This window comes from Rhamphochromis sp. 'chilingali' (assembly GCF_963969265.1).
Source record: "Rhamphochromis sp. 'chilingali' genome assembly, chromosome: 13".
NCBI classification, from domain to species: domain Eukaryota; kingdom Metazoa; phylum Chordata; class Actinopteri; order Cichliformes; family Cichlidae; genus Rhamphochromis; species Rhamphochromis sp. 'chilingali'.
Window position 1 is genome coordinate 2,917,824 of NC_137940.1, and position 286,874 is coordinate 3,204,697.

Sequence of the window (286,874 nt, forward strand, 5' to 3'; positions counted from 1 at the left end):
AAAAAAAACAAAACAAGAAAACGTGGACTGGGAGACTTGTCAGGGGAAATAAGGTTAGCCTACCATACATGTATAAACGAATGCCCTACTGTATTTCAGTAGCCCAATTATAGATGCCTTTAGCACCTTTAGGTTTGACCTAGTAATGATACAGCTCGGCTTCATTTCTTTAACTACTGTGTAGCTTAACCTACACGAAGTCATCATAATGACAGATTTATATTCATCTGAATCTGCAGTGTAACTGTGTTGGTGTTGAATCCCTACCTCAAGAATGTTGTAGAGTTAAAAGTATAGGAAAAGAGAACACTTAACCTAAAATATTTAAGTGTAGCACTTAAGTAAATATTAATCTTGGTATTCCACCACTGATTTATTTTTAACATTTATTGTGGTTAATTAGTTTTTCATTGTTTTATTCTACCTTTTGTCAAGGCAAAACTCAAGGGCCACAGACAGGACAGACTTGAAAGAAGACTTTCAACTGAAACACATTTGCGTAATGTTGCAGAGGTGGACATACAGATGAAGAAAAGAATTCTGGATATGATGGAGACATCTGAGAGGCGAGCTTCTGAACATCACAGTAAATTATAAGTCACTCTTGAGAGACAAGTTCAGTTGCAGATGGATTTTTACTGCTAAGACAAGTCATGCATCCACCACCACAACCTTTCAACCTGCCACCACACCATGGTGGGCACATCTATGCATGTGCACCACCACCACACGCTGTACCTGGCTCATTTCCACCCAACAGTACCATAACTGAGCTGCCAAGCAGCACACCCTACCCACCCCTACCTTTGCAGGGAGCAGGGCAATTTTTCTTCACACAAGCACTTTTGGAGGATGATATTTGAAATAATCTGCATCGTTACCTATGCTGGGAAATTAATAACTTATGTTGGGAACTTTTGGGGCTGCATCTGTATGCTCAACTGTTGGCATGTTAAATGTTTTCTATTAGCTATTATGCAGCTCAAATCCTTTGTTCAAAACAGCACTTTGACTTTGACTTAAGTGTAAGAGGTCTTCCTCCAAATAATCAGACCCAACCAATATAACCTCTTCAATAAAATTATCTTATCTTACATAAATAGGCTGTTGATTTTCTTTACTCATTTCAGTTATTACCAACAAAATAGTTGCATGTTTAATCATCTGGGAATTTACCCAGATTTATTTATTTAGACAGAGATCTTAACCCCCCCCCCCAATGTTCAGCACAAAGTTACGCCGATGCATGTTCAGGATCACAGTGCATAGATTGTGAAGTGTCACATATCCTGACTTACAATTTCTGTAGATATAACCGTTTATATCCCTCTCCAGGCAGGCGTTGCCGATTTGCAACAGTTAAAAAACGAACACCCTGATTACCCCACATACATATTTTATTAGTTTTTTTTACTCAGAAGTACCACTGCTGGACTTGGTTGTGCATTACCAACGAAAAGTTTAATTTGAGCCTGAGAGGGATATCAGTGATGTCATGCAATCTAGTCTGTGTGTCTGTCCTTTTCCTGCTGAATTACTTCAGTGACTGTAATCTATCATGTCCCCGCGGGGTCCTTCGCATATAGGTGTAACATAGAATCAGCCAATCAAATCGCAGCTTTTCAGCCAGTGTAAAAAATTATATATATTTTTTGCACTGAACCGTCTGAGCGCAGGTGCCCAACCTGGCAAAGATGCCCAACGGATTTACTTTACCAAATGGGTCATCGCGGCCTTACCGTATTGGTCCATTTGATTGACCTTGGTCTTTATTGTTTATTTTATTTTCACTTGCTACACACGGGACAAACATGATAAATCAACAACTGACAATGACTAATTAATATTAACATCTGTAACATAATGTTTGGAGTTTAGTCTGTTACTGTTGCTATTTTTACCATTTCTTCTTGGAGCAACTGTAACCCACATTATTTCCTTAGGGATTAATAAAGTATTCTGATTCTGATTGTTTCAGGATGACCTGCCATCATCCAATCACACATCTGCTTACCTCCATCTGTTGCTCGCTTCTCACTTTTCGCGTATAGAATTTCGAAAAAAACATCGGTGCAAATTATAAGTCTGTATCATGATGTCTGGTGTTTTCGTGTTTGTTGTTTTGTTTTTATTTTATTTTATTTTGCGAGTTGGTTATTAGACGCTGCCCCAGCCACTCAGAGAATCCCCCGCCGCCCCGCCCTCTCCTCCCTGAGCCGCAAGCAGCAGGCGCACCTCGCAAACGGAGGGCGCCCTTACTCCCAGCAAATGGGCGATAGAAAACCGATCGGTGCCTGTGACATCCCCGCTATGCGCTGGCATGACGTCGGGGCAGCATGAGTGCGAGCATTTTTTTTTGCCGGTGCCGGTGATGCCGCCCCTCACCACGATGCCGCCCCGGGCAACCGCCCGTATCAAAAACAGCTTCTGGTGGCCGGTATTGACAACTAACTCTTATGACTGTCTTGCTTCTCCGTAGCGTGTTTGGCATTTTTTAACCTTTATTTTTAAAAAATAAAATTTTTTCCATAAAATACATTTCGAGAAAGATTTCACTGCTATTATAATTAGGCCTTTAGATTGGCACCAAGGTTGATTTTGATTCATCATTATTTTTTTTGCAGGGGCACAGTAAATGTAATAATCATAACCTATAATGGTATATGATGTTTTTCACTTTTTCCACACTAAATGTTTATTACCTTGCTAACGTAAATAAAATTACAAGCTCAGTTTGAACTAGAAAAACATTTATTTTAGAAAGATAAACATGAACATTTATGTTGTTGGGGATGGGGAGAGAGACAGACAGGGAGAGAGGTAGTATGTGTCTGGGTGTGAGAGTCCTGCTCAGACGGCACAGTCGTTACAAATGGTCACACTGTGGTCCTTGCATGTATACTTCTCACATTTGCAGCAGGTGTTGAAAACTCTTCTTTTGTCTTTGCAAAATTCGCACTGCCTCCTGCTCTTACATTGAATGATGGGAGCGGTCCATGAAGCCGCTGCAGTCAGATTTGTGACTACTGCTGCAGCGGCTGATGAGCGAGGAAGGCGCTCTCTCTTTGCTATGTGTGGGTTCACCAGCATTTCTCCCACTTCTTCAATGAAGAGCCTCCGTCTGTGTCCTTTCTGCTTCGGCCAGGATGACTCGATTGATGTCCACAGGACGTAGGCATTGTAAAGTGAAACATCAAGGACGTTGTGGAAGAGGGCCAGTGGCCAGTAATTTGTTCTCCTCCTGCAGGAGTAGGTGCCAACAACCTAACAAAAAAAAGAAGCATAAAACATACATATATATTAGACATGAATATGAGCAAGAATGAATAAATATATGCATAACTGGTTCGTAATGACACCTACCATATCAAGGTTGTCGACACCTCCTTTGCATTTGTTGTAATCTTCGATTATTACAGGCTTTCTCTTCCCTTCTTTGCTCACGTCTGGGCGGCGGTGTTTTGTGCTTAGTAGCAGCACATTCTTGCCCCGTCGGGGGATGTAAGACACAAGTGTGTGGGTGTTTGTAAAAGCGAAGATGGAGGAGAAGATCTCTCTCTTTTTTGCCTGGAGCAAATGAGGTGGAAGCTCAGGCTTGTTTTGGCGAATTGTGCCAACCAGGGCCATTTTCCTCTTGAGTAGCTCATCTGCCAGTGCACAGGAAGTGAAAAAATTATCACAGGTGACGACGTGTCCCTGGAGCCCCTCTGTCATGTCCAGGACCACCCTCATCCCCTGGTTGACTTCAACACGATCTGGAGCTGCTTTGCCCGTGTACACCTGCAGTCTCCATGCGTAGGATGTTTTGACATCACAGGCTGCCCAAATCTTGATACCATATTTGGCCGGCTTCTTTGGCATGTACTGCCTGAAGCTACACCTGCCTTTGAACGCGACGAGTTGTTCATCCACACAGAGATCTCTGTCTGGGCTGAACAGCATCTCCAGGCGGTGCGTCCACATATTCCAGACTTTGCGGAAGGGAGCCATCTTGTCAACATGGCGTTGGGGGCGGGATAGCTTATCATCGAACCGCAGTGCTCTGCTGATGTTCTTAAACCTTTTCTGTGACATCGTAGCCCGGAAAATGCTCCGTCCCCATTTTTCACTCCAGAGGCTCAACGTGGATTCGTGTTTTGACCTGTAAACACCGGACAAAACGAGCAGCCCCACATAAGCCCGAAACTCCTCTGCGTCTATATCTCGCCAGCCGGGAATTTTGCGATTCCCATGCAGGTTTGTCATGGACACAATATGCTTCACGATCTCATCCGTTAGAAACAGCGCGAAGCTGGATATGGGGTCAACGATTCGGAGAGTGGCATAGCGTGTAGGTCCCGGGGTCAGACCAGTGGCTGCTGGGATGTAGCGGAACGTCTCAGCGTTTGTGGGAGACCAAGATATTTTTCCATTTTTTGACGTCCATGCTGCTTCATCAATTTTCTCTTCGTTTTCATCTCCGGCCGCTGCTGCTTCATCAATTTTCTCTTCGCTTTCATCTTCATCCGAGTCGGAACTGGACCCCAGCTGCTCTGTTTCTGCCTCCGATACCTCCTCCTCTTCCTCCTCGTCCCCAGATTCCACGGGGGATAACGCGGAGCTATCCTCGTACTCAGAGTTCATGATGACTGGATATCACGGATATTTAAATAGATTTCCTTATGCGGCCAGGAGATCGTTTCTCTTGCCTTCCCTTTTGCCAGCACGTGCAGGACTAAACCGATTCAAAACTCTATCCGGTTAGTCGTCACGCATGGACCCTGCTTCCGGTCAGTCCAGCTAACGTAAAGCTACAAACATCTCTACTGTTTAGGCTACGTCCACACGTACACGGGTATTTTTGAAAACAGAGATTTTCCGTTTCCGTTTAAAAAAAATCCCGTCCACACGTGAAGTTTTGAGAAAAATATCTCAGTCCACGCGTAACCCCCCCTCCAACAAAACAAAAACAAAGGCAAACGCTGTAATGAGCACGCCAAAGCAACAGGTGGCGATATAATCCTAACCTTGCAGAAATGTTGGCCAATCGGAAGTCTTGAAGCCAGGGCGGGAAAGCATAAACAAAGACGGTGGAACTTTTTTTTACTTCCAACTTTATTTCTTAAGAACAATAACAACAAATATAAAAAGTTTGGCTTCTTACTTGAGAACTTAAAAGCATTCGAGTCTTTCCTACTAGAGTCAGTATAGCCAAATAGCACATTTAGGTAAAAAAGCACAAAATCCGATAAGACATCGCATAGAAGCAGAACTGAGTCGTACATGTGACAGACAGTGAGGTGGAATTATTCCTCAATATCACACTGGAATATGAAACAGCAAAAAAAAAAAAAAACAAGAAAACGTGGACTGGGAGACTTGTCAGGGGAAATAAGGTTAGCCTACCATACATGTATAAACGAATGCCCTACTGTATTTCAGTAGCCCAATTATAGATGCCTTTAGCACCTTTAGGTTTGACCTAGTAATGATACAGCTCGGCTTCATTTCTTTAACTACTGTGTAGCTTAACCTACACGAAGTCATCATAATGACAGATTTATATTCATCTGAATCTGCAGTGTAACTGTGTTGGTGTTGAATCCCTACCTCAAGAATGTTGTAGAGTTAAAAGTATAGGAAAAGAGAACACTTAACCTAAAATATTTAAGTGTAGCACTTAAGTAAATATTAATCTTGGTATTCCACCACTGATTTATTTTTAACATTTATTGTGGTTAATTAGTTTTTCATTGTTTTATTCTACCTTTTGTCAAGGCAAAACTCAAGGGCCACAGACAGGACAGACTTGAAAGAAGACTTTCAACTGAAACACATTTGCGTAATGTTGCAGAGGTGGACATACAGATGAAGAAAAGAATTCTGGATATGATGGAGACATCTGAGAGGCGAGCTTCTGAACATCACAGTAAATTATAAGTCACTCTTGAGAGACAAGTTCAGTTGCAGATGGATTTTTACTGCTAAGACAAGTCATGCATCCACCACCACAACCTTTCAACCTGCCACCACACCATGGTGGGCACATCTATGCATGTGCACCACCACCACACGCTGTACCTGGCTCATTTCCACCCAACAGTACCATAACTGAGCTGCCAAGCAGCACACCCTACCCACCCCTCCAAATAATCAGACCCAACCAATATAACCTCTTCAATAAAATTATCTTATCTTACATAAATAGGCTGTTGATTTTCTTTACTCGTTTCAGTTATTACCAACAAAATAGTTGCATGTTTAATCATCTGGGAATTTACCCAGATTTATTTATTTAGACAGAGATCTTAACCCCCCCCCCCAATGTTCAGCACAAAGTTACACCGATGCATGTTCAGGATCACAGTGCATAGATTGTGAAGTGTCACATATCCTGACTTACAATTTCTGTAGATATAACCGTTTATATCCCTCTCCAGGCAGGCGTTGCCGATTTGCAACAGTTAAAAAACGAACACCCTGATTACCCCACATACATATTTTATTAGTTTTTTTTACTCAGAAGTACCACTGCTGGACTTGGTTGTGCATTACCAACGAAAAGTTTAATTTGAGCCTGAGAGGGATATCAGTGATGTCATGCAATCTAGTCTGTGTGTCTGTCCTTTTCCTGCTGAATTACTTCAGTGACTGTAATCTTTCATGTCCCCGCGGGGTTCTTCGCATATAGGTGTAACATAGAATCAGCCAATCAAATCGCAGCTTTTCAGCCAGTGTAAAAAATTATATATATTTTTTGCACTGAACCGTCTGAGCGCAGGTGCCCAACCTGGCAAAGATGCCCAACGGATTTACTTTACCAAATGGGTCATCCCGGCCTTACCGTATTGGTCCATTTGATTGACCTTGGTCTTTATTGTTTATTTTATTTTCACTTGCTACACACGGGACAAACATGATAAATCAACAACTGACAATGACTAATTAATATTAAAATCTGTAACATAATGTTTGGAGTTTAGTCTGTTACTGTTGCTGTTTTTACCATTTCTTCTTGGAGCAACTGTAACCCACATTATTTCCTTAGGGATTAATAAAGTATTCTGATTCTGATTGTTTCAGGATGACCTGCCATCATCCAATCACACATCTGCTTACCTGCATCTGTTGCTCGCTTCTCACTTTTCGCGTATAGAATTTCGAAAAAAACATCGGTGCAAATTATAAGTCTGTATCATGATGTCTGGTGTTTTCGTGTTTGTTGTTTTGTTTTTATTTTATTTTATTTTATTTTGCGAGTTGGTTATTAGACGCTGCCCCAGCCACTCAGAGAATCCCCCGCCGCCCCGCCCTCTCCTCCCTGAGCCGCAAGCAGCAGGCGCACCTCGCAAACGGAGGGCGCCCTTACTCCCAGCAAATGGGCGATAGAAAACCGATCGGTGCCTGTGACATCCCCGCTATGCGCTGGCCAGCATGAGAACGAGCTTTTTTTTTTTTTTTTTTTTTTTTGGCCGGTGCCCGTGATGCCGCCCCTCACCACGATGCCGCCCCGGGCAACGGCCGTGTCGCCCGTATCAAAAACAGCTTCTGGTGGCATTTTTTTTTAACCTTTCGTTTTAAAAAATATCAAGAGCTAATAGAAATCAGATGAGTAAACAGCAGAGAGCAATCAGGAAATCAGGATGGAAAGTAAAACTTAGGACTGATACAAACATTAACACTGAAACATAAAGAACGATGAAGGAACAGCCTACAGGAACATATCAAACACGACCATAAGAAGACTCACAACACACATGAAGACAGAGATGAAATACTGACAGAAAAACTTAGGCAGACAGAACTGACTACAGTCCCGATCAAAAGTTTAAGATCACTTGAAAAATGGCAAAAAGAAAAATCATATTTTCCATGGATGGATCTTAACAACATGCAACAAGAAGAAATGGGAGTGAGACAAAACATTTATTGAGAACAACTCTTAAACTGAGACAGGCTGTTTCACAGCTGAGCAAAAGTTTAGGACCACGTGCCTTTAAAAGGCCAAATCTGTGCAAAAGTGTGGATTCGCTGTCATTTTCTGTCAGGTAGTCACACTGTGGTCAGGTTGTTGAAATGCATAAGCGGGGTGTCTCGCAGCACGCCATCACTGCTGAGGTGGGACGCAGTAAGACAGTCATTTGGCATTTCTTAAATGATCCTGGGGGTTATGGAACAAGTCAAGTGAAAGACCAAAAAAATTTTCACCAGCACTGAGCCAGAGGATCCAGTTGGCTGTTTATCAAGACACTGGATGATCCTCCACCCAAATTAAGGCCGTTACTGGTGCCGACTGAAGCCTTGTCGTCTTCAAAGGCCTCGTCTCCTTGAACTCCACAGAACTGACCGTTTGGACTTTGCAAGAGAGAAAGAAAGTTTTATTCTCTGATGAGAAAAAATGTAACCTTGATGGTCCTGATGGTTTCCAACGTTACTGGCATGACAAGTAGATGTTTTCTATGCTCCACAGTGGAGGGGGCGCCATAATGGTCTGGGGTGCTTTTTCCTTCAGTGGAGCAATGGAGCTTAAGGAGTTGCAGGGGCGTCAAACAGCTGCTGGCTGTGTCCAGATGTTGCAGAGAGCATCTGTTATGACTGAGGCTCCTCATCTGTGTGGTAACGACTGGATTTTTTTTAACAGGACAACGCTACAGTGTTGGGAAGGTTACTTTTAAAATGTATTCCACTACAGATCACAGAATACATGGCCCAAAGTATATTTTATAACGTATTCCGTTAGTTACTCAATGAGAGTAACGTTTTCTGAATACTTTGGATTACTTGTATATTGTCATGCTTTTTACAACTACTTTTTTCTTAAATAAATCTACTACATCATGTGTACTTTTTATGTCATGTGTAATTTTCATTGCAAATAGTAATCACAGTTAAATTAAGAGGGGATAGAGCTGTGATGTCATCAAGTACACTGCCATTGCAATTGTAGAACGATCGTGCTGCGTTCTCGGGAAGCCTGGACTCCCGTGTGAACTTAGGACGTCCAGAGTAATGAGAATATCCTGTGGTATGAGGTCTGGTTAATAGCATTGTCCTGTTATAACTGCTTCAGACATCTATCACCCTCTTCCTGTAGCCACTTCCTGGGTCTTGTTTCAGGGCCTCATAAATAATTTTGTCACTGAGCAGTGACAAAATTTTCTTATCATAGTCTTTTTGGTTTAGCAAAACTGTGCACCTAGCCTTGTCCGCCAGAAGGATGAGAATGCTGTTGTAATGTAATGAAAACCTTTTTTTTCCTGATTTAATGAATAAAAAAAATATGCCAGCAAACTAGAGATAAAGATACTTGGGCAGGTTGTCATATTATAGAACTATAGAAAACAGACATGCAGGCTACCCAGGTGAACGCTGTGGCCGAATATAGTACTGAAGCAGTAGGAATGTTATATCTAAAAGCTCTGTGCTCATCTGAGCCTTACAGCTAACTGAACTAAATGTACAGTCGAGGCATGCAGTATGCTCACAACTTTTATGTATTCAGTATGTGGGTCGGAGTGAATGTGGACAGACAAAACATACTACTGAGTTTAATTTTGTCTGTACGTCGTATTTATGATTAAAAACAAATGTAATCAAATTAGATATTGATATTTTCATATGGGAATTGATCCTGCAACATGAAGTGCTGATATTGGATCAATACGTTATCGATACGGTCGCCACTGACAGAAAATGGCAGTAAACATGTTTTTAAAACTTTAAGCACTTATTTCTTAAATCCAGCTCCACACACGGTGTTACGTCTATGTCAGTTATGTGTAGCATTGCATGTCCCCTTTAACCCAAAGGAGATCCTTACAGTTTTTTCTGAATGCTTAAACCCTAACTGTGATTCCTGTAGCACAATCTCTAAAACTATTCAGACTTATAGCAAAACCACTCACTGAGTTTGCAAAACTAAAAGCACAAAAACTGCTTTGCACTCAGTTTGCAATTTTGTAACACACGCTTTGCAAAACTGTAGGCACAATTCACTGCACAACACTCAATTACCAAATTTCCAACACACTCCTAGCAAAAGTATACACATGTATGGCTATCATTAACTCTAATTTGCCAACTGTCTGGCACACTTTCACATGTGAAAACTTTTTTAGATAATTAGTTCACTTTGCAATCAGCCTAAGCACTATAATACAGGTAAGCTGTGTGTGCGGAGTACAATGGAGGGAGCAGAAAGAGTGAGAAGTAGAGGAGGCCGAGGAAGATGACGTGGAGGTGAAGAAGTAGGATGAAGAGGACGACAAGGACAAGGAGGAGCAAGAGGAAGACGAGGAGGGGGGAGAGGAAGATGAGGAGGGGGGAGAGGAAGGGTAGGAAGAGTAAGAAATAGAATTGCTGATGACATCAGAGCTACAATAGTGGACCATGTAATCAACCGTGGAATGACCCTGAGGGTAGCTGGCCAACGGGTCCAGCCTAACTCGAGCCGCTACACTGGAGCAAGTACCATAAGGACATCTTGAAATGAGAATCGGTGAGTACAGTCACTTCGCACAAAGATTTGTAGCACTGCCATATGCCAATGAGAAACACACCAATACCATTGATGTACAAATACTGAAATTGTTACTTTACAGAGTTGCTAGATGACCAGATGCTGGGGCAGAGGAAGCATGTTCACTGCAGACCAAGTAACCCATATAGTCATTATGGCGACTGCAAATAATCCTATACTTGGAAATAAACACTTGTGTTTGTTTTGATGTGTTTGAATAAACACCAGTACTTGAAGTTTGGATCCCTCTATGCTTATGGATCTATGACAGAAGTATGAGCTCAAACTGACATAGCCTACCTTGTGCACAGAGAAAGCAAAAGCCAGATGTGTTTTGAATTCATACCATCAGTGCGCAGTTGGCGCATTGTGTGCTTAGTAGATGATGGCTTGTGTGTACTGTTTGATACGGAAACACCATTTTTACGAAGGTGTGAAGAGTTAATCCAGCTGTGTTTGCTTTTGCAAGAGAACGACAATGTTTTGATTATTGGGTGACAGGTTTTCTTATTTGTGTGAAGAGTTTTGCAAAATTAGCCAATAGTTACAAAAAATGTGCTTAAGCAATCAGAAAAAACTGTAAATATCCTAAAGTAATTGTTCCTAATGACAAAAACTGGCAGCTTCCCAAAAAAATGCAGTAATACTGTTATATATTAATATTGTTTTGCACTTTAAATGAGTCAGTCTTTTAAAACTACTTCTGCCTAAGATATTCGTATCAAGTATAATTATATTTTGGGGGGTTTAACCCTTTGAAGGCCAGTATGTTTACATAGCTGCACTGTTTTTTAACTGGAAAACACCCCAAAAACTAAAAAATTTTCCATAAAATACATTTCAAGAAAGATTTCATTGCTATTATAATTAGGCCTTTAGATTGGCACCAAGGTAGATTTTGATTCATCATTATGTTTTTTTGCAGGGGCACAGTAAATGTAATAATCATAACCTATAATGGTATATGATGTTTTTCACTTTTTCCACACTAAATGTTTATTACCTTGCTAACGTAAATAAAAATACAAGCTCAGTTTGAACTAGAAAAACATTTATTTTAGAAAGATAAACATGAACATTTATGTTGTTGGGGATGGGGAGAGAGACAGTGTTGAAATCTCCCAATTCTTTGAATCTTTGGGCTGAAGGAAGGACAATACTCGGTGTATATATGCTCAATCAACAATCATTTATTTCCATACAATTCAACACAAAGAGCATTTAGAACCATCATGATGGGGAGACATGCCTGAAGAGGGTCACAGCAATCTCAAAATGCAAGCCCAAACATTAACATTCTTTCTCTCTTACGGCGCCTAAGTTATGACCTCGGCAGTTGTTTCTCTGCTCTCTGTAAGGTGGGGGTATGGAATGTGGTCTATCTCCCCTATCTTAGACACAGAGTCTCCTGCTTACAACCTTCTTTTTATGATTCAACAATTAAGCATGTCAAGAAAACAGTGTAATACATTCACAGCAGATCAAGGATACAGAGTGATGCACATTTATCTAATAAACTAATAAGTGAATATGTTCTGTTAACTCAAAAGTATAATGAGAACTAAACTATATACAGATCACACACTCTATATTAAAGGGTATAATATGATCTACAGCAGTATTCTAATTCAACTACTTTGATTACATATATAAGGTAACATATAATAACAGAATAATCTGATAACAGACAGGGAGAGAGGTAGTATGTGTCTGGGTGTGAGAGTCCTGCTCAGTAGTGATGTGCGATACCACTGATTTCCTTTCCGATCTGATACCAACTAATATCAACGATACTGATCCGATACCGATACTTTGTACAAAAATGTATTTTATTTATTGTATCTTTTATTGTATCTCAAATTATAGCGTCATAATGATTACAGGACATCAGATACTTGTTCTTATCACTTAATAATGCAGAATTCATCATATAGAAATAAAAAATCTGAAGTTGTTATTTGAACTATTTGAACACCTTGCCAGCCTGTAGCACTAAAGGACTCAGTGAGAGCACCTGTCCCTGTCCTCTTCAGTTCGCCTCAACATATGCTCGTCATATTCTGTGATATGATTTACTCTGAGCTGTTTGACAAGGTTAGTGATGTTGCCACAACCATTCATGCCAACCCTCCCGATTTTTCCAGGAGAATCCCGAATTTCAGTGCCCCGGAGCCACCATTCTCCCGAATTTCTCCCGATTTTACACCCGGACAACAAAATTGAAAAACCATATCGCAGAATTCATAGGGCCCAGCCAATTCCAGTTTCCAGATACTTCGTTTTAATATTACTCTTATTTCTCTTTCTGGGTCGCAAAAAAACTTTTAACATATTTTCAGGTGAGAATGTAGCTGTGTAAACTTCAAATATCTGAGCCGACACATCGTCTTCAAACCCCCGCGGTCTTTCACCACTCGGGTTAAACATGATGTATAAGTCACTTTGATAATTAAAAATGTTATTGTTTGGCTTTTTCAGTGTTTTATTTGTTCGGGAGTAAATCGGGTTGGCTGAGATTAAAGTTATTAGATTAAATTAAATTTAACTTTATTAATCCCTCGGGAGGGTTCCTCCGGGGTTTTCACACAGCTGAATAAACGTCAAACAGGAAATGATTAAATAGAAGTGTGAGAAGGTCGAGGGTTTACACCAGCGCCCGGTTATATTTTAGATAGCAAGGAGCAGACGGCAGAGTTTCACTCCACCGAGGGAGCTCGTGACGCACTACCTGGCTTTCTTTAGACCGCGAAGGCCGGGTCCTCAGGTGGAAGCAGCCTCTGAATTTGGACCCCTGCTGTTTCCGGGCCGGCCCATTAGAATGGTGATATTTAACATATTTTATCCGATAAATAAACACTGTAATTTATTTATCCCCCCCCCCCTTTTTGAATGTCTCCCTAATTCTGAGGTCTCAAGGTTGGCAAGTATGACCACAACACCTCCCTTTTTTGACACATGTATCGCAAACCACGCCTCGGCTGTTTGTTGATGTAAAATACGCCCGCACATGATTCCAATTACGCTCAGCCAGTGTTGTGAGTGCGCGCGCCAAGGGGCAGCAAGACATTTATACAGCCGCATTTCACACATGACTATGAAAGGCGGAAGAGGAAGTAGTTCCTTGGAATGTAGACAATCCGAATGATATAGTTTCTTTCCTCTGTGTTCCTGTTAATGATAATATTTTTACCCTAAATTACTAAAATATTGATATTTTAATATGAGAATCGATTCTAGAACATAAACGATTGGTATCGGAGGAATCGATATTTCAGGATCGATCCGCACATCACTACTGCTCAGATGGGGCAGTTGTTACAAATGGTCACACTGTGGTCCTTGCATGTATACTTCTCACATTTGCAGCAGGTGTTGACAACTCTTCTCCTTTTCTCTTTGCAAAGTTCGCACTGCCTCCTGCTCTTACATTTAATGATGGGAGAGTGGCCTGTAGCCGCTGCAGCAGTAGTCAGATTTGTGACTACTGCTGCAGCGGCTGATGAGCGAGGAAGGTGCCCTCTCTTTGCTATGTGTGGGTTCACCAGCATTTCTCCCACTTCTTCAATGAAGACCCTCCGTCTGTGTCCTTTCCGCTTCTGCCAGGATGACTCGATTGATGTCCACAGGACGTAGGCATTGTAAAGTGAAACATCAAGGACGTTGTGGAAGAGGGCCAGTGGCCAGTAATTTGTTTTCCTCCTGCAGGAGTAGGTGCCAACAACCTAACAAAAAAAGAAGCATAAAACATACATATATATTAGACATGAATATGAGCAAGAATGAATAAATATATGCATAACTGGTTCGTAATGACACCTACCATATCAAGGTTGTCGACACCTCCTTTGCATTTGTTGTAATCTTCGATTATTACAGGCTTTCTCTTCCCTTCTTTGCTCACGTCTGGGCGGCGGTGTTTTGTGCTTAGTAGCAGCACATTCTTGCCCCGTCGGGGGATGTAAGACACAAGTGTGTGGGTGTTTGTAAAAGCGAAGATGGAGGAGAAGATCTCTCTCTTTTTTGCCTGGAGCAAATGAGGTGGAAGCTCAGGCTTGTTTTGGCGAATTGTGCCAACCAGGGCCATTTTCCTCTTGAGTAGCTCATCTGCCAGTGCACAGGAAGTGAAAAAATTATCACAGGTGACGACGTGTCCCTGGAGCCCCTCTGTCATGTCCAGGACCACCCTCATCCCCTGGTTGACTTCAACACGATCTGGAGCTGCTTTGCCCGTGTACACCTGCAGTCTCCATGCGTAGGATGTTTTGACATCACAGGCTGCCCAAATCTTGATACCATATTTGGCCGGCTTCTTTGGCATGTACTGCCTGAAGCTACACCTGCCTTTGAACGCGACGAGTTGTTCATCCACACAGAGATCTCTGTCTGGGCTGAACAGCATCTCCAGGCGGTGCGTCCACATATTCCAGACTTTGCGGAAGGGAGCCATCTTGTCAACACGGCGTGGGGGGCGGGATAGCTTATCATCGAACCGCAGTGCTCTGCTGATGTGGTGAAACCTCTTCTCGGACATCGTAGCCCGGAAAATGCTCCGTCCCCATTTTTCACTCCAGAGGCTCAACGTGGATTCGTGTTTTGACCTGTAAACACCGGACAAAACGAGCAGCCCCACATAAGCCCGAAACTCCTCTGCGTCTATATCTCGCCAGCCGGGAATTTTGCGATTCCCATGCAGGTTTGTCATGGACACAATATGCTTCACGATCTCATCCGTTAGAAACAGCGCGAAGCTGGATATGGGGTCAACGATTCGGAGAGTGGCATAGCGTGTAGGTCCCGGGGTCAGACCAGTGGCTGCTGGGATGTAGCGGAACGTCTCAGCGTTTGTGGGAGACCAAGATATTTTTCCATTTTTTGAAGTCCATGCTGCTTCATCAATTTTCTCTCCGTTTTCATCTCCAGCCGCTGTTGTTTCATCAATTTTCTCTCCGTTTTCATCTCCGGCCGCTGCTGCTTCATCAATTTTCTCTTCGCTTTCATCTTCATCCGAGTCGGAACTGGACCCCAGCTGCTCTGTTTCTGCCTCCGATACCTCCTCCTCTTCCTCCTCGTCCCCAGATTCCACGGGGGATAACGCGGAGCTATCCTCGTACTCAGAGTTCATGATGACTGGATATCACGGATATTTAAATAGATTTCCTTATGCGGCCAGGAGATCGTTTCTCTTGCCTTCCCTTTTGCCAGCACGTGCAGGACTAAACCGATTCAAAACTCTATCCGGTTAGTCGTCACGCATGGACCCTGCTTCCGGTCAGTCCAGCTAACGTAAAGCTACAAACATCTCTACTGTTTAGGCTACGTCCACACGTACACGGGTATTTTTGAAAACAGAGATTTTCCGTTTCCGTTTTAAAAAAATCCCGTCCACACGTGAAGTTTTGAGAAAAATATCTCAGTCCACGCGTAACCCCCCCTCCAACAAAACAAAAACAAAGGCAAACGCTGTAATGAGCACGCCAAAGCAACAGGTGGCGATATAATCCTAACCTTGCAGAAATGTTGGCCAATTAGAAGTCTTGAAGCCAGGGCGGGAAAGCATAAACAAAGACGGTGGAACTTTTTTTTACTTCCAACTTTATTTCTTAAGAACAATAACAACAAATATAAAAAGTTTGGCTTCTTACTTGAGAACTAAAAAGCATTCGAGTCTTTCCTACTAGAGTCAGTATAGCCAAATAGCACATTTAGGTAAAAAAGCACAAAATCCGATAAGACATCGCATAGAAGCAGAACTGAGTCGTACATGTGACAGACAGTGAGGTGGAATTATTCCTCAATATCACACTGGAATATGAAACAGCAAAAAAAAACAAAACAAGAAAACGTGGACTGGGAGACTTGTCAGGGGAAATAAGGTTAGCCTACCATACATGTATAAACGAATGCCCTACTGTATTTCAGTAGCCCAATTATAGATGCCTTTAGCACCTTTAGGTTTGACCTAGTAATGCTACAGCTCGGCTTCATTTCTTTAACTACTGTGTAGCTTAACCTACACGAAGTCATCATAATGACAGATTTATATTCATCTGAATCTGCAGTGTAACTGTGTTGGTGTTGAATCCCTACCTCAAGAATGTTGTAGAGTTAAAAGTATAGGAAAAGAGAACACTTAACCTAAAATATTTAAGTGTAGCACTTAAGTAAATATTAATCTTGGTATTCCACCACTGATTTATTTTTAACATTTATTGTGGTTAATTAGTTTTTCATTGTTTTATTCTACCTTTTGTCAAGGCAAAACTCAAGGGCCACAGACAGGACAGACTTGAAAGAAGACTTTCAACTGAAACACATTTGCGTAATGTTGCAGAGGTGGACATACAGATGAAGAAAAGAATTCTGGATATGATGGAGACATCTGAGAGGCGAGCTTCTGAACATCACAGTAAATTATAAGTCACTCTTGAGAGACAAGTTCAGTTGCAGATGGATTTTTACTGCTAAGACAAGTCATGCATCCACCACCACAACCTTTCAACCTGCCACCACACCATGGTGGGCACATCTATGCATGTGCACCACCACCACACGCTGTACCTGGCTCATTTCCACCCAACAGTACCATAACTGAGCTGCCAAGCAGCACACCCTACCCACCCCTCCAAATAATCAGACCCAACCAATATAACCCCTTCAATAAAATTATCTTATCTTACATAAATAGGCTGTTGATTTTCTTTACTCGTTTCAGTTATTACCAGCAAAATAGTTGCATGTTTAATCATCTGGGAATTTACCCAGATTTATTTATTTAGACAGAGATCTTAACCCCCCCCCCCCAATGTTCAGCACAAAGTTACACCGATGCATGTTCAGGATCACAGTGCATAGATTGTAAAGTGTCACATATCCTGACTTACAATTTCTGTAGATATGACACAGTCCTTCAATAGAACAGAAACCCTTTTTTATCGATGGGGAATTTAGTAAGGACTCTCCTGACCCTCCTCCTTTCTGATGTCATGCAATCAGCTCTGTAGTAAGTCTGCGTGTCTGGGTGGTTGTCCTTTTCCTGCTGAATTACTTCAGTGACTGTAATCTATCATGTCCCTGTTAGCCTCACAGTAGTTGTGGAGGACAAATCTGGCATAAATGATAAGGGGAAGGTCATTCAGATTAATGTCCACAATACTCCAAACCATGTTTTCAGTCTGCCAAAAGCACATCCAATGACCAGGGAGAGACTGGTCGTGATTGATGGCGAAAATATCGAAAATATGTGTACCATTGTTACACATCCAGTTCCTCAGGGTGTCTTGGCTGGACTTCAAGGTTCAACGACAACACAAAACGGTTTATGCTATATGGTGATTGACAGCTAGTGGCAGGTCTTATCAGTGGGCCTCTGATCAGGTCCACTGCAGCAGCTATGTAAAAAATGCCTTCTGTAGTACTTGGGACATGTTTTACTTCGACCTCACTGGATACCAACCCTGATGTGCAGGTCATTAGGATCATTTGGATGGTCACTTTGAAACAGCACTATTTAATTAACTAACTACCTAGTGTTATGGAAAACTTGGGTCCACTTGCTACATTTGCAAAACCATCTATCAGGAGCCTTGGTGTTAGTATTGACTCAGCTCTGACTTTGGATGCCCATGTAAAATCTTTGGTTCGCTCCTGTTTTTATCATTTGAGAAACATTGCTAAGCTGAGTCCCATTGTATCGCGCTCCGAATTAGAAATTGTCATTCATGCATTTGTTTCATCTCGTCTGGACTACTGTAATTCTTTGTTTACTTGTTTATGTAAAGCCTCTTTGGATCGTCTGCAAGTTGTTCAGAATGCTGCTGCAAAGCTTCTGACCAAGTCCTCCAAGTCCTCCCATGTCACACCCCTGCTGATTCAGCTGCACTGGCTCCCCGTTAAATTCAGGATCCAGTTTAAGGTTTTGACCTTGACTTTCAGGGCCCTGCATGGACAAGCACCAACATATATAAGTGAACTTTTGCATCCATACATTCCCAGCAGGTCCCTGAGGTCATGTGACCAGGGCTTGCTTGCTGTCCAGCACACGAGGCTGAAAACAAAAGGCGACAAAGCTTTTGGAACTGTGGCCCCCAGATTGTGGAACTCTCTCCCTTTGAGCCTGAGATCTGTGGACTCAGTGGTCGCTTTTAAAAAACAGCTAAAAACCCATCTTTTTAAACTTGCTTTTAGTTGATTTTTATTTTTAGGTTTTAGCTTCTGTGAAGCACTTTGTGATTTTTATCTTGAAAGGTGCTATATAAATAAAGTTTTACTTACTTACTTAATCCTTGTTACAAGTTCTCATCTGTAGGCAAGTGATTACAGACTGTATATAAACGATGGACGTAGTCATCGTGACATCAGCCATGGGCACTTAATCGATATTAAATGAAAACCAACATTCAGAAGATCTAATTGAAGTACTCTTGCCCATCTTTTCTTTCTAAATTCTGTCTCCTTTAAATCATGTAGTGTTTTCCAGTTGAAGTCGGAATTTTCAACTCGTCCACGAACTGGCCAAAAGTCCTGTGATGTCATTTGTTGTGAACACCACAACAATGGAGGACGTTGAGCAATGATATACCTATTGCTTAGTCTATGGCTATTTGTCACATGTGGGGGCCACGCAGCCCGTTCTCACTCCCGAGGCGTAACATGTCGACCTTTTTGTCACGTCCCGCGGCGTTCCTGAGGAACGCGAAAGGAGACCTTCGGCGTTCTTATGGTACGCGGCGGGTTATGGCTGGAATCCAGTGCAATGACGCTCCCGCGGTAATAGACGTTCCAGCCCTAAACCTAACCTTATCCCTAGCCCTGACCATAACCTTATTCCTGACCTTAACCAGGACTTTAATGATGTTAAATAGCGTGTTTCTAAGCGATTTGAAGAAAAAGAGCAAACATGTGTAGATTCAGTCCAGACGGTTCTCATATTTCCTGTTTTTTCCGAGGTCGTCATTTAGGCACGTGGTGGGTAGCCGAAAACGTAATATGGTGACGATTTGTCACCTAGCGTAAAATGTTACGCTTTGGGTGTGCGAACGTGTTGGGCCACGTTGTTATTTATAAAGCCTCGTTGCCAGGTTTAAAAAATATATGTTACTATAAGGTAGACTTGTAGTCAAGACCACCTAAACCAGGACCAAGACAGACCGAGTCAAGACCAAGACAAAGTCGAGACGAGACCAAGATTTTATGCATTGATTAAAGTAAAAACAAAAGGCATTTAATACTATTTTAACCCAAATTGACACCATTAATCAACTGCATAAACCACTTTGAGGGAGGAATGGTTTGCACACTTGATCAATACTCACCCATTGGCTGTGAGCCAGAGAGGGATCTTCCTGAGAAATTGATCAAATGATTGTATGACTTGCTACAGTTATATAGCAGCAACCTGAAGATCAAGCTGAAAGCATACGCTGCTTTACTGTCCATTTAGACTGTAATGGGTTATTTTGTCATACATCACAAAATAACCATGATGTATACTGTCTTCACTAATACCTGAAACCAGAAAATCAAATAATAAACTCTAAATAAATGATAAAATTTGAAAAGTTTCTGACATCAGTGGTCATGGAAACCAAAGGCAAGACAACTGGCCTTTTTTTTGGAACCACAGCAGTTGCACCACATTGGTCATTACAAATACTTCCAGTTTATACAGGGCATGAGTTTTTCTTTTTTTTTCTTTTTCCTTTTTGTTCTTTTGCCATCAGAATTATTGTCTAAAGGCCAAGAAAGATGCCCAACGGATTTACTTTACCAAATTGATCATTACTGTATTGGTCCATTCGATTGACCTTTGTCTTTATTGTTTATTTTATTTTCACTTGCTACACACGGGACAAACATGACTGGGGGAAAGAAAGAGAGGTAGGGAAAGAAAAACAGCAGGGAAGAGGAACAAAGGCAAAAAACAAAAACAAACAAACAGACAAAAAATACAAATATCAATCACCTGGATCACCTGTTGAGAAACAAAAAAGAGAACAACAAGCAGAGAGAACAACAAGAGAGCAATATAATAAACAACATCATTGCGATGATCTATGTAAATATAACAGTAAATACTAAATATTGAATATTATTGTGCAGCACATAAGATCGACAGTGCACAGTGTGCTATGAGTTAGCAGCCAAAAAAGGTGTAGTTTGTGTCAGTGAGCACCTGTGATGATCTGCTAGAGGGTGTGGGGAGCCATAGCCCCGTCCTCCAGGGCATGAAGCAGGTATGGAGGAGTTTCAGGTTCCAGACATCCAGAGTCCCTCGGAGCACAAGAGACCAAGGAAGACCAACAGAGGGGCAACCGTGCCACTCTCTCAGAAAGAGCTGAGGAGAGCCCCAGATGAGGGGTCACTCAGCAGCCGCGGAGCAGAAGCCAGAGGGAGTTGCAGTGACAGCCAGCTGTGCCAGAGTGGACCGGGCCCCAAAGGGAGCCCCAGGCTCCACGCCCCGGCAAGCAGCCATTAGGACTGAGCCGGTGCATACCTGAACGCCCATCCCTGGACACTAAGAACCACCAATGCACCGATGTCTGAGGGCATCTGCCACTGGCAGGGGGAGTGGTGGGGGGAGATAGGCCTCCATACCTTGGAGGGCCTGAGATGTCCCCAGAGAGGTGGCGTCTGATACCCAACCTGACATATTGACATAGACAAACAGGCACACACAGACACAAACATCCACTCCCACCCTCATGCTCTCATATGCACTTACTCAACATGTGGAGACAGACAAAAATAGACACTGTACACACAATCACACTCCCCAAGCATACTCTATACCCCAGGTCTAGGTACCTTTGCCCCTGGAGGGGAAACTGCACCCAGACCGAGGTAGTGTTACCCTTTTCCCTGGGGTGGAGAGAAGCAGACCGCCCCGACTCGGCAGCAGCAGGGAGGCCCCACGCTACAGACCCCAATTGAACGGCCAACTCCTCCTCCCAGAACCCCCACCACCACCACACACACAGACACACACACACACACACACAAAACATATTAAGGATTGTACATTAACACAAAACTGTTGTCGGAACCATACCATTTCACCAGAGAAACAGACACACACACATATGAAGAGAGAGAGAGTATGCATGGTATTCAAACGACTACCAAACAGCCATCATAATTTGTCATACAATGAGAACAGGACAAATCAACAACTGACAATGACTAATTAATATTAAAATCTGTAACATAATGTTTGGAGTTTAGTCTGTTACTGTTGCTATTTTTACCATTTCTTCTTGGAGCAACTGTAACCCACATTATTTCCTTAGGGATTAATAAAGTATTCTGATTCTGATTGTTTCAGGATGACCTGCCATCATCCAATCACACATCTGCTTACCTCCATCTGTTGCTCGTTTCTCCTCGTCTTCTTTTCTCTTTTTTCTAAACTGAGCACCTGATGGCTTTGAACTTTTCTTGTCCATCTTGGTTTTAATTTTGCACTCCAGTATGAACAATCATCCCCCAACTCGAGGATCACCACAACATGATCTAACAGACCTACACCTTAGTTCACAGATTCACTTTGTTTATTCCTGGGATTTCACACAACCCAGGATTCAAATCATGAATACATAATGGGCTTGGATTTACAACATTATGAATGAAATGTGCTCTACTTGGAAGCAGCAGGTCTTCCTCCCCTTTCGACGGGTTGTGTGTGAGACTTTAAATCATCAAATAAATATAAATTTTAAATTGTTATTGATCCTTTACCCCGAGTCCTAAAGTGTATATTTATTTTCTTACTCTTCTTATATATACTGTTGGTTTACTTGCACTGCTGTAACTGGAGCCTCGTCGTCTCGTCTCTCTATATCCTGAACTGCATGTAGCGGAGATGACAATAAAGTTTACTTTGACTTCAGCAGCGAGCATGCGCACCGAGGGCTCTCGCGCTCACTTTTCGGGTATAGAATTTCGAAAAAGACATCGGTGCAAATTATAAGTCTGTATCATGATGTCTGGTGTTTTCGTGTTTGTTGTTTTGTTTTTATTTTCTTTTATTTTGCGAGTTGGTTATTAGACGCTGCCCCAGCCGGTCAGAGACTCCCCCGCCGCCCCGCCCTCTCCTCCCTGAGCCGCAAGCAGCAGGCGCACCTCGCAAACGGAGGGCGCCCTTACTCCCAGCAAATGGGCGATAGAAAACCGATCGGTGCCTGTGACATCCCCGCTATGCGCTGGCATGACGTCGGGGCAGCATGAGTGCGAGCATTTTTTTTTGCCGGTGCCGGTGATGCCGCCCCTCACCACGATGCCGCCCCGGGCAACCGCCCGTATCAAAAACAGCTTCTGGTGGCCGGTATTGACAACTAACTCTTATGACTGTCTTGCTTCTCCGTAGCGTGTTTGGCATTTTTTAACCTTTATTTTTAAAAAATAAAATATTTTCCATAAAATACATTTCGAGAAAGATTTCACTGCTATTATAATTAGGCCTTTAGATTGGCACCAAGGTTGATTTTGATTCATCATTATTTTTTTTGCAGGGGCACAGTAAATGTAATAATCATAACCTATAATGGTATATGATGTTTTTCACTTTTTCCACACTAAATGTTTATTACCTTGCTAACGTAAATAAAATTACAAGCTCAGTTTGAACTAGAAAAACATTTATTTTAGAAAGATAAACATGAACATTTATGTTGTTGGGGATGGGGAGAGAGACAGACAGGGAGAGAGGTAGTATGTGTCTGGGTGTGAGAGTCCTGCTCAGACGGCACAGTCGTTACAAATGGTCACACTGTGGTCCTTGCATGTATGCTTCTCACATTTGCAGCAGGCGTTGACAACTCTTCTCCTTTTTTCTTTGCAAAGTTCGCACTGCCTCCTGCCCTTAAATTGAATGATGGGAGCGGTCCATGAAGCCGCTGCAGTCAGATTTGTGACTACTGCTGCAGCGGCTGATGAGCGAGGAAGGCGCTCTCTCTTTGCTATGTGTGGGTTCACCAGCATTTCTCCCACTTCTTCAATGAAGACCCTCCGTCTGTGTCCTTTCTGCTTCTGCCAGGATGACTCGATTGATGTCCACAGGACGTAGGCATTGTAAAGTGAAACATCAAGGACGTTGTGGAAGAGGGCCAGTGGCCAATAATTTGTTTTCCTCCTGCAGGAGTAGGTGCCAACAACCTAACAAAAAAAGAAGCATAAAACATACATATATATTAGACATGAATATGAGCAAGAATGAATAAATATATGCATAACTGGTTCGTAATGACACCTACCTTATCAAGGTTGTCGACACCTCCTTTGCATTTGTTGTAATCTTCGATTATTACAGGCTTTCTCTTCCCTTCTTTGCTCACGTCTGGGCGGCGGTGTTTTGTGCTTAGTAGCAGCACATTCTTGCCCCGTCGGGGGATGTAAGACACAAGTGTGTGGGTGTTTGTAAAAGCGAAGATGGAGGAGAAGATCTCTCTCTTTTTTGCCTGGAGCAAATGAGGTGGAAGCTCAGGCTTGTTTTGGCGAATTGTGCCAACCAGGGCCATTTTCCTCTTGAGTAGCTCATCTGCCAGTGCACAGGAAGTGAAAAAATTATCACAGGTGACGACGTGTCCCTGGAGCCCCTCTGTCATGTCCAGGACCACCCTCATCCCCTGGTTGACTTCAACACGATCTGGAGCTGCTTTGCCCGTGTACACCTGCAGTCTCCATGCGTAGGATGTTTTGACATCACAGGCTGCCCAAATCTTGATACCATATTTGGCCGGCTTCTTTGGCATGTACTGCCTGAAGCTACACCTGCCTTTGAACGCGACGAGTTGTTCATCCACACAGAGATCTCTGTCTGGGCTGAACAGCATCTCCAGGCGGTGCGTCCACATATTCCAGACTTTGCGGAAGGGAGCCATCTTGTCAACATGGCGTTGGGGGCGGGATAGCTTATCATCGAACCGCAGTGCTCTGCTGATGTTCTGAAACCTTTTCTGTGACATCGTAGCCCGGAAAATGCTCCGTCCCCATTTTTCACTCCAGAGGCTCAACGTGGATTCGTGTTTTGACCTGTAAACACCGGACAAAACGAGCAGCCCCACATAAGCCCGAAACTCCTCTGCGTCTATATTTCGCCAGCCGGGAATTTTGCGATTCCCATGCAGGTTTGTCATGGACACAATATGCTTCACGATCTCATCCGTTAGAAACAGCGCGAAGCTGGATATGGGGTCAACGATTCGGAGAGTGGCATAGCGTGTAGGTCCCGGGGTCAGACCAGTGGCTGCTGGGATGTAGCGGAACGTCTCAGCGTTTGTGGGAGACCAAGATATTTTTCCATTTTTTGAAGTCCATGCTGCTTCATCAATTTTCTCTCCGTTTTCATCTCCAGCCGCTGCTGCTTCATCAATTTTCTCTTCGCTTTCATCTTCATCCGAGTCGGAACTGGACCCCAGCTGCTCTGTTTCTGCCTCCGATACCTCCTCCTCTTCCTCCTCGTCCCCAGATTCCACGGGGGATAACGCGGAGCTATCCTCGTACTCAGAGTTCATGATGACTGGATATCACGGATATTTAAATAGATTTCCTTATGCGGCCAGGAGATCGTTTCTCTTGCCTTCCCTTTTGCCAGCACGTGCAGGACTAAACCGATTCAAAACTCTATCCGGTTAGTCGTGACGCATGGACCCTGCTTCCGGTCAGTCCAGCTAATGTAAAGCTACAAACATCTCTACTGTTTAGGCTACGTCCACACGTACACGGGTATTTTTGAAAACAGAGATTTTCCGTTTTAAAAAAATCCCGTCCACACGTGAAGTTTTGAGAAAAATATCTCAGTCCACGCGTAACCCCCCCTCCAACAAAACAAAAACAAAGGCAAACGCTGTAATGAGCACGCCAAAGCAACAGGTGGCGATATAATCCTAACCTTGCAGAAATGTTGGCCAATTAGAAGTCTTGAAGCCAGGGCGGGAAAGCATAAACAAAGACGGTGGAACTTTTTTTTACTTCCAACTTTATTTCTTAAGAACAATAACAACAAATATAAAAAGTTAGGCTTCTTACTTGAGAACTAAAAAGCATTCGAGTCTTTCCTACTAGAGTCAGTATAGCCAAATAGCACATTTTGGTAAAAAAGCACAAAATCCGATAAGACATCGCATAGAAGCAGAACTGAGTCGTACATGTGACAGACAGTGAGGTGGAATTATTCCTCAATATCACACTGGAATATGAAACAGCAAAAAAAAAACAAAACAAGAAAACGTGGACTGGGAGACTTGTCAGGGGAAATAAGGTTAGCCTACCATACATGTATAAACGAATGCCCTACTGTATTTCAGTAGCCCAATTATAGATGCCTTTAGCACCTTTAGGTTTGACCTAGTAATGATACAGCTCGGCTTCATTTCTTTAACTACTGTGTAGCTTAACCTACACGAAGTCATCATAATGACAGATTTATATTCATCTGAATCTGCAGTGTAACTGTGTTGGTGTTGAATCCCTACCTCAAGAATGTTGTAGAGTTAAAAGTATAGGAAAAGAGAACACTTAACCTAAAATATTTAAGTGTAGCACTTAAGTAAATATTAATCTTGGTATTCCACCACTGATTTATTTTTAACATTTATTGTGGTTAATTAGTTTTTCATTGTTTTATTCTACCTTTTGTCAAGGCAAAACTCAAGGGCCACAGACAGGACAGACTTGAAAGAAGACTTTCAACTGAAACACATTTGCGTAATGTTGCAGAGGTGGACATACAGATGAAGAAAAGAATTCTGGATATGATGGAGACATCTGAGAGGCGAGCTTCTGAACATCACAGTAAATTATAAGTCACTCTTGAGAGACAAGTTCAGTTGCAGATGGATTTTTACTGCTAAGACAAGTCATGCATCCACCACCACAACCTTTCAACCTGCCACCACACCATGGTGGGCACATCTATGCATGTGCACCACCACCACACGCTGTACCTGGCTCATTTCCACCCAACAGTACCATAACTGAGCTGCCAAGCAGCACACCCTACCCACCCCTCCAAATAATCAGACCCAACCAATATAACCCCTTCAATAAAATTATCTTATCTTACATAAATAGGCTGTTGATTTTCTTTACTCGTTTCAGTTATTACCAGCAAAATAGTTGCATGTTTAATCATCTGGGAATTTACTCAGATTTATTTATTTAGACAGAGATCTTAACCCCCCCCCCCCCAATGTTCAGCACAAAGTTACACCGATGCATGTTCAGGATCACAGTGCATAGATTGTAAAGTGTCACATATCATGACTTACAATTTCTGTAGATATGACACAGTCCTTCAATAGAACAGAAACCCTTTTTTATCGATGGGGAATTTAGTAAGGACTCTCCTGACCCTCTTCCTTTCTGATGTCATGCAATCAGCTCTGTAGTAAGTCTGCGTGTCTGGGTGGTTGTCCTTTTCCTGCTGAATTACTTCAGTGACTGTAATCTATCATGTCCCTGTTAGCCTCACAGTAGTTGTGGAGGACAAATCTGGCATAAATGATAAGGGGAAGGTCATTCAGATTAATGTCCACAATACTCCAAACCATGTTTTCAGTCTGCCAAAAGCACATCCAATGACCAGGGAGAGACTGGTCGTGATTGATGGCGAAAATATCGAAAATATGTGTACCATTGTTACACATCCAGTTCCTCAGGGTGTCTTGGCTGGACTGCAAGGTTCAACGACAACACAAAACGGTTTATGCTATATGGTGATTGACAGCTAGTGGCAGGTCTTATCAGTGGGCCTCTGATCAGGTCCACTGCAGCAGCTATGTAAAAAATGCCTTCTGTAGTACTTGGGACATGTTTTACTTCGACCTCACTGGATACCAACCCTGATGTGCAGGTCATTAGGATCATTTGGATGGTCACTTTGAAACAGCACTATTTAATTAACTAACTACCTAGTGTTATGGAAAACTTGGGTCCACTTGCTACATTTGCAAAACCATCTATCAGGAGCCTTGGTGTTAGTATTGACTCAGCTCTGACTTTGGATGCCCATGTAAAATCTTTGGTTCGCTCCTGTTTTTATCATTTGAGAAACATTGCTAAGCTGAGTCCCATTGTATCGCGCTCCGAATTAGAAATTGTCATTCATGCATTTGTTTCATCTCGTCTGGACTACTGTAATTCTTTGTTTACTTGTTTATGTAAAGCCTCTTTGGATCGTCTGCAAGTTGTTCAGAATGCTGCTGCAAAGCTTCTGACCAAGTCCTCCAAGTCCTCCCATGTCACACCCCTGCTGATTCAGCTGCACTGGCTCCCCGTTAAATTCAGGATCCAGTTTAAGGTTTTGACCTTGACTTTCAGGGCCCTGCATGGACAAGCACCAACATATATAAGTGAACTTTTGCATCCATACATTCCCAGCAGGTCCCTGAGGTCATGTGACCAGGGCTTGCTTGCTGTCCAGCACACGAGGCTGAAAACAAAAGGCGACAAAGCTTTTGGAACTGTGGCCCCCAGATTGTGGAACTCTCTCCCTTTGAGCCTGAGATCTGTGGACTCAGTGGTCGCTTTTAAAAAACAGCTAAAAACCCATCTTTTTAAACTTGCTTTTAGTTGATTTTTATTTTTAGGTTTTAGCTTCTGTGAAGCACTTTGTGATTTTTATCTTGAAAGGTGCTATATAAATAAAGTTTTACTTACTTACTTACTTAATCCTTGTTACAAGTTCTCATCTGTAGGCAAGTGATTACAGACTGTATATAAACGATGGACGTAGTCATCGTGACATCAGCCATGGGCACTTAATCGATATTAAATGAAAACCAACATTCAGAAGATCTAATTGAAGTACTCTTGCCCATCTTTTCTTTCTAAATTCTGTCTCCTTTAAATCATGTAGTGTTTTCCAGTTGAAGTCGGAATTTTCAACTCGTCCACGAACTGGCCAAAAGTCCTGTGATGTCATTTGTTGTGAACACCACAACAATGGAGGACGTTGAGCAATGATATACCTATTGCTTAGTCTATGGCTATTTGTCACATGTGGGGGCCACGCAGCCCGTTCTCACTCCCGAGGCGTAACATGTCGACCTTTTTGTCACGTCCCGCGGCGTTCCTGAGGAACGCGAAAGGAGACCTTCGGCGTTCTTATGGTACGCGGCGGGTTATGGCTGGAATCCAGTGCAATGACGCTCCCGCGGTAATAGACGTTCCAGCCCTGTATTCCAGCCCTAAACCTAACCTTATCCCTAGCCCTGACCATAACCTTATTCCTGACCTTAACCAGGACTTTAATGATGTTAAATAGCGTGTTTCTAAGCGATTTGAAGAAAAAGAGCGAACATGTGTAGATTCAGTCCAGACGGTTCTCATATTTCCTGTTTTTTCCGAGGTCGTCATTTAGGCACGTGGTGGGTAGCCGAAAACGTAATATGGTGACGATTTGTCACCTAGCGTAAAATGTTACGCTTTGGGTGTGCGAACGTGTTGGGCCACGTTGTTATTTATAAAGCCTCGTTGCCAGGTTTAAAAAATATATGTTACTATAAGGTAGACTTGTAGTCAAGACCACCTAAACCAGGACCAAGACAGACCGAGTCAAGACCAAGACAAAGTCGAGACGAGACCAAGATTTTATGCATTGATTAAAGTAAAAACAAAAGGCATTTAATACTATTTTAACCCAAATTGACACCATTAATCAACTGCATAAACCACTTTGAGGGAGGAATGGTTTGCACACTTGATCAATACTCACCCATTGGCTGTGAGCCAGAGAGGGATCTTCCTGAGAAATTGATCAAGTGATTGTATGACTTGCTACAGTTATATAGCAGCAACCTGAAGATCAAGCTGAAAGCATACGCTGCTTTACTGTCCATTTAGACTGTAATGGGTTATTTTGTCATACATCACAAAATAACCATGATGTATACTGTCTTCACTAATACCTGAAACCAGAAAATCAAATAATAAACTCTAAATAAATGATACAATTTGAAAAGTTTCTGACATCAGTGGTCATGGAAACCAAAGGCAAGACAACTGGCCTTTTTTTTGGAACCACAGCAGTTGCACCACATTGGTCATTACAAATACTTCCAGTTTATACAGGGCATGAGTTTTTCTTTTTTTTTCTTTTTCCTTTTTGTTCTTTTGCCATCAGAATTATTGTCTAAAGGCCAAGAAAGATGCCCAACGGATTTACTTTACCAAATTGATCATTACTGTATTGGTCCATTCGATTGACCTTTGTCTTTATTGTTTATTTTATTTTCACTTGCTACACACGGGACAAACATGACTGGGGGAAAGAAAGAGAGGTAGGGAAAGAAAAACAGCAGGGAAGAGGAACAAAGGCAAAAAACAAAAACAAACAAACAGACAAAAAATACAAATATCAATCACCTGGATCACCTGTTGAGAAACAAAAAAGAGAACAACAAGCAGAGAGAACAACAAGAGAGCAATATAATAAACAACATCATTGCGATGATCTATGTAAATATAACAGTAAATACTAAATATTGAATATTATTGTGCAGCACATAAGATCGACAGTGCACAGTGTGCTATGAGTTAGCAGCCAAAAAAGGTGTAGTTTGTGTCAGTGAGCACCTGTGATGATCTGCTAGAGGGTGTGGGGAGCCATAGCCCCGTCCTCCAGGGCATGAAGCAGGTATGGAGGAGTTTCAGGTTCCAGACATCCAGAGTCCCTCGGAGCACAAGAGACCAAGGAAGACCAACAGAGGGGCAACCGTGCCACTCTCTCAGAAAGAGCTGAGGAGAGCCCCAGATGAGGGGTCACTCAGCAGCCGCGGAGCAGAAGCCAGAGGGAGTTGCAGTGACAGCCAGCTGTGCCAGAGTGGACCGGGCCCCAAAGGGAGCCCCAGGCTCCACGCCCCGGCAAGCAGCCATTAGGACTGAGCCGGTGCATACCTGAACGCCCATCCCTGGACACTAAGAACCACCAATGCACCGATGTCTGAGGGCATCTGCCACTGGCAGGGGGAGTGGTGGGGGGAGATAGGCCTCCATACCTTGGAGGGCCTGAGATGTCCCCAGAGAGGTGGCGTCTGATACCCAACCTGACATATTGACATAGACAAACAGGCACACACAGACACAAACATCCACTCCCACCCTCATGCTCTCATATGCACTTACTCAACATGTGGAGACAGACAAAAATAGACACTGTACACACAATCACACTCCCCAAGCATACTCTATACCCCAGGTCTAGGTACCTTTGCCCCTGGAGGGGAAACTGCACCCAGACCGAGGTAGTGTTACCCTTTTCCCTGGGGTGGAGAGAAGCAGACCGCCCCGACTCGGCAGCAGCAGGGAGGCCCCACGCTACAGACCCCAATTGAACGGCCAACTCCTCCTCCCAGAACCCCCACCACCACCACACACACAGACACACACACACACACACACAAAACATATTAAGGATTGTACATTAACACAAAACTGTTGTCGGAACCATACCATTTCACCAGAGAAACAGACACACACACATATGAAGAGAGAGAGAGTATGCATGGTATTCAAACGACTACCAAACAGCCATCATAATTTGTCATACAATGAGAACAGGACAAATCAACAACTGACAATGACTAATTAATATTAAAATCTGTAACATAATGTTTGGAGTTTAGTCTGTTACTGTTGCTATTTTTACCATTTCTTCTTGGAGCAACTGTAACCCACATTATTTCCTTAGGGATTAATAAAGTATTCTGATTCTGATTGTTTCAGGATGACCTGCCATCATCCAATCACACATCTGCTTACCTCCATCTGTTGCTCGTTTCTCCTCGTCTTCTTTTCTCTTTTTTCTAAACTGAGCACCTGATGGCTTTGAACTTTTCTTGTCCATCTTGGTTTTAATTTTGCACTCCAGTATGAACAATCATCCCCCAACTCGAGGATCACCACAACATGATCTAACAGACCTACACCTTAGTTCACAGATTCACTTTGTTTATTCCTGGGATTTCACACAACCCAGGATTCAAATCATGAATACATAATGGGCTTGGATTTACAACATTATGAATGAAATGTGCTCTACTTGGAAGCAGCAGGTCTTCCTCCCCTTTCGACGGGTTGTGTGTGAGACTTTAAATCATCAAATAAATATAAATTTTAAATTGTTATTGATCCTTTACCCCGAGTCCTAAAGTGTATATTTATTTTCTTACTCTTCTTATATATACTGTTGGTTTACTTGCACTGCTGTAACTGGAGCCTCGTCGTCTCGTCTCTCTATATCCTGAACTGCATGTAGCGGAGATGACAATAAAGTTTACTTTGACTTCAGCAGCGAGCATGCGCACCGAGGGCTCTCGCGCTCACTTTTCGGGTATAGAATTTCGAAAAAGACATCGGTGCAAATTATAAGTCTGTATCATGATGTCTGGTGTTTTCGTGTTTGTTGTTTTGTTTTTATTTTCTTTTATTTTGCGAGTTGGTTATTAGACGCTGCCCCAGCCGGTCAGAGACTCCCCCGCCGCCCCGCCCTCTCCTCCCTGAGCCGCAAGCAGCAGGCGCACCTCGCAAACGGAGGGCGCCCTTACTCCCAGCAAATGGGCGATAGAAAACCGATCGGTGCCTGTGACATCCCCGCTATGCGCTGGCATGACGTCGGGGCAGCATGAGTGCGAGCATTTTTTTTTGCCGGTGCCGGTGATGCCGCCCCTCACCACGATGCCGCCCCGGGCAACCGCCCGTATCAAAAACAGCTTCTGGTGGCCGGTATTGACAACTAACTCTTATGACTGTCTTGCTTCTCCGTAGCGTGTTTGGCATTTTTTAACCTTTATTTTTAAAAAATAAAATTTTTTCCATAAAATACATTTCGAGAAAGATTTCACTGCTATTATAATTAGGCCTTTAGATTGGCACCAAGGTTGATTTTGATTCATCATTATTTTTTTTGCAGGGGCACAGTAAATGTAATAATCATAACCTATAATGGTATATGATGTTTTTCACTTTTTCCACACTAAATGTTTATTACCTTGCTAACGTAAATAAAATTACAAGCTCAGTTTGAACTAGAAAAACATTTATTTTAGAAAGATAAACATGAACATTTATGTTGTTGGGGATGGGGAGAGAGACAGACAGGGAGAGAGGTAGTATGTGTCTGGGTGTGAGAGTCCTGCTCAGACGGCGCAGTTGTTACAAATGGACACACTGTGGTCCTTGCATGTATACTTCTCACATTTGCAGCAGGTGTTGAAAACTCTTCTTTTGTCTTTGCAAAATTCGCACTGCCTCCTGCTCTTACATTGAATGATGGGAGCGGTCCATGAAGCCGCTGCAGTCAGATTTGTGACTACTGCTGCAGCGGCTGATGAGCGAGGAAGGCGCTCTCTCTTTGCTATGTGTGGGTTCACCAGCATTTCTCCCACTTCTTCAATGAAGAGCCTCCGTCTGTGTCCTTTCTGCTTCTGCCAGGATGACTCGATTGATGTCCACAGGACGTAGGCATTGTAAAGTGAAACATCAAGGACGTTGTGGAAGAGGGCCAGTGGCCAGTAATTTGTTCTCCTCCTGCAGGAGTAGGTGCCAACAACCTAACAAAAAAAAGAAGCATAAAACATACATATATATTAGACATGAATATGAGCAAGAATGAATAAATATATGCATAACTGGTTCGTAATGACACCTACCATATCAAGGTTGTCGACACCTCCTTTGCATTTGTTGTAATCTTCGATTATTACAGGCTTTCTCTTCCCTTCTTTGCTCACGTCTGGGCGGCGGTGTTTTGTGCTTAGTAGCAGCACATTCTTGCCCCGTCGGGGGATGTAAGACACAAGTGTGTGGGTGTTTGTAAAAGCGAAGATGGAGGAGAAGATCTCTCTCTTTTTTGCCTGGAGCAAATGAGGTGGAAGCTCAGGCTTGTTTTGGCGAATTGTGCCAACCAGGGCCATTTTCCTCTTGAGTAGCTCATCTGCCAGTGCACAGGAAGTGAAAAAATTATCACAGGTGACGACGTGTCCCTGGAGCCCCTCTGTCATGTCCAGGACCACCCTCATCCCCTGGTTGACTTCAACACGATCTGGAGCTGCTTTGCCCGTGTACACCTGCAGTCTCCATGCGTAGGATGTTTTGACATCACAGGCTGCCCAAATCTTGATACCATATTTGGCCGGCTTCTTTGGCATGTACTGCCTGAAGCTACACCTGCCTTTGAACGCGACGAGTTGTTCATCCACACAGAGATCTCTGTCTGGGCTGAACAGCATCTCCAGGCGGTGCGTCCACATATTCCAGACTTTGCGGAAGGGAGCCATCTTGTCAACACGGCATGGGGGGCGGGATAGCTTATCATCGAACCGCAGTGCTCTGCTGATGTTCTTAAACCTATTCTCGGACATCGTAGCCCGGAAAATGCTCCGTCCCCATTTTTCACTCCAGAGGCTCTTCGTTGATTCGTGTTTTGACCTGTAAACACCGGACAAAACGAGCAGCCCCACATAAGCCCGAAACTCCTCTGCGTCTATATCTCGCCAGCCGGGAATTTTGCGATTCCCATGCAGGTTTGTCATGGACACAATATGCTTCACGATCTCATCCGTTAGAAACAGCGCGAAGCTGGATATGGGGTCAACGATTCGGAGAGTGGCATAGCGTGTAGGTCCCGGGGTCAGACCAGTGGCTGCTGGGATGTAGCGGAACGTCTCAGCGTTTGTGGGAGACCAAGATATTTTTCCATTTTTTGACGTCCATGCTGCTTCATCAATTTTCTCTCCGTTTTCATCTCCAGCCGCTGCTGCTTCATCAATTTTCTCTTCGCTTTCATCTTCATCCGAGTCGGAACTGGACCCCAGCTGCTCTGTTTCTGCCTCCGATACCTCCTCCTCTTCCTCCTCGTCCCCAGATTCCACGGGGGATAACGCGGAGCTATCCTCGTACTCAGAGTTCATGATGACTGGATATCACGGATATTTAAATAGATTTCCTTATGCGGCCAGGAGATCGTTTCTCTTGCCTTCCCTTTTGCCAGCACGTGCAGGACTAAACCGATTCAAAACTCTATCCGGTTAGTCGTGACGCATGGACCCTGCTTCCGGTCAGTCCAGCTAATGTAAAGCTACAAACATCTCTACTGTTTAGGCTACGTCCACACGTACACGGGTATTTTTGAAAACAGAGATTTTCCGTTTCCGTTTTAAAAAAATCCCGTCCACACGTGAAGTTTTGAGAAAAATATCTCAGTCCACGCGTAACCCCCCCTCCAACAAAACAAAAACAAAGGCAAACGCTGTAATGAGCACGCCAAAGCAACAGGTGGCGATATAATCCTAACCTTGCAGAAATGTTGGCCAATCGGAAGTCTTGAAGCCAGGGCGGGAAAGCATAAACAAAGACGGTGGAACTTTTTTTTACTTCCAACTTTATTTCTTAAGAACAATAACAACAAATATAAAAAGTTTGGCTTCTTACTTGAGAACTTAAAAGCATTCGAGTCTTTCCTACTAGAGTCAGTATAGCCAAATAGCACATTTTGGTAAAAAAGCACAAAATCCGATAAGACATCGCATAGAAGCAGAACTGAGTCGTACATGTGACAGACAGTGAGGTGGAATTATTCCTCAATATCACACTGGAATATGAAACAGCAAAAAAAACAAAACAAGAAAACGTGGACTGGGAGACTTGTCAGGGGAAATAAGGTTAGCCTACCATACATGTATAAACGAATGCCCTACTGTATTTCAGTAGCCCAATTATAGATGCCTTTAGCACCTTTAGGTTTGACCTAGTAATGATACAGCTCGGCTTCATTTCTTTAACTACTGTGTAGCTTAACCTACACGAAGTCATCATAATGACAGATTTATATTCATCTGAATCTGCAGTGTAACTGTGTTGGTGTTGAATCCCTACCTCAAGAATGTTGTAGAGTTAAAAGTATAGGAAAAGAGAACACTTAACCTAAAATATTTAAGTGTAGCACTTAAGTAAATATTAATCTTGGTATTCCACCACTGATTTATTTTTAACATTTATTGTGGTTAATTAGTTTTTCATTGTTTTATTCTACCTTTTGTCAAGGCAAAACTCAAGGGCCACAGACAGGACAGACTTGAAAGAAGACTTTCAACTGAAACACATTTGCGTAATGTTGCAGAGGTGGACATACAGATGAAGAAAAGAATTCTGGATATGATGGAGACATCTGAGAGGCGAGCTTCTGAACATCACAGTAAATTATAAGTCACTCTTGAGAGACAAGTTCAGTTGCAGATGGATTTTTACTGCTAAGACAAGTCATGCATCCACCACCACAACCTTTCAACCTGCCACCACACCATGGTGGGCACATCTATGCATGTGCACCACCACCACACGCTGTACCTGGCTCATTTCCACCCAACAGTACCATAACTGAGCTGCCAAGCAGCACACCCTACCCACCCCTCCAAATAATCAGACCCAACCAATATAACCTCTTCAATAAAATTATCTTATCTTACATAAATAGGCTGTTGATTTTCTTTACTCGTTTCAGTTATTACCAGCAAAATAGTTGCATGTTTAATCATCTGGGAATTTACTCAGATTTATTTATTTAGACAGAGATCTATTTAAATATCCGTGATATCCAGTCATCATGAACTCTGAGTACGAGGATAGCTCCGCGTTATCCCCCGTGGAATCTGGGGACGAGGAGGAAGAGGAGGAGGTATCGGAGGCAGAAACAGAGCAGCTGGGGTCCAGTTCCGACTCGGATGAAGATGAAAGCGAAGAGAAAATTGAAGAGAGAGAGAGTATGCATGGTATTCAAACGACTACCAAACAGCCATCATAATTTGTCATACAATGAGAACAGGACAAATCAACAACTGACAATGACTAATTAATATTAAAATCTGTAACATAATGTTTGGAGTTTAGTCTGTTACTGTTGCTATTTTTACCATTTCTTCTTGGAGCAACTGTAACCCACATTATTTCCTTAGGGATTAATAAAGTATTCTGATTCTGATTGTTTCAGGATGACCTGCCATCATCCAATCACACATCTGCTTACCTCCATCTGTTGCTCGTTTCTCCTCGTCTTCTTTTCTCTTTTTTCTAAACTGAGCACCTGACGGCTTTGAACTTTTCTTGTCCATCTTGGTTTTAATTTTGCACTCCAGTATGAACAATCATCCCCCAACTCGAGGATCACCACAACATGATCTAACAGACCTACACCTTAGTTCACAGATTCACTTTGTTTATTCCTGGGATTTCACACAACCCAGGATTCAAATCATGAATACATAATGGGCTTGGATTTACAACATTATGAATGAAATGTGCTCTACTTGGAAGCAGCAGGTCTTCCTCCCCTTTCGACGGGTTGTGTGTGAGACTTTAAATCATCAAATAAATATAAATTTTAAATTGTTATTGATCCTTTACCCCGAGTCCTAAAGTGTATATTTATTTTCTTACTCTTCTTATATATACTGTTGGTTTACTTGCACTGCTGTAACTGGAGCCTCGTCGTCTCGTCTCTCTATATCCTGGACTGCATGTAGCGGAGATGACAATAAAGTTTACTTTGACTTCAGCAGCGAGCATGCGCACCGAGGGCTCTCGCGCTCACTTTTCGGGTATAGAATTTCGAAAAAGACATCGGTGCAAATTATAAGTCTGTATCATGATGTCTGGTGTTTTCGTGTTTGTATTTATTTTCTTTTATTTTGCGAGTTGGTTATTAGACGCTGCCCCAGCCACTCAGAGACTCCCCCGCCGCCCCGCCCTCTCCTCCCTGAGCCGCAAGCAGCAGGCGCACCTCGCAAACGGAGGGCGCCCTTACTCCCAGCAAATGGGCGATAGAAAACCGATCGGTGCCGGTGATGCCGCCCCTCACCACGATGCCGCCCCGGGCAACCGCCCGTATCAAAAACAGCTTCTGGTGGCCGGTATTGACAACTAACTCTTATGACTGTCTTGCTTCTCCGTAGCGCGTTTGGCATTTTTTAACCTTTATTTTTAAAAAATAAAATATTTTCCATAAAATACATTTCGAGAAAGATTTCACTGCTATTATAATTAGGCCTTTAGATTGGCACCAAGGTTGATTTTGATTCATCATTATTTTTTTTGCAGGGGCACAGTAAATGTAATAATCATAACCTATAATGGTATATGATGTTTTTCACTTTTTCCACACTAAATGTTTATTACCTTGCTAACGTAAATAAAAATACAAGCTCAGTTTGAACTAGAAAAACATTTATTTTAGAAAGATAAACATGAACATTTATGTTGTTGGGGATGGGGAGAGAGACAGACAGGGAGAGAGGTAGTATGTGTCTGGGTGTGAGAGTCCTGCTCAGACGGCGCAGTTGTTACAAATGGACACACTGTGGTCCTTGCATGTATACTTCTCACATTTGCAGCAGGTGTTGACAACTCTTCTCCTTTTTTCTTTGCAAAGTTCGCACTGCCTCCTGCCCTTAAATTGAATGATGGGAGCGGTCCATGAAGCCGCTGCAGTCAGATTTGTGATCTTATCTTACATAAATAGGCTGTTGATTTTCTTTACTCATTTCAGTTATTACCAACAAAATAGTTGCATGTTTAATCATCTGGGAATTTACCCAGATTTATTTATTTAGACAGAGATCTTCTCCGAGCAACTCAGCCTCCACTCTGCATGCTTTAAATCTGTTGCTCTTCTGCTTCTACCATTCTGCGTTTCAGATCCACAGCCATGCAGCCCGCCCTCTCTCCTTTCTCCTCCTCACCGTGGTCACTCAGAACCCTGTCCCAGCCTCCATCTTCATCACTACCAGCATTTTGACTGGGGTGTGGCTTGTGCAAAATCCTGTCACTGCTGAGATTTCTTCTGCTATGATGGGTCATTGGAGTCTAACTTCCTAACAGTTACATTGATTTCTGTATCTCAATAAATCATGTTCGGTTTTTCCACATGATCTCTCCTTATTGAACTGCTTTTGTAGATAAGCTTCAAGCCAGAAAGCAACAATACCTAAACCAAAAATATCAGTGAGAAAGTGTCTGGACTATCTCCAGCTGTGTTTCATGCATTAAAGATAACTTCAGACACTGTCTGGTTGTCATGTCTGAAATAGGCTGTACAGTCACACAGATACAAGACAGCAGTCATGTTTCTAATGATATAAATCAACCAGAAAGATTATAAAGATAAAAGCTGTGAGACCCCACTAGAGAAAGGATGGCTTGTTATCATTACATGAAGTGATTTAGAAATAATATGTAAGCTTTCAGGGCAGCACTCACAGCTTCTTAAAACTGATTACCTGATGGTGAGCACACACAGGTATATAAACATACAGGTGAACTCTAAGAGGTTATAAAGAAGAGAGCTGTGCTGCTATTTTTAAAGAACACAATTTATTCACATTTTTATATTTACAATCAGTTTTTATTTATATAAACAAAATAAACATTACAAAACTAGAACAAAACTATATTATGTACAATATCAACAGTTTCTCCCCTATTTCCTCTTTTCTTCCACCCATCTTTGTCTCTCTGCCTCATAGAAAGGAGACTCCTGAAACTCCTTCCAGGTCATCCCCTTGGCCAAGCCCTTGTGCCCGGGCAGAGAGTGCACTTTTGAAGGGCAGTAGATATATTTCCCTGCCACTCCAGGGAAGCCTGTGTGAACATGTGAGCTATTTGGGCCCTGTTTCAGGTCCATGTGGCAGAACCTGCAGAGGCGGCCTGTTTGTTGGGTTTCTGGCCTTTTCCTCTTTTTCTCCATCCTTTCCTCTGACCTCTTCCTGGTAGCATCCAGTTCCCTTTGGAAAAAGTCTGTCTGGGCAAATTCCTCAAAGGTCATTTTAGGGTTAGTGATTCCCTCAGCAGCATAAGTTTGATGCACCTTGTGGGAACTGTAGAAATAGCGCACAGGCCCTCTCTGGTAAAAATAATCGACGGTGGATCCATCTGTCTCACATTGAGACTTGGGCTGTCCACAGGCAAGACAAGTCTTTGTCTGCCCTTTTTCCCCTCAGGCTGCTGCTGTGGCTGCTGCTGCTGTTGCCTTTCTAAGATGCCGTCCACAATCTTGTCTGTTGAGACTTGTGTCAGTGGTGTAGACGGGGCAGGAGGAGGTGGGTTAAACGCGGCAGGCTCTATGGTGATTACAGGGACACTAGTTGTTTCACTGCCTTCAGTTAAAGAGTGCCACAGCTGCTGAGTCTCCAGTAGTTTTTCTGGGCTTATGTTCAAAGATGAACTGGTGTTGAGAAGCTTAGCCAAGTGCTTCAACTACCAGGATATGTGCACCTTGGATGTGGGACGCAGCAGGCTGTTGGGATCTGTAGCCGAGTGATGGACCATGTCTGCATAATCTTGATCCACAAGCTTCAGGATGTCCTTCTTCCCATGGTACTTTTGCAACAGATCATCTATTGCCTCTTTCATGGGTCGTGTCCAGCATGTGTGGTCCAGCACAAAAACCCGTCCACCTGTCTTTATAGGTCCAGTGCGAGCACTCCTTGGTGAGGCCCGCATCGGCAGAGGTAGAGCTTCAGAGATTTCTGGGAAACATTAATAATAGTTACTCATATATCATGTAATGAACTAATAATAATAACGTATACATTAATAATAACTAGAAAGCGAAAATTTCTGAAGAAATTTTAAGTGTGCCTATGCCGCCGCTAATCAGTATAGTTTGCCATTCAAACGGCCACAGAGAGCAAAACTCAGCAGAGCAGCCATTCTCCACCATGAACTATGGTAAAACCAAACACCGCTCGCGCCTCACAGATGACAGCTTACGGTTTTGTGTAAAGATGAGGTGACTTCGTACAGCCCCAATTTGTAGACGCTGTGCGCAGAGGTTCATAAGCAGACCCGACAATGTTTGCATGAACACACTTTGAAGCATTACGTTATGGACCACTTTTCACACATAGTTGCTGTACCCACACAGCCGGCTGTAGCTTTTCATCTCATAGCCCGACACATACACAAAAAAAAAAAAAAAAAAGCAGAGAGAGCACAGACTTTACACCTGAGCGGCACTGCAGACCACGCCCTGCCACACACATCAAACACGTAAAATAAATATTTATGCACTTTTCATTCACTTTTTGTTTTTTGTTATTTTTACACAGTGTTCTGAATGATTAACAATGGTCTACAGCCAATCTTGAGTATTATTATACAAACTTTGGTTGTAAGATTCAGATAACTATTTAATAAAAGCTAAATATTTTATATGAGAGTAAGAAAGAAAAGTATATCTTTGTCTCATACTCTCATCAGACAATACATGAACCTCTCAATAAACAAAATATATGCTTGGCTTAAATGACAAACCGCTATTTTACACAGTGGAACACTTATTTTTAAACAAAACCAATGCAGTTCGCCACTGACAGTGCTTACCTTTGCACATCACAGTAAACACTGAACCAAGATGGTGCCCACGCGAACGAGAAATCTGAACTACGGTGTCCTGCAGAGGACAAATGGTCAAAATTGCTAAAATTTACAACATATATGCAGCTCAACAGCGACACCTTGTGACTTATTCCAGTCACTACCTTACATATACATAACGTCTTACCTGACATTCAGTTCACCGGACACTCATACTGAATCACCAGCCCATATAAATGAAAAATAAGTCCAGCAGCCAACCAAGAGTCATCACGAAAGACTAGGGGTGACACGACAGCGTGAGCAGGCCTGGGTGTCAGCCAGCCCAGCCTGGGTGTCAGCCAGCCCGACCTGGGTGGCAGCCAAGCCGCGCTAGCCAGCTAGCCGGCTAGCTGCCATGCGGCGGTGAAACGAGAGCGTGAGCCGGCCTGGGTATCAGTCAGCCCGGCCTAGGTGTCAGCCAAGCCGCCCTAGCCAGCTAGCTGCCATGCGGCGCTAGCAGTAACATCGTGAGAGATATGGGACTTCTTGATAAAATATGGGACTTCTTGATAAAACGAGCAGATATTTGAAGTTTACACCCCTACATTCTCGCCTGAAAATAGGGGAGGCTGTCATAAAGTTCAACATCAGTAACTTAGCGCGCACAGCTGTATAGAAACTCCGTCGTGCTAGCTAGCACGCAGTACAGTTATTGTAACTGTCAGCACAACGAAAATAAACTACACCTAAACTCGGTTTATATCTGACCCAAATAGAGTACAGTTAATAACGTCTTACCTGAAATTCAGTTCACCAGCCGCCTGCTTCTCCTGCATTGGGTTTCCCTTATCCACGATTGAGCTCCGCGTTAGCCACCACCGGTCGATCGGTGTTTCTTTCCCCGCATACGAGGGGAAGAGACATATACCGGTGGCTAACGCGGAGCTAGCTAGCCACCGGTATATGAACAACTCAGTTATTTTTTCCACATCGACCAGCATCATCGGCCCATATAAACGAAAAATAAGTCCAGCTAAGACAAAGACTGTTTGCGGAGCGATCGGGGGTGAAAGGAGTTAGAGACGCCTCACTGAAAGCCAAGCCTGGGTGCTTTTGAGCGAAGCGGCGCTAGCTAGCTAGCCGGCTAGCAGCAACATCGTGAGAAATCTGTTGCTAATATGGGATGTTTTGACAAAACGAGCAGATATTTGACGTTTACACACCTACATTCTCACCTGAAAATATCTTAAAAGTTTACTTTGTGACCTAGAAACACAAATAAGAGGAATATATTAAACCAAGTGGCAGCCGCCATTGTTTGACTGGTAGAGGCGTGCTTTGAATTGTGGGATATGCAGTTTTCCACCAAGCGTACACCATTGCCGTTACCGTAACTATTCAATGCTTCGTGCAACCTTAAGAATTCCAATGGTTCCTGAAAGCACCAACGCTGTGCGCGCCGTTCGTATTGTTGTCATTATGGTAATCCAAATACGGGGACATACCACTAGAGTGAGCCAACACACCACAAATTAAGTGAGTGAGCAAACACACCACAAAGTAAGTAAAGTTTCACTTTCGTTCGTTCCCATTCATTTGAATGGGCAAAAACTTGCATTAAAATATTCATATTTAAAAAACTATAGAAGTAATAAACACCAAAAGTCATAGCAACTCATTCCAGCTCCAGCCGCACACAATGATATATCATATGTGAACCTTGTCTCAAAACTGTGGGGCGAGTTAAGGTCCAAAATTTCAGGCGGAAAAAGAATAATAACTAGAAAAATTTGCATTTCCTGCGAAAATGCAGTGTGGATGCTTAAAGCTGAAGCTGTATGCAAAAAGTAGCTGAAAAAGCTGAAAAGTTGCAGAAATTGTAAAAACTTTGCAGAAGCAAAAGAAGTTTGCTAAAATGGAATAACTTAGCAGAACTGCAATATCTTAGAGGAAACATAATACTTGGCAGAAATACAATAGCATAGCAGAATTTAGCAGAAATATTGTAACTTACCAGAAACATGATAACTTCTCAAACATACAAGAATTTAGGAGAAATAGTATAAGATAACAGAAAGAATATATTTAGCCAAAAATACTTAAACATTACAGAAACACTATGATTTAGAAAAATAGTACAACAGAGCAGAAATACTGTGATTTACCAGAGACACTGTGATGAACTATGAATATTGTAATTTTAAATTGAGACTATGTTTTAGCACAAATATTATAATTTGGCAGAAATACTATAATTTAGCAGAAATACTATATTAAGCACAAATCCTATCAAAAGCAGAAATAATATGATTAAGCATAAATACTACATTTAGTAGAAATACTTTGTTTTAGCACAAATCCCATAAAAAGCAGAAATACTGTACTATGATTTAGTAGAAAAACTATAATTAATCAGAAATACTAAATTTAGCAGAAATACTATATTAAGCACAAATCTTATAAAAAGCAGAAATACTATATTAAGCACAAATCCTATAAAAGCAGAAATAGTATATTAAGCACAAATCTTATAAAATAGCAGAAATAGTGTGATTTAGCACAATAGTAATAAGTTAAACAGAAAAATTGGAAAAGCAAAATGGACAGCTGAAAAAATGCTGAACATGCTGAGGTTCCCTCAAATATACTTGTTAAATGACAAAAATCAGCAAAAAAATTTATGACTGCCACACAATTACAAATATGTACACATGAGGAAACACACATGCACAGAGAGACACACACACAAGATCCAATTCAGTCAACCAGTCTAAATATATTGAATTTGAATCTTACAATGGGATCATCCCATTAAAAGGCTTTCTCTCTCTCTCTCTCTCTCTCTGTCACACACACACACACACACACACACACACACACACACACACACACACACACACACACACACACACACACACACACACACACAGGGAGAGAGAAGTAAGTTTCTAGGTCAGCCTGGGAGCTGCTGAATTTGAATCCACCAATCAGAGAGGCTGTGCACTTTTCCCCACCAAAACAGGTGCATCTGTTTACACACGCAGCAGCACAGAGAGACACAGGATTTTTGCAGTCTATTTCTCATAGTGAGGACTCCCCTCAAACAAATGACCGTAATTTCCTAACCGTAGGGGCTAGAACGGTCATTCTTACACCGTTTTGTTCAGAAGAGATGGGGGAATCTTCAAGTGTTGACAATTTAATATTAAAATATGAATTTTTAGAGATATATGACATGGATGACTTGTTGACTTAGAAGCCACGAATTCCCCAATATGCAAATTTGAATGCCTGAGACCACATATGTGATTGGCTGGCTGGGAAGCCGTGCAGGCCCTGATTTGTGGATTTGAATTCCTCAGCCCTCAGATATGATTGGCTGGCTTAGAAGCCACGAAGGCCCCAATATGCAAATTTGAATGCCTCAGGACACTTATTTGATTGGCTGGGAAACTGTGCAGGCCCTGATTTGAAAATTTGAATGTCTCAGTCCTCACAGAGGATTGGCTGCCTGGGGACCTGGCAGAAATATATAGAAATACTATTATTAAGCATAAATACTACATTTAGTAGAAATACTATGTTTTAGCACAAATACTATAAAAAGAAGAAAAACTATAATTTAGCAGAAATACTATATTAAGCACAAATCCTATAAAAAGCAGAAATACTATAATTTAGAACAAATAGTATAAAAAGCAGAAATACTATAATTTAGCAGAAATACTATGTTAGGCACAAATCCTATAAAAAGCAGAAATACTATAATTTAGCAGAAATACTATGTTAGGCACAAATCCTATAAAAAGCAGAAATACTATAATTTAGCAGAAATACTATATTAGGCATAAATCCTATGAAAAGCAGAAATAGTATGATTTAGCAGAAATACTGTATTTAGCACAAGTACCGAAAAGTACCAGAAATACTATGATTTAGCAGAATAGTAATAACTTATTGAAACACAAATGCACAGAGGGACACAAAAACACAGGCTCTAATCCAGTCAACCAGTCTAACTATATTCAATTTAAATCCTACAATGACATGCTGCCAAATAAGGGCAGGGTCCTCTCTCTCCCACTAAACACACACACACACACACACACACACACACACACACACACACACACACACACACAGAGGGAGAGAGCTGCCGAATTTAAATCCACCAATCAGAGTGGCTGTTTACGTTTTCCCGCCAAAACAGGTGCATCTTTTTACACACGCAGCAGCACAGAGAGGCACAGGATTATTGCAGCCTATTTCTCATAGTGAGGACTCCCCTCAAACAAATGACCATAATTTCCTAACCGTAGGGGCTAGAGCGGTCATTCTTACACTGTTTTGTTCAGAAGAGATGGGGGAATCTTCAAGTGTTAACAATTTATCATTAAAATGTGAATTTTTAGAGATATATGACATGGATGACTTGTTGACTTAGAAGCCACGAATTCCCCAATATGCAAATATGAATGCCTGAGACCACATATATGATTGGCTGGCTGGGAAGCCGTGCAGGCCCTGATTTGTGGATTTGAATTCCTCAGCCCTCAGATATGATTGGCTGGCTTAGAAGCCATGAAGGCCCCAATATGCAAATTTGAATGCCTCAGGACACATATATGATTGGCTGGGAAGCCGTGCAGGCCCTGATTTGAAAATTTGAATTTCTCAGTCCTCACAGAGGATTGGCTGCCTGGGGACCTGGCAGAAATATATAGAAATACTATGATTAAGCATAAATACTACATTTAGTAGAAATACTATGTTTTAGCACAAATACTATAAAAAGCAGAAATACTATAATTTAGCAGAAATACTATATTAAGCACAAATCCTATAAAAAGCAGAAATAGGATGATTAAGCATAAACACTACATTTAGTAGAAATACTATGTTTGAGCAAAAATCCTATAAAAAGCAGAAATACTATATTAGGCACAAATCCCATAAAAAGCAGAAATAGTATGATTAAGCATAAATACTACATTTAGTAGAAATACTATGTTTTAGCACAAATAGTATAAAAAGCAGAAATATTGTAATTTAGCAGAAATACTATATTAGGCACAAATCTTATAAAATAGCAGAAATAGTATTATTTAGCACAATAGTAATAAGTTAAACAGAAAAATTGGAAAAGCAAAATGGACAGCTGAAAAAATGCTGAACATGCTGAGGGTCCCTCAAATATACTTGTTAAATGAAAAAATCAGCAAAAAAAAATACACAGGGAGAGAGAAGTAAGTTTCTAGGTCAGCCTGGGAGCTGCTGAATTTGAATCCACCAATCAGAGAGCCTGTGTACTTTTTCCCGCCAAAACATGTGCCTCTTTTTACACACGCAGCACAGAGAGGCACAGGATTATTGCAGCCTATTTCTCATAGTGAGGACTCCCCTCAAACAAATGACCATAATTTCCAAACCGTAGGGGCTAGAGCGGTCATTCTTACACCGTTTTGTTCAGAAGAGATGGGGGAATCTTCCAGTGTTAACAATTTATCATTAAAATATGAATCATTAAAGATATTTGACTTCTAATGCACCATAACTGAGTAGAGCGAAGCAAAAACTGCCTTGACTTGCCCTCAAACAACGCTTTGTGACTTGAAATCTATTTGGAGTATCGATATCATTCTTTCACCGTAAGAGACAGCAGGCTTTGGTGAACAATCATGGAAATTTTCAGGTCTCTGTGGAAATCCAACAAAAAGTTATGACGAGAGAAAAAAGTGGTTCATTTCCACAGTTTGAAATCTGAAGAAATCTGAGCGAAGGACGAATTTCCTACCCTCAAACAAGTCCAACTCATTTCAGAACGGTAATAGGTGAGAAAGAAATTCTTGAATTGTGAGCGTCAGGGGTGTCTGAAGATATTCGGGGACAAGCCTCATGTCTTAACTTTGCTTCGTTAAGGAGATATGACGATTCGAATATGCCTCTCATTACAGAAATCCAGCGGTGATTTTGAACAAGCTCTCCATTCACTTTATATGGAGAGTTTTCTGACATTGTGTTGGTCTGAGGAGATTTGCGAAAATTCTATAAATCCCACAACAATGATAGTGACATTTCCTGAAAGCCAGCAAAAATACCTACGTTTTGATGTATAATTTGTGGAAGTTGAGTGAAAATTGAGCAAGTAGCAAACAGTTGTTCCGACATGAAGAGAAGACTGCAAAACCTTCAGTGACACACTGGAAGCCAAGAGCATAGCAACCATAACAACGCATGTATTTTGTGAAAAATCACAATTTTGCAACTCAAAACTTCAAGAGGCATAAAAGTAAAACAGTAGAAGATTTGAAAAAGCTGAATCATACCTGAATAGCCCAATAATTTGTGAACATTTTAAAATTTGAATGGTTGTTCTAGGTGAAAATATGAGGAAGTAGTTAAGTTTCAAAAACAAGCAAATTTTAGCAGAAATGCAGAAGTTTCCCATTCATTTCAATGGGACAAATTAAAGGAAAAAAGTGGAATATTTTAAAAAGTATAATAGTTAAAAATAGCAAAAATCGTAGCAGGAAAGAGCAAAAATAGCAGAATAGTTTAAAATTTGAACGGTGAAAATCGGCTGAAAATTGTGGAAGTAGTTTAACGGCGAAAAGTGTACGGAAGCAACTAGAATAATAATAATAATAACTAGAAAAATTTGCATTTCCTGCGAAAATGCAGTGTGGATGCTTAAAGCTGAAGCTGTATGCAAAAAGTAGCTGAAAAAGCTGAAAAGTTGCAGAAATTGTAAAAACTTTGCAGAAGCAAAAGAAGTTTGCTAAAATGGAATAACTTAGCAGAACTGCAATATCTTAGAGGAAACATAATACTTGGCAGAAATACAATAGCATAGCAGAATTTAGCAGAAATATTGTAACTTACCAGAAACATGATAACTTCTCAAAAATACAAGAATTTAGGAGAAATAGTATAAGATAACAGAAAGAATATATTTAGCCAAAAATACTTAAACATTACAGAAACACTATGATTTAGAAAAATAGTACAACAGAGCAGAAATATTGTGATTTACCAGAGACACTGTGATGAACTATGAATATTGTAATTTTAAATTAAGACTATGTTTTAGCACAAATATTATAATTTGGCAGAAATACTATAATTTAGCACAAATACTATAAAAAGCAGAAATACTATAATTTAGCAGAAATACTATATTAAGCACAAACCCTATAAAAAGCAGAAATACTGTACTATGATTTGGTAGAAAAAACTATAATTAATCAGAAATACTATATTTGGCAGAAATACGGTATTTGGCACAAATCTTATAAAATAGCAGAAATAGTATGATTTAGCACAATAGTAATAACTTAAACAGAAAAATTGGAAAAGCAAAAATGGACAGCTGAAAAAAATGATGAACATGCTGAAGGTCCCTCAACTATACTTGTTAAATGAAAAAAATCAGCAAAAAAATCTATAACAGCCACACAATCACAAATATGTACACATAAGAAAACACACATGCACAGAGAGACACACACACAAGATCCAATTCAGTCAACCAGTCTAAATATATTGAATTTGAATCTTAGAATGAGATCATCCCATTAAAAGCCTTTCTCTCTCTCTCTCTCTCTCTCTGTCACACACACACACACACACACACACACACACACACACACACACACACACACACACACACAGGGAGAGAAAAGTGAGTTTCTAGGTCAGCCTGGGAGCTGCTGAATTTGAATCCACCAATCAGAGAGCCTGTGCACTCTTTCCCTCCAAAACAGGTGCATCCTTTTTACACACGCAGCACAGAGAGACACAGGATCATTGCAGTCTATTTCTCATAATGACGACTCCCCTCAAACAAATGACCATAATTTCCTAACCGTAGGAGCTAGAACGGTCATTCTTACACCGTTTTGTTCAGAAGAGATGGGGGAATCTTCAAGTGTTGACAATTTATCATTAAAATATGAATTTTTAGAGATATATGACACGGATGACTTGTTGACTTAGAAGCCACGAATTCCCCAATATGCAAATTTGAATACCTGGAGCCCACATACATGATTGGCTGGCTGGGAAGCTGTGCAGGCCCTGATTTGTGGATTTGAATTCCTCAGCCCTCAGATATGATTGGCTGGCTTAGAAGCCATGAAGTCCCCAATATGCAAATTTGAATGCCTCAGGACACATATATGATTGGCTGGGAAACCGTGCAGGACCTGATTTGAAAATTTGAATGTCTAAGTCCTCACAGAGGATTGGCTGCCTGGGGACCAGGCAGAAATATATAGAAATACTAAGATTAAGCATAAATACTACATTTAGTAGAAATACTATGTTTTAGCACAAATCCTATAAAAAGCAGAAATACTATAATTTAGCAGAAATACTATATTAAGCACAAATCTTATGAAATAGCAGAAACAGTATGATTTAGCACAATAGTAATAAGTTAAACAGAAAAATTGGAAAAGCAAAATGGACAGCTGAAAAAATGCTGAACATGCTGAGGGTCCCTCAAATATACTTGTTAAATGAAAAAATCAGCAAAAAAATGCACAGGGAGAGAGAAGTAAGTTTCTAGGTCAGCCTGGGAGCTGCTGAATTTGAATCCACCAATCAGAGAGCCTGTGTACTTTTTCCCGCCAAAACAGGTGCATCTTTTTACACACGCAGCAGAGAGAGGCACAGGATTATTGCAGCCTATTTCTCATAGTGAGGACTCCCCTCAAACAAATGACCATAATTTCCTAACCGTAGGGGCTAGAGCGGTCATTCTTACACCGTTTTGTTCAGAAGAGATGGGGGAATCTTCCAGTGTTAACAATTTATCATTAAAATGTGAATTATTAGAGATATACGACATGGATGACTTGTTGACTTAGAAGCCACGAATTCCCCCAATATGCAAATTTGAATGCCTGAGGCCACATATATGATTGGCTGCCTGGGAAGCCGTGCAGGCCCTGATTTGTGGATTTGAATTCCTCAGCCCTCAGATATGATTGGCTGGCTTAGAAGCCATGAAGGCCCCAATATGCAAATTTGAATGCCTCAGGACACATATATGATTGGCTGGGAAACCGTGCAGGCCCTGATTTGAAAATTTGAATGTCTAAGTCCTCACAGAGGATTGGCTGCCTGGGGACCTGGCAGAAATATATAGAAATACTATGATTAAGCATAAATACTACATTTAGTAGAAATACTATGTTTTAGCACAAATACTATAAAAAGCAGAAATACTATAATTTAGCAGAAATACTATATTAAGCACAAATTCTATAAAAAGCAGAAATACTATATTAAGCACAAATTCTATAAAAAGCAGAAATACTATATTAAGCACAAATCCTATTAAAAGCAGAAATACTATATTAAGCACAAATCTTATAAAATAGCAGAAACAGTATGATTTAGCACAATAGTAATAAGTTAAACAGAAAAATTGGAAAAGCAAAACGGACAGCTGAAAAAATGCTGAACATGCTGAGGGTCCCTCAAATATACTTGTTAAATGAAAAAATCAGCAAAAAAATGCACAGGGAGAGAGAAGTAAGTTTCTAGGTCAGCCTGGGAGCTGCTGAATTTGAATCCACCAATCAGAGAGCCTGTGTACTTTTTCCCGCCAAAACATGTGCCTCTTTTTACACACGCAGCACAGAGAGGCACAGGATTATTGCAGCCTATTTCTCATAGTGAGGACTCCCCTCAAACAAATGACCATAATTTCCAAACCGTAGGGGCTAGAGCGGTCATTCTTACACCGTTTTGTTCAGAAGAGATGGGGGAATCTTCCAGTGTTTACAATTTATCATTAAAATATGAATTATTAAAGATATTTGACTTCTAATGCACCATAACTGAGTAGAGCGAAGCAAAAACTGCCTTGACTTGCCCTCAAACAACGCTTTGTGACTTGAAATCTATTTGGAGTATCGATATCATTCTTTCACCGTAAGAGACAGCAGGCTTTGGTGAACAATCATGGAAATTTTCAGGTCTCTGTGGAAATCCAACAAAAAGTTATGACGAGAGAAAAAAGTGGTTCATTTCCACAGTTTGAAATCTGAAGAAATCTGAGCGAAGGACGAATTTCCTACCCTCAAACAAGTCCAACTCATTTCAGAACGGTAATAGGTGAGAAAGAAATTCTTGAATTGTGAGCGTCAGGGGTGTCTGAAGATATTCGGGGACAAGCCTCATGTCTTAAAGTCGCTTCGTTAAGGAGATATGACGATTCGAATATGCCTCTCATTACAGAAATCCAGCGATGATTTTGAACAAGCTCTCCATTGACTTTATATGGAGAGTTTTGAGACCTTGTGTTGGTCTGAGGAGATTTGCAAAAATTCTATAAATCCCACAACAATGATAGTGACATTTTCTGAAAGCCAGCAAAAATACCTACGTTTTGATGTATAATTTGTGGAAGTTGAGTGAAAATTGAGCAAGTAGCAAGAAGTTGTTCGGACATGAAGTGAAAATTGCAAAACCTTCAGTGACACACTGGAAGCCAAGAGCATAGCAACCATAACAACGCATGTATTTTGTGAAAAATCACAATTTTGCAACTCAAAACTTTAAGAGGCATAAAAGTAAAACAGTAGAAGATTTGAAAAAGCTGAATCATACCTGAATAGCCCAATAATTTGTGAACATTTTAAAATTTGAATGGTTGTTCTAGGTGAAAATATGAGGAACTAGTTAAGTTTCAAAAACAAGCAAATTTTAGCAGAATTGCTGAAGTTTCCCATTCATTTCAATGGGACAAATTAAAGGAAAAAAGCTTAATATTTTAAAAAGTATAATAGTTAAAAATAGCAAAAATCGTAGCAGGAAAGAGCAAAAATAGCAGAATAGTTTAAAATTTGAACGGTGAAAATCGGCTGAAAATTGTGGAAGTAGTTTAACGGCGAAAAGTGTACGGAAGCAACTAGAATAATAACTAGAAAAATTTGCATTTCCTGCGAAAATGCAGTGTGGATGCTTAAAGCTGAAGCTGTATGCAAAAAGTAGCTGAAAAAGCTGAAAAGTTGCAGAAATTGTAAAAACTTTGCAGAAACAAAGGAACATTGCTAAAATGTAATAATTTAGCAGAACTGCAATATCTTAGAGGAAACATAATACTTGGCAGAAATATAATAGCATAGCAGAACTTAGCAGAAATATTGTAACTTGCCAGAAACATAACTTCTCAAAAATACAAGAATTTAGGAGAAATAGTATAAGATAACAGAAAGAATATATTTAGCCAAAAATACTTAAACATTACAGAAACACTATGATTTAGAAAAATAGTACAACATAGCACAAATACTGTGATTTACCAGAGACACTGTGATGAACTATGAATATTGTAATTTTAAATTAATACTATTTTTTAGCACAAATACTATAATTTGACAGAAATACTATCATTTGGCAGAAATACTATGTTTCAGCACAAATACACTGGTTTAGCACAAATATTATAACATAGCAGAAATACTATTATATAGCAGAAATGCTATATTTAGAAAGAAAAATATAATATAGTAGAAATAGTATGATTTAGCAGAAATACTGTGTTTAGCACAAGTACCACAAAGTAGCAGAAATACTATCATTTAGCAGAAATACTATGATTGAGTAGAAGTACTAAGATGTAATAAAAGTACTTTGATTTAACAGAAATACAATTATGGAGGAGTAATACTTTAAAATGGGAGAAATATTGATACACACACACACACATACACAGAGCGTAAAGGGAAGAGTATTTGTGCCATGGAGTGTTAACAAGAATGTGAGGTCTATATTAGAAAAGCTGGTAAAATCATAAAAGTTTGCAGAATTGTAATAAATGATGAATATGAATTACTGGTCTGTGACAGTGTATTAATTTGTAGGGAAAAAAAACATGTTGACCAAGGTGGAATCGAACCCACGATCTTTGGCTTGCAGACCCGTGTCATTACCAACTGCGCCACTGGGAAAGAGAGGAGCCGTTTTGAAAAACAGGGTGATGAGCAGTCAGAATTAGATCCCGGTGAGAGGCGAAAAATGCCATTTTTGGAGTTACAAAACAGTGTGTAACTCAAAAACTAGGTGGACTAGAAGCATAATTCTTCTACTGGCTGAATCAGCGGACTTTTGTGTACTTTGACTGTGATTTTCATTGCTCTCTGTACATCTGTCGCTGAGATATGACGAGAGAGGAAACGGGAGACCTCAGATATGATTGGCTGGCTGGGAAGCCGTGCAGGCTGTGATCTGTATACTTGAATGTCTGAGTCCTCACAGAGGATTGGCTGCCTGGGGACCTGGCAGAAATATATAGAAATAGTATGATTAAGCATAAATCCTATAAAAAGCAGAAATAGTATATTAAGCACAAATCCTATAAAAAAGCAGAAATAGTATATTAAGCACAAATCCTATAAAAAGCAGAACTAGTATATTAAGCAGAAATCTTATGAAATAGCAGAAATAGTATGATTTAGCACAATAGTAATAACTTAAACAGAAAAATTGGAAAAGCAAAATGGACAGCTGAAAAAATGCTGAACGTGCTGAAGGTCCCTCAACTATACTTGTTAAATGAAAAAAATCAGCAAAAAAATCTATAACAGCCACACAATCACAAATATCTACACATAAGGAAACACACATGCACAGAGAGACACACACACAAGATCAAATTCAGTCACCCAGTCTAAATATATTGAATTTGAATCTTACAATGAGATCATCCCATTAAAAGGCTTTCTCTCTCTCTCTCTCTCTCTCTCTCTCCCTGTCACACACAGACACACACACACACACAGGGAGAGAGAAGTAAGTTTCTAGGTCAGCCTGGGAGCTGCTGAATTTGAATCCACCAATCAGAGAGCCTGTGTACTTTTTCCCGCCAAAACATGTGCCTCTTTTTACACACGCAGCACAGAGAGGCACAGGATTATTGCAGCCTATTTCTCATAGTGAGGACTCCCCTCAAACAAATGACCATAATTTCCAAACCGTAGGGGCTAGAACGGTCATTCTTAAACCGTTTTGTTCAGAAGAGATGGGGGAATCTTCCAGTGTTTACAATTTATCATTAAAATATGAATTTTTAGAGATATATGACATGGATGACTTGTTGACTTAGAAGCCACGAATTCCCCAATATGCAAATTTGAATGCCTGAGGCCACATATATGATTGGCTGGCTGGGAAGCTGTGCAGGCCCTGATTTGTGGATTTGAATTCCTCAGCCCTCAGATATGATTGGCTGGCTTAGAAGCCATGAAGGCCCCAATATGCAAATTTGAATGCCTCAGGACACATATATGATTGGCTGGGAAACTGTGCAGGCCCTGATTTGAAAATTTGAATGTCTCAGTCCTCACAGAGGATTGGCTGCCTGGGGACCTGGCAGAAATATATAGAAATACTATGATTAAGCATAAATACTACATTTAGTAGAAATACTATAATTTAGCAGAAATACTATATTAAGCACAAATCCTATAAAAAGCAGAAATACTATATTAAGCACAAATTCTATAAAAAGCAGAAATACTATATTAAGCACAAATTCTATAAAAAGCAGAAATACTATATTAAGCACAAATCCTATTAAAAGCAGAAATACTATATTAAGCACAAATCTTATGAAATAGCAGAAACAGTATGATTTAGCACAATAGTAATAAGTTAAACAGAAAAATTAGAAAAGCAAAATGGACAGCTGAAAAAAATGCTGAACATGCTGAGGGTCCCTCAAATATACTTGTTAAATGAAAAAATCAGCAAAAAAATGCACAGGGAGAGAGAAGTAAGTTTCTAGGTCAGCCTGGGAGCTGCTGAATTTGAATCCACCAATCAGAGAGCCTGTGTACTTTTTCCCGCCAAAACATGTGCATCTTTTTACACACGCAGCACAGAGAGGCACAGGATTATTGCAGCCTATTTCTCATAGTGAGGACTCCCCACAAACAAATGACCATAATTTCCTAACCGTAGGGGCTAGAACGGTCATTCTTAAACCGTTTTGTTCAGAAGAGATGGGGGAATCTTCCAGTGTTAACAATTTATCATTAAAATGTGAATTTTTAGAGATATACGACATGGATGACTTGTTGACTTAGAAGCCACGAATTCCCCAATATGCAAATTTGAATGCCTGAGGCCACATATATGATTGGCTGGCTGGGAAGCCGTGCAGGCCCTGATTTGTGGATTTGAATTCCTCAGCCCTCAGATATGATTGGCTGGCTTAGAAGCCATGAAGGCCCCAATATGCAAATTTGAATGCCTCAGGACACATATATGATTGGCTGGGAAACCGTGCAGGCCCTGATTTGAAAATTTGAATGTCTAAGTCCTCACAGAGGATTGGCTGCCTGGGGACCTGGCAGAAATATATAGAAATACTATGATTAAGCATAAATACTACATTTAGTAGAAATACTATGTTTTAGCACAAATACTATAAAAAGCAGAAATACTATAATTTAGCAGAAATACTATATTAAGCACAAATCCTATAAAAAGCAGAAATAGGATGATTAAGCATAAACACTACATTTAGTAGAAATACTATGTTTGAGCAAAAATCCTATAAAAAGCAGAAATACTATATTAGGCACAAATCCCATAAAAAGCAGAAATAGTATGATTAAGCATAAATACTACATTTAGTAGAAATACTATGTTTTAGCACAAATAGTATAAAAAGCAGAAATACTGTAATTTAGCAGAAATACTATATTAGGCACACATCTTATAAAATAGCAGAAATAGTATGATTTAGCACAATAGTAATAAGTTAAACAGAAAAATTGGAAAAGCAAAATGGACAGCTGAAAAAATGCTGAACATGCTGAGGGTCCCTCAAATATACTTGTTAAATGAAAAAATCAGCAAAAAAATGCACAGGGAGAGAGAAGTAAGTTTCTAGGTCAGCCTGGGAGCTGCTGAATTTGAATCCACCAATCAGAGAGCCTGTGTACTTTTTCCCGCCAAAACATGTGCCTCTTTTTACACACGCAGCACAGAGAGGCACAGGATTATTGCAGCCTATTTCTCATAGTGAGGACTCCCCTCAAACAAATGACCATAATTTCCAAACCGTAGGGGCTAGAGCGGTCATTCTTACACCGTTTTGTTCAGAAGAGATGGGGGAATCTTCCAGTGTTTACAATTTATCATTAAAATATGAATTATTAAAGATATTTGACTTCTAATGCACCATAACTGAGTAGAGCGAAGCAAAAACTGCCTTGACTTGCCCTCAAACAACGCTTTGTGACTTGAAATCTATTTGGAGTATCGATATCATTCTTTCACCGTAAGAGACAGCAGGCTTTGGTGAACAATCATGGAAATTTTCAGGTCTCTGTGGAAATCCAACAAAAAGTTATGACGAGAGAAAAAAGTGGTTCATTTCCACAGTTTGAAATCTGAAGAAATCTGAGCGAAGGACGAATTTCCTACCCTCAAACAAGTCCAACTCATTTCAGAACGGTAATAGGTGAGAAAGAAATTCTTGAATTGTGAGCGTCAGGGGTGTCTGAAGATATTCGGGGACAAGCCTCATGTCTTAACTTTGCTTCGTTAAGGAGATATGACGATTCGAATATGCCTCTCATTACAGAAATCCAGCGGTGATTTTGAACAAGCTCTCCATTCACTTTATATGGAGAGTTTTCTGACATTGTGTTGGTCTGAGGAGATTTGCGAAAATTCTATAAATCCCACAACAATGATAGTGACATTTCCTGAAAGCCAGCAAAAATACCTACGTTTTGATGTATAATTTGTGGAAGTTGAGTGAAAATTGAGCAAGTAGCAAACAGTTGTTCCGACATGAAGAGAAGACTGCAAAACCTTCAGTGACACACTGGAAGCCAAGAGCATAGCAACCATAACAACGCATGTATTTTGTGAAAAATCACAATTTTGCAACTCAAAACTTTAAGAGGCATAAAAGTAAAACAGTAGAAGATTTGAAAAAGCTGAATCATACCTGAATAGCCCAATAATTTGTGAACATTTTAAAATTTGAATGGTTGTTCTAGGCGAAAATATGAGGAAGTAGTTAAGTTTCAAAAACAAGCAAAATTTAGCAGAATTGCAGAAGTTTCCCATTCATTTCAATGGGACAAATTAAAGGAAAAAAGCTTAATATTTTAAAAAGTATAATAGTTAAAAATAGCAAAAATCGTAGCAGGAATTAGCAAAAATAGCAGAATAGTTTAAAATTTGAACGGTGAAAATCGGCTGAAAATTGTGGAAGTAGTTTAACGGCGAAAAGTGTACGGAAGCAACTAGAATAAAGTATAAAGAATAAAGAGAAACAGGAACTCAATAGTGTGGATGCTTAAAGCATCCACACAACTAGAAAAATTTGCATTTCCTGCGAAAATGCAGTGTGGATGCTTAAAGCTGAAGCTGTATGCAAAAAGTAGCTGAAAAAGCTGAAAAGTTGCAGAAATTGTAAAAACTTTGCAGAAGCAAAAGAAGTTTGCTAAAATGGAATAACTTAGCAGAACTGCAATATCTTAGAGGAAACATAATACTTGGCAGAAATACAATAGCATAGCAGAATTTAGCAGAAATATTGTAACTTACCAGAAACATGATAACTTCTCAAAAATACAAGAATTTAGGAGAAATAGTATAAGATAACAGAAAGAATATATTTAGCCAAAAATACTTAAACATTACAGAAACACTATGATTTAGAAAAATAGTACAACAGAGCAGAAATATTGTGATTTACCAGAGACACTGTGATGAACTATGAATATTGTAATTTTAAATTGAGACTATGTTTTAGCACAAATATTATAATTTGGCAGAAATACTATAATTTAGCAGAAATACTATATTAAGCACAAATCCTATAAAAAGCAGAAATGGTATGATTAAGCACAAATACTACATTTAGTAGAAATACTTTGTTTTAGCACAAATCCCATAAAAAGCAGAAATACTGTACTATGATTTAGTAGAAAAACTATAATTAATCAGAAATACTAAATTTAGCAGAAATACTATATTAAGCACAAATACTATAAAAAGCAGAAATAGTATGATTAAGCATAAATACTACATTTAGCAGAAATACTATATTAAGCACAAATCCTATAAAAGCAGAAATAGTATATTAAGCACAAATCTTATAAAATAGCAGAAACAGTATGAATTAGCAGAATAGTAATAAGTTAAACAGAAAAATTGGAAAAGCAAAATGGACAGCTGAAAAAATGCTGAACATGCTGAGGGTCCCTCAAATATACTTGTTAAATGACAAAAATCTGCAAAAAAATTTATTACAGCCACACAATCACAAATATGTACACATGAGGAAACACACATGCACAGAGAGACCCACACACAAGATCCAATTCAGTCAACCAGTCTAAATATATTGAATTTAAATCTTAGAATGAGATCATCCCATTAAAAGCCTTTCTCTCTCTCTCTCTCTCTCTCTCTCTCTCTCTCTCTCTCTGTCACACACACACACACACACACACACACACACACACACACACACACACACACACACACAGGGAGAGAGAAGTAAGTTTCTAGGTCAGCCTGGGAGCTGGTGAATTTGAATCCACCAATCAGAGAGGCTGTGCACTTTTCCCCACCAAAACAGGTGCATCTGTTTACACACGCAGCAGCACAGAGAGACACAGGATTTTTGCAGTCTATTTCTCATAGTGAGGACTCCCCTCAAACAAATGACCGTAATTTCCTAACCGTAGGGGCTAGAACGGTCATTCTTACACCGTTTTGTTCAGAAGAGATGGGGGAATCTTCAAGTGTTGACAATTTAATATTAAAATATGAATTTTTAGAGATATATGACATGGATGACTTGTTGACTTAGAAGCCACGAATTCCCCAATATGCAAATTTGAATGCCTGAGACCACATATGTGATTGGCTGGCTGGGAAGCCGTGCAGGCCCTGATTTGTGGATTTGAATTCCTCAGCCCTCAGATATGATTGGCTGGCTTAGAAGCCACGAAGGCCCCAATATGCAAATTTGAATGCCTCAGGACACTTATTTGATTGGCTGGGAAACTGTGCAGGCCCTGATTTGAAAATTTGAATGTCTCAGTCCTCACAGAGGATTGGCTGCCTGGGGACCTGGCAGAAATATATAGAAATACTATTATTAAGCATAAATACTACATTTAGTAGAAATACTATGTTTTAGCACAAATATTATAAAAAGAAGAAAAACTATAATTTAGCAGAAATACTATATTAAGCACAAATCCTATAAAAAGCAGAAATACTATAATTTAGAACAAATAGTATAAAAAGCAGAAATACTATAATTTAGCAGAAATACTATGTTAAGCACAAATCCTATAAAAAGCAGAAATACTATAATTTAGCAGAAATACTATGTTAGGCACAAATCCTATAAAAAGCAGAAATACTATAATTTAGCAGAAATACTATATTAGGCATAAATCCTATGAAAAGCAGAAATAGTATGATTTAGCAGAAATACTGTATTTAGCACAAGTACCGAAAAGTACCAGAAATACTATGATTTAGCAGAATAGTAATAACTTATTGAAACACAAATGCACAGAGGGACACAAAAACACAGGCTCTAATCCAGTCAACCAGTCTAACTATATTCAATTTAAATCCTACAATGACATGCTGCCAAATAAGGGCAGGGTCCTCTCTCTCCCACTAAACACACACACACACACACACACACACACACACACAGAGGGAGAGAGCTGCCGAATTTAAATCCACCAATCAGAGTGGCTGTTTACGTTTTCCCGCCAAAACAGGTGCATCTTTTTACACACGCAGCAGCACAGAGAGGCACAGGATTATTGCAGCCTATTTCTCATAGTGAGGACTCCCCTCAAACAAATGACCATAATTTCCTAACCGTAGGGGCTAGAGCGGTCATTCTTACACTGTTTTGTTCAGAAGAGATGGGGGAATCTTCAAGTGTTAACAATTTATCATTAAAATGTGAATTTTTAGAGATATATGACATGGATGACTTGTTGACTTAGAAGCCACGAATTCCCCAATATGCAAATATGAATGCCTGAGACCACATATATGATTGGCTGGCTGGGAAGCCGTGCAGGCCCTGATTTGTGGATTTGAATTCCTCAGCCCTCAGATATGATTGGCTGGCTTAGAAGCCATGAAGGCCCCAATATGCAAATTTGAATGCCTCAGGACACATATATGATTGGCTGGGAAGCCGTGCAGGCCCTGATTTGAAAATTTGAATTTCTCAGTCCTCACAGAGGATTGGCTGCCTGGGGACCTGGCAGAAATATATAGAAATACTATGATTAAGCATAAATACTACATTTAGTAGAAATACTATGTTTTAGCACAAATACTATAAAAAGCAGAAATACTATAATTTAGCAGAAATACTATATTAAGCACAAATCCTATAAAAAGCAGAAATAGGATGATTAAGCATAAACACTACATTTAGTAGAAATACTATGTTTGAGCAAAAATCCTATAAAAAGCAGAAATACTATATTAGGCACAAATCCCATAAAAAGCAGAAATAGTATGATTAAGCATAAATACTACATTTAGTAGAAATACTATGTTTTAGCACAAATAGTATAAAAAGCAGAAATATTGTAATTTAGCAGAAATACTATATTAGGCACAAATCTTATAAAATAGCAGAAATAGTATTATTTAGCACAATAGTAATAAGTTAAACAGAAAAATTGGAAAAGCAAAATGGACAGCTGAAAAAATGCTGAACATGCTGAGGGTCCCTCAAATATACTTGTTAAATGAAAAAATCAGCAAAAAAAAATACACAGGGAGAGAGAAGTAAGTTTCTAGGTCAGCCTGGGAGCTGCTGAATTTGAATCCACCAATCAGAGAGCCTGTGTACTTTTTCCCGCCAAAACATGTGCCTCTTTTTACACACGCAGCACAGAGAGGCACAGGATTATTGCAGCCTATTTCTCATAGTGAGGACTCCCCTCAAACAAATGACCATAATTTCCAAACCGTAGGGGCTAGAGCGGTCATTCTTACACCGTTTTGTTCAGAAGAGATGGGGGAATCTTCCAGTGTTTACAATTTATCATTAAAATATGAATTATTAAAGATATTTGACTTGTAATGCACCATAACTGAGTAGAGCGAAGCAAAAACTGCCTTGACTTGCCCTCAAACAACGCTTTCTAACTCGAAATCTATTTGGAGTATCGATATCATTCTTTCACCGTAAGAGACAGCAGGCTTTGGTGAACAATCATGGAAATTTTCAGGTCTCTGTGGAAATCCAACAAAAAGTTATGATGAGAGAAAAAAGTGGTTCATTTCCACAGTTTGAAATCTGAAGAAATCTGAGCGAAGGACGAATTTCCTACCCTCAAACAAGTCCAACTCATTTCAGAACGGTAATAGGTGAGAAAGAAATTCTTGAATTGTGAGCGTCAGGGGTGTCTGAAGATATTCGGGGACAAGCCTCATGTCTTAACTTTGCTTCGTTAAGGAGATATGACGATTCGAATATGCCTCTCATTACAGAAATCCAGCGGTGATTTTGAACAAGCTCTCCATTCACTTTATATGGAGAGTTTTCTGACCTTGTGTTAGTCTGAGGAGATTTGCAAAAATTCTATAAATCCCACAACAATGATGGTGACATTTTCTGAAAGCCAGCAAAAATACCTACGTTTTGATGTATAATTTGTGGAAGTTGAGTGAAAATTGAGCAAGTAGCAGGAAGTTGTTCGGACATGAAGTGAAAATTGCAAAACCTTCAGTGGCACACTGGAAGCCAAGAGCATAGCAACCATAACAACACATGTATTTTGTGAAAAATCACAATTTTGCAACTCAAAACTTTAAGAGGCATAAAAGTAAAACAGTAAAAGATTTGAAAAAGCTGAATCATACCTGAATAGCCAAATAATTTGTGAACATTTTAAAATTTGAATGGTTGTTCTAGGTGAAAATATGAGGAAGTAGTTAAGTTTCAAAAACAGGCAAAATTTAGCAGAATTGCAGAAGTTTCCCATTCATTTCAATGGGACAAATTAAAGGAAAAAAGCTTAATATTTTAAAAAGTATAATAGTTAAAAATAGCAAAAATCGTAGCAGGAATTAGCAAAAATAGCTGAATAGTTTAAAGTTTGAACGGTGAAAATAGCACAAAAATTGTGGAAGTAGTTAAACGGCGAAAAGTGTACGGAAGCAACTAGAATAAAGTATAAAGAATAAAGAGAAACAGGAACTCAATAGTGTGGATGCTTAAAGCATCCACACAACTAGAAAAATTTGCATTTCCTGCGAAAATGCAGTGTGGATGCTTAAAGCTGAAGCTGTATGCAAAAAGTAGCTGAAAAAGCTGAAAAGTTGCAGAAATTGTAAAAACTTTGCAGAAGCAAAAGAAGTTTGCTAAAATGGAATAACTTAGCAGAACTGCAATATCTTAGAGGAAACATAATACTTGGCAGAAATACAATAGCATAGCAGAATTTAGCAGAAATATTGTAACTTACCAGAAACATGATAACTTCTCAAAAATACAAGAATTTAGGAGAAATAGTATAAGATAACAGAAAGAATATATTTAGCCAAAAATACTTAAACATTACAGAAACACTATGATTTAGAAAAATAGTACAACAGAGCAGAAATATTGTGATTTACCAGAGACACTGTGATGAACTATGAATATTGTAATTTTAAATTAAGACTATGTTTTAGCACAAATATTATAATTTGGCAGAAATACTATAATTTAGCAGAAATACTATGTTTTAGCACAAATCCTATAAAAAGCAGAAATACTATAATTTAGCAGAAATACTATATTAAGCACAAATCCTATAAAAAGCAGAAATACTATATTAAGCACAAATCCTATAAAAAGCAGAAATACTATATTAAGCACAAATTCTATAAAAAGCAGAAATACTATATTAAGCACAAATTCTACAAAAAGCAGAAATACTATATTAAGCACAAATCCTTTAAAAAACAGAAATACTATATTAAGCACAAATCTTATGAAATAGCAGAAATAGTATGATTTAGCACAATAGTAAGAAGTTAAACAGAAAAATTGGAAAAGCAAAATGGACAGCTGAAAAAATGCTGAACATGCTGAGGGTCCCTCAAATATACTTGTTAAATGAAAAAAATTGGCAAAAAAATCTATAACAGCCACACAATCACAAATATGTACACATAAGGAAACACACAGTCACCCAGTCTAAATATATTGAATTTGAATCTTAGAATGAGATCATCCGATTAAAAGCCTTTCTCTCTCTCTCTCTCTCTCTCTCTCTCTCTCTCTCTCTCTCTCACTCTCTCTCTCTCTCTCTCACACACACACACACACACACACACACACACACACACACACACACACACACAGGGAGAGAGAAGTAAGTTTCTAGGTCAGCCTGGGAGCTGCTGAATTTGAATCCACCAATCAGAGAGCCTGTGCACTTTTTCCCTCCAAAACAGGTGCTTCTGTTTACACACGCAGCACAGAGAGGCACAGGATTTTTGCAGTCTATTTCTCATAATGACGACTCACCTCAAACAAATGACCATAATTTCCTAACCGTAGAGGCTAGAACGGTCATTCTTACACCGTTTTGTTCAGAAGTGATGGGGGAATCTTCAAGTGTTGACAATTTATCATTAAAATATGAATTTTTAGAGATATATGACATGGATGACTTGTTGACTTAGAAGCCACGAATTCCCCAATATGCAAATTTGAATGGCTGAGGCCACATATATGATTGGCTGGCTGGGAAGCCGTGCAGGCCCTGATTTGTGGATTTTAATTCCTCAGCCCTCAGATATGATTGGCTGGCTTAGAAGCCATGAAGGCCCCAATATGCAAATTTGAATGCCTCAGGACACATATATGATTGGCTGGGAAGCCGTGCAGGCCCTGATTTGAAAATTTGAATGTCTCAGTCCTCACAGAGGATTGGCTGCCTGGGGACCTGGCAGAAATATATAGAAATACTATGATTAAGCATAAATACTACATTTAGTAGAAATACTATGTTTTAGCACAAATCCTATGAAAAGCAGAAATACTATAATTTAGCAGAAATACTATATTAAGCACAAATCCTATAAAAAGCAGAAATACTATATTAGGTACAAATCCTATAAAAAGCAGAAATACTATATTAGGCACAAATCCTATAAAAAGCAGAAATACTATATTAGGCACAAATAGTATAAAAAGCAGAAATACTATAATTTAGCAGAAATACTATGTTAGGCACAAATCCTATAAAAAGAATAAATACTATAATTTAGCAGAAATACTATATTAGGCACAAATCTTATGAAAAGCAGAAATAGTATGATTTAGCAGAAATACTGTATTTAGCACAAGTACCGAAAAGTACCAGAAATACTATGATTTAGCAGAATAGTAATAACTTACAAAATTACAAATATGGAGGCATATTGAAACACAAATCCACAGAGGGACAAACAAACACAGGCTCTAATCCAGTCAACCAGTCTAACTATATTCAATTTAAATCCTACAATGACATGCTGCCAAATAAGGGCAGGGTCCTCTCTCTCCCACTAAACACACACACACACACACACACACACACACACACACACACACACACACACACAGAGGGAGAGAGCCGCCGAATTTAAATCCACCAATCAGAGTGGCTGTTTACGTTTTCCCGCCAAAACAGGTGCATCCTTTTTACACACGCAGCACAGAGAGGCACAGGATTATTGCAGCCTATTTCTCATAGTGATGACTCCCCTCAAACAAATGACCATAATTTCCTAACCGTAGGGGCTAGAGCCGTCATTCTTACACCGTTTTGTTCAGAAGAGATGGGGGAATCTTCCAGTGTTAACAATTTATCATTAAAATATGAATTATTAAAGATATTTGACTTGTAATGCACCATAACTGAGTAGAGCGAAGCAAAAACTGCCTTGACTTGCCCTCAAACAACGCTTTCTAACTCGAAATCTAATTGGAGTATCGATATCATTCTTTCACCGTAAGAGACAGCAGGCTTTGGTGAACAATCATGGAAATTTTCAGGTCTCTGTGGAAATCCAACAAAAAGTTATGACGAGAGAAAAAAGTGGTTCATTTCCAGAGTTTTAAATCTGAAGAAATCTGAGCGAAGGACGAATTTCCTACCCTCAAACAAGTCCAACTCATTTCAGAACGGTAATAGGTGAGAAAGAAATTCTTGAATTGTGAGCGTCAGGGGTGTCTGAAGATATTCGGGGACAAGCCTCATGTCTTAACTTTGCTTCGTTAAGGAGATATGACGATTCGAATATGCCTCTCATTACAGAAATCCAGCGGTGATTTTGAACAAGCTCTCCATTGACTTTATATGGAGAGTTTTGAGACATTGTGTTGGTCTGAGGAGATTTGCGAAAATTCTATGAATCCCACAACAATGATAGTGACATTTCCTGAAAGCCAGCAAAAATACCTACGTTTTGATGTATAATTTGTGGAAGTTGAGTGAAAATTGAGCAAGTAGCAAACAGTTGTTCGGACACGAAGAGAAGACTGAAAAAGCTTCAGTGTCACACTGGAAGCAAAGAGCATAGCAACCATAACAATGCATGTATTTTGTGAAAAATCACAATTTTGCAACTCAAAACTTTAAGAGGCATAAAAGTAAAACAGTAAAAGATTTGAAAAAGCTGAATCATACATGAATAGCCCAATAATTTGTGAACATTTTAAAGTTTAAATGGTTGTTCTAGGTGAAAATATGAGGAAGTAGTTAAGTTTCAAAAACAAGCAAAATTTAGCAGAATTGCAGAAGTTTCCCATTCATTTCAATGGGACAAATTAAAGGAAAAAAGCTTAATATTTTAAAAAGTATAATAGTTAAAAATAGCAAAAATCGTAGCAGGAATTAGCAAAAATAGCAGAATAGTTTAAAATTTGAACGGTGAAAATCGGCTGAAAATTGTGGAAGTAGTTTAACGGCGAAAAGTGTACGGAAGCAACTAGAATAATAACTAGAAAAATTTGCATTTCCTGCGAAAATGCAGTGTGGATGCTTAAAGCTGAAGCTGTATGCAAAAACTAGCTGAAAAAGCTGAAAAGTTGCAGAAATTGTAAAAACTTTGCAGAAGCAAAGGAAGTTTGCTAAAATGGAATAACTTAGCAGAACTGCAATATCTTAGAGGAAACATAATACTTGGCAGAAATACAATAGCATAGCAGAATTTAGCAGAAATATTGTAACTTACCAGAAACATGATAACTTCTCAAAAATACAAGAATTTAGGAGAAATAGTATAAGATAACAGAAAGAATATATTTAGCCAAAAATACTTAAACATTACAGAAACACTATGATTTAGAAAAATAGTACAACAGAGCAGAAATATTGTGATTTACCAGAGACACTGTGATGAACTATGAATATTGTAATTTTAAATTAAGACTATGTTTTAGCACAAATATTATAATTTGGCAGAAATACTATAATTTAGCAGAAATACTATATTAAGCACAAATCCTATAAAAAGCAGAAATGGTATGATTAAGCATAAATACTACATTTAGTAGAAATACTTTGTTTTAGCACAAATCCCATAAAAAGCAGAAATACTGTACTATGATTTAGTAGAAAAACTATAATTAATCAGAAATACTAAATTTAGCAGAAATACTATATTAAGCACAAATCCTATGAAAAGCAGAAATAATATGATTAAGCATAAATAATACATTTAGCAGAAATACTATATTAAGCACAAATCTTATAAAAAGCAGAAATACTATATTAAGCACAAATCCTATAAAAGCAGAAATAGTATATTAAGCACAAATCTTATAAAATAGCAGAAATAGTATGATTTAGCACAATAGTAATAAGTTAAACAGAAAAATTGGAAAAGCAAAATGGACAGCTGAAAAAATGCTGAACATGCTGAGGGTCCCTCAAATATACTTGTTAAATGACAAAAATCTGAAAAAAAATTTATGACAGCCACACAATTACAAATATGTACACATGAGGAAACACACATGCACAGAGAGACACACACACAAGATCCAATTCAGTCAACCAGTCTAACTATATTCAATTTAAATCCTACAATGACATGCTGCCAAATAAGGGCAGGGTCCTCTCTCTCCCACTAAACACACACACACACACAGACAGACACAGAGGGAGAGAGCTGCCGAATTTAAATCCACCAATCAGAGTGGCTGTTTACGTTTTCCCGCCAAAACAGGTGCATCTTTTTACACACGCAGCACAGAGAGGCACAGGATTATTGCAGTCTATTTCTCATAGTGAGGACTCCCCTCAAACAAATGACCATAATTTCCTAACTGTAGGGGCTAGAGCGGTCATTCTTACACCGTTTTGTTCAGAAGTGATTGGGGAATCTTCAAGTGTTGACAATTTATCATTAAAATATGAATTTTTAGAGATATATGACACGGATGACTTGTTGACTTAGAAGCCACGAATTCCCCAATATGCAAATTTGAATACCTGGAGCCCACATATATGATTGGCTGGCTGGGAAGCTGTGCAGGCCCTGATTTGTGGATTTGAATTCCTCAGCCCTGATATGATTGGCTGGCTTAGAAGCCATGAAGGCCCCAATATGCAAATTTGAATGCCTCAGGACACATATATGATTGGCTGGGAAGCCATGCAGGCCCTGATTTGAAAATTTGAATGTCTCAGTCCTCAGAGAGGATTGGCTGCCTGGGGACCTGGCAGATATATATATATAGAAATACTATGATTAAGCATAAATACTACATTTAGTAGAAATACTATGTTTTTGCACAAATACTATAAAAAGCAGAAATACTATAATTTAGCAGAAATACTATATTAGGCACAAATAGTATAAAAAGCAGAAATACTATATTAGGTACAAATCCTATAAAAAGCAGAAATACTATATTAGGCACAAATCCTATAAAAAGCAGAAATACTATATTAGGCACAAATCCTATAAAAAGCAGAAATACTATATTAAGCACAAATAGTATAAAAAGCAGAAATACTATAATTTAGCAGAAATACTATGTTAGGCACAAATCCTATAAAAAGAACAAATACTATAATTTAGCAGAAATACTATATTAGGCACAAATCTTATGAAAAGCAGAAATAGTATGATTTAGCAGAAATACTGTATTTAGCACAAGTACCGAAAAGTACCAGAAATACTATGATTTAGCAGAATAGTAATAACTTACAAAATTACAAATATGGAGGCATATTGAAACACAAATGCACAGAGGGACACACAAACACAGGCTCTAATCCAGTCAACCAGTCTAACTATATTCAATTTAAATCCTACAATGACATGCTGCCAAATAAGGGCAGGGTCCTCTCTCTCCCACTAAACACACACACACACACACACACACACACACACACACACACAGAGGGAGAGAGCTGCCGAATTTAAATCCACCAATCAGAGTGGCTGTTTACGTTTTCCCGCCAAAACAGGTGCATCTTTTTACACACGCAGCACAGAGAGGCACAGGATTATTGCAGCCTATTTCTCATAGTGAGGACTCCCCACAAACAAATGACCATAATTTCCTAACCGTAGGGGCTAGAACGGTCATTCTTAAACCGTTTTGTTCAGAAGAGATGGGGGAATCTTCCAGTGTTAACAATTTATCATTAAAATATGAATTTTTAGAGATATACGACATGGATGACTTGTTGACTTAGAAGCCACGAATTCCCCAATATGCAAATTTGAATACCTGGAGCCCACATACATGATTGGCTGGCTGGGAAGCTGTGCAGGCCCTGATTTGTGGATTTGAATTCCTCAGCCCTCAGATATGATTGGCTGGCTTAGAAGCCATGAAGGCCCCAATATGCAAATTTGAATGCCTCAGGACACATATATGATTGGCTGGGAAACCGTGCAGGCCCTGATTTGAAAATTTGAATGTCTCAGTCCTCACAGAGGATTGGCTGCCTGGGGACCTGGCAGAAATATATAGAAATACTATTATTAAGCATAAATACTACATTTAGTAGAAATACTATGTTTTAGCACAAATATTATAAAAAGAAGAAAAACTATAATTTAGCAGAAATACTATATTAAGCACAAATCCTATAAAAAGCAGAAATACTATAATTTAGAACAAATAGTATAAAAAGCAGAAATACTATAATTTAGCAGAAATACTATGTTAGGCACAAATCCTATAAAAAGCAGAAATAGTATAATTTAGCAGAAATACTATGTTAGGCACAAATCCTATAAAAAGCAGAAATACTATAATTTAGCAGAAATACTATATTAGGCATAAATCCTATGAAAAGCAGAAATAGTATGATTTAGCAGAAATACTGTATTTAGCACAAGTACCGAAAAGTACCAGAAATACTATGATTTAGCAGAATAGTAATAACTTATTGAAACACAAATGCACAGAGGGACACACAAACACAGGCTCTAATCCAGTCAACCAGTCTAACTATGTTCAATTTAAATCCTACAATGACATGCTGTCAAATAAGGGCAGGGTCCTCTCTCTCCCACTAAACACACACACACACACACACACACACACACACACACAGGGAGAGAGGACTAAGTTTCTAGGTCAGCCTGGGAGCTGCTGAATTTGAATCCACCAATCAGAGAGGCTGTTTACGTTTTCCCGCCAAAACAGGTGCATCTTTTTACACACGCAGCACAGAGACATAGACCTGCTTCTTTCAGTTTATTTCACATAGTGAGGATTCCCCTCAAACAAATGACCATAATTTCCTAACCATAGGGGCTAGAGCGGTCATTCTTACACCGTTTTGTTCAGAAGAGATGGGGGAATCTTCAAGTGTTGACAATTTATCATTAAAATATGAATTTTTAGAGATATATGACATGGATGACTTGTTGACTTAGAAGCCACGAATTCCCCAATATGCAAATTTGAATACCTGGAGCCCACATACATGATTGGCTGGCTGGGAAGCTGTGCAGGCCCTGATTTGTGGATTTGAATTCCTCAGCCCTCAGATATGATTGGCTGGCTTAGAAGCCATGAAGGCCCCAATATGCAAATTTGAATGCCTCAGGACACATATATGATTGGCTGGGAAGCCGTGCAGGCCCTGATTTGAAAATTTGAATTTCTCAGTCCTCACAGAGGATTGGCTGCCTGGGGACCTGGCAGAAATATATAGAAATACTATGATTAAGCATAAATACTACATTTAGTAGAAATACTATGTTTTAGCACAAATACTATAAAAAGCAGAAATACTATAATTTAGCAGAAATACTATATTAAGCACAAATCCTATAAAAAGCAGAAATAGGATGATTAAGCATAAACACTACATTTAGTAGAAATACTATGTTTGAGCAAAAATCCTATAAAAAGCAGAAATACTATATTAGGCACAAATCCCATAAAAAGCAGAAATAGTATGATTAAGCATAAATACTACATTTAGTAGAAATACTATGTTTTAGCACAAATAGTATAAAAAGCAGAAATATTGTAATTTAGCAGAAATACTATATTAGGCACAAATCTTATAAAATAGCAGAAATAGTATTATTTAGCACAATAGTAATAAGTTAAACAGAAAAATTGGAAAAGCAAAATGGACAGCTGAAAAAATGCTGAACATGCTGAGGGTCCCTCAAATATACTTGTTAAATGAAAAAATCAGCAAAAAAATGCACAGGGAGAGAGAAGTAAGTTTCTAGGTCAGCCTGGGAGCTGCTGAATTTGAATCCACCAATCAGAGAGCCTGTGTACTTTTTCCCGCCAAAACATGTGCCTCTTTTTACACACGCAGCACAGAGAGGCACAGGATTATTGCAGCCTATTTCTCATAGTGAGGACTCCCCTCAAACAAATGACCATAATTTCCAAACCGTAGGGGCTAGAGCGGTCATTCTTACACCGTTTTGTTCAGAAGAGATGGGGGAATCTTCCAGTGTTTACAATTTATCATTAAAATATGAATTATTAAAGATATTTGACTTCTAATGCACCATAACTGAGTAGAGCGAAGCAAAAACTGCCTTGACTTGCCCTCAAACAACGCTTTCTAACTCGAAATCTATTTGGAGTATCGATATCATTCTTTCACCGTAAGAGACAGCAGGCTTTGGTGAACAATCATGGAAATTTTCAGGTCTCTGTGGAAATCCAAAATAAAGTTATGACGAGAGAAAAAAGTGGTTCATTTCCAGAGTTTGAAATCTGAAGAAATCTGAGCGAAGGACGAATTTCCTACCCTCAAACAAGTCCAACTCATTTCAGAACGGTAATAGGTGAGAAAGAAATTCTTGAATTGTGAGCGTCAGGGGTGTCTGAAGATATTCGGGGACAAGCCTCATGTCTTAACTTTGCTTCGTTAAGGAGATATGACGATTCGAATATGCCTCTCATTACAGAAATCCAGCGGTGATTTTGAACAAGCTCTCCATTCACTTTATATGGAGAGTTTTCTGACCTTGTGTTAGTCTGAGGAGATTTGCAAAAATTCTATAAATCCCACAACAATGATGGTGACATTTTCTGAAAGCCAGCAAAAATACCTACGTTTTGATGTATAATTTGTGGAAGTTGAGTGAAAATTGAGCAAGTAGCAGGAAGTTGTTCGGACATGAAGTGAAAATTGCAAAACCTTCAGTGGCACACTGGAAGCCAAGAGCATAGCAACCATAACAACACATGTATTTTGTGAAAAATCACAATTTTGCAACTCAAAACTTTAAGAGGCATAAAAGTAAAACAGTAAAAGATTTGAAAAAGCTGAATCATACCTGAATAGCCCAATAATTTGTGAACATTTTAAAGTTTGAATGGTTGTTCTAGGTGAAAATATGAGGAAGTAGTTAAGTTTCAAAAACAAGCAAATTTTAGCAGAAATGCAGAAGTTTCCCATTCATTTCAATGGGACAAATTAAAGGAAAAAAGTGGAATATTTTAAAAAGTATAATAGTTAAAAATAGCAAAAATCATAGCAGGAATTAGCAAAAATAGCTGAATAGTTTAAAATTTGAACGGTGAAAATCGGCTGAAAATTGTGGAAGTAGTTTAACGGCGAAAAGTGTACGGAAGCAACTAGAACTAGAAAAATTTGCATTTCCTGCGAAAATGCAGTGTGGATGCTTAAAGCTGAAGCTGTATGCAAAAAGTAGCTGAAAAAGCTGAAAAGTTGCAGAAATTGTAAAAACTTTGCAGAAGCAAAAGAAGTTTGCTAAAATGGAATAACTTAGCAGAACTGCAATATCTTAGAGGAAACATAATACTTGGCAGAGATACAATAGCATAGCAGAATTTAGCAGAAATATTGTAACTTACCAGAAACATGATAACTTCTCAAAAATACAAGAATTTAGGAGAAATAGTATAAGATAACAGAAAGAATATATTTAGCCAAAAATACTTAAACATTACAGAAACACTATGATTTAGAAAAATAGTACAACAGAGCAGAAATATTGTGATTTACCAGAGACACTGTGATGAACTATGAATATTGTAATTTTAAATTGAGACTATGTTTTAGCACAAATATTATAATTTGGCAGAAATACTATAATTTAGCAGAAATACTATATTAAGCACAAATCCTATAAAAAGCAGAAATGGTATGATTAAGCACAAATACTACATTTAGTAGAAATACTTTGTTTTAGCACAAATCCCATAAAAAGCAGAAATACTGTACTATGATTTAGTAGAAAAACTATAATTAATCAGAAATACTAAATTTAGCAGAAATACTATATTAAGCACAAATACTATAAAAAGCAGAAATAGTATGATTAAGCATAAATACTACATTTAGCAGAAATACTATATTAAGCACAAATCCTATAAAAGCAGAAATAGTATATTAAGCACAAATCTTATAAAATAGCAGAAACAGTATGATTTAGCACAATAGTAATAAGTTAAACAGAAAAATTGGAAAAGCAAAATGGACAGCTGAAAAAATGCTGAACATGCTGAGGGTCCCTCAAATATACTTGTTAAATGACAAAAATCTGCAAAAAAATTTATTACAGCCACACAATCACAAATATGTACACATGAGGAAACACACATGCACAGAGAGACCCACACACAAGATCCAATTCAGTCAACCAGTCTAAATATATTGAATTTAAATCTTAGAATGAGATCATCCCATTAAAAGCCTTTCTCTCTCTCTCTCTCTCTCTCTCTCTCTCTGTCACACACACACACACACACACACACACACACACACACACACACACACACACACACACACACACACACACACACACACACACAGGGAGAGAGAAGTAAGTTTCTAGGTCAGCCTGGGAGCTGGTGAATTTGAATCCACCAATCAGAGAGGCTGTGCACTTTTCCCCACCAAAACAGGTGCATCTGTTTACACACACAGCAGCACAGAGAGACACAGGATTTTTGCAGTCTATTTCTCATAGTGACGACTCCCCTCAAACAAATGACCGTAATTTCCTAACCGTAGGGGCTAGAACGGTCATTCTTACACCGTTTTGTTCAGAAGAGATGGGGGAATCTTCAAGTGTTGACAATTTAATATTAAAATATGAATTTTTAGAGATATATGACATGGATGACTTGTTGACTTAGAAGCCACGAAGGCCCCAATATGCAAATTTGAATGCCTCAGGACACTTATTTGATTGGCTGGGAAACTGTGCAGGCCCTGATTTGAAAATTTGAATGTCTCAGTCCTCACAGAGGATTGGCTGCCTGGGGACCTGGCAGAAATATATAGAAATACTATTATTAAGCATAAATACTACATTTAGTAGAAATACTATGTTTTAGCACAAATATTATAAAAAGAAGAAAAACTATAATTTAGCAGAAATACTATATTAAGCACAAATCCTATAAAAAGCAGAAATACTATAATTTAGAACAAATAGTATAAAAAGCAGAAATACTATAATTTAGCAGAAATACTATGTTAAGCACAAATCCCATAAAAAGCAGAAATACTATAATTTAGCAGAAATACTATGTTAGGCACAAATCCTATAAAAAGCAGAAATACTATAATTTAGCAGAAATACTATATTAGGCATAAATCCTATGAAAAGCAGAAATAGTATGATTTAGCAGAAATACTGTATTTAGCACAAGTACCGAAAAGTACCAGAAATACTATGATTTAGCAGAATAGTAATAACTTATTGAAACACAAATGCACAGAGGGACACACAAACACAGGCTCTAATCCAGTCAACCAGTCTAACTATATTCAATTTAAATCCTACAATGACATCCTGCCAAATAAGGGCAGGGTCCTCTCTCTCCCACTAAACACACACACACACACACACACACACACACACACACACACACACACACACACACACACACACACACACACACACACACAGAGGGAGAGAGCTGCCGAATTTAAATCCACCAATCAGAGTGGCTGTTTACGTTTTCCCGCCAAAACAGGTGCATCTTTTTACACACGCAGCAGCACAGAGAGGCACAGGATTATTGCAGCCTATTTCTCATAGTGAGGACTCCCCTCAAACAAATGACCATAATTTCCTAACCGTAGGGGCTAGAGCGGTCATTCTTACACTGTTTTGTTCAGAAGAGATGGGGGAATCTTCCAGTGTTAACAATTTATCATTAAAATGTGAATTTTTAGAGATATACGACATGGATGACTTGTTGACTTAGAAGCCACGAATTCCCCCAATATGCAAATTTGAATGCCTGGGGCCACATATATGATTGGCTGCCTGGGAAGCCGTGCAGGCCCTGATTTGTGGATTTGAATTCCTCAGCCCTCAGATATGATTGGCTGGCTTAGAAGCCATGAAGGCCCCAATATGCAAATTTGAATGCCTCAGGACACATATATGATTGGCTGGGAAACCGTGCAGGCCCTGATTTGAAAATTTGAATGTCTAAGTCCTCACAGAGGATTGGCTGCCTGGGGACCTGGCAGAAATATATAGAAATACTATGATTAAGCATAAATACTACATTTAGTAGAAATACTATGTTTTAGCACAAATACTATAAAAAGCAGAAATACTATAATTTAGCAGAAATACTATATTAAGCACAAATCCTATAAAAAGCAGAAATAGGATGATTAAGCATAAACACTACATTTAGTAGAAATACTATGTTTGAGCAAAAATCCTATAAAAAGCAGAAATACTATATTAGGCACAAATCCCATAAAAAGCAGAAATAGTATGATTAAGCATAAATACTACATTTAGTAGAAATACTATGTTTTAGCACAAATAGTATAAAAAGCAGAAATATTGTAATTTAGCAGAAATACTATATTAGGCACAAATCTTATAAAATAGCAGAAATAGTATTATTTAGCACAATAGTAATAAGTTAAACAGAAAAATTGGAAAAGCAAAATGGACAGCTGAAAAAATGCTGAACATGCTGAGGGTCCCTCAAATATACTTGTTAAATGAAAAAATCAGCAAAAAAATGCACAGGGAGAGAGAAGTAAGTTTCTAGGTCAGCCTGGGAGCTGCTGAATTTGAATCCACCAATCAGAGAGCCTGTGTACGTTTTCCCGCCAAAACAGGTGCATCTTTTTACACACGCAGGACAGAGAGGCACAGGATTATTGCAGCCTATTTCTCATAGTGAGGACTCCCCTCAAACAAATGACCATAATTTCCTAACCGTAGGGGCTAGAGCGGTCATTCTTACACCGTTTTGTTCAGAAGCGATGGGGGAATCTTCCAGTGTTAACAATTTATCATTAAAATATGAATTATTAAAGATATTTGACTTCTAATGCACCATAACTGAGCAGAGCGAAGCAAAAACTGCCTTGACTTGCCCTCAAACAACGCTTTCTAACTCGAAATCTATTTGGAGTATCGATATCATTCTTTCACCGTAAGAGACAGCAGGCTTTGGTGAACAGTCATAGAAATTTTCAGGTCTCTGTGGAAATCCAACAAAAAGTTATGACGAGAGAAAAAAGTGGTTCATTTCCACAGTTTGAAATCTGAAGAAATCTGAGCGAAGGACGAATTTCCTACCCTCAAACAAGTCCAACTCATTTCAGAACGGTAATAGGTGAGAAAGAAATTCTTGAATTGTGAGCGTCAGGGGTGTCTGAAGATATTCGGGGACAAGCCTCATGTCTTAACTTTGCTTCGTTAAGGAGATATGACGATTCGAATATGCCTCTCATTACAGAAATCCAGCCGTGATTTTGAACAAACTCTCCATTCACTTTATATGGAGAGTTTTCTGACCTTGTGTTGGTCTGAGGAGATTTGCCAAAATTCTATAAATCCCACAACAATGATAGTGACATTTCCTGAAAGCCAGCAAAAATACCTACGTTTTGATGTATAATTTGTGGAGGTTGAGTGAAAATTGAGCAAGTAGCAGGAAGTTGTTCGGACATGAAGTGAAAATTGCAAAAGCTTCAGTGTCACACTGGAAGCCAAGAGCATAGCAACCATAACAACACATGTATTTTGTGAAAAATCACAATTTTGCAACTCAAAACTTTAAGAGGCATAAAAGTAAAACAGTAAAAGATTTGAAAAAGCTGAATCATACCTGAATAGCCCAATAATTTGTGAACATTTTAAAATTTGAATGGTTGTTCTAGGTGAAAGTATGAGGAAGTAGTTAAGTTTCAAAAACAAGCAAATTTTAGCAGAATTGCTGAAGTTTCCCATTCATTTCAATGGGACAAATTAAAGGAAAAAAGCTTAATATTTTAAAAAGTATAATAGTTAAAAATACCAAAAGATATAGCCGGAATAAGCAAAAATAGCTGAATAGTTTAAAGTTTGAACGGTGAAAATAGCACAAAAACTGTGGAAGTAGTTAAACGGCGAAAAGTGTACGGAAGTCCTAAGAATAATAAAGAATAAAGAGAAACAGGAACTCAATAGTGTGGATGCTTAAAGCATCCACACAATAATAATAATAATAAAGAATAAAGAGAAACAGGAACTCAATAGTGTGGATGCTTAAGCATCCACACAACTAGAAAAATTTGCATTTCCTGCGAAAATGCAGTGTGGATGCTTAAACTGAAGCTGTATGCAAAAACTAGCTGAAAAAGCTGAAAAGTTGCAGAAATTGTAAAAACTTTGCAGAAGCAAAGGAAGTTTGCTAAAATGGAATAACTTAGCAGAACTGCAATATCTTAGAGGAAACATAATACTTGGCAGAAATACAATAGCATAGCAGAATTTAGCAGAAATATTGTAACTTACCAGAAACATGATAACTTCTCAAAAATACAAGAATTTAGGAGAAATAGTATAAGATAACAGAAAGAATATATTTAGCCAAAAATACTTAAACATTACAGAAACACTATGATTTAGAAAAATAGTACAACAGAGCAGAAATATTGTGATTTACCAGAGACACTGTGATGAACTATGAATATTGTAATTTTAAATTGAGACTATGTTTTAGCACAAATATTATAATTTGGCAGAAATACTATAATTTAGCAGAAATACTATATTAAGCACAAATCCCATAAAAAGCAGAAATACTGTACTATGATTTAGTAGAAAAACTATAATTAATCAGAAATACTAAATTTAGCAGAAATACTATATTAAGCACAAATACTATGAAAAGCAGAAATAGTATGATTAAGCATAAATACTACATTTAGCAGAAATACTATATTAAGCACAAATCCTATAAAAGCAGAAATAGTATATTAAGCACAAATCTTATAAAATAGCAGAAATAGTATGATTTAGCACAATAGTAATAAGTTAAACAGAAAAATTGGAAAAGCAAAATGGACAGCTGAAAAAACGCTGAACATGCTGAGGGTCCCTCAAATATACTTGTTAAATGACAAAAATCTGCAAAAAAATTTATTACAGCCACACAATCACAAATATGTACACATGAGGAAACACACATGCACAGAGAGACCCACACACAAGATCCAATTCAGTCAACCAGTCTAAATATATTGAATTTAAATCTTAGAATGAGATCATCCCATTAAAAGCCTTTCTCTCTCTCTCTCTCTCTCTCTCTGTCACACACACACACACACACACACACACACACACACACAGGGAGAGAGAAGTAAGTTTCTAGGTCAGCCTGGGAGCTGGTGAATTTGAATCCACCAATCAGAGAGGCTGTGCACTTTTCCCCACCAAAACAGGTGCAGCAGCACAGAGAGACACAGGATTTTTGCAGTCTATTTCTCATAGTGACGACTCCCCTCAAACAAATGACCGTAATTTCCTAACCGTAGGGGCTAGAACGGTCATTCTTACACCGTTTTGTTCAGAAGAGATGGGGGAATCTTCAAGTGTTGACAATTTAATATTAAAATATGAATTTTTAGAGATATATGACATGGATGACTTGTTGACTTAGAAGCCACGAATTCCCCAATATGCAAATTTGAATGCCTGAGACCACATATGTGATTGGCTGGCTGGGAAGCCGTGCAGGCCCTGATTTGTGGATTTGAATTCCTCAGCCCTCAGATATGATTGGCTGGCTTAGAAGCCACGAAGGCCCCAATATGCAAATTTGAATGCCTCAGGACACTTATTTGATTGGCTGGGAAACTGTGCAGGCCCTGATTTGAAAATTTGAATGTCTCAGTCCTCACAGAGGATTGGCTGCCTGGGGACCTGGCAGAAATATATAGAAATACTATTATTAAGCATAAATACTACATTTAGTAGAAATACTATGTTTTAGCACAAATATTATAAAAAGAAGAAAAACTATAATTTAGCAGAAATACTATATTAAGCACAAATCCTATAAAAAGCAGAAATACTATAATTTAGCAGAAATACTATATTAGGCATAAATCCTATGAAAAGCAGAAATAGTATGATTTAGCAGAAATACTGTATTTAGCACAAGCACCGAAAAGTACCAGAAATACTATGATTTAGCAGAAAAGTAATAACTTATTGAAACACAAATGCACAGAGGGACACACAAACACAGGCTCTAATCCAGTCAACCAGTCTAACTATGTTCAATTTAAATCCTACAATGACATGCTGTCAAATAAGGGCAGGATCCTCTCTCTCCCACTAAACACACACACACACACACACACACACACACACACACACACACACACACACACACACACACACACACAGGGAGAGAGGACTAAGTTTCTAGGTCAGCCTGGGAGCTGCTGAATTTGAATCCACCAATCAGAGAGGCTGTTTACGTTTTCCCGCCAAAACAGGTGCCTCTTTTTACACACGCAGCACAGAGACATAGACCTGCTTCTTTCAGTTTATTTCACATAGTGAGGATTCCCCTCAAACAAATGACCATAATTTCCTAACCATAGGGGCTAGAGCGGTCATTCTTACACCGTTTTGTTCAGAAGAGATGGGGGAATCTTCAAGTGTTGACAATTTATCATTAAAATATGAATTTTTAGAGATATATGACATGGATGACTTGTTGACTTAGAAACCACGAATTCCCCAATATGCAAATTTGAATACCTGGAGCCCACATACATGATTGGCTGGCTGGGAAGCTGTGCAGTTCCTGATTTGTGGATTTGAATTCCTCAGCCCTCAGATATGATTGGCTGGCTTAGAAGCCATGAAGGCCCCAATATGCAAATTTGAATGCCTCAGGACACATATATGATTGGCTGGGAAGCCGTGCAGGCCCTGATTTGAAAATTTGAATTTCTCAGTCCTCACAGAGGATTGGCTGCCTGGGGACCTGGCAGAAATATATAGAAATACTATGATTAAGCATAAATACTACATTTAGTAGAAATACTATGTTTTAGCACAAATACTATAAAAAGCAGAAATACTATAATTTAGCAGAAATACTATATTAAGCACAAATCCTATAAAAAGCAGAAATAGGATGATTAAGCATAAACACTACATTTAGTAGAAATACTATGTTTGAGCAAAAATCCTATAAAAAGCAGAAATACTATATTAGGCACAAATCCCATAAAAAGCAGAAATAGTATGATTAAGCATAAATACTACATTTAGTAGAAATACTATGTTTTAGCACAAATAGTATAAAAAGCAGAAATATTGTAATTTAGCAGAAATACTATATTAGGCACAAATCTTATAAAATAGCAGAAATAGTATTATTTAGCACAATAGTAATAAGTTAAACAGAAAAATTGGAAAAGCAAAATGGACAGCTGAAAAAATGCTGAACATGCTGAGGGTCCCTCAAATATACTTGTTAAATGAAAAAATCAGCAAAAAAATGCACAGGGAGAGAGAAGTAAGTTTCTAGGTCAGCCTGGGAGCTGCTGAATTTGAATCCACCAATCAGAGAGCCTGTGTACTTTTTCCCGCCAAAACATGTGCCTCTTTTTACACACGCAGCACAGAGAGGCACAGGATTATTGCAGCCTATTTCTCATAGTGAGGACTCCCCTCAAACAAATGACCATAATTTCCAAACCGTAGGGGCTAGAGCGGTCATTCTTACACCGTTTTGTTCAGAAGAGATGGGGGGATCTTCCAGTGTTTACAATTTATCATTAAAATATGAATTATTAAAGATATTTGACTTGTAATGCACCATAACGGAGTAGAGCGAAGCAAAAACTGCCTTGACTTGCCCTCAAACAACGCTTTCTAACTCGAAATCTATTTGGAGTATCGATATCATTCTTTCACCGTAAGAGACAGCAGGCTTTGGTGAACAATCATGGAAATTTTCAGGTCTCTGTGGAAATCCAACAAAAAGTTATGACGAGAGAAAAAAGTGGTTCATTTCCACAGTTTGAAATCTGAAGAAATCTGAGCGAAGGACGAATTTCCTACCCTCAAACAAGTCCAACTCATTTCAGAACGGTAATAGGTGAGAAAGAAATTCTTGAATTGTGAGCGTCAGGGGTGTCTGAAGATATTCGGGGACAAGCCTCATGTCTTAACTTTGCTTCGTTAAGGAGATATGACGATTCGAATATGCCTCTCATTACAGAAATCCAGCGGTGATTTTGAACAAGCTCTCCATTCACTTTATATGGAGAGTTTTCTGACCTTGTGTTAGTCTGAGGAGATTTGCAAAAATTCTATAAATCCCACAACAATGATGGTGACATTTTCTGAAAGCCAGCAAAAATACCTACGTTTTGATGTATAATTTGTGGAAGTTGAGTGAAAATTGAGCAAGTAGCAGGAAGTTGTTCGGACATGAAGTGAAAATTGCAAAACCTTCAGTGGCACACTGGAAGCCAAGAGCATAGCAACCATAACAACACATGTATTTTGTGAAAAATCACAATTTTGCAACTCAAAACTTTAAGAGGCATAAAAGTAAAACAGTAGAAGATTTGAAAAAGCTGAATCATACCTGAATAGCCAAATAATTTGTGAACATTTTAAAATTTGAATGGTTGTTCTAGGTGAAAATATGAGGAAGTAGTTAAGTTTCAAAAACAGGCAAAATTTAGCAGAATTGCAGAAGTTTCCCATTCATTTCAATGGGACAAATTAAAGGAAAAAAGCTTAATATTTTAAAAAGTATAATAGTTAAAAATAGCAAAAATCGTAGCAGGAATTAGCAAAAATAGCTGAATAGTTTAAAGTTTGAACGGTGAAAATAGCACAAAAATTGTGGAAGTAGTTAAACGGCGAAAAGTGTACGGAAACACCCGGAATAATAATAATAACTAGAAAAATTTGCATTTCCTGCGAAAATGCAGTGTGGATGCTTAAAGCTGAAGCTGTATGCAAAAAGTAGCTGAAAAAGCTGAAAAGTTGCAGAAATTGTAAAAACTTTGCAGAAGCAAAAGAAGTTTGCTAAAATGGAATAACTTAGCAGAACTGCAATATCTTAGAGGAAACATAATAGTTGGCAGAAATACAATAGCATAGCAGAATTTAGCAGAAATATTGTAACTTACCAGAAACATGATAACTTCTCAAAAATACAAGAATTTAGGAGAAATAGTATAAGATAACAGAAAGAATATATTTAGCCAAAAATACTTAAACATTACAGAAACATTATGATTTAGAAAAATAGTACAACAGAGCAGAAATATTGTGATTTACCAGAGACACTGTGATGAACTATGAATATTGTAATTTTAAATTAAGACTATGTTTTAGCACAAATATTATAATTTGGCAGAAATACTATAATTTAGCACAAATACTATAAAAAGCAGAAATACTATAATTTAGCAGAAATACTATATTAAGCACAAACCCTATAAAAAGCAGAAATACTGTACTATGATTTGGTAGAAAAAAGTATAATTAATCAGAAATACTATATTTGGCAGAAATACGGTATTCTGCACAAATCTTATAAAATAGCAGAAATAGTATGATTTAGCACAATAGTAATAACTTAAACAGAAAAATTGGAAAAGCAAAAATGGACAGCTGAAAAAATGATGAACATGCTGAAGGTCCCTCAACTATACTTGTTAAATGAAAAAAATCAGCAAAAAAATCTATAACAGCCACACAATCACAAATATATACACATAAGAAAACACACATGCACAGAGAGACACACACACAAGATCCAATTCAGTCAACCAGTCTAAATATATTGAATTTGAATCTTAGAATGAGATCATCCCATTAAAAGCCTTTCTCTCTCTCTCTGTCACACACACACACACACACACACACACACAGGGAGAGAAAAGTGAGTTTCTAGGTCAGCCTGGGAGCTGCTGAATTTGAATCCACCAATCAGAGAGCCTGTGCACTCTTTCCCTCCAAAACAGGTGCATCCTTTTTACACACGCAGCACAGAGAGACACAGGATCATTGCAGTCTATTTCTCATAATGACGACTCCCCTCAAACAAATGACCATAATTTCCTAACCGTAGGAGCTAGAACGGTCATTCTTACACCGTTTTGTTCAGAAGAGATGGGGGAATCTTCAAGTGTTGACAATTTATCATTAAAATATGAATTTTTAGAGATATATGACACGGATGACTTGTTGACTTAGAAGCCACGAATTCCCCAATATGCAAATTTGAATACCTGGAGCCCACATACATGATTGGCTGGCTGGGAAGCTGTGCAGGCCCTGATTTGTGGATTTGAATTCCTCAGCCCTCAGATATGATTGGCTGGCTTAGAAGCCATGAAGTCCCCAATATGCAAATTTGAATGCCTCAGGACACTTATATGATTGGCTGGGAAACCGTGCAGGACCTGATTTGAAAATTTGAATGTCTAAGTCCTCACAGAGGATTGGCTGCCTGGGGACCAGGCAGAAATATATAGAAATACTATGATTAAGCATAAATACTACATTTAGTAGAAATACTATGTTTTAGCACAAATCCTATAAAAAGCAGAAATACCATATTAAGCACAAATCCTATAAAAAGCAGAAATACTATATTAAGCACAAATTCTATAAAAAGCAGAAATACTATATTAAGCACAAATCCTATTAAAAGCAGAAATACTATATTAAGCACAAATCTTATGAAATAGCAGAAACAGTATGATTTAGCACAATAGTAATAAGTTAAACAGAAAAATTGGAAAAGCAAAATGGACAGCTGAAAAAATGCTGAACATGCTGAGGGTCCCTCAAATATACTTGTTAAATGAAAAAATCAGCATAAAAATGCACAGGGAGAGAGAAGTAAGTTTCTAGGTCAGCCTGGGAGCTGCTGAATTTGAATCCACCAATCAGAGAGCCTGTGTACTTTTTCCCGCCAAAACAGGTGCATCTTTTTACACACGCAGCAGAGAGAGGCACAGGATTATTGCAGCCTATTTCTCATAGTGAGGACTCCCCTCAAACAAATGACCATAATTTCCAAACCGTAGGGGCTAGAGCGGTCATTCTTACACCGTTTTGTTCAGAAGAGATGGGGGAATCTTCCAGTGTTAACAATTTATCATTAAAATGTGAATTTTTAGAGATATACGACATGGATGACTTGTTGACTTAGAAGCCACGAATTCCCCCAATATGCAAATTTGAATGCCTGAGGCCACATATATGATTGGCTGCCTGGGAAGCCGTGCAGGCCCTGATTTGTGGATTTGAATTCCTCAGCCCTCAGATATGATTGGCTGGCTTAGAAGCCATGAAGGCCCCAATATGCAAATTTGAATGCCTCAGGACACATATATGATTGGCTGGGAAACCGTGCAGGCCCTGATTTGAAAATTTGAATGTCTAAGTCCTCACAGAGGATTGGCTGCCTGGGGACCTGGCAGAAATATATAGAAATAGTATGATTAAGCATAAATACTACATTTAGTAGAAATACTATGTTTTAGCACAAATACTATAAAAAGCAGAAATACTATAATTTAGCAGAAATACTATATTAAGCACAAATCCTATAAAAAGCAGAAATACTATATTAGGTACAAATACTATAAAAAGCAGAAATACTATAATTTAGCAGAAATACTATATTAAGCACAAATCCTATAAAAAGCAGAAATACTATATTAGGCACAAATAGTATAAAAAGCAGAAATACTATAATTTAGCAGAAATACTATGTTTGGCACAAATCCTATAAAAAGAATAAATACTATAATTTAGCAGAAATACTATATTAGGCACAAATCTTATGAAAAGCAGAAATAGTATGATTTAGCAGAAATACTGTATTTAGCACAAGTACCGAAAAGTACCAGAAATACTATGATTTAGCAGAATAGTAATAACTTACAAAATGCACAGAGGGACACACAAACACAGGCTCTAATCCAGTCAACCAGTCTAACTATATTCAATTTAAATCCTACAATGACATGCTGCCAAATAAGGGCAGGGTCCTCTCTCTCCCACACACACACACACACACACACACACACACACACACACACACAGGGAGAGAGAAGTAAGTTTCTAGGTCAGCCTGGGAGCTGCTGAATTTGAATCCACCAATCAGAGAGGCTGTGCACTTTTCCCCACCAAAACAGGTGCATCTGTTTACACACGCAGCAGCACAGAGAGACACAGGATTTTTGCAGTCTATTTCTCATAGTGACGACTCCCCTCAAACAAATGACCGTAATTTCCTAACCGTAGGGGCTAGAACGGTCATTCTTACACCGTTTTGTTCAGAAGAGATGGGGGAATCTTCAAGTGTTGACAATTTAATATTAAAATATGAATTTTTAGAGATATATGACATGGATGACTTGTTGACTTAGAAGCCACGAATTCCCCAATATGCAAATTTGAATGCCTGAGACCACATATGTGATTGGCTGGCTGGGAAGCCGTGCAGGCCCTGATTTGTGGATTTGAATTCCTCAGCCCTCAGATATGATTGGCTGGCTTAGAAGCCACGAAGGCCCCAATATGCAAATTTGAATGCCTCAGGACACTTATTTGATTGGCTGGGAAACTGTGCAGGCCCTGATTTGAAAATTTGAATGTCTCAGTCCTCACAGAGGATTGGCTGCCTGGGGACCTGGCAGAAATATATAGAAATACTATTATTAAGCATAAATACTACATTTAGTAGAAATACTATGTTTTAGCACAAATATTATAAAAAGAAGAAAAACTATAATTTAGCAGAAATACTATATTAAGCACAAATCCTATAAAAAGCAGAAATACTATAATTTAGAACAAATAGTATAAAAAGCAGAAATACTATAATTTAGCAGAAATACTATGTTAAGCACAAATCCTATAAAAAGCAGAAATACTATAATTTAGCAGAAATACTATGTTAGGCACAAATCCTATAAAAAGCAGAAATACTATAATTTAGCAGAAATACTATATTAGGCATAAATCCTATGAAAAGCAGAAATAGTATGATTTAGCAGAAATACTGTATTTAGCACAAGTACCGAAAAGTACCAGAAATACTATGATTTAGCAGAATAGTAATAACTTATTGAAACACAAATGCACAGAGGGACACACAAACACAGGCTCTAATCCAGTCAACCAGTCTAACTATATTCAATTTAAATCCTACAATGACATGCTGCCAAATAAGGGCAGGGTCCTCTCTCTCCCACTAAACACACACACACACACACACACACACACACACACACACACACACACACACACACACACAGAGGGAGAGAGCTGCCGAATTTAAATCCACCAATCAGAGTGGCTGTTTACGTTTTCCCGCCAAAACAGGTGCATCTTTTTACACACGCAGCAGCACAGAGAGGCACAGGATTATTGCAGCCTATTTCTCATAGTGAGGACTCCCCTCAAACAAATGACCATAATTTCCTAACCGTAGGGGCTAGAGCGGTCATTCTTACACTGTTTTGTTCAGAAGAGATGGGGGAATCTTCCAGTGTTAACAATTTATCATTAAAATGTGAATTTTTAGAGATATACGACATGGATGACTTGTTGACTTAGAAGCCACGAATTCCCCCAATATGCAAATTTGAATGCCTGGGGCCACATATATGATTGGCTGCCTGGGAAGCCGTGCAGGCCCTGATTTGTGGATTTGAATTCCTCAGCCCTCAGATATGATTGGCTGGCTTAGAAGCCATGAAGGCCCCAATATGCAAATTTGAATGCCTCAGGACACATATATGATTGGCTGGGAAACCGTGCAGGCCCTGATTTGAAAATTTGAATGTCTAAGTCCTCACAGAGGATTGGCTGCCTGGGGACCTGGCAGAAATATATAGAAATACTATGATTAAGCATAAATACTACATTTAGTAGAAATACTATGTTTTAGCACAAATACTATAAAAAGCATAAATACTATAATTTAGCAGAAATACTATATTAAGCACAAATCCTATAAAAAGCAGAAATAGGATGATTAAGCATAAACACTACATTTAGTAGAAATACTATGTTTGAGCAAAAATCCTATAAAAAGCAGAAATACTATATTAGGCACAAATCCCATAAAAAGCAGAAATAGTATGATTAAGCATAAATACTACATTTAGTAGAAATACTATGTTTTAGCACAAATAGTATAAAAAGCAGAAATATTGTAATTTAGCAGAAATACTATATTAGGCACAAATCTTATAAAATAGCAGAAATAGTATTATTTAGCACAATAGTAATAAGTTAAACAGAAAAATTGGAAAAGCAAAATGGACAGCTGAAAAAATGCTGAACATGCTGAGGGTCCCTCAAATATACTTGTTAAATGAAAAAATCAGCAAAAAAATGCACAGGGAGAGAGAAGTAAGTTTCTAGGTCAGCCTGGGAGCTGCTGAATTTGAATCCACCAATCAGAGAGCCTGTGTACTTTTTCCCGCCAAAACATGTGCCTCTTTTTACACACGCAGCAGAGAGAGGCACAGGATTATTGCAGCCTATTTCTCATAGTGAGGACTCCCCTCAAACAAATGACCATAATTTCCAAACCGTAGGGGCTAGAGCGGTCATTCTTACACCGTTTTGTTCAGAAGAGATGGGGGAATCTTCCAGTGTTTACAATTTATCATTAAAATATGAATTATTAAAGATATTTGACTTCTAATGCACCATAACTGAGTAGAGCGAAGCAAAAACTGCCTTGACTTGCCCTCAAACAACGCTTTGTAACTCGAAATCTATTTGGAGTATCGATATCATTCTTTCACCGTAAGAGACAGCAGGCTTTGGTGAACAATCATGGAAATTTTCAGGTCTCTGTGGAAATCCAACAAAAAGTTATGACGAGAGAAAAAAGTGGTTCATTTCCACAGTTTGAAATCTGAAGAAATCTGAGCGAAGGACGAATTTCCTACCCTCAAACAAGTCCAACTCATTTCAGAACGGTAATAGGTGAGAAAGAAATTCTTGAATTGTGAGCGTCAGGGGTGTCTGAAGATATTCGGGGACAAGCCTCATGTCTTAACTTTGCTTCGTTAAGGAGATATGACGATTCGAATATGCCTCTCATTACAGAAATCCAGCGGTGATTTTGAACAAGCTCTCCATTCACTTTATATGGAGAGTTTTCTGACCTTGTGTTAGTCTGAGGAGATTTGCAAAAATTCTATAAATCCCACAACAATGATGGTGACATTTTCTGAAAGCCAGCAAAAATACCTACGTTTTGATGTATAATTTGTGGAAGTTGAGTGAAAATTGAGCAAGTAGCAGGAAGTTGTTCGGACATGAAGAGAAAATTGCAAAACCTTCAGTGGCACACTGGAAGCCAAGAGCATAGCAACCATAACAACACATGTATTTTGTGAAAAATCACAATTTTGCAACTCAAAACTTTAAGAGGCATAAAAGTAAAACAGTAAAAGATTTGAAAAAGCTGAATCATACCTGAATAGCCCAATAATTTGTGAACATTTTAAAGTTTGAATGGGTGTTCTAGGTGAAAATATGAGGAAGTAGTTAAGTTTCAAAAACAAGCAAATTTTAGCAGAATTGCTGAAGTTTCCCATTCATTTCAATGGGACAAATTAAAGGAAAAAAGTGGAATATTTTAAAAAGTATAATAGTTAAAAATAGCAAAAATCATAGCAGGAATTAGCAAAAATAGCTGAATAGTTTAAAATTTGAACGGTGAAAATCGGCTGAAAATTGTGGAAGTAGTTTAACGGCGAAAAGTGTACGGAAGCAACTAGAATAAAGTATAAAGAATAAAGAGAAACAGGAACTCAATAGTGTGGATGCTTAAAGCATCCACACAATAAAGAATAAAGAGAAACAGGAACTCTATAGTGTGGATGCTTAAAGCATCCACACAATAAAGAATAAAGAGAAACAGGAACTCAATAGTGTGGATGCTTAAGCATCCACACAATAATAATAATAAAGAATAAAGAGAAACAGGAACTCAATAGTGTGGATGCTTAAAGCATCCACACAATAAAGAGAAACAGGAACTCAATAGTGTGGATGCTTAAAGCATCCACACAATAATAAAGAATAAAGAGAAACAGGAACTCAATAGTGTGGATGCTTAAAGCATCCACACAATAATAATAATAATAATAAAGAATAAAGAGAAACAGGAACTCAATAGTGTGGATGCTTAAAGCATCCACACAATAATAAAGAATAAAGAGAAACAGGAACTCAATAGTGTGGATGCTTAAAGCATCCACACAATAATAAAGAATAAAGAGAAACAGGAACTCAATAGTGTGGATGCTTAAAGCATCCACACAATAATAAATAATAAAGAAAAACAGGAACTCAATAGTGTGGATGCTTAAAGCATCCACACAATAATAATAAATCCGAGCAATAGTAATAAGTGTGCCTTCGCATAGGCACACTTAATAAATCCGAGCAATAGTAATAAGTGTGCCTTCGCATAGGCACACTTAATAATAGTAAGTACACGGAATTGTTTGACAATACCACTATGTTAACTTACCCATGACTGTTGTAGGTTGCTGGGTGTCTTCTGATGCTAACTCCTGCTTTAAAAGTGCACCAGAGAAAGGGTGGGTGACAGGTGGTGCTGGTGTGGGGGATGCCACACCTAGCGGTGCCAGGCTGGAGGAGGGTCCTGCTGCTGGAACCTGAAGTTGGGCAGCCACAGATTTTGGAACAGAGGATGGGGGCTGAAGGGCAGCCGGTTCATCTTTTCTCAGGGTTTTGTGTTTGTCCCAGTTCAGAGGGACTGGACGGCAGCCTGGCTCTCTGTGTTCAAGCCCAAATCGCTCTCCAGTGTCTCTCTCAGAGAGGTGAAGTGCAGGGTACTTCTCCTGATCAGTCACTCTTCTGGAGGCTGCATTCAACTCCACCACTAGAGCTGGATCAAAAACAGAAGGGAGAATGACACCTGGATGCTTAAGGTCCACCAGTCTTTGGTAGTTCCATCGTGCCACCCCTGTCATGCCCTGGACTTGGAATAGTTCATTGGATACATGAGTCCCGGTAATCCACTGGGCCTGGTGGAAATGATAACCCTCCTGCTGTGAAGTGCCTCGGACAGGAATCCAGATGGGGACCTTGGCACCTTCACCAGGGACATGGTTAAGCTGAAGAGTCCCACCGTACCTAAACATTACACCCTCTGAGAGTTCAGGGTCACTGAGGCAGCCACGCAGAATGTGGACTCTCTGAATGCACCACGTCTTCAGCATGGATGGCTTGAAGAGTGGGACATTGTTGGGGTCTGTGGCCAGGTGAAAATGATTCAGGATCTTTTCCGCTCTGTTCAGCAGCTCAGTGGGTTGTGGTATTTGGATCCTGCAGTGCTCCCATATGTGTTGCTTTGTGGGATTAGCAGGATGGATGCCACAAAACTTATAAGCATCCTGGAGCCTCTTCAGGTCCGCCTGATCAACCACTGAGAATGCAGCAGAGAGAAGCTGGCAGAAAGTGCTGAACAGAGGATGATGCTCAGAGGTACACTCCACTCGCCTCAGGCAGTGGAACGGGTCCACTGGTACCAGTGGTAGCCGGCCTTTTCCACTCCTGCATCACTGTACCTTTTGGCCATTCCCTGGTACATGGTTCAGTCTGAGACCTTTCTGTCTCAGACTGAACCATGACCCACGAAACACTCAGCCAGTTTTCATTCATTATGTAATAACTGGACATGACCCCAGATGCCAGCGTGACTTTTCGTGCCACCTTCCTGGTGTGGTCAGACCTGAAGATGTGGCCTGGAGGAGTTTGGATATGACTGGATGTTGACGTCGGAATTCGTCGAGCAGGCAGTCAGTCAGGTAATGGCTGGACACAGAAACACCACACCAGGCATGTGGGTCTTCATAAGACCTGAACTCCTGTGGCTTATTTTCCTTCCTCAGGAACTTCCCAATGGTCCTCTGTCCATGGGCTCCTGCCTCAGAATCCCAGACCGATTCTGTGGCATGGAGGTACGCCAGGTGAGCTCGCTCGTACTTGAGGTGCATGAGTTCATTTAATTGTTTTGCAATATCTGCTGGAGATTTCCCAGTCCTCCTGAGCTTATCCATAACAGACTTGCAGATGGCCTTTTTATATGTAAGAAAAGCAGGGAGAAGGTTGGTAAACCTTTTGGGCAGTTTCTCCAGCCATCGTGGATTGTCAGCAAACCAGTTCCTGCAACAAGCCCTGCAGCAGAGTCGTGAGGACAGGATGTAATACTGACCACTGGTGCCAACAATTACTCGTGGCCTGCCCACACCAGCAGAGACCACTTGTGAACCAAAGCAATCATGGAGACATGGCAAGATATAATTGTTTCTTAACCTGACCATGATAGCACTAACACTCTCAGGTTGGAGAAGAAGGCTGAAGAAGGGGTGGAGCTGGAAGAAATTTGGCGATGGTAGGTCAGCCACTGTATCTATGAGCTCAGGCTGTGGAGGGAGACGCCAGAGTGAAGTCGCGTTCCCTGCGTGACGCACTGGTCGAGACCCAGGCCACAGTCCAAGGTCCTGAAGCTCAGTCTTCATCCACAGCTGCTGGTGAGTAGAACAATTCCAGCTGCTGAGGTCATACTCATAACCAGCCACTGGAACTGGAACAGCTGGCTGAGCTGAAGGATCTGGGATTGAAACGTAAATATTTGACAAAACAGTGCTACTCTTATATTGTTACTGTTGGAATACACAGAAAAAAATAAAAGACATGCAGTATACGCTCACCATCTTCACTGCTGTCTTCAAAAGTCAGCACTTTGCACACAGATGTGGAAGCAGCATCTGTACTCGGTCCTGAAACAAATGAATGCAGTCATTCTGTAATTCATTTGTGCAAATTATGAGCAAGATGACAAAATGTAACCTGAGCGTGAATAATATGCTATCATTAATGATCTATGCTTTAAGCAGACGTTTAACTGAACATCAACTGTAAATGAAAATAGAGAGGGACCAGGATTTGACTCAGACCTTTCTGTTTCACTGACCTGTGGTCTCCTTAAGTAGAAATGCCAGCTCCTGTGGGAGGGGCGCAGGTGACTTCCTCTTCACACTTGAGGCTGCACCTACAGGTATAGTAATCGAAAAGAGTAATGGAAACATTTTTTTACTCTAGACACAATAAACAGAACATTTAATTATATGAAAAACATTATAGTTGTTTTGTACCATCGGCTGATGATGCCTGAGGTTCTGCAGTTGTACTGGACGGTGGTATGGACAGTGCAGCAGATGGAACTACAACAAGAAAACGTGTCAGCAGCTTCATAATTTACACTGTATGTGAGTGTTGCTGTTAGTAGGAACTCACACATCCATACTCTTACTTCTCCTGTTTCTCATTGCAGAACAAATGTAATTTATTTATATGCAACAGAGATGCCAAACCAAATCATTTTAACCTCTTCTCATCGAAGCAGGAGGAGCGGTATAAGTCAGTGAACAACATGCATTCAGGTGTTAGTAACTACTGCTACTTGTTTTTAACACATTCATAGAGAACAAGAACACATACTTACCCTTTGTGGTTGAGTCCTCAGGACAGTTAGCATAATGCCAGCTGTTAAGAAATATATTCTAAAACACTTCTTCAGTAAAGACTCAGAGAAGAGAAACACACAGAACTTCTTGCTAGCAAGGGCAGCCTCCAGACTGAGAGACTCGCGCTGAGAAACTGCCCCGGTCTTTATTTATACTTCAGTGAGCGTTTGTTCCTTACATTGGAATGTGGAGAGGTGTGTGTGTGTGTGTGTGTGTGTGTGTGTGTGTGTGTGTGTGTGTGTGTGTGTGTGTGTGTGTGTGTGTGTGTGTGTGTGTGTGTGTGTGGTCAGAGTGTGGCCCCATAAACAACTTCCCTAAACCTGCTGGTCTCGAAGTCCAGCAGTTCATCAAACCAAAAAGCACTTAGACTAAAACTGACATAGCTACGTTAATCCTACCGTAAAACAATAAGACAAGGTACGACCTCTCCCATGCTCCTAGGATGTGGGGGTGAACACCCTAGAATGTTACAGACCTCCTAGGATGAGACATTCTTTCAATATGCCACCAACTATATACTTCTACACACAAATAATTACATGCAGCATTCTACCATATGCAAACTTATATCATTAAAAGATTATACTGACTACTAAGTACAATTTTCCTATTAACACCAGCATACAACTATACTATTAGCGGAACATCGCCAGAACGTGGCCAGAACACACAAAACAAGAACAAGACAATATATAAAAGTTCAGGCTCAGCTTTGGAGAGCAATTATGGGCGACCATGGCTCAGGGGGTTGGGAAGCGTATCTGTAACCGGAAGGTCGCCGGTTTGATTCCCGGGCTCTCTGTCCTGGTCGTTGTGTCCTTGGGCAAGACACTTTACCCTACCGCCTACTGGTGTTGGCCAGAGGGGCCGATGGCGTGATATGGCAGCCTCGCTTCTGTCAGTCTGCCCCAGGGCAGCTGTGGCTACAACTGTAGCTGCCTCCACCAGTGTTGAGAGTGAGTGAATAGTGGCATTGTAAAGTGCTTTGGGTGCCTTGAAAAGCGCTATATAAATCCAATCCATTATTATTATGTAAAACAATTGTACTCCAGTTCTGAAACCTTTCATTTGAAAACCTGTGTTTGCTCCTGAAGCTCCTCTGGGTGTGGACCCTGCTGCTGCTGGCACAGTGACTAGTTATACAGAGACAGAGGACAGGGACATATGAGACAGAAACAGACTTAGCAATTATCGCTTCTGACATTTAGTAATAACGCAGTACTTACAGCTCTGCATGTGTAGTTTTACAGGTGACATGCTCAGCATTGCGTCCTCCAGGTCTTTATCCTCATCCATCCCTATGATGCGGGCAACAATTAGATAAATATATAATGAACTTATATTTCACATCAACACTGTTATTAAAATATTATTAAAACAACTTACCCAGGGGTTTAGTTGGAGCATTTGTGGAAGCAGGCGCAGACTGCTGCAGCTTATGCATCCGTGTTCCTTGACTGCAGCTCTTCCTCATGATAAGGTCTGCATAGCCGTCACCTCTGCCGTCCCAAATCTCCTTCCAGGTGCTCTTGGCTCATGAGCCAAAGCCAACCAGCTGATCATCCTCAGAGGCTTCTGCAGCAACACTCACTCTGCTGGCCTCATAGTCCAGAAGAGCTTTTATCTCTGCAAAGCTGAGGGTATACTGTACAAATGAATGCAAGCTCTCCTTGCCATGCCCTTCTTCCAAAGAGGTCCCTGCATCCACTTCTTTCCTGAGATCTTTGATCAGGTACATGGTGTACCCGACATCATTCTCCAGAAGCCACCGGAAAGATTTCCCTTTATATTTTCCAAACTGCAGGATGTACTCTCCCTGCACTTCCTTCATGTTGGAGGCATCGCCTCCTCTCTGATAGATGACAGTCAGAGCATCGTCTTCCCTCACAGGTGCAGACTTGTCCTGAAGCTTGGGGTCATTTTTAATCCGTCGAGCTTCTTTTGACGAGGTATCCAAGTGGCCTCTTGCGGAACGCCACAGAGATTTTCCCTGGATATGGCGCAACAAACCTTTGTGCATCTTGACATGCAGTGAAAAAATAAACAATTATATTAAACAAAATTGATTCCAAACAGAAACAAAGACATTCCAGGTTATAATCTTGCTGCTTGGTTTAGACAGCAGGATGCAGGAGAACAATAACGAGACACAATTTGAAAGAACATTGACAACATTTGCGATAAAATTGTTTTTTCCTCCAGGTATAACAAACTGTTCTGTCTGTAAATAAAAACCTTTCATGGTTGAATGATTATCTGCAAAATTTGTGATAACTGCTTAGCAGTCATGGCACATAAGAATTGCTGGTAGATTATCAACATATCTATTTAAGCTATCGTGTTTATTCATACACGAGTGGGCATTGCTCATGTTAGAGAGATATCAAAATAGATTTTCGCATTGATAAGATTACTGCCCATTACAAGATGAAAGCAATACATTTTTTAAGCAGGTTCAGTCATTTAGCATGTCATCTCATAACAAGACACTTATCGGTTATTTAATTGTACCACATTATAGTAATGTCAGTGTCACAGCAGTCAGAAACCTACAAAGTTTATTTAACAGTAAAACACGTCAATGAAACACGCAATTTATTTAACTGAGCGATGGATGCTTCGTAAATGCAATCGCAACACGCCTATTACCTGTAATATACAGCTGTAAATGTATTCTGTTTGTTTATTCTTATTTCAAACGACGTTTCTTACCTTTGATCAATGAATGAGGAGCGTTGGGATGTGTTGCGAGAGGTGAGTTACTTGTTTTCTCTCCCGAAACGTAAAAGAGGAGATTTTTTCAAAGTGCCGCCGCATCTCAAACTCGCAACAGCGCCGGAAGACCGTAGTGGCCAAAAATATATCACACCCGTAGTGCTTTAGCGCTACCATAGAGAATGAATGGGAAACAGTTTAGGGCCGTTTAGCTAAACAAACCCAAGCATCGCGCGGGGGCATTTAGATTAATGTCCACAATGCCCCGAACCGCGCTTTCAGTCTGCCAAAAGCACATCCAATGTGCATTCGAGCTCGAATGGTCATTAAATAAAAAGATCAGCCACACTGATCATTTTATTAAAAAATGAAAGAATTTAGACAGTTTTTAACTCTCAGTGATGCCGCAGTGTGTGTTTGACTTTGGGACCTGAAGCGGAGTCTGAACAAGGAAATTAAACCTAGTCCTTTTTCATGCTTTTTTTTTTTTTAAAACGAATACACGTAACAGTCAACTGTCTTCAGCTGCAGCAGAGTGGCGCAGCGGAAGCGTGCTGGGCCCATAACCCAGAGGTCGATGGATCGAAACCATCCTCTGCTATCTGTTTTTGTCCCTTCAAGATTTCTGACGTAATTCAGTGATCCCAATCTTTATGCATTTCCCACACAGCTCATGGATGACCGGTTAAATTCAGTGTCCTTTTTTAGTGATTAGAGGTTTCTTATATGAAGTTCATTTTTACATTATTTCTCACTGGACATGAACCTCACGTAAAATACAATCTCGCGAGACGCCACGTTGTTTGGACTACGTTGAACGTGTCTTCCTAGGTAGGCTGCGGATAGGAGTGTTTACAGGGATGCGCTCGTTTAGAGACAAAGATCAGTGTATACATTGACATTTTCTAAAGATGGCTCACGCAGCAGCTGCTCTTCTCGTCCTGTAACCGCCTGAGTTCAGACCGAGCAGTAGCTGCAGTGGAGCCTGATAACTGACAGCTAGTGGACACTGAGCCCAGAGTCGTCCAGCTCTTCGTTGTGATATGGCGGAGAGCGGGTCGTCAGCTGAATTCTCCAGCTCCCTGACGAGCTCCAGTCTTCCACCGCCGAGGACCCGCATCTTCAAAATCATCGTCATCGGGGACTCCGGGGTCGGGAAGACCTGTCTCACTTACCGCTTTTGTGCCGGCAAGTTCCCCGAGAAGACCGAGGCCACGATCGGGGTGGACTTCAGGGAGAGACTGGTCGAGATTGACGGCGAAAATATCAAGGTGTGTACTGCAGAGGAGCTTCATTGTTACACATCCAGTTCCTCAGGGTGTCTTGGCTGGACTTCAAGGTTCAACGACAACACAAAACGGTTTATGCTATATGGTGATTGACAGCTAGTGGCAGGTCTTATCAGTGGGCCTCTGATCAGGTCCACTGCAGCAGCTATGTAAAAAATGCCTTCTGTAGTACTTGGGACATGTTTTACTTCGACCTCACTGGATACCAACCCTGATGTGCAGGTCATTAGGATCATTTGGATGGTCACTTTGAAACAGCACTATTTAATCCTTGTTACAAGTTCTCATCTGTAGGCAAGTGATTACAGACTGTATATAAACGATGGACGTAGTCATCGTGACATCAGCCATGGGCACTTAATCGATATTAAATGAAAACCAACATTCAGAAGATCTAATTGAAGTACTCTTGCCCATCTTTTCTTTCTAAATTCTGTCTCCTTTAAATCATGTAGTGTTTTCCAGTTGAAGTCGGAATTTTCAACTCGTCCACGAACTGGCCAAAAGTCCTGTGATGTCATTTGTTGTGAACACCACAACAATGGAGGACGTTGAGCAATGATATACCTATTGCTTAGTCTATGGCTATTTGTCACATGTGGGGGCCACGTTGTTATTTATAAAGCCTCGTTGCCAGGTTTAAAAAATATATGTTACTATAAGGTAGACTTGTAGTCAAGACCGCCTAAACCAGGACCAATACCAAGACTTACCGAGAGGACAGACGCACGCTCCACTTGACTGTCGCGTCTCTCACCCTCTCTGTTTTTCACATAATGATATTATCCTATATCCTCGCATGTGATTGGCCACAATATGGAGGGTAGGGCTGGGCCATATTATACCGTTCACGGTAATACCGGTATAATGTTAGGCAACGATAGGAAAATGAAATATCGCGATAGAATGGGAGTAAAACGCGCATGCGCAGTGCCTTTGTTTTCATACGCACATGGCCGATTGTTGAGTGAAACTGATGAACCAGAATTGGTTTGTAAAAATGGTGTAACTTCCGTGATGTGGAACTGGTTTGGTGTTTGTCCGTCAGATACACAACAAAGCACATTTTTTTGCAGAACATGAAAGCGGCCGTTGTTATTGTCGTATTTGTCGGACTAAGATGCTCTTAAATCTGGGAGTAATCTGGGTCCTAAACTCCGTATCTTTCAGGTCAAACAACACTGCAGCATCACTTAGAGTTAAAAACTGTCTAAATTCTTTCATCTTTAATAAAACGATCAGCATTGCTGCTTTACGAGGTGTAACTATAAAGTTTAACTTCCAGGCATCCATGAAAACAAAAGTTATTACATTTAACGGAGTTAGAAGTTAGCAGGAAGCTAGCGGAAGTTAGCTCGCTAGTTTCGCTAGTTACCTAAGCATGATAATGCATGTTCTGACTGAGAGATTTCTGAAAAAAATCAAACGTACAGCTCTGCTATCACTTGCAACATAAATGAAGACAGGAAACTAAACAGCAGTGACGTTTGTAGGGTTACTGAAGTTGGGCTAGCTAGTATATAATGATGTGCTACGTGATCGCTAGCGACACAGCTATGTTAGCATAACATAAACAGTGAAGCTGGAGGACGAACACTAACACTTTTCCACTTATAAAAGTGAACGTGAAGGTTCTTCATGGTTAGAGACAAATGCAATCGCATGGCAGGATGCTGTAAACGGACCAAACTTCAGTCAGGAGAACAACTGAGATAATCCATCCACAATACGAGGTTAGTCATTAATATACTGCAACAACATGGGAATAGAGCAGCTGCCAGAGAATTCAACATTAAGGAATCAATGGTACAGAAGTGGAGGAAGCAAGAAGAATGAGTTTAATAAAGTTTGATTTATCTGACTGCTTTGTTTCACTTAATGTGCCTTATAATCCCGTGCACCTTATGGTCCGAAAAATGCGTACTGCACACTGCAGTTTAATGTTGCAAAGCACCTCTTTTTAACTTCAGTGGATATTATACATGGTTATGCTCAGGACATGTCAGCCCATTTCTAGTGGAAATGCCTTTTGGTTAAACTTTCAGCAAGCAATTTGCATTTGTACTGTTACATTTTTATAAAGCTTTAATGTACATAAAAACCAGCTTCTTGTTTAAGTGAAAATAAATGGAAGGTTGTCTTTTTGCGCTAGTAATGTTGTGGAGTTGTATTTTGTCTCGCATCAATTATATCGTCGGTTATATCGTTATCGCAAATTTTCAAATATATATCGTGATAAATATTTTTGGCCATATCGCCCTGCTCTAATGGAGGGATTGGAGCACTATGTCGATCTGAGACAGCAAGACTGAGACAAGACCAAGACCACGTAAAAGTTTTCTCAAGACCAAGACCAGTCTCGAGACATCCAACTCTACTACAAGGTCATTAAGATAAGATGGGGCCTGATTATTTAAGACCTTGTATGTGAGGAGCAGGATTTTGAATTCTGGATTTAACAGGAAGCCAAAACAGGAGAAATCTGCTCTCTCTTTCTAGTCCCTGTCAGGACTCTTGCTGCAGCATTTTGGATTAGCTGAAGGCTTTTCAGTGAGTTTTTAGGACTTCCTGATAATAATGAATTACAGTCGTCCAGCCTGCAAGTAATAAATGCACGAGCTAGTTTTTCAGCGTCACTCTGAGACAGGATATTTCTGATTTTAGAGATGTTGGTGCACATATTACACACAATGAAGAAAGCAGTCCTACATATTTGTTTGAAGTTTGTTTGAAGGACATGTCCTGGTCAAAAATGACTCCAAGGTTCCTCACAGCGTTACTGGAGGCCAAGGTAATGCCATCCAGAGTAAGAACCTGCTTAGATACCATATTTCTAAGATTTTTAGGAGCAAGTACAATAACCTCACTTTGATCTGGTTTTAGAAGTGGTGCCACTGACTAGCCAATATTTGGTATGCAGTCTGTTGACGTCACATTTTCAGACCACCTGGCTGGTATGGAACCCCAACCGAGAAGGTACTAAAAAGGTATCTTGTACCAGGTAGTACCAGCTAATGGAAAACCCTAACAACAGAGTCGAGTCGAGCCGACCGGAGTAGGTACTAGTGGAAAATGGCTATAGATAAGCATTACACAGTCACTGACCATGCAGGAAGACAAGCGTATAAAAGAATGTTAATCGAGTTGAGTAAAATGTTCTGTCAATTGTGATTCTAATTTTTTTTACTGCACTCTACTGCCTCAACAGTTTGGTCCACACCATGTTGATTTTGTCTGTACAGTTGTGAGCCTGTAAAGAAGGAAAGGTTGCTGTTGCTAGCTTTGCTAACATTAGCCACTCTTTACAAACGAATCTGTTTTCAGTAATATTTACAAAGTGCCACACATTCCTACAACATTTAAAACATGACTTGATTATCAAAGATTTTAATGGCTCCTAAATCCACTCAAATGTATGTTTGTGTGGCCAATGTTTAAGATAAGATAAGATAAGATAAGATAAGATAAGACAAGATAAGACAAGATAAGATAGAACTTTATTAATCCCTCGGGTGGGTTCCTCTGGGAAATTCGACTTCCAAAAAAGCACAGCAACGACCGAAGTTACAGTTACAGAACTGTTATATATACACACACACACACACACACACACACACACACACACACACACACACACATATATATATAAATACAGAGACAAATATAAATAAAATATACAAAGGGGATAAATAGAATAAATAGGAATAAAAAATAAAAATACAAGTGAATTGCACATTTCAAGTATTGAGTCTATTGCACTGTTGACTATTTACAAAAAGTATTGCACAAGGTATTGTACAGTGAGGTGAAGAGGCACTACAGCTTAGTTGTTCCCCCCTCCTTTGTCCCCCTGTCTCCCCTCCCTCTCCCCTCCAGGGAGGAGTTAAACAGTCTGATGGCGTGTGGGACAAAGGAGTTTTTAAGTCTGTTAGTTCTTGTCTTGGGGAGAAGCAACCTGTCACTGAACAGACTCTTCTGGTTGTTAATGGCCGTGTGCAGAGGATGCCCAGCATTGTTCATAATGTCCATCAGTTTCTTTAATGTCCTTTTCTCTGCCACTGTCACCAGAGTGTCCAGCTTCATGCCGACCACAGAGCTAGCCTTCCTGATCAGTTTCTCCAGCCTGGATGAGTCCCTCTTTGCTGTGCTGCTCCCCCAGCACACCACAGCATAGAAAAGTACTCCAGCAACCACCGACTGGTAAAACATCCTCAGGAGCTTCCTGCAGATGTTAAAAGACCTCAGCCTCCTGAGGAAGTACAGTCGGCTTTGGGCTTTTTTATACAGGTGCTCTGTGTTGCATGACCAGTCCAGTTTATTGTCCACCCACAGCCCGAGGTACTTGTACTTGTTGACCACCTCCACCTCCTCCCCCTCTATCTGAACCGGCAGTGGACCTTCTCTGGACCTCCCGAAGTCCACAACCAGTTCCTTAGTCTTTGAGGTGTTGAGTTGCAGGTGGTTTGTGTGACTCCATGCGACAAAGTTCCTCACCAGACTTCTGTACTCCTCTTCCTGATCATCCCAGATACACCCCATGATGGCCGTGTCATCTGCAAACTTCTGAATATGGCATAATTCAGAGTTGTAGCAGAAGTCAGAGGTGTACAGGGTGAAGAGAAGAGGGGACAGCACAGTTCCCTGTGGGGCTCCTGTGCTGCTGACCACTGTGTCAGACGTGATGTCCTTCAGCCTGACGTACTGTGGTCTGTCGGTGAGGTAGTCGGAGATCCAAGCCACCAGGCAGGGGTCCACCTCCATCCTGTTCAGTTTTTCCTGAAGCATACAGGGCCGGATGGTATTAAAGGCACTGGAAAAGTCAAGAAACAGGATCCTGACCGTGCCTTTTCCCCCATCCAGGTGTGAGTGGGCTCTGTGTAGGAGGTACAGGATGGCATCCTCCACTCCGACACCCGCCTTGTATGCAAACTGTAGTGGGTCCTGGGCATGTTGTACCTGTGGTCGGAGGAAGTTGAGGAAGAGCCGCTCTAGAGTCTTCATAAGATGTGACGTCAGTGCCACCGGTCGGAAGTCATTCAGCTCATTGGGCCGGTTCTTTTTGGGGACCGGGACGATGCAGGATGTCTTCCATAGGGCGGGCACTCTCCCCAGTCGCAGACTGAGGTTGAAGACTCGTTGTAGCGGCTCCCCAAGTTCAGCAGCACACGCCTTAAGCATCCTAGGACACACCTTGTCTGGGCCTGCTGCCTTTCTGGGGCGAAGCTTCCTCAGTTGTCTCCTGACCTGATCCACTGTGACACTGGGAGATGTTTGGGAGGAGGGGAGGGGGGGAGATGTCTTGCTGCTGAGAGAGGGATTGGAGGAGGGGGGTGTCATGGTGTCAGGAAGGGGGGGAAGCGAGGGAGGCAGGAGAGTGGGGAGAGGACTCTGTAGTGAAGGTGAGGGTGAGGGTGGGGGGGTTGTGGGCTGGTCAAACCTGTTGAAGAAGTTGTTGAGTTCATTAACCTCGCCTATTCCACTGCGCTCACTTTAGAACAATGTACCACTTAATCTGACCTTTTTTTGGGGGGGGGGGTGTCTTTATAAGAGAAAGAACTTTGAACACATATTTAGACCAGGTATTTCAGTTAATGAGCTAGCTGCATCAATGATCTGCACAGATATTTGGATTTCTGTGTTGCATAAGTGTGATCGTAAAGGGCTTCATTTGCTGTGGCTGCACAATTGCAGGCACTGCACTACAGGAGTGCCAGCGACACATACGTCATCATAGGAAGTAATACAATAAGAACAGCTGCTGTGGTATCTCCAGTTGGCAGTTAATTCAGTTAACTGGCATTAACAATGACAGCCACATTTCAAGACTAACTGACTCTTCCCTAATTTCTAATACTGATGCACAGATCATGAGACCTGCAACAATGTAGAAACAGTGTGTCAGTGTTGTGTTTGTAATGGTTTTTGGCTGACAGTAGAACTTAGTGACACAATAATATGGATAAAAACACAGTTCTAGTTTGGACTGTTCTAACTAAAACCACTTGGAGCAGTCAGTAAGATTAGAAAAACGGTATAATAATAATAATCTTATTATAATAATGAATGTAATTTGTGAGTAAATGACATCACTGCTTGTCTTCTGGCAGGATTTCACTTCTGTATTGTCTCGTACAGATCCAGCTGTGGGACACTGCAGGCCAGGAGCGTTTCAGGAAGTCCATGGTGCAGCACTACTACCGCAACGTGCACGCTGTTGTCTTTGTCTATGACATCACCAACGCTGCCAGCTTCCACAGCCTCCCTGCTTGGATCGAAGAGTGCAAGCAGCATGCACTGGGCACAGAGGTACCCAGGATCTTAGTCGGAAACAAGTGTGACCTCCAAGACTCCGTGCAAGTAAACACGGACTTGGCTCAACAGTTCGCAGACGCCCACTCCATGCCGCTGTTTGAGACATCTGCAAAGAATCCCAACAGCCAAGGAGACAGAAACTATGGAAATAGTGACCATGTCGAGGCTATTTTCATGACAGTCGCCCATAAGCTGAAGTCTCAGAAGCCCCTGGTGCTCAGCCAGCCCCCTGAGGCATCAGGGGGAACCATCAACCTAAACAGGGGGCAGGATGATGGGGGGGACGGGACCAGGAGCTGGGGCTGCACCAGCTGCTGAGATAGGCTAACGGAGAGGATAGAAGGAGACGAGCTCGGCCCAAGGTGGCTGATGGCTGATGAGGTTGGAGGCAGACGGGGCAGAGCGAAGAACGGATGTCAAAAAAGAGAAAATTGTTCTTAAAAAATGGCTTCACAATCAGAACAACAGATGAATGTTTCCAGTAGAGGATATATTAGTTCACTGCTTGTGCTTAACTGACTTATAACCATTTGAGGCAGTATGTGACTGTCTAGGATTGGCAGGGTTCACGGAAATGAACTGTGCCAATGAATGATTGGAAAACTGGGGCCAAAAATCTGATATTAAATCAGTAATTATTCGTTTAACTCCTTCAGTAGAGGCAGATATGTAGGGTCAAAATAACAGAGCACTTTACAAAGTAATGCACTACATGCCGTTTAATTAGACTGTATGTTAGAAGAGCGGTGTCACTGTGGTATTATAATGTTTGTAGACTGCATTATCTTAAAGGTGTTGGTCATGTTATCTCTGCCCCCCTCGTGGGTGTAACACTCCACAGGTGGCTGGTTTTAGTTGTCTCATCAAAGGCTCCATGTGAAGTTTGCATCTAAATAGTATTTTCACTCTTTGTTTATGTTGAGTGTGAATATGCAGATGCAGTATTCTGAATGTTTCACATGGGATCTGGTCTTCCCAGTCCACGGTCTATGTTTCTATTCTGGGACACCATCAGACTAACTTTTCTCAAGTAACACTACATTTAATTCTTTATTCCTGGGACTTTGAATTTCCAGTGTATCCCCTCTGTTCATACACTTTCTTCTGATTGGTCGCCCTCCAGAAGCTGAGGGTGTTTTTGCTGAACTGCTTGCTTTCTTAGCTTGTTATCACCATTAATGCTAAAGTTAATTATAAGAAGCAGAAACGGGCGCGTGCTAGCAGAGTGTGCAGACCGTTAAAAACAGCGGCTACAACTATGAGTTGAAAACTTCACAGGGTGCCTTTAAATCCTGTTGCTTTTACTCCAGTGATCAAAAAATTGTCCACTTATATTAATATTCTGTGTGTAACTTAGTCATAACGAGTTCACTGAAATACTGAATTGGAATGAAATGCATGGAGGGAACAATATCCACATTATTGACTTTTTATAGAAAAAGTGGAGTTTTTTCCACTCGGTTTTGGGCTGATTCATTGAGTTATGGACAACCTTTCTTTTTCCTCCTACTATATGAACTTTATTATTATGCCGAAGTGAAGTTTGTTTAATATTAAGAGTAGATGGAAAGTAAAGAAGTATGATTACTTCAATGACAGTTTTACAGAGTGGTTTCGTAAAGTTAAAGGCAAATTTTAGCTATTTGTCAATTATTAGGACAACCTCAAACCACAGCAGGGTCTGGGAGCATGTACAACAATCATGTGTCCATTATGACCAATTCATCACATCTTTTCCAGCCAAACAAAAAGATTCAACATCAAGTTCATGCCGTGATGTCTGCTACTGGCATCGCACCTAGTGAACCACTCCCGTCTGTGTCAGCTCACTTTTATTTTTACAGCTGAAGCTGCTTCAGAGAAAACGATATTAATCCACTTCCTGTTCCTCCTAACAGTGGGGGAAACTGCTAAGGTGTTTTCAGTGCATGTACAGTCATTGCTAACCACAGCTACCAGTAGATATACTTGGTACTTAATGTCCTGATAAATGTCCCAGGGAAGCACAAAACCATCCACATAATTACGAGACAACTCAAATTTGTTTTTTGAGCAAAATCTTTGCTAATAAATTGTTTGTAAACGTAGCATTAGCATTAGCGGACAGTTAACAAATGGTATTATCTTTCGCACCTTTACTGAAACATTGTGCCAATAAAAGGTGAGGAAATGATCAAGTCTTTTTCATGCCAGGCCTTAATATAGCTCCTCATAATTGGAGCTAAAATATCCAGGAAATCATGGCTACCATCTAGCTGCTAATCTAGTTTGCTAATTTCCTCTGTTTTTGTTTCACTATGTATGTACAGTCTGTGTGCAGCAGTTGTTATTATTAGGCCTTTAAATGAACCTTTGTATACTGCAATAGAGTACCACAGTCTGAAAAGAGCTAGCACTGTTTCACTCTCTTTTCTCCAGGTTTTTGTTTTTGAATGGATTTGCTTCCTGAAACAAGATCTGTAGTTTTCCTATAACATAAAAACTGGGACTAAATACCCTGCTGATGAACACTGAGATTGTGGCATTGCAGAAGTTGCCAGGAATATAAAATGTAACAGGACCTATAGCTTAATAAATAAATTTAAATACATTTTTGTTAAGATATCGATAAATCTTGAAAAACCTTTGGCTTTTTGAAACATTTTAGATTGATGCTAATGTTCTAAGATGCCCCACAAAAATATGGCGCTATTGCTTTTCCAATTCCTAATCTTGTCTGTAATTCAGGAGCAATGACATATAAGGAATGTGCTCAGTCAGTCAAACGGGAACCTTTACGGGAAATACTGGTTAAATACTGCTTTTTATGTGTAGGGTACAATTCTGCTGGCCAATCAGATGATTAAAACAAATAAGTTAAGTATGTATCAATGTGGTGGCGGTGACGCCAGCCATCATCCACCCACGATGCATTCTTCAGATCCCCTCCCAGGTCATTAAGCCCTCACTCACACCTTTGTCTGTGTGACCATAACAACTCACAGGATGGTGGGGAGGGGGGGACACCTGATGAAGGATTGACACCTTGGCTAGCGTGACCTAGAGATGTGAATCTGCTCTGGAACCACCTCCAAGAGGACAGTTCATCAAAGGGTTAAATACCCGGGACTCAAGTTTTAAATAGTTTTTTCTTTACAAAAAAGGGAAAATTAACTATCAGGCAAATTGTTATTGCAGACATTGCGCTGACCTTGGATTTCCCTACTTCATAGTGCGTCGCTCAGGTGTCTTAACATGTGGAGTAATGTCTACATCCGCTACTTAGATTACACATAAGCTTGTGATATAATACTAAGCATGTCTGGCAGCATTCTACAATAAATGCCATCATTCCGTCCACAAGCAGCGACGGCCCCTTTGCTGGTGTCCATAGAGTCATTTTGTGGCTTTGTGTCAGTTTGTGCATGTCTGACCACAGCTGGTACACTAGAGACACACAGTAAATGAAAACACCACTTTCTCTCAGGACTTGCTGTTCACAGCCCAAGCATCTGTGGAGCCTGTCAGTGATGTGACTGGAATGGGGGGGGTGGGCACTGCGTGGCTTTTAATTGTTGTGGGCTCGGCTGCTTTTTTCTGTTCGCAAAGTGTCCTTTGTTTTCATTCCAAGTCCGCCTTCACACTGGGCTCTACTGTAACTTCCTTTGGTTTACTTTTGTTCTTTAAAGATGCAAGACAGGATTGCTGTATATCTTACTGTAAATGGGCCGAAAGAAATGAATTAAATCCATTAAACTGGTGGAGAAAAAGGGAGATTCTGTGGTTTTATGTGCAATAATGTTTCAGCTCTCCAACAGTTCAGTCCAATTTGTATTTAATGCATACATATCAAATATATTAAGTCAGAGCAAAAGTCATTCACACAGCGTAAAAAGAATTAAACATGAAAGTACTGACACGACGCACACACAGGTGTTCAGGCTTTGGCAAGTTTAAATGAGTCTGACTGTGGAATTGTGAGGCCATTAACCAAAAGAAACTCCCACAGCGCAACAATTCGTGTCTCTCCAACAGATCTGTAAAAAGTCCTGTTTTTCAAGACTTGGCATCTTGAGCTTCACTTGAATTATGTAATTCCGCCTCTGCCTGTGCTCAGAAGTAAACCCATAGACTTTAGCTTTAAATATAATGAACCTGCAGTCAGAAGGAAGCAAGCAGGAGTATGAAGTCCCCAACAGGCATGGTGTCAGGTCAGTCTGCTGTATGGGGGCAGGTTGGAGGAACCCTCCTCTTCTTCTGGATCGTCTTTGTGAGTCGTTTGAGCTGGAGAGTTAAACAGCCTGTTGTCTCCTCCTGCTGGACACACATGAGAACTTCATTACAGGACTGCTGAGAGTTGGACAACAAAAAACAGAAACACGGGCGAGACTTAGGTCCCCTGAGTTTGTGGTGCATAAAGGCGCGACTAGTTAATGGGTGGGACGTTTATTAGAAGTCTCTGGATCATAATGGTGGCCCGCTCAGCCTATGTTGTTTGGCATCAGAAAAACGATGCTGTTGTTTTGCAGATTAGATTCAAGCCCCTCCCACAATGCTTCATGTGACAAGTACAAGAAAAAAGATTAATGAATATGTTTCAGAGGAAGAGTGCTCATGCTACTTCCTTTTACCACTAGAGACCAATCAGGCACACTGCTACACAAACCTGACAGAGCAGCACACTAATGTGGATGCCCCCGTGACCTTTGAACCTGCTGCTTCATTGTACATGATTGTCTCATTCTCTGTCAGAGGCTTCATGGTGAGATTTCCTGAGTAGTGTCTGAAATTTCTTTCTTTGTTATCATTGTTTGGTGATAAAACACCAACACACACTTAACCTAAATCCACCACATTAAAATGTTATATGCTGGGTTCACCTTGATTATTGAGAAAATTTCCTAACACAGGATCCACATTTAAAGCTTACTCTGCAAAGTGCACATCTCCGTGTCCCCGGGATCACACTGAGGAACCAGGCTCTCCTGAAAACACACACACGACACATAGTGAACAAACTGAAGTGAAAACAGAACATCCAGGTGTGGCCTCGTGAGAACCCCACTGTGATTATGTCACACTGGTTAGTAAAGGGTTTTTTTTAAAGACGTCACCAGCTTGGTTTTAGGAAACTGGACATGAGAACCAAGGGGTGGACCCAACTAAGAAATGAAGACACGCTGGACTTATATGGCAGCAACCTGACAACCACAACGCCCACCCTTAATCATATCTGGCCTTAATTGCCTTGTTTACTCCAACTGGAACCATCATTTTGAAAATAATCATAAGACGCGTAAGATAAGATAGGCTTTATTAGTCCCACAGTTGGGAAATTCACAGCACTTTGTAATGAGACGTTAAACTAATCAGAGAGCGCTTGCTGATATCGCACAATCAATAAACCAGCTCAAACAGCTGGGCCATTTTCCTGCAAACATTTAGGATCCGCTTCATTAGGTACGCCTGTCCAAAGCCCTTTTGATGTAAATGTATAGTGTGCTGCACTTCCCTGTTGATGCCAGAGATCAGAGCCAGACTATTTCAATCTGACACTGATGCAACGTGAACTCAAATAAGCACCCGTTATGACCAAGGTGTGGCGAAGAGAATCTCAGAAAGCACAGCCTTGTTGAACTTTGAATCAAACGGGCTAAAGCAGAAGACGCCGTTGGGTGCTGCTCCTATGAGCCGATCAGGTCACAGTGACTCACCAAAATGTTATCAACTGCGCACGGCTCCATCCTGGCTTTCAGCTGCTCCTCAGGATGCTGGTGCCACTTGTAATGGTGGAGACACTTTTGGAGACTCGTTATAAATGAAGCTGACCATGTCGTCTTTCACTGTGCTCATCTTCTGATGGCTGCACAGCGTCACAAAGCTCATCTCAAACAGCTCAGTAACACCGAGTTCGCTGCACTCAAATCACCTCCACAGTCACCACACCTCAATCCATTACAGGGATGTGGCAGAGTGGGAGATTTGCATCAGGGATGTGCAAATGGCAAATCTATAGCAACTGCTGCAACTGTCAGTATGGACCAAAATCTGCAGCATCTAGTCTGGAAACATGCGGAGCTATGCTGGAACTAGCAAGCTGTAACTAATATTTTAGGCTAATGTTAGCAGCTCCTTAGTGAATGTGGACAATCCTACGAAAACAACCATAGGTAGCTTCTTTTTTTGTTTAAATCTGTGTGGCAAACACATTTAGTCCTGACCCGTGTCTTTGTCCAAGTATGTTTGCAACATAAAAACATTCTGCACGTGTTATTAGTTCATGTTTTTCTTTAGTTAAAAACCAGAGTCGTCTTCCTCTGAAATACACTGTTACTCATATTTTAATGTGAGGGTTATCATGTTGCTTTAATCTTAGCGTTTTCAAATGAAATCATGACTTTCAGGGTTCTTGTTCCTTACAATTACAGCACATTAGAGTAAATTTGACCTTTGTGTTTTTTGTTCATTCTAAATAAATAATTTGAGATGAAAACATGTTATGATTTTTTACTATGCTGTCCTTACCAGTCCAGTTCTGGCATCATAGCAGGCACACAAGGGGATGCTGTGACAGCCCATGTAGCCGATGACAGAGGAGAAAACCAGGCTGATGGCGCAGGTTAGCAGGATGGTGGCGTTGGCACCTTTCACCATCCGATGAAGCACAAACGTCTGTGCAGGGAGACGAACAATGTTACAGCCATGAAGTGTGTGTGTAATAAAGAAATGGGGGGAGATCAGAGTGAAATTATCTCTCTAAAACACCAGCACCGAAACAAAAAGCTGCACATTTATTTATCCCTCCATGTGTTGGACATTTTTGTTACACATTTCAGCAAACTACCCAAAAACAAAACAAAACTGGAAAGCCACAAGACATGTTTGTGTGTAATCAACTTCCATGAACTGTGGATAAGTCTGCATATATAGAGTCGTACAAAGGAGGGCATATAAAAAACATCAGGATGTGACAGACAGGCAGCACTGACGTCCCACATCCTTAGCAGCAACACCAACTCACACATCCATGCTTCATCCTAGTGTCTGCACTACTGCGAAACAGCTGGCCAGAAGTGCTGCTGATGTGAGTCAAGATCACATCAGGAGAGCGCATAGCAAGGTTTCCCTCTCCAATAGGACGCCTCTGACATTGTTGGAAGATGTGAGCTTAAAGGCATGCTAACATGAGCTGCTGGTAAATATGTAAATCATCAACCCACTCAGAGGAACAGAAAAACAACAACAACAAAAAACCCCAAACATGGAATTTGATTCGTTTGTTTGCTGAACAACATTAATGTGTCAGGACATTCAGAAAGGTTATGCTAGGTTCCTGCACAAGTAACTGTGCAGGAGATGCAGGTGACCAGTGTCACATCTAAAATAATTGGAGACCTCCGGAACATGATAAATGGACCTGTTCCTATAACACTTTCTACTCTGAGCACTCAAAGCAACTTGCCTCATTCACCCATTTGCACAAGCACTTCTTATCTAACATTCACACTCCGATGGATGTACTGGAGAGCAACCTGGGGTCAGTATCTTCCCAAAGGATATTTGGCATGCAGACTGGAGCAGACAGGGATTGAACGTATTTTCCTGAATGTTTCAACCACTTTACCCCTGCAGATGATCTTGAGAAGTTAAAGTTCCTGAAACTCGTTGTGTAAAAGCACCTCAAGCTGGTCATTCACAACAGCAGGACCTGTTAGTTCTTGATGAAATGCAACCAGGTCTTATTTACTACAACTGACTTCGTCAAGAAATGAGTCACTGATTAAAACAGTGATTGTGTGTGTGCAGGTTACCACTTCAGGACTGTTGTGGTGATGGAAGACCTCTTTATCCTCCTGCCCATAGGTGAGGGTCAGACAGGAGTAACTTGATATGATGATTGCAGCCAAAACAGACAGGCCTGAGGCCACCACCATCACACTCACCTGAGGACAGACACACAAGTTCAGCCAAAGAAAGAGGACTCTGTGCTTATGTGTGTACGACTACCTTTTAATGAAGCCAAGTTTGAGTTTCAAACCATTGGAGAAAGGACATTTTTAGAAAGTGAATACAGTCTTGCTGGTTCTTACAGCGCTCCAAAGAGCTGTATGAGTTTTGTATTGGTTTAGAATTAGGTGTAGGGCGGGGTATCGGTTTGTTAGAGTTCGATTAGAGAACATGTTGTCTGAAGAGGAAAATAAATTAAGTACATCATAAACTTTCTTCTTCCACACTGGACCATCTGCATCTACCTCGCCTGGTCCCTTGCATCCTTGACCATCATAATCCAAATAATTTATTTTTAGTCCAAAGCCCTGTTGATGGACTGAACAGGAACCTGCTGGTGGCAGATTTAATATGTAAACATTAGCAGGTTGGCAGGTGAGGAAAGGCCCAAATCCAAGTTTTAACCAGAGGTCCTTAAACGGTTCTTTATTGTGACAGGGCTGCTGAAGTAACACCCATCACACACTTGTATCTGTGTGAAGTTTCACTGGCTGTAGTGCTCAGAGTGCAGTGTGGGGGACAAACATAACAATGGTGGCCAGGCATCAAATAACAGATGAGTTCAGCAAAGGTGCATGGTTGGCCTTTAATGCGAATGTGAGAGATGCACCAACACCTTAACTAAAGTACAACTCTGAATTTACTCCTCCTACTTTGCGGAATCTTTTTATTTTTATTTTCTTGTTAGTTGTGTTACTTGTTATTTTTGTTTGCTTGTTTTCCAGAGAAACGGACACGGTCATTCATTCTAAAAGTCCTGCTGATGTTATCAGTCAAGAATAAATGGCAACCATCACACTGACCAGTACTGGGTTCTTCCTCTGGGAGGCAAACAGCGCCAGCACACCTGGAGAGGCCATGATCTAAAGAAAGTGACAGAGTTTAAAATGCAGGGAGAAAGTCTTTAACACTGTTCACGCGGAAATCCTCCGTGTATTTCTCACGGAGAGAACGCTAGACTCGTTGCCTAAAGCTTTGGTCAAAAGAAGAAAAGTGATGACAAAACAAGGATCCTAGCGGGAGATCTAAGTGACGAAACCCGTTTAGTTTTATACCCGAACAGGCAGGTGTCCTGCGGGTTTGTGTTATACTGAATGCCCGTTAGTCTCACCAGTCCTCCCCACAGCGGCGTCCTGGTGGTACTCAGCGGAGTGTCCTTGCGAAAAACAGCGTCCATGAGCCCGCAGACCACACAGAGACCAGCACAAGCCACCTGGAGGATACCGAGGCCGAGCACGCCCTTCTGGTTAAAAATAAAGTACCTGTACCGGTCCATGTCCGGGTGCTAACCCGACGCAAAGCACCCTGAAGTCCTTCGTGTGCCAACTCTGGTCAGAAGAAAAGTGGAGCTGCTCGACGGTGGAAACCTGAAGTTACTTTGATGCTCGCAGCGGCTTTCAGAAACATGAGTTCCGCTACCGACACCTGTGTCGTTGTTGTTCTCGTCCGACGGCCCTTTTATCGGGTAAAGTGAATCTTCCGGGCACTCGACGGATCTCGATGTTGGTTCAGCAGGTAGGAAGTTTATCCATTAACCTGTGCCCGGCGGCAGGTGGAGAGCAGGAAGGGATTTCCGAGTCCAGAGTCTGGACCGTGGGCAGCCAAGCCCCACCCTCACTGCAGGTTTAACACGCACACTGTGGAAGCTCCTGACCTTAAATCCAGCCCGGTCCTTTCGGCGTGGAGTGTCCGTGCTCTCCACGGTCCAAAGACTTTCAGCCCTGCGACCGGCCCGGTCTCCTAAGCTGCACAACGATGGGCAAAACCAGGAACGAAAATGGATGGACTCTGAAAACAGCGATCCTCTCAACTGTGTGGACTTTTGAGCCACGATAATCAATTAAATCGATAAGACACGTTGCATAGAAGAAGCTAGGCTTTTCCCTGAAATAAAACTTGCTTTGGAGCCCCCAGACTTTCCCGATTTAGACAACATTTTGATCCATCTCTCATCTCTGTCAGGTTAATGGTTATTGCACAAGTAGCTTTATGGAGAAGTTTACAGAACATTGTTTTGCTGCAGTAAGAAGCTGTTCTTGTACACCGTGAGTGTGTGTTTACAGGTTATCTTTAAGATCTTGATCATGATTTTCTTTGTGATATCTACACCTAATCCACACGAACCAAACCTTTAGGATCCAAACAGTCTTTCTATTCGTGCACCTGTATGATGTCCGGCACACGGCTCTTATTACAAGTACGCAAGTAAACTGTGAATCACACAAAGCTAGAGTCAAGGAATAAAAATATGGAAGCCAAGATTTACTTTCATGTTTACCAAGTAGCCTCCTGGACATCTGAAACCAGAGCGGTGAAAACTTGTTTTCTTCAGTGACTGTATTTGTGTTTTTGTAAACATTAAAATATTAATGATAGCGCTGTTTTGGCTGATGTGATAAATCAGGACACAGGATAATGAGCACATGGGTAAAGAGAGGATGAGAACTCGTCAATAGTCTGTCCTCATCGTTTTATAAATCAGCAGCGATGTTATGGGGGTCGTTGCTGCTACAGGAGATTCTACCAATTAAAAATTAAAACAAAAAAAGTCGAAACTTTCCATTCTTGTGTCTTAAGATGATGATGCATGCAGACTGGGTTTCCTTACCTTGTACTTTTATTTCCGAGAGCATATGCACACAGATAGTTTGGTTAGAAAAGTGAAACAAGCTCACAGGTGAGTAATGGCAGACATTCCATTATTTTCTCCCAAAGTTCTTGGATTAGAAACGCCCTTTACAAAGCTCAGGGCGTACAGTACCTAACCACTTCAGATCTTAGAAATAAATTAGCCACTGCGATGTTTATCCTGTACGGCAAGTAAACAGATCTGTCAAGTTACACTTTATGAAATGTATAGATTGGGATACGTAAATTAGTGCAAATGAAGTGTGGGCTGAACAGTTTGCAACAGATGACACAAAGACTGTGGGGTCCAAATAGTGGTGTTTGGAGGGGAGCTCTGTTAGGTAAACAGCAGCTAGAAGATGCATACAGCGAGTGAGGATTCAGACAGTGGAAACTGAAGGAAGTCATCATTGCACAGAAATCTTGACTTGAATGAGGGTGTGTGTGATGAAGAGGCTGTCAGACAGAGCGGCGCCTCCAGCCACAGATGTGTCTCCTCTAATATCATTTGGTTTCTTGCATAGTTCTTGTGTTTCTTTGGCCTGAGAGAGGCCTCCAATCATCCTGAATTGCTCAAGTAGTATTCCATTTGAATACTAAACTTGGTAACTTTGCAAATATTTCTCTAATATCAATTGCCACAATGCTCCAGCAGTCTTGTAAGGTGGTAGCACAGGTAGAGGGGAACGTTTTCATTGTCCAGAGGTATTCATCTGCAATCTCACTGTCCAGTAGGAGCCCCTCCTCTCTGCTCAAACGCCTCTAGCTCTCGCTTGTACCAATCAGGAGCCTCCGGGCCATTTTTTCCAGTTGGCTGGTGATCGTAACCGTAGGCAACAGTTAGCTCCTCATCTTTTTGCACAGCCCTCAAGGTTCGGATGCACTTGATTGGCCCAAAACGAGGATGGACAAACCTGTGCAAACCCAGGATAAACACAAATGCACAAAGTCAGGCAAGAAACACTACTTTGTGATTTCATTGTGAGATATGCTACAGTGACGTCTGTCATGGTACCACAAGTTAGATGCTTAGTATATTACTGGGTCTCGGGGCAAATCTTTGGAACATTTTTGGTGTAGGAAAGGTGATATGAGACAGGGCCGGAGGCAGGATGTACCATGGACTGGTCCTATTAGAATCACCCACTGCCCTAAGTGGCAGTGACTGAAAGTGTTGTTTAAAATAGTTAACTAAAGTAAACAGGTGCCTGAATTTATTCTCAAAGCATCTAACTTTGTGTTTTAGAGACTTCTACATTGTACTCTCAGATGGTGCAGCAGGCTAACGCAGGCTAACACAAGGATAGAATACACGGAGCTTCCACATGAATGGTACAACGGTTATTTTATTGAATGGGATGGCAAACAATGCTCTAAGCACCTGCTCCTGGAAAGAAACCTTGCTGGTTTACAAAGGCGAACACGTAAATAAATAAATGTGTGCATGATGAGAGTAATGATGGTTGATTGATGACCCTGAACTCAGTGTTTACTCTACACAGATGAGATATAAGCTGCTAATGCTAATATTTGCTTATAAAAACAACTACTGGTTTAACTTTAAAACTTGACAGTGCTCACATGCTAAGTTAGCTTTTTGTCATTTGAAGCTTAGTAAAATAAAATAATCAAATCACTACATGTCACTAGTTCAATGAGCTCTTAGCTCAGGCTTTCCTGAGCAGCTGTATCGTTTGTCATCTTTGTACAAGTGTGGCCAACTACACAGAATAACTGCAACCTGTGTCAAGAGGTATATATGAATATAGCATTAGCCTCCTTACACTGACTAGCCCCCCAAAAAAACCAAAACCAAAGAATCCACTGCTGGTGCTGATGTGATATTTTCCATAACAACATTAATGGGACCATTGCTGTTAGGGGGTTAAAGCGGGGTACATGTACTTTTTTCTCTCTTGATCTTTAACTTGCTGTTACTGGAAGGGGAATAACCACATGCAAATCAGGTGTTCACTGTCCAGGCTATGGCTCACTGTTCACCTACCGACAGCTGAAAACGGCTCCAGCCCCACTATACGACACTGTGTGTTATTAAGACAGCATGACCACTGAACTGTTCAAACTGTCTCCGTGGTTCTCAGTTCTGACAGGTGGGGCACAAGTTACCTGGCAGAAAAGTCGCGCTGAACTAACTTTTACGGCAGAACAAAGAAATTTGTAATTAATTAGGATTAATAATATGCACATCTGCTGAAAGCTGCAGCCGTGTGTCCATAAGAAGAAGAAGAAGAAGTGCACTGAAAAGCGTGAACACGTGGTCGGGTCTGTCGTGCATCGTTTACAGTGGTGCCGAAAACCAGGACTGGGTCACGAGAGACCCGACCACGTGTTCACATTTTCAGTATACTTCTTATTGCAGCTGTCCACTAACACACTGGGCTGCAGCTTTTGTGCTACAGCCTACACACATCAACAACAACAGGACCCAGTTCATTCAGTTTTAAGCCAGCGAGGCATGATTGGGGATTGGTGTGATCGGCTTGATCAGGTGTGCCCGTCTCCCCTGCAGCTGCAGACCATGCCCCAGCACAGCTCTGCAGTCAGAAACAGGCTCACTGCAGCCACTAAGAGTGAAGAGTATTAAACTCTCCCTGAATTATATGTTTTCATCTCTGTGAACAAGTTTCTGGATTTCTTTTCTTTAATAAAACTAAGACTGAACTTTATTTTTCCATGTTTGGCAATGTTCACGTTCTATTTAACTTGTTGCGTTTTTGAAGAAGTGCTGCAGACTAATGAAGCAGTCTAGTGACAAAAGCCTCAAATAGTTAAATGAAAGTTGTTTGTTTAAAACAAAAATTACTGAAGGATTCATTGTGAATGACTTTGTTATCTAAATAAAGTTGCAGCTTTCTGTCACTGTTTTGCTTCGATGGGGCGTGAATGTGTGGGGAATGATGAAAAGGTTTGAGAACCACTGATCTAGCTGAGGAAAAACAGTTCTATTAAAAATAATTCCCTTCTGTATAACTCATCAAAGATTGCTTGATGTCTTCGGGAGCAGTAACAACATTGGTGGTGCATGACTACAGAAAGTCTTCAGCTGGTCTGAGTGAGGTTATTTCTGTTCAATTTGTAATCACATCAGGCTTCTTTTTTTTAAATGTCAGACTCTGCTGGTCAACCTGTCAGCTTATACTCACGGGTCATATTTGCAGTTGGGGATGAAAGAGTGGTTTGCTTTATGACCCAGAGACGCGCAGTATCTGTCCGTCTGGCCAAATGGCTGAGGGACGTCAATCACGGTATCCTCATCGAGTGAAATTGTGTTTCCATTCAGTGCCCAGTCCCTGCTGTCCACCTGATGAGTCACGGATAAAAACACAAAGAAAACACAAGCGCATTTAATGGGGATAATTCTACAGGGTGGGCCATTCATATGGATACAGCGTAACAACATGGGAATGGTTGGTGATATTAAAGTCCTGTTTGTGGCACATTAGTATATGTGAGGGGCAAACTCCTCAAGATGGGCGGTGACCATGGTGGCCATTTAGAAGTCGGCCATCTTGGATGCAACTTTTGTTTCTTCAATAGGAAGAGGGCCATGTGACACATCAAACTTATTGGTAATGTCACAACAATGGTGTGCTTGGTTTCAATGTAACTTTATTCTTTCATGAGTTATTTACAAGTTTCTCTTTGTTCACAGCCATTGACATGTCGAAGAGGTTAACACGTGAGGATCGAAATTGTGTTGATATCTGGTGAACGCAGTAACCGGGTCATTGCAGCACATTTCAATGCAAGACCCCCTACGAGACCACCCATCTCCCATGCTACAGTCAGCAAACTGCTTGCTAAGTTTGGTGAAACTGGTTCAGTGTTGGATTTGCAAAAATGTGGATGCAAGAAAGCTGTGACTAATGAAGAAACATCAGTGGCTGTCTGTTAGAGTTTGTATTGTTGATTGTCATTTATGCTTAGAAATATTTAACCATAGATGCTTAGAGGTGTATAATCAATTGTGTAGTGATAAGTTGTGTGATCTTTAACAGGCTACAGAGGCTTGGTGTGTATTCCACACTAGAATGCACACCTATATCCTGGGAGCATGGGAAAGTTCGTACCTTGTCTTAATTGTTTTATGGTAGGATTAACGTAGCTACATCTGTTCTAGTCTAAGTGCTTTTCTGTTTAGATGAACTGCTGGACTTCCTCACCGGGGGGGGTCTAGTCTACCCTCTTCCTGACCAAGGATGTTTGACCCTTTGATCAGCAACACACACACACACACACACACACACACACACACACACACACACACACACACACACACACACACACAGTACTCTTTGTTTGTATGTAGACGTCGTATGTTAATGAACCTATGCATATTCATGTAACCTCAATAAAAGGACAGTGGTACGGGAGGACGGACGAGAGCGACTGGGGTCAAGCGAAGGGACGGCGCTCTGTCCGGTCTCTCCCGTGCACGAGTAACATGAAGAACTTTGCCTATTTGTGTCTTGCTTAGCAGTGTAATTATATTGTCTTCAACGTTCCAGCGGATGGGTTCAAGCTACAAACCTATCACTGTCCTAGCTTCATTCAGCAAGAGCCCACAGCGTAGCACTCGCCGCATGTCACTGGAGAGTGGCATTAGTCCAACATCCCTTCGGCGGATATTAGCTACTCACAAATGGCAGCCTTACAAACTCCAGCTGCTGCAGCATCTCAGCGAGGATGACCCAGATCGGCCACAGAATTTGCAGAATGGGCAAAACAAAAACTGGAACAGGACCCTCAGTTCACGTAGAAGATTTTGTTCAGTGATGAGACAAACTTCTATGTGAATGGTGTTAACAAACAAAACCACCGCTATTGGTCTGACACTAACCCACATTGGATGGATCCCTCCAAGACTGTTGGAACTACAAAAGTGATGGTTTGGTGTGGTATATGGGGCACAACGATAGTAGGTCCATTCTTCATCAATGGAAACCTCAAGGCCACTGGATATTTGAAATTGCTACATGATGACTCTTAATGACCTTGGTGCGTTGTTTGTGGTCTGTGTTTCATACCTCAGAGTGGGTGATGCGTACTCCATTGTAAAAAGCCATCACAGTGTTGGCCTCAGCATCTGTCTTGGCGAAAAGTCCCTGTCCTGCTCCTCTGATTGTAGAGTCTGCCACAAACACTCTGACAAACAGAGGCAGGGGTAAGACAATGAAATACTGACCACGAATTCAAGAGGAACAATGTGATTGGTCAGGATTCCTATAAAACGTATCTACCTTTGGCTCTCATAAGGATCTGGAAGCAGAGTATGGGTGGCGATACAGGTGGATGTGGATTTGTCATACGAGTACACAGGACCTGTAAAAGAAGATTGTCAGATTAGTGGGATTCTTTAACCACAGGCCTTTCTCCATGAAATACAAGTGGAACCATATTAACCAGGGCCAGAGGAAATGACACGAGCATGGGTGGTGGACAGCACATGCAAGGCAGCATTGGTTAATGAGTGAAATGTAAAAAAACAAACTTCAATTAGAATGATACCAAAGTGACAGTAATTCCTCTACATATATCTCAGAACTGTTCAGTCACATTAGCCAGCTTAAATAAACGGTTGCATCCATGGCTCCTGCTGGCTTTCGGCTCTTGAAACTAGCCTAAATATTAATAGTCGTTGTGTCTCACGTTTCTGGACACTGACCAGCTGAGAGAGGAGAAGCACTTAGTGATGATGTGAAGAAGTTAGTGTATAACTTAAAGCAGTTTTAATAAATCCTTTAGAACTTTAAGGGGAAGCTTTCAAGAACATAAGATCAGCTCTTGTAGGTTTTAACACAGTTTCACAATTTGGCTCAACCGAAAACTTTCATATTAGCATCCATGGACCGTGAACTTGGTTATATGTTAATCTTCTTAAACCTGGTAGGAGCAGAAAGTAAAGCTGTCCAGGCAGAGTGCAGCAAAATGCAAAGGAGAGACTTTCACACAGGAAGTACAAATTATGAAATGGGATGTTTTAGTCTGGTCCATTTGTCAAGCTGCAAGCTATTAAACTGCTAAACAATTTAACAGCTTGCCCGTGCACATGATTGAGGTTTCTATCATTACGTTTCCAGTATATTACATTGCACTGAAACAATCCATGTCATCATGCATTATACCATAACACAGTTTCTTGATAATAAATGTATTATTATTTATTCACATCTATTAACGCTTTAGCCTTTTGCATCTTGAAAATCCAACATAATCAATTTTAGGAAAAGGGCAATTTCTTATTAAATGCATCAACTCCTGAACAAAAGTCTCGACAAACAAATGTGGACGTTGGCATCACTCCTTACTATTGGGGCTGATTTCGAAGCGTGGTCTCCCAGTCTGGTTGGAGATGACAGCAGCAAGTTGGGCCTCAATGAGCTCCCCATCCACAAAGCTTCCATATAGAGCCGTTCGACCGTCAGGGTAGATATACGCTACAGAGTCACCAGTCATTTCCCCGTCCTCGTTTACCTCCCCAAACACACAGCCTCTGTCCTAGACGCACCACAGTACACGCCAACATGCACAATACACATGGTTAGAAATACTTCTGCTATGTTCTGTATAAGCAGAAGTTAGACAGTAAGCTGACTCACAGGGTAGTAGACCCAGCATTCCCCACAGCGGTTGTTGCCTTTGTACTGGCCCTTGAACACCAGGTGACCCTCGCCATCGAACTCCTGAGCAGGCCCATTAAGCTCTCCGTCCACATATGTCCCGTTGAGGACGCCCCCATCTTCGTAGGTGTACACTCCTTGGCCCTGCAGAGCATCATCTACATAGAACCCCTCTAAAGTGCTGTGAGAGGGAAAAGAAGGACAACTGCAATTAAGATTTTTTACATTTGAAGTCTAAATTCAATCTTCAAGGTGAATAGGGCCAGACAAAGGTTATTTATGTCTCCAGTATTTCTTTCTGAGGTTTGTCTAACTGTTCCTTCTTATTCAGGACAAACTTTAATCCTGAAAAACAAAACCAGTGCTGACATTCTAAAAAGTACAACATAATATTATCATTATATCAGCCATATGATATCATTTATTAAAAAAGAACAAACAAAACTTTTTCACATTTCTGCGGTATTGTTTTGAGAGAGGTAGTGGTGGTATGGCATAAAATAACTCAATGTATACTGCACGACAATTTTAGGGGTAGTTTTAAAAGGAAATTACATCTGTGATGGTTTTGTAATTACATCGGACAGGTTTGGTCACAGGTTTTCTGGCAGCCCACAATCAGACTGTGTTGGTATATCTGCAATGGTCCCATTAATAATCTATTCCATCTACGGGGCAAGCCGCTCAGTCATGTGTTGTACTGCATGTTTGGACTTGGAGGAGGAGAGTAGTTGTTTTCTTGTTTACTTCTGATGCCGCTGCCTGTAATCCAGTAATGTTTGTAACTGTAATGCTCAAGAACTTTACTCTGTTTTTCTACTGAAAAGCACACATGCATTAACACAATATTAATAAGTAAGTCTCAAAACCTTCTATTGGCAAATACATATGTAGCTTTGGAAAGGTGCCATTACACAGCTGCAGTAACACAGATGTTCACTTATCGCACAGCACACTATCACAATACCTGCGTCTGACTGCTCCTGCAGTGTTACACTCTTCTCCTTGGAGGAAACTGACCGCTGCTCAAAGCCATGTCCTCTGCTGTCACATGCATAATCGTACTTTTCTTTTATTATTACCAATATATCCACAATAATGAGGCGTTTGTCAGATAAATGCAGAACATACATCTTTCATATCTGGCAGTGACAGCGGTCAGATATAGTAAATGTTTTTAATTCAAGTAATGTCAGATTTACGTCCCCATCAGTGATCCTAACAGATTATTTAAGTCCTTAGTTTGTTATGTTTACAGTACCTTCCATCAAAGAAGAAGAACTTGCCCTTGCCATTTTTCTCTCCATGGGTGAAATGTCCTTCAAAGCGATCACTGGACGAGTAGGTCACAGTGCAGAAACCATGGGGCTGACCATCTTCATCCAATGGACCTGAAAGTTCATGCAGACACAATGTTTCAGTGTGATGAGGATGAGTTTTTAATGAAATCAGGTTATAGAAATAGATCCCAGATAGGCCCATCCATTTGTTTTCATGGATCTACCATAAAATACTAAACAAAGCATGTTCAGCTGATTTAAACGAGTACTACAAATAAAGCCTGTAAAGGTTTCTGCTGAGGTCCTCAAGCTCCTTTCTTAAACGCCTAAAGCACTTCCTGTATCTACTGTTACATTTTAGCCACGTCCCTCATGGAGCAGCAACAAGACCCGTGGATGATTACAGAGGCACCTGGCTAAAAGGACATGTCAGTCTAGAGCTCTAATAATTTGTTTTTGGACACTTTTGCTAACAGTGACATCTCTATTTTTTACTCTCTCGGTCTACTCCAACAACTTACTTGTTAACCTCTTGCTTTAACCGTTACATCCAACCAAAACATCAGTTGTGATTTGTAAAGTATGAACCAAATGATGCCTAAAGTCTATTTAGCATAGATGGGTCATTATTTTCAAAATCCTCACAATAAACAAAGTATCCTTCAATGTTCCAGAAGTTCAGTGCAGGTTACATCAGGTGGTTTCTTCAGTGGTGCTGACATAGCTCAGCAGAAACACTTGGTCATTACACACGGCGATAGAAATTAAACCCCAACTGATACAAGGTTTGTTTTTTTGTTTCTTTAAAGACTGATACTCATATTTGGTGATTTAGTAACCCGGGTTTCTAATATCACAGGTTTTGTGATAAGATCGTGACAATGCAAATTAAAAAGCAATGACGTTGAAGAGTGCCCTCTGATGGACAAACTGCAACATCAACACTCAAAGTTGTTGAGTGCTTCTCCCATCTCTTCTTTTTATTGGATTTATAGGTTCTTATCAGCCATCGATAATCCGGCAAACAGCAAATATCATCAGCCTGCTGATAAATCAGTCAGGCTCTAATGCACTTAAACACCAAACACTGTTGTTCCTCTATGTTTAATTGCACTAAAGTTCCTTTCAAAGAAAACTCGAACAGAAGAATAATTCAATCAGTTCCCATTAGTTGTTAATGACACACGGAACCAGTTACAATATTTTACTTCAGTCAGGAAATGAAACGGCAATGCTGGCGACAAAACACCAACTAAAATCTATTTTATTGCAAAAGGAAGCATCAGTACGTCCCTGGAGTGGAAATAAAAGCTTCATTTGCACGTGCTAATCACATCACTGACTGAGCTACACTCCTGGAAATAAATAAATTCAACAATAATAACTCGACACACTTTTAACCAACCACCAAGTAACAATAACATTTCTTAATATGTGTTATGTGAGAGTTTGGTTGACAGCATATTCGTACATAATTGTTACTCACTCACAGTGAGTAGATAACTGAGATTACAGCAAATGAAACTAAGTTACAGCTAGAATATAAATGAGGCAAACAAACAGCAGCGCAACACGATACCGTTGTATTTGCAGAATTCAGTAGGCCAGACTTCCAACGTGCAAAGCAGTACTGAGTCAGGGAAACGGGTTAAACCGTTTCAACCTCTGAGGGCAGTTATTTAGTCGGGGTGGGTAGAAACCCTTTACGGCGGTGTTGGGGCTTTTTAAACCTTCTTACAGCGTGTCCAGTCGGTTTCCTTTGAAAGAGCACTGTGATTAGCTCTGTGAGGGCTGCGTGCTGACGGGGGCTTCGGGTCCGTAGCTTTCAGCACTGTGTGCGCCACAGCGGAGTTTTCAGCCCGGGTCTCCTAACGCGACAGCACTACTTTAGTCCGACGCAGTGAAATCTCAGTCCAGCCTCTGAACGAGGGAGAAAGAACCCGCGTGTAACGGTGGTGCTAGTTTAACAACAAAGACGCGCAGCAACGAGTGCAGCACTACAACAAAAAGTAACATTTGGTGTCATTCTGCACTTCCTGCCCTGCTGACTAAACACAGCAGCCACGCTGGCAGCGGAGCACTAATACCCCACACACCGCCCTCACGCGCCTGACCGGCGGATCTCCTTGTCAAACAGAGGGCCTGGCGCTGCGAGCTCCCGAGCAGGCCCGCCGACAGATCCACTCATGAAGATTTGTTTAAAGACAATCGACACCACTCAGCCAAAGCGCTGAGAATACCTTCTCCACGGTGCAAATGCAGTCGTTCACGCGTACACGGCACGAATGGCAGAGGTTACGTACCTTCTACAACCTCTTCTACATTTTCATCGTCGCTGTCCATGCTGCAGGAGACCGCTGTGACCGCACCACGGCTTCGACTGCTTTTCCTGCCACCCATGTGGCGTCGTTTGGGGACGGTAACATGACAACCGGGGACACCTTTTTTCACATGCCACACGTTTCGTGGGCATTTCATTATATTTGCACGGAAATATAGCGTGTTTAAAACTAGTAGGTTATTATTAAAAATAAGAAATCTCAACGAGCTTACTTTAATAAAAAAAAATCATAACTGTAGCTGCCTCCACCAGTGTATGAATGTGAGAGTGAATGAATAGTGGCATTGTAAAGCGCTTTGGGTGCCTTGAAAAGCGCTATATAAATCCAATCCATTATTATTATAAGAGTAAATAAACTGACAGTGCACTTAGATCCCCCCAGTAGAGCCAACATTTACATAAAGAATTTCTGTAAACATTTAATGGCATTTCTTAGCCGTCGCTGCTCAAAGTGGGGTTTTCTACAAAATAACCATTATAGCTATAAGGTCACATTTTCTTCTTCTTTCTGCACTAAGAAGAAGAAAAGGCCATCTCACCCTAACCTTTTCTGTCACACCAGCGTGTCCTCCATTACTACATCTATGAACGTCCTGTGTGGTCTTCCTCTTTTCCTTGTGCCGGGCGACTTCATTGTCAACATGCATGTGCAAACTTGCTCAGCTTCATCTCCAAAGCAGTCCACCTGAGCTGTCCCTCTGATGTGGTCATTTCTAATGTTGTCAGTGCCGGTCACTCCCAGGGGAAAAGCCCCTTCAGCTCTGCCACCTGTCTTTTTGTCAGTGGCATCACTTCCAAACCAAACATCATAACAGGTCCTACTGCCATTTTGTAAATCCACCCATTCACTCTTACTCCTATCCTTCTGTAACAATCTCTCCATCACCTCTCTATAAAATGCCTCTTTACATGGTTGACTCCTGGTATTTCAACCATTCCTCATTCCCTACATCTACTTGCAGCTTCAGTGTTACACCTGCCTTCTTTGTACGTCTTCATGAACTCTCTCAACACTGTTTCTCTGCATGAAGCCCTACTGCTGCTCGCTGACCGTCACCTCTCTAGCTTCTACTTCGTTGTATGGCTCATCAGCTTGATTTTCCTATAGCTGCATCCTTGTTGAAGATCAGTACCAGAACACTTCTTCTTCGTTCCTCAGGCGTCCTTTCCAAAACTGTGTTAAATAATCTGGTTTAAAAAGTCCACTGCCCTGTTTCTCAGACATCTCTATACCTCCACATGTAAATCATCAGGACTCACTACCTTTCCACAGCTGCCCTCACTTCCTCCTTATACTTCCTGATTCATTAACATTCCTTTATGTCATCCTCTTACTCTCATGTCCATACCTACCCAACATCTTCTCATTATCAATTTTCTTTCACCTACAAATCCACTAAAATCAACCAATCACCACTATGTCCAAACAAAAAATATGTGGTGAAAGCTTCCATACAGATGTAATCATTCATTTCTCAAACATTAAATACATACATTATATTTTGTCGTAGCATTCACATACAATTGCAGTTTATACAGACTATGCCAGGGGTCAGCAACACCCAAAGAGCCATTTGGTAGAGTTGGATGTCTCGAGACCGGTCTTGGTCTCAAGACCACTTTTACGTGGTCTTGGTCTCGACGGACTTTTGTCTACCATTTGGACCCAGTTTCCACAGAAAAGAAAACACTGGGAGCCGCAAATACTTTTTGTCATCTAAAATGAAGATAACACTGTTATTGTTATGCCTTGTATACACCTGTATTGTGTATTGTGTTGCATCACAGAGGATCTCTCCTGGACGTACAACACCACAGCACTGGCCAAGAAATCACAGCAGCGTCTCTTCTTTCTCCGCAAACTAAGAAGAGCAGGAGCACCAGCCCCCATCATGTACACTTTCTACAGAGGCACCATCGAGAGCATCCTGTCGAGCTGCATCACTGTGTGGTTTGGAGCCTGCAATGCGTCCTGTCATAGAACCCTCCAACGCATAGTGAGAGCTGCAGAGAGGATCATTGGTGTCTCTCTCCCCTCCCTCCAGGACATTTACAGCACCCGTCTCACTAAAAAAGCCCTTTGCATAGCAGCTGATCCCACGCACCCAATGCAAAGCTTCTTCAAGCTGCTGCCGTCGGGGAGGAGACTGCGGAGTCTCCAGGCCAGGACCAGCAGGCTGAAGGACAGCTTCATCCATCAGGCTGTCAGGAAGCTTAACTCCCTCCCGATTCTGCCCCCTCTCCCCTCTCTCCTCCACGGTCTCACTGAACTCTGTCACACACACACACTCTCTGACTCACTCACTGGCCTGCACCAGTTACCAGTCACTTTGTGGAGCATTGGACTGCCATTACCTCATAAGACTCTGTTGTTACACTATCTCTTACCGTACATTACTAAATCTCCATTTGCACTATTTGCCTACTTGCACTACTCTGCCTGGTTTACACCCAATGTCATTTACCCATTATATTGTATATTGTATAGCTTTCTTGTTATATGTAAAATTGTATTGTATTTATTTAAATTTTTACTTTTTAATTATTTTACCTGCATTTTTTAATCACTCTTATATTTAAATGTTCATTTGCTATTTTATCTAGGGATTGAGAGTAACGTAGTTTCTATTCTCTGTATGTCCTGTACATGTGGCAGAATTGACAATAAAGTTGACTTTGACTTGACTTTGACTTATGAAATCAATGAACTGCTACAGAGAAAAAAATTTTTTATTTATGGAATGAACACATTTTGAACTCTTAAAAAATATAACACAAAGGAAAGACAGTTGAAGGTCTCTTTTAAATGAATTAAAAAGCTGATCTTAAATTATTCATATACCAAACAAAAACTGTAGTGTTGAGCTGAATTTTAAAAGTAATTGGAAAAATTCACTCAACTGCTAAAAAAAAGAAAGAAAAAGAAATATTTGCAAAATATCTGTATAAATATTTATTTTAAGTGGTTGACGTGTGTGGCGGGGCGTGGTCTGCACGCTACAGGGGAGGCGGACGCACCTGAGCGGCATCCGCAATCAAGCCCCCCCGGCTTAAAGTCTGTGCTCTCTCTGCTGTTGTGTCGACTGTGTGGCTACAGCAACAATGTGTAAAAATGTTCAATAAAGAAAAAAAGCATGTACATGCAAACATCGCTGGGTCTGCCATGGCGCACAGCGTCTGCAAATCGGGGCTGTACGAAGTCACTTCGTCTTTACGCAGGACTGTAAGCTGCCATCTGTGAGGCGTGAGCGCTGTTTGTTTTTACCGTAGTTCATGGTGGAGAACTATGGAAGCCCGTTTCCGCCACTAAAAAAAAAAAAAAAAAGCTAGTATCCATAACTCGAAATTTCGAGTTATTATCTCGAAATTTCGAGTTATTATCTCGAAATTTCGAGAAATATAACTCGAAATTTCGAGTTACTTTTCTCAAAATTTCGAGTTAGCTCTGCCAATCAAAAATATACGTGAATGAGGTCGCTTTCTTGTTACCCGGAAGCATATGGCGCAGGACCGCGCACTCAAAAACGGATCCCAACAAATTAAAGTATGTTTGCTGATAGTAACACCATGTGATTCAGCTAATAACACAGGGATTTCATCATTTGTGAAGCCAGGCTGAAAACACTCAGCAATCTGTGCATTCACGACTGGATGTAATACCGGTAGCTTAGCTGTAGCATTTGTAGCTGAGGGCTTCAGCTTCCGGGTAACATGGAAATGACGTCATTCACGTAGATTACTGATTGGCAGCGCTAACTCGAAATTTCGAGTTGCTTTTCTCAAAATTTTGAGTTAATATGTCGAAATTTCGAGATAATAACTCGAAATTTCGAGAAAATAACTCGAAATTTTGAGTTATGGAGCCTTTTTTTTTTTTTTTTTAGTGGCGGAAACGGGCTTCCATAGAGAACAGCTGCTCACATACGTATGTGGATCCGAAGCTCCATACTTGGCCTGCCTGGGGTTGACACTCTCCATAAATGCAGGGCATTTCGGCTGATATGGTTTATGCGAGTGTGACGCTTATTTTGAGCGATGATAATAACATATGATTTTATTTTGATATTTGAAGACCACGAGAATCTTCCAATTTACAACTAGAAGTTAAAAAAGAACTAACACAAATAAAATACACTTCAGTTAAATACTTATATATATATTTTCAAACCACGTGGAGCCGCAGGTTGCCGACCCCTGGACTATGCTCTAAGAAATGCCCCCCCCCCCTACAGTACCAGGCCTGCAGAATAAACTCACACTGATAACAGTGCGTGGTATACAGTGGCATGATAAATGAAGCTCGAGCCACTGTAATTAATTAAGGACCATCACACTTTAATTGTTCAGTTCTGTGCATGCATTTATACATGTGCATATATAACTGTATGATATGCTGATGATAAACTAACAGCAGGTATTAAAGTTTTAGCCAGGTTTTTCTTGTGGAGTGTTAGTGATAGAGTTCATAGAGAGTTCTGCCCACTCATGGCAGATCTTTAGCTGCATAAGAGTCACGGGACTTTCTTACTTGCACAACTTGTGGGATGTGCTAAAGTCCCTTTGCCCCAGGAAGTACCTCCTATTTGTTATGTAAAGCTGACTTTGTGTTTAGGAGCAAACTGTGAGGACGGCTGTTTTTTCCCAACAGTCTGATGGAAGCGGACTCCCCTCTTTTGTTGGCTGCAGTGTCCCTGCTGTCAGTTCTGCACATGGGTAAGTAAAACACAGCAGCTTAATGGATGTTGTGCATGTCAAGGTATTGTCCCAACTTAATAATAATGTGGGTGTGGTTTCCCACTCCTGTGTAGGTACTGTGCAACAGCAAGACTAGGCAAGTTTTACACTTAGCACTCCACTCATTTAGTGATCATCAGATCACATCTAGGATGCGGATTTCCTCTTGTCAGCAGCTTGAACATGGTTTCCCACACAGAAAAGCACATACATTCTAAATGCAAACAACATCCTTATTATTTTAAATGTGTGCATTTATCAAATCAAATCACTTTTATTGTCACATCACATGTGCAGGTACACTGGTACAGCACATGTGAGTGAAATTCTTGTGTGCGAGCTTCACAAGCAACAGAGGTGTGCAAAGTACAATAACATAAGCAAATATAAGAATGGCTAAATCTGAGAATTATATGAAGAAATATGTGTACAATATAAGAGTGTATGCACATTACTGAATGTGTATACTAAATATGTATGTCTACATGTGTACATATTTTACAAATTAAATAGAGTTAAAATAAAATAAATATATAAAATCAGAATCAGAATACTTTATTGATCCCTGGGGGAAATTATTTGTTTATATATATCTGTAAATATACAGAGGTTGTTAGTTGGATATTGTGCAAAACAGTGGCGTTACTGTACAGTATGGAGTGCATAATGTTGAAGTTCCAGTAGTGAAGCTGAGGTGTCTATGACGTGTTCAGCAGTCTGATGGCCTGATGGAAAAAGCTGTCTCTCAGTCTGCTGGTACGGGACCGGATGCTGCAGAACCTCCTTCCTGATGGAAGTAGTCTGAACAGTTTATGGCTGGGGTGACTGGAGTCCTTGATGATCCTCCCCGCTTTCCTCAGGCACCGCTTCCTGTAGATGTCCTGGAGGGAGGGAAGCTCACCTCCAATTATCCGTTCAGAGCACCGCACGACTCTCTGGAGAGCTTTGCGGTTGTAAGCGGTGCTGTTGCCATACCAGGTGGTGATGCATCCAGTGAGGATGCTCTCAATGGCACAGCGATAGAAGGTCCTCCCCTTTATACTAGTTTATTGATTTATACTGAGCAATCTCCACTTTTTACACATATGTTGAGCAGTATATGTTGCCGTGTTTTATAGTATAGTATTCTTATAGTATTTTCAGACTTTGATTCTTGTGGGCCTTTAATGTGGCTTCAAGCGTTTCTTCGCCCAGAAAAATTGTGTGCAGGTTTAACTATCACCAGGCCAGTGTTAACCGGAATTCTTGATCATGGCTGTTGTTGATGCATTTTCTAATGTGGAATCATTCTGAGGAGAATGTCAAAAACATGATAATGCGAACACCACGGCTCACCATGAAGCTCAGAATATTCTTCTGGGTAGAATCTAGACTCTGTAGAGCATTTGGACAACTACGAATCTGCTTTGAGACGGAGGAGCTGAGAAGTGCCTGCTGTTCAACTGACACTTCATGGAGCTTGGTCAGTTTTATCATGGTGGTCTACAGAGAGAAGTTCATGGCTTGGATTTTGTTCCAATGTTCAATTTTATCCCTTGAAAACAAAATCTACAATTTATTAAACTGTGCAAAAAAAAAAATTAGGTGGCTAAAATAGGAAATATACTTGTGAATTGTATAAAGAAACATGTAAAGAAACCTCTGTCACTGTCTCCTCTCAGGCTACCTGGCTCGGCGGGTAGGAAGATCCAGGATGGCTTACAACATCGTACCTCCTGTTGTCACTGGACCTCCAGAATTTGAGAGGACATTCCGTGCACAGTAAGAAGACCTGATTGTAATGCTATAGTCAAATGAACTGAAGGGTAAAACTAGTTTAAACAGACTACTTTAAAGTAGTAGTCTGATTACAGAGTGATATGGGAGAGAATGCCTGAGGAATGGAGAAACAGTTTACTGGTACCACACCATGAAGTTATTCAAAGGAGTTTCTGAAGCTAGGTTAAGAAGAGAGCTGACAATCAGTGAGCAGCAGTGTGGCGGAGGGAGCTGATCTGCAGTCAGAGTAGGGACAAGGTGGAGCTCCAAGGATGTCCTAACATTACCTGTGTTTGTTCTCAGTCAGAACTGTGTGGAGTTCTACCCTCTCTTCCTGGTGTCGATGTGGACCTGTGGTACCTTCTTCAGTGAGGTGATTGCAGCTGCAGGAGGGCTAGTGTACATGGTCGCTCGACAGATGTATTTCAGTGGATATATCACGTCCCCCAAGAAAAGGTCTTTCATGATACTAAAATATCAAATACTTAAAAGCACATGGTGGCAGCGCTGACTTTAAAGTATCTGATGTTTGACCTATTACAGCACGCTGACTGAGTACTTTCTGGTTTGCAGGTTACCTGGCTTTATTCTGAATTTGGTTGTCCTCGGCATTCTGTCTCTGCTGGGTTCGATTGGAGTGCTGCGTGGAATACTATACAAATACTTTCTTATCTAACTTTGAAAAATGTCATCAAACTGTGCAAACCAACAAATAAAGTTATTTGTATTTGGTAGAAGTTTTTATAAAATTATTTTCCAATGTTTATATTTTCAGTTCTTTATAGTTTAGACTAGGTTTACATGTTCAGTTGTTGTTGTTTCTAAATTAGTTTCAGTGTTTGATTCAGTGCTGTATGTTTCCTTATTATTATACTATGTGTGTATTTACGATTAACTTTTCAGTTTTACTTTTCGAGTTAACTATTTTCTTTCTCTATACTTTTAGCTTGGTTTTTATTCATTAATATAATCTTGGAACAAAGACATATAATAGCATAAATATCTGTTAGATTTAACTGTGTGACCATGGCCTGCATAGCTTATCTAAAACAGCATTTTCCAACTTCAAAAAAGGAGTGGCTTTAAGCGATTTACCTTCAAGTGTGCAACACCTTAAGTGTTGTTTCCGGCAAGAACTGTGGTACAATAAAATAACTGCAAACAGTGGAAAAAAGGGGGAAAAGATGAACTATGATGTCGTTCTGTTGTTTGTCCCAGCGGGGTGTACGGCGCCCCCTGGCGGCTGTGAGGTGCAAGTGCCTGATAATAGCCAATGAATTCTAGCACTGCCGAGAACATTCAAGCTGTGCTGAATTACGCTAGTCTTTAATTTTCCTATCGATATTTAGCGCTGCAACGTTTGTTTTTCCACGTCGCTGGGTATGGGTCCTTTCATTTTACGGCTTATACCTAACTGCGTGTGGCAGCTAATTTTAAATAGCCTCCGGCTAACGGTTATTAGCATAGGAGCAGCTAGTTAGCACCACACTGTTAGCACGGTGTGGTTTACTTTGGCCAGCTGGTCTCTTTGATCAGTTTTAAAAATACCCGTGGTTCACGTGACCTTTAGAAGGGTCCGATACCAGACAAACAAGCGGTCATAGGGTTTAGCTGTTAGCATTATTAACGCTGTTGTAGGCACTGTCTCTTAGTCACGGCGCTGCACTGGTGTGCTGAGAATAATAAACTCTTGTTAAAATGTGTTGTTATTATTATAGGTGTGGCAAAAGTGATGATTAAAAAGAATTGTGTGCACCGCATGACAACAAAATGTAAGCGTTTACTGCCAAGTGACAGCTGAGGCAGCTGCCCAGAGCAGTTTTGGTCAACAGCATTTCATCACGTTGCGTAACATACGTGTGAAAAGCTGTACGGTCGTTTTCAAGCATGCGTAGCTTTTGCTACAAACAGTGGATAAGCTAACTTGCAGATATTTAACTGTCAAATGTTCCTGCAGTGTCCCCGAGAGTCGCAGCCCTGCATTCCAAAAAGGAAGACGAGTACTTCACCATGAGCTCAGAGGATGGTGAGACAACACACACACACCCCTCCACAGTGTGCATGTTCACTCTTTCCTGCGCCTGACGGCTCCGTTCGCCTGCTGCAGGTGACATGGAGAACCAGGCTGAGCTGGAAGAGAAGACCAGGCTCATCAACCAGGTGTTGGAGCTTCAGCACACTTTAGAGGGTAGGCACGTGCAGCCTCACAGCTGTTACCTGCTAAAATGGAAAATGAATTCTTTAAATATAAACTGTAAGGTTTCTTGTGGGGTGGCTTAGACTCGTGTTGCAGCTTCATGTCACGCTGGGATTTGTAGATGAAATTGTGCATTTACATTTTTAAAAGTTGCCCCTAACTTTACGCACTGTAGATGGGCTTTTGGTGGGAAGCATCAGAATGTTGATTTCTCTATGTGAATGTTACTCATAAATGTATCTGTGCCAGCAGAATGTTCACAGATTGATAACACACAGCAACACTGCATCACTCAGAGTGGATTTGAGCTGTTTAGCCTCATTTTTAAACCAGCTTAGTTTGGCCCGTTGAACTCTGCACCGTCTGGCTGATAGTAGAAACTCATTCTGAGAGTTCTGGTTGCACAGTGTTTGAACATCAGTGGGGAAAGGTGACTTCAACACAACCCTACAGTCTCTGCAGTGTGGACAAAGTCCTTGGTGTTTCACGCCAAGTCAGTGGTCGATGGTGGCCTCAGCGATTGCCTTACTTTCTGAATCAATACAAATCTTCTTATTATGGTTAAATATAATTTCCCTGTTGCACGTGCAGCACTGAGATGTGTTGTGTGAACAGACACACACATTTATTTTGTGTTTGGAGAGTGGAAAGATCAGGAGGTGTGACAGAAATGAAGGAAACACAGAATAGGTGCACCTAACATAACAGTGTTTGCTGAACTATGAATGAGCTTTAAATGTTTTTTAATGGATTCTTGGATAATGATGATGTTTTAAACTGTAATGAATACGTTTACCACCCTTGTAGTTTCCACATTCCTGTATGGTTGACTGATGTTTTTGTTGACGTGTTCAGACCTGTCTGCCCGAGTCGATGCTGTAAAGGAAGAGAACCTGAAGCTGAAGTCGGAGAACCAGGTCCTGGGTCAGTACATTGAGAACCTCATGTCGGCTTCCAGTGTCTTTCAGACCACTGACACCAAGAGCAAACGAAAGTAAGGAGACCTTCAGAGAGGCCTGACCTAAATCCACCCCTCCACCGTCCCTAACAGAGCCCAGACCGTACCAGAGGACTGGACTCACGGACCCTTTAATACTGCTGAAACCTGAAACCCGTTTCTGTCTCTAACATGTGCAAATAAGGGAATTTGTTGTTTTCGTAATGTGGCTGCAGTGGCCAGTGTTGCATTCATTAAAAGAGAATGTCCAGAAGAAAAAGAAGAAAGGGAGACCTGATCCAGAGCTGCACATTAATATTAAACCTAACTCACGAGCTGACACACACTTGTCAGGAAGGACAGCTGGCCTGAATCCTCTTCTGATATCTGAGTGCCTGAAATCTGTGCAAGTCTACAGAAGGAAAACATGCTTTGCTGTTTTTCCCACATAATGAGTCCTATTTCATAAAGTACAGTTCTGTGAGGTGTTTAGCACTTTCCTAATTTCTTATTTTCTTTACATATTTGTTACAGATCATCAAAAGTTAGACTTTGAAATGAGTAAAATGCAGTTTTTAAATGATTGTTACACATGTTAAAGCTGTGCAAACCAACCTATGTGGGAAAAGTAATCCCGACTTGATCCGATTGAGTGATGTGAGACACTCGTTGCCACTTAACACAAATAATTGACAGCAGTTGTTGCACAACCAGTTATTTGGTCTTTGGGGGTAATAACCATAAGTAGGGACAGAAAGGTGGGTTTGTATCGTTTATTTCCCTTAAATAATTAATAATCATTTAAAAACTACATTTTATATTTGCTCCGGTTATCTTTGTCTAATATGAACGTTTGTTTGATCTGAAACATGTAAGTGTGACAAATATGTAAAAGACCTCAGGAAGTTGGAGGAACACTTCTACACGACACTGTCAATCCCATTTGTTCTTCTGGAATATCTAAATGATGAGATACGATTCAAGCAGCTGTCACCTGGTTAACTGTAACACCAACTCTGTGGACATCACAGTTAGTCAGTTCAGTTATGTTTGCAAACTCGTGGCACACAAACAGGAAACCGGTGAGATACCTGGAACTAGACTTTCTAGAATCCTGTTGTGTAATGTGTTGATGTAAACAAAGAAACCAGACCCAATCAGTGTGTAAGACGGGCTTCCTGTTTAAGCGACGGTGAGTGCTTTGAGTTTCAGAAGACGTAAGAGCTCAGCTTTTGTGCCATGTTCATATATTCAGACTTTGTTTTTTGGCATTTTGCACACATACAAAGCAAAGACAAAAGTGCAATCTTACACTGGCCTTTTGTGTATCAGCAAACAAGCTGAACTCGTGGTTAGGTTTCCACCTTTAGGAAGCCTGCCGAGGGGCAGCAGTCTTGTGAGCTGTACTGCATGTACGTTTTGGAGTCATTAAATAAATAATGGTTTGCTTTTATATGGCTATTCTGTGAGTGTGACAAAAGTCTCGGTGTTTTCATGTATTCGGTGCTCACAGATGTAAATCAGCAGAAACAAGAATAATAGATTAGCTTCCAGTCAGTGTGGTTAGTGTTACACCTCCTGCAGATCTTCTGATACACAGGAAGGCATCACCGAAGAACTGACACTGGATTACAATTGTCACAGTTCAGATGATGCTTTGAAAATACCGGTGACGTTACTGCTCCTGAGCGCTGCACACAGGCCTGACACACAAAAAGAAAACTTCCACACCACAGATGTTGAAGTGTGTACATTAAATTCTGTCTTCTGCTCTCGATACTTGTTAGTGAGGAGCTTGGCTTGATCGAAGATGGGATTGACACACCTTGTTTTAATTCTGAGTCAGTGTTGCTGCCATTGCTACAGCTCCAGTGGATCTTTGAATGGCTACTTTAGTTCCAAACCCCTGGTCTTTGTCATTTCAGCGTGATGTCACTTCCTCTTTCTTGCTGCTTGGGTTGGGATTAAACAACACTAGTGGCACTGTTTGAGTTCACAGCTAAAACCATGATGTGTCATTTTGATTTGAGCCTGTGTGCGCTGATTGATGAACTTCTCTTTAACCATGCTGTATACTGTTTACATTTTGTTCGATTGCCAGTTTGACTTGGCAAGTCTTAGTTAAATAAAGTTACGATCTTTTCATGACGTTTCTAAGTGATATTTCTTGAGCTAACAATCTCTTTGTTTTATTTGCCGCTCACGGAGTCAACTAAAGGTGCTCACCAGGACCTGATACCATCCATTATGCATTTAACAGCTGGTGTATGAATAAGAACACAGAAAGGTGGTCAAACTAAAAAAAGGAAAGAAACTATTTTGGTATATTCAACTATATAATAACGAGAAGAAGAAGAAGAATATGTACAAATGATGACAAAGATGCAATTTAAAATAGTATCTTTGCTACAGTGTTACATCTGCATTGTAAGAGTTGAGTTGTTTTTATGGTTAACTTTGATTCCCTGGGTCTTTTCCTGTGTGTTATAACTTTTCGATATATTTTCATGTGCCTTATATTTGCTTTGTGACTATGTGTCTTATTTTGAAAGAAATATTTACACGTTACCATAGCGACCAGAGAGCATTAAGGGGCAGAGAGGAGGATGCTACTCTCAGTGTTGTTGGCGCATTTCAGGAGGACTAATAAAATAAAGGACTAATAAAGTTACACAATTACAGTGAATTTGCATTTATTATTATATTTACAAGATACCACAGATTTTGTCTTGGTCGTATCATTTTATTTTGTTGTGTTTATCTGCGACAGCTTAAAGGCTGGTCCGTGAAAATGTTGTCTGACATTAAACCGGTCCATGGCGCAAAAAAGGTCGGGGACCGCTGGTCTAAACAACACTGGATCATCTCGAGTTTGGTGCCTTTCTCATGCTTGAATGGTTCATAGATTTATGCTAAGTGGCTTAACAAACAAAAGATTTCTCTGGAAGTGGTCAGTTAAAAGTTGCTTAGGCTGCTGCCCCCGCGACCCGGCCCCGGACAAAGCGGATGAAGATGGATGGATGGTCAGTTAAAGGACTAGAGTGAAAGTGACCAGTATCAAACGCCACTATCCAAAGAAAGCCTGGAGACCTGCTGCTCAAGAACAAAAAAAATGCAATATTAAATTTTTGCAGATGTGAATGTCAAAATATTTTGCTCGGTTATATTTATATCAGCGGTGCATTAGTATCATTGAGTCAGAAGAAACTACAGTGTGTGTCTAGCTCTCAGGGAACTGATGCAGCTGCTACCTTCTGTGCATCCATATAGCATCAGACTGTGGATACAAACACTACATCAGAATCCTCTGCATGCTTTAATGCTGGATTTTGCTTGCGTCAAGTAAAATATAGAGTGTCACCATACTTGGACAGCCTATAGGAATGGCCTGTATCAGATGCATGATGAGATGAAACTTGACATCTTTGAGCATCAAACTAAAGAGTGCTGTCGCTGCAGGGGATTCTTTGGACTTTGAAGAACCTGTTTTGCGTTTTTTTCATGTAAAATGAGCTGAAATGAAATCCTTACAAGACAACTTGATATTCTTTATTTGTAACAAAAATAGAATAGTGCAGTAATTTACTCAGTGAATAGCTCTGGTGTTACATCAGTGAAACGTTTGGGTGGAGTGAATTTAAGCAGCTAATATGAGCCACCACTGTGGCCAATTTGGACACTTCCATCCAGGATGGATGGAAGTGTCCAAATTTATTCACATAAACTGCCTGTTATGTGAATAAGGATTATTCACATAACAGGCAGTTTAGGCACATGTAAGCCTTTTATTGGACGTCCATGTAGACAAAGTCTTTGTGCAGCAGGTGGCGCACTAATCAGCCTGAGTGAGAGTTTCCTTCTTGTCTGTGGTCTTCAAACTTTAATGAGTATCTGACAGACAGAAAGAAAAAGAAAAGTGTTAACCACACACAGCATCCACTGACGCCACCACCTACCTCTTCCTGGCTTATTGTTTAGGTTAACAAGTAACACAAAGAAAAACTGAGCTTTGTAGATTTTCACAGACCGAGTTATTGCAGGGAAACCTGCACGCATGCATGAGGTATATGTTGAAACAACTTGGTGCACCTCAGAATAACTTCAGTCAGACTAGCTGCTGTGTGATTGAACGTCTGCATGCCACCACAAGCCCAGTTGTGAAAGTAACAGCGGAGCTCAATAAGGGCGTTTCGTCATAATTTTTTTTTCTCTATTATTTCTGTTCTTTCCAGTCTGACCTCATACTTCATAGGAAGAGAGTTAGAGGTCAGACCGGTTGTACAACAAGCCTGGTTTTCTACCTGATCTGTTTTTAATGAATATTCCTGTTTGATTTAACAGGAACTGAAAGTAGTCTGAAACTATGGGCTCAAAATGTGGTCATAAATATTTTGTACTTGTAAAAAAGATTTGTGTGTGGACTTAGAAAAAAAAACCCCTGCAAGTTACAAGTACGAATTTTGACCCTATTTTTCTTCCTTTAAGCTGATTGGTCAATGTCATGTCAATCACAAATTAAACAATCCAATCAGAGAACAGATGGGTTTGGCTGTCGAGGGGCGCTTTTTTGAACTGCAGGTCTTTGAAGGGAATAAATGCCCTTTTACATGCCAACCCAGCGGTTTCCTTCATCACCACGAAGGAAAACAGTCTGTGGTCGTCAGAGTTCGGTGATTTTTGTGTCACAGGTCTACGTGTTTAATACAGGGACTTCCACAGCCTTTTCAACAGCGCTGCGGGGTGGGGGCGGGCAGTGTTTTGGAAATGACAGTCTTCATTACAAAGCTTTCTTCGTTATGAATTAGCATACATGTTTTTATTGAACATTTGAAGAACCAGCAAAAAAACCAGAAACTCTTGTAGAGGACATAAAGTCAGAGATAGAAAAGACAAGGAGCAGGTGCATCTAGTACAGGTAGAGCTGCTGCAAAACCCCACAGAGCCCAGCAGCCAGCAACAAATTCTGGATCCTTTGCTTTTAGTTAGCAGTTAGCATTAGCAGCACATCCTGCGTCCGATGTGAAAGGACTTTTATGCTGCGCACTGTGACTCACAGCAATGGTCCCGGGTCAGCCCTGACGTTGTGTTAAACTAATCCTAAAGTAATGATGGTATTTCTAACCACTGATATAGCACAACTTTATCCTTTCAACAGCTACTGAAAGTTAGGGGACCTAGCTGCTATCGGATATTTATATAGAGATCCTCCAGCTTCAAACTGTATCACCCTTCAAGGACCTGCAGTTCAAAAAAGCGCCCCTCTGACAGCCAAACCCATCTGTTCTCTGATTGGATTGTTACATTTGTGATTGACATGACATTGACCAATCAGATGAAAGGAAGAAAAATAGGGTCAAAATTCGTACTTGTAACTTGCAGGGGTTTTTTTCTAAGTCCACACACAAATCTTTTTTACAAATACAAAATATTTATGACCACATTTTGAGCCCATATGAAACCACAACATTGACTCTTTTCTTGTACTAGTTGCCACAACTCCTGTTTCCTGATGATCTTCAGTGCACTCTGTGGGAGTGGGGGTGCAGCCGTATGTGAAGTGGCTGGGATACTGATGGGAGAAACTGCTGCAACCAGAGCATGTGGCCTACTAGCACTACTGTGAGCTGACCACAGTGGTACTGAGTCCGTTTTAAAGGTTCATCTTAAGAATCAGCAACTTGAATGACAGAAATCCAACAAGATACTTTGATCACATACGTTTCATAACATCAAATTACATCATGTGACATAAGAACAGGGAAGACCTGTTTGTTTGATGGCTGCTTGCTTTTAGTTTTGTGCATTTCTTTTTTTTTACTGTTTTTATTTATTTATTTTCTTACACGAGATTGTTTTTAAGTGCATAAAAACACACTTAACACAAGTATTTGGGTCAGACCTCACTCAGCAGAGCCCAGACATCGGAGTCGGAGTGGACCACCAGGCGCAGTGCAGAGACCGGCTGCAGTGCTGCTTCAATCTTTCCTTCAGCTAATCCATTCACAAATTCACCTGGAAACACACAGCAGTAGGTTGGTTGTGTGTGTGTGTGTGTGTGTGTGGGGGGGGGGTGTCTATAAAAAGCACAGGTAACAGAGTAACTTCCTTTTCTCATATAATGCAAAAGCTTTTTCAAACATGCGAAATACTTAGTGCTGTGAACACGTTTAATGGTAATAAGAACAAACTAAGAACAGCTGCTCAGAGCTTTGGTGAAGTACTCTCCCAGAACAAGAACACCACAAAGGGACTGGCTAACAGAGGCAGAACAGTCCTGATTATGAAGGATCCCTACAAGGCTGTGACACCATCAAACTACTGGCCAATTACCTGCCGCTTTATAACAGGGAAGCTTCACTCAGGCATCACAGCAGAGGTTCAAAGCACCAGCTGCTGGTACAACAGGTAGAGCAACCTGAGCAGCGGCTAAATGTACAATAATATTTCCCTTTTAGAATAATAAGTAGCTACTTCATCCTCGGCCATACAGCGTTTAATAGGAACCTGTTGGCATGCTTTTCCTTCTTCATTAGTTTCAACCCTCTCCAGGCAGGCGTTGCAGATTTACAACAGTTAAAAACTAACAACCTGATTCCCCCACATACATATTTTATGAGGTTTTTTTACTCAGAAGTACCACTGCAGGACTTGGTTGTGCATTAGCAACTAAAACTTAATTTGAGCCTGAGAGGGTTAACACAGATGGTTGATGAATAATGTGTGATTGCTGCTAAATGTACGATAAATGAGCGTTTTTGAGACGCTGGGAGCCCCTTCCTTTGGTTTATGCACTTACCAACAATGATGAAGCCATTGCCCGACTCCCTGTAATGAGGAATGGCCACTTTGTGTCTTGCCAGCACCTAAAAGAAGAAAACAAGTATCTCAGGTGTAAAAGGTACAACACTGACATTTGCCTATCATTTGGAGTTCAGCATGATCAGCAGGAGCTGTGGTATTCCAGAGACAGCGGGTAACGTATTCCCCACAGAAGCAAACATGGATGATTATATTTTAAAAACTGTGCCACAGACGAACAACAGACCTCAGACCTCAGAGTCGTGGTCAATCACATGAGCACTTCAAGATGACAAAGCAACAATGTGATATATACCAGGTTTTAAATTGTGTTGATGGGCCAGTAAAACCAGAGTCATGATAAAAAAATATGTACGCGTGTTTTTTCCTGAATAGTTTCGTCACGTTTAACGTCTAAAGACAGCGCAGCGAGCGCTCTCTGCTTATGAGCAAAACATAAAAAACTAAACAAAAAACAGCCCGTTCGTGTTGGTGGAAAAATGCACCATGTCGACCAATCAGAAATGACATGGCAACATGATGTTTGGTTGTTTAGGAAGAGAGAGAGAGAGAGTTTTGAGATGTGACGTTTAGCGTGTTTGGAGTGTGTAGTTCATGTGTTGTCTTGTGTAGTTAGTGTGTAGTGTTGTGGATAGTTTTGTGTTGTGTGTCAGAACAATGAGGCGGCTGCTGTCTCCAGGTAGAAACAGGAGTGACACAACTTTTTTTTTTTTTTAAAGTAACGCAATAGTTACTTTTCAAGTAATTAATTACTTTTAGAATCTTCTAACTCACTAACTCAGTTACTTTTTTGAAGAAGTAACTAGTAACTATAATTAATTACTTTTTCAAAGCAACTTGCCCAACACTGGTAATGCTGCCCATGTTTATGGAACAATTACGAACTTGTAAATTTACGTAACGACCACACGTGTTGTCTTTTTGGTTACCTTACTGCTTTGGCATTTTTACAGGTTTTTATGAAGTCCTATCAGGACATGTAGTCAGAGTCAACGAGTAATATAAGGGGAGAAATCATGCGATTATATGTCATCATTTGAAAGTGTAAACTCAGTACAAGCACTAGTACCGTTTCCAAACTGAAGGTGTGCCAAGAAGACGTCACCACAAGAAGACTGAGGACGCGCAGGCAGTCTTCTGCAGAGTTTTAGTCAGTTTTAAGCTGAGGTTTGCGCGACATATTCCCGACAGCTCTCTACCCATACAATCAGAATAGACTGCACACATAGGTGCCATCTGTCTCTGATGTCATAGCACTTCAAAATGAGAGATGGCTCAGGGTCATGTGATTTAGCCCCAACTATAAGGTTTATCCAAAAGTTTTGAATCTAATCTTAAAAGAAGAGAGGATGTCTGTCTCCCAAATCCAAACTGGTAAGACATCATGGTATTAGAGAAATAACTCTCTCTCTGTGCTCCCACTGCAGCATTTTGAATTAACTGGAGGCTTTTCAGGAACTTTTAGAACAACCTAATCCTGGTCTGCAGCAGTCCAGCCCCAAAGCATCGGCATCACTCGGAGACAGGATATAACTTTAGAGATGCTCTGTGGATGAAAGCAGCGCTACATATTTGCTTCATTTGGACCCTGAAGGACAAGATTTCTCTCAGTGTTGCTGGAGGCTAAGCTAATGCCATCCTGGTTAGAAACAATGTTACTAAGATTTTTCAGGTCGAGTAACATAATCTCAGTTTTGTCTGAGATCAGAAGTAAGAAATTAGAAGTCAGCCAGCCTTTTATGTCTTTAAGACATGACTTTGAATCAGCAGTCCAACGTTTTTTGCGCCACGTGTCGGTTTAATATCAGACGGTATTTTCACCTTTAAGCTGTCTTTGATAGGACAAAGACAAAAACTGTATTTTGTAAATATAATAATAGCAAACGTGAATTCACTGTGTAATCGTGTAACTTTGTTAGCAGCGCCCTCCTGAAATTCGCAGACAACACAGAGTAACATCCTCCTCTCTGCCCCTTAACGCTCTCTGGTCACTATGGTAACGTGTAAATATTTCTTTCAAAATAAGACACACAGCTACACCACGGGAAAAGACCCCGGGAAACAGAGTTAACCATAAATTTCACACCTGAGCCCAACTCTCCCGGCCCGGTACCAAACGGCTCACAGACCGGTACCGGTGCCCTGGTTGTTGGGGACCGCTGCTTTAAATTGGTGTCATCCAGCTTCATAGCTCAATACATCTGGGTATGACCCGCAAAAATAAAATGTATACATATGCAATAAAATGTACATGTTTTTTTTCTTTGTGACTGGAACATTTTATTTGTGGTGAAATTCATTATTAGTTCAGATAAAACAGGTAAAAAGGAAGACTTGGCCCTGACTGTCAGCCTGGCAACAGTGCTGAAAGAAGCCTGGGGTTATCTCATTTTACTACATCAGTAGCCAGTAGTAAAATGACCTAGTCTGTGGAAGGGTTTTTGTAGAGCTGCAAACTATCCTTCCGTGCAAAACAAAGTTCTTTTAAATGAGTGCAATGTCATTTCCTCTCCAGTTTTCAAGTTATCTGTCTTACATCAGGGGATCAAACCTCTGATTTCAAGCTTTTTTCAGAGGAGCCACAGTTTTCTGCAACGTATGCAGTGAGGATGTAACACGAGATATTTGACTTCTGAGAATAACATTTACATAGCTGCTCTACATTATTGTGGCATATTCTTCCACTGAAGAAGATAAGAAGGAAGCACCTTTAAAAAAAATTATTACCATGCTTTTTATTGTTTTTTAATGTCTCTGTAAAGAACTTTGAATCACCTTGTTGTTGAATTGTGCTCTATAAATAAACTTGCCTTGCCTTACAGCACTTTCCTAAAAAAAAAGAAGAAGAGTGTACTGAAACTGTGCAGTCCATTATTGTAAAATGGACGTTACTGTCCAGACAGATTTGGGTTATTGGTCAGTTTCTATGTCGTGTGTGATCAAAACAGTCAGTCAGTTCATTCATATTTAGCAAAGAGTAACAATGCAGTGTAGGGGTTGTCATTTGGCGCATCCACGTGAATGTTATGAGCAACAATTCAGGTAAAAAGTCTAAGAAATCAGACAGAAACAAAACCAAACTTCTTCATGTGTTAGAGGGTAACAAGGCCAAGAGTGAGGCTTTCAAATGAATCATGAATCTGTCAAATTATTTGGATTTCTTGATAATTCTTTGAGTAAAAATTTGCTGCCACTCGTCCTCAGCCTGTGCTGTGAGGACCCAGATAGCGGTTTAGCAGAACTCTGGGAGGGTTATTCATTTAGACAAATTCATCCAGCTGCAGCCAGGTTTTTGAAGGAAAACAAAATAAATCTGTATTTTGATCAATTATTAAATCATTTATTAACTTAGAAAAGAGTAACATAATACTGGATAGTCCACATTTGATCATTTTACTGTTTGAGTCAAAAGTTCTATTTAGCTGATCTGGGAACAGACACGGACTCTGGGGACTAGTGATGTCATTCTGTTAAAATACATAATGGCAAAAAGAAACTAGCCCTCGCAGTCAATCACGATCACTTATGAGAAGTTTAAAGGCCTCAGCTGCTTATGCTGTGTATCTTAGACAAACTATACAGACTTGGTGTAATTTCCCCGGGTACACTCTGTGCTATGAGGCCTGATCAGACATCCACAATTACCTTGCTTCCACATCTGCAGCGTTATTGTTTGAAATGGCTGTTTTATGGTTGTGATCAGTTGCACAACTGTGGGATTTGTCTGTGCGTGACTGCGACTGAAAAACTTGTTGTGAGTGGTGATAGTTTCCATCTTATCTATTTTAATTCTTTTTATCACATTATCCCTCTGTTCAGCACTTTGGCCGACACTTGATGTCTTTTAAATGTGCTATATAAATAAAGATGACTTGACTTGAGTCACTTGGATGAGATGAAACGTTTCTCCCACTGACACTGCTGTGTGCAGATGAGCAGAATCAACTGTCCTGGCCTTTAAGGAACCACATCTAGCACTGGATATTTCATAATAAAAAATAAAAACAGAAATCTTGTTCCAATCCTTTGTTTGTTTGTTGTTATTGTGAACTGAAAAGCTTGTGGACCTGAAACTAAACGATGAGGTTTCCCTCTTATCTTCCACACAGGGATTCCATGTCTGTCTAACTTTACTCAAAGGCCACCGCTGGCCTGACCACTTTTCCCCTTCAGCGTGACACACACACACACACACACACACACACACACACACACACACACACACACACACACACACACACACACACACACACACACACACACACACACACACACGGCTAAATAGAGGCATAGAGGCAGCAGGCTGATAGCAGATAGCTTGTTGTGGTAGATGTTTCTTGTTGCCTTGCTACTCTTTTCATCAACACCCGAGATGAAAACCAAGGCCCACTCAACCGCAACATTAGAACTAAAGAATACACGCCCAGAAAATAAGCACACGCACACACAACTAAGGGAACAACTAAGCTGTAGTGCCTCTTCACCTCACTGTACAATACCTTGTGCAATACTTTTTGTAAATAGTCAACGGTGCAATAGACTCAATACTTGAAATGTGCAATTCACTTGTATTTTTATTTTTATTCCTATTTATTCTATTTATCCCCTTCGTATATTTTATTTATATTTGTCTCTGTATTTATATATATGTGTGTGTGTGTGTGTGTGTGTGTGTGTGTGTGTGTGTGTGTGTGTGTGTGTGTGTATATATATATATATATATATATATATATATATATATATGTATATATATATAAAATATTCTGTAACTGTAACTTCTGTCGGTGTTGTGCTTTTGGAAACCGAATTTCCCAGAGGAACCCACCCGAGGGATTAATAAAGTTCTATCTTATCTTATCTTACACACGTTACTCACACTGCTAGGCAGTACTTCCACTGTTGTATTGAAGAATTTATCTCCATTGGTCTCGATATTTCCACTGCGAAACAGGTACCTGCATTGTTAAAGAAAAGAGCACAGGTGGAATATAAATACACCAAACTGGTAACATCTACACACAAAGATGCTCCTGGGCTCAAATACTGCACGCAGCATTATTATCACGTCATATCAGTTTCATTTCTAAATTACATTTTCCTTTAAACTGGCGTTCATGTTCATTTGTGCAATGAAAAAAAAACCCCCAACAAACTTCAACCTATCACTTTAAACTTTACTGCTCTAACATACAGAAATGATTCTGAATAATAACTGAAACCTGTGCAAAGATGTTTTAAACTGCTACAGCATCACTTGACAGGAGGAAAATATTTAAAATTGAACAAAGAAACTGTCATTTTTCTAGTTTTCGTCTTGATGCATTTTTGTAGTTGGTTCATATTATGGAGGGAAGTCATTCTTTGGAACCAAGCAAACAGCTGTGTGACTACCAGACAGTCCTGTCAGCACAGGATCACAGTCTGGCACATGTACTGTACAGGAAAAGTCATGAAGCTCATACAGTTAGAATGTTGACTTTCCAGAAAGACGTGCTGCAACCAATCATCGCTTTTTGTTCGACCATAACAGCACAGGTTTCACAAAACGAGTGACATACTGACTCTGATGCTCCAGTTTCTCTTTACTTAGTAGCACAAGGAGATTTAAACATTCTTAGGAAATACATCACACATTAAATAATCAGTTCTTATCAAATTTGGTAGAGAATATGAGTGCTAGCGTTTTTTAAAAAGATTCTCAGATTACTATCTGAGTATCTTTTTCCTGTGCAGTATCTTTGATGTACTTAAGACTGCGCTCTTCTGGAGCCACTCGCCCAGTTTGGGCGTCACTGCCCTGAGTACTCCAATTACCACGGGGACTACTAATGCGTTCACCTTCCACATCTTCTCTCGCTCTTCTCTCAATCATTGGGACTTCTTGAGCCACCCATATTCCTTCTTCCTGATATCTGTTAGTTACACATTTTAAATCTCATGTTTTGAAAGCCCGGTTGGTTAGCCATCACCGTTTGTCTGTACATGTTCCACAGAATCTTAGCTCGGTCATTTTCAATCACCCTAGCGGGTGATAGTATACCGATGTTTCGGTATACTATGGCAGCCGCTTGGTTATGGCGTTCCATGTATGCTAGCATCTTGCACCAGCCTGCACCTGGGGTCTTGCCTGGTGTGATAGATCCCAGCCTCTGTGCTGTCAGACACTTCCTCTACCTGGTCCATTATGGTTCTTCTCCTTGCTCCTCTTCTTTCTCTGGTTTCTCACCAAGCACGTGGTTGGTTGTGGCCATCTTCCTGATGTACTCCTGGGTTTCTTGGGGATAAGGGCGGTCCGGCCTTAATTTTGGGTGCATCTCATCCGGTAGCAGCTGGTTCCTTTGTGCTGCTAGACATTCACTGAGTGCAGTTAGCTTCTTTAGCCAGCAGGAGTGAATCATGTCAGGGTGTGCTGCTGTCCAACTCTTTATAGTGGAAACCTTTTCTTGGATTTCTGCCATTGTGATGGTTGGTCCTGTTTAGGGAGGTTGCTGTGGTCTATTCTTAGATCCACTAGTCAATAAGGATTGTTGTTATACGTTGTGTCCTTCTCCTATATGTTCTTCCAGTATTGCTCCGTCTCCAGACTCTATGGGGTTGTTCTCACATTGCTTCCCTACTACTGAGAGTACAGCTTGGATAGTTCAGTGGGGCAGGGCTGGTTTATTCTCCTGGGTCCTATCGGTCTTGTTCAAGCAGTTAGCCAAGGCTTTGAGTCTTTGTTTGACTGTCTCTAAGGCCTCAGGTAGTGGCAGTTTGTTGTACAACAATCTGCCACTACAATCTTCATTAATCCTTTCTGCCATTCTGATAGTTGGCTAACCTCCCTCCATGCAGCCTTGATTTCCAGTTTTCCATGGAGGGTACGGCTCCTTGTAGCCGTTGTTCATCTTATAGTCAAGCATCTGAATGATCACCAGTATTGGGGAGTAATGGAATACATGTACCGCCGTTACGTATTTAAAATACAAACTATGAGTAACTGTATTTCGTTACAGTTACCATTTAAAAAGGTGGTATTCAGAATACAGTTACTTTGCTGAAATAAAGGGATTACACGGCGGTCTTTTCCTGTTTCATATGTTCGGCTATGCCCTCTCTATTTTTGGTTTCCACGCCCCAAACAAAACAGGCATTAAGAGGCTCTAATGTCTGTGTCTCAATCTCGCCGCCCATGTCACCACTGCTTGCAGCAGCATAATGACGTGAAGAAATATGTTAAAGAATTATTCACAAAAATGATTTAATATGAAGGCAGAGTGTTACAGGCATCGCCCTAAAGCATGCAGCCTGATGGGCAGTGTAGTCCGTGCTGCAGGGAGAATGGACTGCCATACCCGTTATGTGTCTGTGAGCGAGGAGGGAGAAAAAGGAAAAGTACGAGCTGTCACCGAGCAGAAACGGGAGCTGGAAGCGAGTAAATATAATAATAACCACTGCAGCCAAGAAGAGAGCCTGACGAGCCCAGCTGTAAGTAAGCTATTAAGACTCGACTGTACGCTGTGTTCGTGTTTTCCTCTGAAACAATAAGCTCCATTGGAGCAGCCTTTCAACGCCTCTTTCTAAAACTTGACCCAGACAACAAAGTAAAGCTAGTTTTCGGCTACGAGCCCGACGTATTAGCCAGAGGTCCCTTTACTACGGTTTGGAGCCGCGGACCTGTTTTATATACGCGAGGAATAGTTTTCTATACGAGATCGCTGCAAATATATTCAGATTTAAAAATCTAGTTGGTATTGATATGGAGAGTAACCTTCAGTAAAAGTAATAAATCACACAGCAATAGTACATTCATGTAGTTGTAAAAAGCAAGATAATATATTAAGTAATCCAAAGTATTCAGAATACATTACTGTCACTGAGTAACGTAACGGAATACGTTACAGAATACATTTTGGGGCATGTAATCTGTAATCTGTAGTGGAATACATTTTAAAAGTAACCTTCCCAACACTGATGATCACTGTTGCTGTGGTGTACATCAGTCAGTTTCAGTAATGGTCACAGTAGGGATTGTTTCTAATGCTGCATTCACATCGTCTAGTAGACTTTCAGAGGGTACTTCATGTTTTCCAGCTTAGCCATGACCTTCACTTTCGGGTCAGCTGCTCTCACATTCAACACCTTCGACGCACCAGTTGCTATTAGGGCTTGGTACCCAATCTCTGAGGGTGGTGATAATGACATTTCCCCCTGACCCAACATCCTAGCTCTGCCTTGCCGCAGCATTTGTGCTGTACCTTGTCATCCTCTAGCTGCTGCTTGTTTCATGCGTGTGTATGAATGAAAGCAGTTTGTAAAGCAGTTTAATGTGCAGACTGGGTCACCATCATTTGTGTTTTTGTCCTCTTCTTTTCTTCTTTTTTTTTTTTTTAAATAGAAAACATTCATTTGCAAAATTTACAGAATGTATGGAAAATAACTAAACAAACTAACCCAGAAGTGTAGACTGGCTGGGAGAAGTTGAAGAGGATGTAGTCACCCTGGAGGGGAGTTATTGCCCAGAAGAAATCTCGTCCTTCGTAAGCACTTTTCAAACTGTGCGTCTGGTAGTGTTTCAAAGTGCTGCTCACCTCTGCAGGTGGGTTATTGTGAGCCTTGTACAGCGTCTGCTTCCCAAAGTCTTTGTCCTGAAGTGGATAAGAGAAAGAAGAGAAAAATATCTTTGCACATACCACAGCACATCCACAGGCGAGAACACTTAACAGAAGGCCGCTGAAGGCCCCATCCAAAGTTGTGTTTCTTAATGTTTACAGGCCTCCCAAATACTGCACAGACTTTTTTAATGACCTCAGTGAACTGCTGTCTGTGATCTGTGTTGATTTTGACTGTGTAATTATTGCTGGGGATTTTAACATTCATGTGGACAACCCTCAGGACAAAGGGACTAAAGACCTGAGTAACACTCTGGGCAACTTTGGGCTGACTCAGCATGTAACAGAGGCCACACATAATAGAGGACACACTCTTGACCTACTGATCTCCAAAGGCCTGAGCATTTCAAAGGTTACTGTGTCTGATGTGGGCCTGTCTGATCATTACTGTGTTTTCTTTGAAAGTAAAATCTCAGCCCACACAAATATATCAACAACAGTGATCACAAAACAGTGTATAACTGAACACAATAGTGCAATTTTTAACCAGGTCTTCCCATTAACACCTGACCTGCCCAGAGGGTCAGTCAATGAGCTCGTCAATAGCTTCAATGCTAACATGTTAAATGTAATGGACACTATTGCTCCCATTAAGGTGAAGGTTATCTCTGGAAGGAAAAAGTCTCCATGGAGAAACTCCACACTGGTGAAAAATGAAAAGAGAGTGTAGGAAAGCTGAGCGCAGATGGAGAAAAACAAACCTCCAGGTTCATTATGACATCTATAAAGAGAAACTTCACAATTATAATTTACAACTGAGGAGTGCAAGGAGGTCCTACTTCTCTGACATCATCACTAAAAACAGCCATAATGCTCGGGTCTTATTTTCTACAGTTGACAGGCTAACAAACCCTCCTGTGCCAGTGGCAGCTGAACTTCATTCGACCATGGCCTGCAATGACTTTGCCAAATTCTTCACTGAAAAAATCCAAAAAATTAGACAAGCAATTGGTACATCAACAGCAGATCCAGGATATGTACTGTGTCCACCAAAAAACTGTTTAAACACCATGAAACAGTTTCAACCTATTAACAGCAAAGACCTGGAGGACATCTTAGGTCAACTGAACTCCTCCTCCTGCTGTTTAGATGTCCTGCCAACAAGTTTTTTCAAAAAGGTCTCAAAGACTTTAGAGTCAGACCTGTTACAGATCGTCAACTTTTCCTTATTATCAGGTGTGTTTCCAGAATCACTAAAAACTGCTGTAATCAAACCTATACTGAAAAAGGACAATCTTGACAAGACACAAATGAACAACTACAGGCCGATCTCAAATCTCCCATTTTTAAGTAAGATCATTGAAAAAGCAGTTTCTCAACAGCTCAGTTACTTCTTAAAACAGAATAATTGCTACGATGCCTTCCAGTCAGGTTTTAGACAGAACCACAGCACTGAAACCGCTCTGACCAAAGTGTTTAATGACATATGTCTGAATACAGACAGTGGAAAAATGTCAGTCTTAGTTTTACTGGATCTCAGTGCAGCATTTGATACAGTTGACCACAACATATTACTCAAACGACTGGAGAACTGGGCAGGTCTTTCAGGAACTGTACTAAACTGGTTCAAAACATACGTAGAAAACAGGAAATACTTTGTATCAATAGGTAACTTCACATCTGAGCAGACAAGTATCACATGTGGAGTTCCCCAAGGTTCCATCTTGGGACCCCTTCTGTTTAACATCTACATGCTCCCACTGGCACAGATTATAAAGAACAACAAAATAAACTATCACAGCTATGCAGATGACACACAAATATATATCACAATGTCACCAGGAGACCGAGGCCCTGTACAGGCTCTTGGTAAATGCATTGAGGAAATCAATGACTGGTTGTCCCACAATTTTCTCCAGCTAAACAAAAACAAAACTGAGGTAATAGTCTTTGGCGCCAAAGAAAAACGATTACAGGTCACCAGAGAACTTCAATCTATACATCTAAAAACCACAAACCAGGCGAGAAATTTGGGTGTAGTGATGGATGCAGACCTAAACTTAGAAAAACACATTAAGACAATAACAAAGTCAGCTTACTATCACCTCAAGAATATATCAAGGATAAAAGATCTGATGTCTCAACAGGACCTGGAAAAACTAGTCCATGCATTCATCTTTAGTAGGCTTGATTACTGTAACAGCATCTTTACAGGTCTACCTAAAAAATCAGTCAGACAACTACAGCTCATTCAGAACTCTGCTGCTCGAGTCCTCACTAAGACCAAAACAGTGGACCACATCAGTCCAGCTCTGAGGTCTTTACACTGGCTGCCTGTCCATCAGAGGATAGACTTTAAAGTTCTGATGCTGGCCTATAAAGCTCTGAATGGTTTAGGACCAAAATACATCAATGACCTCCTGACCCAGTATGAACCATCCAGATCCCTCAGGTCATCTGGATCCGGTCTTTTATCAGTTCCCAGAGTCAGAACCAGACACGGAGAAGCTGCATTCAGCTTTTATGCTCCTTATATCTGGAACAAACTCCCAGAAAGCCTCAGATCAGCTGAAACACTCAGTTTATTTAAATCCAGGTTGAAGACTCACCTGTTCTCAGCTGCATTTGAATAAAGCACCAAATCCACACTTTTAAGCTTAAATTTCAAAACTTACATTTAACTACTGATTTTATCTACTGTTCTGATTTTATCTGTTTTGATTTTATATACTGTTGTTTGTTTGTTTGTTTGTTTGTTTTTTGTTAATTAGTTAGTTAGTTTATTTGCTTGTTTTAATCAATTTTAAATCATGCTTTTTATTTGTTCTTGTTTCTAATGTCTCTGTAAAGCACTTTGAATCACCTTGTTGTTGAATTGTGCTGTACAAATAAACTTGCCTTGCCTTGCCTTAACAACATGAATGAATGATTCTGGGTCAATTCAAAACACATACAGTTAAAATGCTAAAGCTGCACATTCACATTATATGCCAGTGTTCATGTTAAATCAGGCTGTGCTGTCATGTAGCTACTCCATGACAAACACCATCATTCTTTCACACTCATCTCAGTCGCTTTCTCTTGTCTTGAACTCTATTGTCAGCTAAGCAAACAGCAGATCAACAACATTTTTTCTGCTCAGGTTAAACTGTACGGCTGATCCTATAGGGCCTTGGAGTTGACGTCACGCCGCAATGCACTGTGGGAGCGCGGCACCATTTCAGCAGGCCACGAATCAAAACAACCACACTGTGTTGGAAGGAAGATTGCTACGAACCACACTTAAAAGCAGCTCAAAATAAAAACGACGGTATAGAGACAGATTGCGTCCGGATGCAAAGACACGGTACTTGCAAAAAATAGCGTGCACTGGAAATGTGGACCCGTATGAAATAACGACAGTGGAGTAGAAACACTAGGCCAACCGCTATTGACTTACGGTGTGTCCACACCGAACAGAGCGTCAGGTTTACATGTAAAGTCAATGGAAAAGTGCGATGACACGCGATTGCGGGTCCCGCGAAAATTCCGAAGCAGATTTGCGTCGCGAAAACACGTGAAACGCGCGTCAGTGTAGCGCGTCTGGCGCGTTTGACTCGCAAACAAACCCAGTTTTTGAGTTTTTGTGTTGCATTTTGTGCATACGCGCGTTTCGCGTCTACCGCTCGAGTTGGAAAAATCTGAACTCCAGCGTCAAATCGCGCCGCGACAACCAATCAGGAGCCTGGTGACGTGGCTCTGACCTAGGTCAAAGGGGCAGATCCAGCCAAAGCCCTTCATTCTTCAATGGAGGGATAACCCATAATGTTGTATTTAAGGGGTCTACATTTGTGCCTGAAGTGCATTGCCATGTAAATAATTAGCATTTACTGAATATGTACTTACTAAGTAACACTGTTCAAAAGTTGAATAAAGAAACAAATAAATGTTTGCCTTTAATTAAAACATCACATCAGTTACAATGTAGAATCAATGTATAGTTTACAAATGACAAAATGTTCACATAAAATCATGAGAGCATTTAAATAATATCACCCGCTGCTAGCATTCTGTCTCTTTTGAAAACTTATCACTACATATACAGCACAAGACTTTTGAGAGTATTTAACAAGAGCATTTCCCCTGGTTTTACTACCACACTGGGGCACATGTTCACCAAAACCTTCACCATCTTATCCAGAAGGGTCACCTCTTCACCCTCACATGGAAGAAGTAATCTGAGTGGCCTGGTGGTGTGTAGCATGTGGTTTGAAGCAGGGATTTCGTAGTGCCCCATGTGTAGCGCTGGAACCCAGTCAGGATTTGTTTCATCCGTTTCATAGACTGGTTTGCTGCAATAATGACAAACAATTAGCAACTCTATAAAGAGAATGTATATAATAATTATAATTCTATAACTGTTTATAACTTGCATAGTTCATATTTCTGTATAGTTTTCATATTTATATCCTGTTCATAGTCTGTACATACTTATAGTTTCCCCATGGGGATCAATAAAGTATCCATTATTATTATTATTATTATTATTATTATTATTATTATTATTATTATTATTATAGTTATAGCATATTCATAACATACCTTCATACTGTGTACACTGTAACATACCCATAATTGACCCATATTTTGTACCCTCATACCTATAACAGACCCGTTTCTGTAATATAGCTATATTATGGCTAAAGCCCTTCTGGATGGATGCAAACTGCATTTCGTTGCCTGTACTTGTGACATGTGCAATGACAATAAAGTTGAATTCTATTATATATATATATATATATATCTACAAAATCACTCATTAGGATGTTTGTTCTAATTTGCTACGACCTCAGAGCGCATTGAAAATACAACTATTAGGCTATAAAGAGTAATATGAACTTATTTAGGTCTTACCTGAATGAAAATGTCTGCAGCACCAACAGATATCTGGAGATGGAAGAGAACTGGATATCAGCTCATCTCACAGCTGCTATCCAGGCTAGACGCCTTCTTTCGGTAACATCCGACACATGAGCTCCCTCATGCTGCTTCCAGGTGGGGAAATGATAAAAACAGAGCCCATTTTCTAGCTTATTCCCTTCCCGATCGTGCGATCTAACATTACAACCGACAACACAGCAAGTGCGAACCACTGCTGATGCTTTCAAGTTCAAGTTCAAGTTCAAGTTCAACTTTATTGTCACTTCAACCATATACAGTTTAAAAATACACAGTGAGGCGAAACAACGTTCCTCCAGGAACCAAGGTGCTACAAGACAAGTTAGTGCAAAAAAAAAAATATATATATAATATATCTAGTAATAATATTGTGCAAAAGAGCATTTACAGGTTGGTGTGTGCGATGGTTTGGTGGTGTAGGTCAGTGTGTTTGCGCTTTGTGTTGGTTAGTCAGTCCAGTCTCAATGTTTTGAGGTATTTGAGTTAAGCTGAGTGATAATGTTAGTGTATGTGTGTGTGTGCGTGTTTATCAGTCAGTCCCTTTTTGCTGAGGAGACGGATGGCTTGTGGAAAAAAGCTGTTGCACAGTCTGGATGTGCGTGCCCGAATGCTTCGGTACCTTTTTCCAGATGGCAGGAGTGTAAAGAGTGTGTGAGAGGGGTGTGTCCGATCAGCCACAATGCTGGTGGCTTTGCGAATATATATATATATATATATATATATATATATATATATATATATATATATATATATATATATATACACACATATATATATATATATATATATATATATACACACATATATATATATATATATATATACACATATATATATATATATATATATATATATATATATATATATACACATATATATATATATATATATATATATATATATATATATATATATATATACATACATACATATGTGTGTATATATATATATATATATATATATATATATATATATATATATATATATATACATATGTGTGTATATATATATATATATATATATATATATATATATATATATATATATTAGGGGTGCAACGATATTCGTATCGATATTGAACCGTTCGATACAGTGCTTTCGGTTCGGTACGCATATGTATCGAACAATACAACATTTGTAATTTATTTTATCAATTTTCCTTCTGACGATGCTGTCTGTGTTGAGCGCTCAGTGAATCTGCATTCGACTACTCCGCCTAGGCTCGACAGTGCAGCCTAGGCGGAGTAGTCGAATGCAGATTCACTGAGCGCTCAACACAGACAGCATAGTCAGAAGGAAGAGCGCAGGGCAAGCTAGCGAGACAGAAGTTAAGCTCTCCTTGTAACAGGCAAATTGAACCTCATTCAGATCTGGCGTTTGGAATTATTTTGGTTTTCATGTGACGTATGACCCTGAAGGTAAGCGAGTCATGGACTAAAGTAAAACAGTATGTTGGATGTGCCATGCAATGCTCAATTACATTGGTGTGAACTAGTGTGTTAGCGCAGTTAGCTCGTTAACGTGTTGGCCGTCTAGCCCCATGCACGGAGCGATCGGCGGTAGCTCGTTAACGGAGATTTGCCGTGTTGTGGCGTTAAGGTCATTTCAACGAGATTAACCTGAAAGCACTAGTGGGAACACAACGAATATGACTGCACATTTACACCGACATCATCCCAGTGCAAAGACAAATACAACAAGCATGCTACTAACTTTAGCCGAGTCATTTAGACAGCTGTTAGCACATGATTCTCCTTATGCTGCTGAGAATATAGCCCAGAAGAAGCGGATAGTATAGCTTTTATTTTGGAAAGAGCCATTTCTCTGTAATAAACTCTCTTTTCCAAAGATGAGTGATTCCTCAATCAGATACAGGGCTCGCAATATCGCTAGCCCGACGTCCCGGAGCTAGCGATTTTTTTCAGTCGGGCTACCAAAATCTATCTCTGACCTGCCCGTCGGACTATTGTAGGAAAAATATATGTCAATGCTTTTGCATTCTTTCAGAAATGTAGCTGGGTAATTATGTCATTGGCATCGGTGAGCCACTGTCAATATGTGACATATTGAAGTCGCGTTTGAATTTGCGCTTGTTTTTTGCTTTCACTTTGCAATCGTGCCAACTGTGTATAGAGAGCGACAGCACTGATCTGTGAGTGATGATAATTTGTGCACCAATTCCTCTGACATCGTCTTATTAATCGTTAGCTTACTATGCAAACATGACAAGTGAAATCTCCCGCAGCAAGCTTAAACATGTGAGAGGTTGATCGCGCAGAGAATCGCTGAGCTTATGTGAGTGCATGTCTAAAAGCATTTCAGTTCTGCTGAGCCAAATAAGACAGGTCAGGGTGAAGAAGTGACAGCCAAAGAAAAGCTTACCACAAAACGGAGAAGTTATGACAAATCAGACTATAAGGCAAAAAGAAAGTGCAGCTTTATGGTTTCATGGACAAAAGAATTTCTGTGGCTGCAATATGATGAGCTAAATAACCAGGGCTGCACATAAGTGGTCCGCAGGTGCGCATTCGCTGTCACAATAAAAAACACGCACAAGGGTTAGGGTTAAATTTAAAAACTGTACTTTTGAGTTAAAATATATATTTATAATTTTAATAAATGACAAATAAAAAATGCATGAACATTTTTTTTGTATCGAAAAAATATCGAACCGTGACACCAAAGTATCGAACCGAACCGAACCGTGAAAAAACCCTAAACTTCCAAACAAGCACCGAGTAGCTACGACGTAATGGGAAACTCACAGAGAAACTCGCGGATTCTTCCACTGACCGCAGCACACCTGCACCAGGGTAAACCTCCGCCTACCGCACTCCTGCTTTACAGATGAAAATAGAGCAACAGGACCGCTGAGTCTTTGACTTTATTTATTTTCTGCTGTGTTTTACTTGCATCTATTTGAAAGACTGAGTGTAAACACAAAAAATATTTTATTTTATGTGCTGGAATGTGCAGAAAATAGGTTTAAATGTTAAACTAATTTCTTCCAGTCAGAGAATGTTGCATATAATTAAATCTTTGCTTGATGCATAAAGTTAAAAGATTAAAACTAATAAAACAAGTTTTAAAAAAAGAGACTTTTCCATTTGATTACATTTTGTATGATGGATTATGCAGAAAAAGTAGAATTGGGCTGAAAGTTCTATCGCTTTATCACCTCTTCAGGTTGTAAATCGTGTTTTTAAAAAGTAACTAAGTAACTAAGTAATTAATTACTTTTGAAAATAAGTAATCAGTAAAGTAACGGGATTACTTTTTTGGGGAAGTAATCAGTAATTAGTTACTGATTACTTTTTTCAAGTAACTTGACCAACACTGATTCCAACACCCTGAATCTTTTCTTTTTCAGCCCTTCAGTTTGTTTCTGTGCTTGGTGCCGTTGTCCTGTTGCATTACCCAAATTAGCCCAGGTGTTATCTTTACATCTGGCCTTACATTCAATTGGAATAGACTTTGGTATAGGGAGGAGTTCATGGTCAACTTGGTGGCTTCACAGATGGTATGAGGAATACATGTGGATGCACTGCGTTTTGTTTTCACCAAATATCCCCAATGGCTCTGACAGATAAACCTTCATATCCATCATGAAACATGTTTCCTGGGAGTCAAAGGAACTTTTTTTTTTTCTTCTTTAGGTCACGAGCAGTTGTCCAAGCATTTCACTGCATATCGTACTGTGTATGACTGTGTATGTGACAAATAAAATTTGAATTTGAACTATTAAATCCGGTTCTTTTGTATTCTTTACGGCCAAGAAAGACACAGCTCAGAAGTGGTCCTTTTACTTTAAAAATGATCTTTATTTTACATATCCTTGATATGGAGACCTGAACACAAAACACACAACCCCAGGTCTGAAGCACAAACGGAGGTATTTATATACTTGCTCTCTACATCACACCACTATAAGTTTCAATCAAAGACTCTGCTTAGTTTCACTTTCCGGCTGCAAAAGCTTGCTCTGCAAAAGCATGCAGTTCCCTGTCAGTGCTTTTTGGCACAGACTGTACTCAGAGTTAGGCCTCTCTTATATTAAAACAATATAATCAGCAAATACGCATTCGGATTATATATTCAAACCCCAACAGAACTCTCACCTTCAGATGCTGCAGTTTCCCGGGCAGAGAAGAGTGGAGACCAACATGCTGAAAGAGGGAAGGCTTGTACCTCTGCTTGAGTAGTGCCTTCTGCTCTGTGCAGTGTTTCTATATACAATATGAGAACATGTGAGTTTGAAACGCACTGTAAAAGCTGCTCTTTACAACAACAACAAAAAAAACAAGCAATAGGAAAAAATGTACTGTTCAATGCTTTCTCAGTACTGGAAATACCATGCTTTGTATAGACAAGAGGTGTCATCTACATAGAGTGTGTAGAGTCTGAGTCCCAGATCTATTTAACCACAGATTTATTTAGAGATTTATGCTCCATTTTAACAAAAATCCTCAACAACAACGTGTTTTTTCTTATTTGTAGGGCTGTAACAAACAGCAAAGTGTGTAAAAAAAAAAATAATGAAGTGGTCTGACTCTTTCCCAAAACACAAATGAATCTATACTTTGCATTTCTTGACTCTTGATATAACTGACTTACATCATCTTTCTCGGGGTTGCAAACCTTCACCCACAGAATGTGATCCAGCAGCCAGTCAATAGGTTTGTCTCTGTGAAACATGAGGAAGAACTCGGCGATCATTGGGAGGTCCTGGGTGCGAAACAACTTGCCTGGAGAATCACACATACACACAAATGCATTCGTGTAATATTACCTAAAAAAATCCACACACACACACACAAAAATTACTTCAGTATTTTACACAAAAGCACACCTATAAATCCAAGCTGGGAGAACTCAAGGTAGAGCCATGGCTTTGAAGCTTCGTTTGTGGCGTAGGCCTTCATCTCGTCATAGTAGCCCGACTTAGCAACAACATCATCCTCTAACTGGAAATCAACAGACAACAAATAATAATTTGCTCCTTTATCCTTTTTCTTAGTTATCCTAAACGTAACAGGACTCTGTGCTGCACTTAGGCATTCGACCACACATTTTAGATCTGCTTAGCTTGTTAAAAACAGACGTGTCAGGAAGTAGACACTATTTATAAAAAGTTTAAACATAAGCACAGCTACAGCCCAATCAGACCACTCCTGGTGAAAAGGAGAAAGAGTTTACAACAGGCTATCATTTCAGACTTTTGTATTTCACATTTCTGTGATGTCATCTTTGGGTCTTCTGTAAGCATTTATAGTCTGAGCTCATCTGCAGTGCCCCTACCCAGACAAGCAATGTGAAAGCGAAAGATATAGAAGGAAGAATTATAACATACAAAGCTACTCTGGCTGATATCACAAACAAATAAATGGTGCTAAAAATAACTTTCCTGAAACATGATATGCAAAACACAATAGAAATAAGGTGTTTAATAAATAATAACTAAAGTCTGACCCTAACCTGAACATAAAACGTTCCTTTGTCTTGAGCGTAGAGCATGAGGAAGCTGAAGTCCAGATTCTGTTTTGTTCGCCATCTAAAATCAAACAAGAAGCACAAATATAACCCGAGCAGAAATTCACTCACCTTTTTGGTTTTGGTACTCACTGTGTGTTTATACACCACTCTGCATTCAATAAATAACAGTTTATTGTTTAACACACCAAACACATTATAAGTCTCCTACTCTTCATCATTTATTTATTAGGTTATGTAGTGTATATGTTGGTTTTGTGTCCTCTGTGCCACTGCAGCAGCACCTACTCTATTTTCTGCACTATAAGGCGCTCTTAAAAATCCTTTAATATTCTCCAAAATCAACAGTGCGCCCTATAATCTGATGCGTCTTATGTATGAATTCTGGTTGTGCTTACTGACCTTGAACCGATTTTATGTGGTACATGGTGCTCAAAAATCTGTCAAAAAATGTTTTAGTACGACTTTGGTTGCTACGAAGCCGCACAACTTGATGGATTGTTGGAGCATTACGGCTACCATAGGCAGGAGCCTCGCGCAGTAATCTGGGTCCTAAACTCCGTCATCCTCAGGTCCCAAAGTCAAACAAACACTGCAGCATCACTGAGAGTTAAAAACTGTCTAAATTCTTTCATCTTTAATAAAATGATCAGCGTTCCTGCTTTACCAGGTGTAACAATTAAGTTTAACATCCAGGCATCCATGAACACAGAATGTATTAAATTTAACGGAGTTAGAAGTTAGCAGGAAGTTAGCTCGCTAGCTTCCACCTAAACATGATATAGCATGTTCTGACTGACAGATTTGTGAGAAAATTCAAACGTACAGCTCTGCTATCACTTCCAACATAAATGAAACTAAACAGCAGTGACGTTTGTAGCATTACTAAAGTTCGGCTACCTGGTATATAATGTTGTGCTACGTGATCGCTGGCGACACAGCTATGCTAGCATAACATAAACACAGTGAAGCTGGAGGATGAACGCTAACTTTCTTTCCCCACTCGACAAAAATGTTAATGCGAAGGTTCCCGATGGTTATGGACAAATGCAATTGCATGGCAGGATTCTGTAATGTATAATCTGGTGCGCCTTATGGTCCGAAAAATACGGTAAAAAACACTTCAGAATTACCATCACTGACAAAACATTTGTAGCATTTCGAGACTGCATCATGTGATTTTGTATATGCACCGTACTTGACTCTTTCTTTGGAGTCTCCAAAAGTCTCCTTAAGGCTGGCGAAGTCAGGGTAGTAATACTGTGAAGGAGAGATGACCTCCAGCAATCCAGACTGCACCTCCTTGGGAAAACTGCAAAGAATGAGCTAGTTAACTGCAGAGATCAACATCAAGATACAAAGGAAATAATAGACATTCTTTGTTAGTATTTAGAGGTTAATCAAACAGTTATGTGTATGCTAACAAAATATGTAATAACAAGTCTTATGAACTGTAGGGCGTTTCATTCTCACACTTTACCTAGCTGTCCTGAAAAGTTCTTCCTAAATCACAGATCAAACATTGTATTTGACCAACAGGCGTTTAGGTTAATCAGAGAACAAATTCCTGAAAACATATGCTGGGAACCAACTTTCACACTTTCCCGTTGCCGGGAGGAAGAGCAGCAACAACATTAAAAACCTGTTTTGTGACAGCTTTTGTTAGCATGTAGTAGAGGCTAATGTAAAGCATCAGTGCACATAGACTACACTGAAGCATTTGCGTAAACAGAAATGTAATCAGGCGTTTCCAGTTCCATTTTACCAGAACATCTAATTGAGTTCAAAAAAATGAATGAATGTATGAAGATAAGTTTTATACACTCCAGTGATACAGTCATTTAAGATTTGGACATTTCTTGTGTTCTCTTTGCATAAAATTACATGCCAATGTGTAGTTTTATGCTTACAGATTACCCCTGTTATCTCAGGTTTATTTCTTTTAATCTGTGGTTGAATCTCAAAGAAGAGAAATGGAAATGTAGCTGCCTAACTTTTCCTTTATTTGTAAAGCGATACATAAAACAGACCATTTCCATGTTGAAGTTGCACATAAAGAGAAATACTTCCCCAGTAGACAAATCTCACACATATGACCATCAGCCATAGTTAGTCCATGGCTGACTAAAGAAAAATAGATTGGTGAATGCCCACATGCAATACAATCCTACTGTAATAATAAACATCTTATTTTTTATACACTTACAGACAGAAACAGCAGTCTGCTGCTGGTGCTGCAAGCAATAAAGAGCATGAAACTTAAGTCTAACGTGAACACTGATACAACAGAGAAACTGCCCCATGGGAGGCAATCTAGCTCACTTACTTCTTCATGATGGTCTCTGCTACACTGTTCACATAGTCTAAGTTTGTCTGAAAGACAGAGAGAGAGACAGGACTGGGTCAGTGATGGGGAGGGGGGGCATATTTGACTGAATTAATATAAAACTTGAGCTCCTCGAGGCTTTTGCAACAATGAATACACGCTGGTGCTCTTACAGACTGAGACTGTAACTGTGTAAGTCCTTTGAAGGCCAGACATATTATCAGTTTCAGTTTGGGGGTTGATAAAGACTCGTTGTGTTCCTGTTTATAGTTTTTGTTACTCACAAAAAAAAAAAAACAATAAAAGAAAACCCCAAAGATGAGCAGGTATGAAAGTCGTTAGGTGTTCATGTGTCCTTTCTCTCAGATGTCTAGCAAACAGCACATTATAGTCCATATGCAAGAGCACTCTCAGTGAGTCAGACTGACATCAGAAAAAAGTTCTTTAGTGGCACTGTATAACAGCTGTGTGTCACATCTCACCCAATAAGTAAATCAGCATGTGGGCGCAAAGAAGGAAGCAAAGGTCATTCTGGTCCTGAATACTTATTTATGGTATTTATTTATGATTTATTATAATTTATGACATGCAATTGAAATTAATTGTTTGCAGTAGGGAACAATTTACCTTGTTCACCACTAAATTATGGTGTTTGAGTTCAGGAGTGTTATGAGGTCAGGTGCATTAGGATAGGCTAACAAACACTGATGTGCCTTAGGTAAGCCAAGCCAGCTGCTACACTGCATATCAAGGAATTTATTATAGGCAAGCTAAAATTAGCTAGCATAAACTGGAAAGGAAAAAAAACAACTTTAATCCAATGAAGCCCATCTGAGTGAGAGGGGAAAACCACATCCCCACAATGTGAAACTTTTACCACTGTGCTTGAGATTTGGTGGTTGTTTTTTAAAGTTATCAGCTAACTTTATAAATTAACCACCACCACATGAATGCACCGTAGCTAAGTTACATGTAGCTGGCTAACTATACCTTAGCATAATTGCATCGCAGCAGAAATTAAAGTTATATAGCAGGCCAAATTACTTCACTGGCTAACATAACTCTTCTTAGTAACTTGTGTTTAATATGAAACTACACTGTGTCTAGCAGGAAATGATCCAATGATTCAAAGCAAAGATATAAATAACTTACATTTGTTTTGTAAAGTAACAGCAAACTTACGGACAGTTAGCCAGCTAGAGTGTGTGTGTGTGTGTGTGTGTGTGTGTGTGTGTGTGTGTGTGTGTGTGTGTGTGTGTGTGTGTGTGTGTAACCTCAGCAACAAAGACGATGATGAGGAGATCCTGGCACTGTGATGAAGTCAGGCTAAATAGCAGAGAGCTAAGCGTGTTGACCAGGTAACTTTGCTTGTCACGCTTCACAGTGGGAATGCCAAGCACCACGGACACTGAGAGATGACAGGATAGAGAACCAGAGAAAAACTATAGTCACTGTCTGCTTCCATTAGCACAGCAGATGTAAAACTGACTATCCCTTATTTGACTCTTGCATTCACTTTATTTATTTATTTATATACACATATACATATATATATATACAGTCAGTGCGCCCCAGGGTGGCTGTGGCTACAATGTAGCTGCCACCACCAGTGTGTGAATGTGTGTGTGAATGGGTGGATGACTGGATATGTAAAGCACTTTGGGGTCCTTAGGGACTAGTAAAGCGCTATACAAATACAGGCCATTTGCCATACACACACACACACACACACACACACACACACACACACACACACACACACGCACACGCACATAATCCTACCAAGATTCATTGAATAGTAGGGCTGTGCATTTTTATTAAATGTGAGGGCTTCATACCTCCACGACGTCCCTGTCCCAGCACTACATTAGGTACAAGGCTGCCCGGATGGAGTCTGAGGTGGGGCATGAAAATGTAAATATTGGGCTGAATGAATGTTTGCAAGCCTGTAGGTTGCTTTTCTGTTTCTGTAAACACAAAGAAAAAGGGATAGAGGCATGTGGTGTTATAGTTAGCACAGTTAGCACACAACATGCTAATAGGCCAGGTAAAAATATATGATTAACTTTCATATGTATTTTGTTTCCTATACATACAGGAAACTAAATAAATAGGAATTATGGCAGACAGACAAAATTTGAGACCTGTGCTCCTGTGTCAACCATCAACTGCAACTTCTGTAGATAAACTGCCCGTGGTACATTACACAGAGAGAAACCTGGGTGATCTCCTTATGTTTTACAAGTCAAATGACTTAGGTCCACATTTCTTTTGATTGTGTGGAAATGCTTAAACAAAGTACAGTTTCAGCTAGAGGTCTCTGTTGTGACTTTTTTTTTTCTTCATTAAGCCAAAAAACACCAATTTAATTAACCAGATTCAGAGAAATCCTAGAAATACTGTGTATTCACCATTGCATGAACACTGACATTTTAACCCTGGAGAAACCATGGGGTCAAATTTGACCCCATGGTTTCCTAGTAAACCAATGGGGTCAGAGCCGACCCCATTGGTTCTCCAGGGTTAAGAAACATTTACAAAGTTTTAATAGGGTTGAGGTCAGGGCTGTGGCAAGGCCATTCTGAAAGAATAATGTTAGCCTGCTTCCATTCTAAAAGCAGCTTTGCTGTGTGTTTGTCCTGTTTGAACATTTAATTGTGTCCAAGTTTCAATCAACTAGCTCTTCATCTGATGTTACGTTAAAGAATTTAGAGCTAGTCCTCCTTCATTGTTCCGTCCACTTTGTGCAATGTTCCACTACCACTGGTGTCAAAAAAGCCCCAGAGCATGGAACCGTCACCACCATGCTTCACATTTGGCTTTACTGTTTAGGTTTGAAAGCCTCACCTTTACTCCTCCAAACATACCTTTGTCATTACAGCCAGATAGCGCAAGCTGCAAATTCCAGTCAAGCTCGAAGGGATCAGTTTTAGAGCAGAGGCCTTTTTTCTTGGCACGCCCTCCGTCCACAGCAATATAAAACTAACTTCAGTTCGGCAGGCTTGAGCCTCGTTGGCCTTTGAGTTGTTCTGAACCAATTTCCTCTCATCTGAGAGTGACACTTTGGGTCTTCTTCCAACTGAATAATCTGTACCAACTTACAGTTGTTTGAATTCATGACCTTGGAACCTCCAGTTGCTTAAAAAATGTCTCCAACAGATCTTCCAAACTACAATTTTTCCCCTTAGATCTTCGCTGAGTTACTTGGCCTATTATTCAGTCCAATAAATGCCATCAAACAGTGCAGTCGAACGAACTGCCAGTTTGAGTCAATCGTGATCACTAATAAGAAATGAACAGGCCTTGGCAAGTTCAAAGATGCTGTAGAACTTTAGCACCACGATTGTCTTTTTTATTGTTTTTTATCATTCTTATTACAAAGTTAAGAAATCTGTGTTTAAAGTTGAGTCCAGTGTTGCCTTACACATAAAAGAATGATTCCCAGTGAGTGGAGAATAGCATTGGTCAGTACATGCTATCCAGCATGGACTGTGTTCAGTGTTTTCAGCTTTAGGTCTGTTGATGCTGTGTACTGTATCCATGTAGTTATCTTTTTTGTTTCTAATATCTTGCTCTTATGACGCATTTCCAAAGACATTTGCCTTTATTCAAAGTCATAAAAACAAATAGTGCTGGGTTCTCTGCTACCCACCTTTAAAGCCTGTCCTGTTGTGGACAGAGTAAAGATAGGTGTCATTGCCAGTTTTGGAAAGGTTCCTTAGCTGTTCCAGGATGCTGCTGAGATCCTGACTGACCTGCCCCCCCAGCTCCTCGGCCACCAGCAGACGCTTGTACAGGATCTGCAGGTCAGGCATCACTGTTGAACCTGGATGCATACAGCAAAGTTTAAAGAGTTAAGACACACTAGTTGTCAGCAAACTGACTGCTTATCGGCTTAATTTCTAACTTAAAGTCACATCATTCCATAATAACCGCCCACCTTAAGCAGATATGTCCCTTCAGATGGTGGAAAGCCTAACTTGAGTCAACTTTCCTTATTTTATCTGAATGACCACAGAAAACAAATAAATATGCAAATCTTCAAAGAAGTTGGAATCAGTAAGCTTTTGTCATCTTTGCTTGGGAGCTGGCATTTCAGCATCTCCCCATATTTTTGTTTTCACAATGACATTCATGTTTCTAACAGATGCTTCTCTCTCTGTTTATACACCAGGCAGCTCTATTTATAGTGCAGACACGTCTGCAGCACTTGCAGAGATTCTTGTTTTCAATCACTCCAATCTCTTTGTTCAACTGCTTTCAACTCTCCGACATCAACGTTCACTCACGGAACATTTTCATGTAATCAGTTCACACTTTGTGCTTTTATCTGCCACTTTTATAAATGACAGTTGATTACTTTTGAAAGGACATGTTACACGTTCAACAATCAATTTTTTTTATATGCATGAATGACTTTGAGTTTTCCTAAGCTGTAGAGGCTCTTAGGGTCACATTAGTATTAGGGATGGGTACTGGGTTCTGACATAAATGGTAGTAACCAGACCGAAAAGCAGCGCACATTTCGGCAGAGATGGGCGGTAATGCGTTACTTGTAACGACGTAATGGGAAACTCACAGAGAAACTCGCGGATTCTTCAACTGACCGCGGCACACCTGCACCAGGGTAAACCTCCGCCTACCGCACTCCTGCTTTACAGGTGAAAATAGAGCAACAGGACCGCTGAGTCTTTGACTTTATTTATGTTCTGCTGTGTTTTACTTGCATCTATTTGAAAGACTGAGTGTAAACACAAAAAATATTTTATTTTATGTGCTGGAATGTGCAGAAAATAGGTTTAAATGTTAAACTAATTTATTCAACTCAGAGAATGTTGCATATAATTAAATTTTTGCTTGATGCATAAAGTTAAAAGATTAAAACTAATAAAACAAGTTTTAAAAAGAGACTTTTCCATTTGATTACATTTTGTATGATGGATTATGCAGAAAAAGTAGAATTGGGCTGAAAGATCTATCACTTTATCACCTACTCAGGTTGTAAATCGTGTTTTTAAAAAGTAACTAAGTAACTAAGTAATTAATTACTTTTGAAAATAAGTAATCAGTAAAGTAACGGGATTACTTTTTTGGGGAAGTAATCAGTAATTAGTTACTGATTACTTTTTTCAAGTAACTTGACCAACACTGCATTTCGGTGCTTAATTTCGGTGCTTTTTTTTCCTGAGCTGTGATACACTTTGGATTCTAGCCAATCATTTTACGTTTCCGAGGATAGTAGGAGGGCCCAGGTACGTACGTTCTTTTAGAGCCGAGCTACAGATTAAAAATGTCCAAGGCGAAGCGGTCCAAAGTCTGGCTGTACTTCACAGCAAAAGATGAAAACTCAGCAGCCTGCAACAAGTGTTTTAAGGTGATACTGTAATACTGTCAAAGGAGGTAACACCTCGAATCTGATGAAACATCAGCTTTTTTAAAGCTGAGAAATGCACCGTACCTACTGCGGGTGTGGTCCTTGTTATCGGAGTTAGCAACATCCCCCAAAAACCCGAAGAGGAGAGTCCTGGCCCCTAGCCCTGCCAGTGTAGCAGAAATGATGATGATGCAGCAGCAGCCGTTCTTCTCTGCGTGAGTAGCTTCATGTTCGTGTGTAATTTATGTTGAGTAGGCCAACCACGTTATTACATTAATGCATGTACGGTGAACTATAGCTGCAGAAAAGGCTAACATTGTTATCTTTTTACAAAAAAACAGCTAAACATGAGAGGTTTTTGGACAAAGTTTGTGTTCTCCATTCTTTAAGCACCAGCACCGTTTCAAAAGTACCGGTGTGGCACCGGTATCGGATAAAACCTAAACGATACCCATCCCTTTTTTTTGTAGCGTGTAGCGTGCCCACCCCCAAGGTCCTATATGTATGTGTTATGAGAGTGTGAATAATGTGAATATCTAAGTTGTGGAATACAATTGAGGGTGGGTGAGGAGGAGTCTCATATAAGACTTTGTTTAGGCATTGTTGTAATGCAGGCTTGTAGGAACAAAGCACATCAGGTGCTCAAATTGATTAGAAGAGCACTCTGTATGTGCCTTTCCATTTAGCTTTTCTACAGCTAGCCGTATAGGTCTGCTTTTCTGTGGGCGGGTTTTGTCAACACAATACCTTCACAACAATGTAAAATGCAGCTACCCAACTTCACAGGTGTGGCTCTGGCATTAAGATGAAAGCTCTGGTATGAGAGCTCACCAGTATTGCAGCAGACTTAATGGTGTCTACAGTTATTGGAGTATTTATGATAGAACATTTACCTGCACAGCTTGAATATGTCAAAAAAAAATCCTCAAATAACTCAAAATATACCAAATAAAGTTCTAGTATTAACTTCCGGTTTTAAACTACTATCCCACTATTAATAAAACTTTGTCAAGGTAAGGAGGAAAAAGGACAAGCCTAATGACAATGGCTCATTTCCATCAAGCGTCCCAATAAGCCACGACAGCAGCTGAGAGGAGCCCAGCTGTGAAGATACCTGTGCTTTCGCTGTTATGTTAAGATGTCTGTTGTCTGAGCTGCAGTGCCTTATTAATCATGCAAATATTATATGTTCAATAAAACTTTTGGTTTCATTAAAACTGTGTTTCAGCTTGCTAGGCCTTTACTCCCTTCTTTAAGTTGCTTGAAGACGTTTCACCTCTCATCCGAGAAGCTTCTTCAGTTCTAAGGTCAAATGGTGGAGAGTCCCAGATATAAACCTAGTGGGAGTAACCCCCCACAGAGGGACAAAAGGACCCCCTGATGATCCTCTAATCGCCTGAGCCAAGGTGTGAAACTGGGTGTGGGTCCCAATCAACCAGAGTTTCGGGTGTGTTCATTGTGAAACCTGGCCCCACCTTATCATGTGAATTCCTGAGGTCAGATGGCCCAGGATGTGAGTGGGCGTTAAGGCGTCTGGGAAGGGATCTCAAAACTGGATTATAGATGGCAGAGAGTTGGTGTCGTAAACCCCCGCCTCTGTTCAAAGATGGTCACTCACAGTGGGCATAGATGGCTTCTTTCACTCCTCTTTCAAACCATCTGTCCTCTCTGTCCAAAATGTGAACATTGGCATCCTCGAAAGAGTGACCTTTATCCTTAAGATGCAGATGGACTGCTGAGTCTTGTCCTGTGGAGGTGGCTGTTCTGTGTTGTGCCATGCGCTTGTGAAGTGGCTGTTTGGTCTCTCCAATGTAGAGGTCTGAGCATTCCTCGCTGCACTGTACAGCATACACCACATTGTTAAGTTTGTGTTTTGGCGTTTTGTCTTTCGGGTGAACCAGTTTGTGTCTGAGTGTGTTGCTGGGTCTGAAATACAGTGGGATGTCATGCTTGGAGAAAACTCTCCTGAGTGTCTCTGATACACCGGCTACATAGGGGATGACAATGTTGTTGCGTCTGTCCTTCTTATCCTCCCTCGCTGGTGTCTGGTCTTCTTTTCTGTGCCTCTTTGCTGACTTTAAGAACGCCCATTTAGGATAGCCGCACGTTTTGAGTGCTTCCTTTACATGTGTGTGTTCCTTCTTTTTCCCTTCAGGCTTAGAGGGAACATGTTCTGCCCGGTGGTGTAGGGTCTTAATTACTCCAAGTTTGTGTTCCAGAGGGTGATGGGAGTCAAAGAGGAGGTACTGGTCCGTGTGTGTGGGCTTCCGGTAAATTTCGATGTTGAGTTTGCCGTTCTCTTCAATGTGCACGGCGCAGTCCAGGAAAGGCAGACAGTTGTCCTTTGTGTCTTCCCTGGTGAACTTGATGTTTTTATCCACAGCGTTAATGTGCGCAGTGAAGGATTCCACTTCTTGTGTCTTGATTTTGACCCAGGTGTCGTCCACATATCTGTACCAGTGGCTGGGTACTCTTCCTTTGAAAGAGACAAGAGCCTTCCTTTCCACTTCCTCCATGTAAAGGTTGGCTACAATAGGTGATACGGGGGAGCCCATGGCACAGCCATGTTTTTGTCTGTAAAAGCCTTCGTTGTACTTGAAATATGTAGTGGTGAGGCAGAGGTCTAACAGTGTGCAGATCTGATCGGGTGTGAAGTTGGTCCTGTCCTCCAAGGAGCTGTCTTCTTGTAGAAAGAAGCCATCTAAGTCCACTGTGAGCGACCATCTTTGAACAGAGGCGGGGTTTACGACACCAACTGTCTGCCATCTATAATCCAGTTTTGAGATCCCTTCCCAGACGCCTTAACGCCCACTCACATCCTGGGCCTTCTGACCTCAGGAATTTGCATGATAAGGTGGGGCCAGGTTTCACAATGAACACACCCGAAACTCTGGTTGATTGGGACCCACACCCAGTTTCACACCTTGGCTCAGGTGATTAGAGGATCATCAGGGGGTCCTTTGTCCCTCTGTGGGGGGTCACTCCCACTAGGTTTATATCTGGGACTCTCCACCATTTGACCTTAGAACTTGAAGAAGCTTCTCGGATGAGAGGTGAAACGTCTTCAAGCAACTTAAAGAAGTCCAGACGCTTTTCTTTGCAAGCTCCTTTGACTACGATGACCTGGATGACTGAGAACCTTCACAGACATTTTACTCCCTTCTGTTTACCAGTAAAATAAGTATTTAGAATAGAATAGAATAGAATAGAATAGAATTCAACTTTATTGTCATTGCACATGCACAGTTACAGGGCAACGAAATGCAGTTTGCATCCATCCAGAAGTGCTTTAGTGATATAGATATATTACAATATATATTAGCAATAATATAGATATGTGAGTATATTACAGAAATGGGTCTATTATGGTATGTTATAATGTACACGGTATGAAGTATGTTGTGAATATTCTATAACTATAAGTATGTACAGGCTGTAGTGAGTACAAGCTATGTACAGGATATGAACAGGATATAAATATGAAAAACTATACAGAATATGAAATAAATAACTTTACAGAATCTGAGATATACAGCTATACAGAAATGTGAACTATGGAAGTTGTAAACAGTTGTAGGATTAAAGATTATCGAATGTACAGAATGATTATTTACACAGAGCTATACAGTAGTGCAGTTAAGATAAGTGAGGGTGTAGATAGTTTCTACAGAGGCTATATAAAGTGCTAGTGGTTGTGAGTTTGTACCTAAAAGATAAACAAAGTCATTCGCAATAAAAATACAAGAGCTCGGAATGAGAAGAACAGAGTGAAAAAGCAACAGCAGAAAGCGTTTGTTCCTTGAATACCTCGCTGTTAGTAATGGAGCAGGTCGGCAGGCCGAGATGGTGGGTGTGTTGGCTTACTACTAAAACTCACACGGTGATGTTATGACGTTAGGGAAAGACTTTATAACCGGTATAACTTTCATTTTTTTTCTTAGGAAACAACATTTCCCACAGCCTCTTCAATAAGACGTTTGTACTCCATGTGAAACAGAGTGTTGTATACAGAGAGACCGTCGCCCGACGATCGAGAAGGTTATGCTAATAATTTGTAAAAATAAATAAATAATTTAAAAACATAAAAATGTAAAAGTTGCTCATGCTACGCTGTGACGCGAACTTTAACCCTGCGGTATTTTCTGTTTCCATGAGAATAAACAGCAGATGAGTATAAAGTTTCCGTTTGAGTCAGCATGTGAAAAGTAAAAGCAGGTACACTCACCTTCATCACTGGGAATCGATTTAATCCAAGTAACCGACACAAAACACCCGAACGCCAAGAGACATGCTAATTTATAGGGGTAAAACCTCATCTCATTCCTCACTCACAGTCCCACCGTCTTTGTGTGCCTACTTGCCGCCGATGGGACAACAGGTGGATGTGAGCGGACCAGGTAAATGCAGGTAAGTTAGAAGAAACGCTTAGTGTCTGGTCACAACTGTGATTCTAGCCTACGTCAAAGCCAAGCATCTACGCGTGTCCGCTTTCATGCTTTTCCGCATGTTGAAAACGTTGTTACACGGTCGCATGATGACAGTTCCTGACAAAACGCTGTGAAATTCTCCGAGAGCACAATCTGACGTGTTGTAGGCACGCACGGCCAACAGCGACACCTGTTGGCCGTGTCATGGCGTTCACAGCCTCGGGCGAACCGGTCTATGACAGGAACCCACAGAACAATAAAATAAATAGTAGCAATCGAAAGTCTTACTATCTCTTTATGTAATATTTCAGGTTTAGCATGAGAAATAAACCTTAGCCCAAGTTTTAGTAGGCAGCACATTTTTAGTGTCACGTGTTTCGTAGTTCGCAGTATGGTTAAGGAAACGTGTGCTTCAAGGTAGCCTGTGTAAGTCCTTCTAAGTGACGGTACGGAATGTTGCCACTGACAATCTATGCTTACGTTGAGAGTATAATAGTACGAAACGTGCCATGTTTATATAGGCTACGGTGTGATCCTCCGCTCGTGTGGGGATGTAGCTCAGTGGTAGAGCGCATGCTTTGCATGTATGAGGCCCCGGGTTCAATCCCCGGCATCTCCAACGTTTTTTTTTTGTTTTTTTTTTAATAAATTCATAAATTGACTGTTGGATTCTGTGTCCGAGTCAAATTTTCTCATTTTAAAAAAGTAGCAATTAGTAATATATATCTCGTTTCATGGTTAAGCTACTAGTTTGCCAAATGCACTAGTTACTCTGTGTTTGAAAGCACTGTTAGTATGATGTTCAAAACAAAAGCAGGAAGATCTCAAAGTAAAATTAAGTTAATTATTTATTTTAAAGTATATATTTTAATCGATGTCTGAGACAAAATACAAAGTGCAGGAAGTGACTGTTTCAGTTAGATGACATATCCCCGTTTCCCATATTTTAAAGACGATTTTAGGTTGTAAAGAACAATTATATTTTTGTCATTGTGTTCTGGCTGCTCAATCCAATTCCTTTGAGACTTCTTTCCTACCATCCATTTATTCTAAGTGGGGGGGATCACCGATTAACCAAACTCATGCATGTCTTTGGACTGCTGGAGGAAGACGGAGAGAATCCATGCACCACTCGGCACAGAGAGGGCATGGAGAATGGAGCAAAACCCAGAATCTTCTTGCTCTGAGTCAGCAGTATGGACAACCACACCACTGCCCACTTTACATATCATGAGATCCACCTGTGTAAGAAATTCAGAACCAAATGATTTGTCAGAAAAAGGTTCCCGTAGTTTTCATCACCATCATCACCTTTACTGGAACAGAGAGAACACTCAGGGCAACAGAAAATGCATCCGTAGCCAAATGCATTCAAAACTGGCAATACAGCATGTGCTATTGTACTATTCCAGCTGACAGCAGTGTCATTGTTGAACCAAGTAAGGATTTTATCCTGTTATGAATTTAAGAAAGATTTACATGAAATATCAAGTTAACTTTGTTGTGAGTTTCATAAAGTCTGATGATCTCAGTTCTGACATCTACATTAGTAATCACTCTTCACACTGCCTTCTTTGTGGTCATGACCTCTCCTCCACCCACAGCTCTGTTTGGGGTTTGCCATCATCAGATCACCAGGTCAGCTCCATCAGGACCAGGCTGGCCATTGTTAGCGCCATACAGTGCAGCCTGACCTCAGGCCAATGGCATATTCCATCATAAGGTAATCAGCTGCGGACACCCTGACTTCATGTCTGTTAAAATCATGGATACTGAAACAATATATTGTCTTTTAACAACTTGAGCTTCAAAATAACCACATGGCCTTCAGAACATCAGTCCCACTGCAACACAGATGTGCTCAGAGCGATCCCATGTGTGCAGCGCTTCAGAAAGGCTCATTCAGACAAGTTAACAGAGACACCATGCACACCAAAAAGGGCCATTTCTGTCACTACGGGTAACAGCAAGATGAACCACACACAGCCCCATTCACACTTTTACCAAGATCCCCCCACCCATCATCCATCACCCATTACCCCAGAGTGACCTTTGACACCTCCCAGCAGCTGCATTTATCGGGAAATAGGCTGTTGTCATGGTGACTGAGGAGCAGTTTTATTTTCATTTACCCCTTAAACAGTGAACAAAAACACACAAGGAATAAAAAGTTTAAAATCTGACTTTCTTTGTAAATTATCCACATGTTTATCCCTGTATGGAAATATATATGGTAATGTTTCTGACTGCAAAAGTGTTTTAAGCTGGAGTACCATATGCTGTAACTAACCAGGACTAGAACAGTTGTTGTACTGTAATCTTAGCTTTTTAGACGTGGATATCACAGACAGTTCACTCTCATATACTGTAGCAGCTAAAGGAGACCATATTTTACAAAATCAGCTTCATGATGTACTCAGTAACCCTTGAAACAAGCAACTGAAGCCATGAGCCCACCAGGAAAGTAACTGCGATCATAGAATAAAGGAGCTTAGCGTTGTTTTCCCCTGTAGGTCTATACAAGCAAAATTATTTTGGCTGCCACAGTAGCTAACCCCCTGCTGGTAATTAAAAAGAACGCAGGTTCAAGGCAACTTTTCAAAGCCAGAAGCTGTCCACAATTAAAAACAGAGACAGGATCCATTAGGAATGTGAGTTATTGTCCTCTCCTGACGGTGTTGACTTCAGTTTAAATATCTTCTTGTTCTGCTGTGTTACTATCCTATAAACAACTGCATTCCTCAGCATGTCTTACATGCAACTGCATTCTTATTTGCAGTTTACACAAAATTTGCATCACACCAATCGTATCGTATTGCAATAAAAGAAGCAGCGAAGGACATTTTGTTCAACAAAGAAAGGGAAAAATTATTAGTAAAACATTTTACTATCTTTCTCATAATGAGAGGTAAAGGTCTTTGACAGAGGATTCACTGTTGGGGTGGAACGTTCAGTCACAAAACTGGTTGACTGGCCAGTGTTTGAACAGGAATACTGTCTGAGTTGACATTGCTCAATGTGCTCATTGATGGCTGCGATCCTTGAGCATTAGTGAGGTGTGTGAGGATGCGAGCAGAAGTTGAACCCATGGAAGTGTAGAAGAGTGATGAGTTAGATGAGGGAGTGACTTGGTTCTCTTGGTTCATGAGTCATGTTCTACTTGTACACCAGGAGGACGATTCACTCAGTCTTTGCTGTAATTTTTATAATTAAATACCCAGAAAAATGACACACACACACACAAACACACACATATAACCCAGGACCCATGAAGACCAACAGGTTCTGGTGAAGACAGAGATGGAAATTGTTGTTAAGTTGTTACAGTAATTCATCAGCAGCTGTCTTTTTAAATTACTTAATGTTTCCCACTGAAAACACTGCTTGACTTTGCTGTGACGTGAGCACAGAAAGCAACAGAAAGCATAAAGCAAGTATAACAGTTTACATGAGACGGTTCAAAAGGAGCCTGAAATGAGCATTTGACTAATGCTAGTTAGGCCTGAACATTTGGCCCCTACAGCGAGGGCATCTGTAGACTCGTTTAGTGGTTTTGACCAGGGATAGGCCACTAATGATGTTCATGAACATCATGAATAACATGCACCATCACTGCTGGCTATGCATCCTGTGTGTCAGCACACCCGTGACAAATGTACTTCAGTCTAAGAAATTGAAGTCAAAGAGCAGAGAACGGTCAGTCCTGAGCATCAGTCCGTCACTGGATCTGCCTGTTCTGCTACAGACACACATAACAGGAATCAGGTTTCCTGAAAACACACTGCATTCGTCCTACACGTGTTTCTAGTTGCAGCTTTTTTCTCTCAGCAGAGAAAGACCAGATTAGATTGAGCTTCATGATCCCAGCAGGATGGTGCAGGGTTCACATGAAGGGGACTCACCAATGGAAGAAATAACATTAGCATTGACAAGAATATGGAGAACATGGCTTAGTGCAGTTCATGCTTTTTTCATTGACATGAACAGTAGGATATCAGTTGCATTTAAAGAAAGAGGCCAACATGAGACCACCCCTCCCACCAGTTCAGTGGATTAAACACAAAGAAGAAACACAAGGAAAAAGCTGCAGCAGAACGAGAGGGAGCCACAAATCTGTCTTGGTTTTGTTTTAATCCTCATGTTAAGAGGATTGTGTGTAAAAATGTCATCATGAGAGAAGATACACATAAACATGCAGATGTTGCACACATGCAAAGGCACACACACACGTGTCTAAACCCATCTTTACTGTGCATCACTAATCCTGCACGAGTCAAATGTTGCATTCTGCACTCACAGAGTATTGTGCCACAACTAATTGTTTTCAAATCAGATTTTCTTTGTTCATAAATTGTGTACTGAGGGCAAATAACTGACTGATAGGAGGAAAAACAAGTTGGGAAAAACCAAGGCACAATCTCGGGATAGAGGAAGGAAGATATTTCTGCAAAGATGAAACTCTTCATTTGTCATGCTGCTGTGGCAGTGGGTGGGGTAGGGGGTGGGGGTTAGGAGTCAGGCTTTGAGGAAACGAGCAGGAGAGTAGAAAGGACCCATCTGTTCCCATTGTGGCAAATGAAGAGAGAGCAGGGAGAAGCAGAAGGCAGAGCAGCAGGAAGGTAAGTGTTAAAAGCACTTTTCTCATCTTTAACTTGCTGTGATTCAGCTTTCAGACTAAATTTGGAGTTAGTGTAACTTAATGTAATGAATGAATGTGCCGTGGTCAGTGGTGTGAGATGTTAGGTTTCATTGTCAGATGGTGACAATATTACATGTGCAGGGACTAATACACAGCCTGAATTACTGTACAGCTGTGCCAATACCGCTGCTCGAATTCCTCCAAACTCTGCTTTTCATTTAAAGCCTGACTTAACTAGTCAAACGCTGTGAAATGCAAAAATAAGTCAGCTTTGGGGTTAAGACAAAAATGTATGCACTTACATTTTAGAGCATGAACTTTACCTGATCAGCTGCTTTGATGCAACGTGATTTGCCACCAAAGCAGTTCCTCTAATGTTCATTCCAGCTTGTTTAATTCAGAATGTTCTTTCTGACAGTCGGCTCCTTCGACCTTCGCCCTCTACTCTTGTGGCTGCTTTAATCTCATTACTTTAAAGCTGCCTTGTCCTCCATTCATCCTCCCTCCTCCTTCTCTGCCCCAGTGCTCTAACTGAAATGGTACACCCTCTAACTTAATTAATGGAGGCATCTTCTGATTGACATGGGCACACACATATCTAGCAGTGTCCTATGGGGCAGGGCACAATGCCCTCCTCTCTGTATTTTATGGAAATTCTCGTCCATCTCGTGATTGAATCTGGTAGGTTTCTCCACCCTGTGGGAATATACAACGTTTCCCATCAGCTTCTTTGACTCACTGCTTTAACGCGTCCGTGCTATTGTGACATGGAGTGTCACAGTGTGCTTCCTGTTCTTCTGTGACAGTTTTTGCACTTTACTTTCTAGCAGTAGCAAAAGTAGCCACAGGACGTGCATCACCACACAGGGAAGGTTGGGAAGGGCCTGGTTGCATGAAGAGATTTGATTGGGTAATCTAGTGTCACCGATAAAAATGAATGGATGGGCTGCTGTCAGTGCTTGTAGGGCCAGTGCACAGCAGACCTTCAATCCAGTCTGTGGCCTGTGTAACTATATCGACCAAAAAATGATATTGACACATCAGCACACCGGGCATGCCAGATTACCAGTAACTCTTTAGTGGATCTGTTAGACTGGAGTGCAAATTGCACAGCATCCAGAGACGTGCCATGAATAACCTTCATGATGATTGAGCGCCATGGGCAGCAGTCATGCAGGCAGGTAGCAGCTGTCCTCTTTGGGAATATGATGATGGTGGTGGATGTGAAGCACACTGGGACAGGCATTATTCTCTTATATTTTATTACATTGCAGGTGCAAATGTAATGTACTCATCTTTGTATCCTTCTGAGACCCAGAAAAAGGTTTTAGTTGGTCTCATTAATGCAGCCTTGTTGCATCACCAGCCAGAGGACATTCTTTCTTTCTCACCCGAGACATAAAGATGACTCGTGACTTTGACTGACTGCCAGATGCTGAGTTATACACCGGGTCCTGGCTATAACTAGGACCCAAGATAATCCGAGTCATGTCACATATACAGATATGCTGAATGATGCTTTCAATTTTAAGAGACGAGCACCTCCCTCTGGTTTGTAGTTGATCTGTTTTCTCATTAAAAAGTCTTTCTACCCAATTTCAAAAGAGTTGAACTCTAATGAAAAATCCTTTAAAATCTCATTCACAAATCAGAGTTAGTAATTCCTCTGTCCACTACAAAGGACACTGAATAAAAGTTCTCTTTCAAAAGTGTTAACATTACTGCACATTTCTGAAATTCTACTAAATTGAAGATAACAATCTAATATTTGTCATGAACCGAGGTTCCGCGCACAAGCTGGACCCAGAAGCAGAACCAAAAGGGTCGAGGCGGCGGGTGCTGATCGTGATCCAAATCTCAGACGGGCAGGCGGACAGGCAGGTGGCTCACAACACGCCGAGTTGTGATCTGAGTACACAGGGCAGAGTAGTGTTAGTTCAGACGGATAAGTTTTCATAAGGGCTTTCCCGCAGGTGTGCGTTACCGTTGAGCGACGGCTACGGACTGGCGTGGAGCAGCAGGTAGGGCAGGATGAAATAGTCCACCTGGTGATCGCCTGGGATGGGATGCAGGTGTGGGGTTAGCAGCCACGCCCACGGGCGTGGGCATCCCATCAGCACCCCGGACGCCGGGCCGTGGACCATGACAATATTGAAGAAACAATTTGAGGGTTCATTAAAATATTCAATTCAATTCAATTTTATTTACATAGCGCCAAATCACAACAATAGTCACCTCAAGGTGCTTTATATTGTAGGTAGACCCCTATCCAGTTGTTCAGTGATGACGCGACGAATCCTACTTCCGGGTCTAAAGTAGTCTGCGTTTGATATAGCTTTTGTGTTGTTAATGTTTAATGTTATGTATTTTCTTCTATTTGATCTCAAGAAGCTCCTAAAACAGTCAGCGATCACTGTTGACCTCCCTCAGCTTTTATTACCACTAATCATTTATTTAAGCTCAGTTTTTAAAACCTTAGGATGTAACTACAGCCCAGCCCATGCAGCAGTATATGAATGACTAACCTCGTATTGTGGATGGATTATCTCAGTTGTTCTCCTGGCTGAAGTTTGGTCCTTTTACAGCATCCTGCCATGCGATTACATTTGTTCCTGACCACCGAGAACACTCACGTTAACTTTTATCGAGTGGAAATAAAGTTAGCTTGTTTATATTATGCTAACATAGCTGTGTCGCTAGCGGTCACATAGCACATCATTATATACCAGCTAGCCCAACTTCAGTAACCCTACAAACGTCACTGCTGTTTAGTTTTCTGTCTTCATTTATGCTGGAAGTGATAGCTGAGTTGTACGTTTGAATTTGTTTCCAAAACCCCGCAGTCAGGACATGCTATATTGTATTTAGATAGAAGCTAGCGAGCTAACTCCCTGCTAACTTCTAACTCCGTTAAATGTCATAAATTCCGTTTTCATGGATGCCTGGATGTTAAACTCAATTGTTACACCTGGTAGAGCAGAACGCTGATCATTTTATTAAAGATGAAAGACTTTAGACAGTTTTTCAACTCTCAGTAATGCCACAGTGATCGTTTGATATATGGACCTGCAGCGGAGTTTAGACCCAGACACGGCTAGTGACGTCAGACTGAACAACCGGATATCATATCACTTAATCTGAAATGTGGGACCTCCAGTGCCTTTTCATTTGGAAAAGAACTCTGTTATTACTCTACTAGCCCAATCCCCCAAAATGTGGCATCAATAAAAGCCCAGCGTGTCCCCTCGACACCACAGTAGGACTCAGATTGCATAGATTCTGGTTGATGTAGAGGTTCATGTCCTTCACAGAGGACACAAATGAATTGCGGCCTTTTAAGAGAATATAGTGTTTTTTCTATTTTAATAACTGCAAAGAATGCAAACTTCTGTGACTGCTGTGAGGCGACAGAACTAACCACTGCACCCGACCTTGTGTCCGTGTCAAGCCACCCTCTGTACCACTGTGCAAAATGTTAAAATATTTTTGTTTACTTTGGATAACTTAAGGAAAACTCTTTAAATGTCGGGCTTTAGGGTTTTTTGCTGCCCTGTCTGTATCATTGTCTTTAATGTTTTAAAATGCCTTTGCTTCATTTCCAGTGGATTTCCACACACTGAAAATACTGCTTTCCACTGAATATTCAGTTCCAAAAACATGTAATCAAGATGAAGATGTATATGACTTTCCTCTGCTTGAGCTGTGGATGGATGCAAACAACTTGTGCTGCTAGTGTGACTCTGTCACCATCCTCTGCACCAGTGACACCCACTCAAGATGAGAGCTCCAAACTTGTGGTAATAGAAACCATACAACTATTGATGGGAAATTAATAATATCTTTACCAACTCTCTCATATATTACATTGGTAGTGAGCTTTATATATAATATAGATACAGGACTGCAGGATAGAAATGGAAGAAGAACACCCTGTTAAAGAGATCATTTACCCCCTTTGTTAGGATTGGCTGATGAAGTATGGTTACCTCCCACCCTCAGACCCTTCCACCGGTCAGCTGCAGGCTTGGACAGGTGTCACCAGTGCTGTGAGGGCCATGCAAAGGTTTGCAGGCCTAAAAGACAGCGGAGTTGTAGGTGAGGAATACAGATGGTGTCTTAAAAAGATGTTTATGCTGCTTCTCAAATCTAGTGTTCTCTGTGTGATTGGATAGAGTCTGTTCTCTGGTGTCCAGATGAGGAGACAATGGCGGTGATGAACACGCCACGCTGCTCACTACCGGACCAGGAGGAATCATCCAACCAAGAGAAAATAAATATGAGGAGGCGGAGAAGATGGGCTGTCTCCATGTGGACGCGCAGGAACATCAACTGGAGGTGGGATAAAACTTGCGAGGAGACTGTGATCAGTTCGATGTAGTAGTTCACAATGGCTTCCTATTGTCAGTAAGCTGTGCTTGGTGAAGTATCTGCCACTCGGTGAGGTCTTTGCGTCTATTTTACCTCGTCAGGTTGCAATCATATCCCTCCTCTTCTCATCTGTCTCGGGAAACAATTCGCTCACTTATCTTCTACGCTTTAAGAGTGTGGGCCGAGCCAACGCCACTGGAGTTCCATGAGGTTTGTCAGATGCCACTTTTGACTAGAACTAGCCATTCTGTCACACAGTCGATGAGTTTCATTCATTCTGTTTCCAGGTGGGCAGTCCGGATGCAGCTGACCTGCGGGTAGACTTCTTCCATGGTTACCATGGTGATGACTACCCCTTTGATGGGGCAGGTGGAGCAGTAGGCCACGCTTTCTTCCCCTCAGACCCAGCCCGGGCAGGAGTAGTTCATTTGGATGCGGAGGAAGAGTGGGCATTCAGACAGCCAGGTAGAACAACACTTCAAAAACATAAAAGTCTAACCTTTTATGAGTCTTTTGTCTTGTGTCTTCACATGGTGTAGATTAATGCAGCTTGGTGACCAAGCTTGACAGTGCTAGGCAGTAACTCAGTTATGGTCCTTTCTTGCTCCAAAGTTGCCAAATGGCAGTGGACAAAACAATAACACTGAGTCCAAAACCAGTGAGCTTTGGACCACAATGCTACCTCCATACACTCTATGGCCATACTATCCGGTTGTTCAGTGATGACGCGACGAATCCTACTTCCGGGTCTAAAGTAGTCTGCGTTTAATATGGCTTTTGTGTTGTTAACATGTTTAATGTTTTGTATTTTCTTCTATTTAATCTCAAAAAGCTCCTAAAACAGTCAGTGATCACTGTTGACCTCCCTCGGCTTTTATTACCGCTAATCATTTATTTAAGCTCAGTTTTTAAAACCTTAGGATGTAACTACAGCCCAGCCCATGCAGCATGATATAAGTGACTAACCTCGTATTGTGGATGGATTATCTCAGTTGTTCTCCTGGCTGAAGTTTGGTCCTTTTACAGCATCCTGCCATGCGATTACATTTGTTCCTGACCACCGAGAACACTCACGCTAACTTTTATTGAGTGGAAAAAAAGTTAGCTTGTTTATATTATGCTAACATAGCTGTGTCGCTAGCGGTCACGTAGCACATCATTACCAGCTAGCCCAACTTCAGTAACCCTACAAACGTCACTGCTGTTTAGTTTTCTGTCTTCATTTATGTTGGAAGTGATAGCAGAGCTGTACGTTTTAATTTGTTTCCAAAACCCCGCAGTCAGGACATGCTATATTGTATTTAGATAGAAGCTAGCGAGCTAACTCCGTGCTAACTTCTAACTCCGTTAAATGTCATAAATTCCGTTTTCATGGATGCCTGGATGTTAAACTCAGTTGTTACACCTAGTAGAGCAGAATGCTGATCATTTTATTGAAGATGAAAGACTTTAGACAGTTTTTCAACTCTCAGTAATGCCACAGTGATCGTTTGATATATGGACCTGCATCGGAGTTTAGGTCCAGACTCGGCTAGTGACGTCAGACTGAACAACCGGATACCAGTAAACCATGACTTGTTTCTCTTCTTCTTCTAATCAGGTCATCATTTTGTTTTCTGTTCCTCCTCTTCTGTTTCCTTCCCAGTCTCTGAGGGTACCGACCTGTTCACAGTGCTGGTTCATGAGTTTGGCCACGCACTGGGCCTTCCTCATTCCTCATCCCGTCACTCAGTCATGAGGCCATACTACCTGGGTCCTGTCGGAGACCCTCTCCACTACCGCCTGGGACCCCAAGACCTGGAGCACATCACTCAGCTCTATGGTGAAGCTTCTCACACCATGATTTAATCATTAATATTGATTATAGTTGATGTGTGAGGATGTGTAAACTAGACTGAATGTAAAATTTCAGTATTAGCACACATAGGATAATATAAAGTTTGATGTAAAAGGATAAACACTGAAGTGCAGTTTAAAGGATGGATGAGGACAGCTGTGAAATAGCTCCCTGGTCTGACCTCTGGTGTGTTTATTGAGGAAGGACAGAATTCGTTTCTTCACAGCTTTAGCCTCCACATTCAGCGAAGACTCTCATGAAAGCCTCATACTGTAAAATATAAAAACGAGGAAATGTCTGACTGCGCTGTTGCTCAGAAACCATTCTTAACTTTTTTCAGTTCATTTTGCTTTTGCATAATGTCATGAATGCTTGACAGGCAAACCGCTGTGTCTGTGGATATTCAAGCTTCTGCCCACATGTTCCAAAAAATACATCCTTCCACTCAGTGTCGTTCCAGGTTCATTAACTATATTTGCATCTCGGGTTTAACAATTTGTCATTGTGAAAATTTACTAACCACAATCCATTTTTTAATGTTTGGTACTTAAACTAATGAACATGTAAAATATATTATTCATTGGCACAACATTTTATACTAAGGTCTGTGGCTCCTAGAAGTTAAACTTGAATATCTTTGCCACAGATATGATATGGAATTGTATCTGTGGTTTTAAGTGAAATGCAAAACTATCGTCTGACAAGTAGTTTATAAATGAATAATTTCACAATATGAAGCACGCTGGAGAGGAAACAAGCCTTTCTGTAAAATACTTGGTTACCAAATACTGTGGCAATAGTTTGGGACATTGAACTGTGTTGTACTAACCTTCTAAAATGAAGCTAAATGAGTAATCATCACAGTAGGCTGGGCTTAACCAAGCATGTGTGACACACTGGAAGTGACAGTAGCTCTGGCTGTGTCCCACCAACCTGCAGTTGTCAAGGGCGAGAATGCGGTGGACTCAAGAGCAGACTCAATTTGCTTAGAACTGTGTATAATTTATTGAAAAGAACAAAACGTGAACGGAACTGGGTTTAACAGAAACCATACGCAGAAACTAAAGGAAATCCGTGGGCGGAGAAACCGGCGTAGAGCACGGGGAAACTTCTAACGGGAACTTCTGTAAACACAGGAGAGAGATGTTACTGAATGGGAAAAAACGAGTAAGGGACAGAGGTACGGAGTGCCAGTGGATAGTCTTGGGCTTACTTGGAGACCCTAGTTATTAGGCGGGGAAAAGGCTGCCATGGGTGTATTCCAGAGAGGGTCAAGAGTGGAGAGTCCGGTCCAGATTCCGAGGAGGTGGAGAATACGGACTGAAGGGCAGGCTGAGGAGAAGTGGAGTATATAATCCTCGGGTTCCGAGCAGACGGGAGAACAGGATGGAGACCAAAACAGCACTACTGGTGAGTGCGATGGGTGGAGAATCACAGATGGTAGCAGGACGAACTGGCGAGGAGTGGCAGGCCGTGCTGGCTTAAAAACCCTCTAGGTGGAGCCCCGGAGATTGACAACAGGTGATGAGCTGGCCAACTCCACTCCCAGGGACAAATGACAGGAACCTGGACCACGCCCAACCAGACACTCCCACAGCATATGACAGCAGTGGTTCTTAGACTGTCAGGTGGGCCCCTTTAGTGGTGCATGGAGCCAACCGCAGAAGGAGCATTGAAGAACCAGTCAGTATAACCCAAAATGGATCACCGTGAACTCAGCAGGGAAGTGTCTGCAGAGGTCAGGAATGACGTTTTCCTATGGACCCATATAGTGCTGCAAGACTTTTTATATCTATCACTGGCTGCTGCCCTTTAGATAGAAGCAGATTTGAGGCATTTCTGCATTGGCTAAATTTTTCCATTGAGAATCTACGTTTATGTCCAGTTAAATGGGGTTTAAGTCTGGAGACTGTGCTGGCCATCACCATCTTGTGATGTCTTCGGTAGTCAAAACATGACATCACTGTTTTGTACATTTTAGCACAATTTAATCCCCACATTTGTGAAAGAAAAGAAAAACACTTTTTTGAAAAGTCTGTAACAAAACCATCAAATCTGATAAAGGTTATTTAAATGCTGGAAAAGAAGAATGGATTGGAATAATAAAAATACGTATCCTAGCCTTAATTACTGGTTTATTAATAATGAATGATGCTCATAGTGAGTAAAAAGTAAACTGACTGCATTTTTTGGACAGAGATTCACTTTTAATGTGTTTGTATAATATAATACAGATACATGAAAAACACTCCAAAAACAGAATAAATTGTTACAAATAAAAATCTTTACTGCAGACACTAATTTTACTAATTTAATAATAATAATTTTGTGTTGTAAGATTTATGGGTTTGTCTTATCCTGAAATCTTACTGATGGCTCTCTTCCTGCAGCTCGAAGTTTCTCTTCACAGCTTCTCTTCTCCACAGGGGCGGAGGGGGAAATTAGGTTTTTTTTTAAAGCTTTTCCATTTAAATTGTTGTGATTTTTGATTTAGGCCAAATGAACAAGCTGCTGTCTACGGAGGCTCCTCGTATCACCACAGAGTTGCACCACAGAGGCCATCATCATCATCGTCGTCAGCATCATCATAGGCATGGGTATGACTTACTGAGAGATTTTTCTGTTAATAACAATCATATTAATATTATCATTATTAATAATAATACATTTAAGAATAAATAAAATCATGACTATAAAAAAAAAAAAAAGCAGAGGATTCATGTGACAGGATGAGTAATTAAACCCATTTAAAGGAGTGTGTTTTGAGACGGGATGTGAAGATGGAGAGAGTCAGAGTTCTGAATGTCTGGCGAGATGGAATTCCAGAGGCGAGGAGCAGAGCAGCAGAAGGTCTAGATCCCATAAAAGCCAAACGGGGGAAGGGACGTTCACACGGACAGAAGGAGACAAAAACTCTTTGTCATAAATATGCTAGATGGCTACAAGAATTCTTACTGTGTGCCTCTTTTCTTCCATATTTTTGCAAAATCATCTAATATCAGTATTAAGATTTTAAATTTAATTTCAGCCACCAAAGATATTTACATAAACAAGCTAGATAAACAATAGATAGATTTTGTAAACAGGAAAATGTTTACAGTGCTAAGTTAACAGCTAATGCTAGCAAGTTCCGCCTGAAACAGCTACAACAGACAGACATTCGTTACCATCTGAGGACAGCGGCGAGTCTAGGATCAGAGCTTTGGGGGTGCTGAGCACCCAGAGAGCTGCCCAGCCAGGCAAGATAAATCATAAGATTCTTAAATTCATCAAGTCACTCTGTGCCTGGGTCCTCGTCTCAAAACATGACGTCACTGTTTTGTACATTTTAGCACAATTTAATCCCACATTTGTGAAAGAAAAGCAAAACACTTTTTTGCAAAGTCTGTAACAAAACCATCAAATCTGATAAAGGTTATTTAAATGCTGCCAAAGAAGAATGGATTGGAATAATAAAAATACGTATCCTAGCCTTAATTACTGGTTTATTAATAATGAATGATGCTCATAGTGAGTAAAAAGTAAACTGAGTGCATTTTTTGGACAGAGATTCACTTTTAATGCGTTTGTATAATATAATACAGATACATGAAAAACACTCCCAAAACAGAATAAATTGTTACAAATAAAAATCTTTACTGCAGACACTAATTTTACTAATTTAATAATAATAATTTTGTGTTGTAAGATTTATGACTTTCATGCTTTCATAGTGGTCCTTAGGAGAGCTTGACATTTTTATCAGGTGGTCCACACTGTAAAAAGTGTGAGAAACACTGATAAGTGTGTGTGTGCTTTTGGGAAACATTTAAAGCTGCTGTACAGAATCTTTGAAACAAGCTTAAAACATTTGTAGAAACAGAGCATCTGCTTCTCTTTACAGCTCCTCACTCCACCAGGGCTGTTTGGCTCTTTCTGATAGTGAGCACATGTGATGCACGTACATGCGGCAGTCATACAGACAACTGGACGGTCCAAAGGTTGGCCTCCCTATTACTGGCTGAGGTTTTAGTAGAGTTGTGGCTGAACCACATAAAAATATATCATTAATTTTAATCTCCCCGATCAATGATAATGTTATGTTGGAATGTTGTTAAAGAGGCTCAGAAATGTTTCAAACCAGTTTGTTTAGCAGATTCTGTACAGCAGCTTTAATATAGGGAGGACACAACTTCCAGACTGTGAGTAAAATCAGGTTTTTTCCTCTTTGTCAGTTTAACAGTTGCTGTTGTGCCTGTCACTGCTCCCTGTCTGTTTGCTTACCTGGTTCTTCCTGACCTTGTTCTTTCTCCTCACGTTCCCTCTTTCCTCTCTCCCTCTTTGGACTGACAATCATACACAAATATATTGTATTCAATTAGATGATAAATTACATTAATATGAAAAAAATACTATTAAGATCACTAACAAAAAGTCCTCTCAGTGTACTTTCAACCAAAAGGCAAATAACCAAACCACACAAACATCTAATAAAAGATAAATATTGAAACACTGATCCAACATTATTCTTGATTGACAGATCATTTGATTTTACACTTTTACCTGAATGTGGCTCCTTTTAAAAAAAATAATAAAAAAACTTCCTTATATCCATTATGAACCTGGCTGTCTGTCTGTACAAAAAATGGTAAATGGCCTGTATTTGTATAGCACTTTACTGGATGTGTAAAGCGCTTTAGTATAGCGCTTTACACATCCAGTCATCCACACATCCACACACTGGTGATGGCAGCTACATTGTAGCCACAGCCACCCTGGGGCGCACTGACATGTCAGTTGATTCATGGGGCGATTTTAGCCCATTTTTGGGCTAAATTCGCCCCTGTCTCAGGACAAAGAGTATGGCTGTGCTGTCTACTACTGTTAACCAAATGAAACCCCGACATTCCTTTAACAAGTATCCCTGTGTGCTTCTGCCCTTCAGCCCCTCCATAGATCACTGTAACACCAGTTTTGATGCTGTGGCAAAGATTCGAGGAGAAACTTTCTTCTTCAAAGGTCTGAAAACAGATTTTTATAAATGTAGTTTATGTAGTTTAACTATGGAAGATGTATCTATAGTAACAGGATACCACAATTCATTATTTTCATTGGGTCATCGCTTCAGGTCCGATGATGTGGAGGGTCAATGGCGGAGGCTTGGTGTCGGGGCGCGGTTCTTCAGTGAGGAGGTTGTGGAGGGGTCTACCCCCTGACCTGCTTCATCTTCAAGCTGTGCTGGAGAGGCGCTCGGATCATGCGATCATCTTTATCAGTGGTGCAGTACAGTAACCTACTTGTGAGAGGGGTAAAACGGTGTAAAGGCCACAACAGTCAGTGCAGATTACGCACCATAACTGGCTATTAAAATCGTTACTGAAACTGTTTAAAAAATCTAAGAAGATTCCTTATTTCTTTATTTCTGTAACAATTGATTGACGTGAGTTTTTTTTAGCTCATATCTCTTCTAGCCTTTACATTTTGCACACTGAAGTACACTGAATGTGTTCTTCAAAATTGTCTTTTTCATAGAATTTGCCTATAGCCATTCCTGAATTACTTTTCAAGCAAGCAGTGATACGTTTGAGAGATAGTGATGTCTTCAGAAAGCAGAACTTGTTGAGATTTATGAGATTATTACTTACTTCCTGCTACTTTCAGAAGACCTACATGCACCTGTCCTATAGCTTCTTTGAACATCTCCTACAGTTTGGCTGTAGATTACATTCTCTATAACCAAAATACTTTTAGCATAGTTAAGGACTAAATTCTCCAGCATCAAAACTGATGTGTCCAATTATTAAACTTTATCTGGCCTTGGATGTGGCTTCAGGTTTTTAAACCTTTCCTTCTTATTTCTTTGGCAACAGACATCCACTGCCTAGAACATGCATGCAATGATAAAGTGAGAGTGTAAATACAAAATAATACATCAAAGCAGTCACAGTGGACAAGCTTAAACCTTTTTGAAACAATCGATGGTGTTTCACTGCGAATCATCGAACTGGCTTACTAACCTTTTCATGTGACGTCTCGCTGCAGGTCACCAGTTCTGGCTCTTCAAGGACCTGTCTCTGCAAGAAGGTTACCCTCAGCCCCTGTCTGCTCTCAGGACGGGCGTCAGCTTAGATTTAGCAGACACTGATAACGACGATGATGACGAGCAGGCAGCAGGAGCATTAGAGAGATGGGGCCTGGTCTGGGACCCGGAGGAGGGGGCTGTGTGGGGAAAAATTGGAGATGCCAAACAAGAGAATCAAGGAGACACCTGGACACAACTGCTCAAAGAGGGTGTGAATGGAATCACTACAGACACTAATGGTGAGGATCTGATTCATGTGTGAGATCTTTCTATTAAAGGATCAAATAAACGGACAAAGTTGACTTAATTTAACTAGAACCAGACTAAATTCAGTGAAGTTTCTTTTATTTCTCTCCAGGCTCTGTCTATCTCTTTAAAGGAGAGTCCTACTGGAAGTTCATGTTTCCAGGTTCATCACTGCATGATGGATACCCACGATCCTCTGCTGCAGACTGGCTGGGCTGCACTGACTCATCCTCACCTGGGATGCAGGACCTCTCCTTTTCACTGTCATCACCTGGAGGAAGAGAGGAGCTCAGGGAGAGTTGGAGATATCGGGGAGAGGAGGAAGAACTGATAAAAAGAAAGCGGGTCAGAGACGGAACTAAACACAAAGAGGTGCTGGACAGAGGTTCACACATCTGGACAAAATGCACATGCCGAAACGGAGCCCTGGGGGGCAGGACAACATTTTTGATAGCTGCCTTGCTGCAGGTTACATGGGCACTGTTAGCTGTTTAAAGGTGCACAATGAAAGAAAAAACTGAGGTTTTATTAGACTAAACAGAGTGTGTGTACAACCTTTCCACAAGCACTCGCATCCTCGCCCTGTACTCCTGTCTGAGTGTGAGATTAGAAATGTGCTGCTGGTTTCAGGTAGCAGCGGTGCTAATTACGAGTGCTATTTTAATTAGGAGGCATATTTATTTACCTGTCCACCAGTCATCCGGTCATATTGTGAGTTATGACCAGAAAACTGGTTCCATCTGTGAAGGACTGAAGTTGCCAAAATCAATTATTAACAAAAACAACAATAATAAATAATAATAATAATCACGCAGACATTAACTGACTGATAATTTGACATGCTTGTATTTACAGATATCAGTGTTTTAAATGTATGTATGGATCTCTGTATTACTTTTACATTCGTACTTTACAGCAATACTAATCTATCCCAGGCATCACAGACACCACACTAGAAAATGAAAGTGGTTTGGGGAAGTTAAAATTAAAGAGATCATTTTTAATATCATTTTGATAATATTTTAATTTCAGTTTGACCAGTTTCACCCCAAACCCACCGTAGCTTTTAAACTAAGTTTCTCTTTATACAGACAAAAAGTGGAGTAGTGGCTTTATTAAGTGGTTTTATTATTTCACCTTCCTGGTTAATTTCTCTTATTGCCGTCCCATAGGTGACAGTCTGCAAGCACACACTGTTTAAAAATAAGGATAAAAATCTATGAAGAAGGAGAATAAATGACATTATTATTATTTTTTATCAAAGCCTAAGTTTACTGCAGTTGAACACAACCTCCAACAGGGCAGTCAGCGATGGAGGTAGCCTTTAGCATGCAGCAGATTTGAGCAGTGTAAATGTACACCAACCAATTTGCACTTTTAATAACTCAAAGGGCAGCTGACCCTGACTCAGGTGACATCACTTAAGGACAGCTATCAAACTTAAAAACATTATCCTGCCACATGTTTCAGGTTCAAGGGTCTTTATTCGTCACATGCATAGTTATAACACACAATCAAATGTAACCTGACACGCTCCTTGACTTGAGCAAAAGGGGGGGGACATTATATAATATAACATATACATTAGGTGGATGTGCAGTAGTAGCATGTATGCAGCAAGCAGGTAAAGTCTGTACATTAAGTGAATTAAATAAGAACGGACAATCGCTTCTGAACACATAACAACACACGAGAGAAATAGTTTGAGCTCTATTTTCTGACCATTTATTTTTACCCATTTTCCATTCATCTTAACAGCATTTACATAAACTATGCATTTTAATGGTGCACGTGTGATGTACTCTCTTAGAAAAAGCATTTCTTACTGCGTCTTCCCTCCTCTGTCTTTTGTTGTTAGAGGTTGTTGTTCTGGCCTGCTGCTGGTATTTCACATGCTTTTTACTTAGTTCGATGTGCTTATGAGCCCTTCTGTTATTTAAAGACTGCCTGCTTGTTCTGAACTCTGATTTTGATCATGATATTCCTGTAAATAGGGTTTGAAATGAAGTAACTGAAATATGTCAACTTTTGTCAAAGCATTCTGCAGCTGCTGCTTCAACTCCATAATCCACAACAAATGGGGAATATAGTAGAAAAAAATGATCAGTAACTCTAAATGTGTTTTATATTTGAGATTCCTGAAAGGAGCCACGCTTTGCTTTGTTGACAGTGCAAACCCTTGCACTTTTCTCACTGAGCTTCATGACGTTGTCACCTGAAATGGTTTCACCCCACAGGTTTGCCTTGTCAGGGTTCATCTCTGGAATTTCTTGCCTTCTTCATGGGATTTGGGATCATCAGTGCAGAAGTCAGGTTGGTACACAGCTGGCGGCCCTATTTAACAACTGTTAGAATTCATATTATGGCAAGAACCAATCAGGTTTCTTGTGAATGCTTCCAGTGACAATAGCCATCTGCAGCCACAAGATGGCAGGTATGTAAAGGATAGATACAAACAGACAAGGAGCTTTATGATGCTGAAATGAAAGGTGAGACATCATTTTTACTGTAGTACATTTTAGTTTATGACTATTTTTAGATTTGATTAGGCAGTCAGTCCTTGCCTTCCTTGTCTTAACAGAGCGCCGCTGTATCGTAGGACTGGTTAGAGTCTGATGTTGTACCTGGTATCTGCAGGACCCACTCTTCCAGTTTGTGGGTTACAGCTTCTTTACCACTGGGACTGCTGTTTCCCATGGTACTTCTCTATTTTCTCATGAACATTTTTCCTGATGTTGGTGCCGTAATGCTTGAATGGGTTGGAAGATTATGGCATCGAGTTAAAAGGGGTTTCAGGTTACATCGTAAGCTACTACATAGAGGTCTAAATCAAGCATTCCAGTGTCTATGGATGTCTATGGATGTCTATGGATGGGGCATTTGAGAACATAAAATACCTTTCCAAAGAAACACACCCCTGCTGGGATAATAAGATGGACAAAGGAGGAGATAGAAGCCACCAACATCAAGACCAGGAAGCTCCTGACCATGCATGGAGGGTTTCACCCTAAGTCCAGCACCCTGAGGCTGTACGCTAAGCAGAAATCCTTCCAGTGGCTGGACAAAGCTGGACTGAAAGACAGCACAGTGGCACTAATCATGGCAGCACAGGAACAAGCTCTGAGCACAAGATCCATAGAGGCTGGGGTCAGACCCCACACTGTAAAATCTAATTAGTTCCCAGAACTCAAAAAAATTGGGGAAACTCGTTGACTCAAAGAAATTGAGTAAAGCTTAGCTAAAAATGACTAAATTAGGACAACTTATTTATTTTGAGTACTCTGTACAAGCTCATTTGTTCCCAGAACTCAAAAAAATTGGATCAAGTTTACGTAAGATGACCAAGTTAGGGCAACTTACTCATTTTGAGTACACTGTACAGCCTTGTTAGTTCCCAGAACTCAAAAAAATTAAGGAAACTCGTTGCCTCAAAAAAGTAAAGCTTACTTAAGATGACTGTTAGGACGACTTATACAGTGCAAGTCTGCAGTATTAAGAATAACTTGATATTTCTGACTGTACAATACTAATTGTTTACTTACTGACAAACATTTCAAGTTCAACTAAATGAAATATGATCAGAACCTGCCTCCCCCCCCTACTCTGGACCCACACCAATTCACATACCGGACACTGAGGAGGCCATAGCCATCGCACTCCACACAGCACCGAGCCACCTGGAACAACAGGGGAACTATGTCAGAATGCTCTTCATCGACTTCAGCTCTGCCTTTAACACAATAATTCCAGACATTTTGATCACCAAGTCAGCCAGCCTGGGGCTCCCGCCATCCACCTGCTCTTGGATAAAGGACTTCCTGGTCAACAGACCCCAGCGGGTGAAACTGGGTCCTCACCTCTCTTCCCCTCGCACTCTCAGCACCAGCTCCCCCCAGGGCTGTGTACTAAGCCCACTACTCTACTCCCTCTACACATATGACTGCAGTCCCGCCCACCCAGAGAACATCATTGTCAAATTTGCTGATGACACAACAGTGATGGGGCTGATCACAGGAGGAAATGAGGCGGCTTACAGAGATGAGGTCCTGAGACTGGGAGAATGGTGTGCATCAAACAACCTGGCACTTAACATCACCAAGACCAAGGAACTCATCCTGGACTTCAGGCAGAACAGAACTACCCCTGCCCGCCTGCACATCAACAGAGAATGTGTAGAGCGAGTGGAGTCCTTCAAATTCCTTGGCTTCCACATCTCTGCAGACCTCTCCTGGTTAGCTAACACCACGGCCCTAGTCAAGAAAGCCCAGCAGCGGCTACAGTTCCTAAGGGTGCTCAGGAAGGAGCAACTAAACACCCTGCTGCTGGTGACCTTCTACAGATCCACCATCAAGAGCCTGCTGACCTGTGCAGTGACAGTGTGGCACGCCAGCTGCAGAGGGTGGTAAACACAGCACAAAAAATCATCGGCTGCCCATGTGTGGGCGATCGTGGCTCAAGAGTTGGGAGTTCGCCTTGTAATCGGAAGGTTGCCGGTTCGAGCCCCGGCTCCGACAGTCTCGGTCGTTGTGTCCTTGGGCAAGACACTTCACCCGTTGCCTACTGGTGGTGGTCAGAGGTCCCGGGGGCGCCAGTGTCCAGCGGCCTCGCCTCTGTCAGTGCGCCCCAGGGTGGCTGTGGCTACAATGTAGCTGCCATCACCAGTGTGTGAATGTGTGTGTGAATGGGTGGATGACTGGATGTGTAAAGCGCTATACAAATACAGGCCATTTACCATTTGTCTGCTGTCTACAACTCCCGTTGTCTTAGTAGGTCCAGAAAGATTTTAAAGGACACTACCCACCCCGGCTGCCATCTTTTCAACCTCATGCCCTCTGGCAGGCGCTATAGATCCATAAGGGCCAGAACAAACAGACTCAGGGACAGCTTCTTCCCCAAAGCCATCACCGTACTCACCTCAAACTTGTACAAAAAGCAATCTGCACTGAAATATCATCAACTCTCTGCCGGTCTGTCTCTGTCAGTACTGTACTGTGTATTTATATTTATAGTAAGTGTATATTTAAATTATTGTATAGTCTTTATAATGTGCTATAAGCACGTGTGCACTTTTATAGAGCCGTTTCTAATTTCGTTATACTATGTATAATGACAAAGGCTTTCAACTTTCAACTTAATCGGAGCACTAGGTGCGGTGACTCCCAAGCTAGGCGAGTGGCTCCAGCAGATCCCAGGAACAACATCAGAGATCTCTGTCCAGAAGAGCGCAGTGCTAGGAACAGCTAAGATACTGCAGGACCCTCAAACTCCCAGGCCTCTGGTAGAGGACCCAAATCACCTGCAGGTGCGAGAGGGGAAAAACTTTCTTTTTTGTTCTTTTTATAGATTTTCAGTTGGATTCAGGTCAGGCGATTGGCTGGGCCATTCGCGCAACTTTATTTTTTATTCCTCTGAAACCATTTAAGAGTTTTCTTGGCTGGTCTTGGGTCATAATCTTCCTGAAACGTCTTTGTTTCATCTTCATCATGAAGATGGCAGCAGATTTTATTCCCTTCAATTATATGAAGTGTGCCTTTGCCATGTGCTTCAAGATGCTGTTGAAGACTCTACAGAGTCTTGGGTGGTGAGCATACATACACAGGGAAATCTAATTTGTCCACAGAACTGGGGGGGAAATTATGCAAAAAGTAAAGTTTAAAAAATGAACTTAAAATAACTAAGTTAGCACAACATTGTGAGTAAACAGTACTGAGAATAACTTGATTCTTCTGAGTGAGCAAAACTAAATGTTTGCCGTCTTGACGCATGCTCAATCATCCAAGTAACTCTCCAGAAGTTGATTCTGTTCACACACACACACACACACACACACACACACACACACACACACACACACACACACACACACACACACACACACACACACACACACACACACATCTATCTATAGATATATCTACATATCTATAGATAGATAGATAGATAGATAGATAGATAGATAGATAGATAGATAGATAGATAGATAGATAGATAGATAGATAGATAGATAGATAGATAGATAGATAGAAAATTTAATGTATATATTAATGAATATATATTCATTTGTAGTCTCAGCCCTGTGACATCCCACACTGGAACTCCCCCAGCTGGATAAGCTACACACTGAAAAGGGGAATCTTAAGATTCTATCTCATCAACGGTCTTTACTGCAAGTTCAGCTGTGAGGCTTTCCCATTACACTCATAGAAAGAGCAGCAATAAGATAAGCTGCATTGCTTCTCATTCAACTCAACAAGAGTAGTTTCTGATGAGATTGTGGAAAATTATGTGCATGTAAACCTGGAACATACTTTAACTCAGTGACGTCACTAAAATCAAAGCGTTTCATTAGGAACACATCGCAGCCCTCAGATGTTTGAGTTCAGTTATTAATGAATGTACAACTACCGAGAGACACAAAGAAGGCAGTAAAAAAAGCTAAAACCTCAAAAAGTGCAAACATTTTGAGGAACATTGTTCTTGTGAAAAGAATTCACTGAATTGTGGATTGTTCAGAGAAACATTGTGATTTTTCACTTTCACAAACAGACTGGTGGAAAACTTTGTGCTTCTGCATTCAAACCAAACAAGATAAGACAACCCAGCGGCTCTTCTCTCTCCCTATCACCACCATCACGTTGGTCAGGCCACACAGAGCCCTTTCCACCAATAAATTAGTCAACATTTCAGAACTGAGAAATAAAGACCTTTCTCACTTTTCAAATTGACTGACAGGTTTTTCTGCGATGTTCCATGGAAGCTCAAATCTTGGAACAAGTCAGGCCTCCAGAGAAACAAAAAAGAAATGGAGAGAAGATTAAAATTCAGCAAAGGAAATAGGTTAGTTATCATGAATCTACTCTATACTGCCAGAATGAATGATGACATGTAATGAGGTGTCATTTAAACCACAACTTCTGAGCAAATGAAAGAAACAAAAAAAACAACCTTATCCAAAACTCTTCAAACGTTTAAGCAGGTGAGTCAAACTATTACTAAGGGCCACTGTGGAAACCTGTCACATCAAGGGTCACTCACATATCATTTACTGACATGCTTTAATACCTCAAAAACTAAAATCAAATACAAATACCTTAGATGTTATATATGCATTCATAAATCTGGAAGCTGGACAGGCTCCAATGGATGGATGTTAAAGCAAAATAATTATTAAAGTGTGACAACAGATGTACTTTGAGGAATGACGAGCCAAAAGGCTTAACTTGTGATTGTTGTTTATTAAGTCATTAGATGATTAAATATGAGCATGTACGTGGATCTCTTGTGTTCAGAAACCAGGCACAGCTGCAGCCAACTTCCCTGAAGAGAGTAACCTCTCCCAGTAGTTCACAGAGTTTTATATGAGAATGTGCATCCGTCTAAGCAGTTGGTGGTGACTGATATCAGGCGCCAGTTATCGTGTCTCCAACTGCCATAGGAGACAATTCTAACCACGTATCCTTGGCTGGTGACTTTGCTTCCACAAGTCTCCATCTTCCAGTCCTTACCAACGATTATCACCAGTTGCTAATAAGTCCAGGGACTTTGCAGATATCTCCCTGCCAGCCAACCCAGCACATGTCGTACAATGCTGTTTTTGCATCATTATAAAACCATGCTGGATCAGTTCTGCAGTTGTGTCATTTCAAGTTAAGTTTTTCCTAACAATGTTTTCTAAAGCCAAGGACCCTCAGAAAGAGCTGAGGCAGGGAGAACAGGGCATGATTAGAGCCTGAGTACACAGAGTTTGCTTAACATCATTCACAGTAATTTGTACAATTTAAATAAATAATAAAAGTTTACTTTAATCTCAGAGGCTCATCATGAAGACATGAGATTGATGCTATCTATCGTTACAGGTAACAGCTTCATGGAAACGTGCTACTCAAGTTGTTCTATGAGCTGAAAGCAGGAAGTGTGCAGTCTGGCTCTGGCAGCTCAGTAATGATGGGAGCACCTCTGACCTGAGAATCACAAGAAGCTTTCTTTCATTCACCTGATGGTTCCCAGGAACTTAATTTTGATATGTAAGCATTGTGAGTATACGTGGATATGCACTTTGTTGACTCTTTTGACGTCAGCCAAATAAGCAAGATGCAGGAGTTGGGGGAAATAGAGGAGGAGAGGGGAACGCACAGACATCCCAGAGGCCTGTGGGGGAAGATTTGGACAAGGAGTTTCTCACTTTCTCTGACAGTGACAGCAGTCTGAGGAGTGAGTTCATAAAGTAGAGATGACAAAGACAGGACGTAGAAATTGACATGTGAAAAACAGATGGGGTCTTTTCTGCTACGGAGCTACAGATGGTTGAATTATTTCATTCATTCACTGAACAACGTGCACATTTTAATTGTTACACCTCTCCCCTTTGAAATAAAAACAGAAATCACTGCACACATAATTTGATGTACAATATAATTTAACTTAACCGCTTCAAAACAGTCAGATACATGCAGTTTAACATTTGTTTAAAAGCAACAGTAGGCCCACTACTGCAGGCATGGAGAAATTTCATAAGGAAATGTGTTGTGTCTCATTATAGCAGACATTATTATCACACAGAGAGATATTAGAGATAGAGCTATTAGTAAAGGTAAACACAGGAAATAAAGCAAACATTTAAGTGTTTTGTTTGTTTTTTCAGATATGACGCTGTCACGCTGGGTGAGCCATGTCTCAAACTGTGCAGTCGAAGGGGGAATTTAATATCAACACCAAGCGAAATATATACATATACAGTGATCTGGGGAAGGGGGGCTCCAGGTTCTTCGTTCAGTCTGTGGCAAAAACACACTCCATCTACAGGGAGTGCAGAATTATTAGGCAAATGAGTATTTTGTCCACATCATCCTCTTCATGCATGTTGTCTTACTCCAAGCTGTATAGGCTCGAAAGCCTACTACCAATTAAGCATATTAGGTGATGTGCATCTCTGTAATGAGAAGGGGTGTGGTCTAATGACATCAACACCCTATATCAGGTGTGCATAATTATTAGGCAACTTCCTTTCCTTTGGCAAAATGGGTCAAAAGAAGGACTTGACAGGCTCAGAAAAGTCAAAAATAGTGAGATATCTTGCAGAGGGATGCAGCAGTCTCAAAATTGCAAAGCTTCTGAAGCGTGATCATCGAACAATCAAGCGTTTCATTCAAAATAGTCAACAGGGTCGCAAGAAGCGTGTGGAAAAACCAAGGTGCAAAATAACTGCCCATGAACTGAGAAAAGTCAAGCGTGCAGCTGCCAAGATGCCACTTGCCACCAGTTTGGCCATATTTCAGAGCTGCAACATCACTGGAGTGCCCAAAAGCACAAGGTGTGCAATACTCAGAGACATGGCCAAGGTAAGAAAGGCTGAAAGACGACCACCACTGAACAAGACACACAAGCTGAAACGTCAAGACTGGGCCAAGAAATATCTCAAGACTGGTTTTTCTAAGGTTTTATGGACTGATGAAATGAGAGTGAGTCTTGATGGGCCAGATGGATGGGCCCGTGGCTGGATTGGTAAAGGGCAGAGAGCTCCAGTCCCACTCAGACGCCAGCAAGGTGGAGGTGGAGTACTGGTTTGGGCTGGTATCATCAAAGATGAGCTTGTGGGGCCTTTTCGGGTTGAGGATGGAGTCAAGCTCAACTCCCAGTCCTACTGCCAGTTTCTGGAAGACACCTTCTTCAAGCAGTGGTACAGGAAGAAGTCTGCATCCTTCAAGAAAAACATGATTTTCATGCAGGACAATGCTCCATCACACGTGTCCAAGTACTCCACAGCGTGGCTGCAAGAAAGGGTATAAAAGAAGAAAAACTAATGACATGGCCTCCTTGTTCACCTGATCTGAACCCCATTGAGAACCTGTGGTCCATGTGAGATTTACAAGGAGGGAAAACAGTACACCTCTCTGAACAGTGTCTGGGAGGCTGTGGTTGCTGCTGCACGCAATGTTGATGGTGAACAGATCAAAACACTGACAGAATCCATGGATGGCAGGCTTTTGAGTGTCCTTGCAAAGAAAGGTGGCTATATTGGTCGCTGATTTGTTTTTGTTTTGTTTTTGAATGTCAGAAATGTATATTTGTGAATGTGGAGATGTTATATTGGTTTCACTGGTAAAAATAAATGATTGAAATGGGTATATATTTGTTTTTTGTTAAGTTGCCTAATAATTATGCACAGTAATAGTCACCTGCACACACAGATATCCCCCTAAAATAGCTAAAACTAAAAACAAACTAAAAACTACTTCCAAAAACATTCAGCTTTGATATTAATGAGTTTTTTGGGTTCATTGAGAACATGGTTGTTGTTCAATAATAAAATTATTCTTCAAAAATACAACTTGCCTAATAATTCTGCACTCCCTGTACTCCATCTACTCCACGCAGATCCTCACTGATCCTCAGCCAAGAAGGATCCAGGGAGATCTGTATGAGGAGATGGACAAACAGCTGTTTGAAGAAAACCAGGAAACACAAGGGAATTCACTAAGAAGAGACTACACTAACTGAGGTAAGTACAACGATCCAGGGAGGAACAGTACGCCGCCCAGGTCTTAAGTACAGGCTGGAATGATCAGGAATGATGAGTCTGCAGAAGGCGCTGCCCTGGCGGGAGGGGGTGAAGACAGCAACCCAAGGCAAACCGGAGGACCATGACAGATGTTCTTTAGCTTGTGGTGGGGAGTTTGCTTCTTTGGCTCAACCAGTTTTTTTTGTCTGAAGGTGTTTCCGGGTCTGGGGTGTGCTCAGACATTCAAACTGACCCTGTCTGTGGTTCTGTTTCTCCGTGGTTGATGTCTTCTTGCTTTCTTTATTTTTTGTGTTTTTATATGCTCCCTTTTTTCTGCCTGGTGGTGTAGGGTCCTGATGAACCCAAGTTTGTGCCCCAGTGGAGTGGATAGACCACAACCAGATGTGTGCTTAAGAAAATGAACCAAACAGCACTCCACAACGGCTCACACAATTCAAACACAGCCCAAGTAGGTAAGTACAGATTTGTATATTACACTTTGCTATAAACAAAAATATTTAATTAAGAAATTATTTATTGTTGTAGCATTTTATGTTATGCATATCCTACCAATGTGATATATTTATGTGTTATAAACCATATCAGTTTAGATAGTCGGCTACATCACATTTTTGCTGATTTTTTTTTAATTTATTTTACTTTCGTCAGCCACAGATAAAGCTGAAAATCACAAAATCACAAGGAATATCAACTCCTCCATTCATTTAGGTATTGAGCAAATACATTTTAGCTTTCAATGTTTTTCTGAGGAAAAGGTTAACGTGTGTTCAGCCTTTGACACTTTGGACAGTTGGCCTCAGATTATCTTCAAAGTGTCATGCTTCAAAGTTTCCCAGACCTCGAGGCACTAAAGAAACCCCAAACCACAGACATACTTAGAGATGGTGTGAGGTTGTTTCCCTAGAAAGTTGTGTTTGTTTGCATCAAATAGTTGAATGTCCTGCAGTCAGAAAAAAATGGATTACATGTTGATGACACACACACCAAAAACACATTTTTGATGCCAGATGTGTAAAAATCTAAGTAGGGTTTTTTATTATTATTATTATTGTTACTAATTTCCGTTATCTTAAGTCAAATGTGAGGTAATTCCAGGATTTGTACATCGGAGTTTTGTTTTTGTTTTTTGCTATATTATATTATATTATATATATTATATTATATTATATATATTATATTATATTATATTATATTATATTATATTATATTATATTATATTATATTATATTATATTATATATATTATATTATATTATATTATATTATATTATATTATATATATTATATTATATTATATTATATTATATTATATATATTATATTATATTATATTATATTATATTATATATATTATATTATATTATATTATATATATTATATTATATTATATATATTATATTATATTATATTATATTATATTATATTATATTATATTATATATATTATATATATTATATTATATTATATACATTATATTATATTATATTATATTATATACATTATATTATATATATATGTGTGTGTGTGTGTGTGTGTATGTATGATACGTTTCTTGAGTTTGCCAAATGTTATTGAAACAAGTGTAAAACACTGAAATTTCATCAGCAGTAATCGCAGAGTAAGGGCCTCGTATTTCTGCTGCCTAACCACAGCAGAAAGGGCAACTCTGCATTGTGTTTGCCACTTCCACTGTAGCTCAGCTTACTGGTGAAGTAACACAAACCCCACCTCCTCTGATGGACATCACCTACTGAGATGAACAGGTCTGATCCTATCTGGCCAAAAAGTAAAACAAGTATTTTCCCCAAAATGTCTAAACAGAGAATGCCGACGGCCTCTTACTCATTTCACATCCTTTTGTGTTTATTTAGTAACACTTTCATATTTGCAGAGTGGTTAACCTCAGTGAGCTGACAAACGAGGTGTGAGTCTCTCATAGGATCGTTTACAACGCGTTTCTACAACATGATGAATAATTTTGATGACCCCTTGACAAGTTTGTGTCCTGGTGTTTTTGGTGACCTTATATCAGCAACTTCAGATGAAAAGGTCTTACAGAACATTTAGAGTGAACTTTGGTCTGAATGAAAGGCTCCACAAATTAAAGATCTGCAAAGATATTTACATTAGAAAACATTAGAAAACGTGACTTTTGGTGAATCAGAAACAAAACTCATTGTCACATCTACGAGTACAACAACTGCTGTAAATGTATAAAAATATGGCCCGAGTGCTCATCAAGTCCCGAAAGAAGAAAACATCCATAAAGTTAAAGAAACATTAGACAGGGTGATTTATTTATTAAAATCACAAAAAAGCAAAAACAAGTTCAGTTATGGAAATTGTATTTGAATTTCCCAACTCCTATTGCAAAAGCAATAAGTAAAGCTGAGAGCTGAAGTTTGTCTTTAAAGTCTCAGTAAATGCATTTGTTCACAACTCTTTACTAACGAAGAGAAGAAGAAATGCTCAATGCATCATGGGAATCCCCAGCAGCCGAGGCCTGTGCAGCGTGACAGGGTCACCTGATCCAGGCCTAACTATATGCTTTATTAGAAGGGAAAGCTTGAAGCCTAATATTAAAAGTCTCTGATTTCCGAATCACTGTCGCTGTGATGATTTGAATCAGGGGTCTCAAACTCGTGGCCCGGGGGCCACTTGTGGCCCACGCCACCCATACTTGTGACCCCATATATTGACGTGAATAAATACAACGCAGTTTGACCCTTGAAGTTACTTGTTCTGTTCGTTGCTGAGTGCAATGTTAAAATACGTTTTTTTAAAAGCACAAAATGGTTTAATATGTGCAGCAGAGAGTACACACGTGTGAGCAGTCAAAAACTAATGTGTACACTTATGTCTGCATTAAATTTCAACAAATAGGAACAAAATTATAGCAGAGGTGCTGCCACGGGCCCGGACAGAAAAAGTGTTTAACTGGTAGTTTAATGAAAGGCTTCAGTTAGTTAAGAGTGAGAGGAAAAAATTTGTCTTGTTATACAAAATTTGAAATTTTAAAAATACAACAAAACATTAGAATTTTGGAAATGTTTGTGCTTTCTCATTTGTTTGTTTGCTTGTTTTTTTGTGCTACTTGAACACTGAAGTGGCCCTCACAGGAGACGACAGTGATAGCAGTGGCCCACAGCTCATTTAAGCTTGAGACCCCTGCTTTAAATAAACCAAATAAACCTGATATTTTAAGAATCTTTGAAAATAAAGAGAGGTTGGAGAGTGACCTATAATTAGCTAGCACAGCTGGGTAAAGCGATACTGCCGTGTTAAAGACCTGTCAGGCCGGCATGGTCCATAAACACGCAGCTGCACCTCGTGGAAGGTCTTGCCAGAGGAAGCTGTTATAGCTGCAAAGGGCGGGCCAACATCACACCGCAAAATGTTGTAGATACACAAAACGTTACTTCACAACCCTTTTTATAACATGTTGTTGAAAGAAAGATGAAAAGGTGTCTGCTTCTTTTTTGTAATTAGTTTTGTTTTTTAACAAAGGCGTATGAGGTCATCTAGCAAAGCAAAATGAATTACATAACACAGACCAGTTCAAATGGAGATTTATGGGTATAAAATTAAGTTTAATTCATTTATACTGGAGACTAGCTTGATACCAAAGCGACGTGCACCTCTGTGCGCCCTAACTTCCTGAACTCTTCCATTTCGTATCCCTCTGATAAAGCAGCAATTCTCAGATGTGGCGAGGTGGTTTTACTTTCTAAGAATCGCTGCTGAGTTCGTCTGTGTCACAAACGAACGATATGTTAGGCTTTTAGTGCGAAAATGTGCTAGATTTTGTTTTGTTTGTCACGATACCTCTTTTAAAAAAATGATCTTTTAACTTTTTGTCTTCTTTCTTTCACACGGCAGCTTGAAAACCTTCAAAGCAAAATTAGTTTTGCAGAGGAAACAAAGCCACGTTGTTATCATTTTACTTCATCAGTGGAATTCTGTGTGAGGTTTGCACCCACATTGCCACCAACATTAACAAAGTGTCTTGGTCGGTAATTCCAGGGGAATGTAATGGAATAATTGAGCAAGATGGTGTCTAATGACTAAAATAAAGATGACAAGCAATCGACCAGTATGGAAGAGGAATATTTCCCCTCCAGTCTTTTCAAAACCTTTATCAGAGACTGCATATCCCTCCTACCCTTGCTCCACTACATTGGCCACCAGATACCAAACCAGTTTAAATCAGTTTAAGATACCAAACTCATTTAAACTTTTATTTATTACTTTAACCTAACCCCACCTCTCCTAACTCTTCCCACAGCCCGCCTCAATGCAAAAGGGATGGAGCAGCTGCAGTTAGCAAGCTGTCTGCTTTTAAATCACTCCTCAAAACTTGTTTTTACAAAAACGTCAATGTTCATTTAGTATTTATTTTAATAGGATCATTTATTCTCTTGTGTTTATTTCATATTTTAACTACTTTAACATGTTCAAAAGGCATGATATGTCAAAAGCTGATGTGACTGGTAAATGGTAAGCCGAACAGAGTGTCTAGTTTCAAAATGCAAGGATGGGGATGGTTCATAAAGCTAATCTTGACACTTTACTAATATCTGTCTTCACCACAGCAGCAACCCTTCACTGCAGCTGGGTAAAATACACTTTGTATTGAACACTTCTAGTGAACTCTGAAAACTTGGTCATGTACTGCTTGTTTTCAGTTCCTGATGTAATGTTCTTCTACCAAAATCATAATGAATGCTGTTCCAGAATCTGATCAAAATTCAGAACTGATCATTTGCATGGCTCGGGTGAAGACGTGCAAATTAGAGATGTTTGCCTTAATTTCTTTCTGTCACATAAAACACAGAGTTAAGGTTCTGAAAGGCTTGATTTTAATTTCAGTTAATAAGAGAATGTTAAGTAAGTCCGAGTCTTCGGTTTCACCCATTCTTCCACTACACTGTGTTCTCCATCACCCTTTTCTCACACAGTAAAAAGAGAAGCACAGATTAGCCCTCCGGTTGTGTTCACCTCCCGCCCCTTGCTTTAGTGTTCCTGGTTAAGATGGACCGGTGTGATTTAACTGCTCTTAAATTAGCACAAAAACATTTTTTGCCACCAAATTCAGTCAGTAAGCGAGTGAGTGGATTCCCACAGGTGTAACAAGGTTGATTAAAACACTCAAAATTCAATGAAAGAGGTGCTCATCACTTTTATATGTTCAGGTGCATGGTCTGGAGCAGCGGTCCCCAACCCCCGGGCCTCGGACCGGTACCGGTCCGTGGGTCGTTTGGTACCGGGCCGCGAGAGTTGAGGCTCAGGTGTGAAATGTATGGTTTTCAGGGTTTTTATCGGTTTCCAGCGTTATTTTGTTATCGTTTTTATCGTTAACTCTGTTTTCCTGGGTCTTTTCACGTGTGTTATGAATAAATTTTCTGTTTTTCAGTACTGGTACTAGTTTTATTTTGTTGTATTTATCTGCGACACCTTAAAGGCCGGTCCGTGAAAATATTGTCGGGCATAAACGGGTCCGTGGCGCAAAAAAAGGTTGGAGACCGCTGGTCTGGAGGATGTCAGAAGGCCTTGAGGCAATCAGATGTAAAACACAATATTTATGAGTGTTTTAAGTTGTAAATCAGTCAAATTGGACCCGAACACAACATGAAAGATTATTAAGCTTTTCTTGGGTGAATTTGACTTTTATTAAATGCCAACATTTATTTCCATAATAAAAGGTCAAACTTTACAGTTTCCAAAAGCACAAGTAATTACATGAAAATTAATATTTGTTCATCCAACTTTGTCTGACACATTTTATCTTACTAAACAACAGCAGGTTGCAGATTTCTATAACAAACAAATGTCAGTTACTTGCATAATTTTTCAGTATGTTTATAGGTTCACAAGAAAACAAGGGAGAATTTTTCTTCTCATTTCATTTCTCATCTCCACACATCTCCTCATATCTGCTTTCGCTGCTTGTGCCAAGACTGCTAGCCTGTGAGAGATAGCCTTTATTTGTCAGTTGCAGGTCTTTTGCCCACAACCGAGATGACAGACCTTGCTGACCGTACATACAATACAAACATCACATTGGGGAGACAGGTCAGGCTCGGTAGCGAGGAAAAAAACATGGAAATACGTAACACAGAAGGATAATACAGGAATGCATAGATATCAACACACCATAACACAATAAACACAGACAGCAGCATGGGAAAGAGTTCCAGTGTGTACATCTGATCTGGGACCGCTGCAATCTTCGACTGCGCCTCCAGCTGACCCGATGTCCACATCAGAGGGGAGGTAAGCGTTGGATCCGGGGTAGGGAGGGTGATGCGTCAGTGAGTGCTTATCAGTATATGTATGTGTGTGCGTGTCCATAGCTCAGCTGAGACAGTGTCCTTTGCCCTGCCAGGCTAAGTAAACAGTCTTCCAGCCAACCCAGGTGGCCTTGCATGGAATGGGAAGGAACAGACTCAACACAGTCGTTATCAGGGAGTTTTTGTTCAGCTCCGGCCTTGAGCTCCGTAAGTCTTCAGTTTCACCCATTCTTCCACTACACTGTGTTCTCCATCACCCTTTTCTCACACAGTAAAAAGAGAAGCACAGATTAGCCCTCCGGTTGTGTTCACCTCCCGCCCCTTACTTTAGTGTTCCTGGTTAAGATGGACCGGTGTGATTTAACTGCTCTTAAATTAGCACAAAAACATTTTTTTGCCACCAAATTCAGTCAGTAAGCGAGTGAGTGGATTCCCACAGGTGTAACAAGGTTGATTAAAACACTCAAAATTCAATGAAAGAGGTGCTCATCACTTTTATATGTTCAGGTGCATGGTCTGGAGCAGCGGTCCCCAACCTCTGTAACTGGCATTGTGCATATAATGGCCAACAAAATAATACAACTGGTCATTCACTTAGCCCACAAAAATACTATTATTGTAAGATTCTTAGCCAACTAGACAAAAGCATGAATCTATGCATGTCTTTTGTTTTCTCTGCTATGCTACACAGAACTGTAAAGTCCACTGTGTCCTTCTCATGCTCCAAAAGATGAAATGTATGCAAAGTTACAACTGCAGTAACAGCAGAGATATTTTATTACAAGTCAACATGAAAATAATCACTGGAAAGTGACATTTACATGCATTTACTGCTAAATGGTAAATGGACTGGTTGTTATATAGTGCTTTACTACTCTTCTGAGCACTCAAAGCACTTTACAGTGCCTGCTTAGAGGCTGCCCACTGCTTCACTGAGAGAATGGTTCAATTGCAGAGAGAGTAATTTTCCCATGGGGATCAATAAACGACATTATTATCATTACAATATGATGAACTTGTTGTGATTTGGAGCTGTATAAATACAATCAAATTAAATTTTCTCCAAGTTCTACCATCGTGCTACATTGTTACCTGTTTCACCAAGTTGACACCAAGTCTCAGAGCTGCTGGCTGGATAAAACCTGATTTCAGTGCACAGCCACCAAACTACAAAAGAGAAAGTATCTGACTTATTTTCCTCTGTACAGTGACGGCCAGCTCTTCACAGAGGTGAGGAAATGCCGCGACAGTCATAAGTAGTGAGATCTCACTGATATGTGGCTAGCATGAGCACAAACATGCTGTATCAGTCTTGCCACCATGTCAGGGTCCTATTGACTAAGGACATCCTGTGTGGGAGCATCACCTAATGGACACACAAGTAGGGATTCCCCAAAGTTTGGAAATGTGTCGACCCGGTGTATTAAAAAGGTGGCAAGCTATCACCTATCCACAAACTCAGTAGAAGGTTCATGCAACAACACGTGGGACGAAAACTGATAAAGCTGTATAAACAGTTAACAGTACCTTTGCAGGGACCGAATCTGAGCTTGAAAATACAGCCTGTTATTCAATTATTTGAATTAAAATATTGACTGAAAATCTAAAAGAATATTTCAGCGTAAGCTCTCAGGTCTATATCTATTATTGTCATCATGACTGGATCCTCTACCTCCACCTCTTCATGGATGCTGCTCCCAATGCTTCTGGCTCTTTTTGTCATTTCATCCTTTTCAGCTCCTGCTACCAATAATTGTGCATCAGCACGATCGGTACTATCGACCAATACAGAGCTTAATGCTCTGAAGGTAAGCTGACCAACCAGTGAGTGAAAAATTGTATTGTGATTCTTTTTATGTGGTGGTACTTAGAACTATAAAGAAATTCAACAAAATTATGCACACAACCATCTTTTAAAAAGCAGTCAGATGTTATTGTGTCCTGTCTGCTTTATCTGATTACATACTTTGTTATCCAAAGTGTTTCTCTTTTCGTTTAGGTTTTAGGTTGTTATATAGACGTGTAACGTAGGGTTTCAGTATGTCAGGGGTAAAACTTTGAATTGGTGAATCAAAAGCCTCTTCTCAGGGATTCACCTGCACCATTCTCATGTAAGCTACAAGAAAACTGCTGACTTTGTGTGGGTGAAGTGGGGAATAGATAGCTGATAAAGTAGCCGATGTTGCTGCTTGGCATCTATTTGACATTTAGGTTGTCTGTTACTGCTGTTGCTTCAACTCTGTTTCTCCTTTTGACAGGAGTGTTCTGACAAGTCCAGCAAAACTGTAAGCCTACAATTTATTTTTTCCCATTTGACACCTTGTGTTGCTTGAACTTATGACTTTTCTCACCAACTTCTCTGTCATTTTAATTGATTGGAGTTCAAATTCATGAGCCTGTTAGCCCTTAGCGGCCTCTGCTTTCTTTCTTTCTGAACAATGTCTATCTGTATTCCTGCTTCCTACATTATTTCCATTCATTATATATTTATATAATTACACTGCTCTTGCACTTGTGAGAAAACATATGAGTAATGATACTGAACCATGAGTAGTAAGTATTTCAGTGCACAACAAATTCTGTTCTAACGCTGGTCATTAGCGGTGGCGTTTTTATTTCCCGTGCTTTCATTCTGTGACTGTGATTGTTATATAACAGGAGGGAAGAGATTGGACTAACAACACAGCTTGCATTCATAAATCATTTCTAAAAAAAACAACAGAATATAAAATTATAATTCACACGAGGTTAAATGTGATATACAATAAGCAAACAGACTGATAATGCTTTTTTGACTGTCACTAAAAAATGTTCAAAAACGTTCACAAATGCATTTTCTATCATGCGTGCTCTATTCTGCATCTTTACCACTTCCTCTTTGCTTCCCTCTTATCTCATCTGAACTAATTTCAGCTATTCATGTGCAGCTTTGTTGACTGGAGGATGCTTGCTTTCTAATTCATCTCTTTTTTTACATACATACAGAAACACATCCTTATAAAGTGCACCCATCCACTTTCCTTCTTGTCAGTAGTTGAAACAAGTAAAACAAGTTGTAACTCTTGCATTTGTCCTCGTACTGAACAACAGCACAAGGACAAATGCTGGTTTACTGATTCAAGAATATGATGGCTCATCTCTGTTTTCTCACTGTGTTTTCTCAGCAGTTAAACATCTCCGTAGCACAATCGGTAAGTCGGAGTTATCATTACCAAGTGCCGTAATTTTCAATCATGAGAGGTTTTAAAAGGGGTGCATGTAGATGTAGGACAGGGAGACATGTAATGAAAACGAGCACAAAGATCCTTTAAAAGTGCTTACTCTTGGATTTATACTTTGTTAGGACACAACTGGGCATGAAAGCTGCTTCATGAACTGCATTGAATGAATGAATATGAATATTCTTTATTGTCATTGTCACAAGTACATTCGTCATTTAAAAAGTCCTGTCGCCGCTGTGTTGTAGCAACAGGGCTCAGCTCTGTTGCTTTGTGACCACAGAAAACACTATCCTGTGTGTGGTCTCATAACTAGTTCAAATATGATGTTTATGTTTCTCAGTTATAGTTCCCATTAGGGTATAAATTGAGGCATGCATTCAAAAATCAAGTATAATTGTGGTACAAGTGTTAAATTGAGAAAATGGGGGATGTTAGAGATTTACTGTTCACTTTTAAATTCAGTCTGGGGGTTTAAACCATTTTAATCAAATTTCTAACGAATGTCTGTGTAAACTGACATTCTGACGTACTTACTATGTTATAACATGCAGGACTAAACCTGCTACATTCTGGGAGTTAAACAGCATAAGTAGGATACTTACAGCTACTTACAAGTAGGATTCCCAACGTTTGTACTAATGTTCCTGTGTTTCTCTGGAAAGAACTCTTCCATTCAGTATTTTATCGAGGGCATCAAGTTACTCAACTGTACAAACCCACTCATCTCAAAGCTGTCAGAGCGCCTGAAACTTTCCTCTCAGGTAAGCGATCATGACTGTTCATTTATGTTGAACCTAAAATCATTCATGTCACTTTTTAACATTAATCTCTGTTAATGTGTTTTCCTTTAGAGTATCGTGACGTCTGGGTGTGTGCAGACAGAACCGTATCAATCAATCGAACCAAAAGAGTTTCATAAGAAACTGGAAACGCTGTTTCAGTGTTACAACAGTTGCTGAAAAACAGCGAAATTTACCACCTGATTCTTCTGTCGCAATACAACTGGCATCCAGATTCATTCTGAATCCTTTGTGTTCATGGAAAGTCTGGTTAAAGTGATTTGCTGCAACATTTGATGTTAGCTTATATGAAATTGTGTTCAACTACTTTTTCACAGAAAAATACTATTGTTTACACTTTCCTTTGATACACTTTTCCTATGGTAGAGACTGGCCGCATATTTAAGTTTGCTCTGTAGTTTGGGAAATAATGGACCACTGTATAAGTTCTCAACAAAAGAAAAGTCATCTTAAGTGCCCTGTAGGTCCCTGTGCCTCATAAATAATCTATTTAATCTGTCAGTGAGTAAATCAGACACTATCTCAGTATGACAGCAGTTCTTTTGTGGAATTTAACTTACTGATGCTGACCTGTTTTCAGATATGTTCTAATGTTGCTTTCTATTTATATTATTTATTATTTATTTATTAAAGTGCAAATTAAAAATGTTTACCTGTTACCGATTGTTTTTTTGTTTTCAAATATGCCATTTGGTTTGAGAACATAATGCTGATTGTAGTCGTGATTTTCTCTACACAACAATTTTTTTGCTTTCATGCTGCAATGACACAGCTCTGCCTGAGCTCTCGTATTCTTCTATGGCATGCAAATATCCCACCAGCTCTCTTCCTGATCAGAAATCCTTTTATCCGTTTACAAACACAGCACCAAACAAACACTGCTGCAGCCACCTTTCTATAGAAAATCAATATTCTTTGAAAACATAACTTACAATACAGAGTTTTATGTTTTCTGGCACGAAACGTAATACTGACCATGCTGTATGTACAGCACTGAAGAGACGGGTTGATGCTGATGACAACTTTATTCTTCAGTTATCAAAGTGCTTTCCTCGATGTGGAACAGAGGAGGGATAGGTAAGAAAAACCAGCCTGTGCACTGGATTCTGCTTCCCTCTATAGGCTTTCAATCACAGAGAGAGAGCGAGTTGCACATGTGCATTAGTGAAACTAAAAAGGAAGTGAGAATGCACCACAGCTGAAACAAACTGACAGTAACAGCTTCCAAACATGCAGCCACCACATAGAAAGGTAAAGTCATACTAAGAACCTGATAAATGAAAAGGAGCTAACGGTAAGGTAAAAGTGGTTACTGCTTAAACACTGTGCTAATCCACCACTTTCAATTCATGAGTAATATTAACACTACATCCACTGACAGGTTTTTGTTCATTTTTTGCAATAAATGTCCTTCACAATATTAAGTTTGTTGGGTAAGCAGGTTAAGTTCCAGCTGGAAACACAAACCAGCCTTTTGGGTTGTGTCAGGACATGAAATACCTGCCAAATCTAACCTACTATTCAAACTAGGATTTATGTGAACGTAATGAGATTGAGCTTGATTTATTTACACCAGAGACTAACCCGGGACTAAAATAACTTGTTGCCGTCTCTCGGCTCTTACATCGTGGACTCTTCCATTTCGCAGCGCTCTCTGATAAAGCTCTCAGATGTGGCAAAGTGGTTTTACTTTCTAAGAATTATTGCTGTGTTCAACTGCGTCTTGTGTCAAACTTGCAAAAAGTAGAGAACGCCTTTTGATGTGGAAAGCTGCTAAATTTATCTTTTTTCAATACTATTTGCTTGAAAATTTCTTTCACACGGCAACTGGCAAGGTTTCAAAGGAAAATTAGACTACCCTTTTTATTGTCGGATAACAAGGGTTACAGTTGAAAACAAAGTCACATTCTTATAAAGACTTAATTTGTTGAAATTCACCAACATTAAGAAGGGAACGTAATGGGGTGTGTGATGGCAAGCCACACATGGTAAGCTCCACACTTCACCACCAGTTGATTCACTTTAGTTTACTTTGCAGTCACTACTTTAAATGTATTCTACTTATTGTTCAATATTGTTTCTTTATTAAATGTATTTATTCTTCCATCACACCTTCCAGTGTTTATATGGTCAAAGTTGTGTTTTATGTTATATTAATACATCTTTCTTTGGGGTTTGGTTTCTTCTGTCTGGCAAAGGGCTGGAAGAGCTGAAGTTTTTGTTTTAAACTTCATTTAACAAACAATGAGTATACAACATACGAACAGATGAAGTATACAAAACAACAGAACATGAACACAAAAAGCCAGGGGTAAAAGAAAAAGGTAACAATTATAAGAATACATGCAAAAATTCACATACATATATTGTTGTGAGAGCCTTTTTGTTGGTGCAGTCTGATATTGATTGTATGTGCATGTGCACATCCTTAAAATAATGACAGAAATATGGTGTTTTGTTAGTAAACTTACATTTATGGATAAAAAATTTAGCTAAAAGTATTAACAAATTTATCATAAAAAAACATTTATCATACTTCTTGGGGAACTTAAAGAAACAGAATAAAACATTTTGCCATCGTAAAGAAAACTCCCTTAAAATATGGACAATAACAAAGCTGCTAAATTCCTTCCAGAATCTCTGTGTAAAAGAACAGTACCAAAAAAGATGTGTCACAGTTTCTGGATGATCCCCACAGAAAGTACAATTAGTATTTATGTCCCTTTTAAATTTGACCATATAGTGACTGGCTGGATAACATTTATGTAGAATTTTAAATGAGACTTCTTTCACCTTATTTACAATCAAATATTTATGGGGGACCATCCAGACTGTCTTCCACTTGATATCTGGAACAAATCGGTTCCAATAAGATATTATATATGGGAGAGAGACGATATCTTCTTGGAATAAACTACGTATTCCCTTATTGCTGTTGAGCTGAAGTACCACTGGCAGCCTAACTGGATGAAACCACATGCTTCTCTAGGGGGCGGTGTTTCACGTTTGTTTAGTTGTTTTGTATTAGTTGGTTATGGCAGCCATTTTGTTTGCCCCGTGTGTGTCATTTGCTTTAGCTAAACCAGTATTTAAGTTCTCCCTGTGTCCTTTCAGCAGGTCAGTTTGTACGGACATGGGAGAAAAAAAAATTAAGACGGACTTTTGCGAGATCTGGCAAACGTTTTGCCAGATCTCACAAAACAAACTCGGGATCTCGCAAAACTTTTGCGAGATCCCGAGTTTGTTCTGCCAACAGGTGGCGATGTAGTCCTAACCGTGCAGAAATGTTGGCCAATCAGAAGTCTAGAAGCCTCGGCGGGAAAAAGTAAACAAAGCTGGGGCATAGAAGCAGAACCGAGTCGTCTGTGTGGACGGACAGTAACTGTGTGTATATGTAAGCATGTAAACACTGCAGAGAGTAGAATTAACAGTATTGTAGAAATTCATTTCACCGAAACAATAACGTGGCGCACAGTGTGACGTCAAAAAATGCGCACACCTTTGACGCTGCGTTTTCTCCGTTTTTCTGTCCACACGTAAATGCAAAAAACTGAGTTTTTGAAAATATCCACCCTGGCAGGCGTTTTTAGAAATCTCCGTTTTCAGTGACCAAAAACGCCGTTTACGTGTGGACGAAAGGTGCAAACGCATAGAAAAATCTGCGTTTTCAAAAATACCCGGGTACTTGTGGACGTAGCCTAAGTATACCTGTGTCCTTTATGCTTTACTGCTTGGTCCCTGACAGGGTAATTGAACAAGCAACCAACTAAGATTTTTCTCTTGAGCTTAAAGGTTGATTGAAGAGGATCAACCTGAGCACCACCTCCACAGAGGTTAATGCAGTGTGTTTTTCTTTCCAGCCGGTAAGGTACAAAAGTATTTTTCTTCACATCTTCCACGCCTGAGGCAGGGGAGGAGGCTCGCAGGGTGACAGTGGAAAATAAGTGAGAGTGGAAGCTGGGCTTAGTACAAACTGGTGATGGGCAACAGGTGTGCCTGAAGTCTCCAGAAGCTCTGCCTTACCACTGAAAGAGACTGGTTAGTAGCTGCCCACCCACAGTCAGACAGAGGAAGAGAGATATGTGAAAGTTCCCACAGAAAATCACATTGTATGGCTTCCCTCTCTTTAATGCTGGATTATGCAGGGTTCCTTTTATTTGAAACGAACCTAACTGGTTGTGTCAAATACACTGTACACTGCCTCTATCTGGCAACAGAGCTCACTGCAGGCAGATGTGCAGTGCTGGTGGAGCAGATAGTGACACACTCCCTTTGAAAGACCATAAAACCAGCTTAAGGCTACGTTCACTCTGCAGGTCTTAATGCTCAATTCACATTTTTTGATCAAATCAGATTTTTTTGTCTGTTTGTTCACACTACAAATAAAATGCGACAGCAAACGCGCTCTAGTGTGAACGCTCAAAGTGGCCGCATGCGCAAAAGAAGACGTCACACACAACGCGCTCTGTTTAGACCCAGAGCAACAGTATTGTTTCGGTCTCGGTTGGTGGTCAGAGGGCCCGGTGGCGCCGGTGTCCGGCAGCCTCGCCTCTGTCAGTGCGCCCCAGGACATCTACAATGTAGCTGCCATCACCAGTGTGTGAATGTGTGTGTGACTGGATTTAGTATAAAGCGCTTTGGGGTCCTTAGGGACTAAGAAAAGCGCTATACAAATGCAGGCCATTAAACCTTCCTGTGCAGTTGACAATCTGACATGGAAGACTGAGAATGGCAACATCCCTTCAACTGGTTTTATGTCCCTTCCTGTGTTCGGTCACACTGGGCCAATACCACCAAGTTCACTTGCTACACTGGGATTAGCCCTCAGTGCCAGAGCAAAGATAGGATGGGGCCCGATTATTTAAGACCTTGTATGTGAGGAGCAGGACTTTGAATTCAATTCTGGATTTAACAGGAAGCCAATGAAGGGAAGCCAAAACAGGAGAAATCTGCTCTCTCTTTCTAGTCCCTGTCAGGACTCTTGCTGCAGCATTTTGGATCAGCTGAAGGCTTTTCAGGGAGTTTTTAGGACTTCCTGATAATAATGAATTACAGTCGTCCAGCCTGGAAGTAATAAATGCATGAACTAGTCTTTCAGCGTCACTCTGAGACAGGATTGCTCTAGTTTTAGAGATGTTGCACAAATGGAAGAAGAAAGGTAGGTCGTGGAAAAACTTCCAAGACCTACAGATTAAGCCTTTAGTCTCTGGTCCTAAAACTCACCTGTTGCTCTCCCTGTTGCAAATTCCACCACTTAACCTGAGTGCATATAATATATAGCTTTTTAAATTTTATGCTGCAAATTGGGTCTTTCTTCAGAGTCCATGGAATTGCTGTCATTGATTGGGACATTTAGGAGAGCACGATTGCTTTATTTCATTCTGAACAATGTCTGTTTGGATTCCTGCTTCGGTTTTTAAGTGGACGTATTGTTTGGATCATTGTTCTAGTTTATAACTCAAGTGCGCTTGAACGTCAGACAAAAGCTGATAATTCTCTGGTAGACAGTAAAGTTCGTGGTTCCATCAGTTACTTTGGGCTCCTTTGCTGAGCCCCAGGCCACCACACCACCACGTTTGACTCTTGGTGTCATGTTCTTTTTATGAAACGTTGTGCTAGCTTTTGTCCAGATGTAACAGCACTCAAACCTTCCAAAAAGTCATTTTGTGTCATCAGTCCACAGACTGCTTTCACAGAAAAACACAAACACTGACCTTGACTGAGGCAACTGAGGCTTGCAGTTATTTAGATGTTGTTCTGGGTTCTTCTGTGACACTCCAGATAAACACCTGATAATTCTGGTTAGCTTTGGGAAACAACATTCAGGCTTCTGGGGTCTATCTCAGCTGCTTATCTAGCTAAACCTGATTAAAAAGCATGTGACAGTTTTAGATGAAATATATATAGACAACCATTCTCCACATAGATTTTAAGATAAATACACACAATAGTACCTACAGATATTAGAATACATATCAGAAATTTAGAAATAAGTAAAGGATGTGAGCAGGAAAGAGGAGAGTCCAATATGCAGGTGGTGCTGATGCAAAGTTACTGTAGCCTGAGTAAGTCAGTGTGTTGAACAATGAACACTCCTGCAAACATAACTGAGAATACAGTTTTGTTCAGCATTTTTACGTCTGTTGTAGCACAATACTCAGTGCTCACCATGCTGTGTGCATAACACAGAAAAACTGACCAAGCAGGCTCCAGAGAAGCTGTTTTGATGGAAGCTTTTGAATGTGCATAGCAAGGGGACACAAAATCCCAGACCTCGTTACAGACACTATTATTAGTTGGTTACTATTTTTCAACAGCTGTCCTGTGGTGATACAGAAGAATTATTAGTAATAACATGGACTCTTCAAACCAGTGTTACTCTGCTGCCCTCTAGAGGATTTCAAGCCAAACAGCAATCTGAGAGAGAGAGCGCGTGAGAGGGAGAGAGAGAGAGAGAGAGAGAGAGCGCGTGAGAGGGAGAGAGAGAGAGAGAGAGCGCGTGAGAGGGAGAGAGAGAGAGAGAGAGAGAGAGCGCGTGAGAGGGAGAGAGAGAGAGAGAGAGTTGCACATGTGCATTAGTGAAACTATAAAGGAAGTAACGGTGCACAAGAAGTGCAACAAACTAACGCCATAACGGAGAGAACAGCTGCCAGCTACATCCAAACATGCAGCCACCACCGAGAAAGGTAAGGATACCAAGAATCTGACGTAAATGAGTAAAATATTCACACTGCACTGACTCCTCGGGGTTGGTTCACTTTTTCTGAAAATAATTCTTTTATGGCCTCATTCACTGTGCCATGTTTGGCCTCATTCAATGTTTTGTCAGCTTTTGTTTTCCCTGCAACTCAAAAGCTAAAGAAATGAAACAACCTGGGATGTTACTGGGTTTGTATCAGCTGAGGTGTTGGCTCTCAATACAAGTGTTAACAGCCTCAACATGCTCGACTGATGAATAAGCTAGCTCCTAAACGCGTTAATAGGCAGTAATGTGCACGACCTGCTCAAAGCTAATGTTTGGGACCACTTCCAGTAATTGGAAATGTAAATGAAGCTTTCTAATATTTGTTGTCTTCAGCTAGAAAGTGCTGTACTTTTCTGTGGGCTTTTTCTCTTATACAGCAATAGAATGATACATTACAGAGATACCAACAACAGAAAATGACATAACACTGTTTAATAAGGTTTAATTATCTAAATCATACCGCGAGACTGCTGTATTTGTGTCACAGGTTAGCATTGTTTGACCTATAAAATAGCCTTGTACCCTGCACCTGGCTGTCATTTTAGCTCACAATAACTATATTATGTAAAATTATTGTAATTATTGTATATACTATATTAAATATAATTTTAGGAATCCATAAAATGTTGTTGTGCACTTTTTGTTGTCACAGCATAACGTGGCACAAACCAGCAACTAATGTAGACTAGTGAATGTTGTTTTAGTCATTAGGCTTTGGTCAAGGAGGTTGTTTTTTTATGAACCTCTCCCAGTTCCAAGTCAGGCCAAACATTACCGGGTGTCCATTAGTGGGAGCCACCATAGTCAGCACTGAAGTTATAATCTGAAAAACTTCCGGTGAAACAAAGCCCACCAATATCGTCTTTTATCAATGAGACTTACTGCACAGCTGCCCCGTGTGTGAACAGGTAAAGGAGAGCCAGCAGATGAAAGTGGTGTTCTCAGAGCAGCTCAACAAGCTGCAGACCAAACAGCATCTGGACACCGAACTGCTGGAGGAGATCAGGTCTGACACACTGTCTGTCTCATGAGCAGGTGTTACGTTACACATGTCCTGTGTGTCATGTGTTGTTTTCTGTTTGCTCCCAAAGGTCCTTCAGTAAGCATCGCACGGCTATAGAGAAAGAATACGGTCAGGTGAGTAAACATGATCTATTCTAGTCCTGTCTGCTGCTGTTACTGACACTTTTCATTGTTTACTGGAAATGCTCAAAATATATTGATTTAAGACCCACATTAGTACCTGAGTGCTGGATTGGGTTTTGACTTGTGTGACGTCTGCACACATACACGGTTTGTGTATGTGTGTGTGTGTCCTCACACAGTTTTATTAGGCTTTTGTCCTACTGTTTTTCATTGATTAGTTCTAAAAGTTATAAGATAATAATATTTTTAGGACATTTGATATCCTGGAAATAAATATGAAATGTAAATTAATGACATTTTAAACCTACCTGGTGAGAGTAACTAACACTGGTATGGGTGGAAGGGGTTATTTGGTTAACCCTGTTATTTTTCAAGTGGAGTGAGAAAAAGTGGTTTCTACCTCGGGCTGAAGGTGTTGAAGGTATAAAGGTGCTACATTTGTTGCTGCTGTTCTGGCTTTTGATGCCACGGTGTTGGCAAAGCGGTAGTTGTGTGAGTCTAGTTTACCTAGGCCGAAAAGTGTTATTACTTTGCTACTGCTGCACATCAGGTAGTCAGCAAACCACTTAGGTGCAGGGATAGGGTTAGGTTGCATTTTAGCTGCATGCTAGGCACAGTTTCAAAGGATGTTACAGAAGTTTCAGAAGATTTTGCCTCTGCAGTTTTGAGCTGCAGTTTAAAATTAAGGTGCCTGCAGGGTTTACATTAATACTAGCAAGCCACCATATTTTGTCACAGAGTCTGAAAGGCTCAGGCGTGCATCTTTTACCCCATGTGTGGCCTTGCACCTAAATGGGGAGGGTTTTTTGACACCAAGCTGGAAAGGTGACGGTCTATGTTCAGCAGTCTGAAGGTTGACTTCTAACCTAGTCTCAGTCAGGTACAAACCACAGAAGTAGGTTTGCTGTGGAGTGTCTCTGCTGAGGACAAAGTCACTGCTTCTCTCACTTAATGTTACAAATCTCCTTGGTTTCAGCTCAGAGCTTTATGTGTTTTCACACCGTGGTGTAGAATGTTTCACGTAGAACATCTGAAAAGTATGTGAGTGGATGTGTGTCTGTATGCATGCATGCATGTGTGCCTGGCTTTGTTAGAGGACAACAAGGTAGCATTCTCCTACCTTTGCTGAAATACTATTAAACTGTTAACACTGACAACTGTTGATCATATTACAACATTTATAGCTGTAAAAAGCAAACTGAGCTGCCCGGTGGGAAGAGCCAAAGGGAATATGTAGCAAATCTCAGGGGGCTACAACAGCAAAATTAGGAGTGCCAGCTCCTTAGTTTAGTTTATGTTTGTCTTGCTACAAAAACCCTACTGTAAGAAGGTAAGCTCCACCTCCAGAGGGTCCAGTGGGTCATGTAATAATACTTTGATCACAGCTACTTCAGTCCACGGGCTGAAGTGTCCCTGTGTAAGATACTGAGCCTGTAATTCCCCTAATGCATCCACTGGGCTGTGAGTGTGTGTATGATAGTGTTGAAAGGCTGTGTGATTGTGCCAGTCCATTTAACAAGTTGCCAAAACAAAAAACTCAATTGACACATTTTCTTACATTTATTACATCCCTGTGTGAGGAAAGTTACTTTGTATGTTATAGAGGATGCACTTTTTCTTGTGTTTTTTCAGGCTCTTCAAAGGTTAGCTGTCCAGTACCAAAAGAGAGACTGGCAGAGAGGAAATACAGATGTGATCACTTCTGGGTAACTACACAACTTTACAGCATGCAATCTTCTTAACAGCTGTTATTGATTGTTGATTTTACTTTGAAAGACCAAACACTCGATTGGCTCTTTTTGCTGTTTGGAAGTTACATCAGCAAAACAGACATGTTAAGAAAAACGGATGATTCTGCAAGAACTTTTTTGTAGTTTGTGAAAAAACAGTAATTGGACAGCAGTGGTAATGTGGAAATATTTTGTTGTCGTAATCTCTTGATATATACATCACATTTGACTTGTTGCCCATTTGAGGAACTGCATTCAATTACTTAATGTACATAAAGCAGAATAATATTATATGTAATATTATTAATATGTGAACAAAAGTTGTTACCAAAGGAAATAAAATACTTTTAGATCAGCAATGTGCTGATGCTTATGTTGAAATAACTTGGCTCTCTCTAGAATAAACCTCTCAAGCATGCACCTTATAGCAGATAATAAATGGCTTATGACTAATTTAGAAGAGCATCGTTTAGCCTGAAAAAAGAGTTTGTTGCTTTATAAAACAGCCCTCCATAAAGCTAGACCGCCTTACTATTGATTACTGATTCATTATTGACTGAAGGTTTCTCTTCAACTACTTTCAATACTATTGAAATATATGTTGACTGCAGCTGATCTGAGTTAACTTCAGCAATTACTTCCAATGTCTTTTAGACCCTGATCCCAAGTCCTACTATTAATTAATGCTTCGATCTTAAATATGATCTCTTTTAATGTACATCAGGTCTCAGAGTGCATCACAGCACAGAAACAGCTTTAAAGGCTACAAATGATGATCTTGTGGCCTCTGACAGTGGACTCATCTCAGTGGTTTATTACAGCGATTAGAGCACGCTTTAGCTGCAATGTTTTGAATCATATCTGTCTAAGAGACTCTAATTTGTTGATGTAAATAGAGAGTCGTCTTAACATAGTGAGGTTCCACAGGGTTCTGTGCAGGGATCGGTTCTGTTTACATTATACATGCTTCGTTAGGCAGTAACATTAGAAGACATAGCATACATTTTCACTGATGTGCAGATGATGCTCAACTTTATCTATCCATGTGTCTGTAATAAGGTTTGCAAACCCTTTGGTGTGGGTCTCCTCTGGGTACTTTGGCTCCCAAAACAGACATGCATGGTTAATTAACTGGTGATCTGTGGATGTGAGGAGTCTAAAAGGCTTTAAGATTAAAGCACACAACAGTGTGTGAATGAATGGGTGTTGCGCTTTAATCTCTCTATCTCTCTGTGTCTAATAATGCAGTGATTGGTGAGACAAAGCATTGCTACAAAAGGCCACCCTGTGTGTGTTAGTAGTATCTGACATTGTGGAAGGTGTCTGTTGGTGGTGATATGAATGCAGTTTGTGTGCTTTCAGGAGTGTGTTCAGCGTGTGGCGCTCTGTGGTCGATGCTACAGCTCAGACTGCGGCATCGAGACTTTTCGCTGCAGAAGAATACCGTCGACTCAGTGGGCAAGTCTCCAAAAGTCTCCGCAATGCAAAGGATGTCCGGGCTAAGAGAGTGAGACAGTGCACACAGATTAAACATTTCTGAACAACACTCACATAATGAAACATTTTTTTCCTGCCTTCCTCCCCTCATCCCCAAACGGTTGTGGCAGATGGCTGCCTCTCCCTGATCCTGGTTCTGAAGGAGGCGTTTTCCTGTTTAAAGGGTTTTCCTTCCCAATACTGTCAAAGCGCTTGTTTAAACCGGGCTGTTTAATTGATGGGCTTTCTCTCAGTTACTCTAGGGTCTTTACCTTACAGTATAAAGTGCCTCAATTCAACTGTTGTTGTGATTTGGCACTATATAAATAGAATTCAGTTTATTTTACCTTAAAAAATGTATGAAATCTGATGCCTTTGGGTTGTGTGCATATGTGCGTTAGGGCCTGGAACGGCTGCAGAGGGTGCAGGCTGAAGTGGTGGATGCTCTACGGGAACTTCAAAGGGTCAAGAAGTGCTACCACGACTTCAGTCACATTGCCAGTATTGCACGTGAGAAAACTGCAGATGCACAGGCCAGGTCTGTGTTTCAATGCGGAGGTTTGAATCTTCTGCTAAGACTTTTGACCAGCATTTCATTTTGTTTTAAAATATTTTAAAAGTAACTAAAAGTCTGATTTTTAAGGTTGTATTAAATACATTTTGGAACAATGTTTGTCACTTCTATATATTTTATTCTACACTTGTACTCTTAAACTATTACTCATATTATTGTCACGACTTCTTTAATAAAACAGTAAAAAAGTTACTACTGCCGATGGGAGTTCAGCCAATAAGAGCTCAGCTTGCAGATTGAACGTTTCCCACAACTTGTATTTTATATAGAGCATTAACATAAATATGAAGCAATATGTTAAGTGCTGTAGTTTTCTCTTGTCTTGAATGACATAAATATGATTTCACTTTCTCTTCCAGAGCTAGAAAAAGTGAACATGGAATTTTTCACTTTAAAACAGGACTCCATAAAACGACCACAAAGGTACGGATGATTGAGCTGCTGAAATCTTATTTCTATGCTGAACTGTGTCCTGGTGTAAAGTGGTTTCTCCCCTGTGATTATGAGTTGTCCCAGGATAATCTCTCTTGCCTTTAATGCAAACCAAATTATATTATCACTCTATCCATCCATTTTCTTCCTGTTAACCAATGTTGGGTCGTAGTAGCAGCAGGCTAAGCTGGGTGTTCTGGGTTTCCTCTCCCAGTATGTCCATTTGCTTCCAGATCAGACTAAATGTTTAACCTCTCATGAGTTCTGGTTTCCTTTCCTCAAAATACTCAAGCTGAGTACATTTATTAGAATTAAAATTGAGACTAGAATAAAGTTTGTATTTTTATCTGATAATGTTATTTTATTATTACATTAATATAAGGTTCAGTTGCATTTACACAAAAGCAACTCCTTCAAAGATCTTAATCTGAGTCTGTACTTTCTCACTTTTTACTTGAGTACAGAAAAGAATCAGTAGTCCAACTTTTACCGGAGTATTTTTTAACACTTATTATCTGTATTTCACCTTAAGTACACAATGTCTGCACTTTTGCCACCTCTGCATTAGGATATAAACAACAACAGCAAAACATCCTAAAGAATGATCCCAGGAGGCATCATAATCAGATGACTCCTATTTTTCCGAGACTCCTTTCGAGGTCATTGGTAGGGTCTCCCAGGGGCGGGGCCACAATAAGAGATTAAAACAAAACCCCAAATGAGCTACAGCACTTCAACAAGAAGCTGTCAGGCTTGGCCGTCAGTTTGGTTCCACCACCTTGTGGGCCGTCCCCCACAGGGACAGGCACTGGGGTCCTGAGCAAGGTGGTGGTTGACCCCCTGGGACGCAGGCTGTGTTTTTGTGAAGTGGAATGAGAAGGTTATTACACAGCACACACTGCTGAATTGTATAAATGTTGCCTGTTTGTGTGACATTGTGTTTGTGCTCACTTACATGTTTGCAGCTCACTGCCAGACTCAAAGAGTGCGATGACCGCTTGACTGAAGTTCGTAACGAGTATCTGCTGACATTAGCAGCAGTCAGAGCGCATCGGCAGCACTACTACACAAACGACTTACCATTTATTATGCAGGTAATCCACACACACTAACACCGTCAGTGTGCTACATTTATATTGACGTTTTTACAGATGGAATGGACCAAAATGTCCTTTCACAAAAAGCTTCATGGCTACTTTTTTTTAAGGAACTAGTGTCACCACAAGTGTTTGGATGACTGTTTTGCCATGTAGCGTTTAGCCTGCTGCCTGTACTGTATTTAATGAGAACACAGAGTTACAGGAAACACACATAACATAAGTGATTAGTCTTCAGCAGAAACTCAGTAGAAAATGTTTGAAAACTGACCTTTAGTGTCTGACCTCCTCAGCAAATGGATGGTGATATTTATGAGGATTTGAGATGCCATTTCACCCTGCTGTGTGGGACTGAGATGGACTGCTGTCTTCATACACACAAACAGTACAGCGGAGTGTGCGACAGTGTTGCAAAGGTTGGTGTTGTATATATGAACTACAAAAAAGAGAGATGAGATGCTTTGGCATGCTTTGTATATTTTATATATCGACACCTGTGGTCATTGGTCATCACAGGGCCTCAGACTGCAAATGATTGGTTCAATCTGTGATTAGTCCCATTGCACATTTGTCTATGTTGTAAACTGTGACAGTGTTGGATCATCATGTTAAACATGTCTTCTTAAAATAGAGTTGATACCTTGTGTGAGGATTTAGAGTTTTATTTTTGTAAGTGAATAATGAGAATGAATAAGAAGTAAAATAAACTGTAATCTGATTAGCCTGAATAAATGATGCATTGTGACAGATTCATAGTAAGACCCTCCTCACTATGAGGAAACCGTGATAACCACATTTAGAAACAATACTCTTTGAACATCCAGCTGCTTGTACAAATAAGTTCACCATCCAGCACACATGAGGTGAGAAGCATCATTTACATGTAGATGTATAGAAATGGCATAAACAGTTTCATGTGTGGACTTTGTGTAGATGTTGTTTGTAACCAAATCAAATCTGTCACTGCAGATAGTAAGCTCTAGACCGGGAGAAGCTGAATAAATCTCGAGATGTTCCCCTTAGCCTGTACTCTCTTGCCAGTTCAGAGTTATTCCCTGCACATTTTGAGTACATTTGACTTTCAGGTGTTCATCCAAAGTCGGTAGAAGTGAGAACATTGTATTTTTGTTCATGCTTTTCTAGCATTTGTGAAAAATTCAGCAGAATTTGCAGCGCTGCGGTTAATGAGAGTTATTTGTTTCTTTGAGGATGGTGTAACCTGCTTTTGTTTAATTCGTTTTTGTGTTGCAGGTGACCAGAGACAGAAATGTTCAGCAGTTTCTCCAAGATTCGGTATCGTTCAGCAAAACCCCTGAATTTACCTTCCAGCCTGCTCTGCGTGACAAGGTGTGTCTAAGGAAGACATGCTGACTGTAGTCCAAGTGCCACAGTGACAGTCCACAAATTGTAGTAGAGATTTAGTGATGAGCTCCATATTGAGATATTTTGCATATTTGGCTCAGTTTAATACAATGAGAGAAAATGTGTGACTTGGCAAACATTGGCAAAAAATTTAGAATAGAATAGAATAGAATAGAATAGAATAGAATAGAGTCTCTGAGGGGGGTGCCAATTGCCCGCCCGCTGCCCTCCCCACCCGCTGCAATTTCCTCTTGCCTACAGTACAACAGTTGAACCAGAGTGTGGTTGCATTATATGCTCACTCAATGCCCAATGCACATATCTGATCAGAAAACCACATGGTAGTAACTCATTGTGCATGTAGACACAGTTAATGCGACCTGCTTCAGAAAGTCATTCAAAGCGATTCAAGTGAACATGGCATAAGACCCTCCTTCTTCACAACCGTTTCCACCCTTTTTGGAAGATTCAGTACCATCTGTCCTTTCCCATTTCTCTCTTTAACATCCTGCCTATCCCACACCTCACCCCTGGTCCCTTCACTTACTACTTCAACCTGTTTACTCTTAGTATTAGTATTTATTTATTTATTGTCATTGTCAAGAACAATGAAATTGCGTTTGGGGCTTCCATACAACCCAAAAAAAAGAAGAAAATAATAAATACCCCTTAAAACCCAAGTGTACATATTTAACCCAGTGTGACTCCAATGCAATAAGACAATCCTTAGCAATAATGTTCGTAGAAATTCAGACAAAGACCTGAGAAACATGACAAAATACAACAATGCAACCCATTCAATATTATTGTACTGTGAGATATGATATCAGATATGATAGTTATCTATTTAAGAAGGGGGGGGGCAGGAGGGGGAAGAGAATAAAGATATGATGCACCAATGCAGACCAGTTCATTGCTATTAAGAAGTTGGATATGGTTATTGTCCGTGAGAGGGGGGCAGAGAGTTCAGGAGCCTCACAGCCTGTGGATACAGGCTGTTGGCCAGTCTGGATGTTCTGGCCTGTATAGACCTGTACCTTCTCCCTGAGGGCAGCAGATGGAAAAGGTGGCGCGCAGGGTGATGTTGGTCCCGCAGGATACTGTGCACCCTCCTCAGACAGCGAGTGGGGAAGATATTACTGATCTCTGGCAGACTTGTTCCAATAATTCTGCCAGCTTCTTTCACCACCCGCTGGAGTGCTTGCTGATCGGCCTTGGTGCAGCTGGGGAACCACACTAGAAATCCATACGTCAGAACGCTGCTGATGGCACAGTTGTAGAAGTTCAACATCAGAGATCTGGGAATGTGTGCGCTCCGCAGTCTCCTCAGGTAGTAGAGGCGCTGTTGGGCCTTCCGTACAACTGAGGTGATATGGTTGCCCCAGGACAGGTCCTCGGTCACAGTTACCCCCAAGAATTTAAAACTGCTCACCCTCTCCACCGCCTCACTGCCAATGAAGAGAGGCAGATGGTTGTTATGGCCCCTCTTCCGGAAATCTACAATGATCTCCTTGGTCTTTTTGGTGTTTAAGACCAAGTTATTGTCGTGGCACCATGACTCTAGTTGTTGCACCTCTGTCCTATAGTTTGTCTCATCATTGTTGGATATAAGTCCGAGCACTGTAGTGTCATCTGCAAACTTAACAATGAGATTGGACGCGCAGGAGGAAATACAGTCATGGGTGAAGAGAGTGTATAGCAGAGGGCTCAGAACACACCCCTGAGGGGCACCGGTGTTGACCACAAGGGTGGAAGAGGTGTTCTTACCCACTCTGACACTCTGTCTACGGTTAGTGAGGAAGTCCACAATCCAGTTGCACAGAGAGGAGTTAAGTCCCAGTTGGTGGAGTTTGGGACGGAGTTTGTATGGCCGGATGGTATTAAAAGCCGAGCTGTAGTCTACAAAGAGGAGCCGTGCATAGGTGTTCCTGTGTTCCAAGTGCTTCAGTAATGTGTGCAGCACTGTGGCGATCGCATCCTCGGTTGACCGGTTCTCCCTGTATGCAAACTGGTGCGAGTCCAGGGATGGTGGAAAAGCAGCTCTGATGTGTTTAATGACCAGTCTCTCCAGGCATTTGGCGGGAATGGGGGTGAGTGCCACAGGTCTGAAATCGTTCAGACATGTGACATTTGACTGTTTTGGGATGGGAACGATGGTTGCTGCTTTGAAACAGGATGGTACCAGTGAACAGGACAACGAGGTGTTATATATAGAGGTGAAGACGTCCGCCAGGTCCGCAGCACAGTCTTTTAGCACCCGGCCCAGCACTCCATCCGGCCCGGCCGCCTTCCTGGTGTTAATGCTCTGGAACACACGCCTCAGCTCATGAGTGCTCAGGACCGGAGCAGGGTCGGTTGAGGGGAGAGGGGACAGGACAGGGTCGGTGTTCTCCCTGTCAAAACGGGCATAAAAGAGATTTAGATCCTCAGCCAGAGTAGAACTTTCGGCTGAGGGTGATGGTGTTCTTCTTTTGTAGTCCGTGATAGCCCTGATGCCCTCCCAGACCTGCCTTGGGTTTGTGTTGTTCTCAAACCTGGCCTCGATACGCCTCCTGTGCTGCTGCTTGGCAGTCTTGATGCCTCTTCTCAGGTTGGCCCTGGCAGCACTGTATGCCTCCTGGTCCCCGGATTTGAAAGCGTTCTACCTCTGTACTGCACAGTTTTTCCGTTACCGTGACGTTCGTGCACCAAAGGTTGTTAATATAGATGCACAGCCCCCCGCCAGTCTTCTTACCCGAGTCCGCAGACCTGTCGGCTCGATAGGCGGTGCGGCCTGCTAGATCGATAGCCGCATCGGGAATGGCGCTGTCCAGCCAGGTTTCAGTGAAAATCATGCACGAACAGTTATTAAAAGTCCGTCGAGTGGCGATCTGCAGTCGTATTTCATCCAGTGTAACCCCAGACTGTGTGAAATAATACACAGTACCACCAGTACCACCACAGTATTCTTTCTCTTCTGACATCCAACCGTTGTGGACTAATAAATTGGCACTGGCAACATTCACTCTTTAAACTCATGATCGTGTCTTCACTTTTCATCTCAATAACACTGTTACTGAACTGGTAAATGGTTCTTATCTAGCACTTATCTACTCTCCACAAACAGCATATCTGCCTTCTCTCCACGATATCAGCCACCTTTCTCCCTGTACCTGTCCATGCTCACACCTCCACACCTGCCCAGAGATGGGCAGTAACGCGTTACTGTAATCCGATTACTTTTTTCAAGTAACGAGTAAAGTAAGGGATTACTATTGCAAAAACGGTAATTAGATTACCGTTGCTTTCCCGTAGGAACGCTGCGTTACTGTTTTACTAAAACCGTGATTTTTTGCGAGAATGTCTCATGACAGTGACATAAGTGAGTGCGACGTTCGTGACAACAGCTGTGTGCAGATCAACAGTGGATCATATATCGAGTGCAGGAGAGTATGAGCGTGCAGCGTTTAAAGCGTGGAAGTACTGACCTTACTTTGAGTTTGATTCCATAAAAAGTGACAAAAACATTAGTGTCCGCTGTGCGTGGGAAGAAAACTTCTTTTTACAGCAAAAAACCCCTAAACTTCCAACAAGCACCGAGTAGCTACGACGTGATGGGAAACTCACAGAGAAACTCGCGGATTCTTCCACTGACCGCAGCACACCTGCACCAGGGTAAACCTCCGCCTACCCCACTCCTGCTTTACAGGTGAAAATAGAGCAACAGGACCGCTGAGTCTTTGACTTTATTTATTTTCTGCTGTGTTTTACTTGCATCTATTTGAAAGACTGAGTGTAAACACACAAAATATTTTATTTTATGTGCTGGAATGTGCAGAAAATAGGTTTAAATGTTAAACTAATTTCTTCCAGTCAGAGAATGTTGCATATAATTTAATTTTTTAAAAGATTAAAACTAATAAAACAAGTTTTAAAAAAAGACTTTTCCATTTGATTACATTTTGTATGATGGATTATGTAGAAAAAGCAGAATTGGGCTGAAAGTTCTATCGCTTTATCACCTCTTCAGGTGAAGTAATCAGTAATTAGTTACTGATTACTTTTTTCAAGTAACTTGACCAACACTGCTCCTGCCTGTCTTTCTCTCTCACCCCCTGCAAACATTCCTTCTCCCTCTCCTGTTTCTGTCTTTAACAGTAACACAGGGACATTAACTCAGTCTCCAGCCTGGAAATCTCATTCTTGATGATCCACAAGCTTTATTTGGCAAGGATTTACAACAGATCATTTACTTTTTCAAATTCAAACTCCATGTTAGTTCTTGGTCATTCCAAAGGTTTTCTGTACTGCCAAATACTGAATTTTGTATTTAAAAACATTATTTTATCATTCATACAAAGTCTATATCTTAAAATGAATTACAAACTAAAGCTGTTAAGCTTTTAGTAAATTAGAAGGTTTTTTTCACTGAAATGTAATAAACCGGGACTATACTCTAAACTAAGAAATACTCAAATGAAAAAGTATCTGTGTAAATTCACATTGTGGTCGCTGGTACTCCTCTTCATAGGTGTCAGTTCTGCAGGAAGTTTGTAGTTCAGAAGAAGAGGGCTGCCTGGTGAAGGAGGCCAAGAAATGGACTGCCAAGGTGGCTAAAGACCACAAGATCGTTGCCCACGGAGAGAGGGTGAGAAACTAGAGGAAGAACCGTCACCATTGTGATGCAGTGGCTCCTTTCTGGTTTCCTGTATAATGTATAATTTTGCATTACGTTAACTTTAAGATCTGCTTTGTTTCATCAGGCTCTACAGATGTTAGAGAGCCGACTGAAGCTCCTATCCGGGGAGACGGCGCTCAGTGTGGAGCAGAAGATAGCAGAGGTACAGGAGAGCGTCAGGAAAGCCAAGGTACCGTATTTCCCGGACTACAAAGCGCACCTGAATATTAGCCGCACAAGCTAAAATCAGGGGAAAATCCTGTTTTGTACATACATTAGCCGCACCTGACTAAAAGCCGCAGGTGTTTCAATGTTGACTTATCATATGTAAGAGAATATGCACAAAGGGAATTGTCAGGAAAGCGATGGCTGTTTGGAGACACACCCCTTTTATTAATATTTTGAAAAACAAGTTATGGGTACATATTTGCACATGTAGTACATAACAGTAACCTACAGCACACCAGAACAATAGATTCGGCCTACCTTTTAGGCTCAGGTGCAGTGACACAGCTTTAACAAGAAGAAAAGTCAGTCATTCACCATCTTTCTCTTCTTCCTGCGCTCTAAAACCACCAAAGTCCTCTCCTCCAATGTCGGAAACGAACAGGCTCAGGATGGCTTCGTCATCCACTCTCCGCTTCTTTCCTTCGTTGTCACTTTCAAAACCAAACAAATCCTCGTTGTCAGTGTCAGAGTCGAACACCCTCAGAAGGGCCGTGGCGGTGTCCTCCTCTCCATCATGCAGCAGTCCAGCCCTTCAAAATCCGTTGGTGATCGTGGATGTTTTCGCACTTTTCCACGCTGTCAGATTCCACCGGTGGAGTTGGGCATAACTTGCTTTTCGCAAGTTTATCGCCGCTCGTCATCCACGCCTCCCGCTGAACGCGTAGCGCTACTTTGAAGTTTGTTTTTCGCGCTACTTCGTACGGCACTACGTTGCCTGGCGGACGGACATGTGACTAACATACCACTCTTGAACCCCGATCCTTCCGCCAGGCAACGTAGTGCCGTACAACAGCGGAACACACAAAACAAATCATCTTACGATATGACAAAAATCACGGACAATCCATAGAAAAGCCGCACCTGACTAAAAGCCGCAGGGTTCAAAGCTTGTGCAAAAAGTAGCGGCTTATAGCCCGACAATTACGGTACTTGTTTTTGAAAGTTTCTCCAGCCTATAAGTTCAAAATCCAACATTCAACATTATTGATACCACAAAGTATCAACACTATCAATCATCAGATTAAAAACGCTCCAAAGCACAAAATCTGTTGCACTGGTGAAATAAAAATTGGTGCTGTATCAGTTTTGATCAGTTTTATATCATTAGCTGAATCTGAATCTGTGACATCACAGCAGTGACATCACCAATACCATACCAATCAGGCATAACTTCACGAGCACAGAGAGGTGAAGTGAATAACACAGACGGTGGGTTATATTAGGGAGCAATGAGTTTGGCAATATATAATAACGGCATCTGGAAATCTACATTATAATAGCTGAAATATGAAAGATGTCGTGTCTGTGTAGTTGAATTTGTCTCAGAGGGATTTAGATTTCGATGTTGATCATGGTCGTTTAACTGAGGCACACAAAATCAGCTTGGTTTCAGCTTATGACCAAACCAAAGCTCAAGAAAATTCGTGAGTTACACAGAATCCGTACGACTCGGGGTTCAGAGTCACATGTCTGTGTGTGTCTAACTAAGTTTCCTGGTTTTTCAGCTGAACAGGGCGAAGGCCGAGGCTCGCCTGGCCCTGCTGTCAGAGAGCACACCAGGAACAGAACAATGGCTTCACGCTGCCATGAACCAGGTGGAAGAGGAGTTGGAGAGAGAGCGACATCTCAGCGAACAGAGGAAGTCTACTGAAGACTTTTCAGTATGCAAACAAACAAACACACAGATTGAGCTGCGTTTTCATCACATGGTGGCTTGCATGTCCTCTTTAGAGGCCTCTATCACTCGTAACGCAATACTCCTTTTGTCCTCTGGGGTCAAAAATGACCCCACTTCATTTGAGTGTTTTTTTAAAGTACATGGTATAAATTGTCAATCAGTTGTGTTACACCTTAAGTTTTACTTGTGTGTTTATGACTTTTTAGCCATACCCTTTTCTTTACCCAAGAGTCTTTGCCTCTGACCATGACCTGCAGACCAACCAGAGGTGTATCTGAGATGAAGAACATAGGGATATCATCCTGACCTCATTATTTGAAACTTTATTAGACTGTATAACTTTAATATAAGCCTCCACCACTGAAACATTATACATGTGACAGAAAGTAAGGAAAGCAAAATACGTTCTCTTTAACTTCAACTTTGCCCTGACCTTAAAATCAGCCGTCAGCCTCCAACACAACACAGGAAGTCGCTTTTTGTCTACAACAAAAACACACAAGTATGACTCCACAACATAATTGCACACAACAGATGTTACACACAGGGGAACAAACAGGCTAAAGACTATTTCAGATACAGAATTAACTTCAGTGCATGCTTGCTGGATGACACTTGTTTTATCACTCAGCGTGTCTTGCAGATGCTCTAAAAATATTTTTGGGATCAGAGTGGAGACGACACCCTTAAATCCTTTGTTTTGCAGGAGGATGAGTTTGAGCTGACTGATTTTGAGGACTACGATGATAATGGAGAGATCTTCACAGATCCAGTGTCAGCATCTGGAGTGTGTGTTTACCCTGCAGCCTGCAGAGGTATTTACAGCTATCAGGTAGTGATCATCAGCACCCCCCCCCCCCCCTCCCCACACACACACACTTTTTAAAACTTTTTTTTTTAGCAAATTCAATGAATCAATGAGTCTAAAAGATCTGTACAAAGTCTAAAGCAGAGCTGTTAAGGTGTTTACAAGATGCTCAAGGCTGTTGTTGGTGCCATAGTGGTGCAGTGGATAGCATTGTTGCATCAAAGCAAGAAGGTCCTTCATCAGCTACCCCAAAGCATGCTCGAGCCCGATGTTGGAGATGTGAAATGAACAAAAAAGAAGTTTAAGTCAGGAGGATCTGGTGATGGCCTGCACGGGTCATAGAGGGGAGCCAATGATTTTTTGGGCGGTGCTCTTTACCCTCTGCGCAGCCTTCCTGTCCTCAGTAGTGGCCCCTAGGTATGAATCACCCAGGCAGTAGGAGAGGAGGCTCTCCACTGAGGAGCAGTAGATGGACAGCAGCAGGTTCTGGTCCAGGTTATTCCTCTTTAGGACATGGAGGAAGTCCAGCCGCTGCAGGGCCTTCTTTACCAGGGTGTTGGTGTTGATCCAGATGAGATCAGCTGAGATGTGGGTGCCCAGAAACCTGAAGGTGGAGACAGATTCCACCCATTCTCCATTTATAATGAGAGGAGGGTGGACCTGCCTGTGCCTCCTGAAGGACGTTCAGCTTCAGGTTATTTTCTGAGAACCAGCAGGACAAGTTCTCCACCTCTGCCCTTTACGCTGTCACATCTCCATCAGAGATGAGCCACAGTGGTGTCATTGGCATACTTGACGATGACATTGGTGGGTAGATCGGTTAGGGATGGGAATGATGGTGGAGCCCTTCAGACGGGTGGGAATGACATTAGTCAGGAAGAGGTTGAACAGCCCAGTGAGGATCTCTGCCATTTGGTCCGTGCAGGCTTTAACCACATCCCCTGGGATGCTGCTTGCACCCCTCCTTAGGTTGGAAGAGCGCTTCACAGAAAACTGTCCCGAGTTCTGATCAGAGCCTGTACTTCACTCATCGTCCAAAGTTTTCGGTTAGCAAAAACACAGATGTCACATTCTCTACACAGCACTTGATGTAGAAAAGGACAGACTGAGTGTCTCTGGGGTCCTGCTGTTCAAAGCTGGACCAGTCTTTGCATACAGCACTGAACTGATGTTTTCATAAAATAAGCAGGTCTGTGTTATATTTTTTAGGTTTGTATCACTATAATGTTAATATAGAGTAATAACAGCTATTTGATAACCTGCATTAACAGGCTTACAGTTAAATAATGGAAAATTATCTCTTTTAGGCTAGCCAATCAGATGAGCTGTCAATCATGGAAGGGGAGGAGCTTCAAGTAATCGAGGATGGAGATATGGAGGACTGGCTGAAGGTAACAATACTGATGTGATACAGTATAATGTACTTTATTGGAAAGGTTACTCTGATGTTCTCTGTGCAGGTGTGTAACTCGTGTGGTCAGGTGGGCTACGTCCCTGAGCGGTATGTGCAGCTCCTGTGTCTGCCAGCAGAGGACAGCACTCCGCTGGACAGCTCATTCAGCTCCACCTCCTCCACTGTGACTAAAGAGACACCAGGGAGTAGAGGTCTGTGGCCATGTTTACACTTGCACTTGACGTCACATTACTTACTGTGCACTTTGTATAAATAAGTGCTGCCTCAGAGGGGAAATATTGACCCAGGCCCTACAAATCCTTCCTAAAACTTGGATCAAGTCTATTTTCATTCAGTCACTGAAAGTCATAAGAAATAACTGAAAAACTAAGATAAATTAAGAAGATGAATCTAAGATGTATTTTTTTCCAATTTCCGTAATATGAGTTTACACCATGTGCTCTGATGTGTCTCAGGTGTAGCCAGGGCTCTGTACTCCTACCAGGCTCAGAGCGCAGAGGAGCTTTCCTTCCAAGAGGGGGCGCTAATACACCTGATACGCCGTCCACGTGGAGAGGTGTGTGTTCTACGCTGCCGTTGGACGTTGGAGTGATCACAACCCTGGATTTGTAGAAAACAACGTAGAGCCCATCATGCACCAACAGCAATACTTTTTTTAAGAATGTTTGTTTTTTTGTCCCTACAAACATGACTGCTCTACATGAATGGATAGAGGGTGTGGCTTATTTAGCGATTTACAGTAAAAAACACCTCATAACAATTTAGCTCTTTCAAAGCTACAGAGGAAGGGAGGGAAACCCTAACAGCCACCAGCTTTTACCTCGCTTCAGTCACTCAGGGTGAAGACTGCAAATCTAAGTGAGTCTTTTTACAGGTTGATGATGGTTTTTGGGAGGGAGAGCTGAACGGACACGTCGGCGTCTTCCCATCGCTGATGGTAGAGCTTGTTCACAATGAAGAGGAGGATGAGGAAGAAAAAGGGGAGATGGAGGTGAGACTACATCCTGGTAATCAGAATCTTCTGAAATTCAAAAATCAGTTTTTCTGATGTTTATTTTCCTCTCCAGCCTCTTCCAACCCCAACCATGCCCCCTTTCTCCCCTCCCATCCCCACACCCTCAGCTCCTAGCTGTAATTCAGAACTGAGCGCTGCTTCTCCGAGCAGTATGGAGGACAAACAGCAGGCTGCTCTAATGGAGGGATCAAAGCTGGCAGGCAACAGACCGGGTAGAGTCTATTTCTCTGTTTTCTATCTAAAATGTGTCATTTGAGGTGTTTCACTCTGTGTCTATTGCACCGCCAGAGGCCGGAACCAGCAGCCACAGCTCTCCTGAGCACTCCAGCACTCCACTGAGACCAGTAGGTGCAACACCCACACGTATCTTATAGAAAATAAAAGCCTACCTCAGAGGAGGTATGGAAGCACAAGCCCAGACAGGGCATTTTAACAGGCAGGAAGAGACAAAGAAAAGGCAAAAGTTTGGAGGTGAGAGCAGGGACTTTAATTATAGGGATTATAATAATAAGCATGGAGATGAAGAAAGATAAGATAGAAGTTCATGTACAGCAGAGAGAGGTGGCAAAAGGCTTAAAGTGAACTGTATATACGACTGGACTCTAAGCAAGAATAAAAGTAGGGCTGGGTATCGTCACTGATTTCTAGAATCGATTCGATTTGAATCGGGGAAATTTTGCCTCAGACAGTCAGAAATATTATAATTCTGATCATGCATCAGTACATTTTCATATTTTTATATCTATAAAAAGGAAGCTGACACTTGCCAGACTTTATCAGAGCTGTGAGCATCACAGCAGAGGCCTTTGTGTCAAAGTAGCTGAAGATAAAACACAGAAAAACATGAAGGTGGTTTTCCTGTTCTGGGATTTTATAAAAATATTCTGCAGTACATCAAAAACGAAAGAAAACCATTAATCAGCATATGAACATTACCTGATGCTGCTGAAGTGAAGCAGAGCAAAGTTACAGCGGTTTGATTAGAGACACAGCTGAGTGTTTTGCAATTTTGCATAATTTTAAAAAGTTGAAATTTGTTCAGTATTGAACAGCAGAAATGAGGTTTTCTTTTCGGAAGTAAGTAAAAGTAAAAACAAGCAAGCGAATAATGCAGAAAACAGATGAGAGAGAGAGAGAGAGCCGTGCATGAAGTGAGATTTTATCCTGGTGGAAGCAAAACAGCAAAAGTCAGAGTGAATCCATGACGATGTTTATGTGAAGCGTAGTTTGGATCTTCTTTTGCTGCTGGTTCGGTCAATATTGTTTGGAGAGAGATAAAACTAACAGCTTTAGAATCGGCGCAAAAAGGAGGAGTTCATGAATGTAGGAGATGAGAGCATGGGTGGTTAGTAAAGGAAGTGTAGAGGATTAGGAAAGGATGCCTGAGGAATGGAGAAGTGGTGTTCTGGTACTGATTTCAACAAGGATGATGTGCAGGTAGCTGTTGAAGGTACAGAGGTGGCGATCAGTGAGCAGCAGTAGGGCTTCATGCAGAGAAACAGCACCGTAGATGTGATGCTTGTGATGAGAGGGACAGATCAGGTTGATAATTTTGGAGACAAAGTTAGTGAGGAAAGGCTGAGATGGTTTGGACACATGCAGAGAGGATTCATAGATGTAGTAACGGAGGACACACAGAGGGCTGGTGTGACAGAAGAGGATGCTCAGTACAGGGTGACACGGAGACAGAGCTGGGACTAGCTGACGGAAGATTTGAATATCTTTGAGCTCACACAAATCAGTGCTTATTAAAACCCACATTTATTTTCTCTCTGTATTGTTTCAGTGTCGAGCACCTCCTCCACCTCCAACACAGAAGACTTCATCTCAGGCTTGAGACAGACTGGAGTCGTAGCTGTCTTGTTACAGCCAAAACATTGCTGATTTGTGCCATTTATGTATCGTCAGGTGGTTTTCTTGGTCATGTGAGGCGTCACACAAGTACAGTAGTTGCAATCTGTGTGTGTATCACCGCTCTGTTCATCGTCGCTTTTGCAGGAACAACAGGTTATCAAGAAAACATGGCAGCTTAGATCCAGAGCATTGTTTTTTAGTACTTGACCTTTTAAAGACTGCCAAAGCACTGTTACAAGGAATATCAAAATGCCAATTTTATTAATACAACTTGTAAAAATAAGAAATTGCACATGCAATACGACTTTGAACCACAAGATAGTCCAGCGAGTCTGTCCTGAATCCAAAATGAGACATTCCTATATGAGTATTACTAAAGCTACAGCTAGATCAACAGTCAGGATTACAATATGTCCCCACTTGTTTGGGCAGCTAGAAGAGCAAAGAAGCATTACAAAGTCATTTATATGTAAAGAATGTAATACTTGACATGAAACTTTTACAAAAAGTATCTTTTTAAAGCGGCATTGTAAAAACAACCTTAATTGATTGCAGTCGTGTGAAAAAGAAAGTTTTCACAGCACTCCATACACTTCTGTGAAAGCTTATATAGCACTACTTTTTTAATAGGAATTAACAAGTTACATGGCAGCCAACTGTTGATAATCAGATGCACTTGATTAACATAAAGAAGAGGTTTTGGCAGTTTGCTGGTCGGGAGCATGGAGGTGTGCAAACTCACTCCAAGTTCAGACTTTGCAATTGTCAGAGAATTGCAAAACACCCGAGCGCTACATCTTACACTCTTCAGACCCCAGTAAGTATGTTAAATATTAAAGTCAAATGTGCACAAACCCCAACTAATCGAAGCAACACTGTAAAGAAGAGCGGGCTAAAACTCCTGCACAATGTGTGATTCATAAAGAAATACAGAAAGTTGTTGTTGCTAAAGGTGGCTCTGCAGCTATGCAACCCTTCCAAAATGCAACCCATCCTTCCCACATGACTACACAATCGCGTGTTAAACTTGGACCTCTTAAGTTTTAGTGTAGCAATCACTAACAAACACAGTTCAGATGTAACATTAGGTATTTGTTTTATTTTCATGAAGTCTAACATTAGCTAGCATACATGCTATTCTAAATGGCAACAGTTAAGCTAGTTAGCATGTCGAAGGCTAACATATGATCTACTTGTTTACCCTTATATTATGATATTATAATAACAAGGCTAGTGTCATAATTAAACAATTTGCTTTTGGATTTTTGAAATATCCTCTTCTATATAATTGTTTTTGTACTGTAAGTCATTGTTGTGGAATAAATTAAGTTATTAAATTTGGAGTTTGTTTGGTTATTTATGTAAGTCATTACCACCTGAATCACTTGGCTCTTGTGGCATTATCTAATAAGGAAAAAAGACACACTCAGAGCTTTCAGAAGCACAGACCAGAGTTTTGTTTTGTTTTTTATTGCATCAGAATATATTATAATCCATCTGCTTATTTACATTTTCTTTAGTGTTTGTATAATATTTTACAAATATTCCAAGCTCATCACAAGAAACATCTCTCAAACACTCACACTCCAGGATTTGATCAAGCCAATTATAGTAGTTATTTTTGTTTGCTTGCTTATTTATTTCAGGTTTTGCAGCTTTCAGTGGCGCTTCAGTAGCAGCACGAGTTCTTATCTCAATGAACCACACAAATTCCAAGAACTGGTTTTATCTTGTCAGCCTGAAGCAGAAGAAAAAAATGCAACTAAAGTGAAAACCAGATGAAGAGTCATGTGACTTTACATACTTTTTCTACTAACAAATATCACGTTTGTTTGTCAGTATAACATCAGTTCCTCACACGCGGACAGTACAGGTGATATGTGAAGTATAGACCTGCCTTTATTCTGGTTTTAACTTCGATCAGTCAATACATAATCTGACCTCTGCATAAAAACACAGCACTGTCCATGAGGTCAACTTTTATATTTAAAGAAAAGAAATCTGTGAAATTCATTGCAATTGAAGCTCGGAATGAGATATCTTAGCAACAAATGGTTCTGAATAACTCGATGCGATGCTGCAATCCAGTAAACTTGACTCATGATTTAAGTTGAATTCATTAACCTGTAGAAAACAGACAGACTGATCTAATCATGGTTAACCAGGAACATAGTATCAGTGTTTAAATCATCGGCTTCATTTTGACCGAATACAATTATGTGAATGAAAATCCAGCTTTACATGGAATCATATTGTTATCATCACCACAAAAAGAATAGGTCTTAAATCATGGGCTCCATATTTTTTTATAATCCAGTCACTATACTGTATTTGAGCTTTATTTTTAATTGTACTTAGTCTAACTGGAAATTTTGATATGTTAGAGGTAATTAAGAATGTCAAGTTTTCACTTCAACTGTAAAAATAAAAAATAAAATAGAACATTAATGAATCATCTGCACTGAACTATACTTTTTATTAATCTCTGTCTCTCTTCCACAGCATGTCTTTATCCTGTCTTCCTTCTCTCACCCCAACCAATCACAGCAGATGGCCCCGCCCCTCCCTGAGCCTGGTTCTGCTGGAGGTTTCTTCCTGTTAAAAGGGAGTTTTTCCTTCTCACTGTCGCCAAAGTGCTGCTCATAGGGGGTCATATGATTGTTGGGCTTTTCTCTGTATCTACTGTACAATATAAAGCGCCTTGAGGCAACTGTTGATGTGATTTGGCGCTGTATAAATAAAATTGAATTGAAGAGAAAATAAGCTACAGACACCTGCTCTGTTAAGGCAAATCATAGGCAGTTCATATAGTTATTTTTATGTTTTCAAAGAGTATATAATATATATGCATGTAATGCCGAGTTAACTGTTATGGGTGTTTAATTATAGTGCATAAGTGAAAAAAAAACTTGTGTCTTTCATATACACATATCCAGCTGTGTAAAACAAACAGCCCTGTGAACGTATCATGTTGAAAAGTACAGACATGTTAATGCTGCTAGAAAAGTTTGCTGGAGAATAATGGAAATACACGCTAACGCATGAAGATGCTATATGTTCATTCATTTATAGCCATGCATAACACTGCACAAGGAGGCAAGCCACTCAGAGAATGGAATGAAAAGCGAACGCATGGGAAAAAATGAAAACTGGGACACTAGACCAGGGACTTCTGGGTTTGTTTCTCACAAGGACAGGAAATAATGCTGAACTCTGAACTGTGTCTCTTAAACTTTCTGTTTTAACACAGCTGTGAGTCCCAGGGCTCGAAGCACACAAGAAAGTATAAAGCTGAATAAATACAGATTAGCCCCATTTTAAGGCTACATCATTGAGAGCTAAGTGAGATCAAATTTGTCTATAGCTTATATTGTAGCTTGCTAAACAAGCATATAACTTTGTGCTCCATTCTCTTGTTCAAAGATGGCCAAAACACCAATATTGTGGTTTCTGTCAGTAGTACAGAAAGTTGTATATTAACATTTCACATCCTGTTGTTCTCCCTGCTTTATGAGAGTGTTTTAGGCTTTTCTTCATGAAGTGAGGGAGGTTCTATACATTCAAAGATCAATTATATGATAATGTAGTCTGATAGCTATAGCAGCTTCAAACAAATTAAAACTTGTGTGGTTATCAGTGCTCAGCCTCATCAGTTATTTTAGTGACTAAATGAGTAAAGTGTCGTTACACAAAAATGGAACTAAATTTCTAAACAACTAAAAGCAGACAATAAGTCTTCTTCTGGCCTCTGGAATATATAAGTAGCTAAGTATGCTTCTGTAGTTGAAGCATATAATGACCTTGTTACTATTAATATTCATTAAATTAGACAATATATAGACATAAAAGTAAAGTTATAAATAAATGAATGAATAATATCACCCTGGTTTTACTCTGACACGTGGCCTTTCTTCATATAACCATGTTCAACTTTCACAGCTACGATCAACTGTACAATCAAATATTGCAAACAGAGTGCATGCATCAATAGAGATCCAGTCTATTCACTTTTATTTTATATCATGTAAAATGTTACAAGTTGCAGTTTAGCATTCCCAATATTTGCAGCTTAGTCGTCCAAACGACCAGCTGACAGTTTGCTGCTCCGCTTTCCAATATTGTTTTTGCATCAGTTTAATGTTGAAAATAACATGTTTGATTTATGCATTTATTTACTTATGCATTCATATTTAAACGACAGAAAGCTAAGCCATGGTGTGGGGTTAAAGAGGTTTGTATTTGCCAATGAAAGTGTCTAGCACCATCATAAAAGGCAAAGGTTCTTGAACAAAGTAACAGTGTGCAAGTCCTTATCGGGGCACTACTACTGACAGGGCACATACAGAAGAGTGTATATCATAAATGTTCTGCTGTCAAGGTAAAGTTCTTTGTTGTGCTGTCACCTACTCTCCTATGAATGACAGTTAGCAGTAATTTAGCACAAATATTAATTTGGGGGAAAGAAAATGGAATAATAGGACTGTTTGAACCAGCTTGCAACATTTGCACCTTTATATAGCATAGCATCAAACACAATTACAACTTAATGGAGAGCCAGCACATTAATAAATCTCCAGCTGCCCATGGAGTCATTATGGCTCCACTTTGCTTCACAATCTAATGGATGTGTTGTAAAGAATTACTGTTTCAACCATCAGCTAGACCATCTTACATCTCAACAGCCCGCTGATCCACAGGTCATACTACAGCCATTAGTAAAAGGATATCACTTTATGTAAAAGTGATGGGCTCTGCTATCACCTCAGCTATAGCTAGCTTAGTGCTCATGTCCATGCACTAAATGTGAAAGAAATAACCTTCAAGTACATATCTTCTGCAGTTCAGCCAATAAACACACTTTTTTAATTCAAAGACGAAGCAAACCTAAGTTTCTGTAACACCGGGTGTTCAACATAAAATTACACCTGCAATACACAGGAACCATTCATTCAGGATCTAGTGTGGTCACTAGTGTTTTTAGGCCCATCATGATTAGATTTGCCAGCCATCGTATGAATATGCTCATCTTTGACTCGAGTTATTTAACAAACAACCATTTTGTGTTCATTTCTGTGTGGTATGAAATCTTGAAAGACAGTGAACACCATCTGTTCATGTTGAATATAAAAGCAAACTTAAAAATCACACAATTCAACACTCCTCAGGAGTTTCGTTAGCATGCTAAAGTCTGCTAATTACCCCTGAAGTCAAAGTACAGCTGAGGCTAATAGGAACATGATTTCTTTTAGCAGCTGTGGAATTAAAACCTACGGAGCCCCACAAGGGACAAAAAAATGACAATGAACTTTTGTGAGATCCAGAGTTACTTTTGCGAGATCTCGCAAAATAGGCCGCATCCTTCGCAGGTCGCATTTGAAGGCCGAGTCGGTGTATCCTTCGTGGTCCAAACTATCCCAGAATTCATAGCGCACCCCAGCCACTTCCAGTTTCCAACAATGGTGGCAGCTACTTAGTTTTAATATTACTCTTTCTGGGTCTCAAAATAAACTAAACTAAGATATTTTGAGGCAAGAATGTAGCTGTGTAAACTTCAAACATCTGCTCGGTTTATCAAGACATCACATATTTGCAAAAGCGCTCCGACGTTTTCGAAGACATCTGTTACCCACCGGCTTGAACCTGACCGCGAGGTCGAGGCTTACTAGAGCCGGGGGGAGGACCATACTCCCGGCACACTGTGCCTCGACCTCACGGTCAGCTTCGAGCTGGCGACCTCTGAAGGATGCAGCCTATTTCGCGAGATCTCGCAAAAGTTCATCTCCGTTTTTTTTCTCCAATGTCCCTTGTGGGGCTCTGTAATAAACCAGCATGTGGGAAAGAATAATAATTTTGACGTGATCGTGGAGCTAGACAAAAAGTTATTGAGATGCATCTCGAGAAAAATTTTATGAAATGTCAAAAAATGTCAATGCAATCATTCTAAAAGATACAGAAATTTCATTCAAGATCACCAGAGGTATTGAGATTCATTCAGAATGAATGTCTGTAAAAAATTGACTCAATGACTGATCCATCCAATTTATATCTAAACAACTTTGTTGAAAAACACTTTGAGAGTTTTGAGGTAAAACTGGATGTTCTATGTCATCTTTTGTGAGATAAACAAAAGAACAAGGATCACTAAACATCAGTTTCATCGGGAAATTTGAAGTAATGTCAGTGGTTGATAAGGTAACATCACCTATAGTTGTGTTATTTTCTTGTAATCCTGTTTCAGCCACTTTAATTTCTCTTTACATTTCTTCACTATGAGGTGAGTATTTTTTTTAGCAGGTTTAGAAAAACTAAATTGCATCTTTGCTGTCAGTTCTCTTCTTTCTGATTTGGTCCATTTTTAGGGCTCATGTTAAAACTGTTGTTTGTATGGTAATATTTTGCCAGATCTACATTCATGTGATTGACCAAACTATATCTGGACAAATCACTGTATGTTTGCTTCACTTATGTCCTACTCTTACACACAGCCCAAAAACAGATCTAATAACTTGAATTTTTAGCTACGCAGTAAAAAGTTCCTCCATCGGTTCCCAGAACTTTGACAAAGCTCCGGCTGTGAGAAAGTGTGTAGAGCTTAGAGGATTCCCATCATTTGGGGATATTTGTTACTGAAGTGCTTAGTATGGACCAAAGTGTGAACTGAAGAGTGGTTATCCATTATATAAAGACAATTTGAAATTTGTGTGGATGGCTTTTCAATCAAGCATCCAGTCCAGTCCCCCTACAGTGTAACCAGTTAATAATTAAAAATATGCTCATGGTTATTTTATAAGAATGCCTTATTCTACTCAGTGGTGGCAACAGTCACTTTCTTTAGATCAGCACTGGACACTTAACTTTTCACCACTTTGTGACTTCAGCTGTCAGTCCTTTTCCATCTTCAGCTCCACTTCTTCCTCCATTAACTGTGCTCCTTCCACCTGCATCACCTTGCAGTCTCTAATATCTTCCATTTCCATCATGTCCTCCTTCTCTTGACTCAAAGACGGGATAACCTCTACACCAGAAGTTTTTCCGCTCTGGCTCTCAGGTTGTGTAGCACCTGGTACAAAATCTTCTCCTTCAGCTGATCTGATAACCCTCTTGTCTGTTTCAGCTCCAAGTTCATAATCGTCTTCTTTCTGGTCGTTAGTGGTTGACTTCTCTTCTTCCACCATTGTGACAACAGAGAACTCCCTCTGGCTGTCAGGACTGGCTTTAACAATGGTCACACTACTTATTCTGCCACCTTGAGGTGAGGAGGGAGACAGGCTAGAAGGTGACAAAGGTAAACTGCTTGATCTGTCTTTAAAAAGTTGTTCAGGTGAAGATGAAAGGGCAGAGCTTTTAGACTCCCCTGCTGCAACTGGTGACAGTTTATTTTTTTTTAGAATTCCAGGTCTCTTAAATTCTAATTTTTCTTCAGCTTTGGGCATTGTGGTGCCTTCAAGCTCTCTCTCCGGAGCCCGGGCTTGTGATGGACTATAAGTTTGTCTAAAGGATGAATAGGAAACAGGTGATTGGCTAGACATTTCTTGGTGAAGTGGGAGTTTCGGGCTTGGTGTGAGGACACGAGGAAGTTCTCCTTTTACAGCTTCTGGTGGCATATTTTTTGAGCCAACTTTGGGACTTGCTGCCCCTGCTAGGGGGGATGTAGGAGTTTTTAATGAAGAAACTGAAGATGGCGTCTTGATTGGGAAGGAAGATGAAGGGGATGAATCTAGGGTTAAACCTGGTTCCATATCTGAACCAGAGCTTAGGTCTTGAATAAGCTGAGAACCTGTCCTGGAACAGGCGTCAAGCTGACCAGTATGAGTGACAGAAGTGAAACCTGGAATTGATGTGGGCATAGGTACAATGGGTGTAGATGTCTGCAGTGGACCAAACTCATATGCCTCTTCAGGTTTTATCCACTGACCCTCAACATTTACTCCCTTCTCAGATGGAATAGGAAGAGAACTTGGGGCAGAAACAACTGTACTCCCGGATGAAGACTGGATCTTTTTACAAGGTTCAGGATTGAGCAGAGTTTTAATCTGGGAAGAAGGAGAATTAAGAGAACTTGATGTTTTGTTCTCCTGTTGTAGCTCAGTCTCAAGTATGGAATCAGATTTAGTGCCATGCTGAAGATCAACTTTAATGTTCTTAACAGGCACGGGCTCTTCCAGCACTACAGGTTGCTGCTGAACAGCAAATTTAACCCCTCCAATATCTTTGCCCGTCTCCTCCCCTACCTTCATACCTACAGGGTCACTGCCCCGCCTTAGCCCAAATATAGTCACGCTCTTTTTTCTTCTTCCCACATTTGCAGATACTCCACTGGCACTTTCTGAAGGTCGGCGGACTTCCTTAAACATGCTTCTCAGGTTGTATCCGCCATCTTTCCTATCATCGCTGTCTTGGGATTGGTCCAGCTGGTCCCCTGAAATGGCCAATGGACTTGGCCCACCATGAGACTTTTTATCAGTGTGTGTCACTCGGAACCTGAAAGGATTTCAATAAATTAATTATAAATCCTCTTATTTGTCACTACTTTATCTCTGTGTCTGTCCAGTTCTTCATTATTACCTGCCAACAGAGAAGACAGTCTGTTCCCCAGGTCGTTGCTTGGCACGTAGGGTTCTGCTTTGTCTGCGGCCTTTTTTAGATTTAATCTGGGCACAGAGGTGGCAGGAGTTGTGGTCGGTGCCTGAGTGAACTGTGTGGAGATGGGGAGGAATACCACCAATGGACTCCTTACGCAACCTGGCCATTAACATGAGCAAAGTTTTGAAATTAGATTAAATACCTTTCTACCTTAAATAGATCAGAATGTTTTATCCAGCTCAATCCCCTCAGTGCCTTGATTTTACAAGAAACCTGAAGCTACCTTACAGTCTCTGGCTCTAAGATGTTAATGTCCAAATCAACCCCATATTTTGGAAAATGGGGAAAAAAGTGAAGTCCTAGAACATTTAGATCACACTTAGGCTACGTCCACACGTACCCGGGTATTTTTGAAAACGAAAACGGAAAATCTCCGTTTGCAAAAATACCCGTGTACGTGTGGACGTAGCCTTAGATTATTAGAGTCTCAGTGACGTTCACATAGGCAGATTCTTGAAGAATGCCCAGATCATCCTTATGACTGGGTCATAAAATGTGATAAAATGTGTAATTCTTTAACGGTTAATGCAATAATTGTTAGAGGTCATATAAAAAAGTAAAGATTACCATGTGTTGTAACATAGCTTTAGCTGAATAAGCATACCTGGGGTCATGACGTACGCAGACTTTATGGTTTCCCAACATCTCATTGAAGGCTTCCATATTTGCTAGAGGACACAAATAAAAGAAGTAAATAGTAAATTAACAGGAATACAACTTCTACTGTTAGGTCCTGGGTCCGTGATCCAGTTTTATGTATCTGGACATTTTTGTTCCGGTTTATTTAATGCTCTAAAATGTAGTTTATGTTCCTGGCTTTGGTTCTTATTGTTGCGTTTCTGCCTTGTGTAGTATTTGCATCTGTTTGTCTTGTAGTTTTAAGGTTTCTGTTTCTATGCATGTTACATGTCACCCTTGTCATTTTACTCCCAGTCCTAGTGTCACATTCACGTGTTTCTGCGTCTTGGTGTTAGGTCCAGTTCCTGTTCCTGTCTCGTCAACCTGATTAGTGTCAGCTCTGTTCCCACCTGAAGCCTGTTCCCTCATTACCCATCCCATGACATTATGAAGGAACTGCCCACTCCCACCCATGAAATAGCCTTTAAGTCAATAGTCCAGTTACTTTTGGTCCCTTTAAAAAGAGCGAGGCACACGTCGAGGAGCTGAAACTCCTAAACCGGGGGTGCATCCCTACTCCAACACAGCTGAATCATATGGTTGGATTACCTCTTCAGCATGCCATCAAGTCTGACAAAGGCCTGATAACAAGCCAATCAAACGAGCCATTTGATTCAGGTGTGTTGGAACAAGGATGCATCTAAAAGCTGCAGGACAGTAGCTCTCGAGGACTGAAGTTGGACACCCCTGTCCTAAACCCTTCATCCAATTTGAATGTGGATACCCTTAAATGAAAGTTGAGAGTCTACATCAGGGGTCTTGAGGGCCGGTGTCCTGCAGCTTTTAGCTCTCACCCTGGGTCAGCACACCTGTATCAAATGAATAGTTCATTACCAGGCCTCTGGAGAACTTCAGACCCCTGGTCTACACATCATTTCCATGACCATTATATAACTATAATTGGAATATGTTATAGGTTTAGAATTTCCAAATTCCAACAAGAAATTAAAAAAATATTGAGAAAATATTGGTGGGTTCTGTCACCTTCATTTTGTATGATACATTTAAGGATCTGCTCCACCGTGTCCTGGTTCTCTTCATCCTCATCTGAAACACAGTAAAACAAACACATTCATCTTCTAGCTGATAAATTCCTTTTATTTTGTTCTTAAAACATAAGAGAGTGAAAGTCAAGATATGGGCCTGAATGCAGGACCTGGCAGAAGGTGGCAAGCAGACCAGCCAACCATCTCTGGAGCTCCACTATTCAGGTTTACTCTGCTGGCATTTGTCTGTACCAGGACAGCCACAAGGTAATGGGGCTATTTACTCAAAGCTGGGGATCTGGTGTGTGCCTATGAGAGCATGTCCACACACCAGTGGGCGTGGGTGCGGAACAAGTGGTGGTGGTCAGATTTCTAAAGTGTGCCGTAGTTCAGTCTGGAAGGTGCTCAGCTGATGTGTGTCATCAAAAGAAGACACTTCAGTGATTCTTAATGGCAGAAAGGCCATGTACTGTCAGGGAGAGACTCACCTACTCACTTCTGCTTTTCACAGTGCTGCAAGCAGCAATGCTAGCCGGCACTGTAAGCTAGAGGCACGTGATTCACATCACTTCAGTTTTATTTGCACACCGCTTATTGCAGTATAACGCAGGGAGTGTTCAAGGTCAGCTGATCCAGACCCAAAACGGAAAGCTTTAAGACTAATCTTAACATTTTTGTCAGAAGAGGGACCTGAAAGTTGAAGGCTCTGCCTCCCATCCTACTTTTTACCACAAGTAAAGTGCGCTCTAACGAGGTACTATGCTACACTGAGGTCTTTAAGATAACATGGAATTCATCCCAGAGGAAATGAAGGGAAGCCAGTAAAACTGCTCTCTTTCTAGTCCCTGTCTGCTCCCACTGCAGCATTTGGATCAACTGAAGGATTTTCTGGGAGTTTTTAGGTAATAATAATTATGATGAATTACAGTAGTCAAACTACAAGTAACAAATGCAAGTGGTAAATGAACTGGTTGTTATACAGCGCTTTTCTATGCTTAACTGCTTTCTATCTAACATTCACACACATACTTCGATGGATCCATCGGCGAGCAACTTGTGTTCAGTATCTTGCCCAAGGATACTTGGCACACAGACTCGAGCAGCCAGGGATCAAACCGCCAACTTTCCGATTAGCGGATGGTCTGCTCTACTATCTGTTAAGCTACACGACTGGCATCTCAGCTTCACGCTAAGACCGAATGTTTCTCATTTTAAATTTACTGTCACGGGTCTGTGACTCAGTGTTTTGCGTTTGTTGATTAATTTATATTCTTCGATTATTGTTATTCAGGGTTTTGGATATTCCTTAAGTTGGCCTGTGTATAATCTCAGTCTCTGGGTTTTTCTCTCTGCCTGTTTCATGTTTCCTGTTTTATTTTGGGTCGAGTACAATAACCTCAGTTTTATCTGAATTAAGAAGCAGGAAATTAGAGGTCATCCAGGTCTTTGTCTCTTTGGTGTGTGTTATCTGAAGCTGGGTATCATCTGCATAGCAGTGAAAATGTCTGCTATGGTTTCTAATAGCAATGGGAACTATTTAGAATTCAACTTCTTTTTAATTATGTAGCGCAAACTCAAAACAACAGTTGCATCAGTGCGCTTCATATTGCACGGTAAAGACCCTACAACAATACAAAGAAAGAGAAAACCCAACAACCCAAACAGTGGGAAGGAAAAACACCCGTTTAACAGGAAGAAACTTCCAGCAGAACCAGGCTCAGGGAGGGGCATCTATCTGCCACGACTGGTTGGGGTGGAGAGGAAGAAGAGACAAGAGATTAATGATAACAAATGACTACATGCAGAGAGGTGTATAAACACATTGTGGGTGGAAAAGGTGAATGAAAATCAAAATTTCCACAGAACCCTGTGGAACTTTATAATTCCAGCCTTATTGTGTTATGAAGACTCCCCGATTCCGTGAACCAATTGGAGTCTATTAGATAGTTATGTAATAGACTAGCTACTAACCAAACCACTGCAGTGCCTTAATATGTGCAGCACATACTATAATATCTGTAATAAAATATTGTGCTGGGGTCTAGCGCAGAGATGAGTCCCCCGCAGAGATCATAAGATCATCTGTAACCTTCACTAAAGCCGTTCCTGTGCTGTGAATTTGAAACCTGACTGAAAGTCTTCAAATGAACCTCTGCAGATGATCTGTTAGCTGGTTTACAACTACTCTTTCAAGAATCTTCTAGATAAAAGGAAGGTTGGAGATATGCCTACATTTAGCGAAGACAGCTGCGTCAAGCGATGGCTGTTTAAGTAACAGTTTAACTACTGCCAGCCTAAAGTCCTGTGGTACGTGTCGGCATTTGGTTCATTTATTAAGGAAAAGATTTTTGGAGGTTAACTCAGAACAACTGGAGCAAAAAATGTAAATAAATATCAATAGTATTGAAAGCAGCTGCAGGTAGTGATACATCTGCGAGATGGTTATGAATGATCTTTTCTTTAACAATTAAAACATTCATGAAGGGAAAGCTTTGCTCAACAGAGCTCTGACTTTCAGCCTGGCTACAATCACTGATTACCAGTAAGATGTTCTAGTTTTACAAAGTATTTCTCCAGGCTAAATGATGATCTTTGAAATTAGCGAGACGCTATTTCCTCTCCAGCTTACGAGTCATCTGCTTTAACGTGCACATCTGTGACATGACAAGCACACGAGCACAGCCACTACGATAGATGTGTTAGCAAGCTAACAATAGCCCACTGTTTGTCATTGTTGTGGTTAAATAAATGAATGCAGCTTTAATCCTCTATTTATGTTACTAACAGACACTGTCACAAACAACAAAATGTTTCTGTTCGCTCTGTATTATTGTAGAGTCTTTATCTTACAATATAAAGCACCTTAATGCAACTGTTGCTGTGATTTCTTGCTATACAAATAAAATTGGATCATATACATTACTCATAGTACTCTAATAGTAATCTATTACAAATATATATGTAATTGTCACATGCACAATAATGCCAGTATGGCTAACTTAAACCTTATTTTACTTTCTGTCTTCCTTGATTAGCCTTTTCTCTCCAACCCACCATCTGCATTTTCTCCTAGCTTCTCCTCCTCATCCCCCACGTCTGTTCGACAGTGATAGCCCTTCTTCTTCAAGAGGTGGCAGATTAGGAAGCCCAGCAGTCCCGTAAGAAAGAAAAGGAAGACCACCAGAAACATTATGTAGGGTGGAGGCGTCCCTGCCCCCATGGCTTCTAATTCAGTCATAATGTGGCTTCAACCTGAAACAAAACAGAATCCATGTCATCCTTGAACTCCACTGTTGGGACAGTAATGATCTAAGCAGGAACATTTTTTCAGAGGCTGCAACATTAACATCAATATTAGGTTAAGAGGATAGAGAGACTCCTCTAGAGGAAGTGGACGTGAAACAGAGCAGGAAGAAATGTGTGTCATACTACGTGCATGCCTCATCTGTATTAGTTAATGCAAATGCCACACACACATCTACTGTTGTCTTATTATAGGCAGTTAGGCTGTGAAGGGTTGTTTTCTAACCTTTAGCATGACTACGCTTTAACAGGGTGTATGAGTTGTGAAAGTTACGTACGTGTTTTCTATCATAAACTAATTATTATTTAGTTGAAAGTTTTGTCATGGTCCTCCTGTGCGTCTCCACCATCTCTCTTTGTCTCTGCGTCTGATATTGTGCTTGTTGCTCTGTGTGTGGGTGTTTTTACCAGCCTCACAGAGGCGGGATCCTCCTGGAAGCTCCGCCCTCTGCACCTGAATCAATCAAGCACCTGTGGCTCAGCTGGCACTCAGCTGTTTGCTACTTAAGCTGGGACCTGACCTTCAGTCTTTGCCTGAGTGTTGTCTAACTGTAGTCGTCTGCACTGTGTCTCTCTGCAAGGCTCTGTTTCAGTTTACTGGCTAAAGAGTTTAATGCGTCTCTTCCTGTGGCAGGACGGCCCAGTGGAGTTTGGAGAAAGTGTTTGTTGCTTGGCGGATTCTCGAGAGTCTCAGAGGATTGGGAACTCTGATTCACCGACCTTCCTTCCAGGGAATTTTGTACAAATAGGACGTTTGAACTGAGAACTTCAAAAAGACTTTGTATAGAGTACTGTCTGCACCAACACTGTAAATAATCTCAGTCCTGCATTTGAGTCTGGCCAGACAAACCGTGACAAAAGTACCTTTATTTAAAACACCTGTTTGTCTAATTCAGAATAGTCTCAAGAATTATATATGTATCTTACATTAAACCTAATAATTATTCTATTAACACCAGTAATTGTAACACTCATATAATCTTTTTAGTGGTATTTTGGATTATATTACAGATTGCGTGAAGTTTTTTTAAACATACCAACAGAAAGCCATGGAGGCAGACATGATTAACAAAAAGATCCAAAGATGTATTTTGGATTGCATTAACCCCACAAACACAAAATCCAACTAAGCCCACAAAGGGAATCCAAAATCTCCTGGAAATAGGAGTAAGAACAGGAATCATGAGGGAAAGCAAGCAGGCTGATGACAACAAATCCCACACACGTGTTCATGTAGTTCCTGAAAAAATTCCAAATCATTGACATTTTCTTATGGTTAAAAAAAAGCTTATGTGTAGTAGATCTTAGACAAACACAGATCTGGAAAAAGGTGTCACCTGCAAACGTCTCAACCACTCAATCTTTTTCCTGCTCATTGTTTACCATACTCGTCTTATTCTTCATTTACTTTGCTTTGGTTATTGTAAAGTCTCTTAGGCTCTGCCCAGGCAACAGTTTCACCTACAAATACACATTATAGGTTCAGAACTCAGCTTTTTGTCTGTTAAGCAACAAATATTCCTGTAACAAATATTTCTTACCAGGTTCACTGCCTGCGTGGACACATCGGAACTTGTGAAAGTCTGCGATGTTACTAAAAAACAAGCTACTAAAAGAAACCAATAACAACAAAGCAAAAACGCTGTTCAGATTTAGCCGATAAACATTGTTTCCAATGAGTGTGGTGGATAAGAAACTATCATACAGCGTGTGCCCCTCCAGTCTGGCTTCCCTTTAGCCCCGCCTTTTCTGCCTATCTCCAGAGAAGAGATGGGGGCGCAGGGCAACCACGTCCTTTTTATTCACAAAAAGAAATGTTACAAAATCTTTTACAAGTAAAGCTTTATGCCTGTAGTACAACTTGTGCTTTAATGTAGTGATACTACAAACTGTATCATAGAGAAAGGTTAGAGTCATGTATTTGTAGTATTACTGTGTATATGTACATTTTACATAACGTGATTATGAATAACATACTTGCATACATGTACTGTATGGTGTAACATATGACTGCTTATCAGTTTGGCCCTCCAGCTGGCTTATCAGCATCCAGTTACGCCCTTGCATGCATGCACGCGCACACACACACACATGCACACACACACACGCGCACACACACACACACATACTGTATTAGCACTTGTTCCCTTTGAAAGTGTTTTTAAGCAGTGATAACAAATATCATTAGGATCATATTCAAAATAGAAAATCTTTGTGAATTGAATAGTTATGTGGCAATTATTCAAAATGTAAAGTTCACAGAGGAGGCAAAAATACACATCTTTACTTGAGTAGAAGTACAGATACCTGTGTTAAAAAATACTATGGTAAAAAAAATTTAAAAAGTACTGATTCAACTTTTTTACTCAAGTAAAAGTGAAAAAGTACTGTCTCTGAATGTACTCAAAGTAAAAAGCAGCTCTTTGAAGGATATTTCTACCAGCTACTTTTGTGGAAATCTCCTGGAACCTTGTGATATATTAATATAATAAACAAAATAATATTAATATATAACTTTATTTGTGTAGCTCAGTTCAAAAACACAGATATACAAAGTGCTTGACAGTTTAAATAAAAGCCACATGTTCCAACACAGAGACATGTGAACAGACAGGGTTACACATTCACTTTAACATTGGGTGGGATCGCCAGTAACAATTAGAAGACCTGATCAGAGACGTCACTGCAGTGATAAGGTTTCAGGAGTTCTGATATATAAGCAGGATCCTGTTTATGAAGAGCTTCATATGGTAAAAGAGGGGGATTATAAAGCTGATTCTATGCAGGACTCAGAGATGTGAAAAGCCAGCTATGATAATCATGGCAAAGGAAAGTGAAGGTGTTTACTAAAGGTTTCAGATGCCCGAATGACAGGAAAGATTTGCTTTGCAATGTTTCTGAGGTGGAGAAAGCCAGACTGGGTGAGCTTAGAAATCTCAGATTCAAAATTCAGTATTGGTGAAACATGATAACAAGGTTCTTAGCAAATGTTTTGATGTCGCTGGAAAGGGGGGCAATGTACTGACTGACCTCGTTAGAGAAAGCGTCGAACACGAGAACATCAGCTTTACTGACACTGAGATGGAGCAGAGGGAGGGGTTCGCTGAGGTATGAGAAGCTGCTGAGAAAAGTAAAGCTGTGTGTCGTCTACATAGCAAAGGTAAGAGTGTTAAGTGAATAGCCTGAGGGTTATATCCATCTCCCCCTCTCTCTCTGCAGATAAGTCAAGCAGGACTAAAATAAATGTTCATCTTCATCCAAGCAAATAGGTCATTTTTACTGAAGCTGTTTCCGTGGTGTGGCTTTGTCTGCAACCAGATTGGAGTTTACCAAACATACTGTTTACCTCAACTAGCTGAAGGAGCTAATGAGCCAAAATCCGTCAGGAAAATCAGACTCAGACAACAGAACTGAATGAGAGACCTGGGTTGAAAGGGCACCGACCTGAACAATGACCTGATCCTATCGATCTTCCCAGTAAAGTCTTTGCAGTCATTAGAAGCTGTGCGTGGAAGGCCACAAACTGAGGAGTGTGGATTGTGTTTATCACCACTGATCAAACTAAAAAAATGAGATGTTGTTGGTTCTTTAATGAGCTGAGTGTGGTTAGGAACTCCCTCATGTGGAAGTTAGAAAGAGTTATAACTGCAGACACACTTCAGAGGCAGAAGCTTACACAGCACAGTCATTAGATTATTATTAAAAATGGTCAATATGAGACATTTCCATCTGCTTTTTTTATTGATAAGCATCATGATTTTAAAAAAGGACACTTATTTGTACTTGTTGCAGAGACTAGGCCTCCCTTTGGATTCTGCTTTTTAATTCATTACCTGCGCTCTGACTGTTAAATGCCACCAGGATTGCAGCTGAAAGAATATTAACTAAAACTGTCTTAAATATTTAATTATAGTCCTGCAGGATGTTGTCCTACTGATAGAGTTGGACAAAATCTGTTAAGTACTTTTCTCTGACTTTCCTTCCTTGAATACTCATGCAGTGCTTTTAATACTAGACTTTTGTGCAGTACTGTTCTTCTTGCACACACTAATGTCTTGTCTGCAGCAGCCATGTTGCATTCAGACTGTGTTATGAACTTCTCCATATTTTATCATGTATAATTTTCCCTTCCTGTGCTATCAGTACACTTATTCATAGTTATAAAAGGTCAGAGGGGAAACCGCATGCTAACTTAGCGAGCTGATAAGCAGCTTTGCTCTTTCTAATTCCCAGATAATTGAAAGATAAAGAATTTAATAAACAAAAAATGCAAAACAAACAACACCGTATTCATTTTGTAACCTTTTGACCTTTTTATTTTTATAAGTTACATTCTTGGCGTGAGCGTTTCGAGTGCATACTACCAGAACTGTCATCAGGGATGATTTGCCTTTGCTGTATTTAACATTTGATTTAATACTGTATTTAACTGAAAGACTTACTCCTCAGTGTTGCACTTCTCTGTCTACAGGCTGTATTCTCAGAGATTTTCTTCCCTCTTCCTCCTACTTTCCAGTCCCAGCCTCTCTTCCTTTCCTTTTTATGGAATTCTGTTTAACGTCTGTTTTTCAGAGTGAATACTCCAGGGGCTAAAGGGAACCCCAAGAGGAGTAATGTCTCATAGTTTGTTTGCTTTTCTAACTGAACTGTTCGTTCATTTGGCTGTTGTTCTCATGTAGAAGAACGTGCACTAGAGATGCATTTTTATAGCAGTCTACGATGAAGCATTTACACACAAAACTAGAAACGGATTGGAAATACTTGTGCACTCACTCTGAAATCTTGGGGGGAGACATATTTAGCCTCACTTGGTTTTCTGCAGACAGCTAGACCTTCACCTGCTCCCAGTTATATTGTTGCAGCCTTGATTGCCACGGCTTCAGTGCTGACTCACTCGTCACATGGCCTTCGTGGATGACAGACGCCTATTCGGTTGTTTTTTCTGAAGTTTCGACGACTTTTTCTCTATGAAATGTTTTGTGAGGAATTTTTCATAATCAGAGTGGAGCATCTGAGCACAGAGGAAATTAGCTTGTAAATTTAGGATTTCACATTATGCTCATTTTGGAGTATAATCGACATCTCAAAGGACTCGAATATCCAACTTGTAAATGCAACACCCAGCATTTCATCTAACTTCACAGTAAAAACACTTTCTGTCATATACAAAAGCAAATGTCATTCCAAAGACATTCAGCGAGCGCCTCCTACCCGACTCCCACTGAATCAGCTGATTTTTTTTAATGATAACTTAAACATATCTGATGCAGCCATGAAAATGATTTGCCCTTTTCTTGTATGAAACCTTGTACATAGCTAGCTACATACTTTCATCATTTTTAATCTCTCATAACTTCTTAAGTAGAAGACTTACACATCATAAAGCCAATCTCTCTTTTGGCTTTAGCAAGAACGAGCACTCAAAGGACATTTTTAAAAACCCAATAAAACACATTACAAATGCTGTAATAGTTTTGATCAGCCGTCTATACCACATGGTGATATGACCCTTTAAATATACAGAAAAAGACTATTCAATTTTCCTCAAATAAACGATCGAAAACAGATCCTGTCAGGATTCACACGGACAAAACCAGACACAAATCCATCCAGGATCACAAAAGCAGTTTTGCTGTGATACATCTCATAAGAATGATGCTCAAGGTCAGTCATGGAAAACAGGCCTTCATTTCTGGCACTTGCAGTGGATGCAACGTTTGTTTCCCCGTAGATTTAAACAGAGCTTAAATTTGTTTGAAAACCTTGTATACCCGTCTCCTGTACGTAGACGTTACAAGGGATCAAAACTTCAGTCAAAAGAACACAGTTGTAAGGCCCTGTAACTAGGATCATTTTAATGGATAAGTGGAATGGAAATTGCACAATAATGTTACGTTATTGTACAAAAACCCATCAGGTGAAACTCTCAGAATGACGGAGACACATTATCACACTAACAGTCTCCTCTCTCTCGCTCTCCCATCTTAAAGAACCAAAGAGCTCAGAGAAGCAGAGAGATGACTCAGCATCCTCATGACCTCAATAGTATCTCTTCCCTGTTTGTTTCACGATATGCTTGCAACGCTGCCTTACGTCAAAGAACGGTGACATCAAGATCTATAACAATTTGCATGTGCTACATCAGAGAGGGAGGAGAACGTTCTAGACCACTCTGTTGGTAGTTTAATATTAACTTTATTCTATTTCTATAATTAGCTTTTAAAATGTCCATGGATATGAAAACTGAGTGGCAAGGACTCATTTTACACAGTAAAACTCCCAACGTGTTTAAACTGGTTAACATGAAAGTACTGCTAGTGATAATACAACTGGTCAGATGGGAACACGTTTACATCATTCTTGCTTCTCCATGATGTCTTTTATTGTCTGCATTTAACAGTGTTATTACCTGAGATAACTCTGGTCCCACCGTACATATTTAGATGAACTTCTTTCTAACTGGACCAGGCTTTAAGTCACTGCAGCACTAGCTGCACTTTTCAGCCATAGATGTTATCTCAGTCTTTTATATACAGTCTTTGTTTCCAATATTTTCACACTTTCGAGTATAAAGGGATGATGGAACACTGTGTTGCATGAGCCCGTGCATAATTCGCCTCCGTGGTGGGAGGAATGCATCACACCATTTCTTCAGATTTGTCAGCAGCTGTACTCATGCTGGCGAGGCTCTTTTTTAACTTACGTCAAAGGTTTTGTAGTGGATTCAGATACAATACGTTGGGAGGGCCCTGAAGTCCACATATTTTCCTCTTGAGCTTGTGAAAATATAATAACTTTGCCTTGTGGCATGAAATAGCAGCTGATGTTAAACTGTCGCCACAAAGTAGCGAACATGGTCAGCAGTACTTAATGTGGTTGCAGCATTAAGACCATGACAAACAAAACACTATTCCACATATCATTACGATGAGCAACGAGTACTCGGCAGGTTAGGCAGTGGGTCCATGCTGTTGCCCCCCATCTGCAATCTCAACAGAAACTGCAATAGCCAATGAGCAGTCATACCTGCCCCCCTTCATCACATCGGTTTGGTTTGGTTTTTCTAAACCAAGACAACAATATGAACACACTCATCTCTAGGCATTTCCTAGTTAGTTAGTTAGCTAGGACTAATTAGGCAATACTTAGCTGTATATAGTTAGACAACAAAGCCCATTAGTTTTGGCTGGAAGCATGCACTTAGTATTGTTAGGTATTTTAGCACCATGGGAGCATTTACTGGATATTGTTTTATAGTGACATTATGCAGGAAAACTCTGTCATTCAATAAGGCCCCTTTGTTTTAGTTATTTTTCTCTTTGACCCAAGAATTGATGTGTGAGAATCACAGGCTGGTACAAGGTTGAAATACCACAGAGATCACTCCCTCAGCTACATTAGTTTCTTAATCTTTTAGGAGACGCCTGTTGAGGCCAAATGGTTTGTTTCAGATTTCACTAATGTAAGAACTCTTTGTTTTGTGCCTTGAAAATATGTCGCTGAGATAATCACAATTGTAGCTGAATTGATAAACTACACAAAGGATGCTTCTTCACCCAAGGGCAGGAAGACGCTGCCTTATCTTGGTCTGTACTGGTTTAAACTGATAAATCTGCTGTCTCGTGAATTTTACCCTCTATATAAACTGTTGTACTTGTGAATAAAGTTGAGTCACTTTGGGAAGACAATCTAAAGCAGTCTCTGTTTTCTTGTTCTCCCAAGCTGCTCGTACTAACACGCTGAATGGCATGCTTGAATATTACTTGAGAATATATTTGACTGTGTTACAGACTAAGGGACATTCTCTGCTGATAGACGTCCACGCCTCGGAGGAAGCCGATCCACGGATTAGGCCTTGGAAACCGTTTCCTTCAAGTATCATCATACTGCCATCATAATAAGCTGTAACAACACTGTAAACTAGTAGCACAATTTCAAGTGTTTATGTTCATCTTAACCACAGACTGTACGTAAAGGTTGGACACAGCCCAATGCATTTGGTTAGTATTTTATGACCAGCTGCCATCTTGGTACACTATATTGCCAAAAGTGCGCATGCGCCAACCAGCGTGCAGCCTGTTACAGTCACTCCTGCTTTTCTCTTAGTTTAGCTCTTTTTTCTTACGTATTCTTTTTTTTTTTCTGACTTGTATTTTCCTCCGTTTTCTATCTCTTACTCAATCATGTGGATTGAGAGAGTTTTTGTTCTTCTGGTGGCCGTGGAACTGTTACTTTTATCATGGAACGGGACCGCGGCACATCTCCTACACGCACGGACTGTTTACTCCAGAGATCAGCTGATCGCCCTGATGCCGGCCGGCTCGCTGGCCAGGCCCGCAGAAGTGCCCGCAGAAGTACCAGCTGAAATTTGGAGGAAAACACATCGGGGATGCAGAGGTCAAGGACAGAAGAGAAGAAAAAAGGTGACGGTGAGACAGCGGAGGCTCGAAGCGAGGAGGAGGTTTAAACCGTGTCTGCCGTCTATCGTGATGGGAAATGTGCGATCGTTGGCAAGTAAAATCGACGAGCTCTCAGCACTGGTACGGAGTCAGAGGGAATACCGAGAGTGTAGCCTGATGTGTTTCACCGAATCATGGCTGCACCAGGTCATTCCCGATGAGAATGCTTCCGTGGAAGGCTTCCACACTGTTCGGGCGGACAGGGACAGCATCGCTAGCGGTAAGCGTAAAGGAGGTGGGCTTGCTGTTTTAGTTAACAACCGGTGGTGTAACCCTGCCAACATAACAATCAAAGAAAGGATTTGTTGCCCGGACATTGAACTGTGTGCTGTTGGACTCAGGCCGTATTATTTACCCAGGGAATTCTCTCACGTCATCTTGGTGGCTGTTTATGTTCCCCCCTCTGCTAACCCCACAGCTGCATGTGACACTATCCACTCTGCCATAGCTCGGCTACAGACTCAGCACCCGAGTGCCTTTATTGTGATCTCGGGTGACTTCAACCATGTATCACTGGACAATACACCAACATTCAAACAATATGTGGACTGTCCCACCAGGGGAGAGAAAACTTTAGACTTACTGTATGCTAACGTCAAGGATGCATACAGCTCCTCCTCCCTCCCCCCACTTGGTAGGTCAGATCATAACCTGATTCACCTCACCCCCCGCTATGTGCCAATTGTGAGGAGGGAACCTGTGACCACCAGGACTGTTAGGAGGTGGTCAGAGGAGGCAATAGCGGAACTACAGGGCTGTTTCGAGGTGACCGACTGGGAAACACTCTGTGAGCCTCACGCCGAGGACATCAATGGGCTTACTGAGTGTATCACAGACTACATAACTTTCTGCACCGACTCCATTGTTCCAGCTCAGACTGTTCATTGTTACCCAAATAACAAGCCGTGGGTGACTAAGGACATCAAAGCCCTCCTCAACAACAAGAAGAGGGCTTTCAGAGGGGGCAACAAAGAGGAGGTGAGGAAGGTCCAGGTGTTACTAAAGGACAAGATCAGAGAGGCTAAGGACAATTACAGGAGGAAGCTGGAGTGGAAACTCCAGCAGAACAGCATGAGAGAGGTGTGGAGGGGCATGAAGACCATCACTGGATTCAGGCCAACCAACAGCAGGGGAGCTGAGGGAGGTGAGAATAGAGCCGACGAGTTGAATCTGTTTTTCAATAGATTCGACACCACAGTGTCTGCTCCCACCCCCACAACCTCACCTGCAGTCAGCCTGGAATCCAGAGCCACACCACTGTGCCAGCCTCTCTCTTCACATGTTGCCTCCTGTGAGAGTCCTGACACCCCTCCCCCACCCATCACCTTCACTCAATACCAGGTTGAGATGCAAATGAGGAGACTTCACTCAGGCAAGTCTGCTGGACCAGACGGAGTGAGTCCCCTTGTCCTCAAGACCTGTGCCCCCCAGCTGTGTGGAGTCTTTCATAAACTGTTTATGGTGAGTCTGAGTCTGCAGAGGGTCCCGGTGATGTGGAAGACATCATGCCTCGTCCCTGTACCAAAGACGCCTCGTCCCAGTGGCCCCCAGGATTACAGGCCCGTGGCACTGACCTCCCACATCATGAAGACCCTGGAAAGGCTCATCCTGGACCAGCTGCGACCCATAGTAAGACCACATCTGGATCCCCTTCAGTTCGCTTATCAGCCTCGTCTCGGAACAGAGGACGCCATCATCTACCTGCTCAATCGTGTCTACACCCATCTGGACCAGCCGGCGAGCACTGTGAGGGTCATGTTTTTTGACTTTTCCAGTGCTTTCAACACCATCAGGCCGACCCTCCTGGGTGATAAGTTAGCAGCGATGCAGGTGGATGCTTCTCTGGTGTCCTGGATTGTTGATTACCTGACAGGAAGACCACAATATGTACGTCTCCCACAGTGTGTGTCTGACAAGGTGATTAGCAACACAGGGGCACCACAGGGGACTGTCCTCTCCCCCTTCCTCTTCACCCTCTACACCACAGACTTCAGCCACTGCACAGAGACCTGCCATCTTCAGAAGTTTTCTGATGACTCTGCGGTGGTTGGATGCATCAACAGGGATGATGAGACAGAGTACCGGGCTGTGGTCGACTCCTTTGTCACGTGGTGTGAGCAGAATCATCTGCAGCTCAACGTGGCAAAGACCAAGGAACTGATCGTGGACTTCAGGAAGACCAGGAAACACTTGACCCCTGTTTCAATCCAGGGGGTCAGTGTTGACATTGTGGAGGACTATAAATACCTTGGAGTACACATTGACAATAAACTGGACTGGGCTAAAAACACCACAGCACTTTACAGGAAGGGCCAGAGTCGTCTCTATTTTTTGAGGCGACTGAGGTCCTTCAACATCTGCCGGAAAATGCTGAGGATTTTCTATGAGTCTGTGGTGGCCAGTGCGATCCTCTATGCTGTTGCATGCTGGGGGAGCAGGCTGAGGGTCGCAGATGCCAACAGACTTAATAAACTGATCCGTAAGGCCAGCAATGTTGTGGGGATGGAGCTGGACTCCCTCAAGGTGGTGTCGGAGAGGCGGATGCTGTCCAAGATAAAGACAATGTTGGATAACACCTCCCACCCACTCCATGACATGTTGGTCAGTCACAGGAGCTCGTTCAGTGAGAGACTGAGATTACCGAAAAGCACCACTGAACGACACAGGAAATCATTCCTGCCTGTGGCTCCCTGTACAACGCATCCACTTAACACACTGTTTGCTGCTACAACTACACATGTTTCTTTTCCAAATATTTATTTATAAGTGACTTATGTATGTATGTATGTATATATATGTATATATTGTACTATTCTTAGTTAGCGTATTGTCTGTCTTGTCTTAATGTTGGTTTAAAATGGAGCACTGTAACAAAAAATAATTTCCCCCAGGGATCAATAAAGTATTCTGATTCTGATTCTGATTCTGATTCACTGATTCATCCAAATGCTCATTCCTTCCATTGCCACATGTGTATAAAATCAAGCACCCAGGCATGCAGACTGCAGACTGGGTCCCTGTCAGGGACTAAGACTGCATAGAGCCGCTGAACCCAAGCCTTACATCACCAAACACAATGCAAAGTGTGGATGCAGTGGTGTAAAGCACGCTGCCACTGACTCTAGAGCAGTGGAAACACATCCTCTGAAGTGACAAATCACACTTCTTGCTGGAGTGAATGAGACAAAAAACTAACCTGGAGAGTGTTTGTTTATGTCACTGGGGATGTTTGAACTGATTTTTTTTATTCATTCATGTGGTTATTTATTCTTTGGACCTTCTGTTGTTTTTATATTTTCATTTCACACCCAGTTATGAACAGCACATGGCAGTCATTTCTTTAAGTGGCTGAAATCATTCATATAGTTCTGTATATACAGCTTGAATCATATCAGCATGAGTGCAATCTGATAAATATTTGACCAGCTTCCTGTGGGGGGCTGCGAGGAGAGGAAAACCATTCCAGGGAGGAGGGATTTTTATTATTATTCTGGGCCAGAAAATCATTAATCGTATCTTAAGGTCATTAAAGACCCGCTGGAGCTTACCTCTTAGCATCAAACACACCGACTTGCTTTTAGCACCGATGATAGATTACGACATCGCTCTCTGATTGTAGAGTGATCCAAGAGAATCACCAAACATAATTGGGAAATGTTAAACTTTTATACGTTTTTTTAAACCCTGCAAATATTTCATTGAATCAAAGACAACTGCCTTCTCAATCGGGTCACACGGGATCCATATTCCCGTTTCCGAAATGTACTGGCAGCCTGACAATCGTCCCTGTTTTGTGAAGATTTCTAAAGTAAATGTAACACTAAGATTGGACGAATTAGTGAATCAACGTCAGCCGAATTCACAAGTGCTGCCCATATATTCCTAAAATGCCGAGCACTCTATTTTATTCGATAAATGTGCCGTCTGAAACGGCACAAAACTTTAAATCCTGGCGATTCGTAATAGAGTTTGGCGCGTAATTTTTCTTAGCCTCGAAAGGCTACAGTACTGCGTGTTTCGGGTCTGTGGTCTATGCCATCATCTACCATAGCGCTGATTCACTCCATTATTCAGCTCACCTGGTCAACAGCAGCAAAAGCCCACCAGCATCCTCGTCACTGTGCTCACATTCCGATACCTGAGAGGACAGCGGTCCCCCACACCCAGCGTGAGAACGTCTCCTGAAGGTTAAATACGAGGCAGTACCACAACACAGACACACCTAGCTCGGATCCTCACCTTCAGCCAGGCAGGCTGGGACACAGCCTGGTCCTCTCACACTCAGTGTACCTGCCGGTTTTGATAACGTCCCATACTGCAGCCTTCTCTCCGTGTCCTCTGGCCCGAAGGGGACGATGAGGTTTGCTGTCAGCTGAGGAGAGCAGGATGACAGGAAGCTCGGAGGCATGTGTGCTCCATAGGCAGCTAGTGCTGCAACTTTGAATTTAACCTTTGTGTCTCCACACAGTCAGCTAAGCTGCAGGCTGACTCTTTATGTTTCTCTTTCTGCTCGTTTAAAGATGTTGTCAGGTGGGGACATGAATATTTGATTTTTCAAAGCCATTTTTCTGATAGACGTTTATTATAGACGTGACTGTTAAAAGAATAAACTAAAAAAAGTCGCAGGCTTTAAGTAAAATAAAATGCACATGTTTTTTGGGCCAGTGGCCAGCCATTGATCAGAACAGATAACAGCAGCATCTCTGGGGATGTGAGGACTGAGGAGTTATATCTACAATCTTTGTTTATTGTCCAGCTGGATCAGCTCACCATGCCTTCTTGTTTTCTATTGTATGGTATTCTTCTCATTAGTGCTTTTTAAAATAGACCTAATATGCTTTGTTTGTTGTCATATACAGTGGTATTTGTTATAAGGAACCCCATTAGCTTCCACAACAGTGGTTGCTTCCTTTTTTCTGTACAGAAATCTAAACCAAAGCTACAAAGTTTGAAGATTCATTTTCTGATCTTCTATGTTTGATCATTTAAATATTAATCATATTTGCTATTTAATTTCTATATTAGACAACGATAACACAAGTAAACACTAAATTTCTGTAGCCACACCCAGGTCTGATTACTGCCACGCCTGTTATTAATCAGGAAATCGCTTACGAAGGACAAAGTGGAGTAGACCAAAAGATCCTGAAAAGCCAGATATCATGACCCAAGGTAATTTAGGAACAAATGAGAAGCACGGCAATTGAGATCTCAGAGTCTGGACGAGATGATAAAGCCCTTTCTAAAGCTGTGGGACTCCAGCAAATGATAGTGAGAGCCATTATCCACAAATGGCCAACACTAGTGATGTGCAAATCAAGCAATGAACCAGTATTGAACCACTTCATGAGTTGTATAGAAAACAGATGAATTCACTTAGACCCCCGGAGAGCAGTCATTTTGGTTTTCTACCTTTAAAAGCCGGAGAGCAGTCAAATGCTGGAAGTGGAAGCTAAATTGGCTAGTCATTCATATGTATATTAGGTCGTTACCTAGGAATTCTGGAGGGAGGGGAGTGGGGGTGAGTGATTGACGGGGTGGGGGAGTGGAGTGTTTCAGTTTGCCATCTTAGGGAGAAATCAACACATGTCCTTTGTATGTCCTTTGTTGCTGACATTTATTGATGAAAACAGTACAAAAAACCAACCATTTGTACACATATTTACAAATAATGATAAAAAGTGAGTGAGTACATTTCAACATTTTCAGCAATCACTCACAATCCTGGCACTGCCACGGTATCTGTCGTCTGCATTTACCACATGTGTACCTGTAGCAGTGAACACATCGCACAGTGGCCTGATTTTTTTTGCATCTGTGTTTGACCTGACACGTGGCCCTTTTTCCAGGGCTAGGTGTGGAGGGTTGTGTCCGAAGCAACTGATCTTTTCTTGCCTTCTTCGCAGCTACATGAGAGTGAGCCAACTCCCTTGCAAGCTCCACCAGGAAGTCCACCCGTCTTTCCTTCGTCCCGGTGCATGCTTGATACAGCACATGTGCATTCAGTGCTGCCATGTCAATCATGTTATAAAACACGGCGACTGGCCAGCGCCGTGTTCCTCTGCGGACAGTGTACTCCCGAACCATCTGGTCCATCACATCCACGCCACACTTTGTTTTGTTGTAAAGGGTGACAGTGTTTGGCTTCCTTTTGGTGGTGTTATCAGTCTGAACCACGCTGTGCATGCTGCTAAGAATATAGACTGTCTTCTTCCGTTTGGCCGCATACGCCGTCAGCGTGGCAGCAGAGGTTGAAAACACCTAAGAAATAAGATAAATTGTTATTTTCATAGCCCTTTTACACACAATGAAACACATAAACATAGAACCACAAAAGACCTGCAACATACCTGAGTGGTGAATTCATTGCGATCTGTCTGTCTAGTGGATTGAGGAATTTCCCTGCGAATCTTGTTGACTGTGCCGAGGATGGTGGTTTTCCGTCTAAGAAGTTTTTGTGCCAGTGAAAGCGATGTGAAGAAATTGTCTGTGGTAACATTTCTGCCCTTGTCTAGGAATGGTTCCATCAGCCTCATCACTACATCTTCAGACAGTCTCTCCCCACTGGGACGATTGGGGTCCTTGCCAAGATATGGGAAGACATTGCAAATGTACTTGGATTTTAGGTCGCAAGCCACCCAAAACTTGATCCCAAACTTGTCAGGTTTACTTGCAATATACTGCAGGAAACAGCACTGAGTCTTTGATGGGAAAAGCTGCTCATCAACGGTGATATGTAGACCAGGGTTGTAGCACGTGATGCAGTTGGTGACAAATGATCCCCACACACTGGAAATTGCAGCGAACTTATCAGTCTTTGCGCGATCACTGCGGGTGGACTTGTCATCAAAGCGTAGGTGTTGCATGATGTCTTGGAAGCGGTTTCGTGCCATAGTTCCAATGATCTGTGGGTTTCCCAGGTTTGCTGACCAGCAGTCATTTACCGATGGAAGCCTGTAAACCCCCCGCAAGATGACAATTGCAATAAATGCCATTAGTTCAGGGAGGTCCATGAACCAATGAACATGCTCCGTTTCCTGTGCATGTTGAATAGTCCATTCTTGAATGCTATGAAGCATGTCAAGAGTGATGAAACACAGGAAGCTCTGAAGGCGACTCGAGATACTTCTCCTGGCCTTAGCCGTTGGCTCTCCATCTGCAGTGTACGGTTCTATTGGGGTGAAAGGGAGACGGGTCCCCACATGTTCTTCACGCCACACTGTGCCATCTTTCGCTGTCTCAGTCCCCAAACAAGCTCTCTTTTTAGGTGGAGAAGCAGTCTCCTCATCTGCAGTGTGAACAAATTCAAATTGTGAGCAATGGGAAGGTCAAACAAACTTACTAACTACATCCACTTACTTGTTTGAAATGAAAAAGGAAATAACATGAAATGAAACTAACCGGAAGACTGATCAGACAGCTCTGAGTCCGAATCCGGCTGAACTTCTAGGTCTTCTCCATCCGAGTCACAAGGGTCGACTTCCGTCAGGATCATTTCCAACGCCTGCTGAGTAGTGAGTCTTCTCTGCATTTTCTTTCCTTGGAGAGGAGGTCCGTACACCACAGAATTCTTCAGGGCAATGAAGGGTTAGGCTAAGTGCAGTGAGATTGTGTCATATATATACCCAGTACAAAAAACACCCAGTGCTCTGATTGGTGCACAATCATAGAGATGATTGTGCACCAATCATAGAGCACTGGGTGTGCCCCGTCACAGTACCCCGCTTAGCGGGGCACACCCAGTGCTCTATGATGGCATTTATTGCAATTGTCATCTTGCGGGGGGTTTACAGGGTTCCATCGGTAAATGACTGCTGGTCAGCAAACCTGGGAAACCCACAGATCATTGGAACTATGGCACGAAACCGCTTCCAAGACATCATGCAACACCTACGCTTTGATGACAAGTCCACCCGCAGTGATCGAGCAAAGACTGATAAGTTCGCTGCAATTTCCAGTGTGTGGGGATCATTTGTCACCAACTGCATCACGTGCTACAACCCTGGTCTACATATCACCGTTGATGAGCAGCTTTTCCCATCAAAGACTCGGTGCTGTTTCCTGCAGTATATTGCAAGTAAACCTGACAAGTTTGGGATCAAGTTTTGGGTGGCTTGCGACCTAAAATCCAAGTACATTTGCAATGTCTTCCCATATCTTGGCAAGGACCCCAATCGTCCCAGTGGGGAGAGACTTTCTGAAAATGTAGTAATGAGGCTGATGGAACCATTCCTAGACAAGGGCAGAAATGTTACCACAGACAATTTCTTCACATCGCTTTCACTGGCACAAAAACTTCTTAGACGGAAAACCACCATCCTCGGCACAGTCCACAAGATTCGCAGGGAAATTCCTCAATCCACTAGACAGACAGATCGCAATGAATTCACCACTCAGGTATGTTGCAGGTCTTTTGTGGTTCTATGTTTATGTGTTTCATTGTGTGTAAAAGGGCTATGAAAATAACAATTTATCTTATTTCTTAGGTGTTTTCAACCTCTGCTGCCACGCTGACAGCGTATGCGGCCAAACGGAAGAAGACAGTCTATATTCTTAGCAGCATGCACAGCGTGGTTCAGACTGATAACACCACCAAAAGGAAGCCAAACACTGTCACCCTTTACAACAAAACAAAGTGTGGCGTGGATGTGATGGACCAGATGGTTCGGGAGTACACTGTCCGCAGAGGAACACGGCGCTGGCCAGTCGCCGTGTTTTATAACATGATTGACATGGCAGCACTGAATGCACATGTGCTGTATCAAGCATGCACCGGGACGCAGGAAAGACGGGTGGACTTCCTGGTGGAGCTTGCAAGGGAGTTGGCTCGCTCTCATGTAGCTGCGAAGAAGGCAAGAAAAGATCAGTTGCTTCGGACACAACCCTCCACACCTAGCCCTGGAAAAAGGGCCACGTGTCAGGTCAAACACAGATGCAAAAAAAATCAGGCCACTGTGCGATGTGTTCACTGCTACAGGTACACATGTGGTAAATGCAGACGACAGATACCGTGGCAGTGCCAGGATTGTGAGTGATTGCTGAAAATGTTGAAATGTACTCACTCACTTTTCATTATTATTTGTAAATATGTGTACAAATGGTTGGTTTTTTGTACTGTTTTCATCAATAAATGTCAGCAACAAAGGACATACAAAGGACATGTGTTGATTTCTCCCTAAGATGGCAAACTGAAACACTCCACTCCCTCACCCCCTCAATCACTCACCCCCACTCCCCTCCCTCCAGAATTCCTAGGTAACGACCTAATATACATATGAATGACTAGCCAATTTAGCTTCCACTTCCAGCATTTGACTGCTCTCCGGCTTTTAAAGGTAGAACGGTAGAAGCCTGGAAATCCCAGTGTTAAAAGCTTTGTTTCAGTGACATCTAGTGACAAAACAGGGAACAGCAAACAGTGTAATCGTGTGCTGAGTGTAACGAAGGTTTGTGTGAATGATATCAATACAATTTTGGATGAATTGACAGATCAGTTGCTTCTATACAAACAGAGGGTGTGATTATGTTCATGGGATTGGGATTTTTAGATTTTTAATGACAAAAAATATTTTTTCCACTGCTTTTCTTTATTTTCTTGCTGACAACTTTCAAAAACACACGTTCACATGGCACTGGGGTGTTACAAAGCGTCTCGTGTTACGTAGCAGTATTGATGATTTTGACCACTTATGTGAGCCAAGTGGTCAAAACATCGCGTGTGATTTTCTGCACTGGAGCAAGCTTTGAGGCGGCGGTTCGAGGAAAATGCAACTTCAAGTTAGCAGCTTGTATCGGAGCATTGGTGTCATGTGGCCATCACAAGAGAAGACATGGAACAGTGGTGAACCTTAATTTTGGTGGCTGACCAAAATTACCCCAAGATCACAGCGATCACTCGGTCACAAAAGACCGCAGAGCAACATCCAGAGAACCGCAGGTCTCATTTGCCTCGTCTAAGGTCAGTGTTCATGACTCTACCATAAGAAAGCGACTGGGGGAAATGGCCTGCGTTTTTTTCCAAGACAAAAACCACTGCTGAAAAACTTTCGCCAGAAAACTCTTGATGGTCACCAAGACTGTTGGGAAAATACTCTGTGGCCTGACGAGACGAAAGCTGAACTTTTTTGGAAGGTGTGTGTCCCATTACAACTCACTTAAAAGTAACAGAGCATTTCTAAAAAGGAACATCATACTATCAGTAAAATATGATAATGTGATGGTCTGGGCTATTTTGCTGCCTCAGGACTGAAAGACTTGCTGTGGTAAATGGAACCATGAATTCTGCTGTCTTCCATAATGTCCTAAAGGAGAATGTTCGGCCAACTGTTTGTGACCTCAAGCTGAAGCACACTTGGGTTCTGAAGCAGGACAATGATCCAGAACACACCAGCAAGTCCACCTCTGAATGACTTAAGAAAAACTATATGAAGACTTTGGAGTAGCCTAGTCAAAGTCCCGACCAGAATGAGATTCAATTCAATTCAATTCAATTTTATTTATTTATATAGCGCCAAATCACAACAAAAGTCGCCTCAAGGCGCTTTATATTGTACAGTAGATACAGAGAAAAGCCCAACAATCATATGACCCCCTATGAGCAACACTTTGGCGACAGTGGGAAGGAAAAACTCGCTTTTAACAGGAAGAAACCTCCAGCAGAACCAGGCTCAGGAGGGGCGGGGCCATCTGCTGCGACCGGTTGGTGTGGGAGATGGTGTGACCTTAAAAACACGGTTCAGACTCAAAAATGTGGCTGAATAAAAACAATCATGCATGTAGGTTTGGATTTTTTGCCTAATAATAAACACCTTCATTTAAACACTGTATTTTGTGTGTACTTGTGTTATTTTTGTCTTATATTGTAATTTGTTTGATGATTGGAAACATTTGTTTGTGACAGACATCCAAGGAAATCAGGACGGGAGCAAACACTTTTCACACCACAATATATCCTTTAGATATTACAGTAGACTGCAATGCAACAATGACATGCTAAATATCATACTTATCATATAACAGTGGGGGTGATGCTTGAAGATGGTGAGACTTATTTATTATATCAATCAGACAGCTCAAGTTTGGGTGGTTTGGAGGCAATGTTAGGGAAGCAAGGCTGAGATGTTTGGGACATGTGTGGAGCAGAGATAGTGGATATGTTGGGAAAAGGTTGGAGCTGCCAGACAGGAGTAAAAGAGGAACGCTGCAGAGAATGTTTATGGATGAATGCAAGAGAAAGAGTGAGATGGAGGAAGATAATCCACTGTGGCAACCTTTAAAGGAAGAAGGCATTCAAATAATATACTGTTATTATATAAAATATAATTCAAATAATCAAAGTCGTTTATTTTCTTCAGTGTATCATGTCTAAAACATAATTTTCTAATATGACATTGAGCAGATTTCTTTGTATAGGTTTTGTGTAGAGCCATCATTGGTATCCTTATATTTTTTTCTTTCTCATTTCTCCTTCTTGTAAAACAAAAAAAAAAAACGTCACCTGACAGAAAAACTGGTACTCAACGGCACTTTAATTTTGAAAAGTCGCACCGGAAGTGATATTGAACTTCTGCTAGACCGCTAACTAGCTGGAGTTTGTTGTTCCTTCAGCAATCGCTTCTAGAGTAGCTGTCATTTTCTAGCTTTTCGAGGTTGACACATCGTGTTCTTGTGACCGCAGGTAGAATTTAGCTAGAAAGAAGTCACGCAGTGTGGAACTAAACCTGGTGTATGTGTACTAGGTACATTTGCAACCTCGCCCATTGGCTAGCTAACGCTAAGCGTTAACCTTGTAAGATAACGCTAGTGATCTGCTAACAGTACATAAAGTACAGTTAGCTAACTTAACCAAGCTTGCTGAGCTCAGCCCCTAACAAATTCATTTGAAGTGATGCACTGAGGTATGTTGTCGTTTCGTGATTCTGTATGTGTTTTATTACGGACGCTAAATGCAGTGTCACTAACGTTAGCCGAATCATGTTTCAGTTCCGCTTCTGTCTTCAGGCGTCTGTATTTGTATTGTATTTTTCTGGCCGTCAGAACGTATACAGTGCTGTCCGCATTTAACCTGTTTTTGTATAAATGGGAGGCCTGTCTGTTTACTTTCTTCCTTCAAAAGTGTCGCGCTTTGTTTCGTGTAGTATAAATACTTGTTATACTCAGCTGCTTGTCCCACCTCTGCCTGCGTTCATCTTCAGTGGTTCCTCTTGAATTTCGTTGTGATTGCGCAAAATATATTTTACATACATTCATTTTTTTTTCCATCGCCAAACTGTTGAAACACGGCAGAGTATTGATTGGAAATAATTAACCATTATTGATTGGACTGTAGGCTTGATGTATGGGCCTATCTGATGCTGCTGCAGTGATATTGCCCTTTTTTGTGTAGGTGTATCTATTGTTGAACCATCAGGATGGCAGGGTCCCAGTGGGAGCTTCCTCCGGAGCTATGTTGCCGGCCCATGGCATTTGTGGCTTTGACTGGCCTGGATGTGGTATACAATGCTGTGCACCGGGCCATTTGGGATGCCTTCTGTGCCAATCGTCGTGCTGACAGAGTCCCTATCTCTTTCAAAGTGCTACCAGGAGACCACGAGTACCCAAAATGTCGCACTAAGGTGAGCTGCAGCTTGAGAAATCTTTGACAAGTTGAAATTTACACTATATTATATCCCAGTAAAACTCAAACTATTACTGGTTTATCGTTTTCACACTTGCAAATAACAGCATCACTCCTAAAATGTAGGAAAACACTAACCGCTATCAACAATACTGTTTTCTGCTCTGTGCCTAGCGAACATCATATGAGTGGTACATCCCTAAAGGCATCCTGAAAACCGGCTGGATGAACAAACATTTAAACCTGGTACCTGCTCTTGTAGTCCTGTTCTATGAATTGGACTGGGATGACCCGCAGTGGAAAGAGAAACAGTCTGAATGTGCAACTAAAGTGGAGATTGTTAGGTGGGTGAAATGAAATTTGTGAAATGCCTTTGGGGGTTTTTTTTCTCAGAAATGTGTAGTGAGTTTTTTCCGTTGTGTGGCATTTGTCTACCTTTAGGACCAGTCTTCAGGGTAGAAACACCAAAGTGGCTGTGGTTTTAATCCAGAAGAAAACTCCTCTGCCTCCAGGTAGAGCCTTCTACAAAATAACAATATGTGCTCATGGCAGCTTTTTTTTTATTTCACAGTCATGCAAAAAACAAACAAACCTGTAGACCATGCTGACACCTACCATCTTTGTTTCACAGGAGAGGACCTGGTGGCATCAGAGCGGGCACAAGCTCTCTGTCATGCCTGTGATCTGTCTGGCAAGAGCCTCTTTGTTCTCCCTCACACTGACCACTTAGTGGGCTACATTATAAGGTACCTACGACTGACTGAGCCGGTGACCTGATTTAAAGTGAAGATTGTGTTTTCACTGAGTATCTTTTTGGTGTGATTCTAAAGGTTGGAGAACGCGTTCTACGAGCATGCTCAGACCTATTATTACACTGAGATTCGGCGCGTCAAATCTCACAAAGAGTTCCTCAACAAGACAACCCACCAGGTATGAATATGTTCCTCCGTGAACAGTGAACGGATACATGAAAGGTCTCGTGCTGTTTCTGGTCCTTTCGTTTGTTTATTACACAGCAGTTGTAGGTGCTATGCAAACAATGTGAATCTATCAAAATGCTCAGTGCACAGCAGAAATTGCACAAACAGGATGCATGCAGGAATTATATCTTTTAAATAATCAGTCAAGCTGTGATGACTCTGCGATATTGTTACTGCCCTCTTCTATGCACATCCATTTTTCTGTCATTAGTTCCTCTTCTGCTAACATTAAATTGTCTCAGTTAGGAAGGAGAAGATCACACCAAATATTCTGTGGTTGGCAGCATGTCATGTGGCTAATTGAGCAAGCATTGCATTTGATCATCAGGCCAGCACTATTTGAAAATTGTAGCTCTACAATCAGAGGTTGTAGACAGACCATTCAGAAACCAGTTAACATGCTGAGTGTGGAATACTGGCTTTTCCTGTTGTCTTCTATGGCCTGTGCTGTGGTGCTGCCTGCACTCAGCGAGCTTTTTTTGTATTTCCTGACAGTGCCAGTATGCCTTACACTGTTGGAACAACAGTGAAAAGGGCACAGGTTAGAAAATTCATTCATGATCTGGCCGGTTACTGAAGTTATTTCGACCCCCTCATATATTATGTGACGGTATCAGACTGAATCCACTTCTTGAGTATCACGTGTTCAGTTTACTCTTACCAGCATTGCTCTGTTGCTTCATTTGTAGCAGCACTCTTGCCTTTTTTTGTTTTTACTGAATGAAGTAGGCAGCACTCGTTTAATCCATATTAACTAATGATTAAAGAAGAGCTTTATTAAACACTCCTCTGTGTGAGCATGCAAAGCCTAAGAAAGTTGGTATCTGATTGTGAGCAGGGTTTAAGGTTTTGTTGAGCCAGTTAACACAAAGAAAGCTGTTTTGAGTTTGATTCCCCCCCGGTGTCTCGATTGTAGGAGAACTACTACTATCATGTGACAAAACTTTCCTGGCTCAAGATTATCAAAATAAGACCCCAAACTTTGTCCAGCTAATAGTTCTCAGAGTGGTGCAGCTTAACTAGTAATACTTGGGCTCAGCGTACATTTTCGCACCTGTGACATTTCACAATACAGAGATGCATGTCTTATTATCTATTATCTCATCCTATTTTTTTTGACTGGGTGATCCATTGACGTTGAGACAGAGGTGTCACACATGAGGTTACGGGCCTCTAACAGATTATTGTAGAATGAAAAATAATCTGCTGAAATGAAACTTATTCTAAACCTAATCTAACGTCATTTCAATATTTTTTTCAAATGAATCCAGTAATAGAACAGTTTAGAAAGCTGCTTAGAGATGGAAGGAAACACAGTGTAAGAAGTCATTGTGTTTGAACAGCTTTCTAATCTCTCTGTTCCCAGCTGCTGTTTGTCAGGCATCAGTTTAAAATCGCTTTCTTCAGTGAACTGAAGCAGGACACCCAAAATGCTCTCAAGTAAGTGTGTGTCCTGAGATTCACAATAGGTGCTAAAATAGTCAGCGTCCTAAATGATAGCTGATCAGTTTATCTTGTGTGTTTGTGTCTGTAGGTATTACAGAACTGCCTACAGTCTTGTGCATGAGCTCCGATCACATGAGACCAACATGTTGGAGATCAAAACTATGGCTGGATTCATCAACTACAAGGTACAGTCGTGCTTGTCCTCTGTGTAACTGTTCTTCAGATAAACAGCAGTGGATCTGACTTTTTGTCAGATTCATGTCTTTAAATTACTCAACATTAGTAGGGACGTCTGTGTACACGTTGTGACAAACAACTTGAGCAACTACAAACACACGGCTGTGTGAATTTGTTCTCCACGCGGTGACGTGTCGGGCCCTCCAGGTAGCAGTTAATGTCAGCTACTGTCATGGTTGCAGTTCAAGTTAGCAGAGTTGGTGTAAATCCAAAACGGAGGTCAGAGCCACAAAAACAACCTGTGGGCCAAGTAATAGAACAGGGGCCAGATGTTTAGCATAAAAAGCCAACAACAAGTAATGAATCATCGAACAGTCCTGGTAAACACAGTCCCAACCAATGTTCCCTCTGATGTTTCATGTGTCTGAGCGAACACACAAACTCCCTGAGCGGACACTTGGACCACTGTGAGCGACAGCAGACGTGTGCACTGTGGTCACGCCAGCATCGGATCCATCCAAGTTACATGTTTATTAAAATAATCAAATTACAGCATTTATGTTAGACTACTTTTAATTAGCCCACTTACAATGAAAATTTAAAAAAAATCTAGTTCCTGACCTGTGCAGCATGTTAACACTATTGGAAGGAAAAATAACTTGAACTCCAATTTTGAAAACACAACTTTATTTATTTATTTATTTTTTAAATAAAGCTCTGACTTATATTATGAGTCTGTGGTCTGGGAGAGAGTCTGTAACTCTGTCTGCAAAATACAGGATATAATGACCAGTGTTGGGTAATTAATTATATAGTTACTTCTTCAAAAAAGTAACTGAGTTTTGCAAACAACAAAGTATTTTGCAGCTGTTTACCTAAAAATGCAGCCAAGGCGTTTCAAACTATTTCAAACTATTTACAGAACAATCAGCTGTTCTGCATCAAATCTGATGCCACACAAATTATTTGTGCCGCTCCACAAAATAATTTCTGTCCACTATGAGATGAAGGAGAACAACAGCCTGATACCTGCAGGCCTGACAGCAGCAGATGTGTCACTGCTGTAACACCTGTAACATTCAGCAGTCGCCTCATTGTTCTGACACACAACAACAAAACTATTACTTCTATGACTACACTGCACACTAACTAAACACTAACTACACACTGACTACACACTAACTGCACACTAACTAAACACTAACTACACACTGACTACACACTGACTACACACTAACTGCACACTGACTACACACTGACTACACACTAACTGCACACTGACTACACACTGACTACACACTGACTGCACACTAACTACACACTGACTACACACTAACTGCACACTAACTGCACACTAACTAAACACTAACTACACACTGACTACACACTAACTGCACACTAACTAAACACTAACTACACACTGACTGCACACTAACTACACACTGACTACACACTGACTGCACACTAACTGCACACTAACTGCACACTGACTACACACTAACTGCACACTGACTACACACTGACTGCACACTGACTGCACACTAACTACACACTGACTGCACACTAACTACACACTGACTGCACACTGACTGCACACTAACTGCACACTAACTACACACTGACTACACACTGACTGCACACTAACTGCACACTAACTGCACACTGACTGCACACTAACTACACACTGACTGCACACTGACTGCACACTAACTACACACTAACTACACACTAACTGCACACTGACTGCACACTGACTACACACTGACTACACACTAACTACACACTGACTACACACTGACTGCACACTGACTGCACACTAACTGCACACTGACTACACACTGACTACACACTGACTACACACTGACTGCACACTGACTGCACACTGACTACACACTAACTACACACTGACTGCACACTGACTGCACACTGACTGCACACTGACTGCACACTGACTACACACTGACTGCACACTGACTGCACACTGACTACACACTGACTGCACACTGACTGCACACTAACTGCACACTGACTACACACTGACTGCACACTGACTGCACACTAACTACACACTAACTGCACACTGACTGCACACTGACTACACACTGACTACACACTGACTACACACTGACTACACACTGACTGCACACTAACTGCACACTAACTGCACACTGACTACACACTAACTGCACACTGACTACACACTGACTGCACACTGACTGCACACTAACTACACACTAACTACACACTAACTGCACACTGACTGCACACTGACTGCACACTAACTACACACTAACTGCACACTGACTGCACACTGACTACACACTGACTACACACTGACTACACACTGACTACACACTGACTGCACACTAACTGCACACTAACTGCACACTGACTACACACTAACTGCACACTGACTACACACTGACTGCACACTGACTGCACACTAACTACACACTGACTGCACACTAACTGCACACTAACTGCACACTGACTACACACTAACTGCACACTGACTACACACTAACTGCACACTGACTACACACTGACTGCACACTGACTGCACACTAACTACACACTAACTGCACACTGACTGCACACTGACTACACACTGACTACACACTGACTACACACTGACTACACACTGACTACACACTAACTACACACTAACTGCACACTGACTGCACACTGACTACACACTGACTACACACTGACTACACACTGACTGCACACTGACTGCACACTAACTGCACACTGACTACACACTGACTACACACTGACTACACACTGACTGCACACTGACTGCACACTGACTGCACACTGACTGCACACTGACTGCACACTAACTGCACAAGATTTGTGCTAAACGTCGCAAATCACTCACATCTCAAACACGCCGTCACTCCTAAAACTTTCCCCTCCCTAAACAACTAGATGCCATGTTGCCATATCACTTTTTGATTGGTAGACATGGTACATTTTTCACCAATAGGAAAGGGCGGGGTTTTTGTTCACAGGCTTTCCAGCGTTTTTCTTATAAAACGCCGTTTTCACCGTTTCTTCCTGCAGTAAATATAAACAACGACAGTATTCAGGAAGAAAAACAAACACTGCAGATATTTTATCATAACTCTGGTTTTACGTGGCCGATCAACACAATTTAAAAACTGGTATAAAGTCCACACTTTGTCCGTCAGTTGTTCCGTCTGTCCTGCTCACATCTCCAGTGGTTGTAGTCGTTGTCATTAACGTGGCTTCACTCCACATCAGCCGCTTTGCTAAAACACCGGTGTCTGCACATAAGGACGCTGTCATAGCCTGTCACCGACGCTGATCAGCTGCGTATATACGAATGTGAATCGCATCATTGGCTGGACTATGGGATAAGGTGGCATCGTTGTAATCAGCCAGTCACTGACTGACTCGCACTGCAAAACAGAATTATTAACGTATTAATTTTAATTTCAATTCAGGTTAGATATTTTCTTGTGCGCAGAGACGTGCCAGCAGTGCGCAGCTTAGAGGGAACATTGCTCCCAACTGTACTATAAACTAAACTTTTTGTGACACTTCTCCCTTTATGTTTCTCTCCTGTTCTCGGTGTCTGCAGATCTGCCGCCTGTGTTTCCAGCATAACACTCCTCTAGATGCTATAGCCCAGTTCCGAAAGCACATCGACCTGTGTAAGAAGAAGATCGGCAGCGCTGAACTAGCCTTTGAGCACTCTGCGTGGATGTCTAAACAGTGAGATATGCTCATTGGATATGAACACACAGAAATTACACATGTGGCCGATAGTCCATCACCCTCTGTATGGAACAAGATGAAGTGATTAAACCTTATAATAAAAATATGTTAATTCACAATGGTGAACATGCAAACTCCACAGTGAAAAGGCCCCACACTTGTCCTCTAATGAGTGTACATGAACACAGTACATTATATAAGGACTCATGTTTATTTATAATGCACATCCATACATCATGTCTGCACATCTTGACTGTTCGACTTTGCCCCGTTCAGGTTCCAGTCATTTGGGGAACTGTTTGATGAAGCTATAAAGTTGGGACTGACGGCAATCCAGACCCAGAACCCTGGATTTTACTACCAGCAGGCTGCCTGCTACAGTCAGGACAGGAAGCAGCTGGCACAGCAGCTCTGTCAGGTGATGGCGGTACAGCTACTGTAACTATGCCTCAGTGTACCAGCAACACCAAAGACAGCATGAACTCGCCGCTTTAAAATGCAACTGAATCGTAGCTTCTTTTAGGAGGTTTCTAATTATCATATTGCATATCAAACACAGCTTAACAGTTTCATTGGTCGGTTGTTCCAGGCTGGTGCAAGTTACCCCTCCCCCGACCCTCTGGACACCCAAAGCGCAGGACTGGATTTCTATGGCCAGAGACCTTGGAGGCAGGGACAACAGAGTATGTTGACAGATACAGACATGGAATACACAACACTGCTGGCCTCAGACACTGTTAATGTTACTGCTTCATTCACAAATCTGCACAACAGTGCTTGTGCAATATTATGTACTGTAGCTGAGACGTGACCGTGCGTGATTAAACTGTTTTGAGTTTCTACATTTGGCCATATTTTGTTTACATTTCCTTTATCTTGTTGTGAGGACACGTGTGCACACCCCTATGGTGAAGGTCAACAGTAAACAGACTAACTGCTGTTAGATTGTTGCTTTAAAAGGACAGCTGGCTTCTCTGAAGTAAAGAACACTTTAATTAGCTGTTAGGTCCTGAGTGATCTTGTCTAAATATTTTATTGTGGACACGTGTAACACATCCAACGTGCTTTTAGAAAGCTTATGAGAGGATCCTTCTGCTGTCTGATGCTGCGTGTACCACTACTTCTAATGAAACCTTCCAAAATGAAGCTTAATATCAAGAGTTTGTTCAGTAATTACGTCTGCATCACTTCACTTCCAGGTATTGATCCTCCAGATGCTGAAAAAGAGAAGACGGGGATTCTAGCTCTGCAGATTAAAGAGAGAGATGTACCACATTCTGTAAGAGCACACAGCAATATTTTACTGCTTTAGTCCTGCTTATTTAAAAAAAATCATTGTTATTAATGACACACACCCTCAGCCTTACATATGAAGTTAAACTAGCCTATTTTTAACATGGTAGCTGATAAAATCATTTGAAAATGACCAGCTTGGTTTGTGAAGTAGCTTAAAATGTAGAGTTTGTTGGACGCTGACATCCTTGCATCGTGCATCCTTCACATGCCCACAGAAGTCAGTGTGCAGCCTTTTAAAAGGTTCAGACATTATTGGAGAAAGTGCCTGATCCGTGAGAAAATGTTACCTAAAGCTACAGTTGGTCTAAAATCAGTGGAAGCGCACTTTGGGTTCGGTTATTGAGTTTTTCAGAACGCCAATCCCTGTAAAGATCTGTGATTTGTTTGTTTTCTACAACAGTAGCTTTTCTTGGTACTATTGAAGATACTCAAAGGTATAGAATTCTTAAATACAGCAAGAAAAATGTAGGAATTGTGTGTTTTTGTGTTGCGGGAATCTAAATGTGTTGGCACATCATATGCTGAGGTCCTGTTTGTACAGAGGAAACGATAGGCTGCTCTGCATGTGACGCATTTTCCCAGCTAGAGCAGAAAAAGCTTTACACAGAGACATGAACATTCAGCTTTGAAGCTTTGTTGTGTCATTCTCATAATTGTGTTTTACTTCTAGTTCCTGTCAGGTTGAATTAATCCTCTGGTGTCTCTGCCCCTGCAGGAGCTGATAATAGCACTTCTCAGCAACGCCGTCGCCCAGTTTAAGAAGTACAAGTGTCCTCGAATGAAGAGCCACCTCAGTGCGTATGATTAGCGTTTTATAGTCGCTGGGTTACCTTCTTACAGGTGGACGTGTTCTAATCCCTGTAGTATATAAAGAACATCGACACTGTGGTGATTTTTTAATATGAGCACGTTGCAGTTCGCAGCTGTTGTGTCGTTTCACCTCGTCTCACTGTGTGTATCTTCTGTAGTGGTGCAGATGGGAGAGGAATACTACCATGCAAAAGACTACACCAAGGCGCTGAAGTAAGTGAGACACAGCTTTTCCAAGTTACGTCCCACTTTTATTTTGATATAGAAGCTGAGAGCAGGACACGTCACACCCAGAATCTTACAAACTCCTCACACGAGGGGAAAGGGAACAGAACTCTTTACCTCTCACTCTTAGAAAGCAGGCTGTGTGAAGAATCGTCTTTACCCATTGTGTGTGTTTTCTTATCAGGCTGTTGGACTATGTGATGTGTGACTATCGCACAGAGCGATGGTGGGGTCTCCTGACAGCCATATTGACCACAGCTCTACGCTGTGCTTATCTGATGGCTAGTATTAAGGACTACGTTATCTACTGTATGGAGCTGCTGGGCAGAGGTGAGAAAAAGACGGAACTGAAAACTACGACAAAACATCAGGAATAGTTAAAGAACAAAAGATGCCAAATAATCCTGTAAAACACAATCCTTTAATCTGTGGGGTGGTATTAGAAACTGCTGCTGACACTCAGAACATTCTCACTTGCGTGTGGTAAATCTGAGAAATTTGTTGCAACTGTCCAAGGATGTTTAAAATATCAAAGATGACGTTTGAGTGGAAAACTGAATAATATCAGATCAGAAGACTCACGCTGATCTTGTCTTTTAGCTTCCACCCTCAAGGAGGAGCAAAAGTCAAGGATTGAGAGGAATCTCATCAAAGTCCTCACGGTGAGCTGAAGGGTTCCACCGATCTAATACTCATGTTGTGGATTTCAAACGTTAATATAATTGTAGTGTGTTTCGTAGGAATTAAATGCTTAAAAGCTGCAGTTTGTAGCTGTGTTGTAAAGCTCAGAGTAGCTAAGCAGAGGTCAAATCAAAATTGATGCATCCACATATTTTAATTTCCAGAACGAGGTCCCAGATGCTGAGCCGGAGTGCGATCCGTCTTCTGTCACTGCTGCCAGGTCTTTGTGGAATGACCGCATGGCTTTGGCTGGATCGAACGAACTAACTATAGAAGTGCAAGACTACATCCCATTCAGTTAGTAAACACACGATTCGCTCAAAACAGGGGTTTTAGTTCTCCTCTTTTATCGTGTACGTGGCAGGAAGAAAAGGTGCATGCTGACGAACGATACTGGGTTTAGAAAGAGTTTAGTATAAAATGGGATCCGTCTTAAGTAATAAGTTGATGCAGCATTCTTCTATATCTCTTTATAAATGGGTTATAATAGCTGTCCTTTTTTTCTTACTCCAGTCCAGTGTAAAGCCAAATTCCAGTCTCCCAGTTTCCACGTGGACCAGCCTGTCCAACTGCAGGTCTTCCTCCGAGCTGACTGCCCTCATCCCGTGTCTTTCAGCAAGCTAGCTGTCAGCCTCAGTAACCAGGTACGTGCTGTTTGCATCGCCGCCTCCAGGTATGATGTCAGCTTGGAGCGCTTTGTCTGTCCAACGTCCCACAAAAGCAGCTTCAGGTGAGCTGGTGTGCTCTCAGTCCACACAAACTGAACACATTCAGTCTCGTGTTTATTTACTTCTGTAATTATGTTGCATGCTCACCATGTTAGTTAAAAAACTGCAGTAATAAAACCCAGACTGGTTCGTGTTCACCTCGTTTTAGTGCAGACAGCTGAAAATAACATAAACCTTACGTTCACTGTTCTTCATGGTTATGCTGCAGTAGCTTAGCTTCCTATCCCTCAGCCATAAACCACTGATGGGGTATTGTATGTGATGTATAAAGGTGTTTTTGTTTATTAGGAGTATAACCAGTGGTGTGTGGCAGAGTGGTCAGGCCAGGAGGCCATGAGTCTGTTACCAGGAAAAACCACATGCTACAACTTCAGCTTTGTGGCAAAAACTGAAGATGTTGGTAAGAAGATAGAGGTAAGGAGACTTTGTTGTTTGTGATTGCGAGAGAGAGACATGGATGGAAACATTGATTAATATGTGTGTTATCATAGATGACGGGTATCGAGGTGATGTTGGGTGGCGACAGTGGTCGCTGTGTGTTTGTGAGCTGGAGAGGAGCAGGTGGAGACGCTGCGTCTGCACATGAAGCCTTGCAGGCCAGCAGGTGTTCACGGCGTTGGGGCCGTAACATCGAAGCACGTCAGGAGCTGGACTGGGACAGCTTGACCATGCAGCACAGCACCATGTGAGTCAGAAAAAGCCATTACCAACCCGTCAGTTTGAGCAGTGTCCGTGCTGGGATCGAATCAGCAGAAATGGTTCTTGTGTTTAGGATCATCTCCAGAGTCCCAAAGATCTCTGTTCAGCTGAGCCACCAGCCTCCTGCACTCACCAATGAAATGTACTGCATCAAGCTTACTGTCCAATCACAGGAGGAGGCCATGGCTAAAGATGTTAAATTAACTGCTGGCCTCAAACCAGGTAGATCGGTACTGTAATCATTTCAATAACATACAGCAGCATACGAATGCTAATTTAGCGTTTGTCTTGGTTTGCTTGTTCAGGTCAGGATGCCAATCTAGGCCAGACCACTCACGTCACACTTGACGGATCAAAGTTTTGCGATGACAGCGCGCCTTCTTTGCTCCCCGATGTGCCTCTGGGAGAGCTGAAACCGGGTGAAAAGGTGAGTCTCACAAAGAAATGTCGATTCAGCATACCACGCAAAACGCCAACACTGTCAGTTCACAGCAAAAGAAGAAATTTGAGTTTGCGAGCTGTGTGTTTGCCTCTAGTTGGAGAAGTGCGTGTTTGTCAAGTGTGTGTCAACCGGACCCAGGGTCTTCTTGTTCCACGTGGCCTACGGCATCGACACCACAGTAGAAGGACGACAGATTATGTGCAAGTGTCACAAGGTAGAAAGCTCGTCCGACCCACAGTACAGCTGACAGACGGCTCAGCGATAAACACGTTAACATTTGTTTTACTTTCCTGCTTTACACCTCTCTCTTTTTCTTCTTCTCCAGGATGAGACGGTAACCATAGAGACACTTGTTCCATTTGAGGTTTCGGTCAAGTTTGTTTCCACCAAGGTTTGTATTTAGGATTCCCCGTTTTTATTTTAGCGTGGACTTTACTAATAGTCAGGGAGGTGTGAGGGGATCTTTAAGGGGGCAAGGGTAGAGGGCATAAGCTTAATATCATGAAATACAAAAGCGGGAAATGAGAAACATCCAGATTTGTCTGATTACATTTACATTAGCGTAAGTTAGCATACACCTACCTCAACAACCTGTTTGTATGACAGCTGCTTGTAGAAACTGAAACAGACACTCCAAGTACAAAGTAAAGGACAAAAAATAAGTAAGACAAAGGTTAAAGTAGAGAGAAAAGCCGGAGCTTTGGTATGTTGCATTCGATTAAATAAATTTCATCCTGTTAAAGTAGGATAATGAGTCTTTTTATAGTAAGTCTAATAAAGAGTATTATTATTGTCTCTGCTGTGCTGCTGCAGTTTGAGCCGTTGGACCGGGTATCAGTGGACATTCCCTTTCTCCTAATGACTGACATCGTGTCGTCGTCTCCGTGGCCCCTCCTCCTGACTTCCTCTTCTCTGCAGCTTCTTACTGTGACCAGTAACACACCGCAGCTTCAGTCACAGTTACAGGAAGGTACCCGATTACTTAAAATAGTTACCTAAAATTTCCTGTTTAAATTTATCGCTGAAAAGTAAAAAGTGTGCGCTTGTGTTCAGTTGTTCTACAAACAGGGGAGTGTGCCAGTGAGTGTTTCTGTCTCCGATGCCCGCCACAGACCAGCATCAATAACACGGTGGCTACAGGGCAGTACCTGATATCATGGAGGAGGTACGTACACGTTAATGGAGGCTGTGACGTGCTGCTGCTGGGTTTTCAGAGGGCTTGAACAGACTTCTAAAACTCTGTTTGACAGAAACTCCTCCAGTCCAGACAGTCCTCTCATCCAGACTATAGTTAGTCTGCCTCATGTGGTCCTGGAGATGGTGCCTCTGTACATCCACGCTGGTCAGTATGCAAGCATCGCATGCACACAGTGTTCCTGATTTTACAGAAAATATTCCAATACACGAAGTAGAATTCAAGAAATGTTCTCATTATTTGCATTTGCTATTGTGAAAGATGTTAACCTCTGGCTGTTGGTGGTGTCACATTGTTGTTTTGATGTTTTGGGCTATAGATTTACCGTCGTTCGGGCGAGTCAGGGAGTCTCTTCCTGTGCGTTACCACATAGAAAACAGAACGGCTCTGGTGCAGGAGGTGGAGATGGCCGTGGAACCATCCGATGCCTTCATGTTTTCTGGTCTCAAACAGGTACAGCTGCACCGCCTGTAAGGACTGACGGGTCATATTGATGGACAGTTTTGGTGATGTCATCGTGCTTCATCAGTACTGAAAATCTGGTTTTCATGCAGCACTTGTGTGTGTTTTCTATCTATCTGTAAATATAAAACTGTGTGTGTGTGTGTGTGTGTGTGTGTGTGTGTGTGTGTGTGTGTGTGTGTGTGTGTGTGTGTGTGTGTGTGTGTGTGTGTGTGTGTGTGTGTGTGTGTGTGTGTGTGTGTGTGTGTGTAGGTGCGTCTCCGTATCCTCCCCAGTTCAGAGCAGGAGATGCTGTATAACTACTATCCACTGATGGCTGGTTACCAAACACTACCACAGCTCAACATCAGCCTGCCACGTTGCCCCAACTTCGGTACTCAAGCTCTGAAACGCTTCCTGCCCCAGCGAATCTTCGTCAAGGTAACACGCATAGAAACCCATAAACACTAAGGTAACCGTGGAGATGTTTTCCTTGTTGGGCTAAAGCCTCGTTTCTGTCTTTCTCCACAGCCTCAGGGTCGACAGTTGGACGACGCCTCCATTGCTGCAGCTTGAGGAGAAAATGAAAGTGTTTCTTGTAAATAAAAAGCAGCATTGTGTACTGCAGGCTGTTCTAGATGTATGATACCACAGAGATTGACACTATTTGCTTAGATCATCTGTTGACCAAACACCAGCAAGCATCGAGCACCAATGATCATTTAACAGCTAAGATCGTGTGTGAATCTGATGTGAGCTTTATGGACATTTGAGGAAAGTTTAATATATGAATAGGATGTGATGAAGATTTGATTAAACTGAAGTGATCTAAACCTGCTGTGTGTACAACCGTGAAAGTGTGAGACAATTGTACATACTTAAAAATGGCTACATTATATCGATGAAGTTGAGGGTCATAATGTTCAGAAGTGGGAAAAGGTTAGTTGGTACTGAAAGACGGTATAGAAAAGAGACGCCTGTCGCTATTGCCCATTTTCTTTTGGTTCATGGATTTTAAGCACTAGTAAAGTGATCAGGTAATGCTAACAATAGGGCCCGAGACTGAGTCTGAGACACGGATACCAGCTCATTTTTGCTTCTTAGTTCTTAGACTAGTTTAGAAGAGACATATTTATAATTCAGGAAAATTTTTTAAATACTTTTAATTGGCCAATAAAGGAATTGCAGTTTTTTCCACATTAAGTTTAATAATTCACTGAAGCTTGTTGGCTGGTTCAAAAATGGCAGGTTGTTAACTCACCAAACATGAGCTGTACTGTCAGCACTCAGATTATAACCACGCTAAAGTGACTCCACACTGTAGTCATGTACACATTTGCATAACTAGCTAAATTTCCCTACTTGATCCTGGAAGGTGATGAAAATCACATCTGAGGCCTGTGAAGCAGAATTTCAGGGTTAACTCTGGGCCTAACCCTGCGCTGCAAAGCTGGTTTAATACTTACTGCTGTACATCGCCATGGTAACTTGTGATGGGAACATGTTCCAGACTAAATATCAACAGGTATAAAATCACCGTCTGCTGATAAACCAAGTTTCCAGAAAACATCCGTACGATTCTTTGAAGATCTCTGTGTGCGAATAGTAGCAGGAGCTCAAGTTTATTAATTGTCTGACGCCTGTGTGTTTCCCGAATGCGCATCAGTAATAAGTACAGATTCTTACATGCAACTTTATTCCTTGCTGCTGTTTTTTTTTTTTTTTTTTACCTTTTGGCCGTGAAATAATTGAACCCTTTAAATCCAATTGTGTGTCTTTGTGAGTTTTTAAGACTTCTACATCATCAGTGTGACTTAATTGTTCACAATTAAAATCATATAAGGTGCATGACACATTTTTAATGACTACATTGCAAAAATATGGTTTATGTAGCAAATGTGATACAAATTAAAACTCATATACAGATTAAAAGTTGATATTTTTTTATATATTGTCTGAAGGTTCAGCAAACACTCCATTATCAAAACATTAAAGAGTGATTTTATAGTTCAGGTTTTAAAGGGTTAAGAACAATTAAGTATTATAGGCATTAATATATAAATTGGATCAAATGCAGGTAGACTCAGCCCATATTTGATTTGTTTTTGTTCTTTAGCTGATCTCAGACCAGTACACACTCGGGGCTGCAGCTGAAAAAATAAAAACTAAAGCCGTCTTATGCAAATTTGGAGATTATTTAATGGGATAGCAGATTCTAATCAGACTCCCCTGTCTACACTGGATTTACAGAATTCCTGGACTTCCAGGAACAATTCTGAGATGTTCTCTGGGGTTTTCATATAATTCGAGAAACTTAAATAGGTTAAAAAAAAATATGGTGTTGTGTTTTAATTTCATGTGTGGAATGTGGTAAATATAAGAGATAAATGTAATAATGCTATGAAATGCGTGTCTTAGAAACCGAATATCTTAAATAGAACCTGCAGCTATAATCTGTACACCTCATAAAATGTTTGGTAAAGATCCAGAACGCACGCTGAAGCTGAAGTTCAGAGGACAGAGCAGATCATCTACCAGTTGGAAGGTTGGTGGTTCAAGCCCTACTCCACCAGTTTGCCCTAAAACATTTTTGGGTGAGATACTGAATTGTTACTTTCAGCAGAGTACAAACGTGTGAATGTTGGACAGAAACCTCTAAAGGCCTTTCCCCCCCAAAACTTATATAAAGCTCTTTCAGTGCTTGAGTATAAAAAAGTGTAAAAGAACGGGTCCATTTGCCACTTTTCAGATTTTTCATAGAAAAAACATAATGATACAAAACTGAAATTGATTCTGTTTATATTTTTCAAAGACAATTTCTCTCTGAATCTTGTAATGACTACATTAAATGCTGTAAAAATGATTTCCCAGCCGCCACAGAAGTGATTAAATTACTGCTGTTTTATTGGTAGATTTTTATGATTTCAGTTATTGTGTAGGTTCGTTTCTGGATGACAGCTCGGACTCTTTGTGGCACCCTGAGTATTTTGAGTATTAAGAACAAGTCCCCCCCCCCAATCAGCTTTTTTTGCTATTTGTTGTGACAACAGTTTGCATCATGGTACAGAGCCAAAAGCTCATTTGCTTCCACCTGATGTGATGTTAGGGCGATATTTAGTTTCGCCAGTAGGTGGCGGTGGCGGCTCAGCCAAACGGGTAACTGCCAAAATAATCCCTCACAAAAGTAACGCAGGCCAGTTATTACGATGGAAGCCGCCAGTAACACTGAACTGTTTTGCTGTGTTTCAGCGCAATAAACCTTCATGTGCACCTGGATGAACCTTGTCTTCCTTCAGTGTGTAACAACTTTGTGGAGGAGAGGACGTGATGTTTGAGTCTGCATCCTCTACTAATCATTCTCCTTTAACCCACAATTAAAATCCGTTCCACTAGAGTCGCATATCCATTTGCACCCTTAATCTCTCTAACATGCTGCACAACCTTACCAGCTTGATTTCTCTTCCTAGCCAAAGTCCTTTTCACCTTGCTTAGATCCGGTCTCACATGCAGCTCATTACAAGCTAGGGTTGCCAACTCCCTGAAAAATAAATAAGGGACACCTCGTGGCCAGGGCCGGGCAACCCAGTTGTCTTCACCCTTCCCAGTGTGGTAGCTCTTTTTTTGTGTGTGAAATTATTTTTTAACCATTTGACTTGAACTTGATTTAAGCAGATGCATATTCTTTGTGATATGACTATATGTGAAACAAATGATCATTTAGCCATTTATTTTTAGCTCAAAATGACAACATTAACACAGTAAAACAGGTCTCTTTCTTAAACAGAAGCCTGTCATGCTTAACTTTTGAGAATATAAGTAAATCTTTCTTTAAAAGAACTCTGTCCTACTTAACTTAAAATTATATAAATTAATAGAAAGCAATAGAACAAAAATATTCTTGTAACAGTGCACATTTAGTGCATTTAGTACAATTGGCTTCAGCTGAGGTATTATTTCAGCTTTTCTAATGCTAATCAGCTGCTCCTGTTTGTAAACCCGCTTGTTCCCATGATTACGCATCTTAACTCATCATCATTATTCATCTATGTATTACTTTTATTTATTAGTCATCTATTTGTTGTAATCATCTATCCTTACAGTTGTTTATTACACAAAATAAATTATATTATCACACTTCTGGCCACATAGCGCTGATATTC

The 286,874-nt window shown here is 40.8% G+C and overlaps 17 protein-coding genes across 22 annotated transcripts; 7 read left to right on the plus strand and 10 right to left on the minus strand.

The window, feature by feature from the left end:
* Positions 1–2,733: 2,733 nt before the first annotated feature.
* Positions 2,734–4,755, minus strand: LOC308408148 (piggyBac transposable element-derived protein 4-like). The gene is made up of 2 exons (XM_080900271.1): positions 3,364–4,755; positions 2,734–3,264 (listed from the first exon to the last, which is right to left on the minus strand). The coding sequence occupies exons 1-2, from the start codon at positions 4,621–4,623 to the stop codon at positions 2,851–2,853; spliced, it is 1,674 nt and encodes a 557-aa protein (XP_080756397.1). The 5' UTR covers positions 4,624–4,755; the 3' UTR covers positions 2,734–2,850.
* A 6,911-nt stretch (positions 4,756–11,666) lies between these two features.
* On the minus strand, positions 11,667–15,760 carry LOC308409212 (piggyBac transposable element-derived protein 4-like). The gene is made up of 2 exons (XM_080901799.1): positions 14,319–15,760; positions 11,667–14,220 (listed from the first exon to the last, which is right to left on the minus strand). The coding sequence occupies exons 1-2, from the start codon at positions 15,618–15,620 to the stop codon at positions 13,798–13,800; spliced, it is 1,725 nt and encodes a 574-aa protein (XP_080757925.1). The 5' UTR covers positions 15,621–15,760; the 3' UTR covers positions 11,667–13,797.
* Positions 15,761–23,109: 7,349 nt separating this feature from the next.
* Positions 23,110–25,145, minus strand: LOC308409158 (piggyBac transposable element-derived protein 4-like). Its single transcript, XM_080901719.1, has 2 exons — positions 23,746–25,145; positions 23,110–23,647 (listed from the first exon to the last, which is right to left on the minus strand). Exons 1-2 carry the CDS (start codon positions 25,003–25,005, stop codon positions 23,231–23,233), a joined length of 1,677 nt encoding a protein of 558 aa, XP_080757845.1. The 5' UTR covers positions 25,006–25,145; the 3' UTR covers positions 23,110–23,230.
* Positions 25,146–32,511: 7,366 nt separating this feature from the next.
* LOC308409159 (piggyBac transposable element-derived protein 4-like) lies at positions 32,512–34,721 on the minus strand. The gene is made up of 2 exons (XM_080901720.1): positions 33,142–34,721; positions 32,512–33,042 (listed from the first exon to the last, which is right to left on the minus strand). The coding sequence occupies exons 1-2, from the start codon at positions 34,399–34,401 to the stop codon at positions 32,629–32,631; spliced, it is 1,674 nt and encodes a 557-aa protein (XP_080757846.1). The 5' UTR covers positions 34,402–34,721; the 3' UTR covers positions 32,512–32,628.
* Positions 34,722–37,691: 2,970 nt separating this feature from the next.
* On the minus strand, positions 37,692–92,212 carry LOC308409160 (uncharacterized protein). The gene is made up of 6 exons (XM_080901721.1): positions 92,166–92,212; positions 91,816–91,884; positions 91,635–91,712; positions 91,372–91,440; positions 89,163–91,271; positions 37,692–40,008 (listed from the first exon to the last, which is right to left on the minus strand). Exon 5 carries the CDS (start codon positions 91,177–91,179, stop codon positions 90,319–90,321), a length of 861 nt encoding a protein of 286 aa, XP_080757847.1. The 5' UTR covers positions 91,180–91,271; positions 91,372–91,440; positions 91,635–91,712; positions 91,816–91,884; positions 92,166–92,212; the 3' UTR covers positions 37,692–40,008; positions 89,163–90,318.
* Positions 92,213–95,711: 3,499 nt separating this feature from the next.
* Positions 95,712–106,226, plus strand: rab33ba (RAB33B, member RAS oncogene family a). The gene is made up of 2 exons (XM_080901627.1): positions 95,712–96,173; positions 102,327–106,226. Exons 1-2 carry the CDS (start codon positions 95,946–95,948, stop codon positions 102,819–102,821), a joined length of 723 nt encoding a protein of 240 aa, XP_080757753.1. The 5' UTR covers positions 95,712–95,945; the 3' UTR covers positions 102,822–106,226.
* Positions 106,227–106,286: 60 nt separating this feature from the next.
* Positions 106,287–112,918, minus strand: LOC308409102 (uncharacterized protein). Of its 3 annotated transcripts, none has more exons than XM_080901629.1 (6): positions 111,601–112,918; positions 111,293–111,352; positions 110,294–110,425; positions 109,008–109,154; positions 107,413–107,467; positions 106,422–106,796 (listed from the first exon to the last, which is right to left on the minus strand). In XM_080901629.1, the coding sequence occupies exons 1-6, from the start codon at positions 111,763–111,765 to the stop codon at positions 106,690–106,692; spliced, it is 666 nt and encodes a 221-aa protein (XP_080757755.1). In that variant the 5' UTR covers positions 111,766–112,918; the 3' UTR covers positions 106,422–106,689. The 3 variants fall into 3 exon arrangements, with proteins under 3 accessions (XP_080757756.1, XP_080757755.1, XP_080757754.1); XM_080901628.1 differs by having other exon boundaries at positions 106,422–106,799; XM_080901630.1 differs by lacking the exon at positions 110,294–110,425 and having other exon boundaries at positions 106,287–106,799.
* Positions 112,919–113,117: 199 nt separating this feature from the next.
* Positions 113,118–123,468, minus strand: setd7 (SET domain containing 7, histone lysine methyltransferase). The gene is made up of 8 exons (XM_080901626.1): positions 123,342–123,468; positions 121,020–121,149; positions 119,738–119,939; positions 119,447–119,636; positions 118,379–118,460; positions 118,166–118,283; positions 116,282–116,439; positions 113,118–114,031 (listed from the first exon to the last, which is right to left on the minus strand). The coding sequence occupies exons 1-8, from the start codon at positions 123,436–123,438 to the stop codon at positions 113,839–113,841; spliced, it is 1,170 nt and encodes a 389-aa protein (XP_080757752.1). The 5' UTR covers positions 123,439–123,468; the 3' UTR covers positions 113,118–113,838.
* Positions 123,469–127,986: 4,518 nt separating this feature from the next.
* mgst2 (microsomal glutathione S-transferase 2) lies at positions 127,987–130,958 on the plus strand. Its single transcript, XM_080900947.1, has 4 exons — positions 127,987–128,092; positions 129,775–129,874; positions 130,175–130,327; positions 130,445–130,958. The coding sequence occupies exons 1-4, from the start codon at positions 128,032–128,034 to the stop codon at positions 130,545–130,547; spliced, it is 417 nt and encodes a 138-aa protein (XP_080757073.1). The 5' UTR covers positions 127,987–128,031; the 3' UTR covers positions 130,548–130,958.
* A 152-nt stretch (positions 130,959–131,110) lies between these two features.
* Positions 131,111–135,150, plus strand: LOC308408606 (short coiled-coil protein B-like). Its single transcript, XM_080900948.1, has 4 exons — positions 131,111–131,251; positions 131,829–131,897; positions 131,979–132,059; positions 132,924–135,150. The coding sequence occupies exons 2-4, from the start codon at positions 131,882–131,884 to the stop codon at positions 133,064–133,066; spliced, it is 240 nt and encodes a 79-aa protein (XP_080757074.1). The 5' UTR covers positions 131,111–131,251; positions 131,829–131,881; the 3' UTR covers positions 133,067–135,150.
* A 671-nt stretch (positions 135,151–135,821) lies between these two features.
* Positions 135,822–171,079, minus strand: LOC308408538 (alpha-1,3-mannosyl-glycoprotein 4-beta-N-acetylglucosaminyltransferase B). The gene is made up of 15 exons (XM_080900868.1): positions 170,769–171,079; positions 164,822–164,995; positions 163,008–163,136; positions 162,444–162,577; positions 161,170–161,216; positions 160,042–160,155; positions 158,829–158,904; positions 158,203–158,317; positions 157,968–158,098; positions 157,472–157,579; positions 148,258–148,451; positions 144,701–144,779; positions 139,802–139,868; positions 138,905–139,017; positions 135,822–136,896 (listed from the first exon to the last, which is right to left on the minus strand). The coding sequence occupies exons 1-15, from the start codon at positions 170,857–170,859 to the stop codon at positions 136,879–136,881; spliced, it is 1,590 nt and encodes a 529-aa protein (XP_080756994.1). The 5' UTR covers positions 170,860–171,079; the 3' UTR covers positions 135,822–136,878.
* A 4,427-nt stretch (positions 171,080–175,506) lies between these two features.
* On the plus strand, positions 175,507–188,931 carry mmp17b (matrix metallopeptidase 17b). 2 transcript variants are annotated; one of them, XM_080901335.1, is made up of 12 exons: positions 175,507–175,589; positions 179,212–179,406; positions 179,572–179,704; positions 179,782–179,944; positions 180,079–180,187; positions 180,265–180,442; positions 181,623–181,799; positions 184,309–184,411; positions 186,739–186,812; positions 186,922–187,071; positions 187,836–188,114; positions 188,234–188,931. In XM_080901335.1, the coding sequence occupies exons 2-12, from the start codon at positions 179,278–179,280 to the stop codon at positions 188,614–188,616; spliced, it is 1,878 nt and encodes a 625-aa protein (XP_080757461.1). In that variant the 5' UTR covers positions 175,507–175,589; positions 179,212–179,277; the 3' UTR covers positions 188,617–188,931. The 2 variants fall into 2 exon arrangements, with proteins under 2 accessions (XP_080757461.1, XP_080757462.1); XM_080901336.1 differs by having other exon boundaries at positions 179,803–179,944.
* A 26,528-nt stretch (positions 188,932–215,459) lies between these two features.
* LOC308408539 (F-BAR and double SH3 domains protein 1-like) lies at positions 215,460–236,479 on the plus strand. Its single transcript, XM_080900869.1, has 21 exons — positions 215,460–215,635; positions 216,603–216,700; positions 216,786–216,831; positions 218,473–218,546; positions 219,933–220,077; positions 220,448–220,584; positions 220,980–221,043; positions 222,018–222,146; positions 222,443–222,565; positions 223,401–223,496; positions 228,022–228,138; positions 228,254–228,358; positions 229,902–230,057; positions 230,781–230,906; positions 232,190–232,273; positions 232,343–232,487; positions 232,752–232,852; positions 233,171–233,287; positions 233,364–233,523; positions 233,600–233,655; positions 235,098–236,479. Exons 1-21 carry the CDS (start codon positions 215,615–215,617, stop codon positions 235,146–235,148), a joined length of 2,151 nt encoding a protein of 716 aa, XP_080756995.1. The 5' UTR covers positions 215,460–215,614; the 3' UTR covers positions 235,149–236,479.
* Positions 236,480–239,326: 2,847 nt separating this feature from the next.
* Positions 239,327–261,606, minus strand: LOC308408980 (uncharacterized protein). Of its 3 annotated transcripts, none has more exons than XM_080901464.1 (6): positions 261,474–261,606; positions 248,527–248,724; positions 245,471–245,533; positions 244,413–244,476; positions 243,731–243,907; positions 239,327–243,646 (listed from the first exon to the last, which is right to left on the minus strand). In XM_080901464.1, the coding sequence occupies exons 2-6, from the start codon at positions 248,708–248,710 to the stop codon at positions 242,047–242,049; spliced, it is 2,088 nt and encodes a 695-aa protein (XP_080757590.1). In that variant the 5' UTR covers positions 248,711–248,724; positions 261,474–261,606; the 3' UTR covers positions 239,327–242,046. The 3 variants fall into 3 exon arrangements, with proteins under 3 accessions (XP_080757590.1, XP_080757591.1, XP_080757592.1); XM_080901465.1 differs by lacking the exon at positions 261,474–261,606 and adding an exon at positions 261,314–261,450; XM_080901466.1 differs by lacking the exons at positions 248,527–248,724; positions 261,474–261,606 and adding an exon at positions 261,314–261,392.
* On the minus strand, positions 261,318–264,729 carry LOC308408334 (piggyBac transposable element-derived protein 4-like; the record flags this gene model as incomplete). Its single annotated transcript, XM_080900532.1, has 5 exons — positions 261,318–261,415; positions 261,474–261,606; positions 263,061–263,495; positions 263,585–264,522; positions 264,636–264,729. 5 exons carry the CDS (start codon positions 264,727–264,729, stop codon positions 261,318–261,320), a joined length of 1,698 nt encoding a protein of 565 aa, XP_080756658.1.
* Positions 264,730–265,046: 317 nt separating this feature from the next.
* On the plus strand, positions 265,047–268,926 carry LOC308408335 (piggyBac transposable element-derived protein 4-like; the record flags this gene model as incomplete). Its single annotated transcript, XM_080900533.1, has 3 exons — positions 265,047–265,631; positions 265,721–266,086; positions 268,912–268,926. The coding sequence occupies exons 1-3, from the start codon at positions 265,089–265,091 to the stop codon at positions 268,924–268,926; spliced, it is 924 nt and encodes a 307-aa protein (XP_080756659.1). The 5' UTR covers positions 265,047–265,088.
* Positions 268,787–283,547, plus strand: trappc11 (trafficking protein particle complex subunit 11). Its single transcript, XM_080901635.1, has 30 exons — positions 268,787–269,131; positions 269,620–269,848; positions 270,025–270,194; positions 270,292–270,362; positions 270,482–270,596; positions 270,681–270,780; positions 272,197–272,270; positions 272,365–272,461; positions 276,061–276,194; positions 276,474–276,615; positions 276,787–276,880; positions 277,397–277,476; positions 278,209–278,287; positions 278,462–278,516; positions 278,713–278,858; positions 279,129–279,190; positions 279,374–279,506; positions 279,723–279,853; positions 280,226–280,351; positions 280,429–280,622; positions 280,710–280,858; positions 280,942–281,063; positions 281,173–281,292; positions 281,404–281,469; positions 281,892–282,048; positions 282,132–282,243; positions 282,329–282,420; positions 282,593–282,726; positions 282,988–283,155; positions 283,246–283,547. The coding sequence occupies exons 2-30, from the start codon at positions 269,645–269,647 to the stop codon at positions 283,288–283,290; spliced, it is 3,372 nt and encodes a 1,123-aa protein (XP_080757761.1). The 5' UTR covers positions 268,787–269,131; positions 269,620–269,644; the 3' UTR covers positions 283,291–283,547.
* The last annotated feature ends 3,327 nt before the right edge of the window (positions 283,548–286,874 follow it).

Coding starts and splice junctions, on each gene's coding strand:
- trappc11 (XM_080901635.1), top strand. CDS start 269,645: ATGGCAGGGTCCCAGTGGGAGCTTCCTCCGGAGCTATGTTGCCGGCCC. Junction 282,244..282,328: donor TACCTGATATCATGGAGGAG/GTACGTACACGT, acceptor TCTGTTTGACAG/AAACTCCTCCAGTCCAGACA. Junction 282,727..282,987: donor TGTTTTCTGGTCTCAAACAG/GTACAGCTGCAC, acceptor GTGTGTGTGTAG/GTGCGTCTCCGTATCCTCCC.
- LOC308408539 (XM_080900869.1), top strand. CDS start 215,615: ATGCAGCCACCACCGAGAAAG. Junction 218,547..219,932: donor ACAGATGTGATCACTTCTGG/GTAACTACACAA, acceptor GTGTGCTTTCAG/GAGTGTGTTCAGCGTGTGGC. Junction 228,359..229,901: donor AGAGCGTCAGGAAAGCCAAG/GTACCGTATTTC, acceptor CTGGTTTTTCAG/CTGAACAGGGCGAAGGCCGA.
- LOC308408980 (XM_080901464.1), bottom strand. CDS start 248,710: ATGACTGAATTAGAAGCCATGGGGGCAGGGACGCCTCCACCCTACATA. Junction 245,534..248,526: donor GCTAGGAGAAAATGCAGATG/GTGGGTTGGAGA, acceptor ACTGTGTTTCAG/ATGAGGATGAAGAGAACCAG. Junction 243,647..243,730: donor ACTGTCTTCTCTGTTGGCAG/GTAATAATGAAG, acceptor AAATCCTTTCAG/GTTCCGAGTGACACACACTG.
- LOC308409158 (XM_080901719.1), bottom strand. CDS start 25,005: ATGAACTCTGAGTACGAGGATAGCTCCGCGTTATCCCCCGTGGAATCT. Junction 23,648..23,745: donor GTGTCGACAACCTTGATAAG/GTAGGTGTCATT, acceptor TTTTTTTGTTAG/GTTGTTGGCACCTACTCCTG.
- LOC308408606 (XM_080900948.1), top strand. Junction 132,060..132,923: donor GCTTCAGCACACTTTAGAGG/GTAGGCACGTGC, acceptor TGACGTGTTCAG/ACCTGTCTGCCCGAGTCGAT.
- rab33ba (XM_080901627.1), top strand. CDS start 95,946: ATGGCGGAGAGCGGGTCGTCAGCTGAATTCTCCAGCTCCCTGACGAGC. Junction 96,174..102,326: donor TTGACGGCGAAAATATCAAG/GTGTGTACTGCA, acceptor TGTCTCGTACAG/ATCCAGCTGTGGGACACTGC.
- LOC308408148 (XM_080900271.1), bottom strand. CDS start 4,623: ATGAACTCTGAGTACGAGGATAGCTCCGCGTTATCCCCCGTGGAATCT. Junction 3,265..3,363: donor GTGTCGACAACCTTGATATG/GTAGGTGTCATT, acceptor TTTTTTTGTTAG/GTTGTTGGCACCTACTCCTG.
- LOC308409159 (XM_080901720.1), bottom strand. CDS start 34,401: ATGAACTCTGAGTACGAGGATAGCTCCGCGTTATCCCCCGTGGAATCT. Junction 33,043..33,141: donor GTGTCGACAACCTTGATATG/GTAGGTGTCATT, acceptor TTTTTTTGTTAG/GTTGTTGGCACCTACTCCTG.
- mgst2 (XM_080900947.1), top strand. CDS start 128,032: ATGGAAGCGGACTCCCCTCTTTTGTTGGCTGCAGTGTCCCTGCTGTCA. Junction 128,093..129,774: donor GCTGTCAGTTCTGCACATGG/GTAAGTAAAACA, acceptor GTCTCCTCTCAG/GCTACCTGGCTCGGCGGGTA. Junction 130,328..130,444: donor ATCACGTCCCCCAAGAAAAG/GTCTTTCATGAT, acceptor TCTGGTTTGCAG/GTTACCTGGCTTTATTCTGA.
- mmp17b (XM_080901335.1), top strand. CDS start 179,278: ATGAAGATGTATATGACTTTCCTCTGCTTGAGCTGTGGATGGATGCAA. Junction 180,443..181,622: donor GTGGGCATTCAGACAGCCAG/GTAGAACAACAC, acceptor TTTCCTTCCCAG/TCTCTGAGGGTACCGACCTG. Junction 181,800..184,308: donor GCACATCACTCAGCTCTATG/GTGAAGCTTCTC, acceptor TTTTTGATTTAG/GCCAAATGAACAAGCTGCTG.
- LOC308409212 (XM_080901799.1), bottom strand. CDS start 15,620: ATGAACTCTGAGTACGAGGATAGCTCCGCGTTATCCCCCGTGGAATCT. Junction 14,221..14,318: donor GTGTCGACAACCTTGATATG/GTAGGTGTCATT, acceptor TTTTTTTGTTAG/GTTGTTGGCACCTACTCCTG.
- LOC308409160 (XM_080901721.1), bottom strand. CDS start 91,179: ATGAAGACTGAGCTTCAGGACCTTGGACTGTGGCCTGGGTCTCGACCA.
- setd7 (XM_080901626.1), bottom strand. CDS start 123,438: ATGGGTGGCAGGAAAAGCAGTCGAAGCCGTGGTGCGGTCACAGCGGTC. Junction 121,150..123,341: donor TGTAGAAGAGGTTGTAGAAG/GTACGTAACCTC, acceptor ATGAACTTTCAG/GTCCATTGGATGAAGATGGT. Junction 118,461..119,446: donor CTTCGAAATCAGCCCCAATA/GTAAGGAGTGAT, acceptor CTTCTTTTACAG/GTCCTGTGTACTCGTATGAC.
- LOC308409102 (XM_080901628.1), bottom strand. CDS start 111,765: ATGGACCGGTACAGGTACTTTATTTTTAACCAGAAGGGCGTGCTCGGC. Junction 110,426..111,292: donor AGAGGAAGAACCCAGTACTG/GTCAGTGTGATG, acceptor GTCTGTCCTCAG/GTGAGTGTGATGGTGGTGGC. Junction 106,800..107,412: donor GGAGATGTGCACTTTGCAGA/GTAAGCTTTAAA, acceptor ATGTGTGTCCAG/CAGGAGGAGACAACAGGCTG.
- LOC308408538 (XM_080900868.1), bottom strand. CDS start 170,859: ATGAGGTTTTACCCCTATAAATTAGCATGTCTCTTGGCGTTCGGGTGT. Junction 163,137..164,821: donor CAACAGGACAGGCTTTAAAG/GTGGGTAGCAGA, acceptor TTGTGTTTACAG/AAACAGAAAAGCAACCTACA. Junction 158,099..158,202: donor CTCCCAGCTTGGATTTATAG/GTGTGCTTTTGT, acceptor GTGATTCTCCAG/GCAAGTTGTTTCGCACCCAG.